The sequence below is a fragment of the Helicoverpa zea genome, chromosome 15 (genome assembly GCF_022581195.2).
Source record: "Helicoverpa zea isolate HzStark_Cry1AcR chromosome 15, ilHelZeax1.1, whole genome shotgun sequence".
Taxonomy (NCBI): Eukaryota; Metazoa; Arthropoda; class Insecta; order Lepidoptera; family Noctuidae; genus Helicoverpa; species Helicoverpa zea.
The window spans coordinates 1381751-1644866 of record NC_061466.1 but is presented as its reverse complement, the minus strand read 5'-3'; the positions used below and the strand labels follow the sequence as shown (position 1 = coordinate 1644866).

General features: G+C 37.4%; 7 protein-coding genes and 2 non-coding genes across 15 annotated transcripts; 5 read left to right on the top strand and 4 right to left on the bottom strand.

Annotated features, from left to right (window-relative positions):
* Positions 1-41062: 41062 nt before the first annotated feature.
* On the bottom strand, positions 41063-61102 carry LOC124636803 (clavesin-2-like). Its single transcript, XM_047172955.1, has 6 exons — positions 60890-61102; positions 47225-47395; positions 45888-45982; positions 42992-43136; positions 41874-42067; positions 41063-41595 (listed from the first exon to the last, which is right to left on the bottom strand). The coding sequence occupies exons 2-6, from the start codon at positions 47370-47372 to the stop codon at positions 41296-41298; spliced, it is 882 nt and encodes a 293-aa protein (XP_047028911.1). The 5' UTR covers positions 47373-47395; positions 60890-61102; the 3' UTR covers positions 41063-41295.
* On the top strand, positions 51609-98093 carry LOC124636802 (alpha-tocopherol transfer protein-like). Of its 2 annotated transcripts, none has more exons than XM_047172953.1 (7): positions 51609-51765; positions 87106-87262; positions 88923-89017; positions 90663-90807; positions 93474-93667; positions 94014-94165; positions 97199-98093. In XM_047172953.1, the coding sequence occupies exons 2-7, from the start codon at positions 87154-87156 to the stop codon at positions 97341-97343; spliced, it is 840 nt and encodes a 279-aa protein (XP_047028909.1). In that variant the 5' UTR covers positions 51609-51765; positions 87106-87153; the 3' UTR covers positions 97344-98093. The 2 variants fall into 2 exon arrangements, with proteins under 2 accessions (XP_047028909.1, XP_047028908.1); XM_047172952.1 differs by lacking the exon at positions 51609-51765 and adding an exon at positions 74086-74233.
* Positions 88375-88491, bottom strand: LOC124637243. The gene has a single exon (XR_006985207.1). It is a non-coding gene; the product is annotated as a U5 spliceosomal RNA (small nuclear RNA).
* Positions 98094-100997: 2904 nt separating the features above from the next.
* LOC124636804 (clavesin-1-like) lies at positions 100998-111864 on the top strand. Its single transcript, XM_047172956.1, has 6 exons — positions 100998-101177; positions 105290-105441; positions 105799-105893; positions 110679-110820; positions 111103-111296; positions 111527-111864. The coding sequence occupies exons 2-6, from the start codon at positions 105300-105302 to the stop codon at positions 111824-111826; spliced, it is 873 nt and encodes a 290-aa protein (XP_047028912.1). The 5' UTR covers positions 100998-101177; positions 105290-105299; the 3' UTR covers positions 111827-111864.
* A 719-nt stretch (positions 111865-112583) lies between these two features.
* Positions 112584-133671, bottom strand: LOC124636801 (neuroendocrine convertase 1-like). Its single transcript, XM_047172951.1, has 15 exons — positions 133370-133671; positions 121405-121506; positions 120296-120478; positions 119991-120137; positions 118592-118693; positions 118348-118465; positions 115562-115680; positions 115316-115395; positions 115100-115232; positions 114884-114984; positions 114465-114557; positions 114257-114379; positions 113783-113946; positions 113493-113626; positions 112584-113336 (listed from the first exon to the last, which is right to left on the bottom strand). Exons 1-15 carry the CDS (start codon positions 133592-133594, stop codon positions 113001-113003), a joined length of 2160 nt encoding a protein of 719 aa, XP_047028907.1. The 5' UTR covers positions 133595-133671; the 3' UTR covers positions 112584-113000.
* Positions 133672-143592: 9921 nt separating this feature from the next.
* On the top strand, positions 143593-161474 carry LOC124637082 (collagen and calcium-binding EGF domain-containing protein 1-like). Of its 4 annotated transcripts, none has more exons than XM_047173410.1 (9): positions 143593-143755; positions 152154-152282; positions 153385-153533; positions 158235-158374; positions 158767-158920; positions 159097-159194; positions 159272-159444; positions 160050-160189; positions 161240-161474. In XM_047173410.1, the coding sequence occupies exons 1-9, from the start codon at positions 143625-143627 to the stop codon at positions 161440-161442; spliced, it is 1317 nt and encodes a 438-aa protein (XP_047029366.1). In that variant the 5' UTR covers positions 143593-143624; the 3' UTR covers positions 161443-161474. The 4 variants fall into 4 exon arrangements, with proteins under 4 accessions (XP_047029366.1, XP_047029365.1, XP_047029364.1 ...); XM_047173409.1 differs by having other exon boundaries at positions 158767-158935; XM_047173408.1 differs by having other exon boundaries at positions 158749-158920.
* Positions 160718-160834, top strand: LOC124637242. Its single transcript, XR_006985206.1, has one exon. It is a non-coding gene; the product is annotated as a U5 spliceosomal RNA (small nuclear RNA).
* A 1503-nt stretch (positions 161475-162977) lies between the features above and the next one.
* Positions 162978-168117, bottom strand: LOC124637061 (coatomer subunit epsilon). The gene is made up of 7 exons (XM_047173380.1): positions 167964-168117; positions 167580-167771; positions 166870-166961; positions 166250-166415; positions 164186-164297; positions 163718-163833; positions 162978-163195 (listed from the first exon to the last, which is right to left on the bottom strand). The coding sequence occupies exons 1-7, from the start codon at positions 168063-168065 to the stop codon at positions 163067-163069; spliced, it is 909 nt and encodes a 302-aa protein (XP_047029336.1). The 5' UTR covers positions 168066-168117; the 3' UTR covers positions 162978-163066.
* Positions 168118-181777: 13660 nt separating this feature from the next.
* On the top strand, positions 181778-230356 carry LOC124636936 (RNA-binding protein MEX3B). Of its 3 annotated transcripts, none has more exons than XM_047173223.1 (2): positions 181778-182187; positions 228571-230356. In XM_047173223.1, exons 1-2 carry the CDS (start codon positions 181941-181943, stop codon positions 229452-229454), a joined length of 1131 nt encoding a protein of 376 aa, XP_047029179.1. In that variant the 5' UTR covers positions 181778-181940; the 3' UTR covers positions 229455-230356. The 3 variants fall into 3 exon arrangements, with proteins under 3 accessions (XP_047029179.1, XP_047029181.1, XP_047029180.1); XM_047173225.1 differs by lacking the exon at positions 181778-182187 and adding an exon at positions 206753-207038; XM_047173224.1 differs by lacking the exon at positions 181778-182187 and adding an exon at positions 207837-208057.
* Positions 230357-263116: the final 32760 nt, after the last annotated feature.

Here is a 263116-nt window from a genome sequence, read left to right as displayed (position 1 = left end):
TATCACTGGGAAGGGTTATACAGACCTATATGTAAGAACTAGTGATATTCCCCTGTCTCGGGTAAAAAACTGGTTAAAAAAAACTTTGTATAAAAATCCAAGGATATTGAAAACTCACATTTATTTCTATAAAACTCCTCGAGTATTTAAGAAGTACTAATTAATTCTAAGCTAGAACAGTATTAAGCCCAGCATAAGTAACTACGTCACTATATTGTGTCCCTCATGTGGGACAAAAGGGACAGAATGATGGACAACCGTATTTACCTTCATCTTAGTAATTTGTCTCTAGAGATGATTTACTGGAAAAGGCATGTTTCACGTAGTTTCTTATGAGAAAATACGTAGGAATTATTTCCTGAAACTTTGAATGTTATCAAAACCTCATTTGAACAGACTTTTATTTGAAACATACTCATAAGAAACCTTAAAAATATTTATTCTGTTTTGTTCATATTACCTAATATAGCTGTTTGCCCGCAGTTTCACCCGTGGTAACTACTGCCCATATCCGGATAAAATTTTGCATACGTTAATCGGGAATAATGTAGCTTCTAGCTTCCCAACAGTGAAATAATTAATCACAATAATTAAGAGTACAAAATAACCAAACAAAAAAGTATTTTCCCTTTATTATATTAGTGTTGTGTAGATATTGATAAAGGTTTTCTTAGTAAGCAAGCTTACGTAGGATAGCAACAAATTGTCGTTCCAAGCATCTCGTGTGACACAAGATCTTTTGCGATATTTTCACATAATTAGTGATGTCACCAAACTTCGTATAAAGGGTAGGTAGATATATCTACGTCTAAAAATGAACCCTTAATTGGACGAGTGTTTCAAAAGTTTATATGGGTAACTCCTGTTTTTAAGGATTGTAGGAACTAGGAATGATTTTCGGTTGTTTATTTTGTACCTTTGTTATTTATAGCAGGGTGGAATAGCTTTGTATTTATAACGTGGGATTCGGGATTCGAGTTCGGGCTATTTTGTTAAACCATGGGGAATTTGTATGTAGTATAGAACTGTAGCAATTTGTAACAAAGAGATTTCATTCATAATTTTTCTGTCCAGATGTTGCAGTTTAAACTAGTCGAGTACAAAATAAATGAACTGCCAGTTCAGAGCGAAACTTAGCCATAGCTTTTAATTTATCAGCATATGGTCTCAAGTTAATACTCCCACTACCTACCACTACTTACAAAGTTAACCGAAGTTACTCGGAGGAGTTGACCAACGTATAGAGTATATGTACTAGGGTAGCAGAAGCAACATGAAAGTCCATTGTATAGTGATTGTTTCGTGGATAAAACGTGTGAAAAATATGTTGTAATGTTGATGAGAGTTCCTGTCAAAATCTGGTTTCCTGGTTCAAAAGTTCATATGGTATCTGTAATCGGAATCTGTCGGGGGAATTTATAAAAAATATAATTTTTGAAACCGACCACCGACCCAAACACGCTTAATCTCGACTCCAGAATATTCGATTTAGCGTTACCGAACCGATTTTGTCGGTCGAGTTTCTTCCGCTGTTCAATAATACAAAGTTCGCCTGAAGTTTTCACTTAAATACACTCGAATAAATCAGTACTTATTATAATGCGAACCATAAAGCTACAATGCTTTTTAATTTGACATAACCGCAAGCGGTCTACTGTTGAAATTGTCAGACCCTCATTAATTCAGATATCAATTACTACGGTTTGTGGCTTACATGTCTAATATAACTTTTGGGTAGGTATATAATTTTATAAAGATATTTGATTCCAGTTAAACATTTCTATTCAGATTTTGAGTACCTAAAGCAATACTTAAGTATTATTTAATTTACGATTCACGAACGCGAATAAATGTTTTGATTTGATTTGATTTATTTGATTTATTCACAAATCAAGTGTAAAAACACATGCACCCGTAAAAATACGATACAGATTAACGGTACTTTACTCAATCATAAATGTTAATGGAAGATTATAGGGTTCCTTCTCTTAGTTTTAGCATTTGAATATATAACTTAATTCTTATACAAGCAGTATATCTCAACTTAGTAAGTACACGAGTGACACGAGATCAGTGACGTGCGACTAAACCCGGTCAATGTCAGCCTGTACGAAAAAACAACCAAAAAACATTGCCACATTTAAGCCCTTTGGGTCATATCATACTTTCTATTCTATTCCATGTATATTTCTATAGTTAAGTCTTGTGTGGCATTAAAAAAAATACCGTACAACATTTTGATTAAGGCCTATCACGTATCTATAGTAATATTATACCTACACTCCACAGCTCATGAGTTTACTGGTTTGCGCACTAATCTAAGGATATAATGAACCAATTTGAACAAATTCTAAATATTTATGTACTTAGCCCATTTATCAACATAGTTTATAGATAAGGGGCGGAACTCTCTATCTGCTAAAAGAAGCTAGCTATTTATCAAATAGGTATCAATCTGTGTAAAAAAGTCTTCAAAAAACCGTGCAATAATTCTTCATGAATAACGAGTTAGTACAAAACATAAAACAGTTATGAGCTTGCATTTTATTGCAGGCGGCGTGACTTGCGGTGCTCAAAGTCGTAACACCTCGTCTTTACTGCTATAATAAGTCTGTTTACGTGTATTTTAGATCTAATTCATTGTAGACTTTATGTTATTAGAACATTAGCTAGTTATTTAGGATTTGGTTTGTAAAATAAAAGGACATACATAGGGTCCAAGAATAACTTGGGTTCTGTTAAGTATTAGCTTCCGCCAGAGTATTTATAGGTGTGCTGTGGGACTACCTCTGATACGCGGATAAAAAGTAGCCCATAGCCTTCCTCGATAAATGGGCTATCTAACACTGAAATATGTTTTTCAGCTCTACTATAATATCATCATAGATTGTGACTGATAGATGTTATTGAATAATAGTGTTTCATAGGAAGAAAGAGTTAAAAAAAAAAATGTTTATTCTCTCATCACAAATTACATCTTGACAAAAAGCGCTTAATCTAATAGTCAGAGTAAAAAAAAAAAATGTGTGAGACTGGTGCCCGAAATAGGTATGCAATACCTGTGTTACGGGTAATTTAATTAAGTTGCACAATTAAACTTTTAAAAAACTATGTTAACCTAGTTGTATGTGTAATGGTCGTAGTTTCTTAATACAACTTTTTAAGCCTAACTCATATTTAACTTGCACAAATAATTCTACTACAAAGTGGTACACCTACAGATATATACTAAAAATACCTTCAAAATTTTATGACAGGAGGCATTGCCAGCTATAAAAAAGGTTTACAACCTCATTAACCTGTCGTGTTACAGAAAAATATCTCGGGACGTGTTCAAGAAAACATCGTACATACAAACAGGCTGCATTTATTATTTAAAAGGATGTTTGTCTCAACTAGAGGTTTGTCTCAACTTCTACTAAATCTGTGTGTAAACTTTGTGAAGGTTACCCGTGGATTTTGTGTGTTTTTATGAAATTGAGAAAAAATTGGGTTATACTCAATACTGTAGGAAAAATGTCTTGTGTTACTAACCTGTTTTATTCTCGCTCAATCCTTCTCCATGTGAGAGGAGGCCTGTGCCCAGCAGTGGGACGATAAAAAGGCTGTAACTAACTAAGTAATCTATTCTACTAAACTGTGAAATTTCAAGAATTTATTGAACTGTATTGGGCTATACCTGCTTTGGTTAAATGTGTTGTTTTCATAGATCTTGTACGACTTGTGTTGTTATGTATTTTATAAAATCCTACTCTTCTTTTAAAATAAAATTGCCGTTTCGAAGTTGTCTAAGTAGTGACTTCACGCTAGTCAATATCTACAAACAAAACACGCGCGGTGTCAATTGGCTGATTTCCGAACTTTATAACTAAAAATATCTGTACTGTTTGTCACGATTGTTTTTTGTTTTAACATGTTACAAGTTCTGTGAAAGTTCTGTGTCTATACGGCGGTTCCACAAAAGACAGATCCTAAGGGTTTGTCTACACTGTGCATGTAGCTGCAGCAAGTTAACTTTTTTTTTTTTTTTTTATTAAATTTTAATAATTACATAGGTATGTTTCTTAAGTCTAAACTCGCCAAACTTTTACGTTTGATGGCGAGATACGCTCTTGTTCTTAACAATGAACCACCTTTGTACAGAATTTATACATTTTTTATTTACTTATTTTGTATTAACACTTAGGCTAAGTCTTAACTATATATATCTATTACTCTCCCGTACAGTGATTTTTTAATTTAATTTTGAGTGACCCTTTACTAATTTTTACCTCTTCTCTTAAAAAATCTATTTTATTAAACACTTTAGGTACCAAATACTTTGATGTTCCCTTTCCGTAGTAATTTTTTGTCGGGGGTTGAACCAGTTTGTTCTCTATCACTCTGCGTGTGTTATAATTGTTTGTGACCTTAACTTTAAATTTATCACTATAATAATATTCCAACCCTATTAAATAATCAACTTTTTTGTCTATGTATGTTTTACTTTTTTTACTTGCGCAAGTGACAAGTGACAAGAGCACGTGGGTAGATATTTTGCTTTTGTACATGCGCGAGTCGCTGCACCAGCGCGTTACTAAAATGCGCAAGCTTCTTGCACCGTGTAGATGCACCCTAATTGATCACAATCCTAGCCGCCCGTAACATTTAAGTGATATTGAAATGAAACCTTCTTAAGAATTCCAGTGGTGTCGAATGGAGGGTCTCATAAAAGTTCAAGCGAGGCTTGACCACAGGCGCCGAACTTTTGGGCAAGGGCTTCGACTTCGATCAAGAAGTTTGTAGTTTAGGTCACAAAATTACCTTCAGTTTTCTAACTGAGGCTGACTTTAGTTCGGAAGGCGTAGATGAGTTTTTGCCGTAATGAGTCTGAAGAGATGTTTCGATATTTCTTTCAGCAAACTATACTATTACAGGAACTTCAAAAGTTCGGTAGGTATGTAATAAAATTGATTGAAGATAAAACATAAAATAAAATATTGCCAACTATTAATCAACATGACTGAAAAATTGTTTTTATTTTTTATTAATTGCATTTCCAATCAATCCTCTGTAACTATTCGTGGAAAAACTAATTGATATTAAAAATACAACATTTAATAATTTAGCATGAGTGATTCTGCCTACAAATTATAGGCCTATTATTTCATTCAAAGCGAATAACGAAGAAATAGCCGACAATTTCGACGAATTCTGACGTGAGAATCGAAAGCGTGTTTTGATTTTCCAAAACAATAAACACGAAAATAGGAGAAAGCGTAACCAATCTAGATATATTGATACAAATAAACGAGCTTTTTCGGATATACACAAATATAATAAATATTCAGAATCCAGTTTTATATGTATCCAGACTAAAATGATGAAGGTTTAAAAATACATTTCATAATGGCTTGCTATCGAGCAGACGGCCAAAAAGTTTTCGGCTGCGACCGAAGTGAATGACACTCCAAATAATTATTCTGTTATTTTGCTTTTTATTTTGCACTAAGTATCTGTTTTCCCGCGGTTTCACCCGCGTCCCGTGCGAACTACTTACTGCCTGTACCATCATCATCATCATCCTCCTGCCCTTATCCCAATTTCATTTGGGGTCGGCGCAGCATGTTTTCTTCTTTACTTACTGCCTGTACCGTGATAAAATATAGCTGGCCTTTCTACAAAAACTGAAACACCTGACTTACACTTGTCTAAAAAAATTGTGGCTGCAAAATGAACCATATGTCAACGTCATAATTTGTCATTTTTTTAGACAAGTCTTAAACTGTCGTTTAAAAGTTTTTGTGGTAAGACGGAGCCTATTTTACTCGGGAAGAATGTACCTTTTCAACAGTGAAAGAAAAGTTCAAATCGATTCAGTAGTTTCGGAGTATTTAGGGTACAAACAAAGAACACATGTGGTTCCTCTTGATTATATTATTTGTATAGATCAAGCTAACAAAGTTTAAAACCAAATTCTGTTTCGAAGAAAATATGAATGCTGCCTTTATGATCAAGGGGTCCATAAATCCATTTGACCTCCATCACGAGGTGTCATTACCCTGTAATAACGACCGTGGGCTATATTTACCAACACTTGAATGAGGCGTTATGAATGACCTGATTTTATACGAAAGGGATTACATTTTTTGAATGGATTTCAGGAGTTCAAAATATGTAGAGAGGTTATGTTTTCGGTAATATTTTTCCTCGTTACCCAGCTGGTAGCAATTAGGTAGTAACTGTCTCTAAGGAGTGATAGTGATACTGATGGACACATCAAAGAAATAAATCTATTTCGATTTTTCATGTACATAACTGTTAAAAACAGCCGTGAACAGTTGTTTATAAAAATACAATTAGGACAAATATTATGGCATGTTCCTTCCTATCTATGCTTTAATTCTAAATATCTTACTTCTGAGCAGCAAAATCGAAGCTAACAAAAAGGTCAAGGTCTCCTTTAAATAATACAAACATTCCGTAAATTATGTAAGAGCAAAGTTGAGAAATACTCCTGTGCCATTTTTAGGGTTCCGTACCCAAAGAGCAACACAGGACATTTTTTTTGACGACGTCAAAAATCATCAAATGACCCCTCCCGCTGTGGGTTAGTAGCGGTGAGGGAGTGTCAGACTCTTACTGACTAAAAATATAGGACACAGGACCTTAACGGGACTTAGGCTTCGCTGTCCGTCTGTGACCATGCTGTATTTCATGAACTGAAATAAAAGATTTTTCTACTGTTGCCGCTATAACAACAAATAAAAAAAAAGAATAAAATAAATATTTTTAGGGATTCTCAAACAAAAACGTGATTTTCCTCGTGAATTCGTTTTTCAGAACGTGATCCCTACGTGAGCAAGTCCCACTCGCATTTGGCCGGTTTTTAAAACTAATTGGATTAGTAAAAGCTTTTAAAGAAATGGCAAAACGACTGATTCCGTAGAATCTCCTTTAGATTTCTCGCTCATTGTAGACTAAACAGTGGGCCGACAGTTGGCCCAAGTTGGACATATATTTTTTTAACGTAAATTCAATCAAAGTTTTTAGTCGGACTGATACCGGACAAATACCTGATGGTTGTTATGTGTGTACTACTACTATTCATTTCCACACTGAATTTCCAGCCCGAACAGACTGTCGGATGACTAAAAGTTTTCAGTGTGTGTTAGGCTAGGCGCTGATTGCAACTTTTCGTCACCGTGACTTTTTGTCACTTAGTCAAGTGCAATGAAAACTATACTGAGTGCGCTCATTATGGTGACGTGATAAGACGGTGACAAATAGTTGCAGCAGCAGGCAATGCCGGAGTGACGTGACTGTCACTCGCGTACACGTACGTACATTACAATGGGAGTCCGCTCACTGGTGACTTTTTGTCACTCAGCCGGCATACAAAAATGAACGCGATTTGTCACCCAAGAACAGATTCAGTGAGCGCACCGTGGGTGACAGCAGGTGACAGTGACAAAAAGTCACGTTGACGAAAAGTTGCAATCAGCGCCTAGCCTTATTCTGTACCTAAAATACCTACCGTCTTACCACAAAAACTTTTAAACGACAGTTTATGCCCTGTCTAAAAAAATGACAAATTATGACGTTGACATATGGTTCATTTTGCAGCCAAAATTTTTTTAGACAAGTGTAAAACAGAGGTTTAAGTTTTTGTAGTAAGGCCACTAATGTTTTGCCTACATCCGCAATAAAATTAATTGAATCATGTTTTAATACCATTGAGGGAGCTTGTTACTATCCACTAATTAATTTATATGGTATTAGTACCTTTAGCAACAGACGTAATAAACTCAACCTAGAATTATTTCATCAGGGCCTAATTTGTGTATTGGTAAATTAATTAATTTACAGAAGCTGTAATAAACTGAAATAGCGAATTAATGTTTTTGCCGACATCTCTAAATGTTCTTAATTCTACCCTTTTCCATGGGGAGGATTTTTGTCTACTTATTATTTTTTCCTCTTACACATATTGACCGACATTATTTGGATTAAAGAAGGTTGCGTTTTTTCCTGTTTATTTATGAAATAGTTTCCTTATGAAACCAGTCGGAAAAAATGCTACTTTATTTCAAAAGATGACATGAACAATACGCGTCAGTAATAATAATATCTACTTGGTTACATTGAGACGACATAGATTGGTAGCAAAAATAAATCTGTACTTAATACTACAAAGTTAAAGTTGTTATTTTTGAACGCGCTAAATTCGGTAACGGTTGGACCAATTTGAAAAAGCGCTTCAGTTTAACATAACCCATTACTTGAGAAAGGATATAGGTTATTTTTTAACCAGGTGAATACAGTCGTTTCAACGGGACGCGGGTGAAATCCGTGGCTGAGCTTTTTTTTTTTATTTGTGTAAAGTGCGTTTTTTGCTTGTCCCCCGGATTTGACCTAATTTCATTGTTAAACCCATTAACTATTTGAGTTTTTAAAGATACTGGACCAAAGAATATACATTTAATTTTAATTTATTATACTAGCTGTTGCCCGCAACTTCGTCTGCGTGGGCAATATAGAATCGTCAAAATACTACTTATCCCGTAGGTGCATTCTTTCACGTGACAGTATAATTAGGATTAGCACTTCGCAGTCGCATAGATTCATTGATCAAGGTTGTGTTGTGGATGTGACCATTTATCTAAACAAAAGAAGTAAAGTTTGTGACGTTGTTCAGCCAATTTGGAAAATTATTACGTATGGTGCGTAAGTAATTTTCACAGGAAACAGCTATAATCTATGTCTACATGCTTTGAGTCTGATAAAGCTGTCATTTGTACATTTTCTGCAGCTGCTGCGACTAATCAGAAGCCAGAAACTCTGTCAGTCTTACCATAATATGGATATCGTCTTGTGTAGTTGACTGGATTGTAGATAGGTAGTCGCTCCAAGCAAAATATTGGTACTAAAACAGATTCGGTGACTGGAAGCCAACACCAACATAGTTGGGGAATAGCTGGATGGATGATAAAATGAGTCATCATCATCAGCAGGCGCATAGGGTAGGATAGTTTCACTTACTCATGGTAAGGCTGACCACACATTAGGCGTGCGCGATCCTCGGGCGTGTGAGTAGTGCGGGCGTCGCGAGCACGCTGCGTGAACGTCGCGTTTTGCTGCCCTGCGGCATGTGTGAAGAGTGCAAGCGACGCGCTCGCGGCGAGCACGCGGCGCTCGAGTTGCGTTCTTACCCCTTCGCCTGCTATCCCCGCCGCCCGCTAAACGCCTTAGCAGTTAAACGTCAAGGAGAGCGGCGCGTGCGCGCCGCGAGCGCGCTGCAAATGCCGCAGGGCAACAAAACGCGACGCTCACGCAACGCGCTCGCGACGCACGCGCGGCGCCCGCGCTACTCACACGCCCGAGGATCGCGCACGCCTAATGTGGGGGAGGCCTAAGCCAGGACTCTACCGAAATGTTTGCATTAGTTCACGAATAGGCAAAATGTACGTATCTGTGAGAGTCCACTTCATGTGTTCGTACTTGAAACCTGTAGTTTTGCCAAGATTTTCAGAATGCACGCTCGCAATTTGTCATTTCTTGGTGGAGCCAGCAAATCAAAAGAAACATAAGTGTTGTATACTGTGCGTCATTACCGCACACCGGGAAAATTTCGCTCTTGCGGAGGACGTTTATATACCATATTTTGTGTCACACGTAAACAGGACGACAGTAAGTATCCACCGAAACACTTTCAAAGATCTGATGAACGAACAAATCAGACCTGACTTGGTCACCTGGGACCAATCAGAGCTCTATGAAGCGATAATACGCTTTGGCTCCTACTGTTATTGTGGTTTCTGAAAATGTATTCACCTCATTCAACGATGAATGTAATTCTGATCAATTCTGATGGTACTATTAAGAACACTTGCTTAGCGCAGAAGCTGACGTTGGCAGGTCAACTCTTTTGACTTCTCGAATAGGATACCATTGGTTTTTGTGCAATGCACACCTGCAATGCATTCTGGATTAGGATAGGATATAGGTGGATAGGATTTGCAACAGAGAACAATTCTGTCTTTGTGATTAAATGATATCAAACGTAGTTTTATATAAAAGGTGTTTTTTTAGACTTGGCTCGGGTCTTACTGAGACTGTTCGTAATCGTGAACAGTGTATTTGCGATCAGAAGTTGAAAGTAAGCATGTCTCTGGTATGCGGCGCGTAATTTGTACGTTTTCAGACGCATAAAGCATTTTACGTGTGTATGGTATTAAATAAATAGAGTATGAGGGCGCGGGTTCGATCCCAGGTCAGGCAAGTACCAATGCAACTTTTCTAAGTTTGTAAGTACTATCTAAGTATATCTTAGACACCAATGACTGTGTTTCGGATGGCACGTTAAACTGTAGGTCCCGGCTGTCATTGAACATCCTTGACAGTCGTTACGGGTAGTCAGAAGCCAGTAAATCTGACACCAGTCTAACTAAGGGGTATCGGGTTGCCCGGGTAACTGGGTTGAGGAGGTCAGATAGGCAGTCGCTTCTTGTAAAGCACTGGTACTCAGCTGAATCCGGTTAGACTGGAAGCCGACCCCAACATAGTTGGGAAAAGGCTCGGAGGATGATGATGGTGTTAAATAGAGAGAGCTCCCATTTCTTATCTGCACTTTGTATCTGGGCTTGTTTTTAAAGCTACAGAATCCTACATTACCTTCCTCACGCTTAGCAGCGCTTGCGAGAGATAGATCCTCATTTCTTCTAGGATTAAGTTTACATATTTTGCATCAGAAAAAATAATTAAGGTCTACTTAATACTACTCACTCAAAGTACTTTGTTTTAAGGCCACCACATTAGTGGAAGATAAGCTAAACTATGTTTATGAAAAAATCCTGATATGAACTCCATCTGTAACTTTAAATGATAATTAATTGTTCCACTAAAGCAGTGGTTCTTAACCGGTGGTCCGCGGACCACTGGTGGTCCCTGGAGGCATTCCAAGTGGTCCGCGAAGCTTAGCTTCGCGACGTTGCTATAAGTTATCTAACTTAATTTTTATCGACTTATAATTGCGAGCGGGGGTTTTCGCATGGACGTATATCGGGTGTGTCGTACCTAGTCCCCCCATTCATGAAAATGTATGTTTGGGCTACATTTCACGTAATTTTGGTTTTGAGTTTTAAAAAACAATTAAAATTTCGCGCTCGCTTCGCTCGCGTATTCAGACACTGTATGCCCTTTTTTTGGCATTTGTCAAAAAACAAAAAGTTAAGTACGTTTGGGCTAAATTTTACGTAATATTTGGTTGAAGTCCGATAAAAATTTCGCACTCGCTTCGCTTGCGTATTCAGAAACTATATTATGGCCCTTATTTTTGCATTTGTCAACAAACAAAAAGTTAAGTACGTTTGGGCTAAATTTTACGTAATATTTGGTTTAAGTCTGATAAAATTTCGCGCTCGCTTCGCTCGCGTATTCAGAAACTACATATTATGCCCTTATTTTTGCATTTGTCAACAGACCAAAAATATTCGGTTTAGGTCCGATAAAAATTTCGCGCTCGCTTCGCTCGCGCATTTGGAAACTACATAGGCAAGTTTTTCTTTATTTGCATTTGCTTACCTACACAACTGCCGACATGCGTTTAGCTTTGAGTATAACTGACCCAAAAATTCAGTTTTTTTTGATAAATAATAAAGAAGTGAGTGCTAATTTAGGTAAACCGATGAGGTGGTCCCCGGCAAGCCAACTTTAGCTAAAGTGGTCCCTCATGTCAAAAAGGTTAAGAACCACTGCACTAAAGTCATCATTTTTGACATAATGTTCAAAAAATTATTTAGATGGCACCGTTTTAAATTTGGCCGAGAACTATTAATTTTCCTTTCATAAAGGTATTAATTATAGTTGGATTTTGATGTGGCACGGCAAACTGACAAACACTATTGAAATGTCTATCGAAAAATTACACTTCGTGTTAAAATATGGTGAATTACGGAAAATACACAACTCCATCTGTTGAAATAATAATCCTCTATAAAGAATGTATGGTAATATTGTCATTTACCACCTCGCTCCTTTGACAAATTGGTGATGTATTTTATTTACCACAGATGGAGCTACTTTAACCTTGGCTAAACAAAATTTTCATTTTTTTTTTTCTTCCGATGTTACTTATAAAGGTGTGATTTTCGGTGTAAAGATTAATAATAGGCCGATCAACTAATATAAGTACAACATTCAAATGTACAGTTATGACAAATAGATTGCGTGTCGTAATATTTTACATCTTGAATTCACAAAATTAATCATATCTTTTGATAGAGTGAATCGATTTCGATGAAACAAAAACTAAGTAATATCCCAAGTTACGTAGAATTTTTGTATATAAGCATTGTCTGCATTTAATTCGTAGATTTTACGTGAATCCCGAACAAACAAACAGATAAACAGACAAACAGACAAACAGACAAACAGACAAACAGACAAACAGACAAACAGACAAACAGACAAACAGACAAAAATGACAAAAATGATGGAAATGGGTTCTGTTAGTTATCCTTTAACATGCTGGCTATTTTTTTTGTCAATTTCTTCAATGTACAAAAATTACTTTTCTACAGATTTATTATATGTATAGATTAGTTTATGTTCCAATTATTCATTATTTTGTTTTAACAGCATTTAAATAAACAGGAGTAGGCTTTTTTTGCTTGTCCCCAGCTGAATTCGTATGATTGGATCAAGAATATTTCGCGATTTTTCTACGGACGATATACTTTCTTTAAGGGGTTTAGTTTCTAAATGTCATTTAATAATATTCATCAATTCATTTGTAATATTCTGGCTTATTTACATAAAAAATAAAAAAACGTATAAAACTACGATCATGAAATTTTGATCCATCCTGAACATTCAGTATTGTGACCGCATTTTATAGTACTTTAAGCCACAATTTTTGGGTCCTAATACTTTGAAACAGGCACTACTTAGACATACTACTGGTTTTTACTTTACTTTACTATTAAAGTCAAAAGGATTTTGAGGAACGTAGACGTTTTGTTGCTGGCTCCGTACAAGAACGGAATTTATGTTCAGATTTGTGTTTGAATTTTACTACAGCGTAACCAAATATTAGGATTGCTGTTTATTTCTAGAAACCGCCATTTCTTTAAGTTACTGTTTAAAATGACATCAAATGGAAAAGAACTACAAATAATTATTTATAATTTTTTTTTAATCGGCAAGTATGAAAATGTGACTTCCGTTTTGTGACCAAATCTATGGTCACATACGGGCTGAGCTCAAAGTCACAACATGACTGATCCTATAAAATTAAGTTTACATGGAAACAGTGATGTTGTTTCAGAAATTCAGAATAATAGTTTTCTGTGGGGATCAATTTTATTTTATTCATGTTTACAATCTTTATGTAAACGAGGTACAATATTTTTTTGTTATTATTTGTTCCATTATTGAAAAGATATAGTATTTCTTGATTATTATTAAATGTTGATCTGGAATATTACATAATTATAATAATAGCGTCCATGTAGATGAAGCTTTATACTTTTCAGACGTTCAGTTGCGTGACTGTCCCTGTTTTCTATTTGAAACAAAAAAATATTTAAAATTCTTTATAAAATACTGTTTTGTTCTGTTTTCGCTCGATGGACAGGAATTTAATTTTGATTCATAACTAGGGATCACTGCAGAAATATATTTTTATTATAGCTTAATATTTTAAAAAATAATATCCGATGTGCATCAAAAGTCACATAATTGAAATTGAAGTTTGATTTTTGTTATAAAACGTTCAAAGAATTGTCGTGTATTGTGTTTTTTCCTGTTGACAAGATTGTTTTCTTTAATTAGTAATAAAAATATTAATAATATTTTGTGTAGTTTTTTGTTAATATCATACTCAATAGAGTCACATTCTGGAAGTGATCACGTAGCTTTTTCCATTATGTATTCGGATATTTATTATTCTAATAGCTATATTTTTGGCGTTCCAACTTAATTTTCGTTAATTTCAATCTATACACTATTTAAAAATAAAAAAAAGTTGCCATAAATTAGACTTTTTAAAAAAAAAACTAAGTTTTGTACATGTTGACACAAATAAAAAAAAAGCTCGGCTGAAGTTAGAATAAGATTTAAAGCATTTGTAAACGATACGACGCCCATAAACTTTCGCTCTAATAAAAATATGACCGGTTAACCCAACCCAACGGCTAAGCCATCATATTTCACGACCATAACTGCTGCATTTAATCCTAGTTTAGTAGTTATTTAATGAGTTTGTTAGTTTAACTGTACTCTGTAAACTCTGGTGTGTAGCGCTTGGCTTACTTTGGAAAGTAAATCAAAACTGGTAAGCTTTCGTTATATTTATCTACATATTATATGTATAGGCATGGCGAGCCTGTTGCAGCTACGTATAGTGCTACCAGGCATACATAATTAATAAAGAATGTCGTTATAAGTAACTTAAGCAACTGTACATGGCTGGATTATTGTTGAGCCACTAACAACTAATCGTAGTTTATAATATATTTATGACTCTTGAGTGCGATATGTTCAGTTTAACATACATACCTAGAAATGAAATTATAAAATGAAAGCTATTCTTTGTCAGTCAGTTAAAATGATTAAACTGAAAAGCGAGTAGTTTTAGTTATCACGCTTTTGGGTATAATTTTTCCACCAAAGAAATACTGATGGTATGAATATAGGTTGGGCCCAAGAGATAGATCTAGAAAGGTTACATTTTTCCGGGTTAGTGAAGAGGCTCCGTCGCAAGTCCCAACGTGGGTGAAACCGCAGAAATAATTATGATTTATGTAAATATTGTTCTTATAATAAACATTTATTTCATTATACTGGATCACGCTTCAGTGTGGTTCAGCCTGTTGTCCTCTTTACAGTTTCAGGATAAGTATTGATAAATATAGTAATAAATGACAAAAATTTCGATACCAAATGGTAGACATTATTTTCGCTTTTTAATTACTTGTTCTAAACTTAAATTATTTTTATATAAAAAATCTAGTTTGAAAACTCCATCATATAATTTTTGAGCTAACAACGAACAAGAGCCCTCGAGAACTAAAAATATTTGCACAAAACTACAATAAAACTGAAAACTAAATTGAATTTCACAGTTTACTAACTACTGGTTAAATCTGAAGTAGTTAGTTATGATTTATTTACGTTACAACAGTTAGGGATTTGGAAAACTCCGATTTATTTTCATTGGTCGGTAATGGTTTTGTCGTAAAGTCATAAATAAACTTTCTCTCTGACGTTTATTGCTGGACATTTTATGGCTTGTTTTCAGAAGATTGGAGGTAATATTTCAGGGTATAGTGCATTTGAAAAATTGTTCTTTGCAAATGTGTAAATGTGAACAAGCAAATTGTACCTAACATTGCAAAAGATATTTACAGATAAATGTAGTTTTTATTGCTTTTCCAGCAATAGGTTCAGAATACATACATCATTAAGTACTGTAACTAATAAACATGGCTGTCATTGAACATCCTTGGCAGTCGTTACGGGTAGTCAGAAGCCAGTAAGTCTGACACCAGTCTAACCAAGGGGTATTGGGTTGCCCGGGTAACTGGGTTGAGGGGGTCAGATAGGGCAGTCGCTCCTTGTAAAGCACTGGTACTCAGCTACATCCGGTTAGACTGGAAGCCGACCCCAACATAGTTTGGGAAAAAAGGCTCGGAGAAAGAAGAACTAATGAACATGGAGTAGTATACATAAGTATTGTACATGGCTATAATTATGAGTCTACATATACGTACAACAAAATATACGTCTACAAGCATTTGAATTTGATTGCTCTTATTGATCTCTTCTAAAATTCACACAGAAAAAAAAAACAGAAAAAACATAACTTGCAGTCGCGTTTCTCACATATATTATAAAGTGTTGTTAATCTGTATTTATGCTGAACTGTGTCCCGATTAAGTCCCGCGGGATAAACCTCGGGAAATGGGTTAATTTGTAATAAGATGGACGGACAGACTCTCCTGCTTCTGATACATTGTGTTTTACTGTTAAGCAATGAACGCTTATCTTTAAGTGTATCGAAGTTGCACTTTCAAACGATTTATTTTTATGCAATTTGTTAGATGGAAAGTTGTGTAAGTTATGTGGTACTTTATTGTTATTTCCAGTTTTAAGTATTTCATTTTAGAATAGAAAATACTGACTCCAAGATTATTGGGTTGACTTGATTTGGTTAATTATGAAACAATTAATGTAACAGTAGCGTGTAAATTATTTTACGACAGTTGAATCCGAAAATTGCGCTTCTCATGTATGAAACTGCTTACAATCTTAATACAAATAACGTTTAAAAAGTAAAAAAAAAAATCTATAAGAAATCTTATAACCATTTACTTTGAAGTGACATTATAAACACACACAAAAAAAAATAACGAAAACAACTTCACACAAGTCATTCCGTCGTCACACACGCGTGTACTCCACAAGCCCTTTGATATTTAAACTTGAAAAATGAAACTTTGCGCTGAAAAGTCGCCCGCATACCGCGTCATATATAGGTAAATGAGAATATAGCACATACATAGTATAGTATAGTTTAAGCTCTTTACTGCCGTATGTTTGTTATGCTCGACAAACGATGCTTCTGTGTTTCGAATAAGCCTCTCTCTCGTTAAAGGAATTAAACAAGATATCATATCATATCTGAATGTACTTAGAAATACTTGTGTGTAATACCCTAAAATTAATATATGAAATCATTTGAGATCCGAATAGTTTAATAGAGTTGTTATGGGTAATCATTTTGTCAGTTGTAAAGTCCTGTGGCGGGGTATATTGCTAAACTTAACTCCGTATTAAGCCTAATAATGACAATTAAGACTTGAACCCTTACAATCCAATCATTTTGATGGATATCGATCGACTCAGGATGTCAATTCACTAGTTTCCATCCGAGTATTCACTCATGTGGAGAAAAAATCACAAACAGGAATGAAAAGTAGCCCAGAACTGTCCTCAGTAAATGGTTTTATCTCACACAGAAAAATATAGTCAAACATTACCAGTAACTCCGAAGCAAACCAATTCTTTAGTTTCACAATACGTGTATAACAAGATATAGAGATTCAATATATCAATTATGCATTGTTATGACAATAAAACTGCATCCCCATCTCGTGACGTTTGAGTACAAATCAATAACCACCCTTATATATACATATCTATAAGTACCTTCTACATATATCACAATGTATTGTTCTACATATTTCATTACGTACAGCAGTCTGCATCATTAATTGAATTTCCCGGCAAATAGTGTGCTGATAATATTACCTACTAGCTGTTTTCCCGCGGTTTCACCCGCGTCCCGTGGGAACTATTGCCCGTACCCGTACAAATATATAGTATAATAAACATATAGTAGTAAGTATAGCCTATGTAACTCGGGGTAGCTTTTAAACAGTGTAAGATTTTTTTTAAATCGTTTCAACATTTCTTTATAATATTAATATAAAGATACGGATTATAGTATCTATACTAATATTATAAAGAGGAAAACTTTGTTTGTTTATTGTTTGTTTGTTTGGTTGTAATGAATAGGCTCAAAAACTACTGGACCGTTTTTAAAAATTCTTTCACCATTCGAAAGCTACATTATCCACGAGTAACATAGGCTATATTTTATCCCAGTACGGACAGTAGTTACCACGGGACGCGGGTGAAACCGCGGGAAAACGGCTAGTAGACTATATAACCGTTGTGTGGGTGAATGGGGCACCCAATAGGGCAGTTGTTTAGGGCTTCGCACGTGGAATGGGCGATTATTGTTTACTTTGTTCCGTGGATAGGGAACGTATTCAAAAGGTATTCATGTTTCCTTTTCTTAATTGTATTGCATTAAACTTAAGTTTAATGACTCGCTTCTTAAAGAAAACCGTTAAGCTATAGGACTATAGCTACAATATTGGATTGGACGACAGTTAAAATCGTTCTATAATTTCTACAATAATATGTTACATGTAAATTAATATATTATGCTTTATCGGAAACGGCTAAAACTATTACGTTGTTTTATTATTAGATAGGCAGGTAGAGACAATTATGGGGTATCTACTTTTTATCTGGATGCACAAAGTAATTCTCTCGGAATGTACCTAAGTCGATAAATGTATTGTAATTTATATAAATGTCAATTCATACATTTTTGAATTACTGTTTACATAATTCCATAGAATTTCAATTTGAACTAAAACATAATTTGACCTTTAATTATAATGGTCTGTTTTTAACATTAATATTACCGTAACTGAGGGGCACAGAAATAGCCTCTGTAGCCTGAGGCTCGGGGCACGTGCGGCGCGGCTGTATCGGAAATGATGTAGACTATTGTCCCTCTATTGCATCTGTTGCCAATATCCGGGGATATGTTGCTGATAGCATAGACACGAGAGGAGGTTATGCAGTAGGTACAAGTATACATATTATGAGCCTGTCCTTTTTTGTTTAGTTACTGCTTATTTAATAACAACAGAAGTTCCCATACTGCGATTTCAAGCATACAAGATTTAATCTATTCCCGAATAATGTGTCTTGCATAAGGTTAAATTATTCGGAATGAATAATGAATAAGCAAACTTCTTGCGCCAATATATAAGTTACTTTGAGCTATAAATAACTTCCCCAGTATTATATCTATATTGCCAATTTAAACACACTCATTTTATCTTCAATAATTTCAAACAATTTCCAGTGTAATATTTCAACAGAAAATGTAAAAAAATATTTACAAAAGGTATTATTTGTTGAGCCTCAATCAATATATCGTTAATCACCAATTACGGGTAGAGCACATTTAATCAATCAAATACAAATTGTTTTGTTGGTACATTCAAATTATTCGTAATTGGGCTTACGGGGCATTTGTTAAAGCTGAACATTACTCATAAATTGTTTATCGATATACATAACAAATCGTGAACATTAGACGCCTTATGAAGAAACTAGCGGTTTGCCGCGGGAACGGGATTCGTACATGCCAAGGGAACTTCTTCCCGCGACCGATCAAGAAGTACACTTTAATCGGTTCAGTACATTTGGTGTGAAAGCCTGACAAACACACAGAGTTACTTCCACATTTATAATAATGCTGGCCGTTTTCTCGCGGATTCACCCACGTCCCGTGGGAACTAGTGATCGTGCCGGGATAAAATGTAGCCTATATTACTTCGGCAGAGTGTAACTTTCCAACAGTGTAATAATTTTTCATACACAAAAAAATGTTTCCTCTTTATTATATTTTTTTTTTTTTTTTTTTTTTTTTTTTATTATTCAAAATATCAGATTTACAATTTGGTTACATAACAGTAAACATACCGACACAAACCATCGCGGGTTTAACAGTGGTATGTCAGCCACGGCAACTCGGTGACACATTTATACATAGGTATGCATTATATATACATAAGGAGTTACTTTCTAGATCGCACTGCAGTCCAGAAAGTACTTCTTTAGTATCTTTTGACAGTTTTTAGGATTTATTTTACTGCAGAGTTCAATGGGCAGGTCATTTAAATATGATGGTAGCATACATTCCCACGTCCTTGTTCCATAGATATTATTAGATTTAGGTATGATAAATGTAGGTAAATATGTTAAACAACGCAACGACTTTAGCCTTTCGTATTTACGGATATTGAGAATATTGTGACAATTTTCACTTATAACGCGTAAACGTACCTTATCAAATACATTAACAATTTGACAGTGCTTAAATAAACCCGAGTCATCATCTTGAAATTATGTAGAATCGATAGTATATCTACCTAGATTAAATAAGGATTTAGAAACCTATAACGGCCAATATGTGAACAAATCAAAACAGATTTTTTCATACAAAATATTTAGGTAACCTGTCGGTGTCAATCACAATCTGACACTTTAATCTTGAATTAGATTTTAATCTAAATTGAGTGGTTTAACAGCAACGTTTGAATTCAGTCATTTATCCTCCGGCGATAAGTTAGACCCATTTCATTGATTAAACTGTCAATCGTTTTTGGATTTCATATAAAAAATGGGAGAGATTTATTTCGCGTTATTTTGTTTGTGTTGTTTTAATGCTGTTTAAACATTTTTTAAATACAACTCTGAGGTACTTATAAACTAGCTAGTTCCTTTTGGTTTTACCCACGTTCTGTACGAACTAGTGCCCATACGCGGATAAAACATACTTAGCCTATGTTATTAGAAAAAAGGGTAGCTTTCCAACGGTGAAAGAATTTTTAAAATCGGTTCGGTTCCGGAGTCTATTTGATTCAAACACGCAAACAATCAAATCTTTCCTCTTTATATATAAGTAAAGACAACTTTTTGAACTCTAAAAAGATTATTATTTTCTAAATACTGCGTATTTTAAGGAACGTTTGAAGTTTGGAGGACATTCAGACCTCCAACAGTCCGGGCACACAAAAGCAAGTATTGTTGACATACAAAGTTATTTTGGTACATATTGCTCTCTTCAACAAGACGTCTTCAATAAAGTCAGAAGTTTTGAGTTCAGTGGACTTGGAAGTGTCCTTATACTTGATGTGTGACTTGTAATGGACATCAAAGTACTTCTTGCATTGACAGAGGTACAAAAGTTTGTTAATAATAGTAAATAATTGTGAAACATTCAGAATGATATTTAATGTGTGTGTCTAGAAAATGACGACAATCAGAAAAGGATACCTACTTAATAGGCGAACCATCTATTACCTTAAAACGAAACAGTATTTAAAATCAAAACAACACCGACATGCGATTTAAAAATAAACTTTCATTAGTAAACTTACCTTCAACTTTCAAATCACACCAATCTAAATTAAACCAATAACAAACCACTTAATACTTTTCTAAACAAATCACATTAACTTTAATGTTCATAAACAAAAAAAGTCTAATAACACAAAAAAGCCCGAACGCAAACTTCGGCAATGTTCGGGAGAACGCTACGAAAGTGACGAGCGGTCTACGCCGTAGCGCGGGGCTGACTGAGCGGCGACCTGTAGCATCGTAGCTGCTACGAGGCTTGAAGCTGTGTATATCATTTCAGGTTTCAGATGATTGGATACGATATTTTTTTATTGCTGGGGATTGTATTTTAAGAGTTCGAAACATGGCCAGTCATAATTTTTTAGCAATCGATACTGAATAGTCAATTAAGTTAAACAAAACTTATCATATTTTACCATTAATGCCTGTTACTGAAATCATTCTCAAATATGTGTTAGAAAAAAATGTCGAAATAAAAATTGTGTCTTTTCTGATCATAAAGCAATTAAATTGGGTTGTTCTTTTATAACTTTTAGCACGTTTACGTCATCGCATCGTAATAATGTATTTGGGTAACTTTACGTGCGCCAGATAATCTAACTTTAGAAATTCTATATAAAACTTTTTGTAAAAGATTTCAACATTATAAGTACTTTACGAGATTATTTCTTAATTTCTTTCTAATTATTTCCTCTTGTGGATATTGAAAAAACTTTTTCTTCTTTTGGACAGGTTTTAATTTCCTAACAATCACTAGTATGTGTATTTTCAAATCCGAATGACGGATCTGATTTTGAATGATGAAATAATACTTTATAGTGTCTCAAATTAAGACGTACAATTCTATTATTATAGGTATATATGTGACCTTACTATAATTAAAGGTTGTCTGGTAGATATAGCTCTTAGCGATAACTCCGCCGATGTACCCTTTACTGTAATTTAAATTATATCTTTCTGTTACATTTAGATTAACAATAAACCATTTTCTCTAAAATGTTTCATTATTTTAATATGCGATTGTGGAAACTTTCGGTCCCACTTTCAAAGTTATACAAAACATTGAAACGTAGAAAGCTAAACTGCAACATGCAAAAACAAAAATATATATGATCTTATTTCTGAAATTATCCTATTTACACTCATTCAATATATTAAATTCACATATTTACAAAAATAAATAAAATAAAAAAGGTAAAAATAAAAACTATGTATCAAAAACATTAATCCACATTTCATTTCTGAAATTGGTCAAAACATTGACCAAATCCGACAACTGACCACAAATAAATCGTACATTTTTCGAAATAAATATTCCTTTCACAAAAATCATTAATCAACTGGTATTCCGGTATCGATCCGGCGTTTGTGCCGGTCCGGTTCGATGATGTATGTGCGGAAGCAACTGCGAACTTCGCTAAACAACGTCATTTCCTCTGTGAGGGGCCTTACTGACCCCTGATGGAGTTTCCACTGGACGTGTGAAATGAAGGGTTATAGCTAGGTTAATGAAGAGTATGTAGGTATGTTGTATCGTCGAAATTTTTGATTTTTTTTGAAACTTTCAAGTGTCAAATTCTTTTCGTTTCCATTACACTTTTAGGAGTAGGTACAAAAACACAGCTACACCCTTTTTACTATTGTTCGTTTTTATTAGTTTTTATCCCTTGATGGAGTCCCAAAAAAGGAATAAATGAAATTAGATGCTAGAACATGTTCGTAATTATACTTAGGGACGTTCTCATAAATTGACCACGTGTTATATACGTATATAGTACAGAGTGTAAATGCAATATACCTACATATAATATTATTAATAATCAGCATTCACAATACTCATTGCATCTAAACCTTACATATCAGGATAACATCTCACTCCACCATCAACAAACATCTCATGAACAAACGTACCAATTGTTCAATCCATTGAGCCTCTATAACTGGGTATCCAATAACAGGGTACCGCAATACGTCTATTGCTCCATACATCTGCTGCTGAGACAAAGCCTCTGCGTCTGACAGTTGTTATTATGACGCAGCTACACTCATTAGCCGAGTATAAACGAGTAAAGACGTACTTTATCAGAATTATAACCAGTTTCACCGGTTACTGATAAAGACTCCTATGGGCTGATAGATACATTAGGATCTTAGCTGAGAGATAGTTTTTGATATCACAGATCTCCAACCATATTCAGTATATATAAAATACTGACCTCCTCCAATGTGAAACTGACAGTTTTTGAAACTTATGTATTTATTTTGTCAAATGAAACAAGCAAAAAATGCACTAAAGATTCAGATGTTGCAGTTTTGATTGCTTATAAAATAAACGAACAATCAGGTCAGTTTAGGTTGAGTTTTGCATCCTCTGCGGCCTAAACGGATGATAGAATATACAACTAGACCACAGTACAGGAATTGGTTCCCTCAGGATGTTGTCGAAACCGCGGGAAACAACTAGTATGAAATAATAATAAAGTCTGCCTGTAACGGCGGGTTTATTGTGGTTTTCCAAATGTAAATTCTCTCAGTAACTGCGAGGAGTCTGGATTTGTTTCTAGGAAAAACAGGCAAGAGAACGTTATTCTTGCTATCAAGTACTAGGATAACAAGACATCACTGGAACTAATCTAAGAAGTATCCTTTCTTCGTAGTTTACCTGTGGCAGCTTTGTTAGCACAAAGGCTTTATACAAACAGGCTTCACAATGGTATTATTTATTTACCTATTTAATTAATTCCGCGCTCTATATGAGAGCCTGGTAATACCATCCGACTACGAGCTTACATTTACTTATGAACAAAATTGACACCGTATTTACAGCAGCAATATGAATGTGTGTATGTAATATGTTTTGATTAAAATAGTTTTCATATACCTACATAAAAGGGAATGCTGAATATTGCGTAATAAAACATTAGAAACTTACCACAAATTACGTTTATATGAGAGCATTCTATCGAAAACTATACATACTAAAACATATATTAAAATGAAGTCCTCAACGTATGCAATTGAGCCTTATAAAAATTGACCTCTAAAAGCAGGTTGACCTCTAAAAGCAGGTTGACCTCTAAATAGCTTCTATTTTAGGTTCTCTACAGGTTCGGACAATGATATCCAGGTCAACCACCAAAATATATCTAGACTGGAAATAAAAATGTATACTTTGTTCACGAAACAAGGGGATATCTTACTTGCTCAGGATTACTTATGAGTGAAAATCTAACTTGATTTGACTTTTACTTTAAGTTAACAGATTCAAAAGTAAAAATAAATAAAGTGAAAATCATTTAGAAAAAGCTGAGTTTAGTTTAAATCTCCTAAGATTATCTGAACATTGAAAACACCTACTTTTTCAATTAGATTTATTTACTTTCTAGAAAAAGTCGACCGAGTCGTAATGATTTATGTATTTTTATTTAGATTACGATAAATTATAGAGACCATTAATTTTATATTTAAGAAGGTTTTTCCAAGGAGGCTGTGTACCCATTTTTTCGCGCAAATTAAAAATCGAGAGATTTATCGAGCTCCTTTCTGGCAGGCATTCCAATATGGAATGAAAAAATTGGTATTGCAAATCTTGGTCGTGTTAGACCAATGTTTGCTAAAAGCCACATCTATTCTATACATATAATAAATCTGTAAAAAAACTGTGTCTGTACATTGAATATATTAAAAAAATAATAATTGGGTGGGGTTTAGAAACAGTAATGGAGCACAAATCCAAAAAAAAAAATTTGTCTGTATGTCTGTATGTCTGTTTGTTTGTACACGCTAATCTTCGGAACTACTGGACGGATTTCAATGATTTTTTCTTTGTTGTATCGGTATAAAGTCGGGGCAACATATAGGGTATAATTTATCTTCGAAACTTGAAGACCTGGTGCAGAACTGCAACAGATCAGCAAAACTATAAGAGATACAAAAATGGTGCCATGGCAAAAATTGTTCCACGTGATGAGCATTTTCGGTTGAGAGAATAAATTTGAAGATCTGGAACACCTGATGTGGAACCCCAAGAGCCCAGCTACACTGTAGCATATACGGGTATGACGTTTTAGCAAAAGTTGTTCAATCTGATAAGCACTCTCAGTTGACTTATAAAAAATGAAGATCTAAAACACCTGGTGTGGAACCCCAAGAGCCCAGCTACTCTGTAGCATATACGGGTATGACGTTTTAGCAAAAGTTGTTCTATCTGATAAGCACTCTCTGCTGACTTATAAACAATGAAGATCTAAAACACCTGATGTGGAACCCCAAGAGCCCAGCTACTCTGTTGCATATACGGGTATGACATTTTAGCAAAAGTTGTTCAATCTGATAAGCACTCTCTGTTGACTTATACAAATTGAAGATCTAAAACACCTGATGTAGAACTCCAGAAGCCCAGCTAGACTATAGCATATAAAGGTATGACGTTTTAGCAAAAGTTGTTCAATCTAATAAGCACTCTCTATTGACCTATAAAAATCGAAGATCTGGAACACCTGATGCGGAACTTCAAGAGCCCAGCTACACGATAGCATAGGTACATAGGAATACCGTTTTAGCAAAAGTTGTTCAATCTGATGAGCACTCTCTGTTGACTTACAAAAATCGAAGATCTAAAACATCTGAAGTTGAACTCCAAGTACACTTGAAATGACGTTTTAGCAAAAGTTGTTCGATCTGATGTATATTTTCTGTTGACTTATGAGAATCGAAGATCAGAAACAACTGATGTGGAAATGAAAGCTATCTCTAATTTCACTGTATAATGATATAATAAGCTGCAAGTACCTCCAAGCGGTGAAGGCGGTAATAGTTTAGAACAGGCTTTCAATGGTGATGGTAGGTATATCATCGTCAATTTTACTCTTTTACTACAAAACTTTATAGAATGAATGTTCGAGTTTTAATGCTATTTGAGTGTTGTATTCTTTTCCATTTATCTTCATGACAGGGTAGCCTACTCAGTACCGCGGGGGACGAGGGGGCAGGCAGCTAGATTTTAATTAATCAGGTCTATCTAGGAAATCATCATCCTCCGAGCCTTTTTCCCAACTATGTTGGGGTCGGCTTCCAGTCTAACCGGATTCAGCTGAGTACCAGTGCTTTACAAGAAGCGACTGCCTATCTGACCTCCTCAACCCAGTTATCCGGGCAACCCGATACCCCTTGGTTAGACTGGTGTCAGACTTACTGGCTTCTGACTACCCGTAACGACTGCCAACGAACGAAACACAGTTATTGGTTTCAAAACCGGTCATTGGTGGCCAAAATATTCTTAGAAAGTACATACGAACTAAGAAAAGTTGCATTGGCAAGTACTTGCCAGACCTGGAATCGCAGTCACACACTCATACTTGAGAGATTGGTTCTCTAAACACTAGGTCACCACTACTTTGTTATTTAATTAAGGGTCCGTTCAGAAAAACCACTTAAGGCGAGGAAGTGGTCAACAATAATTCCATAACCGGCACGCGCATCTAAGGCGCCAAAAGGGGTCGGAGCGTCTGAGCGGGGCGAGGATAACAATACGCGCGCTAGCTTATAACTAAAAGTCGTAAGCGACAAAATGGTTTTGTAATTTTAATATTTAGAAATGATAATTTAATAAAAATTCCTACTACCATTTTAAAGAGTATGTATATACTCAACTACTAAAAAAGTTAAGAGGCTTAAATCGGTCCCGTTTGCCCATAATATGTGAATCTCTTTTTAAAAAGAGGTATGTTTGATATATTTTTCTCTGTTATAAAAGTTACCTAATCATGTTTCTACAACTAACAAAATAAGGCTTATATCATGAACTTTCAGGTAACCAAGTTGTATTTTGATCCGTTTTGTATTTACTGAGAAAAATTGACATCCTTGGCGCCAAAAATTCCAATTCGTCCTCTTAAATGCGGACTAATTAGAATCACTACTTTTATCCCTATGGTCACGCCTATTGCGCTTTAGTTCTTAGCGTTTTGTTTAGTCTGCTGTGCTTTTGCCGTTGACGTACAAAAGTGAAATTTATGGAACGTTTCGAATGATTTTGCGTATACTGTTGTTTGCCCGTCAACGGGCCCTTTAAATTCAACATCAGACGATCCAGATCTTTAATTTTGCTGACCCCGCAGTCGCTGGCATAAGGGACAGGATCCGCGTACGAAGTCGCGGGCAGAAGCTAGTCTATAATAAGCATGGTGAATTAGTTTGCCTTTAGATAGATAACCCTAAAAAACGGATACGTATTTTTACTTTTCTCTCACAAACAAATAACAACGAAGGTACAACACGATTGAATTTGTGTTACTTTTGAGTACAAATATTAATACAAATGTGACATCACAAGCCAACTTTCAATCTTTGTTGCGTTGTATATTAGTAAATACTTATTGAATGTTTTATTAAAATAAAAAATACGTGTCCAATGTATTTTGACAATCTAAAATGTGGACTAATCAGATCCATTATTTTCACCCTGTGGGGTTGTTGAATTAACTTTCTACAATATCAGATACAGACAAAAATAAAATGATTTCCCGCCATCAAAACAAATGAACAATAACTAAGTTACCAGGAATTTTGCAAAATGAAAAGTTGTGTCAGCATCGTATTTCTCATTTTACATTCCCAAAATCTGCAATTCTGTGAAACTTCACCTCGATAATTAATTCGGAGTACGCTCATGATATTATTATCACATTTTGTTGGAACTCGCTAGTTATAAAACTAGTATTATAGTTCGGCCGTTCAGAGAATGCGTTCCTGACACCTGTCAGTTAGTCACGACTAGTGATGGGCACAACATAACACTGAGTTCGTTACCGTTCCTCCAAAATGAACCGCCAAATTATTTTAAGATTATTTTCGTTTTAAATTGGCGGAATCATTTAAATTTTTATTTTAGTTATTTAAGTGGAAACCAAAAAAAGGTAATATTCATATAATAAAATTGTTTTATTTATTCTTTGTTACAAAGTTACAATTTCTATGCAATAAAGTAAGTACATTGAATTGAATGTGCGTACAGAATATTAATCAGACTCCGATTCGCTTGAGGAGGTGGTGTCTTCATCATCATCTTCCCCTACATGTATAATTATATTATTATCAATAACAGAATCAATCCTGATATCTCGGTCAAAATGTTCCAAAATCAGGTTTTTAGTCTTCTCAACAACCCTTGCCCAGTCATCTCTTGTGACTTCCCCGCAGGCTTCTTTTAATAGGGTCATCATCTTTTTCGTGCTGAATGGCGGGGAAGTATTGTGGCGGGCGGCGTAACCTTTTATTTGAGCCCAGATTAGCTCGATCGCGTTATATTGGCAATGATACGGTGGAATTCTTAGAACGCGATGACCGTACTCCAGAGCCAGTTCATCGATTTCGTATCGCACATTTGCCGCTTTATTTTCTTTAACTAATTTAATTAGCTCTGCTTTTAGCATCTGCATATTTGCGTCAATGCCTTTTGCTTGTAACCAAGCCACCATTTCTTCTTTTTTATTAGCTTGGGTAGGGGGTTTCTGTATTTGAACCGAGTGATAGGAGGCATTATCCATGAATATTACAGAAGGCTCTGCTAGGCTGGGCAAAAGCACGTTCTGGAACCACTCTTTAAATGTAGTGGCATTCATTTCCTCGTGGTAGTCATTTGTGGTTTTTGATTGAAATGCCAGTAACGCGTTCTCCACAAAGCCGTATTTTGCAGAACCTGCGTGGCATATTATCAGACGGGCCCCCTTACCCATTGGTACTTTTGACGTTGACGCTTGTGTATCATCCGTCCAGGAACGGGAAACCGTGTGATTGGCGTTTAGCCATGTCTCGTCAATGAACACGACATTATCCCAGTTATCAATTTTTTTTGCTTCCCTCAAAAAACTTATCCTTTTTAAAATTACGTCGTATCGTTCTAATAAAATTTTTCTTTTGTCTGTTTTTTTATACGAAAAACCTATATCTTTTAAGATTTTGGTTAAAGCAGTTTTACCCCCCCTAAACAGTCCAGCTTCTCTTAAGGATGCCAAAAGCTTCTTCCTGTTGAGATATTCATTTCTGGAATAGTAACCATATATATGATTTCTGATTGCATCGGCGTCAAAGGTGTCAATATCTGTCACGGGTTTAGTTCTACGTTTCTTCTTCGGAGTACGTAAAATATTATCTTCCATGCCAGTCGAGCCGAACTTTTCTTTATTAATATTTGTTATCGTTCGTTTGCTAACTCCAAGCGCCTGAGAGACGCGTTCTTGTACTTGTTCGACAGGTATCAGGGGTCCGCAATTTTGCCGCTCCCGCTCAAAGTAATCTTGCAGCTTGATGATTAACTCACGGGCTCCACTTTTCAATGTTTGTCCACGTTTAGGCATTATTATGCACCAAAAGTAAAAAGAACGCAATAAAAAACACAATCGAAGTCCTATTTAGCGCCGATGTCAGTTTGAAAAGCAGAAACAGTCTTAAGGAGATGAGTTACGCACGAAGAATTTATGTCGACTAATTTATTTATACGGGCGGCGCCCTATTTATATGTGTACGCCTGCGACAACGAAAATCTGATTTTGAAAATTTAAAATTTTGAATTTGACATTTGAACTTCATTGTATTTTTCTTCATGACTATTGAAGGTTGCGAGTCGAAAAGGTTGTATGCGTTTCATGTCGCTACAAGTCCATTAAACATAAGCCGGATAATCAAATAAAAACCATAGACATAATATAGTAAACAGGACTGCGCACATATTATACTACTTACTTATTGGTGTCTATGAGATTAAGCTATGTGAGACAAATCCGAATTTGCTAAGATTATTAAACACAGATTGGTATTGAAGTTTTAACTTACGCAGTTTGTTACCTTAAGATACTAATATAAGCTTTTAATAATTAGCTGAAATTAGCTGTATTAAATTCATAAAAGTTATCTTATAGTCCATTATTTTCAAATTTTAAAAAAGAAAAACAAATCTTTTATTTTATAATATAAGTATAACTGTAAAAGAACTGATTACGATACTTGCCTGTTATTTTTAGCACAGCACTACAAATATAAAGCGCTGACATAACCTTGTAATTGCGCAGTATAGATTTAGAAAAATATTGTTTACCAAGTTATTTGACACTCAGTTTGGACCAAAATTATAACATTCATTGATTATTGATATAATAATGTTGTTTTAAATTTATTTCATCAATTGTTAAAACGGTAAACAATCAGCAAAAAATTTTTATCGTAACTGCAACGCCATTACAAAGTTACGTCGTCAGTTCAATCGCGATGTGTCAGGAACGCATTCTCTGAACGGCCGAACTATAATAATGTAGAGTTTCAGTACCCACCCGCACACTGAAAACTTTTAGTCGGCCGATAATTTGTTTGGGATCACAAATCAGTATGATGCATGGTAGTACGAACATTACGAAGATAAGGTACTTAGCTGTATCAGGCAACTTTGATTTTAATCAAGATTTTCTTTAAAAAAATGTTTGGCAACCATGGGGTCAACTGTCGGCCGACTTTTTAGTCTGTAGTATGCGCACACTCTTAGTGAGAATAAATTACATCGTTCCTAGTTTATTTCTCTCCGACAAATTGCTCTTAGGAAACTGGTTTTATTCAACTGTAAATACTGAAACAAAAGCTTCATGCTTGATTTTATTACTATTGTAATAATATTATTTCTCTGAATAATTATTTTGCTAAATGTACGGTGTTGTAGCCAGAAGTTCGTGTTTTTACGTTTATTTTGTCCCAATGTTTTGGGTATGTCCTTAGAGAGTTGCTCTTTGTATCATGGCTGTTTTTTCCTGGAACATTTGGGATTTTAAACATATTTATGCTCACTGAATTCCCGTCTACATTTCATATAATACACAACAAATAGACATAAAGTCAAATCAAACACCACGCGTAAATCCAGTTCGTTAGTCAACATGGTCTGACTGAAACCTATAATAGCAACTTTATTCACTTGGAAATCAACCTTTGCAACAACTTGCCTACCAAAGCCGTAGTAAAGTTATCTTCCAAAGTATGAAAGTATTTTTTGGTAGGGTTAAATCCCAAAAATATGACGAATATAAAATTCAAAAAAATATGTAAACAGCGCAGGTACTCTTAATTCCAAATTCCCAAGCCACACCAGGACAGCATAAGCATATCACAGTAATATAGCCGGACGCTTGACACCGGTCACGGGACAACCCTCTTGTTTTTACGACAAACCCGGATAACTTGTCAGGTCCATAATCTGTAATAATTGTGACCCAAATGTTCTTTGTATACTTACGTCACAAATGTTTGCGCTACAATAAAACCGTTTTGCGTTAGTTCTGATTGCTAAGCCGGATGATACGGTCTTATTTTAATGGAGTAATTTTGAATCGTTTTTTTAAGAGTATAAAAGCATTGTGAAGTAATAGATCTTTCTGTATGGGCTAACAGTTTTGTAAAATGCCGTCAATTTTATACTGATTTTAATATGAGATTGAAACTGACACGGGAAATGAATTTAAAATTGTCGTAAAGTTACTTAAAAGCTTTTGAAGAAGTTATAATTAATCTGACATTATATAATATTTTACTCTGTGTAACGATGTAAAATAGAGATTGGCTTACAATATTTCCCGTCACCATACTGCTTTAACAAAGTTGGCTATCATCAAGCTACTTACCAACATTTCAACAGAGATTTATGAAATGTGAAATGAACAGCTATGCAGATTAAACCTAGCTTCAAAGTGAAATTGTGAAAACATCAGAAGTGGCAGGTCTTTGATGTTGAATGTTCACGGTCATCCATCAAAACTGATAAATATTTTACGAGAGCTAACATAATTTGATGAAAACATAAATAATTATTACGGAATTTTACTTTTTGTTAGGTAATTTTCCTGGCAAACATTTTACGCATTTAGCTAGAAGAATGGCCGGAAAAAATTGTGATATTAACATGAAAATATTAAGTTACATAGAAAATTGGATGAAAATTAAACGACCTTATTACAGTACTTATTTATCGTCGAATTTTCGAAAATAAAATAAGTACAGCGAGAAAATATTTATTGAAATAAAAAATACTAGCTAGATACATGAATTAAATGTGTACTCAAATAGAGCCTAAAACATAATTTGTATGATTCACTCACAGATTTGAATAAAGCATGCAATAAGTCGGCCAGCCTGAACTTTGCGTAACACAGACCGACCGACTTGTACAACTTGTAAACAAGTTAGTCTCAAGAAAGGGATTACATGACATCCAATGACTCCTAGTCTCCTAGTACATGATACATTATGTACAAGGGTCCTCTTAACTTTTCGGACCAAACTTTTTTATTCTATTTTCGATTTTCTGACTCGGGACAAGCAGTGGCGGATTTACAAATTTGCCGCTAGTAGGCCATTCAATTTTTGCCGCCCCTAATGATTGTGAACTTAATGATATTTCTGTCAGTTACTAGATTATTTTTGCAACCCGCTATGTACCGAAGAGTTTAATGTTGACCTAACAAGTTTATCTGACAGCGACTTTAAAGCGTAAAACCTCTGTAACTTTTAAACGGCTCAATTGATTTTCATGAAACTCGCCCGTAAAACACCTGTAATACAAAAAAAATACTAAATTAAAATCGGTTCATTCGTTCGGGTAGGTACTATATCAGAGGCGCACCCATCGGGTGGCACCCCCCCAAAAAAACGACACAATATAATCACGGACTAAAATTGTAATTGAAGTACTTAAAAATTGTGTAGAAATCATTCATGGTGCTTTTTGCTAGGTTTAACATAAAGAAACCGGAGTCATACCACTGCAAAGTTATAAAGCGCTAACTAGTTTTATAGAAACCAGTGTCAAGTAAAAAAGCCGCGAGCGCAGCGAGCGCAAAATTTTTAAGATTTAGAACAGTAAAGTACCAAAACGAGTTTATAAAACCGGCCTAAAGTGAAAAAGTCGCGAGCGTAGCGAGCGCCAAATTTTTTGAGTTTTGAGGACACAAAAGCGAAATTATTTGGGACACAAAAGTCCTCCACCTCCTGAACAGCTTAGAAATCGTCAGCGTAGAGCGTCAGTTGTTTTTGCTACTTCGGTGCTTTAACTTTTTGTTAGATTGGACTCAAAGGGCGCAGAATAAACCAGAAAAGATGAAGAAACCGCGAGCGAAACGAGCGGATTTTTCAATTTATTTTTATTGAAACGCTATTGGAATATTTTAAAATTCATGATCACATAAACCTAAGCATATATTAAATAAAATAAAAAATAAAATAAAAATAGCCTTTATTCAGACCTTGTTTACAGTATACAATCTTAATCTAACAACTCTGACGAGTTGATGACACCAACGACCTGGTCTGTTTGCCCAACTTTGGCAAAGGCCTCCTCCATTTCCTTCCACTCTGCTCTGTATTGGGCTCTTCTAGTCCATATATTCCCTGCTATGCTTTTAATTTCGTCATCCCATCTTCGGTACTGTCTTCCTCGATTTCTTTTCTTGTCCCTAGGGTACCAAGATATTATGTTTTTGTTCCACTTGTCATTGCCTCTGACTATGTGGCCGGACCATTTCCACTTTAGTTTCCTTATTCTAGTTGTGACATTCTCAATTTTCATGCGCCTTCGGATAGTGGTGTTTCTTATTCTATCAGATTTTCTTATATTTAGCATGCTTCTTTGCATTGCCGTCTGACACGTTTCAAGTTTCTTATATTGCGCTTTGGTGAGAGCCCATGTCTCGCAGCCATATGTCAAGACTGGGAGTATACAAGTGTTATACAGTTTTGTTTTCACGTACGTTTTGATTTCTGTATTCTTCATTATTTCCTTAAACCCCCAGTAGCGTTTCCATGCATTTCCAATCCTTGTGTCGATTTCTTTTGTCATTATATCAGTGACCGAGATTTGTTGGCCCAAGTAAGTGTATTCTTTTACAAACTCTACTGGTTCGCCGTTTAAAAGAATATTGTCTTCCAATGCGTTTGTCATAGCTTTGGTTTTTGAAGTGTTCATCGTCAGGCCTACCTTGCGGCTTTCTCTATCCAGATCAGTGATCATGTATTGTAGTTGGTCTTTGCTCCTTGCCAGTATTATTATGTCATCAGCGAACCTCAAGTGTGTAAGATTTTCGCCATTTATGTTAAGTCCGTAGTGGTCCCATTCCAGTCTCCGAAAGATATCTTCCAGTACAGCTGTGAATAATTTAGGTGACAGTGGATCTCCCTGGCGTACGCCTCTGTTTATGTTTATTTGTTTCCCTTGTTTCTCTAGTTTTATTCTTGCTGTACTGTTAGTGTATATGCTTTTTTTTTAAATCCTAATGTATTTCTGGTCGACTCCTTGTTTCTTCAGACATTGCCAGATACTGTTGTGTTCTATTGAGTCAAATGCCTTGTTGAAATCGATGAAGCAACAGTAGAAGGGCACTTTAAACTCTTTGGCTTTTTCAAAAAGTTGTCTTACCGTTAGTATATGGTCCAATGTTGAATAGCCTGACCGGAAGCCAGCCTGTTCCTTGGGCTGGTTTTCATCAAGAGTTTTGGTTATTCGCCTTAGGACAATTTTTGCAAAAATTTTGTAATGTTCGACATTAGGCTTATTGGTCTGTAGTTGTTAATTTCTCCTTTGTCCCCCTTTTTATGGAGTAGGATTATTGTTGATGTAGTCCACTGTGCAGGAATTTCCTCGGTGTGCAATATGTCGTTGAAAATGTGTTTAAGTAGTGGTACTAGCTCGTTTTTACAATCTGTAAGTAATTCGTTGCTGATATTATTAGGGCCGGGAGCTTTATCCTTCTTCTGTGTTTCTATTGCCTTGTATATTTCTTCTATTAGTATAGGTGGAACCGCGTCGGTGTTATTTAAGTCGGTGTTTACTATTTGGTTCTTGCTGGAGTAAAGGTTTTCGTAGAATGTAGTTGCTATTGACAGTATATCATATCTTTTTGTTTTCGTTTTCGAAAGTCGGTCTTTCATATTGGGTATCCAGTTTTTCTTTTCTTTTAAAGTTTTTAGAGCTTTTTAATACCTCCGGTTTTGCTTATGTATTTTTCAAAAGTTTCACGCCTAGTGCGTTCTCTGTCTTTTCTTATTTGGTTTTTGATTTCTTTACTTATTTCGCTTATTTTGTTTCTGATAATTTTTGTTTTCTTTGTAGTATTTAACAGTTTTGATCTTGCTTCTAGGAGTGTAATTACTTTCTCTGACAAGTTTTTCTTATCCTTCGTATTATATTTAGTATCAGGTTCTGGTCTCAATGTCAATATTTCATGTAGTATGTTGTACTTCTGCTGAGTATTTATACCCTCAAAGGATGATTCTGTCACTAATTTCAGTTTGTCTTTGAAGGTGTTTAACATTTGTTTGTTATTTGGTGTTGGTCTTCTGACTTTGAAGGGTCGACTTTTAATAGTGCCCATTGACCTGCTCAGACGTGCTCTGAGGACTCGGTGGTCGCTATTAAAATTTAGATAAATGGTGCCGCAGTCGTCAATTAATCTTGGTCTATTTGTTAAGATGTAATCAATTTCGTTTTTGAAACTGCCGCCTGGCGATTCCCAAGTCCATCTTTTTGAAGTTCTTTTCTTGAATAGGCTGTTCATTATCCTCATGTTATTTTCCATCGCCATTTCTATTAGTTTTTGTCCGTTCCTTGTTCTTTTCCCTCTGATGTAAGGGCCAAGTACAATATCTTCTCCATTTCGTGGACTTCCAATCCGAGCATTGAAATCTCCCATTACTATGCAGTGTTTGTATGTGTACTTTTTTAGGGCGATGTTGAGAGTTGAGTAAAATGCATCGATTTCTAAAGTAGATGACTGCTCTGTTGGTGAGTAAGCTTGCACTATAGACCATATTTCCTGTTTTGGAGGAATTTTAATATTTAATTTGTTGAGTTTTGAGGACACAAAAGCGAAATTATTTGGGACACAAAAGTCCCCCACCTCCTGAACAGCTTAGAAATCGTCAGCGTAGAGCGTCAGTTGTTTTTGCTACTTCGGTGCTTTAACTTTTTGTTAGATTGGACTCAAAGGGCGCAGAATAAACCAGAAAAGATGAAGAAACCGCGAGCGAAGCGAGCGGATTTTTCAATTTATTTTTATTGAAACGCTATTGGAATATTTTAAAATTCATGATCACAAACCTAAGCATATATTACAGTGAGTTTATTAATCGTTTATTTATATATGGATTGTGTACTCGTATAATTATAAAAAAAAAACTGTAAAAAAATTCGCAAAATTTGCCGCCCCTCTAAATCTGCCGCTCTAGGCACTGGCCTACTTGGCCTATTGGTAAATCCGCCACTGGGGACAAGATGAATTTCAATCATGTTTTTCAGTACTAGGATTTTTATTACTTGTCAGAAATTATTACTTCTGTTTCTGCAAATTACTCCGAATTCGATCTCTGACTTTCATGACCTAATTACTGGGAAACACAAATAATTATGTTTGTTTACACAAATTCTGACAAACAGATTCGGGGCTCGGTATTCATATGACAACCGACACCCACACCAACGTTTGTTCGCTCCACGGAAGGCTCTTGTGGTATCATATTGCAAGGATATTAAAATTCATTATTTCTTCGAATGAAAATTTAATCATATACATAGGTACGGCATTATAAATTACGCAGAAAATATACCTATGTATCTTTACAAATCCATTTAATTTTGGAGATTGAATAAGTGACTGCGAAAATATGTCTTGATAATAAAATCCCAGCAAATCTTACTTACAAAACTGATTTAGCTAAAAATAGAAGCACCTGTGTCTGATACCAAAAATACTCAGCCTCCCAGTTTGATTGATCCTTATTGTTTTCCAATATTTTATCCTCATACGTCATACATCAAATCAGGAGTTATGAGACATGGGCTCCGACCTTCCATCTCATTTACCATTAATTCTGAATGATGGAACTCCATTGATTAATCACCAGCAGTATGTCAGGTACCAGGAAAGCTGAAATGTGGCGAAGGTTGATTGATATGGCAGAAACACCTATGTTGCGTTGACAAAGAGGTAAATATTCTCTGAAATTTTTTGATAAATTGAACCAAAATTTTGACTCTTGATGAAATAATTTAGCTTACTTGTCTAATTAGTTATGTGCAGAAACACTGTCGTTTCGTATGCGGCTAGTAGAAAGGATTAATTATTTTATGGGCATGGAACACCAGGATTGCATAAGTGCGACTAATCTAGCATTCAGGTTAGGTAAACTGCATTTGCCACCATCGTGATCCGAGAGCACGTGCCCACTTGGACAAACGCCAAAAACTTTATTTTCTTGTTGTTCGTCGATGTTCACACAATGTGAGTTTTATGTTCCTTCATGCATTATGGAGAAGTCATCTTAAACTATGGAATTTAAGCCCAGACTTATTTCAAAAGGATGTCGCATTTAGCATCAAGAACGTACTAAGTATGTCTTTACAATAAGCATTTTTATTGTTTTTCAAAATCATTTCTATTAGAGAATTTTAACTTCATCTTCAACGAGTATTTGTAAAAGAATTTTTATTTTCGCCTTTGATTTTTTTTCTATTATTTTAGAGAGAGCGGAGTTAATTGCAATTCTGAGCTTTCATCCATTACACAGAAATGGCTCCAAGTTTAATATAACTGTAGTATGGCCATGTGTTGCATTAAAAAGTAATCAAGTAGCTTTGAGCATGAGATATGCTTGTGAAATTAATCTCTCGCAGCCAGTTGGGTTTCGTATATTTTGTTTGCAATTTGGAATTACTTTTTACCAGACACATTCTAGTAAAATATTTTTAAATCACAATAGTTGTTTATTTTTAATTCCAAAAAGAAGACATAATACCTAATATAACATTTTAGAAATTTCAATTTTATAATGCTTCGGGGTGATATTTTTAATTAAATATTTATTAAAATGATGTAGGTATCAAATAAAGAGCTACAAGTTAGTGCTCTTGCAAACGAAATCTTCAAAATAACAGATGAATCACAGAGTCACAGACTAGACACAATGGCAGGTAAGTAACAACCTCTTACACATTTATTACCTCGGAGACGAAGGAAACATGGAAGCAACACATTTTATGATGCCCTAAAATATCAGGAGCGGCCATCATTTGTGAACATAAAACCTTACAGAAATGGCTTAGAGCACCTACAGACAGGTGTTGTATGACGCTGCGTACAAAAAATATTACTAAAGGAATAAGTTATATTATTTTTTTACTCGTTGGTGAACATATATTTTTATTTCTTACTCTAAAAATTTATCCTAAATTGATACAACTTACATTTATTTACATTGGTCAACATAACACAGAAGAAGTTCTAGTATAAAATGAAAAAAAAAAAATCTATCCGCAGCTTAGCAATACAGCTAAGTATCTAAAACCCGTATTTAGTCATCTACATACCTATAATATACTGACATTAAGAAGCTGAAGTGTTCGTTTATTTGACTGAACAGGAACTTCTACGTGTCAAGTCAACAAAGCTGGATGATATTACTCGTATAATTTACTGTACTTATTTGCAGTCTTTCAGCATCTCGACATATGAAAGACATTTCAGTAGATCTTCAAATAAAAACGCACGATGATGTTTATGTGAAAGGGCTTAAGAGTCACGAGCCTGGTATATTCATTGTCCTGTTTTATCCTTTGTGGCTTCCCAAAATTCTTGTTTTTAGGTCAAGGGGTCGAAAGGTCTGCGGTGTCATGTGTCAGATTTAACAGCCGCTTTTGTGATGAAAGTGTTTCAAGTACTGTATGTAAGGTGATCTGTGGGGCTAGACAACCAGGGCGACAGGATTGAGAGAGAGTTAAGTGCCGGGGCTTTGGGCTAGAAGGAAGATTTTTGGTCTCTATTATTAAAAGTCTGACAGCTGCTGCTCCAAAACGGTGGGAGGAGGTTAATGATTACTTCTACCCAAAAAGTGACTAACCTTGGTATATTTTTTATACGGTTATCTTGTCACTGAGTTGCTGGGAAGTAAAACCAAGTCAAAACCAAACACTTTTTGCTTGTTAGCTTTGAAGCTTGTGTATCAATTCTCACAATAACTGTTCAGTTCTTGGGTATGGTATGGAATATTTGAGGGAAAATAAAATATCACTTAAATTACAAAAGTATTTTAATTAAAAGACTTTCAAAAATAGTATCACAAATACATTTTACTTACACCTATTTGACTAATTACATTGCTAAATTCAACCTTATTTCTATGTTATAAAGGCACATGTTACATTTTCAAGACAATTTGTTCAGTCGTGTTACATTCTCGCCAAACTTCAAGTCGATTTCAATTATCATTGTTTTTGTGTCTTAAATATAACTTGCTCATACATTTGTCATCACGTAACTTTGCTCGTTTGAAATACGCCATTTTAACACCGTGCATGGGTGCGTTTAGTTCGTAGAGACGACAGCACATCAACCTTTCTCAATCTGTCTTTCTTCAATAGATTTTCAACCTTATCACAATAATGGAAGGTGAATGTTCGATTGTCAGTTCGGGTTGTTTGACCTGCTGGCGTATGAACATGTCATTCTTTAGTGAATGTGGCCAACTTCAGAACGGTGAAGTAATGTGACGAGAACTGGAATTAAGAAACAAATGTACCGTAACATGAACACAGATGCAGGAGTACGACAGAGATGGAGCTATAAAGGATGGTATAGCATAGCACTATCCCTTTTTAACCAACTTCTTTGACATCAAGAGTTAGTTGATTACTTTGTGCATAAAACGACAGTTTTAGTTATAGAATAGAAAGAAGCGTACCTGAAAAAAATAAAATAATAAGACTTGCTTTTTGTATTTAAAAAAAAAGCAAGTTTCTCATTTTTGAAATTTTTTGATACTGCCTAGAAGAATCAATCTAGTTTTTTTAACGATCGCTTTCATTATAAGAGAAAGCAAGATGCACCAAAAATAATTCGGGTCGAATAGACAATTATGTTCCATGCTCTGCAATTTGTTTCTCAACTTTTATTATCATCATTTTTAAATTAGTTTTGGCCATATATGAATTACTTGCTTAATGGCTTAACTCTCTTAAATATCTAGGCATATTGACTGACTCAAACATAATTAAATCACGTTTGAGATAAAAAATACACATCTAAAAAATATCACCTAAAAATATCAATTGTTTTCTGACACCAAAATAACTTAGTATTAATTTTCGTACATAAATTACTTTCAAAAAATATCCTAAATGCAATAAAGGACCTACTGGAATACTCTAACTTCTAACATGACCGTTCATGATCCCATCTGCCTAGGCTTTTCCTAACTAACTTGGGGTCGGCTTCCATGCTAACCGGAGGCAGCTAAATTGTTTTACTAGGAGGAACTGCCTCTCTGACCTCTTCAACCCAGTTACACGGGCAACCCCTTGGAAAGGCTGGTTGTTAGGCTTTACCGTTCGAAAACCTGAAAATGTCTTCAGCAAACATTATTCCAAGTGCATTCGATACCTACTGCATTGAAGATAATGGGGCTTTCAAAGTACGTGTGCTATCCTATCGGATTTTAAAGTACACTATAATCTCACGTTTCGATATCGGAAAATGGTCACTAGATGCGAGAAACTAGAAGCCATTAGCGTTAACGAGATCCTTGCTATACTTAAACTTAATCGGTCTTACTACAAAAACTTTAACCACTGTTTTACACTTGTCTAAAAAAAATGTGGCTCCAAAATGAACCATATGTCAACGTCATAATTTGACATTTTTTTAGACAAGTCTTAAACTGACGTTAAAAAGTTTTTGTGGTAAGACGGAATGTCTTTTACGAAGCTCAATTATCACATTGAATAAGAGCGGGGCACACGATGCGTTGCGGCGGCGGTGCGGCGCCGGAGCGGTGTCGCTGCGTCGTCTTACATAGAAATATCTACGGCATGTCACACGATGCGCTCCGGCGCCGCACCGGACTTGCAACCACCAAGACGAGGCGGGGCGGGGTGAATGCGTTGCGACGTCGGAGCGGCACCGCTCAGTTGTTTTGCGTCACGAGGAAGGACAACAGACTGTCCAACGCTACGGCGCCGCTGCGACATAACAACGTTACGGCGCCGCACCGCTCGTGTGCCCACTGACACGGTGAAATCTTTGCGGTGCGGCGCCGCAACGCATCGTGTGCCCCCGCTCTAAGGCTTTTACGTTTCCTATTGTGCACCATATCTGCTTAATCTACGCTTGCTGCAACTTTAAATAATTGACTGGGAATGTTTTAATTCCATTTAGTCAATATGTATATGTATTTTGTAATTGATAACCAATATATAAAATTCAGTCGGATATAAAAATACATAGATTTTTATTTCACGAAAGCGGGCATGCCGTGCAAGTGTGCGTAAACGTGCGTGCACATGACTCGGCCACTACTGAACGCTTTCGAGTTTAGAATTACAAAGATAGTAAGTTGCAAAGATAAAAATTTACGCACACAGGCATGGTTCACCTGCTTTTGTGAAATAAAACATCTGTTTACAACGTCTTTCACAGGCTACAAAGTCCGTTTTGAAATCACAAATCACTCTTTTATGACATAACCTAGCTGCTTCATTTCCCGATCAAACTGTTCATCTCTGTACTTCTTTATCTTGTTCAGCCAGATGCCAAATGAGGATACTCCTCTGTAGGTACCCCCATACCTCTCCGGCAAGACCTCAAGGTCCAAATGCTTATGCAAAGACTTGAGGTCGCTGCCATGGAAATGAATGTACTGCCAGGCTTCTTGAGGAATGAACTTCTTGAAGAGATAGAAGAAGGTGTTCAGAATCCAGGAGTAGTTGATGATGTGGACACCTTTGATGCGACCTGGTATTGCAACCTGGAAGATAAGAATAAGTGGTTGAAGTATGCTACAAGAATATAATAGGGTATATAGGTCACGAATAGTTGGAGTCTGAAGTTTTTGTGTTGATAAGATAATAACCGAGTTGCGTGGGACTGAAAATTCCGCATATTTATTGAATTTGTTACGATCCTTATATCAGCATAACATATAGGCTACTTTTTATCCATGTTCAGGAAATAGTTCCCTCGGGACGCGGATAAAACCGCAGATGTAACCTAGTACCTACATAAAAAAGATGATTATAATCTTACCCCCATTAAACACACGATTTGGTAAGCAACCGTAGGAGTCAAGGTGGCCACGTGTCGATATGAGATGCCCTCCAGGTCTACTATGACTGTTCCAGCGAGGATCTGAAGCTTCGGCTGCCGGAGTCCTATCTCCGTCATCGCCATCCCGGCGCGAACTAGGTCTTCTACTGGAAACTCGTTTGGATCCCAACGTCCTGGAAAAAGAAATAACTTGTACAACAGACATGCACATCCACCTACCTCTATGCGTCAAATTCCTTCAATAGATTATCAATCTATATCTTCTACAAAGTTTTCGTAACTGATAACAAATAGCATACGAACATTTCTAGTGTCCGCGAAATTGCAATCTTTCATGCTAGCAGTTCGTTCACATGTCTGGATCGATGTGATGGAACTGGCCAGTAATGGCAAAATAGATTCTAAAATCTGTATAAGATTTTATCCCAAAACGATAAAAAGGGGATACTGAGTGATACCCATCAAGAAATCCATCATTCTCGTACAAGGGAGCTTGAAAATTCGTTGTTTTCAATTTTATTATTTCCAAACTATGAACCCTGCAATTTCAAAGTTTGTAATACAGCCACATGTTACTTATAGTCTGTTTTTTAATCTCGTAGACTAAACTGACATTACGAGTATTGTCGGTTTATTGCAAATTCCTAAATAGTGATGTGGCACAACCGAAACTTAGAGTCAATAAAATCAAGTATCGTTTTTTTACAATAAGACATCCTGAAATAATGGGCTTATCCTTGATGATTACGCATGGCTTTGCGTAGTCAGATATCCCTGGCAGTTTGTAGCACGTCGTACAGCCGTGTGTACGTACGTGAATTCTAAATATAAAACTTTGAATGAATATTAAATCCGTCTATTATAGATAAAAAGTTACGATTCAACGTACCGGTATCGTAAGTACATCACTGCACCAAAGAGCTAGCAACATTATTTGGAAGTTTGACATTTTGCAAGTGTCAATTTAGTCTACGAGATTAAAAAACAGACTATAGTCCAGATTTAAATTTTGTTATTGTATAGTCCTTGTAAAGTTTTCTGGTTACGAATTAACCTGACAAATGCATAGTAGTCTCCCAAGAATATGGATTTCTTACCGAATCTAAATACGGACAGTCTCCCAGTATCTGGCCTGTCCAGCATGGTGCCTTCATACGCGTCCTTGACTTTGACCAGCCCCCAGAGGTCAACGCCCTCGTACAGGTGCTTGTTCTGCTCTCTGAACGTGCAGTATCGAACCATCTGAAAGGAAGAACAAAATAAGTTTCTTCAATGTATACTCATACAAAAAAAGAGGAGCAATCTGTTTGTTGGTACAAGGCCCCCAAACTAACGTGTCGCAAGAGGCACGATTTGTTTGACGTAGTAGGAAGAGTTAATAAAATCGAGATTAATACATTAATATCACAAGCTTGTTTTCATCGAACCTGTTGCTATTAACCAGGGAAATTCCATCTTCATTAGGAACAAGGTAGGTACCTATAAGATTCTGAAACCGGCTAGGACCGCACTTAGACCTTGAAGAACAGCCTAATAATACGCGATGTGTACATTGTATAGGCATTAAAAAAATCTCAAGTATGCCTAAAGTGAGCCTCTTTGAACGTTCTTCAATTTTTTATTTAAATGTGTTACTACATTTTATTGTTTTTTTGTAACTAAATGGAGGTAAGATCATCAGGCGTGACGAATGTATCCACATGCTTGCTCAACTAGACATAGACCTTATATTATTACGTAGAAAAAACATTTAAATGACTAAGCTGTTTTGTTAACATGAGATACAATAGGGAATTATGTGTTTATTACCTTCCTGATTTTTCAGAAATATGTATGTACCTATTGTTCGATTACTAACAAATATTGTTCTTGGGACTTTTATATTTTTTGCCTGATTCACTAACTGCCACACTCAGAGTCGTTTAATGATTACTTAAGTCACTCCTTAGTGACGGAATGTCATACAAATCCTTCACTAAGGAATGGCTTAAGTAACCATTAAATGACTCTGAGTGGGGAGGTAAGAGCCTGAACTTAGAATTATAGAACGCAATGACTTTCATGTCATAAAGACATGTAATAAGTGCGGAAACATCTGCATATATATAGTATACAAGGTGTTGATTTGCATTTGTGCCATACTTCAGGAGGAGGACATAAAATACGTAAATAATCGATTGGAATTAAAGTAGACGGAAAATAGCTAATATGCACTGCTTTTTTTGTCATTATTATGTCGTAGTATTTCAGAACTAATCCAATTTTATGAATGAAATTAATGAATAACCGTTGCGTATGCTTTGTGTTTGCGTTTGTGTGAGGGAGGAGCACGGTTTTGAGGCCAGTAACATACGCGCCGAGTTTGAAAACGGGTAGGTGACGTTGACGAATTTCGGGAAAAAAATTAAAATCAAAAATTTTCGTACCAATTTTTTTGTTGATTTGGGTTGAGAATCATTAGTATAATTACGTCCTTGACTATGGCACGCATGCAAATCAACAGCTTGTATATTTTATATGAGTGATGACCGATGCTTCTGCTGTCGTTGTCTGACAGACATGGCTATCCAAAACCCCTAACACTATGGAAACATTTTAAGTTGCTATAACATCGCCATATTATTGCGAGCTCTATATTGTTAAAGATAAATATAATAAATGTAATCCTAACTCGTGAAAACAGGAGACAAGATTAAGCACAAATAATTTTGCATTAAGTAAATTACCGATAACCTATCAATTAAATGTCAGAAGACAAGGTTGTCATTGACGCAAATAACTTTAGTTATTAACAAAAAGTTTTCCCGCGGTTTCACCCGCGTCCCGTGGTAACTACTGCCCGTATCGGGATAAAATATAGCCTATGTTACTCGTGGATAATGTAGCTTTCGAATGGTGAAAGAATTTTTAAAAACGGTCCAGTAGTTTTTGAGCCTATTCATTACAAGTTTTCCTCTTTATAATATTAGTATAGATAGATAAATAAAAACCGCCTACAAAATAACAAGTCCTTGTATGGACAAAAAAATAAACTTGCTCAACGTGTTTCCTTACAGTATCGAAGCAGGTTTGACATTAAATGTATATCCTGGTTTAAAATTGTTTTAAGGCCAGTTAAAAAAATATATAACAGGTACCAGTACAATAAAATGAAGTGATTATGTACTTTTTGAAATAAACTTCCTCTATACTAATTTAAAAAAAAAATTGTTTACAGCCTAAAGGCTCTATAATCTACTTATTAAATAAAGAGGATTTTTTGGTCTTTAGTTTTTACGCTAAACGCTCTGAAACTACTGCACCGATACACAGGAAGAAACAGTCAGAATAACAGGTCTGTTACTTTTAGAAAGATACACTATTAGCGAATAACATAGGCTATTATTTTGTGCGGGTACGAGAAGAAACAGCTACTTAGTCATCATATTAATAAGAGAACAAAATAAAGAAACACTTAACATACATATCTATACTTCCTTGTATGGTAAGTGTACACATAATCATATTGTATTACTGTGATCAAGTTAACGTATAACTAAGTAGTTGAACTAACTTAGGTTCACTTGAGTAGCACTTAGCGGTGAAGTGAGTAATCATAGCTGTACCTACTTATGTATCTCTGTGTAGTTAATAGGCTTATTATTGAGAATAGTGTCTTAAGTCAAGTGTAAGTCATGTAGGAATATTGTAAAAAAAAAACTTATTGATGAAAATTATTTGTTATCTGGTTAATTGTTGCTTTGTATGATATCTTAAACTTTCCATAAAACACTTAAATGCGAAACCTTGATTAATAGCCGAGATAAGTCCAATACAAAATCACTTACCTGCCTTATTAATCAAAAAGAATACATTTTGTAAATCTTTTTAATATCTACATTACGTATCAAGTTTATCGTATCTACAAATCCCGTCATCATTTTTCGTCGTAGGATGTCTTGTGTTCAGCAAACACGTTACCAGAAGGAAAACTACCTATGACATATATCTTACCAGTTTATGCGCTCTTGGTACAATAAACTCCCTGGCTCGCAGAAATCTCAGCAGGTACTCATCGTCCGTCCGCAAGGGGTGACATTCACCGCGTGCTGTAAACATAATAAAAACCATTAGTACTAATATCTTTATTTTATTATACCTAATTGTCTATAGTATAGGTAAGGCAAAGAATAGTTTATTGTAGGTTCACTTTATCATCTCTTGGCTTTAGAACGTTTCTTATGTGGTGTAATTCGATAGGTGGAATCTTATTTTAGCGCTACTTGAATGTAGCCTTAGGTACCTACCTACTTCTTAAGTCGAGCAACAAAATATAACTGCTGGTAGTTCAATTTTGTTGTGTACATAATAGATTTGCCATCCACTTCATAAAAACATACAATATTTTTAAACCACAAAACAATAATAACACTATCTCCAAATGTCGGGATTTCCGTCATTCTTGAATAATGCGCTTGAGTTGATCTTCCACCGCATAGGTCAATGAACCCAAAGTACAGTGTACAACAAACGGTATGCGACACTTCAAAGACATTAGGAAAAAATATGAATTTTAAGTAATTAATGTTTATTTAACTAGGGTCATACATTATCCTGTCTAAAGTAACGGTTAAATCGTTTTGTGGTAGTTAATTAACATAACCAAACATTATTCATAGTAAAGATATTAATTATGTACATGATTATTTAGAAATATTTATTAGGTACTTTATTTAGTTAACTGTTTTCTATATTTAATTATCTTTTTCATATGAAGACGCACTACATTTTATTTTTCCAAATCTATTTTAAAGATACTCTAGGCCGCCACCAAGCCAGTGGCAGTGTACCTACTGAATTATTTTCTGGTAATAAAATGTCGTCTTAACAAAAGGTGCTCCACAAAATTTCATTTTACTCTTAAATCATCCAAAAATGTAATAAAAATAAATTATACATTCATGACCTTAAAAAATGTGCCTATATTTCTGAGAAACACGACATTTTTCTTTTTTGAGTCTAAAAAAATGTTCCCGCACTAAATTATCATTACTGAGTAATTTACGAAGAATAATAAGTTAAGACATGAACATTTTTTCCAAGAGACTGTTAGGTTATTTTTTATAACAGACAATGATAATGGGTTTTGCGCCTATTGTCTAAAATTAACTTTATTCTTTGTCTCGTAATTAGCAAGGATGACAGCTGGTGTCATTTGTCAAAATTATGAGAAACAAGAAATGTACAGATACTCTCTGCTTTGAAACTAAGTAAGTAATTAAGAAAATCTACAGCTCAAAAGTATTGTAGGTATGTATATGTATATCTCAAGTTGAGCTCCCGTTACTCACCAAATATCATTTTCCTAAGTTCGGTAATGGCTGTTGCCCTAGTAGCTACATTCTCTTTGCATTGTTCGTAAGCGATCTCCATTAACTCCGGGTCCTCCTTCGTGTTGAGCTCGGCCTCGAAGCCGATTTCTAAGAAGCACTCGAACATGATGATGTCCTGGTACTTGCCACCTGAGACAAACAAAAAACGTGTAAAAAAATAAGGTGACGTGCGTGAGTGACGTCTTTTCAAATCTTGTACGTAATTGGAAAATATTTAATTCAATAAATATGAGCATGATCCGAGGCATACGTTGGTATAACTGTTTCTTACTACTTGGTAAATATTGTCCTAGCACTTGTGCACAATGCCTAGACTAAAATATTTATGCGTTTAAAAAAAAAACTGGTAATATCACATTTAAATTCGATGCTTAATAGGTTCTACAGACTACGTAGTGTATTTATTTATCAGTGATTAATAAAGTTTGCAGTTACGTCTGATTAATTATACTCTAAAAACAACTATGATAAATAAGTATAAAAACTATCCAATAAATGTTTGAGTAAGTATGGTAATTTTTATTTTAGCAAAAGATTAAAATCACTTCAATGCGAACCTAATAAAAAGGTTTTTCCCGATAAAAGACGTCAATACAAAAACATGTGTGTCAGGCCTTTATTAACATAACTTGATCATTTATTAATTTGCGTTGACATCAAAATATCATTTCCATTTGTCTCGACGCCGTTAGAAAGAAAAAAAATACAAGGAACAATATTTTTGAATGTTAAAAAACTGGTTTAAGGTCAATCCATATTATTCGAGTATTATATTACGTAAATGTGGATTTGTTATCTAAATAAATATGATTCCACCAACTTATATAATATGCGGATGTAATAAGGAAGATAGCATAAAAATCAACTTCCTTGTATTTTTTATCTTTGTAAAAAAACGCGGATTTTCTATATGAGGAAAATACCAAACGCTTTGATTTACATAATTAATTAATTACTCAGATAAAATGTACTCTTCTTTTGAGCGCCTAGTCGAATGAAATTATATAATTTAGTCTAATATTTGCGCCTACTAAGTCGCAATGATATTCAAAAAGTAATTTTGTGGACTACTTATCTTCTACCAATTTCAAAACTGAATACCAGTTTTAAAGTTATTTTAACAATGCGTTTTTTTGCTGCAACATAAACGTAAGGAACTGCATCGACATATTGAATTGATATTATAGAAGTCTTAATTTTGACTTAAATTTGCATCTCTTTAAGTAAAATGTCGAAGATTACAATAAAAAAACCATTTGGTTTTATTAGTACGCCCACTTACGACTCTATATTACGATGTACTAGGTATAAAACATTTGATTTTGAAGTATATATGTTAGTCATAGTAATAATGGTTACATGTAACTAACTGGGACAATATAACAATTTACTTGTTAGTAAGTTCGTCTATACTATTACCAACAGTTTTACAAAATGATCTTATTATAGGGAAATATTAAAACTAAGTATCAAAATATTCATCCGCATCGCTGTCAGCTGGGATCGTGCCCAAAAGGCTGGCTGCATTGCCACGCTGGATGGCAATGCATATCCTTTGACCGAATACTTAATATTACCAACAGAATACTTAATACTACTACTACTATGGCATCACTATGCAACGTCATTAGTACATTTGTATTGTAGTCACTAATCGTACTGCAATTTGCAAATTGTGTAGCTTCATATGTGTGGGTAATACAAGTATATGTCCATTACCATAGTAAATACCACTTCCTTTATTCAGTGGCTGAATTAATTTATGAAGAAAATCTTAACATTAAGATTTTTTTGAATCGGCCCATTGGTTTTTGAGATTGGTGTGTTCAAGTAAACTTTTCGGCTTTATATTATTATAGACTAGCTTCTGCCCGCGACTTCGTACGCGGATCCTGTCCCTTATGCCAGCGACTACGGGGTCAGCAAAATCAAAGATCTGAATCGTCTGATATTGAATTTTATGGGCCCGTTGACTTGAAAACAACGGAATACGCATAGCCATTAGAAATGTTCCATATTTATATAATTTTTTGCTTTAACGGCAAAAGCACAGCAGACTAAGCAAAACGCTGAGAACTGAACCGCAATAGACGTGACCAAAGGGATAAAAGTAGTGATTCTAATTAGTCCGCATTTAAGTTGTGTGTGGCAAAAATATTACACGTATTATTACGTAAAAAAACATTAAATGTTACTGAGATGACAAAGTCGTGATGACTTAGTGGAAGTCGTGGTGGTTTAGTGGGTAGAGAACTAATCTCTCAAGTATGAGAGTGCGTCTTTGATTCCAGGTCTGGCAAGTACCTGCCAATGCAACTTTTCTAAGTTCGTATGTACTTTCTACGTATATTTTGGATACCAATGACCGTTATTTGGAGGGGATGTTAAACTGTAGGTTCCGGCTGTCATTGAACATTCTTGGCAGTCGTTATGGGTAGTCAGAAGCCAGTAGGTCTGACCAGTTTTACCGAGGGGTGTTGGTACTCAGTACTGGTACTCAGTTGCATCGTGACTGGAAGTCGACCCTAACATAATTGGGACAAAGGCTCTTGAGATAGTAACGACAATAATAATGAGATATAAGCATCGCAGGACATCTGAGGCTGATGACGGGGTGTAGTTATAGATAATTCGGCATCGATAAAAAGAGGTTAATGATTTTATCGTTACAGACACATAACTTTCCGTTTCTTATTTCCTCTTGGCCATTGACTATGCCAGTGGCCAGTGAATGGAACATGGAACCAAATTCGTATGATGCGAATTATCTAAAAAATAAATATCGATTTCAATGTAGTACATAAATAAGCTACTGGTCAATCAAAAACTTGTTCTAGACAATTTTATTGTCCGCGTCGAATTGGTTGTAAAAAATGGTTTTAAATCTAAAATGCATTTTTATTTATTTTATTTTGCGAACAAACTTGTTATATCATTGCAATAGTTCGATAGAAGGTCACTTCGGAAATAACTATGGGTAATCTATACTAATATTATAAAGTGGAAAACTTTGTTTGTTTGTTTGGTTGTAATGAATAGGCTCAAAAACAACTGGACAGTTTTTAAAAATTCTTTCACCATTAAGAAAGTTAAATTAGTTACATTATCATAACGAAAGTTACATTATCCACGAGTATAATGGCTACATTTTATCCCGGTACGGGCAGTAGTTACCGCGGGACGCGGGTGAAACCGCGGGAAAACGGCTAGTTTTAAAATAAAAATACTAACATCTATCTACCTACCTGTACAGACCTATGTACTTAACAGTCATGCACCTGGTGGCTGATTGCATTTTGTACCTAGGTACTTGAAAACCTAACTTCTTTTTTTAACCTTTGATCAAAGTTTAAACACTAACGTACAACCTATATCCAAAAATAAAAATAAAAAACTCATCACAGGTTACTGGCTTCAAAAACCAATGAATACCAATTTGTCGATGCCTTTGAGATTCAAAATCAACGCCATCAAACCACATAATCAACGAAATATACTAATCAAAATAATAATTGAGTTAGCAAGGTTACAATCCCACATTAACATAAGATTAATATTTAATTCAAAATTTGCGCCTATTTGTACGAGTTGATCTCAGAAACTGCTGATCCGAAACGATTCGATCTTGAACGCGCTCGTAGAGGTCAGCCACCATTCATATCTTGACTCTGTAAATGTCAAGGGCATACTATCTTATAGGGCTACTTTGTTTTATCGATATCTTGAGTTTTCTTTGATTAAAGATGGTAAAGATACTGACCTATCGTAACTACATAATATTTTATAGTGTTTTGGTTGATGCCGCTTTTCACGGTAAAATACGAAGTGAATCAAACATTTACTTGAAATCATGAATTCGTTTTGTCCGAGTATAGATACCAGACAGGATAATTCCGAGTATAGATACCAGATAGGATAATTTTATCAGACAGTCTTCAGCCATTTTGGCAGATTGTAAAAAAAAAACATTTAACATTTTAAGCCTGTATAGTCGTAAAAAAAATTTAAGTGTGTCCGTATGCATATTCAAATTATTTGTTACAAAACTCCATGTTTTTTGCCTACTCGTTTAATCAAATAAAAATAATATATTCACTTTTAAATTAAAATCGTAGATTTTAGATCTAGGTTTTTTACGATCTAGATTTTCATAAATGCTAGCATTATATCATATGACCTGGTTTACAATGAATGCGGTGACAACTAGCTTTTTCTCACGGTTTTACTCGCATTATGGTGCAAGAAATTATCCAGGTACCCGAGGAATAAAAAAAATCTTAGAAATAGACAGACAGTGTGAAACCTTTACCTAACCTACTTACTTTTTTTTTCTTTTAGGTAGACAGCATTGAAACCCGAGAAAAAAACAAGTTGACGTAGGTGCAAAGCTGGAAATGCAGTTCAAATTCTTCCATTGTCATGGTCATAGTAGGTACCAGGAATGCAGAAGACAGAAGCATATGTGGATGTTGATGCCATAGCCATAGAAGGATACTGAGGTACGTCTATACTGACCTTCTGAATGTAGACCAAGTAAGGACATAAGACATACCGAGTGAATTACTAGAGGAGTATGATCAATAGAAGCTTGTTTATGCTTTTTATTATGCCAGGATAAGTACTTGATATCTCAAAACAATAACGCAATAATTACGAGTATCTCACAGTCCTATTTATATTGTTATCATCATTTACTGGACAAAGTTTACCGATAAGCATTAAAATGAGCGTCAAAATGCTAGATAATACTATCGGCTGGACGTTTGTACTGCAAGTGTGTCAATAGTTTGTTAAGGCATGCACAGACATGCGCGGGATGTTCTGCATAAATGAATGGCATTATCCTTGCAGTCTTGGCCAACAGGCATGTACCTAGTTAGCTCTTTATTTACTAGTCAATTGTCGAATAAATTGATAGGACTTTTATTTATTATGACACATTACTGTTCAACTGCTGGAAAATTAACATGAAGAAGATAGATTTTAAAATCGACCATTAATACGCAATGTTTTAATAACTATACCACAACTACTTCTTTCAGTTCTGGAATGGTAGTAACTTCTCTTAGTTATCCTAATTAAGTATAGTTTAATAATTACTGCCTAAAAGCTCAAAAGTTAACAGTGTTATTGTGAACCGTTAAATAAAGTCAACACGTGATGAAAAATTTTCTATTTAATTGTGTTTCTCATCAAACACGTGACAGACGTCTGTTTTTTTGTAAAACCCTGATCGAAACAGGCTAAAAAACGATGTGGAAATTCGTCGTTTTGGAAATACCTTTATATGATTATGATAAAGTCATTAAAATTAATTGCTTAATTATATTTTCAACCTCTGATATAAATTCCGTAAATCATCTTAGCGTCAAATAAATTATTTAAAGTGTAGTCGACAAAAAACTGTTTTGAAAGAGATACATAACTTTTTATTACTATATAGGCATAATTATTGTTATTAATTAATATTTCTGTATTCAAGGCTATTCTAAAACCTATTAGTGATTTGGTATAATTTATGCGTAAAAGCCACGCGTAAAGATTTAAATATAATCGATTTTTTTTTTACTCCGAATGTTGTACCGTGCCTTATCTATACTTATCTATCGGGTGTGTCGTTCATAATCACATTAAATGAAATGCGTTAGTATACTGGTTAATATATGTCGATTAACACAAAGGAAAAATAAAAATAAACAAAAATAAAAAAATGAATTTTTCGAACAAAGTAAATAGAATAAAAATGTGCGAAAATAAGAACACCATATACATGTCAGTCTTTACAAACAACTGAAATTCTCCCTTGAAAACTGACAGATGTCAACTGATCAAAACATTCCATACTCCTAACTTTATCTCTGCTTGGTGTTGTAAATTATGAAAACGAAAAATGACTCCTGTGGCTAAACCACTGAATGGATTAGGTTATTTTTTTTACAATTCGCCATAGAATTTCATAAAGTATATGTGATAGGATTTAATGTGATTAGGTACGACACACCCGATATATCCTCTTCTTCTTTTATATAAATAGGAATGATTTGATTCTTTGCTTGAATCAAGAACTACTGAACCGATTTTAATCATTATTGGTGCGATCAGTAGGTAGTTCTCATGGGACGCGACGAATATCGTAATACCTATAAGGCCTCGGCCTCGAATTTTGCGGGCAGCGGGGCGGCAGCGGCGGCGGCGCGGGAGCGGCAGGATCTTAGGCCTCTGCCTCGAATTTTGCGGGCAGCGGGGCGGCGGCGGCGGCGGCGTGGAAGCGGCAGGATCTTACGCGTATAATCAAATAGAACGGCCCTCGAATACAGCGGCGCGGGAGCGGCGCGGCGGCGGGCAACGAGCGGTGCGCTCCAGTCAAGCGGTGACCGCCCGCGTTGGGCGTCTGCATTGTAGGCATAATGTTATACATTTTTTTTGTGACGTATCAAAATGTCTTCGGACGTGCAAGAGCTAATTATTTCGGCCATCTTTGAGAGGACACCCATATGGAACAGCAAACACAACAGAACACAACACTACACTGCTATAGCGCCGCGCGATCTGCCCGCTAGTTTCGAGAACAGGTATGCGTTGCCCGCCGCGCTCCCGCGCCGCCGCCGCTGCCGCCCCGCTGCCCGCAAAATTCGAGGCAGAGGCCTTACGCGTATAGTCAAATGGACCGGCCCTCGAATACAGCGGCGCGGGAGCGGGCAACGAGCGGTGAGCTCCAGTCAAAACGGTGACCGCCCGCGCCGCCGCGCCGCCGCTGCCGCCCCGCTGCCCGCAAAATTCGAGGCAGAGGCCTAAGAAGTACCAAAACAAAGGTGTTGTGTTAATGAGTGATTAAAGCATCAATATTTACATTATTTCATTTTGAATTACGTTACCAACCTTTTTCAGCGGCAATTCATATTACAAAGGTTTTGTCACAAATGACTAGTTTTGCGAAGGACGTAGGAAGCAGTGACTCAATCATTTATCAGCAGCCTACACTCACAATTCCATTACATAATATTACTTCAATATGTTCAATCATACGCACATTGTTTTCACTGATTTATCGATTTTTTATCGACGTACTTAGTACAGGATTAATCTAAGATTTATCAAAACTAACAGACAGGAAACTTTACATAATTTTCTGACGATAATCTGCTGAATATGCAAATTACTTCCACTTAATACTTCATTAGATCGTTCTAATAACTCAATTTGTCCACTTTGGCAATTTATTTACTCACAAAAAATCTGCCGCCAGGCGAATACCTATCTTACTTCTGATTGTAGGTACATGTAAATCGTATTTTAATAGAGAACATCATCTAGTACATTGCCCCGGGTTAGCGATAAACAGTGTCTTCAAAATCGTAACAAGTCTTTAAAGTAGGATTTTTTCAGTTTTACTCGCAAAGAAGCTATTTGCCTTATTGCCTATATCAATGAACTGTGGGTTCAAATACCTACAATTATGTAAGTATGTTACAAACCGAGACTAATCCACAAACAAAACGTTTGAAATTAATCGTTTAAAACTGCGTGTTATTTTTACAAAACAATTGAATTTGAACTACATAACAGAACTTTCAGCATGCAATATTATTTAGATACAATGCATTTAATTGTTCTTCCGTGCATCTCCTTATATTTTCTGGAACCCTGGTAACGATCACGTTATAAACAAAGGACTAAGTAACATTTTTTTTTATTTGAACAAAAAAACATCATTGGATTATCCAAATAATATCAGGCAGGTTTTTTCCCCAGATTTCAGTACTTAAATATTTAGCCAATTTCAATTCTCTGAAATTTGCTAAACCCTGAAAACGTACCGACTTGCTTTCGCATCTTCAACTATTAGAAAGATGAATCTCCGAAATCTGGGTATGTAGGTGGGCGCATAATTTGTGAACCACTGCACCAGATAGCAATATTTTTATTGTTTTCCTTATTGTTCGAACTAAATATTAGAGGATTCTCGCCACAGAGTGTCTTTGGTTAGCACGTGTGCCTAGAATTTTCAGCTGTTTTAAGTGTTTTGGTGAACTTTTGTGACTTAGTTTTGTGTTTGTGTGTTGTCTTTTTGTTTGTTACCAGTGGTGTGTTGTTATTTCGGTAACTAACCAGTTTTTTACAAGCATAATGGATCAAAATAAACCCCCCGATCCCGATCCTCCCGACATCTCTGCATATGCTCCACTTTCCCCCAACTATCCGCTTTCCCAACTCGCTGATGTTGCTTGCAGCATCGCGGACTCCCAGACCCTATCAACCTCGAATACCAGGAAACGCTCCGGAGATGATGCCAACATTGGCGTGTCAACCCCGCCATCAAAACAACAAAGAAACCTAGTTGGCCGCAGCAGGTACTCTGCTACTGATAAGGCACCTTTTATCGTTCATGTCTCTCGATTGGAGCCCCAGCCTAACGCCGGTACCTCTCTACACCCTGTTACTTTCGGAATATTCCTACAAAAACATAACATTACCAATGTTGTCCGTGATGGTGTTAAAAAAGTTGGTAGGAACCGTGTGTCTGTAGAGTTTAAATCCCCTCAGGATGCAAACTCATTTATTATCAACAGCATTTTACATAAGAACTGCTATGTTGCCTCTATCCCCACTTTTAATATAACTAGGATGGGTGTTGTGACTGGTGTTCCCACAGATTTAAATGAAGAGGAAGCCCAAAAATACTTGCAGGTCCCTTCAGGTTGTGGTGAAATCCTGAAAGTTCGTCGCATAAGCAGGAAAGTAGTTATTGATGGAGTGACTGTATTCAAGGCAACAGAGACATGTGTGCTTACCTTTGATGGCCAAGTATTACCTCAAAGAGTATTTTGTTGTTACACCTCCCTTCCGGTTCAGCAATATGTTTATCCCACCATCCAGTGCCGTAAGTGCTGCAGGTTTGGTCATGTGGAACTAGTGTGTCGGTCCAAGCCTCGCTGCAGTAAGTGCGGCCATGATCACCCTGGTGATGGTTGCAGCACTTCTGAGGCGGAGGCATTCTGTGTGCTCTGCTCGGGGAATCATTTTGCAAATAGCAAATCATGCCCCGAGTTGGGTAGACAGAAGGCCATTAAGACGGTTATGGCTGAGAAGTCCCTTTCATATGCTGAAGCTAGCAAATCTGTCCCACTTACTTCTCGCAATTATGCTAATGCTGCAAAAGCTATTCCCGTCCCCACTCAGTCATACCGCAAAACTGTTTTCCTTAAGCCAAAGACCCATGCCCCTCTATCTCCCTCTTATGATAAAGCTGCCCATCAGCAGATTATTAACTCCCCTGCACCTTCACAGCCTGATGGCTGCGCTCTGAATAACCCATTCATTGATAGTAATGTTTCCTCAATAATAGATATACTTATTAAACTTCTTTCTACAATTCTATCCACCAATAATACCCAATTACCGTCCAACGTTGCCTACCAACTAACTAACCTTTTATCAAATATTAGAAATGGCGCCTCGCCAAGTATTCCTTCAATGGAATGTGAGGAGCGTGTGGCATAAAAAGCACGACCTCATATTCCTCCTCAATAAATTCAAGCCTCTGGCTTGCTCTGTAGCTGAGACTTGGCTCACCCCGAGTCTCAGTTTTAATATACCACTATTTAATATTCTCAGATGTGACAGATCTGATGGCTATGGAGGGTCGGCTCTCCTTGTTAATAATCGTGTCCCCCTCTCCACCTTGACTCTTCCGGTTCTGGATGGTGATATGAATATAGTTGCGTGTAGAATTGAGGGTATCACTGTTTTATCCGTGTATATTTCCCATCCTCAGCGTAGGTTTTTAACCACCATTAGGGACATTTTGAATAACATAGTGGGACCTGTGCTCGTCATGGGTGACTTCAACTGTCACCACTTTAGATGGGGTTCCAATCGTTGTGATTCGTTTGGGGAAGGTTTAGTAGAAATCTTGGATGATTTTGACCTTTGCATCTTAAATGATGGTAGCCCTACTCGTAGATCCCTTCCAGGACAGCAAAAGAGTTGTGTAGACCTCACATTCTGTTCAGTAGAGTTGGCGGCATCAATTCATTGGGAATGTACTACTCTGACGCATGGTAGCGACCATTACCCCATTGTTGTAACTTTAATTAATAAAACCTTTTTAGAGAAAACGTCTCCTCCACTATTGAAGTACAACTTGTCCAAACCTGATTGGTCGAGGTTTGCATCTTTACTGGAGGAGAAAATTAGTATGCTTCCAAATTTAACTTCAAGTTTTCAAGATTCTTCTGGTCACTGCCATGCTAAGAGCTGCTACGATGGCTTTATCTCGGCCATTACCTCAAGCGCAGACTCTACCTTTCCGTTGCGCAACTGTGCCAGAAATAAAATCCCGTCACCCCCGTGGTGGGATCAAGAATGCACATCGGTTATTAAAGAAAGAAAAGAGGCCGAAAAACAGTACAATGATGCGATGAATAGCGACAATCTTATACGGTACAGACGAGTGTTAGCTCAATCTCGGCGGCTTCTTCGCAAGAAGAAACGCCGCGGTTGGGTTAAGTTTTGCACTTCTCTATCCCCTTCCACTCCCATTTCAGCAGTTTGGAAGAGCATTAATCGTTTCAGGCGAGGCTGCTCCCCATCTATCTCTTCCCCTATCTCGAGAGAAACTGCTGAATCCTTTTTTGACAAAATAGCTCCAGCCTATGTTCCTTCTTCCTCAGAACTTCTGCTCCCGCCTGTAAATATTGTGGATGATCCTATGAATGAACCATTTTCGTTAGAGGAACTTGATACGGTATTACGTCATGTTAGGGATTCCGCCCCAGGCATAGACGGCATACCGTACTCATTTGCAGTTCATTTTGGTTTTGAAGCAAAAAAATATTTTTTAGGAATAATAAATTATTGCTATCAATTTGGTTGGGTTCCTGAACAGTGGAAAGCTCAGATAGTAATTCCCCTTTTGAAGCCCGGCAAGACTGCTGATGATCCGAATGGCCTTAGACCAATTGCTTTGTCCTCAGTGTTGGCCAAGATATTGGAACATTTAATTAAAAATAGACTTGAGTGGTTGGTGGAGTCTAGGGATCTACTGCCGAGTAGTCAGTTTGGCTTTAGAAAGGGGCTTAGCACCATGGACAGTGTGGCAATTTTGGTTACTGATATCCGTACAGCCTTTTCCAAAAATGAATCCGCTGTAGCCACTTTCCTTGACATTTCTTCCGCATACGTCAGCGTCCTTCTTCCAGTTCTCAGGCAAAAATTGCAACAGCTGAGGATTCCGGGTAAGATGGTACAATGTATATGCGCACTCCTCATGTCTCGCTCTTTGATGCTCAGAGTGCAGGGGGAGGTATTTGAGGTGAGACAGACGTGGAAGGGCCTTCCCCAAGGCTCAGTTCTAAGCCCCCTACTATACAACCTGTATACAGCAGACATTGGCTCCTGCCTTAATGCTGACTGCCACCTTTTACAATACGCTGACGATCTAGTGTTGTATGTAGTTAATCCATCTATTACGGACGCTGCCTCATCTCTCTGTCTCTCCCTGGACTCTCTGCACACATGGCTTTTGGACCATGGTCTCTCGTTATCCGCCCCAAAAAGCTCGGTAGTGATTTTTTCCCGAAAACGACTGATCCCTCAGGTCTCAGTTAACATTCAAGGACAAGATATTCCCATAGGTAACAAATCAAAATTTTTAGGCGTTTTCTTAGACTCAAAATTATCCGGGATTCACCACTTTAATTATTTGATCAAAAGATGCGAAAGAGCAATCTCCATCCTAAAAGCTCTCGCTGGTGTCTGGTGGGGGGCCCATCCCTTCACTATGAAACTGGTCTACAATGCCTTAGTCCGCAGTATCCTGGACTATGGGTCACACTTGGTGATTCCAAGCAACAAAGGTGCCTTGGCCGGTTTAGATAGGATTCAGTCTCAATGCCTTCGAATCATCTCAGGTTGCATGAAGTCGTCGCCTATTAACGCCTTGCAGGTCGAATGCGCTGAACCTCCTTTAGCCCTGAGACGTCAGTACCTCGCTTCCCGTTTCCTATCCAGGGTTATTCCCAAGTCATCTCACCCCCTCATCCCAAAACTCAGAGAGCTTGACACTCTTTGTCACAGCTCCAAATATTGGGAACACAAAGAAATCCCCCTATTCCTAAAAGCATATCGGTTTTTTCAAAATTTAGAATCCCCCATTGCTCCACATCCCAGACTTCCTTTATTTAATTACCCTTATGAAGTACTTTGCTTCACCCCTAAAATATTCTATAACATTGGCATATCCAAAAACTCCCCATCTGCAAATTCGGCCTTTAATGCGGTTTTGGGTGAACGATGGATTGGGTTTCAAAAGTTCTTCACGGATGCTTCCAAATCAAATGGTGGCTGTACTGGAGCCGCGGTTTACTATCAGAACTCTAAAATAATTTTGAAATTCAGATGTCCGAAGGAGTCTTCAGTATTTACAGGCGAGTGTGTGGCACTATTGGAAGCTTGTCGTTTTATAGAGTCCCATGAGATTAGCTGTGGAGTTATCTTTACTGACTCCCTTAGCTGTCTCCAAGCCATATCCCAGAATCCCTTTAGAACTAAACTCCATTGTCCTATTGTCCTGGATATTAAAAAGTCCCTTTTCTCCTGCACTAGGCAAGAGAAAGAAGTACACTTAGTCTGGATCCCTAGCCACTGCGGTATAGCGGGCAATGAATGTGCCGATGCATTGGCCAAAGATGCGTGTTCATCTGAGTCCGCTGATCTTGCACACTTCTCCCTTCAAGGGCATGACCTGCTAAACCTCCCTAAATTGAGTCTTGAGACCTCGTGGCAGGAATGGTGGAACATCTCAGGCAAAAGGAAGGGTAGCTCTTATTTCGCCATTCAACCGGTTGTAAAACCAAAACCGTGGTTTTCAAATTTCAAAAGATACCCTAAACGGGTAATTTCAGTCATGTGCAGAATTCGGTTAGGTCACTGCTGTACACCGGTCTTTCTGCGCAAAATTCGGGTGCAGGATTCATCCCTCTGCGAGTGTGGACTGGATGAAGGTACCCTGGACCATATATTTTTTGACTGTCCTATCAACTCATCCTTTGATTTATATGGTCGTCTCCAAAAACTTAAAATTCCTCTCCCGACTAACTTCCGTTCCCTCCTATCCCACTCCTGTCCAGAACTGCTCCAGATGCTGTTGATGTTCATTAATCAAAACAATATTAAATTATAAATTGTGGCCTATATTTAGGCCACAGTTTGTATGGTTGTGGTATATATTATATGTTATGTGTTACTAACATTTTGTTGTTGTTTTTATATATGTAAATATATTTCTGTTTGTTTCAGTGCCGTCCTACTAACACATTAAGTTACACAAGATCGGCCACAGCACCATCTTAAATCAATATATATATATTTTTAAATTTATTTTAATTAAAAGCACTTCTTGCTTCTCATCCCACTTGTCATTGGCAGAATCGTCGAAATTGACATCGACACGGATTGCCATATACAAAAATAGAATAGAATAGAACTAAATATTATTTTAGAAAATTAAAACAATAGCTATGAAAGCCCAGAACACACTAGTAAATCAAAACAAAAAACGTAAACACTCTTTTCTTTCGGCTTAGCTAGAAGACATTGATAAATACCGTCCTAAATACGTACCTATAAATTAATTTAATATCCAAAAACAAATAAATCACAGTTCACACAAATCCACATCACAGTATGTTCATCATAATATTTATTATTTATCACATACGGCACGTTTCTTTGCTACACAAGTTACAAAAACAACGTGTTATCAACGCGCGCTTCGCAACGATTACTAATTCACTTGGTCTTGATACTCGCTCAAGGATCACAACGTAACTGCCACTATGCGCCCGCGCTGATATCAAACTCGTTTCTGTTAAACTGACGCCATGTAAACATGTTGTGGTTGTGATGTCATGCCTGCACTCAAAGGGCTCCGTTTGAGCTATTCTTGTATGCATTCTATTGTTCTGTTAGTTAATGACTCGTTAAGGTTATTAAAGGTTTTGAAATATGTTTATCTTTTCAATCGATTTTTTTTTTTTGTGAACCATTGTTGCATCCGTCTTTTTCAATACAAGTTCAGTGGAATTATTTCAGATTAGTAGTTGCCTGAAGCGGTGATTTTATGCTACAACAGTTATGTAACATTGAATGTATATGTATATGTATATGCTATAAAAATCGGTTTAATAATTTAACTGTGAAAGCAGACGGTTACTGACAGAGTTACTTTCTTATATGAATTGATATTAGAAAGGATCAATGTTTTTTTGTTTTATTTATGTCTGCAAACAACCAAGTTAACTTTAATCTTTTTTACTACTTGATGTATAGTTTAAGAAATAACAATCACTAATAAGTAATTGATAGTTCTGACAGATCGTCTATCAATAATGTCTATGAAATTACAGTCTAATTATATGCGTAAAAAACAGATGGATGATTTGTTTTATAAATGAAGTAGGAGAATACATTCGGAATTATGTGAGGTTCCATATTTCTCGTTTGTGATTCCAAATGACTAGAAAAAAATTGAGATGCTACATAAAGATAGATGGGACTTTGAAATAAATAAATAAAGGAAAGGACACAAAGAAACAACTGATAATTTAAAAAAATGACATTTTTAATGCAATTTTAGGAATGCATGCAAATATTTAGTCATTTAATATGCGTTGCATCATTCGATGGCAAGGTTTTTGTCTATGTTAATAGTCATGCTCAATAAATATTGAACTGATTTTTGCCATTCACTCATTAAATTCCAACAGTATATTTAATTGGCATTTTGGGGTAATTATGTTAAGGTTTTTCTGAAGGTACATATGATTGTTAATTGAGCAATTGCTGGGAAATAATAAGTATTAGAGGTCAACGATACGTGTACTTTGTATACTTTTACGTTTTTCATTTGTTTGTTGATCTTGAAAACTGACTCGATGTCAGTTTTTTACGTCTAAAGTAAGACAGTTGAATTCGAACTCCTTTCTAATCATGATACTCTGGTACAAAGTCCATATTCAAAAACGTCGCACTATGAATGATTCATCTTGCTTCATTTAATTTCGGAGAACGATGATTGGCTGATGATGAAATTTATATTTTAAACCGACTTCCCAAAAAGAGGCGGTTTTTCAATTCGTCGAAATCTTTTATATTTGTATGTTTCTGTTTCTCGAATGCCATCGAGTTCATGGTATGAAAACCGGTTAATTTTCAAAATTAGCGGTATAATTTGAATTCGTTTGAAAAGTAATCCACCTTGGTCGTAATACTTACTAATTGCTGAGTGGGTCGATGTTTATCTTGCTAGTAATTAGACGGTAATGCCACATCTTTAATAACTAAGCTTATGTTTCTGTAAAAAAAATATCTGGCTCGTTTGTTCTATCTCTCTTCCCTTGCTTTGACAATACTAAAAACTTTTTTAAAACACATTTTTGAAACAAAACATAGTTAACAATATCCTTTTTAGAGTAATACACACTTTTCTTATATAAGTTATTTCTTAAGATTCTTACTGCAGTCCCTACACATAATTTAATACTTTGTCCCATAAAGTACAAAAATCTAGTCATATCTATATGAGTAAGTTACAAGTTAAATAAGTGACTAGTTATCCTAGAACATGTAATAGTAAGTAAATACGGTTACCGCGGTAAATGCGGGTATGGCCCGAGATCAGGTTCATGATGCGATTGCCGGCCACCAGAGTTTTACCAGAGTATAATGATAAGAAAAGAGTCCAAATTCAACTGTCTCACTTTAGACATAAAAACTGTATTGGTAAGACACTGGTATTCAGCTGCATCCTATCAAACTGGAAGCTGACCCCAACAGAAGGCTACAAGGAAGATGATGACATGACATACTTTGTGTCATAATAAAATACACAAAACCTACTATGTCCATACAATAACTTACAAATTAAAGCGACTAGTTATCCTAGAACATGTAACAGTAAGTAAATACGTTAGTGCGGTAACTGCGGGTATGACCCGAGATCAGGTTCATGTTGCGAGTCAAGGCGAGCGCCGGCCTCGAGACGAGCGCCATTAATGTGTTGCACAAGTGTATCTCTATCGCTGCGAATGATAAACTTATAGGCACATAAAAAATAATTGATCACAATATACCGACTTCAAAATAAATGAGGTTGTTTGTTTGAACTGTAAGTCTGTATGATTTTGATACAGTTATCGGCACAGTATTTGTCCCAGAATACTTTTAGGATTATCATCACAGGCGGTTTTTTTTTATTTCCGACGTATCTTAGACGTTGGTGATTGGGTAAATTACAAACATGCAACAGGTAGTAGCAGCATAAAGTATTGCAGTCGTATATATTTTTTTCTTCTTCCTCACTTCTCTCTCTGACGTCATCTAAATATTCAATGTATCTTGCGTAATGCTGCAAGATCTAAATATTGCTCTACTGTTCGAAAGAGTCCTTGAGCCTCTGTAACAGAAAGGGCTTTAAATTAAACCACTGCCAAAATTGATAGGTACTTATCGGGAATAAAATACGTACCTAATCATTAGGTAATGTTAAATGCAGCAAGTTTTTCGTGTAATTACTACAAATTAACGCATTATTGAACTAGAATTTATAAGACTAACGGCCAGTTTCTTCATCAAAAGTTAAAGTTAAAGTAATGTCTAAAGTAAAAGTAACGGTCAAATACGTTTTTTCAAGGTTAAAGTGACAGCAAAACTAATAGAAAAATTGAATTTGACCGTTACTTTTACTTTAGACATTACTTTGACTTTTACTTTGGCTTTAACTTTTGATGAAGAAACTGGCTGTTAGTAAACTATGTAGTTAGACTAATAACCTTCTACCTAACCTGGTCTCATTCAAATCGTTATGTACACCTTTAAATGGTTCAATAATTACACTCGATCATAACCAGTCTAATCGCCATTAAAGCCACTTTAATAAAAGTTAAAATAATTGATAACTTGTAACATTATCGTATTTGTACAAAAACCTAGTGTTTTTTTGGTTACCTGAAGCTTATTATGCTAAGTCATAAAAACATTGGTAGGTAGCTAGGAGACACGTGAAATATAAACGTGATCTTGAAGGACCAAGATGCAAAAAGTTTGTAATTACCATAAACTCCCTTTTTTGTTGTTTTTGGGTTTATTAACCTGTTGCCCCAACCAATACATTTTTTTTTCATTATCAAAAATGGCAAAACATTTAAAACGATTGTACAATACCATTTCGTCAACATTCGTTGATTTTCTGAATCATTATCATTTGTCATTTATCGTCCTACTGCTGTGCACAGGCTTCCTCTCACACAGAGAGGGATCTATGCTGAATTTCATAGCAACAATAACCTTTCTGGTAGATATGATTTAGCACTTAATAATTTTGCACTGTCATTGTTTCCAAAGTTATACTTTTGCTGTGTGAACAATACGGATTAAATAGAATTATTAATTATACAAGATTATCTTTTATATTTTTTCACACAAATATCTCGCCATCTTTTCCCAGACATGAAAACAATACCACAATGAAAAAAACTTGCACTGAATTGCAATATTTTTTTTGTCTAAACGTCATAATGTAGTACTTCACAGAAAAAATGCTAAAATATACACTCGTGAACGAAAGATTGAGCTGTAAAAATCTTAAGAATATTTTGAAAGTATGAAAGTTACCTCAACTTGCATTTTTGTTTTTTTTTTGTTATTGTTATATATTTATGGAATCTGAATTCTTTATTAACTTTGTATGTCACAAATGGCTGTGATGATAAATCATTTTCTTCAATCTTTGTTAGTGAAATTGGACAGTTAAACTGCAGTTACAAATCAAGCAGTTATAGGACGTTCGTTTACATTTGAAGTTCTTTAAGGATATGTTTTAGAAATATAGATAGATAGACTTACTACTTACTTACTTAATTGCTGTACGCAATTGTACGTTTTTGATCTTGGAACTGATATAAAATGTTTGTAAACATTTTATAACACCAAAACATTTACTAACAAAATATGTTAACAATTGTTGCACTTTGTTAGAAACTGTTACATGTTATAAGTGCTCCTACATTGATGGAAAATGTTTAAACATTTTATAACATCTAGTATTGGCTCGCAGTTTGGTTTCGCCTTCTGAGGGCCGAGGACGTCTACACGGAAATGGAAGAAGATTTGCTCATTGGAATAGCTTTTATTTTTTGTTTAAAAAAGAAGAAAAAGCGCTCTTATTGGATGCGTTAAACGCTAAAAGCTAGAGGAAAATATAGTGCCACAGACTATCTCAAGGATTTGGGTATTGACGGTTGCTTAAAAGATTTTATAAGAATGAACAGTTCCGAATTTGAATATCTACAAAATTTGATTGGGGCAAAAATAGGCAAACGAGACACTACATTTAGAAAATCTTTAAGTGTGACGGAAAGACTTGCGGTAACGTTAAGATTTTTGGCAACTCTAACCCCCACCGCACCGCACCGCCTATCTCGCCATCACCCTTATAAAATGTTTACTAACATTACTAAACATTTTCTAACATGAAAATTGATTTGTGATTAAATGTTTGCTAACAAATGTTTACTAACGTTATTAAACATTTTCTAACGGCAATGTGGGAGCACCATAAAGTTACAAATAGCTGAAAAAGGAAAAACAAATGATAACTCATTTCCGAAATCACCAGGTGATTGCACCTTCCTGTAGCTACCAGGCGATCAGTAGTTCCGAGGAGTACAATTGATGGCTCCAAGAAAGTAGGTGTATGTACCTACTCGAGCCATGATGCTTGAAATTGAAAGTTGTTTGAAGTCGTTGACCAAATAAATGCAGTTTGTGTTTTATTTTTAGAATTTCTAGTGCTAAAATTAGTTTTTTTATTAATTATAAGTTATATGTTATCTAGTTTCAACTAGTTTTACAAGTCTGGGTATGCATTTCTTCGCGCATCTCGCATTTTATAAATATAATTCATATTTAATGGTTATTTATGCTAACCTCAACATAGTTGGGAAAAGGCTCTGCAGACGATGATGATGCTATTCTATGCATATCAAATTCTTATCCTACTATATAATCAGATGGTTAAAATACTTTGAAATAAACGTTTAAAAATGAATGATTTACAAGTAGGTATACAAAGGTACTTACTTTAAATAATTAAGTATTCATACAATAACCAAAAGGTCGCCGTCAGTTTTGCCAGTTCCAGTACCAAGAATTTCCAAAGTTTCCAAGATACACACAGTGTTGAATTAATTAATTTCCGAACGAGTTTCAACCGCAAGTTCTGAATAACATGTTAGAATCCTAAAATTAAGTAAATATTTGGAATTTCAATCACAACAAAGTTACGCATAGTGGGAATTTACTCACTGAACAGTTGGGGAAAACATTCGATTAATTTACATTCATAACTGCTTGTTTTCATTACAAACTTTTATGACTTTATATAATGGCATTAACTCAAATCTGAAAATAGGCAGAACTAGCCGTATCCATTCGGTTCCATCCACGTTCCCGAAAAAACACTCCCCACAACTAGGTATAAAGTCTTGGTCTATATTATTACTCAAAAAAAAACTCAAAAAAATTTATTCAAATTAAGCTGATAAATCTGCACTTTTCGAACGTCAAAAACAAAAGACAGCCCTCATAAAGCCCACTTCCTGTGTGTTTTTGCCTATATTTCACCACTTCAGACCGTAATTCTGTCTACCTAACATTTTAAAACTTTCAGTACTTTTGGCGTGAAAGTGCGACAGACAGACATAGGTACTTTCATATACTTCCGTTCATATAAAAAATGTATTAACGTCTAATTTCCTATCACTCTTAACTCATCACACTCCGAGCCTTTTTCCCAACTAGGTTGGGGTCGGCTTCAGTCTAACCGGATGTAGCTGAGTACCAGTGCTTTACAAGAAGCGACTGCCCTATCTGACCCCCTCCACCCAGTTATCCAGGCAACCCAGTACCCCTTGGTTAGACTGCACCACTACTAGGACTAGGTTATCAGTCTAAAGTAGAAGTCAAAATTATGAGATACCGTTTTGTATTATCATCACGTTTATGTTAATATTTTCTTTACAACGTCATAGGTACTTTGTAAAATTATCCTTATTTGAGTCACGTGCATCAAATTGTGCTCACGCTTCGAGAGCTCATGTGAGGCAAGCTCACCTGCAAGACCTTTGGTTAATTGTAAATAACACCTTCAATTTTAACTCATTTACCTTATAGGATAACAAAAAAATCTTATCATAAACATGTCTTTCCCGTGGTTTTGTTCTTTACGGTTTATTTATATGCAGGGGAGTTCCTATTTTCATACCAAATTTCGTTTATCGTTCCATACTGTATACTGTAAAATTGTATGTGTGGGGAAAGTAACATTGTCCTGCCCCAATTGCCAAGCTCACCTGCCCGTGGTAAACCCTGTTGAAACGGACGAGGCTCTAGCGAGTGATTGGTAGCGGTACATATATCACCATACAGTACCATTTACCAAACGATTATTTCTTAACAGGAGGTAATTATCATGGACGACTATCCTCCACATAGGGTCTGTGGAGGGGTTCGCTCACCTGCTAAAAACCAGCCGGTGTTACCTTCATTTACCTGACGTGGACACGGGTATCGCCAGAGCATTATTCTGGACCACCATGGCCATTTATTAAATAGATACATATGTATATTCTTTATTATGTACCTACACCAATTAAAAATCAACAAGAACAAAACAAAAAAATTACAAGCGTGTTTAAATGTGTGGCAGGTCTGTTTAATTTACTATATAACTATTAAACCTAATCTCATTAAGTATCTTCTATAACAAAATCTATTAAATAATTAAGCTTAATTAACTAATCAGACGCAAGCATTGTAATTGAATTTAACTAAATATAATTTTGCCTCCAGTAATATTATAATGAATCAGCAAAAAAATTGCTTGCTCATGCTAAACAGTTGCAATCGAGCTGATTAAGGTAAACTGGCTTATAATAGGTAAGGTTATACCTACATAGGTTTCACGTATATTTATTATGTTAAAACTGTATTTTTTACTTTGCTTAGATTTGCCAGAGTTTACATCTTTTTTTACTTTACATTCATATCATATCTCGTTATACTTACTTATACGTGAACGTGTAACGTTTGTTAGGAAACTAGTACAGTGAACAATGCATGATTTTACCTTTTGGTAAAGCCTCTGCAATGTACTTAGTATAATAACCACTAAGTATTGCTATAAGGACTTGATTAGGCGGCTACAAATAGAAACACTTTCAATTCTTCAACTCAACTAATATGTCGCTGTTTTCAAAAAATACGTTTCAGTTAGGCATAGTTGGTTTTCATAGAAAAACTAAATCGTTAACGTTATTAGTTTTTTGGCGAGATAACAACATGTAGTACGTAGCTCTTCATGAAAAAATTAAGTGCTAAAATATTTTGTTATTATAAAAATACCCCAATGGATGTTTTCAACAATACAATACCTCATTGCGGTGTAGGTACGCCAAACCTGAAAACTCTAAATTAGATTTTAATTAGTTCTACGAAATAATATTAAACAAGATTTTCCTTTTAATATTATTATTAAAACTGACGTAAAGTCGCCTACTATTCTGTTTTGCATAATAATGTTGGAATGAACTTTGATTGTAACAAGATCAAAGTTATTTAATGGGTATCAACAAGGATACCTAAGTGCCTATGGATATTCCATTAGCAGTAAGTGCTTTAGACATTTAGCATATTTTAAATCGGTTTCAAGGCACCTGTTTTGCATATATTAAATTCAGCTCAAGAAAATTTAATTAGATGGAACTAAGATCTAAAAACAAAAAAATATATGATGACCATGATATTTTTTTTCGTCGAGTTATAATAATTAAAAGATGTTTTGCTGTAGTTGCCCAACTCCTATGCAAAAATGTGTTGGTATGATCTCCTTAATGCGTTATGGAATTAGACGTAACATTCTATGGGATATTATTTTTGTAACAGATCTGCCTTTTTAAAGCGACTGAAGAATAAATTATGTTCAGAGTAGCATAAAAATCTATGCAGAGATTTTAATTTCAGGCGCAGCCTGTAAACAAGTTACCCATGGTTTAACCGGTTTAACGCGTTTTTTTCTATTCTTAACCCCCTTGATCTCTGTAGTGTTAATAGGGGTTTTTTACTTCTTGTGTTATTTATAAGCGCTTCGGCGAGCAAAAAGTTGTATTGAGTATAATCCGGATAATGAGGATAGCCCGATAATAATACGTAAAGGTTCTGTAACAAGTACCTATTTCAATGTAACTCGTTAATTTTAATCTATTAATTGCTAAAAACAAGCACACTTTCAATGCTTTGTTTAAAATATATAAAGAAATGGTCGTTTTATTAGCAACAAATGCAAAGACGTAAAGGTTAAACCATTTGAATGGAACCTGTTATACGTCAGTTGTTGCTAGATGGACAAAGTAGATAGGTAAACAAACCACGGTCAGGGCCATGCACCACACACACGGGTACTTTACTTACTCTCGACATGTGAAAGCATTGTAAGCTTCTAGAAAGTGTTAACCTATAGTTCGGCCATTCAGAGAATGCGTTCCTGACACGTCGCGATTGAACTGACGACGTAACTTTGCAATGGCGTTGCAGTTACGATAAAAATATTTTTGCTGGTTGTTTACCGTTTTAACAATTGAGGAGCATTAAAACAACATTATTATATCAATAATCAATGAATGTTATAATTTTGTGCCAAACTGAGTGTCAAATAACTTGGTAAACAATATTTTTCTAAATCTATACTGCGCTATTACAAGGTTATGTCAGCGGTTTATATTTTGTAGTGCTGTGCTAAAAATAACAGGCAAGTATCGTAATCTGTTCTTATACAGTTATAATATAAAATAATACGTTTTGATTTTCTTTTTAAGAATTGGAAAATAATGGACTATAAGACTTAATTATAACGTTTATGAAATATAAAAATAAAACTATGACCAAACCGCATTTTTATACTTAGATTAAAAATGGTAACCCCAAATGGCGTTATGGGCCGCCATTTTGTGACGCTAAAACAGTCGTCCGTTGTCGTTTCGTGCGCATAGACCACGTTTTTCAAGTGTTTTCGATCTGTTTTTATTTGATTACCCGGCTTTTGTTAGACCGAGATATCAGGATTGATTCTGTTATTGATAATAATATAATTATACATGTAGGCGAAGATGATGATGAAGACACCACCTCCTCAAGCAAATCGGAGTCTGATTAATATTCTGTTCGCACATTCAATTCAATGTACTTGTAACAAAGAATAAATAAAACAATTTTATTATATGAATATTACCTTTTTTTGGTTTCCACTTAAATAACTAAAATATAAAACAAATGATTCCGCCAATTTAAAACGAAAATAATCTTAAAATAATGCGGCGGTTCATTTTGAAGGAACGGTAACGAACTCAGTGTTATGTTGTGCCCATCACTAGTCGTGACTAACTGATAGGTGTCAGGAACGCATTCTCTGAACGGCCGAAGTATAACATGGAGTATGGTGTGTCAAGTAGCATTTGTTTATGGTTTGTTGACGGCGAAAACTCCTTCGCTGTGGATAATTTTGCCTGCCGTAGGAATTTTAAAATTCTACGGCCCTATTCAAAGAATACCCTATATAGATTTAACCTTCTAGAAAAGCATAATATCGTTTATTGAAGGTCTTGTCATTGAACATCCTTGGCAGTCGTTACGGGTAGTCAGAAGCCAGTAAGTCTGACACCAGTCTAACCAAGGGGTATCGGGTTGCCCGGGTAACTGGGTTGAGGAGGTCAGATAGGCAGTCGCTTCTTGTAAAGCACTGGTACTCAGCTGAATCCGGTTAGATTGGAAGCCGACCCCAACATGGTTGGGAAAAAGGCTCGGAGGATGATGAAGGTCTTGAGGGCAAAGCAAGAAAGAGTTTTTTTTCTAATGAATAAGCAAAACGGAAAGGAAGCTTGTGATGGAGATGAGCATAATTAATGTTTATTTTGCCATTATAATCCGCTTAACTTTTACAAGAATAGAAATGTCTTCAACTTAATGTTGTAATCTGTAGAATTACATTTAATAAGCTCTTGAGGTGTCTCATAGATTCCGTCGTGGGTTTTAATATCTAAAACCAACTTTTTAACAATTTGATTTCATAAAACATCCAAAAAAAACCCTGAAAGTTGTATATATTCTGGACCAGACTTCATGTAACAATAGAAAATATCGGTCGTCAGAATCCATTACATACTTTTCTTTTTTACAGCGATACTCAGTTTTTCCCACCTTCTTAACACAACTGGGATACCATAAGTAGGTAAGGGGTTATATTTTCTTCCCGACTGCAGTCTAGGGATGGTTAAAAAGCTAAAAAGGATTTCTCTGTATAGTTTACAATGTTAGGGTACTATCATTTTTATCGCCTGTAACTTTTTCTGTAAGTAAACCGTTATGCAGTTAACGACTGTAGTAACGCAGTAACTACTCTACGGTCTATTACTAGATTGGATTTACTCACGTTATTGCCTACAGTAAGGAATTGAGCAATAAATGTTTCTGGTCTCCTAGTAACCGACATGAATTAAACATTGAGGAAGTCGAAATAGCAATTGAGGTGGCTTTAACCAATGAGAAAAAAAACAGCACTAGAATCAAAAGTTAGATATTAATTAATGCGAAAGTTTATGTAATGTACAAGTAAATAATTACTTTATTTTTACACACGTGGTACCTACCAAATGTAGATAGATTAATAGAATTAAGTAGTATTTTCGTTCAAGAAGCACACATTCAATGTCTCGGGAAAGATCTAGTTTTTGCAAAGGAAAGGTAAAATGCATAAAAGCAAATCTGTAACCTAACGCAAGTATTTAAATTCCAAAAACAAGCTATCAAACTACAATGAGTCATCATTTTAAGCTAGCTGTTCCGACCTTGTTAACATAATTCATATTGTCTACAGTTCTATTCATTCCCATTCACTTCTGTGTTCCTAGTATCTAAAACTGGCGGTGCATTGCCATTTGCGACGTAACTGCAATTACAATAGGAAACCGACGAATCGTTGCGTTTTGTAACCGCACGGGTGACCGAGCACGGTGCCTGAACTAAACCTTTTACAACTTTATCTAACGTTTCGATTTCAATACTGCTTTTATTTGATCATTTTAAGATGACATAGAAAATAAGAGAGGCATTGGTAGGTATCAAAATTATGCAATATTGTCGCTTATTTCTGCTTCAATGACATCTATTTCGATCGCGTAATCTACAAAAAAAGATCTAAGTACTCACGCAATGGTGAACATGACAAAGTGAGAGGTGTTTCTGAAATCCAAAATGAGATCTAGAGTTAACAGAGTTTTCTATAAGTAAGAACCAAAATTCCCTTTACATCATCTTGGAATGTAGGTTGATTTCGTACAAATTATCCTCATCAGGATTCCATCTCACTGTCAAATTGACAATTTGCACCAAAATGTATCATTTCCACTTACAACGTTATCCCATTTCTATTATGAAATATCAAGTCCAATCAAAATAATGATAATCTACTAGTATTTTAAAAAAGATTGTGTTCCTAAAAAAACTTTTTGCTTAACACACAAACACTTCGCGCTATTGATGACAAACGTCATTAAGATCACGGCTCTGATGTAAAAAATCATCAGCTCTCACCTCTTGATTGCTATTAGGCGCAAACTGATGCAAGCAAAACCTATGTACCTATGTACTTACTTGCCTTCTTAGAAAAATAACTGGCTGAATACTTGGCTCGACTTCATAGTAACCATTGTAAGCCATGACACTATAATGACACGAAAAGTTCCTACACAAGGTAATTGCGAAATAAAGGGATAACTCATTTTGTATTATTACACTAAATATCTATTTTAATTATAATGAAAGAAATAATTATCAAAAATCATACGCCACAGTTCACACAAGAGAACTCCGTTTTTCAATTAATTTATTAATTAACCTGATATAGAGGTACATAAACACACATGTTATAGATACATGTTTCATAATATAATTAATGTAACTTACTAAGTACCTATGCACGCAGATCTTTGGGCCTACGATTTCAAAAATAAACACCGCCATCGCTGTTTATTTTTGCAGTTGCAGTAGCAGTTGTTTTTAATTCATTAAAAAATTTATATAAATTTTCGCAGTACATCATCATCCTCCGAGCCTTTTTCCCAATCATGTTGGGGTCGGCTTCCAGTCTAACCGGATTCAGCTGAGTACCAGTGCCTTACAAGAAGCGACTGCCTATCTGACCTCCTCAACCCAGTTGCCCGGGCAACCCGATACCCCTTGGTTAGACTGGTGTCAGACTTACTGGCTTCTGACTACCCGTAACGACTGCCAAGGATGTTCAATGACAGCCGGGACCTACAGTTTAACGTGCCATCCGAAACACAGTCATTGATGTCTAAGATATACATAGAAAGTATATACAAACTTAGAAAAGTTGCATTGGTACTTGCCTGACCTGGGATCGAACCCGCGCCCTCATACTTGAGAGGTTGGTCCTTTACCCACTAGGCCACCACGACGAATCGTTTACGTTTACGTTTCGCAGTACATGGAACCCTGAAATAAGTAAAAAGAACGAAAATTTCAGGATTCCGTTTATAGCTAATACACGTTTTTTCAAGACCTTAAAAAATCGTGGGACAGCTAATACATTAAACACAATGATTTATTGTTATACAATAGAGTTGGCTATGTTTACTCCGAGCGACGCGTGAGCATCCACCTTTATCCGCTGCCTACACAACATTTCGCATCAATAGCCGGCGCGGGCGCACGCACCAACCTAAAAATCCTTTGATCGATGAAATAAATCAACAATTAAAAATTAAACCTTGTGTAGTGCAGTGAAATAATGTGGATTTAATTGTGAAGTGAATTTTAATTTTGGATGCCAAAATGGTATGCGATAGAATAATTTTAATTTATTTTTATAGTTCGGTTGTTATGAATTTGTTCAAAAGATAATTTTTGATAATGACAGTTTAATGAGATTGATTTTCGGCTGCTCTGTGGATGCGTACATACAATTTTGATATTTCTGTTGTTCGTTGGTGGTATCAAAGGTCCTTAAAATAAATTCAGATTCATTTTATCTCAACGACATTGATACTATGTATAACCCTTGACTCAACTGACAATCTTAGCATTTTTTGTAGAAATCAATTAAGCTATTTAATAGTAGTTATTTGATGGCGAATAGAGTAATAGTGGAATTAATATCTTCGATATCAGGTCACTTGACATTTTATAATTAGGGAAACAAACAATAAAAATAGGCTAAAACGAAATTACCCCAATTTAACAACAATTTTTATATACCATTTTTTTAATGTGCCACTAATTCATTACCAGGAGCTTAGATTTGAAAGGAGATAATTTGTACCTTAACGAAAGGGCTAGAGACTAGAGCTTATTATCTAGCTAACCTGTAGACCTACTTTTGCTAGAACAAAGTAAAATAGAAACTACTTATATCCCATATATACGCGTTAACTTTCTTGCTAAGCGATATTGGTTTCTAAATAGCTTAGCATTTCAAAGACATTTTGCACTTGCAACATTTTCTAATGCATTTCTAAACATTTTAGAAAACCAATGGTGTTGAAATGTTTTGCACGCAATTTTGAAAAACTCAAAGCACTTTGTAAATGTGAGGAAACCACGAATTCTATTGTCTAGCTCGTTTTGTTTTCTAATGGCTTGTCCAGGCAGAACTACGTGACAAAAGATTTTTGAATAAGCAGTTCTGCGTACGTTATAAGCACACTCCTTGGTTATCTTGATTAGTCAAGCTGTAAGTTCTACTATATAAACGATAATAATCATATTTTACGAAAAATACCATAACGGTTTTGGGTAAACGTTAAACGGTAAACGTTAACGTTATGGGCCTTACTACAAAAACTTTAAACCCTGTTTTACCCTTGTCTAATAAAATTTTGGCTGCAAAATGAACCATATGTCAACGTCATAATTTGACATTTTTTTAGACAAGGCATAAACTGACGTTTAAAAGTTTTTGTGGAAAGACGGTATAGGTTTTGCAAAACTTAGCCCTAGTCTATATGTATGTTTATAACAAACCATTTGATAAGACATAAATAAGATTATTACGCCTAAGTATCGTAAATTAGTTAGTTCCCGGAATGTAATTGCATTTTTTACTACATAGCGGTGTTTGAAATCAATTCTGCTTTTATTGGTACATATCTGTTAACTTAAGTTATAAAAAAATATTGAGTAGGACTTTTTAACAAAACTTGCCATTTTCGATGAAATTATTAGCAAAATAAAAAATCTGTCAGTAATATTATTTTTCACTTGGCTATTAATCATTAAGTGTGTGAAAAGGACAGTTTATGTAGCCATAACAACTTATTGGCTTACATCTATGTATTACTTCACACCTTTCTATGAAGTTTTATCTAGACAACTTCTCATTGCTTTATTGTAGGTAAGTGTCTCTTAAGGCTAGTGAGGCTAGTAATTTATTTGTTAGGTAGGTAGGTGTATTGTACGCTCATTTTATTATGTTAATCGACTCGCCAACGCACCACCACACAGGTCGACAGTCTGACAACGACTGACTCCCCACCGCTCGATCCGGTATTTATAACCGAGTGACGTATGCGCACGAGGCGTCATAATAATGACATAACCTATACAATGATGCACATGTACCTGCATACACTACATCTCTCCCTTGTTGTTTTGATTTTAACCTTGTTTCAAAAAGTCCAACAATCAAACTCATAAATATTTTGGTAATTTCTTAAAGATCTATCAAACACCTGCAGCACAACAAAACCACGCTATCAGATCAGTCCACCGATCACACTGCCATCAAACTGATTTACTTTGTTCCGTTTCCATTTCATTTCCCTTTCCATTTAAGGAGACGACAGATATCGGTGATACTGCAGGACACTACATCCCTTCCCTTGTGAAATAAACATAAATAAAAATCCGTCCCTTTGCAGACGGTAACATACCAGCATCTGCTTCAGGCTCAACAAGACAAATTCGTAGCAGTGATATCAGGCCGGCAAGTTTAACTTCAGGTTTTGTAGCCGCTGTTCCGGCCCTGTATTATATCTACACTAGAGATGATCCGTCCATTTGGCAGACATCCCGCCAATCAGTCCATGTGAAATCAAGCAAGTCTGAAATATTGCTGTGCCTTCAGATAATGAGCACTCATCTTGCTTGGTTCGACTTCACTTAAAACTGATACAGAATGCATTGTTCCAAGGTAAAAGATCGGCATTAGGGTACCTCATCAATGCTTTTCACTCATTCAAAACCGTACGAGCCGTACGAGGAAAGTAATCACATAAGATCGTCCCAATTGAATGGTGACCTAGATGGACTGTTTCCAATTTGATGATGACCATATACTTTGTCACCCATTTAATGGCGACCACATACTTTGTCTCCAATTTAATGGTGACTCTATACTTTGTCACCCATTTAATGGTGACCACATACTTTGTCTCCAATTTAATGGTGACTCCATACTTTGTCACCCATTTAATGGTGACCACATACTTTGTCTCCAATTTAATGGCGACCACATATTTTGTCACCAATTTAATGGTTTAAATTGTAGTTCTATGTACGAGTTAAGTACTTTGTGTGCCTTGTAAGCAAGAGAATTCTAACTCAACTAATTTTGGTAATATGTAGTTTTTAATTTGAGAGTGGAATATCAAAGCCTATCATTATCTCAGCAATGTAACAAACAATCTGGTCTTCAACCCTATTGATCAGCGCTAGTACTTTGCACGTTTCTGCTAGTACACTCGCTGAAATTCTGATATAGGCTTTAAATACCCTACATCAATGTATGTCCAATATCTAGTCAAGAAACTGTAAGCTTCTTAGCATTCAACACCCAACATATGAATACCTTACTGCATATAATAGTTGGAAGCGACCTGCATCCAGCGTCTTCCGGTGACCTTTATAAGGTCGTCTTTATAAGGTATCTGTGGAGATCAAAGGGGGAGGCCTATGTTCAGCAGTGGACGTCCTATGGCTGAGATGATGATGATGATGATGATGATATAATAGTGCGATAGGAATACTTATATTTCGGTTAGGCATCCAAGAACACTATTATCACCGGACATTGCGTTCTGTAATGTTTGTTTGCTTTTATTAATGTGGTTTTCAAAAATTAAAGTAGTCAAAGAATTATTATGCTTTGATGGTAAGCTTTTTAGTGTCATGGTTACATATTGATTATAACGAAGGTGTAAAGTAACATTACGAATCAGATTTTAACTAATTAGAACCATATTATGTAACGAACGCACTTTAACAGGTGTCACTAACTTTGCACTATATATTTTGAAGCTGTGACATTCTGCATCACCATAAAATAGAAGAGTCCCTGACCCTCAACTCATGCTCTTCTTCCTTTCAACAAGGTGACAGCAGCTCACAAACAGTTTTCTAGTCGATGCAATTTTCCTTTTGCAAAACAACCGCTAAACTTTCTAAAACATTTGTCTACACATAGATAAATGTGGGATTCTAATTCTATATCTCAATTTCATGAGCAGCTATGCTGCTCTCATGTCATACTTGACCTCATCAATTTGATGATCAGCTTTGTGCTGCTTCCATTTTTAATATTTTACGCTTTTCCAATTTCATGACCGCGTATAGGTAACGTAATATATTTTTTTTTTTTATGTAAGTATAGTTGGCTGCATAAGTATGTTTATAGTTTCGTTCAAAAGCGCTTACCCTTTATTGCAGCTGACTTTATCTACGTTGTTTTAGTTAGACAACCAGAATATAAAAATATTATTATCTTTTATAGGGACAGCACCCCAGTAAATTTTTAAACGATTTGGTGACTAAGGGCAATTTTACTTCCTATACTTTAAGGAACACTTACTCAGATTATATTTTGCAGTAGGACTTAGGAACTTAATAATATTTTAGTTATTATTAACCAAATGTCGACGCAACTGTGTAGTTTAATTAGCACAAAAGAGTAATAAATGTCGATAAATGTAAATAGTGATAAAGTTTTGTCCTTTATCATGCGAGCCCAATTGCCTTACGGTAACCTAAGATTGGTGTTCTAAGATCAATTATTATTAACCCTAACGCTATGGACACAAGACATTATTTTGTTAATAGATATCCATCCCACCACCCATATGGATCTTATCTTATGGGATGGGTTGAGGAAATTACACAACTTTATATTACAAGTAGGTGTGCACTTCAAGAATATATTAATGTGATGATTTATTAACTTGAGATCAATAAATGGATTCTATTTCATATATGTTCATATATGGTTACGTTATTCGCTCCTATGGAAGCATATTCTTCCACAACTCTCAATGTACTTATACTGCTTATTGGTACTGCAATACTGTAAAACATAATTTGCAAATAACAATATTATAATGAGGGCCACTTTGTTAAACTATTTGTAAACACCAATGTAAATCAATAAAAAAGAGGCTAAGATACCAATTAAAATTCATTCAAGCCTGAGTCTTGAAGGTTTTAAAAGCACACGCAATCATCAACTTTTGAGAACTTGATTGCAACAATCATCCATGAGCTAATCATCATTAGACAGTTCCCAGAGTAAGTATCTACATTGGAACTCCTTCCAGGTATCATCCTTAAAAGATTTTTTGGCACAGATGAGAAGGCCCAGTTGGGTAAATGATGATGATGTCCTCCTAGCCGATTATCGGCTACGGCGGCTGTACTCACGTAAGGGGATTAGCCAACTGCGCAGGACATATTATAGTGCACAAGCATTTGCGCAGACACAGGTGCACTCACTGTTCCTTCACTCTCATAACCCGATGGGACGGCAATCCGACACGACCGGAAAGAGATCAGGCGCAGGACCGACATTTACGTGCTTTCCGATGCACGGGTGTATCAATCACCAACTTCCAGGCCCGACCCGGGAATCGAACCCGAGACCTCGTGCTCAGCAGCCGCGCTTGCGACAGCTAGACCAACGAGGCAGTTGGGTAGATAAAGTAGCATTGTCAAATAAATCACAGATTGCTCCAATGCTTAGTTCCATATTCTTTTGATCTAAGAGTTTTATATCAACCTAAAGTACTGAAATTACAATTGTGAGCTAGCATGTTTACCAAAGATTCTATCTATTGAATACCAAAATTTTGATCCACATTTTCCAGCTAGTATTGCTGCTTGTATGCTGTTCTACTGTTCTGTATCTTCTGGAATATCTCTGTTGTATAACAACCTCTTTAATACAGCAAAATAAAGTAAAAGTATTGAAATTATACCTAGGGTGACTGAGCAACTGTTATAATTAACACTATTATGGGTAGGCAACCCACTAGAGGTGTTGATGGACTTGGATGTTGTGCATAGGTGAATACATACCAGTATAGCTGGGCGAGTTCTTCAACATACATGGCCAACCTACTACGGTCCCTCAATGTGCTGTTTGTTTAACTAGATACCTAGCACATGTTTGTCATTTGTAGAACCGTTGAGTATATAACCCACCAGTTTGTTCTTGTAATATCCTCTATATTGCAAGCACTTGAATTAAGTTAGTTAAGTACCAGAACAATATAGCAGGTATAAGTTGTTGACTAGACTCTGAGAAGTTAAGTTTGGAAGCTTTTTATGATCCAAATCACCGGGCACAGAAAATATAAAAATTATCAAGATTTACTATTTAGTTGTTGCAGTAGTTGACAACTATCGCCAGATAATTTATGCGTGTACAGTCAATTGAATGACCAGTAGACGTTCACTACCGTTAACTGTCAAGCTGTCAATTTAATGACCAGTAGATATAGACTACTGCCAACTGTCAAGCTGTCAATTTAATGACCAGTAGATATAGACTACTGCCAACTGCCAAGCTGTCAATTTAATGACCAGTAGATATACACTACTGCCAACCATCAAGCTGTCAATTCAATGCCCAGTAGATATAGACTACTGCCAACAATCAGGCTGTCAATTTAATGACCAGTAGATACACACTACTGCCAACTGCCAAGCTGTCAATCTAATGACCAGTAGATATACACTACTGCTAACCGTCAAGCTGTCAATTTAATGACCAGTAGATATAGACTACTGCCAACAATCAGGCTGTCAATTTAATGACCAGTAGATACACACTACTGCCAACTGCCAAGCTGTCAATCTAATGACCAGTAGATATACACTACTGCTAACCGTCAAGCTGTCAATTTAATGACCAGCAGATTTTTGGAATAGAATAGGTTTTTATTTGCTTAGAATGCAGGCACTTACAAAATAGGATTGTAAACAACATAATAAGATCCGTGTACATTCCGCCTTGTTGGCATGCAAGCACAACAATTATTAAACACAATTGATTATAAGGCAAATAGGTTATTGTATTATATCCTCTAGGAAATCCCACCACTGCTAAAGTCGTCTTGACGACAATTCAACAACCAGCAACTTTATATTGCTTCCCATAAATGCCTATTATTGAATAAACTTTGATGCAGGTTTAAGAATGAGTAAACTGATCACCAAGTAATGATTTTGTATTATAAATTACTCATTTGATAAATATTAACACCTGCAATAAATATTGCTACTTCCATTAGAATTGTAACAAGGTAAACTTAAACAAAGAATTACGTAAAAAGGTTAAAATTTGTTTGCAATTCGGGTGATACATACATGAACATAAAAGTTATGTATACTTTGTCATTCTACTCTCTTCCCTTCCTTCTTTCCTTTTGCTCTTTTTAATATGATTGAATATTAACATCGGTCAGAGGTTACTTGTTGTCAAAGCTTATTTAGCATACATTAATTTGGTATAGGCATGAATAGGACAAATTATTTAGTATAACCTTGTATATCAAATATTTTTCTGGATCACAGAACTAATAGGTAGTTCAAAATTATAAAAATTAGATAATAGGTAACTGTTGGTCCAAACACTCACGGTTTTATCCTCGTCGCCAATGTATTGTACGCTCATTTTATTATGTTAATCGACTCGCCAACGCACCACCACACAGGTCGACAGTCTGACAACGACTGACTCCCCACCGCTCGATCCGGTATTTATAACCGAGTGACGTATGCGCACGAGGCGTCATAATAATGACATAACCTATACAATGATGCACATGTACCTGCATACACTACAGTAGGTACTGATTTTTACGTTATACATATAAATTTTGTTTCCTACCTCGATAAATGGACTCATAAAGGTAAAAAAATAAAACTAGCGAATTTAACTTGACAGAAGAAATGAGACTTCCGATTTCATTCTTCTAGAAAAACTTACTACAATACCTACCTACTACATACTAGAGTATCATGAATCCCAAAAGTAGTTCAGTATCCAGCTGTTACACGTGGTCAAGAATTAATTATGTCATGTTTGATGCATAGCCGAGTCTCTCCGTAGTAACTCTTGAACCGCAATGAATCATGCATGTAACGTGATGTTTAGCGCCCTGCTTGTGCATATCTACCGGTTTTATGTTTGCCTAGTACCTACTTCTTCTAATTACTGTGTTAAAGAAGATACAGACTATTTAATTAGGCCTGTTACTTTTATTAATTAAATCAGAGTAAAGCTGACCGATTTTTTGTAGGAAAATAATGAAACACACTGATTGCAATAGTGCAGGGCACACATCCTACAAAAGGTTGGTCTGAAAATCCTAGAAGAAAAATCTGTCCTACAACAAATCGTGGGCTGGGTGGGAGACCAAAGCAAATCTCTTATGAAATAATAAATTAATGACATTCAGGGTCTTGAAATGGAAGAAGATATAAAAAAATATGAATAAAATAACATAATTGTTACAACAAGGATAACTGTCATTACGATATAATTGAGTGAACCCTTGACCTTCCCTCGTTGGTCTAGCTGTCGCAAGTGCGGCTGCTGAGCACGAGGTCTCGGGTTCGATTCCCGAGTCGTGCCGAAATCGCTTTGTGGGTTTTAGAAGACTTTCACAAAGCAGCCCGGAGCCTGGAAGCTGGTGATTGATACACCCGTGCATCGGAGAGCACGTAAATGTCGGTCCTGCGCCTGATCTCTTACCGGTCGTGTCGGATTGCCGACCCATCGGGTTATGAGAGTGAAGGAATAGTGAGTGCACCTGTGTCTGCGCAAATGCTCGTGCACTTTAATATGTCCTGCGTAGTTGACTAATCTCTTTACTTGAGAACAGCCGCCGTAGCCGATAATCGGCTAGGAGGAGGGTGAACCCTTGATTAATTCAAGATGACCTGAAACTACGTGATAAAATTGTTCTCTTCATGTTGTGAGCATACAATTTTTTATTTGTAATAAATAAATAGGAAAAACGTCCTCATAATGTTCGTTTTAGGATGCATTTAATATGAGATATGTGCAATTTCACTACGATTCAGCAGAAAATTCATACCTACTAGGTTGGTTTAGTTCTAAAAAGAAAAACTGGCAGTAAGTAGTTATCATGACAAACAGTTTTGATGGTACAACAAAAACTTTGACAATCTGTTGATTATAGGCACAAATCTTTTGGGGCAGAAACACAAAGGCTGCGAAAAATATGTTAAGATATTTCAACAAAAGAATAAACCAAAAATATATGTACATAGGTTAGCGTTTATTATTCCGTATTCATCGTATGTGTACCCACACATGTACGTGTAACAATCAGTTCGGTAATTTCCCGTAAAAGCTTATAGTTCGGCCATTCAGAGAATGCGTTCCTGACACGTCGCGATTGAACTGACGACGTAACTTTGCAATGGCGTTGCAGTTACGATAAAAATATTTTTGCTGGTTGTTTACCGTTTTAACAATTGAGGAGCATTAAAACAACATTATTATATCAATAATCAATGAATGTAGTTACGTCGTCAGTTCAATCGCGACGTGTCAGGAACGCATTCTCTGAATGGCCGAACTATAACATTTAGCATTAACCTATCTACTGAATGCTGCACATAGAAAACGCTTACCTATAAGTACCCAAAATGGTTCCCTTTATTACCTAATCGCACTAATGGTTTGTATTGGGCTTGTATCAATGGATTGGCCTACATAATATATTGTGCCGAATTACTTACTATTTCACAGTAATCACAGTAGTTTATTGTTGGTTTGGATGGTCAGATTTTTCTAATGATCGCAAAGTTACGAAGTATAGAAGATCGTGAGATTAATTTACTTTTAAAGACTTCGTCCTTGTCAGGCAGTGATCAGTACTTAAGTGGCGACTATTGTTATTTTGTAAAAGTCATATTCGTGGATCTTACTGGGTTTGTGAGCCACAATTATAACCAATGGTAAAAAGGTAAAACATATGAATAAATCTTAAGATTTTTTTGAAGAATTATCATGATGAACGCACAAAAGTAAAAAAAACTTTCTTCAGTGTCATTATCCCTTGATTTTTGTATTTCCTGAATCTTTTGATTACTTACTGTTACTTCAAAAACTGTTATCCCGTTATTCAAAAGTCGTTAACAACAATTGGTAGTCAACTACAATATCGTGAGGTTAATTATTGTACTTACACGTTAAATTGTAAAATTACTTTCTAAGTACTGTCTCGAAATGCGGGTACGCAGAAATGTCATTATAAAATGAAGCTTCCATAGGAATTTAATAATGTTTAAGGAGTTTTGCGAAGTGAAAAAGTTTCCTCTCCGCTTTTTAACCGACAATATTTATAGATACCTATAGTGTAGCAGTATATGACTGTAGGTGGTCATTATTTGAATCCGAGTGTCAATTAGATACTGCACTACAGATATTGTATGAGAATATTAATGTAAACAAAAAGCATAATGCTTTCTTTATCTCCATTCAAGTGTGAAGATTAGCGCTACTTTCTCTGAGGTATTGTAAAATTCAGTAAGAGATTCTTATATTTGAAGTTCATCAAACGTCAAACGTTGAAAAATTTTATCGCATGTGTATATTGGCTTTACGTACCTGTAGGCTTTATTAGATCTACGGATAAGTTGAACATTCTAGTACTGCGGGTCGTAAGTAATTGGAGCCTAGTTCGGCGTAACCCTGCCAAATCCGAACAGATCGCCTTGACACGCTGCTCCGCCTGCCTACCGAGTCCCTTTACAAGGCTGTTCGTGAATTAACATCGCCTACATGTGCCTGCAAATAGATTGGAAGCAAATACTCGTTTATCCACCGTTCAATTTGAAAAATGGTTTAAAAGGGCTTGTAAAATAAAATATACCTACTAAATGATGAATTAATGGGATTTTGTGGTTATGGGGACTTTGATGCCGAGTTACTAGTACTACTAGTAATTACTTAACCACAACAACTCGGCTAATGCGCAGGTTCCACGTGAAATTGAAGACAATTAACTACATGAAATGACCATAAACTTGAACTTAACCTCACGTGCGGCAGTCGGGCTTATGATGATTAGACCAGCGTGACATTAAGACTACATGTTTAAAATATTAAAACCATGAAAATAACTAAACATTGGCCGCTAAATAATACACGTAAAGGGTAAATTATCACATTAAACAAACAACTAGAATTAACTGAAAATCTCTATAATTAAGCATCCGTGTTGCTGCTGTGATTTCGCGCATCGCTTGGCAGTCGGCACGAATGCACTTGTCCGTTGCAGTTACTAGCATACGTTGCATTGGCCTATGTTAGTAAAGTATGTTCTCATTTTTTAGCAATTTGATAATAAACAATATATACATAAAATATTGCAGATTTTTATGGATTAGTCCATTGGACATTGTTAAAGCAACGAAAAACAAATGTTTTGGAAGTAAAATGATATTATCTTTAGTTTTATTTGTTAGAGCTATAATTTTGGGTTGTCCTATTCATAATTTCTAGCCTATTAAAGGTGGCATGATGAGATGGTCCATAACATTACGACTACCCAAAGCATGATTGAATTAAATAAAATTCTAAGTCATTTTCACTATAGTTAATTTATAATTTTGCACATTCAAAAAATATTTAACTAACGGCTGACGAACAGGTAATGAATGTAAACGTTAGTGAAATTAACCGTTAAACAAACAATCTTTTATTACTACGTTAATTGCGTGTATATGTGAAAAATAAGCGTAACTGTCATGGTGTTAAGTTCTTTTATGTTGTCTCTAAGTGAATTTATGACAACTAAATGTTTAAATCAAAAAATGTTTCAAGGGCTGTAATTATCTTATTTATCTTATACGAAAAAATCTCTTAATTTTTTTTGTTTGTCAATTAAAATCCCGAAAATAACTAGTTCAGTCACCCGATTTGGATATGGATCTGTCAGACATTTATTGTCCATAATCGGCACTAAAACCAAATAGGCTTCTTGTAAGCTTTCTTTCTATAGAGTTAGTTTCTCCATGTGTGCCATGTGCATCAAGCTAAGCAAGTGATAGTGACATTTCTTCGCAAGTGTACGACACAGGTGTCTTTCTATTGTTTTCTAAGTAGCTACAAAGTAGTAGTCTCCACAAGTTTCTCCGTATATCTAGTCTAGCTAATAATGATCGCTATCAAGTTGCTGATCGACATCTTTTTGCCATATTTTTCTCAGTTAGTATTTTAAAAAAACTATTTAAACCGAATGCCCACATTATATTTAAAGATCTCTCTAGGCGTCTGGTTGACGCTTCTCGTGACCAGAAGGCTGGCTATTACCTCGGACAAAGAATCAGCATGGCGATCCAACGAGGTAATGCTGCCAGCCTCTTGGGCACGCTCCCAGTTGACAGCGATGGAGACGAATTTTTTGAGGCTTTTTAGTTGTTTGTTATACTAAGATAGTTTTTGATATTTATTGTAAATATGTATTGTAAATATCTAGTAAATAAAATTACTTTAAACCTATTAGTTTTCCAGCTTCTTATTTTAGGTGGGTCAGGTATGAATATTCGCCAAATATGGTATTCAAAGATCTTTTGTGTGGCGTATTCGTCGGATTATGCATTTGACAGTTAAAAGCACTTAATGAAAACTGCCCCCTTCTAACTGTTTGACATCCTTATCAACAGGGGTTATCAACAGCACCGCGTCTGTGTCTGTATACTTACGATATTTAAAACTGCGGTTAAGCGGTTAATCCATTATGTTCAATTTAACCCAAAGATAGGTTATTGATAGCGTCAGTGAATAGGAGATCATAAGTTACATAGCAATTATATCATACAATAGGTCCCACTTACGCAGTTCAAATACCAAATGGTTATAGATTATTTTAATATTTATTGTTAGAATCCGCCTCGGGGAATAGAAAATTAAGTGGCTTTCTATTTATATTGAACTCTGGGGCATAGAATTATAAATGATATTCAAATTAATTGGTATTGTTAGCTAATTAATTAACCTAAATATTGTTTACTAGCTGGTGCCCGCGACTTCGTCTGCGCAGGTTTAGTATTTCGAACAATATGTTTACAAATTGTAGCCTATGTGTTATTCTGATGTATAAGCTATATTATTGTAAAGTTTCATTAAAATCCATTCAGTAGTTTTTGCGTGAAAGAGTAACAAACATCCATACATACAAACTTTCGCGTTTATAATATTAGTAGGATTCATATTTTTAATATCCATCAGAATCTTCTAGTTTTCTTAAAATAACAATTTGCTATGATTTTTCACGTCCAATTTTGCAAAAAATGATTAGTTTTTAAGAAAACTATGCTGATTATGTTGTCGGTGAAAATGGCGGTCGTAAAAGCTGTAAAAATATGTTTTTTACCTACAATACATCTTTTTTTGTTACCAGGGCGACATAGACCTATGGACATTTCAGGAGATAGCGTTCAAAGCGGAGATGGATCGTCATGACGACCCGGAATCAGAAAAAGAGGCGTGGATCCTTTGCGGCGAAGACCCAGCTACCAGAATGAGGAATATTGTTGAACTAAGGAATATGATATACGGTAAGATTAATCATGATTGTCCAAAACCATCTTGATTGAGCAAAGAAAAAATGCGAACCTTGCATTTGCATAGGTAGTTAGCAATAGCCTACATTTAGCTTTGTGCAATATTTTTAAAGATTACCGTTGAGCATGTCTAACCATCTTTAGATAGTAAGTATATGATTAATGACTATGATTATCTTTCTCGCAACGTAATACGTTTTTCACATTTCCTAGTTCGCGTAATAGTTTATGTAAGCAATACTGTTAAACGTGGTGTTTACGGAAACCATGCTCATAAAAGGCGACAAGTACTAGGGCGACAAATCTGGTAAAGAGGCGCAAACACATTAAACTTTGTTGTTTTCAATCATTTTATACTTAAGGCAAGCATTAGTTCGTAAAGTTACATTGGCAAGCTTTACCGGGGAATAACCGCGCTTAACTACGAAATTGCTAGAACAATAAACATAAACATTTCAACGTAACAAAACCTTCGAAAGTGTGATTTTTAACGTTTACTTGCCTAATTTGCTTCGAGAGATTAAAGGTAAATTAAAATTAACCCATTCAGAATAATATCAAACGAAGTAATTTAGGTACATCTAGGGAATACATTTAGGGAAATAATAAGGTAATAAATCTTATGAACCTTATTACCCATACTAAGTAGTCAGTAAGCCCGCCAAAATCATCACTTCAAAATATTAAACAAATTAAATTAATTAACAAAATCACAGTAATTATTGTCATGTTAACAAAATACACATTTAATTAACATGATTGCAACAAGTAAACAAACTTCTCTCAGCACCTCTCATTTTAAACCTAACTTAATTAGCTTCCACTATGATAGACATGAGTAATTCTATTGTAACATCAGTAATTAACCTAACTTCGGCTGTGTAATGTTATTTTAATCCAATATTTTAATTGGCTCCAATTTGCTATGCTTCGTAAAATATTTATTACCTACCTACTCGATTTTAATTTAGATATTGGATTTAGTTCTTTTGCTAACTAAGTAACAAAACAATATTAATAGGCAATGACGCATTCACGCACACGCACGCTTTGTTGCATCATACATCGTGCTTAAATACCTACAAGTTATTTTTTTATGGAATTCTTACTCCGCCGGAGCGGAGTATTCAAAAAATATTATAGACTCATTTGAGTGTTCCCCTCCACGGAAATCTTTAGTAAAAGGCGAAAGATTTATGCGTTTTGAAGGGAAACCAGAGTTAGCAATGTTTGGGTCGCCCAAGCTTATATCTGTCGCGCGGTAACGAAACCATAGCGCGATTCAGAAATGAGCCCAGATTGTACAGCGCCATCTATCGAGCTTGTGGAAAGTTAAAATACCTACATCTGAAATAGGTATTAATTAAGCAGATCAGAATTAAAAATATTTAGATAATAATCAGTTATACTATGACGTAAAAAATATTTTTGTAAAGTTTGACTTTAAGTGCTTGAAATGGAAACACAACTTTGAATGACTCCTATCCAAATCTTTGTAGCAATTTGGCACACCCTTACATTTTGATATTAGTTACGTTAGAACTTTTATCGCGTGTAGTTTCAATATACACGAATTAACAAGTGATTTCTGTAGGTATATATTAATTAGTTGTATATAATATTGTATTTCAAGAATATTGTATTGTAATTTCAGAGCGAGGCGAGTGTCACCCACATCGTATGGACGACGCGTTTCTACTGCGGTTCCTGAGGGCGCGCCGGTCAGTGCCTGCGCGGGCGCATAGACTTGTAAGTATGGATTTATTTCAATGTTTATTATATGTTATACATAATAGGTATAATATATACTTAATCAATATTTGATTGATCAGAATTAGAAAATTATATGTACAAAATAGGGAAAAGAGAGGTTTATTCTACGCAAAAAAAAAAAGTTAAGTAATAAGGTTGGCATGGCGAAAAGTAAATCGTAGAAATTGGTAATCTTACACCCCCGTGCCTGGGAAGCGGAACATGAAGCCGGCGTCTCCGAATGCTACTGAGTAGTAGTCGTCGCTACAATTGTACGTCAGTGCCCGTCAGGCGAATTTAAGAAAATAAACACTAAAGCTTTTTAAGAGATTAAACCTTCAGCCGACTCGATAAAAAGAAAGAAAATATGTTTGTATTAACACATTCACTGCGGCAGCGTTAAATCTAAACTTTCTACTAGTGCGATACGAGACAAATGCTGCCCGTATCTATATTTCCTGATATGCGTTACGGCTTCTATTTTGCCGTACCAGAACCTGACTTTCAAAGCCTATACAGACGTGGAAACCACCTATATCAATGGTTTTTATCAACAAATCGATAGACTATATCCTTGTATACACCTAGCTGCAGTCGCCCCGGGTTCTCTGTTATACTTTGAAAGATACAGAGATTTTTCAAAATCTTTCATTCGCGGCAATATATATGCCGTACAGCGTAGAAGTGAAAAAATGCTAGGGATGGGGTTTACTTCCGGAATGATAGTCGATGGTTTAAAAATATTTTTTATTGTAGATAAAATATTCATATTTATCAGTGTTATATTATTATATAAATCAACATAATTAGGTATCCTAATTATATAATATGTATAAATATGTATTTATGTTCTACCACAATCACACTATAGCGCCACCTAGTCCCAAATACATATAATGCATAGTATAGTTAGAAAATACACCCAGACCAAGACAACTAGACAAAGAATGTTTGATTTGTGTGGGAATCTAACCCACAACCACTACGCCAACAGACAAATTTAAAAAAAACTAAAAACTATTAAAGGACGTGTATGAAACTTAGTAAGTAGGTAGTTATTCCACTGAATTATTTTCACACTTGACATCTTTGGCATCAAGATGATGATTTCCCCTCTCTCTCTCTACTCAAATCCAGTTTTTTATGTGAACGTCTCATTGTAGCAGAACCGCGTAATATTTTTCACAAAAAATATTGTTACGTCTTGCTTACGGCCAGCACTAGCGCACACTGAACCGCCGCGCGGACGCATGCAGTGTGGTGCGGGGTTGGGGGGGTACGGCAAGATATTCGCCGTACCGCACTGAATGAAAATAATTATTTTACTGTGCGTTACGGCAACTATTTTGCCGTATATTGTTAGTGTACAATATTATTATATTAAAAGCAACAATATTGAAAATATCACTATCTCATTCCTACGCGCAAGGGAACTTAGATAAATCGCCCCCGCACAGTACGCAAAACAAGGACAACGAGCTACCGCACTGGCTGAGAGTCAAATACGGCCAAATACTTGCCGTAACGCAGTGAATGTGTTAACTTATCCAACATCTAGTCCACCCATAAATTACTTCCTTACAGCCATTATCTAACTTAGAAAGACCCAATAGTAACAAATATCTACCTAATTTATTTCCAGCTAGTCCGCTACAGCAACTTCCGGGATCAGAACCCGCACCTCTGGCGTGATATAGACTGGTTCGGCCTCACTAAACTAGGACATGTGTTCGAAGGCGTGCTCTTCGATAGACCTGATGTTGGCAGACTTATTATTTGTAGGCTAGGTAAGTTATCCACGTAATATTACTAATTATGAACAATTACATAATATATGTCTTCTGTTTAAGAAATATTTAACTTTATTTTAACTGGTAGCCGACCCCAAAATACTGAGGAAAACGCTCGAGAGATGAAAATGATGTGTATAATGCTACGGCCGCACTCATCGCGATAACCCGAATATTCACGTTATCGCGATATGTGTAGCCAAGTATTCGCGAACCCTTCGGCACTTCGGGCGAAGCTTCGGGCTTATCGCTTCGCTGTCGGTAAACTCTCGCAGATCAAAGGGTTTTATTGCGATGAACTTCGCGGTGCGCGGCCACACTTCAGTCGGCCCGTACGCATCGGCCAAGCGGACGTGTTTTCAACGCTAGTATTTTCTCTATAGTTTTCACTACAGTGCTGAACGAACATGGATTGAACGAACGAAAAAATTTTAGAATTCATTGCGAATTATGAGACTGAGCCGATATTGTGGAACCCATTAGAAACTGGCCATAAAAGAAAAGATCTCTGCTATGACGCTTGGTTGAGGATTGTTGTTTTTGCGTTTGTACATCGCGATAACATTTGAGCGATAAACTTCGTCTATTATATGTGGCCACCAAGATTCGCCGTAGCCCGAAGACGAAGTTTATCGCCCGAATGTTATCGCGATGAGTGCGGCCCTAGCATAACAGATACTTACATGTATGCATACCCTTAACCCTATAATTTGGGAGGAACTTTATTTTTTTCAGTTATGTAAAAATAGGTCACCTACTTATTATATGTTATATTCCCTATTATAATAGGAAATTAACATGTATTTTTTATATATCCACTCTCTGGCTCCCAGTATCGAGTTTTCACCATCACTCTATATACTATCTATATTATTGGCTATCCATCAGATGAGCAATAAAAAAAAAAGTCGTGGTGGCCTAGTGGGTAAAGGACCAACCTCTCAAGTATGAGGGCGCGGGTTCGATCCCAGGTCAGACAAGTACCAATGCAACTTTTCTAAGTTTGTATGTACTTTCTAAGTATATCTCATCACCATGGACTGTGTTTCTAATGGCACGTTAAACTGTAGGTCCCGGCTGTCATTGAACATCCTTGGCAGTCGTTACGGGTAGTCAGAAGTCAGTCAGTCTGACACCAGTCTAACCAAGGGGTATCGGGTTGCCCGGGTAACTGGGTTGAGGAGGTCAGATAGGCAGTCGCTTTTTGTAAAGCACTGGTACTCAGCTGAATCCGGTTAGACTGGAAGCCGACCCCAACATGATTGGGAAAAGGCTCGGAGGATGCCATCAGATGAGCAATTAACATAATGTTAGACATACAAATGCATGGATCTATAGTACACATTATTTCATATAAAACAAGTCCAATTTACTTTTAACGCTTTTAACTATTATTTGTTTTTAACGACTTAAAAGTTATAACCTCTTCACTCTGCATAAGATAATTGTAGCATTAAATTAATGATCCTATAAAAAACAAGATTACAATCATAATTATAATTGTGTTACGTCTCATAATAGGCATGATGACAAATTTTTAAATTCCTTTGTATGATGTAGGTATACGTCTATTTTATATGAAAAATTATTAATTTTAAGAAAATGCGAAGATTTTTGATCAAATAATTGCATTTTTCTCTGTCCACTTTGAATCCGGCGCGAAAACGCTTGTCAGTGTCATGTCGTCACTTGTGACGTCACGACTGAAATTACAAGACGCAAGTAAACAACACTCGTGCAATAATTAAGTTTTTTGTGTTATTAAATATGAATTCGAAAGGGCATAGGTGTTGTGGGGTCCCCCAGTGTAAGAACACATCCAAAACAACTCCTGATAAGTTATTTGTGTACGTTCCTCACAATAAAAAAATACGAAACAAGTGGCTTAAACTTGCAAGGCGAGATTCAAAAGCAATATTGCCCAGTACAACTTTATTTTTGTGAAGATCACTTTGATGTAAGTTATTACGTAGTTCTCTAGATTCTAGCATAGTTTATAATGTAAATAACTATTTCGAGCTTAGGTTTCATCTCTCATTGTTTTTTAATTAAACTAGTATACTTACATGGAAGTTTTAACATTTCTAAATTCAGCTGAACAAAAATATTTATTTGATGCCAAAAACTTTCCCAGCATTATGATATCAATTCTAGGCAAATTAGCGCTGTTTGCCTTGATAATCCGGGCTCCATAACTCGTGTTATAAACAATTAATTAATTAAAAACAAAGATCGCAGTGGAAGTTCACAATAACGAAATGTGACGTTCGCGCGCTTTCGCGCGAGTTGTTTTGAGAAATGACGTCACGAGCTCTGATTGGTGTTCAAGATATCATGGCGGATTGCCTTATTTCGTAATTTTATTTTATAAAAATACATATCAAAAACATTATTAATAAAGAAAACAATGCGCGTTTTATATTCCAAGCTTTAAGTTTAATTTAATAAATATATTATTTTAATGATTTTTGATTACTGTCATCATGCCTATTGAGTGTACTTAATAATTACTTGAAGAATGCTCTGTCTCTGTACATGAATAGAATTTGATAAAAAAAAGTATAGCAAAACTTCTAAAGCTCCCAGTATTTTTTTCTTTTTGGTCCTAAACCTACTCTTAAAGAAAAAATATACCTAATACAATGTGTTTTATCTAATTCCAGGTTTGTGGGACCCAGATGATTACCCAGTAGAAGACCTGGTACGCGGCTGTCTACTACTTCTGGAGATCGGTATCATGCAGCCAAAACTCCAGGTGTTGGGAGGAACTGCATTACTGGACTGCGAAGGTCTCACCATGAGGCACATGCGACATTTCTCACCAGCAATAGCTATACAAGCTATGAATGTTATGGGGGTGAGTTCCATGCTTTCTTAATACCTAGATGTAAGATACCAGGGTCGCATAGATTGTAAAGGTCTCTGCACACAGCGGGCGCGGTGCGGCGGGACGGGACGGGACGGGACACGGACGACACCACACAGAGCCGTCCCGCCCGACGTGACGCGATGCGTAATATCTAGTACATTACAACTGCTCAGCGTCTCGTCGCCGTCCCGTCCCGCCGCGCCGCGCCCGCTGTGTGCAGAGACCATTACTTAAATTCCCTAGGTCCGTGTGAAACCCAATAAAACTCCTGAAAAGCTATTTTTATTTTTCACCGTAAACAGCATGAAATAACTATAATCTCCTGACATTTCAGTTCGCATTTCCCCTGCATCAGCGAGGCGTGCACGTGATCAACTGCTCCCGGGTGTTCGAAACGCTCTTCCACTTCTTCAAGCGTTTGGCGCCCGTGGACGACCTGTGGAAACGAGTACGCTTCCACGGATATGATCTCAGTTCTTTACATAAGTGAGTATCGAAAATTCATTTAAAAAAACTATGAAAAGCATAACTTTATAAGCTCTTCTCTAACTTATACGTTGACATCTTATAATTCTCACGCAGCCAACATTTCTCCCGGTTTCGTTCGCGTCACGGGGAAACTTCTTTCCGTACTAGGTTAATAGCCTATGTCACTTGGGAATAGTGTATTTCGTAACAGTGAAATAATTCAACAAATCAGTTCATTAGCTTCGGAGCCTTTAAAACGAACAACAATTAAAAATCCTGTAATAGTTATTAGTCTATTATAATTATGAGGATTCCAACAACACTCAATGTTCGTACCATAACGTAGGTAGATGTAGGTATACTTGTGACGTGTACACTTACTCTAAGTGCAGTCTAAGTCTGCAGTAACCCAAAGGCATGCTTAACAGAATATGTACTCCATATCAGATTGGCCTTTGCCTCGTTACGTGTCACTCAGCAAGTAGGTAAGACTGACACGTTCTAACTTACGCCTTTGAGTATTATATAGGCACACAGGTTAAACTAGCACAAACTAGCAAAAAGGATAGCTTTTTTATTACAGATTCAGCTAAGTAGAATAGATACTGTCGATAAAACTGATTATGATCCAAAAATATGAATTTCTATCTGTGAACCTGAAACTTTTTTTTTCCATGCCAAAAATGTGAATTAAACATGACAAAGAAATGGGCGATTACTTAAGCTACTTTATTTTAAACTAGCTTCTGCCCGCGACTTCGTACGCGGATCCTGTCCCTTATGCCAGCGACTATGGGGTCAGCAAAATCAAAGATCTGAATAGTCGCAATAGACGTGACCATAGGGATAAAAGTAGTGATTCTAATTAGACCACATTTAAGTTGTGTGTGGCAAAAATATTACACGTAGGTATTATTTCGTAAAAAAACATTAAATAGATGACAAAGTCGTGGTGACTTAGTGGAATTCGTGGTGGTTTAGTGGGTAGAGAACCAATCTCTCAAGTATGAGCGTGCGTCTTTGATTCCAGGTCTGGCAAGTGCCTGCCAATGCAACTTTTCTAAGTTCGTATGTACTTTCTACGTATATTTTGGATACCAATGACCGTTATTTGGAGGGGATGTTAAACTGTAGGTTCCGACTGTCATTGAACATTCTTGGCAGTCGTTATGGGTAGTCAGAAGCCAGTAAGTCTTACCAAGGGGTAACCGGGTTGTGGAGGTCAGATAGGCAGTCGCTCCTTGTAAAACACTGGTACTCAGTTGCATCGTGACTGGAAGTCGACCCTAACATAATTGGGACAAAGGCTCTTGAGATAATAACGACAATAATAATGAGATATATGCACCGCAAGACATCTGAGGCTGATGACGGGGAGTAGCGACCCCGCGGGGCTATATATACTGAGTTCTCCAGGGAGAGTATACTGTCCCCCATCTCCGGCCGGTCGGAGTGAACCATGACGGGGGTAGGTCTCACGCCTCTGGCTTGGCTTGGCCGTCCAGAGTGGAGTCGCTAGAGCAGGATTAGTGGCCCTGCTCGGAGGGTAGGTGCCTCATGGTAAGCACAGGGAGCGCGTAATCCGCGTTTAAAGTCCGCCGAGGTATCCTCACCCTTCAGCCGCTCATGTCCCTATTGCCCTCTTGTTGCTATTCAGTGACTGGTTACAGTAAGTGAGGTGGCGAGTCTCCACCTGCCGTTTTTACATGTACCTAATACATTGTCATCCACTAACATCCCATCAAAATAGCCCAAGTAGTTTTCCTCCATAGTTAGCAATAGTTTAGCACAGAACCGGGGATTGTCTTTTTTTTAACGACGTCCACCGGGGATTGTCCTTGGGTTCATTTCTATAGTGTATAAAGGGATAATCGTCGGTTTTGTGTCACCATTTCATTAAAGTTGTCTCAAAAGGGCTTCAGCGTGTTGGCTTCGACCCCACGTTTGCCTCCCAAAAATTTGGAACTCTGTAGTCCCGAGGTCTGGAAGAGATATACAAAATAATAATGAAGATAAAACGCAACAAAGTTAGAGAGTGGAGGCTCGTGACGCCACGTCTAGGTATGTAAAATTTGTACTAAGCAGTGACTTAACACGAAATTCAAGCGTTGTTGTATCTTCGTTATTATTTGTTTGTGAGAGAGAGAAAAGAAAAATGCGTGTCCATTATTTTAGGGTTATCTAAAAGACGGACTAATTACTTATTTTGATTCACTATACCTATTTCATAACATTCATTTCTATACATTTCAAGTGTAGTATTGCTCTTGAAGTTCCACATCAGGTGTTCCAGATCTTCGATGTTTACACGTCAATAGAGAGTGCTTATCAGATTGAACAACTTTTGCTAAAACGTCATACCTCTATATGCTATAGTCTAGCTGGGCCCCTGGAGTTCCACATCAGGTGTTTTAGATCTTCAATTTGTATAAGTCAATAGAAAGTGCTTATCAAATTGAACAACTTTTGCTAAAACGGCATACCTGTATATGGTACAGAGAAGCTGGGCTCTTGGGGTTCCACATCAGGTGTTCCAGATCTTAAAATTTATAATCTCAGCTGAAAATGCTCATCAAATGAAACAATTTTTGCCACGGCACCATATTTGTATCTCTTATAGTTTTATTGGTCTGTTGGAGTTCTGCATCAGGTCTTCAAGTTTCGAAGATAAATTATAGCCTATATGTTGACCAGGCCTAATACTGATACAACAAAGAAAAAATCATTGAAATCCGTTCAGTAGTTCGGAAGATTAGCGTGTACAAACAAACAGACATACAGACATACAGACATACAGACATACAGACAAACAGACAGAATTTTTTTTTTGGATTTGTGCTCCATTACTGTTTCTAAACCCCACCCAATTATTATTTTTTTAATATATTCAATGTACAGACACAGTTTTTTTACAGATTTATTATATGTATAGATTGCATTGAGTTCATTATCTTAATATTGTAAGTGGGTTTTTGAATCAAACTACAATGACGTGTGAGTGATAGGTACCAGTAGGTGTTGTTTGCAATACAAACTCTTCATATCTTCCAGGTGCATTGACCCAGAATGTCTGCCAAAGAGATACGGAGGACATCGCCAGGAGGTGTCGTTGGAGAAATGGCTGACGAAGATCAAGCAGTACAAGAATAAAGACTTCGATAATGATATGAGAAACTTAGGTTATGCTGTAGATTAAATTAAACGTTATTAAATTATAGACGGTGCTAAATAAAAGACAGATCTCAAAGTGCCTGCTGAAATAACGCGAGTTGTTCCCTATGTGCGTACTAGGAAATCATAATAAGCAGGCGTTCATTTGGGTGAATGACTGAAAGTGTGAAATGTGAAATGACAATAGAATACAACAAAATGTAGGTTATCATTGAAAGACAATATCCATGCATATTAACAAGTTTGGCTCATAAGCGTTTCGTAAAATAAATTATCTACAGTTATCTTATATTTGTATGAAGTTTTTAAATTAAAACTATCTAAACTATATTACAAACTGAAAATTATTATCTACAACTACAGATCTACAAACTAGAATAAATATAATACAACGAATAAAAAAAATATCATCTATAATATTACCTACCTAAAGACGTAAGCTATTATTTAAATCGAAGCCAAGTGTGATATTGATATGGATAATGTATAGGTAATCTCTAAGTAAATATTTTTTTATTAATTTTGTAAAAACTGAGACTGGAGTATTGTTCTCTTAGTTAAAGTAAATCATGTTAGTTAACAGTACATAAGCTATAATAAACTGCTCAAAGTGTTGTGATCTTTCTCGTTCATATCTATACCTATTTATATTCCTAATAGACTTAAAATGTAATTAATATAATCATACTTTATACACATTTTAGCGCTTATATTTAAAAATACATTTATATTCATTGTTTTTTTACGTTTTAAATAAACTTTTTTACAAATCTCAGAAAGTATTTTTCCTTGTAGAGTATATTTACAATTCTATAATTACTACCTGAAACTTCAATAAATTCATGAATAGAAAGATCTGACATACGATTTTTAAACCTTACCGTTACCTTTCCATAAGTACTTAGTAGTAATCTCAACTCTTTTTTTTGACGTGCAGTTGCGTTATCACCATAGTTTAAGTACAAGCCTATAACATTAGCAACCCAGAAACACAATTTTCCCCAAGATCAAGGTAAATGGGAAACGGAACTAGTTTGCCATCTATTTATAGCGCAACCGACTAGTTTAGATACTTTCACTTTTTACAAATTATTTCTCAATTCGGACTACTGGCTCTCAAACATGGCGTTGCAATAAATAAAAAAATAAATAAAAATAAAAATAAAAATCTTTTATTTTCAGGCATCGACGGCCCATAGCGTGTTAGTAAACAGTACAAACTTACAAACTATGTTAGTAGTAACACACAAGTACAAAATAATATAAAATAATACACACACTACATCCAGGATTATTAGAAGATTTATCAAGTCCCATGTCTAACATGCAGCTTGATAAATCTATCCATAACAGGCCCTTCTAGCCTTTCTGAAAATACCTTCAGAATGCTGTTGCTGCTTCCCCTCGATCTGCGTACCACTGATGCCACTTTTTTGCGCATGATCGCGAAATAATCATCAGTGTGCGCATCCGCGAACATCCCTGACGCACTACAGTAAGGTGGAAGCCTCAACAGCGCCCTGAAGGCGTTATTATATTGAATGCGCAGTGCGCTGTCCGCTTTTTGTGTATGATTAGCCCACAGACTGCTGGTGTAGAATATTTGACAAAACGCTTTAAAAAGTGTTATTTTAACCGGTGCTGAACAACCAGCAAACCTGCGCGCCAACATGTTTCCCCTCACAGCCAGCGCCCTGCGCTCCCTTTCCATATCTAGATCGTCTTTTAAATCCTCTGTCACAATATGGCCTAGATATTTAAATTGTGTTACCCTGTTTAGCGGTAACCCGTTCAGTTTTACGTGTGGGATATATGAGGGGCTTTTATTTTTTCCCTTAAAAACCAATAACTCACTTTTCGTGGGATTATACTTCAGCCCATGCTGTTCAGCGTACCTTTCACATATAGTGAGTAACTTTCTTATTCCCCCGATTGTGGGGCTCAGCAGCACCATATCGTCTGCGTAACTTAAATTATTTAAACTTACTCCGTCTACATGGCAACCGACATGAGTGCTGCTGAGCTCAACAAGCAAGTTGTTGACATAAATATTAAATATTCTCGGGGAAGTCAGACCCCCCTGCCTCACACCACATTTCAATTTATATGGCTCTGATAATGCGTTAGACCATTTAACAAAGTTCCTTTGCTTTTCATACCAGATAGATAATATTGACACCAATGCAGCCGGAACTCCCGCCCTCCGAAGCTTCTCCCATAAAACGTTATATGAAACTAGGTCAAACGCTTTGGAAAGATCTAGGAAACAAGCATACACCGGTGTCTTCCTGTCCGTATAATATTTGACAGTGTGCTTTAACGCAAGTATTGCACTCTCTGTAGACAGCCCCGCACGAAAACCGAACTGTGTGTCGTGAAGTTTTGTACAGTTACTCAGGTGCACGTCAAGCACACTGTCAAACACTTTGGCTATTACAGTTGCTAACGAAATTGGCCTATAGTTCCCTTTGTCAGCTATGTCTCCCGTCCGATTTTTTACAATAGGAACAACTAACCAGTGAAAAGCAATGCAACCGACCAGTTTTTAACGCTCCGTCTTAATTATATTATTTACGAAATAAAAACAAACCATTTGCATACAAATTACGTAATCTGCATTTCCATGTGAGCTACATTACACCTCGACGTAACACATTCACCAGTCGATTGTTTTTGGTACCTACTTTAGGAGGTACTTTATCATGTTTTGAAGAATACATATTTATAAATAATCGGGACAAAGGGATATTACGAGTATAAAGGCACGATACCATTTTTTTTACCGTTTACCCTTATGTTACCAAGCTACCGCATTGGGAAATATCCTGTAATGATAGCTGTGTTTTGTGAAATAAATAAATGTTTCGGGCGAATTGCACCGACCGTGGTCACGTGTAGGCGGGTGAAGTTAAAACCTTTTTTTTTTTAATACCTACAGATGTTTTAAATAAACAATATGTCTATTTTAAACTCCCGTCTACTATTTGCATTATAATCAACCCGCAAGATAAGTTTACTTAGATCATGAATCATGAAGTAAATTTTCCTCATTTGCCTTTAGCTAACTCTTCAGATTTTTCTGTAAACTATAGTTTTGTCATAAACACGCTTAATCCTAGGCGGATACTGTTTTTTTCCATCGTATGTCCACATATCAATTTCCCGTAGGTAATCTCTTACTTAGTATACTTACTTAAGTGTGTTAGAAATCTTCGCTGTATAAACAAATGGATATAGATAAATATCATTTTTTTAATGGATACGTATCTATCCTAAACCTTTAAACATGAAAGTTCGTGACCAGTTAGAAATTAGAACACCCAGGTATTGCAATTAGGAAGCCAAGAAGGTTGATACATTGTATTCCATTACATACTGCTCAAGTCACAAAGGCAATCCGGATGATTACCTGAATTGATTGTAAGAAGCAGATTCTTCTTCTATATCTCAAGCCAATACCTAACAAGTAGCCAATCTTACTGATTGGCTTCTTAACCAACCTTTAAGTACAAAGGAAACCCTTCTCACAACACCAGCACCCAAACATTCCAAGTTACATAAAAGGTCAGTACACTGCATTGAGACCATGTTCCGGCAATCACGATTACTATAGATTCTATTCTCCGCCGAGCACGCGTCGCAGGCGCAGCTAAGGATTGTCTATGAGATCAGTGGGTGGCATAACACGAGTAACCGCGGCATGCAGCGGACGTGTTGATCGCTCTACCTACCTACTTATATAAACAAATACGAGTTCCTATAAAAAGTTTTACTGTAGAAAATATCCTATTGAATTAAGTGTTGTTAATATGAAGTCGTTGTGAAGTGGTTTTTATTGGGATTGACTTCTAATCTCTTGGTGAGTTATTTTTTGTTTGGGATTTGTGTCAGTCATCGCAGTTTTTGTTTATTTTGATAAGTTACGTGGGCATTGAAATTCATTTTTTTGTTAATATTCGTTTTCAATAAAAGTGCTTGATTAAAGACAACCACAAAACAAAAGTTTGAAGGAACTTCTATATTTATCATCAAGCTTATAAGCTTATTATCTTAGCTTCTATGAAGCTTTTATTAGCATCCACAATTTATATAGGAAGCTATAGTAAGACGATATCTCAGAATCTAATTATTGATTAAGGAAGAAAAAAATATATTAACTTACTGACGTGCGTAAATAAAAAATAATACCGTTTAGCTTACAAAAAATAGAAGGTAAAAGTCGTTAGGCTTAAAAACTTCGTCAAAGTCGTGCACAAAAACATACATACTTTCACATACAAGATTATAGAAATGTGATACAGTTATAATCACGTAACTTGCTTTAGCTTCTAAATCATGTGCAGAAAGTATCGTTGTTAACTATTTAAGTCATCTATCGTAAATTGTGAATTAACTTTATTCATTATTGAAAATTAATAGATTTCCGCAAATAAACGCCTGATTCCATAAATACTTGTTGTACATTATATGTTTCATTAATTAAATAAATGTTCGTCCGTATCTATTTTAAACTAATCTAACTAATCTTGAATGGATTACTATTGTGTAGAGATATCTGAAAGTATCTTTCAAGGATTTCTGAAAGCTAAGCTGGTCTAGAATCGAATTATCAAGATTGTTTTCGCGCTATACAAAGTTTTTCGATACAATTACCTACGTTACCGGGCAGCGCTGGTTGAAAAGTATTTAACAAATCCCATTTTCAAATAGTTGGCTTTAGAACTGAGTTAAATCGCTAAATCCCTATTCTAAACCAGTGCCTAACTATTGAACTACTTTGATAGGTCTGATCTTTAACTGCTTACTTCGATCTTTCAATGACATCTTCTATTTGAATCTGGCGCCCTAGTATTTTGTTACTGATGAAAATTTACCTGGTGGTACACCTTAGTAAATACTTACCTTAAGTTTTTCTTTTTCTTAAAATACATCAAAATAATAAAATAACTAATGTTAATAAAACAATAAACATAATAATATCCTGTGCAATTGAGACTGGCAGTTCACTAGTTAACCTTGGCCCGAGATAGGGCTTTGAACTTTCATGCAAGAGTAAAATACTTATCGTACTTAATTTTAATTACATCAAACCAAAGTATCTTTATAACCTTAATAAACAACAACATTGCTTTGTTTTTAGCAATAATTAAATTCAGAACAATGCTCTTAATGAAGGTTAAAATAGCTACCAATTTGTGCTAACAAGATCAATAAGATCATTGAATCATTTGTCTGTTATATTCTCACTATAACCGATAAGTGTAAGTGTAAATAATTTTACGGCAAGAAGCTACTTAAGTAGAGATTGCAACATTGCAACTTATCGGAACTCAATTCACTTTATCTTGCAACATACAGAATCCAGACCAATTTTTATGGCCACATCGAGTTCAGACTCACTAATTATGATGGCTATCTCACAAATTACTCGGTTTCCTCATATCTGACAAGATCTTCCTTTAAATCCGTTCTTTTGTATCCATACCATTTTTCGTCATTTGCAAGTGGGATTTGATAACGGTCATTAGAACTAAGCATGATTATATTACTTCGTATAGCCTTCGACAAAATAGCACTTTATTGGTCAGATTGCGCAAAGTATGGACCAAGGCGACGAAATAATTCGATATAATGCAATGTAACGCCACAAGACATAAAAGGGTTATTATCTTATAGCCAATACAAATGATGATGATTTACAAGAGAGACAAAAAGTAGGTAACGTCGTTAATGATGCTGCATTGCCGCTTATAAAGAAACACACGAATGCACGAACGCTACGCATTTTATAAATAAATGTATAAACAATAGCGATAGAATCAGCTGTTAGAAGATCAGATGAAAAATTCGCTGCTTTTGTGTAATCGACTCCAGGAGCAAATATTGGTTATTGGTAGATAATTAGTAAAACGATACCAGTATTTTTTTCAAGAAGTTACTTATACAAATAGGTATATTTATTAGAACAAAAAGTTCGTTTACAAAAATTTTACTTTCGTTAACATGCATATTAGGAAAGAAATACTGTGCAGTTCATTAATAGTATGAGGTCTCAACTTACTTCATCTCATGATGGGGTCAACGGAATACGTATTATTTTAAGTTCATATATGAAAATTAGTAATAGCACCTCCAATAGTAAACCGTAATTGACGTACCTAATATTTCTCCTAACTATGCCAGGCAAACAAACCAAACTATCGGAAAGTTTTTTTTCAGATTATCAAGCCCATTTTTCCTCAAGATGGTTTCCTTTACCTTTACTCAGTCATCGGTGTTCAAGATACACTTAGATAATTCATCCTTTCGTAGAAAAGTTAGGTACATTAGGTTAATTGCCTGACTTGAAACAGCACCCACCTGTATTTGAGAGGCAGCTGCTTTAACCACAACTCTACCCCAGTTTAGTTCCACATTTTCGCAAAACCAATGAGGGATAAGAAATCCACAAACTAATTGAGCAGAAATTTTAATTTCCACAACTGATTTATGCTAATTCGTTTTTGAGCAACATACTTCCTTCCCACCATATAGGTAACTGTGTTACAATTGTATTACATAGTATCTTTCAAAATCCAACAATGTTTTAGGAATCATTTTGCGCTTCTTAAATGTTGCAATTTAGATAAAATATTATGCAGAATGCACTTGGGTAATTAGTTGATTGGGTCATTAAAGTTTCGTAACTATGTTAAGTCAGTATTTTTCCATTAAAGTGAGAGGCTGTGGACTCACACTAGCGATTTCCGGCACTTCCAATGCAATGATGTTATTTATTGAAAGTAAAAGTAAATACATATAAAAGAAAATAAAAAACTGGGTTGAACTTAAAGCTTCTTGATTGTTTGTTTTTATTACAACGATTAATTTGGTTACGTCTAAAGTGAACAAGGTTTTGAGTACAGAGGTGATTGCAGGAAGAAAAAAGTTCTTCATTGTTTGCTAGAATTTTGAATTTAATAACAATGTACTTTCATCATTTGCTAACGGTGACAGATGCTAGAAAACAACCTAGAAAGTTAGCTTGATGCTATCTTGTCAAGCACGACCATAATAAAAAACATGACTAGATTTTCTTCGGACCACGCATTTGGTTTTCGTACGTAACGCGAACGAACATACTCAATTACTCATTTTTCATTATTTAGCTGATAGAAAGAAACATTTCGTCAATGTCCCACCAAAATGCTACCAGGATTTCATAACACCACTGTAGGTAATTAGTAATTAGCCGCACGCTGTCACGGAGGCTAGTCAGTCAACAACTTGTGTCAATTTCATTGAAATTATAGTCAACGGTAGCGGCATTTTTACGAGTACTTTAAGGTCGACGGCGGAAAAATGTACTTACTTTAAAAGGTTATTGTTCTGTAATTGCATGGCTTTATGACATGGTTCTTTGTCGTGTTTTCCTTTTTTTCAACAGTTACTTATCCACATAATAGTATAGTTTCTCTTGGCACGTAAACCAAATGTTGCGTACGTTTACGTTTGTCACCATTTGCCGTCATCAAACCGCTGAATTTATAGTTTTCTATTGTCTGTTACAACTTTACCTACATCTACTAGATCTTCTTCAGTATAAAAGTTCAGACAACCGTTAAGTGTAGGTAAACACCGGAATAAGCTGTACTCTGCTGCTTCTGAGTCACAGTCTCACAGTCAGACTCACGTCACAATATTAGAGAAAAGCTAGGCAGACAATGATTTCGTAACTATAAGAACTATATTAGACGTTGCTTAAAAGTTTATTAAGTTCAAGTTAAATTTTTCTTCACACTCTTAACAAACCGGTTTATGGGTGCTGTTGAACCTGCGTTAGGCAATTTAAAATCTTCCATTAGGTAATTAAAATAAATAGCCATATTGATTGATCAGCTGCTGAAGTATCTAAAGCACCTACATCAACAATCCAGACCAACATAACTATTAAAGTAACAATTTACCTAATTCTGAATTACTTTGTTTCAGTACAATAAATATGCCGTTTATCGAGATAGCATTTCAAGCTGAAATAAGTAGATACGAGGATCCGGAATTCGCAGAATATGCAAAACGACACTGTAACGAAGATCCGGACACCAGGGGCAAAGCAATCGAGGAGTTACGTAGACTTATCCGGGGTAAGATTCACTCCTCTTTACCAGCCATCCAAATCTTGATACTCGTACCGCCACGTTCCGTTACCGACCATTTCACAAAATAAAAAAATCGATTTGCAAGTTGCATCTTTCAGAAAATACAAAAAAGAAACACCTCCGGCTTGTCAGTTTCCTGGCAACCGCACCTGGCGACATCTTCTACGGAAAATTCAGATTTGCTTTAGACAAAATACGTTTAACGTGCCATCCGAAACACAGCCAATGGTGTCTAAGATATACTTAGAAAGTACATACAAATGATTATGGAACTCTAAAAACTAAATTAAAGAAAAACGCGGCGGTGAAAACAAGTCTTATTTGTTTAACGATTTATTTCAGAGCGAGGAGAATGCAATCCACGGCGAATAGATGATGCCTATTTACTACGGTTTCTTAGATGTCGGCGGTTCATTCCTGCGCTAGCACATAAATTGGTAAGCAATATTACTCTTCTTCCGAGAATATTTGAATGCCACTTATTCATCAATCATTAAAATCATCAAAAAACAATAACGTATAAAACATACACTTAACATGTAACTATACTGGGTTTACTACAATTTCACGAGTAAAATCCGCAGATGGATTTTTGAGTTATGTCACTTTTGCAGTAAAATTGAAACAATAACTTCTATGTTACTAAGGCAACAGAAATCTAAAGGAGCGCAAAACAACCTGCGCGCGTATACAAAATCACCACCGACTGACTGTCAAGCGCGTTTTTTTTGTCCCTCGATTCTGAGTTGTCTCTTTAGCACCAAAAGTGAAACATTCAATTCAATAATACTAGGGCAAGAGGAATTTAGAAGAGCTCAACAAAGTAAACACCGCGCCAAAAAACATCGAGTGCCTAGTGCGAGTTTTTCAAGTTAACTTTTTCGATGCGAAGATTACCATACCATATTGAATCAATCATGTAGCATTTACGTTTTATAATTCCCCTTTAGTTAATAAAGACTGTCATCGGTACTTGGTCGTAGGTATTTACGCTCGAACTCACTTTTGCGAGTGTAAAAATTATTAACCGGCAAAATGAATGAAGATGTAATATCTAAATCATGTGACGTAGCATACGACTCTTTATTTCAATAGACTTGTTAATTACGTATCGAGTTGCGAACGCTCTCAAAACTCGGAATCAGCACGAGTGCTTTGAGTTATGTCACTTTTGCAGCAAAATTGAAACAATAACTTTTATGTTACTAGGGCAATAGAAATCTAAAGGAGCGCAAATCTGCTCAAACTGCGCGCGTAAACAAAATCCGACTGCGAGCGACGACGCCAGCGCGTGTTTTTTTTTTGGTCCCTCGATTATGAGTTGTGTCTCTTTAGCACTAAAATTGAAACATTCAATTCAATAATACTAGGGTAAGAGGAATTTAGAAGAGCTCGACAAAGTAAACACCGCGCCAAAAACCATCGTCTGTGTTCGATACCGATTCGGAGTCGAGTCACTAGTACTTTACAACAAAAATTGGAACGTTTTGCCTTTTATATTACTAGGGTGTAAGGAATTCAGTAGAGCTCAACCGTAAATTATATCGCCCGTAAAGTAAATCGCCGAATATGGTCAGACCCGTGGCTTCGACCACAGAATCATCAAACTAATAACTAGAACAAGTAGGTAGTACCTACTTAATATATTATTCGTAGCTCTAATAAGATACATAGCTATTTTAAAATATAATCGATTATATCGTCTATGTCCGCACACCCAATTGCGTGAACTCAGTTGTCATGATAAACGATTGACGTCCATCATAGACCCTCGTCACTTGGGAACATCTGAAGTAATCACGTGATAGCCTGGCTAGCACCCAATCGATCCTTGGAATTTATCGATATTATCAATCGTTCTAAAGACAGATTGCCTTGACTTACGAAGTTAAAAATAAAGATTTCATCTGAATGGCTCGGTGAGGTGGCAGTAACAAGGTGATGTGACAAGGATGATAGGGTCAAAGACAATGGTTATAAGGTGATGTTACGTTGGCACAAAAACATACATTATGCTGAATCTAAAGAATGCACAAATATTGCATAACTCGAGGTCGTGACAAAGTGTGCGAAAGACATTGAACTAGTCAAAAATATTTGTAAACTAAAATTACGGAATAAGAAGGTCAAGTGATGCATACTATAGGTACAGTAAAATGTAATGATCAAGGGGCAATATCAAGGGCGGATCCAGCTTCGGCGCCAGGGGGGGGTCACCCAGTCATGGTCAAGTCACAAAAAATATTATATTGTAGCGTATACTTCTTTTAATATTAAAAGTAGTAGTATAAATACAATAAGTACGTACGGAGCGAGCTCGAAATTTTTACGAATGTTAAGAAAAGTGTTTTCATGTAGAAAATGGCCAGAGCAGAGTGAGCGCAATTTCTCGTACATATTTATATACTACACACAGGTGCCAAACAAAAAAGCGCGAGCGAAGCGAGCGCGAAAATTTTGTGTTCAGGTCGAGGACTAAGGTTAAAAAAGTTTTTTTTATCTAGAAAATGGTCCGAGCTGAGCGAACGCGATTTCTTGGACATAATCACAGATGCGAAATTGAAAAAAGCGTGCGCGAAAATTTTTATTCAGTTCGAGGACTAAAAGTAGATGAAAATGCTTTCTTGCTGTATAACAAATAAACAGCACAAATACAAGAAAGCGCGATCATAGCAAGCGCGAGATTTTTTTCAGGTTGAAGACTTAACGTTTGAAAAGTATTGTGTACGCAGAAAAGGGCGCGTACGTTTTTTTATTGCAGCAACAGTAAAACATTTTCTGTGAAAACTTCAATTGTCTTACTATTGGTAAGGGTTCATGAGATTAGGGCCGTCTCTAGCTCATGTAGCGCCTGGGTGCAATCATCACCCAAGCGCCATCTATGTATCTATTGAAAGATTATGAGTAGTACATATTGATCGAAGTACTTTACAAGGAATATAAATAAGAACGTTCGAACGAAAGTCACTTTTTTGGTAGGTTAAAATATTTCCAAATCATTGTAGGCTCAAACTGTTGGCCAGATTTAAGTTATGAAATTTGAGACAGGACAACGTAATTGTAAAAATTAGCGCGAGCGAAGCGAGCGCGCAAATTTTTTAATTTTGGGACACAAAAAGTTTATGTTTTAAAAACCGCTGTAAAGTAACAAGCAGTCGGAAGCGTAAACTGTTTTGTTTTTGAGGACTCCATTAATATATTTTTTTTGCTATATTTGACTTATGAAGTATTCAAGGCAAAGTAATTATATGTATCCTGCCTTGATAACTTCATATTGCGCGAGCGAAGCGAGCGCGAAATTTTTTGAGCCTACGACACAAAAGCACCTGATTAAGTACATTGTAAAGCAACAAGTAGCCGCGAGCGCAGCGAGCGCGAACTTTTTTAGATTATTTGTTTGAAGACTCACAAATCAGACTGGGAATTACGTACAAATAAAAAGGAACCGTGATTAGAGCGAGTGCCATTTGTGTTCGTTGATTCGGTGCGTCAATAAAAATAATAAACAATCAGAAATACAGCACAGACATAGTCATTTACTCGCGAGCGTAGCGAGCTAGAATTTTTTTCACTTAGTTGGAGGATGTTAATGCAGTTAAAAATAATCAAAATGATCAATCCAACAAAGCGAAGGCGGCTTTTTTGTCAGTATCATTGATACAATGTGGAACTTCCTTATCGAACGGGTGTAATTTCTTCGAAATTTCCTGGTGGTGGGGCGTCCCGCGGCGCCCCTGAGACCGAGGCGCCCGGGTTATTCGCACACCCTGCACCATAGGTTAAGACGGCCCTGCATGAGATACAGCATGTAATGTAGACAACCCGGACAGCGGATTCTTAGTAACAGGGTCCCGTTTCCTCCTTTTGGGTACGGATAAAGAGTAAATAAAGAATAGAGAGCGAGCGTTGCGAGCACGAATTCTTCAGCAAAAATACTCTACCTATTCACTCGGAATAAAAATTATCTTATACTTATAACAAAAACATCGTGTTTAACCATTTCAATTATTAGTCCTCTTAGGTCCTGAACCTGGCCCAGGGGGGGGTCATGACCTTATGACCTACCCCCTGGATCCGCCGTTGGGCAATATCGTTATTTTACTTCAGACTTAAGTAACCTCTTCTAAATCCGTTAATTTGGTTACTCGAGATAGATCTCATACAAGTAATGTCAAACTCCAATCTCTAAGCAAAACTACAGATAGTTAGAATATTGGGAGTAGCCACCATACAATATCATCAATCATCAAATCACGTTGACAACTATAATTTCCGATTCCGTTGTAACCATCGCGAGATTCCAAGGACCATCATTATGTCCAGGTTAGGAAACTCAAAATCATGGAGTAAGGAATAGAGCGGAGATGCCATAATACAGGTAGGTCATGAGCCTTCTTTTAGGTCAAATTCATACGGTGGGCATCACCAAAACGATCAGTTACGATTAATTTAACGAGGGTTTTGGCTTCTTTGAGACATCTGTCAACGATTTTTAGTATTACAAAGATTGTTCTGGTCAAGAGAAGGCGTATAAGAGCGAAGAAAGTAACGTCCCCCGCAAACCCTCATTTTGGCGCGCTACTTTATTAGGAGATTTTCCGTTATGGCACCTCCGCTAGTCATCTTATTCCATGATTAAAATGCTAAGAACGTGAATCTGACCGGCCACTGTTTATTACATGGATTCCTTGACATGAAAACGTGCGTCGCCTTTCAAAGTTACAAGTCGAAAATGTAGTAATGTCGTACGTGTATTTCCAAAAAAGTTTATCAATTTTGCTAATTTTGAGGTGTTGAAGGAATTTTATTTAATTACACATCGTTTTTTAAGTTGGGTAATTTAATAGTTTGTCAGTATTTATTATACGTTTTCTTACACTTTCTTTTTTAACAACGATCTTTTATTTGGTCCTAATGATCATTTTCATCACTAGCCTACCATAAATAATGGACCAAATGGCTTGGAAATTACCTCTACTTATTAGTGGTAAGTAAGAGAAAGTAGGCATAGGTACAAAACTACATATGTACATACATTATTTTTTCACTTTCTAACCGAAATACTAGCTGTTTTCATAGAAAAACGACTACGCAATGGCTTTTTGCGTTTTGAAGGTTTTAGGGCGAATGCTATTATATTTTAATTTGTATAATTTTGTATAAATATCAATTTTATATTACATAGCTTTTAACTTTTCTAAAATTATTGTGTTTGCCGACAGATGGTTCGCTACGAAGAGTTTCGTCGCCAGAACGCATACCTGTATGACTGCGACCCCTTCAAGCTAACCACAGCGGAAGAAGTCTACGCTGGGGTACTGCCAGAGAGCCCAGATAACGGACGCATCATACTAATGAGGTTTGGTAAGATGTTGAGGAAATTGCATGACATCTTCTTAGTTTTGTGCTGTCCTGGTAGCTGTTGGTACCTCGTATTGGTTGAGTTTGTTTCGATTAAACCAATTTTATATCGATATCGATTAAACATTATTCGTAAGACAAATAAATAATCACCTAGGCTAAACAAATATGATAGTAGCCTTTTCAAGAGATATTTTCGAATTCTGTAATAGATTTCTAGAATCTCTTTTAAAGTGATGAGATTTAAAAAAACCAAAAATCTAAAATATTCCTCTATTCTTCCAGGTCAATGGGATGTAGACACAGTCCCAATAGAAGACTTGGTTCGCTATGCTCTAATTATGGATGAAATTGCAATGATGCAGCCGAAGCTGCAGATCCTGGGAGTCACCATCGTAGTGGACTTGGATGGACTCAACTTGAGGCAGGTCACGCAACTGACTCCGACCGTGGCAGGACAGATCGTTAGCTTAATGGGGGTAATTTTCATAACAAAAATTTACTACATAGGATGAAAATAAGAATAGGAAATCAAACTAAATTATATTAAAAAACTTTTCACTTGTATAATTATTACACCATCATACAGTAAATGCCATCTACTAGCAAACAAATGTACTGTTTCCATCTAAACATTCAACGGCGTCCATAAGGTTTCTAACATTACCACTAGATGTCTCTGCAGCTTTCATAATTTCTTTCTTTTCAGGTGAACTTCCCACTGGCAAACCACTGCCTTCACATAGTCCGTTACAACTGGCTTCTTCATTCCATCTTCTACCTCTTCAAGCAATTTATGCCTCAAGCTGTCTGGAGCCGCATACATTTCCATGGCAACGACGTGACTTCTCTTCATAAGCATATTGACCCAGAATATCTACCTCCAGAGTTGGGAGGCCGGTGTCGCCATGTGATATCCACCGTTCATTGGATCTCAAAAATAAATGAGTACAAAGACGATTTTCTAGTGAAAGAACTTAAAGAATTGGGATTTAAGGTTAAAAGTTGATGAAGTATCTACCTATTAATAAAATTTATTTTTGTTTGTGTGTGTGTATCTATTATTGTCTTTTCCTGTTTCCTTAATAGCAAAACTCCAAACTTTGCCTAAATCCAGGATTTAAATGATTGCAAATTAGGCGTTTTTTTCCATACAAACGTCGTCGTCTCAAGATTTAGCGGTCTTTCCCTCGCGTACTATTCTGATCCTGCGTGTCTGTGAAATGGTATTTATATTTATAAACAGTCCTAATACCATTTCTTGATGATTTTTTTCAATATGGTGCTCACCTTTTCAGCCACATTTGTTTAAAATATTAATAAATCCACGTATCTCGCATTAGATTATTTAATCTGGAAACCCCTCCATTCCGCGAACTTTTAGACCTCCCCGTGCCAACTACTAAGGCTGCATAAGTAACGACTAGTAAATTGCAAGGTTTCGCGAGCAGCTGAGAAGACATGAATGAAACATTATTTTTGTTCAGTAAAAATAAAACTGAAGTTCACAGAACTATTAATCAGTTATTCAAATATTATTCCTTCTAGGATTAATAATAGGATAAGTAGATTCGTATATTCGACAAAATGGAACTTAAGATAAAGTACCTATTGCTAAAATCAGACAGTTAAAAAAAACAGATATAAGTAGGTACGAATTCCGAATTCCTTTTTGGGAAGTCACTAAAAAAAAAAATATTGGCTTAGAATAACTACAATGACTATAAATGAGGCTGTGACCAAGAAAAGAAGTAAATACTCATGTATTTCGGTTTTTAAAGGTAGTTTATTTGGTAACTGTAAATATTGTTGCTATTTTTATAATCTTTAAATATTTTTTATATGTGTATACTATTGATAAATTGATTACAAGGTCTTTAATATGATTAAGTAAATAGTTCCGCGCTTTAGAAGTGCGTTGCATTGGATATGTAACAAGATTTGTCATTCCAATATGTAAATACATAATTTAATACACCTTTGAAGATTATATACAGCACTTTCTATGAACAAAAACTATTTCGAGTTTAACTCCTTGTGAGATCAATCAATTTCATTGTAGGTACTTTAAAAACATTTGTCAACATAAAACTTGTAATATGGTTGTAATTTCGTAACAAAGCACAAACAGAACATTTATTAGGCTTGAGAAAGAAAATGGTGAAAACTCTTGTGTTTCTGATTTATAACGCTACACCCCTGAATACTTTTCTATGATGAATTCTTTGCAATTCTTTTTCAACTTCAGCTAATACTGTTGCATCAATGTTATGAATATCGTCAACCGCTTCGTGTTTATGTTCCCCTGGTACTGCGGCTACAACTTCGTCTTGTGTAACGGTATTCGACGCGACGTCGACACTGTTATTGTCTACATTGTCGAAATATTCAAACGCCTCTTGGTAGTTGTAATTGCTATTGTAAATCCTCGGTCCATTTTTCATGTGTGACGGCATTGTTTTTGTACCGTGTATGACTAAACTTACTGGTCCAATATCGCCCATGTTCTTCTCATACGTCTGCAAAAAAGTCAAAGTGAATTAAAAATCGTAGGTCCGAGTGCTACTACGTCGCATTGCTTACGTAATGGCTAGTAGCCATTGAAGGAACAACAATTGTACACAACATCTGTAATATGATAACACTGATAAACTAGTGATAACATGTATACTCACATTGTCAGTGACCATGACTTTCCAAATGCCTTTAGGATTTTCACCCCATGTTGCTACAGACATTAGAGGCCAATTCACGAAACCATTCGTAGATGTGTCTTTCGGACGGGCACTAAGTAATTGAACTGCTGTGCCTGTATGGAAAACATAAACCTATTATATAAAATTAATTAGTTCCCTGTTTGTTTGATAATTAACAATTGACGATCCCAGGCAAACAAATCGCAATCGTTTTTAACTGTATAATGCCAACTGTAGTACTAGGACACCATAAACGTCCATTCCATTACCTTGCGGTGACACTACGTAGATTTCCAGCGCCCCTCGGCGGCTGTAGCGTAAGTTCATTATAACTTCTATGTGTTCGATGTAATTAACCACGCAATCGTCTTCTACAGTTAGAAATATATCAACATTTTGTCTTGAAAACAGTCGTGCTTCCTCTTCTCCTAACCTGTGAAGTACAACATATGACAATTTATTTATAGGTAGCAAAACAAAGCCACATATCATTCATAATAATTGCCTATTGAAATGGTTCATTAATAAAAGCAACGTTCGCATAAAAAAAATATCAGCTGTTGTATGACGAAACTTTAACGTTTATTACTAGGGATGTATAAGTTCAAAGAGTACTTTATGAAAAATTCGTCATGCTGACGAGAATTGTGTCATGTTCGTCAGACAAATCCACATCCCTCCGCATCACATGAAAATCATCATCATTTCTCTCTGTAATTGTAACTTCATTTTGGGCTACTCACGGTGCAGCACCCACGTGACAATCATATTCTCTAGGTACGGTTGTCCAATTTAGTGCCGCTGTAACGAGTGCTTCGGCGTTCAAAAGCCCGAAACCAAACCGTACATCAAAATAAAGTCCAGCACTGAAAAGGAAATAAAGTTAGTTATACAATGCAAGTTATAATAATTCTGTTAGGTAATTAAAAGGCGATTGAAATAAGTATTTACCCATTTATTTGCCATCCAGGATTAGCTGAGAGAGGAGCGTATTCTGAAGTCCAGACTATTAAATGCTGTACGTCACGCCATGTTAGATTTGGACTAAAAAATAAGTTAATTTCTTTTAATAAAACTTTTAAAATACCTACTAATCTACTTACATAAATTGAATCAAATCAATCTAATGACATAAAGTTCCAATATAAGACCATAAACCTCTACTCTGAACTCGATAGTTTATGAGTAACTATCCACATTCAACCAAAAAAAATGAAGTCGATAAACTACCTATCGTCCGTTAGCAGAACGAACCGTCGTTCGTTCCTGTTATAGGAACCGGGGCATAACAGTCCTTACTAACACTACTACCAGAGCTGCATGAATTATAAGCTACTGTATTGTACATGCACAGAGTGGGGTCAACTAACTTGGCGTGTAGAGCGAGAGCGATGATTCCGGCAGCCAATGGAGCAGCGGCTGACGTGCCGGTATGCCCGAGAGTACACGAATCACCCGTGTCTGTAGTAGCCTGAAAGAGAAGCAAACATACTTCCATCACCCTCTAACAATGAATTAGCAACACCTTTATGAATGAAATCACTACGTCAATCAAAATGATGCAGTCTGTGATGTATTCAACTTACGATTTTCTGATCTTTGTAAGCACCAGAGGAGTATGCAGCAGCCAGCGTAGATGAACAAATCTCTCCGTACCAAGGAAACAGACCATGCTGGGAAGCGCTTCCTATTGATATCGTGTAAATACTAGAAGAATATCTGTAGACAAGATTGTAACTTTAGTAGTCACTCGTTTCAGTTTTTGGAATTAAATCAGGTAACGAATAATAATAGGTACATACCCATCGCAGTTACAGTTGTCGCTATGACCGCCTCCGTTACCATTTGCCCATACATAAATAGCTCCTTTTCCGCCACGACCCTAGACAAAAATATATACTCTCATCAGGAATTAAAACATCTGCTTCATCAAGGAGGTCAAGGGATACCTTAACTTGCCAGGCTACTTATAATCTAACAATACATAATGTAACGAATTACTTAGTTGACTGGTATAAATAAACTATTTATCTATTGTCTTTATTTACCTCAGTGACGCCACGTTTAAACGCTTCGAAAGCAAGGCGCCCCGGTCCTTCAACGGTCCGTCCGTCATCATTAGGGCCCCATGAAGCACTGTAGATATCCACTTTGTCTAACGCATAGGCTACAAAAAAAAGGGATTCATGCATAATTTCATCTCTAAATTCTATAATTTGAACATACTTTTTAAGGGCAAGTTATGTAGAATTGTAGATGCTAATAAAAAAGGGACTCAAAAATATATAACTTGAATTATCTGAGTTGGAGGACCACTTCCATAATTACTAACAGTCCCCAACTGAGTTCAACTTGTTTTCACAATTTTTTTTTTTTTGCAAAATTGTATCATTTTCTGCAAAAGCAATGCCGTTTTCAAAATAATTGCTGTCTAGAAATCTCTGGTACCTAAAGAAAAAAAATATCGAGCCTAAAATAAGCCTAAAACTTTTGTCCTACACGACACCGGTCCTCTATCGGCGAATAGAAAAAACCATGCTGCCAGCAGCTGTCATCTGTCAACAGTGATTTACGCTCGAGTTCGGTGCATTTTATTAAGTTCACAATCTCTTCGAATTCATACCGCTCTGGTAATCGTGCTCACCGCCAACATGTGGCCGTCTATGGCACAACAAGTGAACAACAATCAACAAGTAAAACAAACTGAGTGCTTAGTGCGAGTTTTCGTGAATTTTTTTACGGACTCACATGAGAGCGCGTATACTAAGATTTGTATGCAGTGTTGCCAACTTAGTGGATTTTCCACTAATACTGGTGGTTTAAGTCCCCTATTTAGTGGCGAAATGTTGAAAGTACTGCGGGTCAAGTAGCGAAATGTAAGTTTTGTGGTACAACTTTAAGGAGTTACTATGGAAATTTGAAGTCTCACGGAATGTCAAAAAAGCATCTACAAAACAAAAAGGTGAACGACTACTATATAATTATATTAAGTACTCATTCATTGGTCAAATGCGTAACTAAACAATTTGTGAAACTACTACGCCGATTATAATTTGTGAAGGATTCGGATCGGGTCGGATGAATTGCTAAACAGATGTAATGCTTTGTCTGTTTTAATTTTCTATCGTTGCCGAGTTACATCTTTGGATGATTAAATTGTTTTAGGTTACAATAAAATATAAACAATATTTTTTTAGTGGTGAATTTGGTGATTTTAAGTGTGGGATAAATTTTTGTTAGTGGTTTTCTGGTGGTTTTAAAAGTTGACTCTGGTGGTAAGCTTCTACAACTGTTGGCAACACTGTTTGTATGGAACAAAAACAGGTTCCAATTTTTGACACTAGGTGGAGCTGTTTTTGTTCCATACAAATCTTAGTATACGCGCTCTCATGTGAGTCCGTAAAAAAATTCACGAAAACTCGCACTAAGCACTCAGAGTGCTTAGTGCGAGTTTTTGTAGTTTACTTGTTTTTAAAAAATAATGATAAAAAGATTGATCACCACTGTATATTGATACCACAATAAGCTGCATTTTAATTTATTCACAATTCGAACATAATATTTTTGTCTTTGTTGGTTTTTCTTATAAGTCTAATTTGGTAGAAATTGCTGTTATTGTAATAAGCGGTGTTGCAAGTGCGCTTCAAATAATAACAACCTCAGTCAGGTGAGCCGTTAGCAGCAGAGTGGACGGACGATCTATAATAAAAAAATGACATCCGAAAGGGTTCACTGTTACGTCACATTTCACCCATATTACTAAGATATCATAACTACTGAAGAGATGCATGAAGTTCGAGTTGACAAACAACAAGAAGTCGGTTAAAAAGTTCAACAGATGGCGCTGTCTCTATACGCCACAAACAACAGGCAAACAACAAAGTCATTCATTGTAAACAATAAAAAATTACGTTATCATTCATTAGTTTTGAGGAAATTGAGTTCGTATAACTTTGTTTCTGTGATAGGAAACCCTACACGGCCCTAAACCGAAGCATACCGAAGAAACGTTATCTTTCAATGTATAAACTGATTGAGGTTTTCATCGAGGGGTGTTTTGGTGTTTTTTTAACCGACTTCCCAAAAAGGAGGAGGTTCTCAATTCGGCCGGTATGTTTTTTTTTTTTTTTTTTTTTTCTATGTATGTACATCGATTACTCCGAGGTTTATGGACCGATTTACGTGATTCTTTTTTTGTTCGACGCGGAATAGCTGCCAGTTGGTCCCATAGTCATCAAGTCAGGATCTGATGATGGAAACCCTGAGAAATCGAGGGCAACCTTCGAAAGTTGTAGGCATACATAAGGTAAAAACTTGACACTCAGGCGTATGCCTGAAAGCACTATTCAACAGTGAAGGTTTGGAGCTGACCTGATGATGGAGACCAGAGAGGGTCGAGGGAACTCGACAACTGAATATGTAAACTACCTCGTGTTTGGGCTTATATTATTTGAATTGACTAGACCTTTGCAACAGTGAAGGTTCGGAGCTGACCTGATGATGGAGACCAGAGAGGGTCGAGGGAACTCCATAACAGAATATGTAAACTACCTCGTGTTTGGGCTTATATTATTTGTATTGATTAGACCTTTGCAACAGTGAAGGTTTGGAGCTGACATGATGATGGAGACCAGAGAAGGTCGAGGGAACTCGACAACTGAATATGTAAAATACCTCGTATTTGGGCTTATATTCTTTGTATTGATGAGAACTTTTACTACTGACCGTCTCTTTTATTTACCAACAACAAAAAAAAGCTTACGCCAGACAACGTTTTACCTCAACATGGCGACCGAATGTACCAGGCGCTCATAAACTGTAGCTGTTAACTTACCTATTGCTTCTCCCTCAATCCTATCCGTTATTCGTCCATCGAGCATTCTAACTCCGCCCACCTTAGCCCCCCATGCCACGCCCACACCACATTTTAAATTGTTTGCAGTCATAGCGATCTAGAAATCATAAAACGATAAGAGTCAATACGCAATCAGTAGGTATTGATAAATTAAAAAGTAATGAAATAAACAGTGATTTACTACTGTATACTTAAACTGTAAAATACATTTTGGAGAACTTACTTCTCCAGCACAACGAGTGCCATGAGAATTCAACTTGATATCTTCATATCTCGGTGAAGGATCGGGATCGCCATCATTACTATCCCAACTGATTTCTGGATCCTAGGAATAAACAATTATGTACTTTTACAAGGGATATGTAAAATAATTTTGCAAACCCGTCCAGTACTTTCGGAGGAGAGAACAAACAAATACTTAAAGAAAAAAAATGATTCTACTAGTTCTATAAACAAAAAAAACGAAAATAATCCCCAAAATCGTTACGTTTATACGTTTTTTTTTTCGATATTTTTTTTATAAGTTTACAAAACAAGCGCCAACGCCTTCTTTAAAAAGGAGGGTTAACAAAGAGGGTTCCGACACTTTCCGAGAGCATCATTACCGGCGTCATATCGGCCGCGAATATACCAGGACTGTAGAAGGCATAAAGAAGTCTTATTCGCCACGTTACCTAAACTAAAAACAATGATGCAATTTACTGTAGGTATATTATTCAGTTTACTGTAGGTATTATTCAGTTGGACATTTATGTATAAATCAGACATAGGGTAATATGTAATTTAGGCCAGTATTTAATTAATGGTCGTTTTTAAAAGCATACAGCAGTTTATGTAACTCATTTATTTACTTCTTATTAGTTTGAATTGAAAACCGAGATGTGGTACCGCAATAGGTATTTCTGTGGCCTAAACCAACATAGCAATGAGAAAGGTACAATAAAGAAAATGTTTTTATTTTTAATTCATTCTATTATTTTGAGGCTAAATTGTTATCTCGGTTTAATTAATACAATGACCAAGCAAAGACAGCACGATGCTGACGGCATCGTGACCAATCTGGATTTTGAGTTGTGTCACTTTAGCACGAAAATTTCAAAGTAAACTTCAATATCACTAGGACTACAGAAGTTTTGAAGAGCACATGCACAACAAATTAATCTTGCCGGTCTGTCTAGATGGCAGCAGGGTAACTTGCTTTGCTACATACAACGGCGACGACAGCAGCGCAGTTGTGTCTTTTTAGCACGGAAAATTTAAACTTGGCTTTTACTAGCTACCAAGGTATCAGTAATGAAAGGAGCTATATGTTACCCGTTAATGTTAAGAATTAGCGAGGAGTTATTTCCACCTACCTACTGCTTGCTATTTTATTATAACACGACGAAAAAGTAGGATATATTGTATTGTTTGTCCTAGATTTATGCACTACTTTTGTAAAAAGATATACCTACACATTTAAAAATGACGAGAAAATAAAGTAAATGAAACCACACAATAAACCAGTGCTGCCATCTGTTATTCAGGGGAACACGCTTTGTGAATTGGGCGCATATGTGCCATTTTAGTTCAGAAAATTTCAAACACGCTCCCCACAAATACTAGGAAAGCATAACACTCACGTAGTTGGCCCGCAAATCTGTGTGGTTATGTTCGATGCCGTCGTCGAGGACTGAAACTCGCACACCGCTGCCATTGTATCCCATTTTGTAAACTGGTAACACGTTTAGGTCCAGGCGGGGTAAATTGTGCAATGTGCGCGTGTCTTGCTGAAAAAAATATTTCATTAACTTTCACAATGTTGTGTTGCGACTGTACTGAAATGCGGCTGAACAAAATTGTAGTAAATGCACAGTTTTTCCTTAACTCCTGAGGTAGGTCAGGTTCGTCACCACCTACTAGGTTTCCATAAAGTTATTCAGCTTACCAAATACCACTCGTGACTCCATAGTTCATCGTTAAACCAAGGTTCTTTGATACGATAGACATTTACATTGTTGTACGTATCATTTACTTCGACCCTCTTCACTCTTTGCAATGGCTGATCAGAATCCTGCATTGGGTATCGCTTCACCCGCGATTTTGAGAAAAGTTGCTCTGCCCATCTTACCTGGTGAAACAACAATATAAATAATTTTTTTATTGGCTTAGAAAGATTACCTATACAGGAATGAATTTTATCCAGTGCGCAAACTTTGTCAACTTATAGTTAAATAAGTTTTATAGATACGTATATTTTTATTTTGTAGTGTTTTAGTACAAAAAAGAAAAGTTATTGATAACGAAAGATGTTTATTTTGTAACCGATAGTACGGTCACAGTCGTCATAGTATGCACGGCGGCAACGCGAAACCGGTTTACTGACGGAGCTCCGCTCGGCGCGCGTAAGAATAGTTGGTATCCATATTTTGCTGATTTTAGGGCGGACAAAAGAATGAAATTTTTTTTTTACTGATGATGCAGATATGTTCTGTTAACGATTCTGGACATCCAGTTTTTTTTTGCGCACTGCTTAAAATTCATTCCTGTATGTGTAGGGTGGTACAAAAGGCGTTTCAAAGGTAAAACTGCTTCATTAGAAAAATTGGGTCTCATAATCTTGGAAAATAATAAGTGTCCTGGTTAAAGATTAAATGTGTCCTACATTTAAGGAGTACTACGAGGAGGAAGTGCGAAACAGGAAGATCAGTCGCAAACAGACTAAGGATGATGCAATGAATGTTATATATTCTGAAAATCTGCTGTCACTTCCTCTGTTGATGAACTTATCATCTGCATCCCAACTATGTTGGTGTTTGTTTCCAGTCTAACTAGATGCAGCTGAGTATCAGTACTCTACGTATCGCATATACATTGTTTTTTATTCAGCAATCTCGTGTGTGGCAATTTTGTCTCACATTGGACCAAAGTTGCACTCAAAAACCTTGTACCACTTAACTAACGTTTAAATATAGCGGCCATCTGAAACAGCCACGTGTAAACAGAGTTCAAAGTTACCAGGCGCACATTGTTAACTGGAGATGTCATTCAACTCACCCTCCTGTCCTTGATGAGTGTCGACGTATGGCGACTGGGGGTGCGTCGCTGCTTCCCATGTTCATACTTCAAAAACGTGTACGTGTCTGGGAATCCGTTCACCTAATGAAACAACGAATTTATTAACATTAAAGTTATCGTTTTACTTGGAGTTATGGTCACCCTAACTTTTGTTTCACCTATTTTTGAGTTTAGACGGGGATAGACCTTACTAGATCAGAAAATTTTAAATTGGGCCGATTCCTTCTGGAAACAGTGCAAATAGAACAAAAAGACATTGAAGTTGTTTGAGAATAGGAACAAGAACTTTAATTTGGTCAATGTGAAACCTTATTGTTTTTGTGTCGTCAAAGATTCGTTATTATTGTCGTGATGTGATAGTGTGCTAAATAAAACATTTAAAAAAGTAGGACGGTCAATGGCCACGAGATAAGAACCGGCAAACAAATAGAAAACATATATATTTACAAGTAGCAGGTAATCTATATCTTTCTTTTAGTCGATGTATTTTGAAATCTTTGGCAAAATCATTATTGATAAGCAGCAACATTAAAAAAATATATTGAATGAATCTTTAATCCTTATCATAATTCGGTTGACTAATTTAAACCCAGATAAAGAGAACAGGATAAAATAAAACTGTTTAAGTTTACAAAACACAATAACAAGATATCCTCAAATAAAATGAGGAAAACCACATGCAAAGATTAGTGTTGACGCATGTTTTTATAGTAAGCACCTATTTGTATGAATAGCAAAGAAACAGCCACGTGTAAGCAGAGTTCACTGCTACTAGGCGCTCAGGGAACAGAAGAGATTATAAAATAGTTTTGGTATTCCCCAATGTCCCCCATGTTCAAATCAATCATCTGTTTGGAGTGGAGTGACGTCATAAAGTCACTTGAGAATATTGTGGGTTACGCGTACATTGGTTGGAAGAAACCAAATAGATATGAGAAGATAGTTTATTGTATATCGATGGTTTTCAGCACACTGTACAAACAGAATACATATCATCCTCCTCCGAGCCTTTTCCCAACTATGTTGGGGTCGGCTTCCAGTCTAACCGGATTCAGCTGAGTACCAGTGCTTTACAAGAAGCGACTGCCTATCTGACCTCCTCAACCCAGTTACCCGGGCAACCCGATACCCTTTGGTTAGACTGGTGTCAGACTTACTGGCTTCTGACTACCCGTAACGACTGTCAAGGATGTTCAATGACAGCCGGGACCTACAGTTTAACGTGCCATCCGAAACACAGTCATTGGTGTCTAAGATATACTTAGAAAGTACTTACAAACTTAGAAAAGTTGCATTGGTACCTACTTGCCTGACCTGGAATCGAACCCGTGCCCTCAGTCGAGAGGTTGGTTCTTTGCCCACTAGGCCACCACGACGACCAAACGGAATACATATGTATTATTGTATACATATAGCAAAGAGTGTCCTGAGGTTGTCTGGAAGAGATCGCTCTTAGCTATAAGACCGCCCATTATGTCACCTACTTTAATGAGTTATAAAAAAATGTGTATCTTATAAAGCATAAATAAATGCGTGATGTCACTAAACTCATAGGACACGTATGACAATGCTTGAAGGGTGGATTTCGACTGCCAAATGTACAAACTGGCTGCAACAAGCCTGTCAGATATACAGAGCTTTGGAACCAATGAAATTACACCAGCTCCGTAGAACCTGCCACTAGTATTCTTTTTCAGCAATTTCCTTCTGTGTTAAGTAATAGTTTCCTCAATAAATATGACGTTTACAATGCTGAAAATTAGAATACATTTTTCAGGTATCCTAGTTTCCTCCCTCAAGACGCGGTTGAATTGCTTTTGTTTGTTATAATGCTGTACTTAACAAAAAACGAAGTGTTTCTATGGTAAATGAATGCGTCCGATTTACTTGGAAGTCTGGAGAACAATCAGTAAAGATGTTCCTTCAGAATTTCAGAAAAGCTTTTTTCTTAGATTCGCCCAATGTGAGGAAAAACCTTTCAGAGTCAGTAAAAAATACTATTGAAGTAAAGAGGTCGATTTGTAGCTATTGAGCTTATTTGTTTACTACAGTTGGTACAATATGCAACAAGTGGTACGTATACCGAACAATGTTTCCACCCTCGACCAATCTTCACACCCCTCCATTATAATGAGCTCAGGATAACTCCTCTGTACTCCTCAGTTCCTAGTAGTTGACGTCTGAAACAATGGGATGTAGGCGGCGCCCTAGCACGGATTTAAAAACCAGTTGGGCGGTTTCAACCCTCCTGGGAGGGCTCTATTATTAACCCTCTCATAGATAATAGACAGCCTTCTGTGTTTCTTGGAAATAGAATAAATATCTTGACTGGTATGTCTCAGGACGTGGGTTTTGTTCGTTAAATTGTATTTAGGTATTATAGAAAATGGTCAGTACGTGAAACAGAAGAAAAATAACTTATTGCACAATATTGCAAGTTATTTACGTCCTTTTACAGGCAATTTACTAAATATGAACTTATTTTTGCTGTACAGACCTATTGATTATAACTATTAACTGATAAACACAAAATTCGTAGCAGTTAAATGTTACTTACAATAGTCAAACACTAAAGTTTTCTCGAAAATTCGTCATCTATTGCATACTACACGTTTGCTTTGTCCTATGCGGGAAAAGTCGCTATCATGACGTAATTATTTAGGTTCCGTATACAAAAGGTAAGACCTAAGAACCTATAACTTAGAGTTCACTGTCCCAACCCAACTGTGACAAGACTTATGAACCGTCACGGATACCTAGTTTATTTTCCCCAGTCCACATGATGTATTTCTGTTGCCGCTGTAATAACAAGCACTGAAAACTAAAAATCATTCATTATTTTAGAGGGCTTCCACAGCAAAAGTAAAACTGAGCCTTGTGCAAATCCTAAGTTTGCTAATCCGACTTGCTCTTGCCCGATTTTGATTTCTTCCCCCCATTAACTGATTCTGCTAAAATAGGTAATATCTTTTAAAATACCTGCTGGAATTCAGATTGTTTTTTTATTGGGTAGATGAAACTACCAACTTGGTCACTACTTATTATAACTTTAGCGTGCACTTCACCAAAGTCTATGCATGCTTGTGAAATTCAAACTCTTATAAATGCGTTTTAAATTCCTCTACGGTTCTACAAATACGAGATTATCTTACTAATATGTAACGTTTTTCAAAATAGGTACCTACTACTATCCAAAATTATAAGTTATCTTCGACGAAAGTACTTACAGTAATGTTTATAACAACCAACGTCAACGTTCATTGGAGGATGCATTGAAGCAACAACAAAACGAGTGTGCGTGACAATGTCATCGGTGTGACATACATGTCACATGAAAATGGATGCCGTCATGTGATGCCTCAAACACACGTATGTACTAGGGCACCATAAACGCAAGGTGATAACGCATTTCCACACACATGTGGCTTATCAAGGCGCGAGTTTATGCCCCGCCCACACATGTTCGTGATAACGCGATGTTTAGCGATACGATAGCGCACAGCCGCGACATAATGTGTGTATGATATATGCCGCGACATAAAATTCATTTCATTAATCATGGTCAGTTATTTTCAAACAACAACTTTTATTTTCAATCATGTTCACGAATGGGAGAAAAGTTTACAACATACAGACATATGAACGATCTCGCACACAACATAGGTCACATACCACATGCATAGCATGCCTACGTTCACATACAATCTCTAATTGCTTGCGTCTATATCACACAAACAAACATACATACATTCATACACATGGGAGGGTTGTATGGAAACGTCACACGTGTGTAGCACGTGTCTTTCGTGGAGTCATGTGAGTTTCTGGAGTCACATGTGTACTAGGCAACCAGGATCGACGAAGAGATTTGACGCACATATGCACGATATGCGTGTGAGGGTGTTCGTGTTGGGGTAGGTCTGGGTTCGAGAAGGGTGCGCGCTTTGTAGAGTTGTGGCGCGTAGAGCAAGAGTAAACTTATGGTTCTCGAATACGTACTATGGGTTTTTTTTTTTTTTTTTTTTAACGACGTCAAAAATCATCAAATGACCCCTTCCGCTGTGGGTTAGCAGCGGAGAGGGAGTGTCAGACTCTTACTGACTAAAAACCGTCGTGTTCCGTCATGGGCCTTTTATGTACCAGGGCCGCGGTATCTCTTTCGAACAACCCGCAGCCCCGGCAGGCCTTGGCCCTGCTGGGCCCCGCTGGGGTTGCTGACATCTCTTTGAGGAGCGCGTGGAACAACGCGCGCCGTCGACACGGGTCTGTCGTCTAGAAAGACAGAGGGTCGATGAGCCACCCGAACTCACCGCCCACAGACCCACGCCTACGGTGGCCGGGAGTCATCTCGCGACACCCGGCGCCCATGGTGTCTACCTGGTCCAGCGCGGCGGCCGGGATGAGAAGTGCGAACTCTCTGGCGTTCCGCCTCCTCCTTCTCGAGCATGACCGCTTCGCAGAAGGAGGCGACGGCATCCCATTCCCTCTCGCCCCGGACCCTGCCCTGAACCAGGGCCGGATACTATGGGTGTACTAGATTCAGATAATTTGTATAATATTTGTATATTCATATATGTATAATAACATTCATAGTATGATATATTTAACAACTACAAAAAAATACACTTTCATAAATCACTAACTAGCATCATTGATTACAAAAAACAGCAAATTCTTAAATGACTTAAAGTAATGAAACAGGTTACCCATCAAATACATCTCGTATACAAATCATTTTGTATTATTTTAGAGACAAAATTATTGTGTAGAAAAAAGGCCTTAAAAATATTCAGGTTGGAATTAATTAAGAAAAACAAAAAGCGAAGTAAAATTCCATACGATAAAGATGAATGACGTTCGCGTCTGTTATGAAAGAGGTTATTGAACCGTCGCGTAAAATTGAACGGCACAATTCGGTTTTGTAAGAAACTGCGTAAACTCGACAACGGATCAACCAGTCGTTTTATGATACCCTGATACCTTACACATTTTTGTTACGTTTTAAGTAAAAATGAATATTCTTTTTTATCTGTGGGAGATTAAAAAGTTTTTATAAACACTTGGATGTTGATATGAAACGCGATCATGAAATAGTATTGAATGCAGTAACCTACTTATATAGTATAAGTATTGTTTCTGAAAAATAAAGTGAATTATTTTATAAAAAACTGCGTCTTTCGTGCAGAGTAATTAGCATAATTAAATTCATTATTCAGCAACGGTTATTTATTTTTTAATTACTTTTTCATTACATTCTTTATCACCGGCGAAATGAAATATGTATATATAAATAGAACGCGGTAAAAATAGCACGTTTCCACGTAGAACTTGAAAGAATGTAGACTCATCATTATTTTTTTCGTATATTCTTCAGTTCGCAGGCGTAAAATTCTGTAAAATTATATTCCAGGTGTGTTTTCCCGCTGAAACACGCACACAGCAACAGAAGTATGACGAAAGTAACCTTGGCGCGCACAGCAATATAAATATTTTGTTAGAAGTACACACATGTTAGCAAACGCTCCCACTTCACAGAAGTCCCGCCCCCTGTAAACTACGGAAATAGATTGCCGCTGAAACTCGCTGAAAAACATTTCCTCCTCGGTTCTGGGAGCCTGGTAGTTGCGACGCTAATACCACAGTTAGCGCCGCCTGAAAAACTGAATGCTTTCAGCATGTTTGCGCTATTAGCCACAAGAGGGTAGGTCGAGAATGTCTATCCAATTTGAATAATGTGAAGAAGCGTTTTGATTTCAGAGCCACCTATCGAAAAAATGTGGAAGGTGATCGGAACAAACAACCGTCCAGAAATGCTGGATCCCGTTTACTCGTGTTAGATGGTAACACTTTCTCTAGAATATTCAAAGAGGTCTCTTGCATCGTGAACGAAAAACTAAAAATTAACAGGGTGGGATATTGTTGTTCACCGAGATATTTGTTCACCGTTTATATTTTATTTTAACGTCACGAATTTATTTCTAGGTAACTAGAAGTTTCGTGTAACTTCTCGCCACAAAATAAATGTAGCCTGCCTGTTGCTTTATTACTATAAAGCCACAAAAACTTTTTAAAATCTGTCCAGTGAAACACCAATCATACAAAATAGTGAGGTCCATGGGTATTTCTTTAGCCCAATGTTGTCTCTATGCTGGATTAAGACCTCCCATAACCTTCCATTCTTGTGTGCTAAGCTTGTTGTGACCTATCCGCGTTGAAGCTACCCAAATCTCTTCAGAGTTAAAATATTATATTTATAAGAATCAAGGAATAATATTTCATTATTGAAAATTCAAGACAACCTATTTATACCTATGTACCTATTTATCAATCCCTAAAAAAGCACCAAGAAAAACCCCAACTAAAAATAGACAAAGAAATGCGGAGGCGATTTTCTAACGTCAATTGAACAGTAACGCTGTCTGAAACATCTAGGTTGTTCCTTCTGAATGAATTTGTTCTTCATTGATACTCACTCGAAACGACGTAAATCCAGTTAAGTGCTAGAAAAATAACCCACAGTTTAGCCGCGGTATAGGCGTCACCTTCGTAGCTGGTTTTAATGAACAAAGTGTAATTTAAGTGCCACGAATTAATTGAACAATTGAATTAAATAATGCTCTGTTTGTACGTGTGTTGGTGTGAGTTTAGAATAGCATTTGGACAAAATGGTAGAAAGTCGGAAAAAACTATTCTCAGACATTAGTTTTTACATATTTTTTTATTGGATTATAAACTCCAAAATAAATCGGTGTTACTATGTGTCGAGGTAGACGGGCAAGAGATACAACATGTCGACGAATACATCTACTTGGGCCAGTTAGTGTCCTTCGAAAACAGGCAAGACAAAGAAATCGATCGACGGATCGAAAACGCCTGGAAGAGCTACTGGTCCATGAAGTCGCTCATGAAGGGTGAGCTCCCTTTATCGCTGAAGCGGAAACTAGTCGACATGCGTATTCTGCCCATCCTAACCTACGGCGCTCAGACTTGGTCTTTGACCGAATCTCACAGTCCAGGTTAAAAGTATGCCAAAGGAGCATGGAGCGTAGCCTGCTCAACATACGGCTTAATGACCGGATACGCAACACCATTATCCGGTCCAAGACGAGCATAGTCGATGTGGGCAATAAGTCTGCAAAGTTGAAGTGGGATTGGGCGGGTCACATCTGTCGAATGCACCCGGACAAGTGGGCCAACATCACCACAAACTGGATCCCTGAGGATGGAAGGCGACCGAGAGGTAGACCAAGAAAACGCTGGAGAGAAGACTTGGACAGCTTCCTCTCGGACTAGCCACAAACAGCGATGGACATAGAAAAATGGAAGGCTATGGGGGAGGCCTTTGCCCAGCAGTGGGACAGCATAGGCTAATAAAAAAAAAAAAAAAACTATGTGTCTAATATAAATATGTATGTATTACCACACAATCAAGTATTTTTATAATTGTAGCTCAGGTGTGCAAAAATAGGAAATAGCTACAAAGCTTTCCATCAAACTCTAATTTTACCCTACATTTGGTTTTAATCAGCACTCTCATATTGCGCATTCTGACACAGGGATAAATCAAAAGCAGTACCTACCAATGAAGCCAGTCAGCGTGCTTTTCTAGGACCTTATAGAAATCGTAAAAACACGTCTGATTTCACAACAGCTCTCGAATAATGTTTGGATGTTCTTGTGTGTGAGTTGTACCAATCTTGCTAAGAAAATCAGGGGTAAACTAATTGTAACATTTCCAATTCATAGTGTGTTTAAAATCTTGCAACTTGCTTCTATTGCAATATAAGTAACAACTTAACGCAGTTTTACATAAAAAAGACGCACGTCAAAATTACAATTACTGCGTTCGTGGTAAGGCCAAACCACTGTTTCTCAAACGTTTGATTCGTCACGAGTCACCCGGGGAGCATAACATAAAAGAGCACAAACAAATGATTAGCGACACAAACTGAGACAAATTGTCTGAACTAATTCCTGAACATTTGTCACGATTAGTCCGAAGACAGCTGACGACTATATGAGACAGCTGATTTGTGAAACGACTGTTGCTAGACACTGTTTCATTGTTCTAAGAATTGGTGAAATAATGGGATTCGTTATCATTGTTATGTCAGCCACTTTAAATCGCATATTAAATGGCCTTGCATCCTGTTGTAATATAGACAAAACGTCATACACTATTTAAATTGTTCTGTCCACTTCTTGGTTAGCCTTATCTACTCATAAATGCGCTTTAGACTTTAGAGGACTATCCTTCCTAATATGTATTATAAACGTGAAAATTACTCTGTCAGTATGTATATCTGTCTGGCTCTTACTGTTGCTCCTATATTAACATAAACTGGTAGCCTAAGAAAATAGGTCTATTTATCCAGATAATTAATTTCCTAGGGACGCTATATGGAACTGTGGAGAACAGCTAGTTAAGCTGCATAACGAAACTTAAGCCGCTGAACTAAGTGCATCATTTTAATGATACTTACTGATGTCCTAGATCTGGACTGTCCACTGATATTATCTATCAAAGATTCCTCAAAGGATTCAAGATTACAGCTAACATTACAAGCCTTTCTCCTTGAGGAAATATCAAACACATTACATTAACATTTACGTCACAGTTAGTGGTTTATGGACAACAGTATTGTCACAAGCGTGGGTAGATATTTGGACTCAAATGGCAATGCAATTAAACGCCTTTATCTATTTTGGTGGGTTTCAATAACTTATCTATCGGAGGATTTGATTACTAGAGATAAGAGTTGCTTGTATGAATAAGCATTGCTTATTTGGTGCTAATGTAAAAACCTGTGTCTAAAGTGCAAATTAACAGATAGATATGTTATTGAAAATCAGTCAATTCATTAAAAGATAAGACCTTCAATGTTTACCAAGCAATGAAAATAAATGAAGAAAATTGCAAATAAAATCCAAGTTATTGACGTTAAAAAGCTTAGCCAGTCAATTTCGCTTGATAGATTAACTAATAAACAAGTTATTTTTTTTTCCATAGCCTCTGGCAATTATTTGTTTACCTATTCTTTTTACTGGATCAACAATTAATGATATTTTTTACTGTTTATTTACTCACTGGACTGGACTCAAAATAAAACATGATCTTGTGTTCAAAAGGGCCGATTTTGTGATATTGCTAGACAGTCCTCTAACTCTAAAATAACACCAACTATATCTTTCGTATCTATGTGCAAACATATGACCTTACTATGCCTATCCCAGTGATTGATTGTTATCAATATATCGAGTACCGTTTATATTACATGACATGCAATAAAGGAATCAAAACTCTAGTCGATATTTATGGACTACTAATAGATAAGTGCCGAAAGACAGGTGCCAAAAGCGAATTTGAAGACCAGTAACTGAACTTTGAAAAATTGGATTTTAAATTAGATTAAAGCCTGTGAAATCAAAATATTTGACTTTGACTGCAGTAGAAACTCTTTTTGAGTAAGTATTTTTCACAACTCTATTCATTTTTGTATCATTTCCTACGAAAGAACTAACGCACCCTTCGCAAGTAAGATTGTCAACCACAGAAAGTGGCTTTAAAATCTGAAAGCTCCGCAATTATATGATCAGCATTTACTTATCCAAAGTATAGATCATCACAAGTCTGTCTTCATGGCCCTGACTCCTGACACGTTACTCCAGCATTCATCTGATCCCCTAATAACATTGTTGTGCAATCTCAAAACTGTCAGGCGATGACAGCAGTACCCCAGGGAATCGCTCGTCTTCAGAGTGGCTGGTGCCCTAATACTTTCAGACTTTTACGAGTGTTATGAGACAAGGTCAAGGAACATGTTTTGTTTGTTTACGACTTTAGAGACTGGTTTTATGGCGAAAGTTATTATGGCATGGTAAAACTATAGGTCCTTAGTTACGGATAAACTTAAGGGTTAATTTTGATTAAAACAATGCAAGATACAAAAAGATGCTTCTGCAATCGAAAACATTTGAATCTATACATTGTAACATTTTATATAAGCAATAATCGACTCGCCTGATAAATGGAACCGATTACCGAACCATAACCAGCCGTCAAATCACCGATTTGTCCAATGGGCGTCAATTTGACAACTGGTTATCGTTATGGCTAGATTGGGCTAGATATCCTTTAACAAGGATCCAAGGACCAAAAGACCTTTTTATTGTAATCAACTCCTACGATTTTTGCAGCCCTGGTAAAGCTGATTAATTAACGTCAGTGACGCCATGATATATGGAGTGTAATCTATGCAATATACTGGTGTTGATAGCGACGAGTGCCACTCGAGATACGAACGGCGTCATAGCTTTGATTTCAACGTTATCTCAAGCACAATACAGTACGAACTTTATTATTGTGGATTTTTGGAAGTGAAATACTGGATGAAACATTTTTAACACCTTCAGTATGGTTATTTAGGACTTTAGCTTAGTAGTATGTAAAAGCTCCATAAAACATCTCTGTTACGTGTCTACAGGACGACTACTTACTTATAGTCAAAGTTTGACGCAAAGCTTGCTTATATGATCGTCTGCGGACAAGGAGATTATAATACATATTCTATCCATCCGATATTTAAGCTTAATTAATAGAAGGTAGTTATCGATATTGAATAAAATTAAAGCTGTTTAGCCGAACACATTCCTCAAGTAAGTATTAATGGAAAGTTCATAAATATCTCACGTAGGTGAAACATCTATGGTTTGTTCCATCTAGTAGGTAATCCTGTTTTAATTTCATTTCAAGTAAATAAACCTGTTACATGGAATTGGACTGCGTAACCCTTTTTGGTTAAACACAAAATCAGAAATACAAAAGCTCTTTAATTAAAAATTAACAAACAGGCTTCGAACGGGATTATTTCAAAATTCAATTACGCAGGCAGGACATAGGAAATGTTTTTCGTTGAAATAATAATACTGAAAAAGAATTTATCAGTAGGTAATCTAGCTACGTTCAAGTTAGTACAATCAAGTTGTATTATTTAGGAGTTTTCTTAAAATCTGACACTTCTTCCCACCATAGCCGGCCCTAAATAACCATGTTTCTTGGGTGAAAATACCCACCAGCAGCAGAATACGAAAGTCCTTTAAGAGTACTGAAAATATCCTTAACTCAATCTACATAAGAAAAACCTCTGCTAAAATATTACTTTCTATTTATAGGACTTATACCATCTTTGACTTCTGAAAGCCTAATGACGACCGCCTACCTGCTGCCTTTCAGCTACCAATCATAATTTTAATTAGGCATATCATAATTATTATTGTTTCCTTCAGGGTTAATTACATCATAAACAATCCATTAAGAATTATTTATTTTCTTCTATGTAGATATTAGATATTTAAGTAACCTTAAGTAGGACTCGTAGGACTAAACAAAATACCTATGTATTAGTTTTAATAGGTATACTTGGTTCTAAGATGCCTAGGTACTTATTTAAGTTTGTATATGTAATTTGTGTATAATTTAGCGTTTATGAAGAAAGAAAACTTCTGAGAAAATTCTGCCTACACATTCTTTCTTGGAAAATGTGTTATGAACAAGTTGTAGTCATTATTGTATTGTATTAAATTATAGTACATACTTAGAGCGTGTTGAAGTTAGAAGTAGAGAAGTTACGAATGTTTTATGATACCTATTTATATAGTAAAATAAAATGCTGTCTTTAAAAACTAGGTGGTACTGGTGGTTAATTAAGAAGTCTTGATCCTACTCTAGCAATTCAACTAAGTATCGGTTCATTTTTAAACTTAATAGAATGAAGAAGCAATGGTAGTTATCAATTACATGGTGAATTCTTTGGAATAAATTAATTGTAAAAACATTTCAAGTAAAGCCTTCGGTAAAATTAAATAATTATAACTTGAAACATGAGCTTTCACAATTTTTTTGTTATTGTTTCTTTCTAAAAACACCAGGACAACTTAAACTTACCTTCCCTCCATAAAGGTAGCCAAGTTCCAGAGCAACCAACTGGGCTACCTCCTCACCACCTTCCACTTCCACGGTCCACTCGTTCACAAAGTCCTTCGCGTGTTCCAACCCGTTATGCACTCCTTGGTACCCATACTGCCCTGGTACCCAAAGGCTGGGTTCATTACTGTACCATGACAAAACTGAGGTGAACAAACTGGCAATTAGAAGTGTAAAGAGCGTCATTTAATCGTTGGTATGGTGTATTGATGGTATTTATTTGTATTATGGGGAGTTGGAGCGAGGTCGGTGTCCAAACAAACACTAACGGCCGGCAGACAACAAGAGAGGGAAAAGTGTGATTTTTCCCAAGCGGGCGGCGGTATACTCGACTGTTGTAGCTTGATGACGTCGCGTCGTTGTTACAAAAAACCTACTTTTTTACCCGACTGCTATGAAAAGTTATAGTCCACTAAAACCAAGTTAAGTTTCATGTTATATACATATAACCATCAGATATAAAATAGAACCGCAATTAACAAAAAAATGGATTATTGAGCTAAAATTAATTGAGTTACAATAAAATACTTATTTATTTTATTAAAAGGACCTTACATATCGACTGCAAGCAAGCTGTAGGCCAGCGATTCCCAAATGGGGTTCCGCGGAACCCTGAGGTTCCGTGACAGGCCCTCAGGGGTTCCGTGGAAAATTCAAGATTTCCATATGGTAGGTAAATCGTTTCACTTTTGACAATATTAAATTATTATTCATTTTCAATTAAATTGTTTTAAATATTGCATTCCAAAATTCCAACCATGTAGGTGGGTACCACTCGGGAGTGTAAGTACGAGTTCGCGTCAAGTGGCGGGGGCAGACCACGGTAGCAGAGAATTTAATTCCGTTTTTTACAAATTGTAGATTAACTTAATACCTCCAGGTCTTCGGCAATCGGCAAAAGTAGGTAGCGAGTCGGCAAAAAATCACCGTATTTTTTGGGCTTATTTCATCGCTAGGATTATACGTTTTCATACATTTGACAGGACGTGAAATGACAAGGCATACGAGTATTTCCAGTGGCTATTTTTACCATGAATCAAAGTGTGACATTATTTCCAATTTTTGCACCTCCGCGAATCCAAAAATTTCGCGCTCGCTACTCTCGCGACTCCATGTTACGCGTGGTGCTTTTAAGTTCGTTTAATTGCTCAAATATCCAACACCGAAAAAATTTCGCGCTCTTCCGTCGAGGTTTCCTTTGATATTTATTTTTTATTCCTCTGTTTCAGGAAAAGCAATAGCGCTTTCTTCGCTAGCTGCTTATTCATTTGCATTTGCTTTTTTGTGTGGATATTGTACTTTTTGAGACCTTATTAATTTACAGTGGTTTTGTTTATTTTGTGTAGGTACTTAAAATAAAAAAAAAAATCGCACTCGCTTCGCTCGCGATACCGGCTAACAACTGAATGTCTTTCAATGCGGATGCTTGGAACTTCTTCTTTTAGTTAAAAACAATCGCGCTCGCTCGCCTCGCACCTGTACAAACCCAATCTATATCTTTTTGCGTTTACTTTGTCAGTCTTCAAACTGAAAACTATTCACATAATACACAAAGTCAAGGGAGGCTAAATTGTTTTCTGGCCCGTGTGGCGGATAGCCATGCTACGCCTGAGTATACTGAGTATGTCTCTAACCATATAACCATTTGGTGCGCTACCACGCACCACGAGCCGTACCTAAGTGTATTTACGTTTTTAGTTTACTTCTTACTTAAGCTAAGGTTCCGCCGAAAAATGGTGTAACGAAAAGGGTTCCGAAGCCAAAAGAATTCGGGAACCGCTGCTGTAGGCAATACCTCCTATCTGACTCCGGGTGGATTTTAAAGGGGAACAATAAAACTTAATAATATCCTTATTCCAAGGTATAATGAGATACTGAAAATCTAAGTTTTCTTTTTTTACGGATAGTATCGATTAATAAAGTTTTTTTCTTTTTATTTTGAGTCTAAGGGTAGTTAATAGTAGATACGAGTTTTTTGTAACAAAAATGTCAGATAGGAGGTATTGCTTGCTTGCAGTCGATATACTAGAAATAAATATAAAACATTCGCAAATTAAGACCACAAGAATAAATATTACTCACGCTAACAGATTGTATAACAGTCGGGTATACCCATTTCAGTCATTACTACAGTGGCCACTAAACACACAGTGAAGATAACTGGCATTGTGAATTTGTTATATTTGAACTATCCATTTAAATACATTCGACTCGGTTATTTATTTAAATAAGTTAGAGTATCGCTAACATCGACCAATAGTTTAGTACCATTTATAGTCATATTTTAATATCGTAATTCACTTTTATAGAGAAGATATATGAAACTACACTTCTGGACACATCTATTGGCCCACCTTAGAGTTTAGGTTTTGATGGCCTCTACCGAAATATGATAGCTAGATTGAACAAAAACTGATGATGCAGTTTTAAACCTGATACATTTTACCTCCTTTTTGGATCGCATTGTTTTAAATTTGAATTCAGAATACCATACGACATGGAGCTACGCCTAACAAGTCGGATATGTGCCTCGTTAATGGCAATTGATTTTTGAATAAAAAACATGTTTTATCAAATAAAGGTTTAATTTAATAACGTGTGTTGCCTCCATGGGCGTCTACCACAGCTCTCATACGATTAAGCATAGAGTTTATCAACCGCTGTATGAAGTTTTGAGGGATCATCTCCCATTCCTCTTCTATGGCAGTTTTCAACTCCTGCATCGTCTGGGCAACTGGCTGACGAGCCATAACACGTCTTTTTAGCTCGTCCCACATGTGCTCAATGGGGTTCATATCTGGGCTTCTGGCTGGTCAGTCCATAACTGTGATATTCACATCCCGAAGATATTCCCTGACGATGCCGGCCGCATGGGCTCTTGCATTATCATGCATAAAAAGGAAATTTGGGCCCAAATAGTCCGTGTATGGTATCACGTGAGGTCCTAAGCACTTACGAATGTACCTTTCAGCATTTAATGTTGGCAGCCGTGGTCCTGTAACAACCTCAAGTTGAGTTTTACCGCTCGCCGATATACCGCCCCAGACAATCCTTGAGCCACCGCCATAAGCAACCCTCTCTTCAAAGCAGCATTGTGCGAAACGCTCTCCGTTACATCGGTAGACCTTCTTCCTTCCATCATTGCCATGTAACACAATTTTAGACTCATCAGAAAAGAGTACACGGCTCCAATCTTGCTGTGTCCAATTTAAATGACTGCATGCGAAATGAAGGCGCGCTGTTCGGTGGGCTCGCGTTAGTTTGGGCCCATTAGCTGGCTTGTGTGGTACCATATCGCGTTCTTTTAACCTTCTCCGAACAGTTCGAGCGCTCACAGATACTCCGTGGAAGTCGCGAAGTTGTTTTTGTATCTCAATAGAGGTAAGGTGACGATTTCTCAAGCTGGTCGTCACGATGAATCGATCCTGCCTTTCAGTTGTGACCCGAGATCGTGGCCTTCCTTGGCGACGAACAAAGCCGCCGGTCTCTAGGTACCTCCGATAAACATTTCGGACCGCAGATCGCCTTAAATTAAGTTGAGCACTCACGTTTCTTTGGCTGTGTCCGCCCTGAATAAGTGCCACAGCTTGGGCGGCGACTTCAGGTGAAGTATCCATAAATTATTGAGAGAACCTCACCTTAATGTTAAGAATAAGTAATGTTTGTTGCAAAACCAAAGATATCAATCACTTTTTCAAGAATTAAATCCAAGTAAACCAATAAAACCAAGTTTTCTTAGTAATCGATTGTTTGATATCAACAAGCAGGCTCCAAATTGTCTCTTGTTTCTTTAAATTCCGTATTCAAAATTCAAAAAAAGACTATTGAATGAAATTGTGAATGTGCAAGGTTCAAAACTGCATAAAAACCTTTTGCTCGACCTAATATAAAAATTTAGCTAGGACCAAACGAAAGTCGTGGTGGCTTAGTGGGTTAAGGACCAACCTCAAGTACGAGGGCACGGGTTCGATCCCAGGTCAGGCAAGTACCAATGCAACTTTTCTAAGTTTGTATGTACTTTCTAAGTATATCTTAGACACCATTGACTGTGTTTCGGATGGCACGTTAAACTGTAGGTCCAGGCTGTCAGTGAACATCCTTGGCAGTCGTTACGGGTAGTCAGAAGCCAGAAAGTCTGACACCAGTCTAACCAAGGGGTATCGGGTTGCCCGGGTTACTGGGTTGAGGAGGTCAGATAGGCAGTCGCTTCTTGTAAAGCACTGGTACTCAGCTGAATCCGGTTAGACTGGAAGCCGACCCCAACATGATTGGGAAAAGGCTCGGAGGATGAGCTAGGACCAAACGAAATTGAAAATACAAGGTGGGCCAATAGATGTGTCCAGAAGTGTATAAGCAATACTAATTAATGGCTTTTGAAGAAAACTATCTCGTAGGAAGAGGAAATATTTCATGCCAATTAATTACGACAAACCAGTACACTGTTTTTGTTTTTGTTTATCCGTTCTGAGGAGTAGGTAACAAATGAAGATCATGAAAATGACGAGATGACTAGACATTTTTACTCTTAATATAAAAATGTTTCAAATAGGTTCCGTAGGTTCGGAGCTTTTACAGTAGTTTTGTACAGAGTAGAGACAACCAAAAAAATATGTTTCCTCTTTATTATATTTGTACCTATAGATTCAAATACCTGTAAATAAGTATGCATAGATAACGTATTATTTTCGGGCCTAGTGAGTGAACACTGAAAATTAAAAGCTTACGCAAAAGTTTCATCAGCTCTCGAGAAAAGCTGAAAAACTATCAGAAGCTTGATATGGGAAAATGGCAGCAATATTTTGAAATGTTTTCAGGTTAAATAAATAAATAATGTCCGGACACTTTTCACACACGGTCGGTTAGCCCCATGGTAAGTTATTAATTAACTTGTGTTATGGGTGCTAACACAACTGATAAACTACATGTAGCTACATATATACATATTTATAAATACATATTGTAACACCCAGACCACGGCCAACAAGCATGCTCATCACACAATTGTCGACCCAACCGGGAATCGGCAAGATCGGCAGTCCGGCATGGCGACCATTGCGCCATCGAGGTCGTCAAAGGTTTATATTAAAGAAGCAAAATTAGCTAAACTGAGAGTGGTCCGACACGCTCTTGGTTTTTTAAAACAATGTGGGTTATATATGTTGTAAATTTTTTTCTTCCACCATTTCTTCTTCCCAGAAAAAACACAGAGGAAGAAGTGTAGGGCGGATGTTTTAGAGTCAGTCTTTTGTAAACTTAAAAAGTGCCTTACCTTTAAAAAGTGCTGATTTTCAGCCTATCTATACATATAATAAATCTGTAAAAAAACTGTGTCTGTACATTGAATATATTAAAAAAATAATAATTGGGTGGGGTTTAGAAACAGTAATGGAGCACAAATCAAAAAAAAAAATTCTGTCTGTTTGTCTGTATGTCTGTATGTCTGTATGTCTGTATGTCTGTTTGTTTGTACACGCTAATCTTCCGAACTACTGAACGGATTTCAATGATTTTTTCTTTGTTGTATCAGTATTAGGCCTGGTCAACATATAGGCTATAATTTATCTTCGAAACTTGAAGACCTGATGCAGAACTCCAACAGACCAATAAAACTATAAGAGATACAAATATGGTGCCGTGGCAAAAATTGTTTCATTTGATGAGCATTTTCAGCTGAGATTATAAATTTTAAGATCTGGAACACCTGATGTGGAACCCCAAGAGCCCAGCTTCTCTGTACCATATACAGGTATGCCGTTTTAGCAAAAGTTGTTCAATTTGATAAGCACTTTCTATTGACTTATACAAATTGAAGATCTAAAACACCTGATGTGGAACTCCAGGGGCCCAGCTAGACTATAGCATATAGAGGTATGACGTTTTAGCAAAAGTTGTTCAATCTGATAAGCACTCTCTATTGACGTGTAAACATCGAAGATCTGGAACACCTGATGTGGAACTTCAAGAGCAATACTACACTTGAAATGTATAGAAATGAATGTTATGAAATAGGTATAGTGAATCAAAATAAGTAATTAGTCCGTCTTTTAGATAACCCTAAAATAATGGACACGCATTTTTCTTTTCTCTCTCTCACAAACAAATAATAACGAAGATACAACAACGCTTGAATTTCGTGTTAAGTCACTGCTTAGTACAAATTTTACATACCTAGACGTGGCGTCACGAGCCTCCACTCTCTAACTTTGTTGCGTTTTATCTTCATTATTATTTTGTATATCTCTTCCAGACCTCGGGACTACAGAGTTCCAAATTTTTGGGAGGCAAACGTGGGGTCGAAGCCAACACGCTGAAGCCCTTTTGAGACAACTTTAATGAAATGGTGACACAAAACCGACGATTATCCCTTTATACACTATAGAAATGAACCCAAGGACAATCCCCGGTGGACGTCGTTAAAAAAAAGACAATCCCCGGTTCTGTGCTAAACTATTGCTAACTATGGAGGAAAACTACTTGGGCTATTTTGATGGGATGTTAGTGGATGACAATGTATTAGGTACATGTAAAAACGGCAGGTGGAGACTCGCCACCTCACTTACTGTAACCAGTCACTGAATAGCAACAAGAGGGCAATAGGGACATGAGCGGCTGAAGGGTGAGGATACCTCGGCGGACTTTAAACGCGGATTACGCGCTCCCTGTGCTTACCATGAGGCACCTACCCTCCGAGCAGGGCCACTAATCCTGCTCTAGCGACTCCACTCTGGACGGCCAAGCCAAGCCAGAGGCGTGAGACCTACCCCCGTCATGGTTCACTCCGACCGGCCGGAGATGGGGGACAGTATACTCTCCCTGGAGAACTCAGTATATATAGCCCCGCGGGGTCGCTACTCCCCGTCATCAGCCTCAGATGTCTTGCGGTGCATATATCTCATTATTATTGTCGTTATTATCTCAAGAGCCTTTGTCCCAATTATGTTAGGGTCGACTTCCAGTCACGATGCAACTGAGTACCAGTGTTTTACAAGGAGCGACTGCCTATCTGACCTCCACAACCCGGTTACCCCTTGGTAAGACTTACTGGCTTCTGACTACCCATAACGACTGCCAAGAATGTTCAATGACAGTCGGAACCTACAGTTTAACATCCCCTCCAAATAACGGTCATTGGTATCCAAAATATACGTAGAAAGTACATACGAACTTAGAAAAGTTGCATTGGCAGGCACTTGCCAGACCTGGAATCAAAGACGCACGCTCATACTTGAGAGATTGGTTCTCTACCCACTAAACCACCACGAATTCCACTAAGTCACCACGACTTTGTCATCTATTTAATGTTTTTTTACGAAATAATACCTACGTGTAATATTTTTGCCACACACAACTTAAATGCGGTCTAATTAGAATCACTACTTTTATCCCTATGGTCACGTCTATTGCGACTATTCAGATCTTTGATTTTGCTGACCCCATAGTCGCTGGCATAAGGGACAGGATCCGCGTACGAAGTCGCGGGCAGAAGCTAGTTTTGAATAAACGAGTTTTTACCTTTTTATCTTTATTTAGATATATTTCTAGGATATTAACCAACCAACACATCAATAATGGAGTTATAACGACATTTGCAGATGAGCAGTTTCATGACTAGGGTAGATAATAAAACACTAATTCCTAGTCATTAATCTGGGCAGGGTAAGAACATTTGTCCCACGCAGAAGTTTAAATTTTGACGTCATAACGTCTAACTACCTCGATTCTTAATAACCTTGTTCTTTCAAATAAGAGTAGGGAAATTAAAGTTTGATGCGATAAAGTAAAATTTTTAGTAATTGATATTTTTAACATTGTCCAGGTAACTGGTTTAAGGAGGTCAGATAGACAGTCGTTCCTTTCCATATAAAACACTGGTACTCAGCTTCATCCGTTTTGACTGAAAGCCCAAGGTGTTGGAAGGAAGCTAGGCAGATGATGACGAAATTTTTAACATTAGTCGAAAAAGATAAATACGACTCACACAGAAAAACCGTCGAGTTAAAATAAACACATTTGTTTATCCTGTATCTCTTTGGGATCATCAATCAAAATTAATCTGTCTGTCAATCAAAGCAAATTAAAGCTGAAATATCAAACGGATTCCAGATTTAGTACCAGGATATTATAAATACGGTGAATATGTTTATTGCACAATCGGCAGTGTGTCAGTAGATCGATGGCTCGTGGCCGTGAGGCGTAAGTCGGCGCCAGCGCAGGCTACCGTAAACAAACACTTACAAATATAGTCGTATGACCACAAATAGTTTATACAATAGGAATTGGATTTTTATTTTATTTTACGTGCGTTTGATTTACAGAAAATGTACTCGAGATGCAAAAAATTCGCGATCTCATGGTGGCCTGGAGGGAGCGACTGTCGCAACCCAGTGCAGGGCACGCCACCATCGTGGCGGTAAGTCCCCTCTTTGAGGAGTGGCTCGGGAGGAGTCACGGCGCCCTCACGTACCGCATGACGCAGGTCCTCACCGGACACGGTTGTTTCGGGAGGTACCTGCACCGCATCGGTCGTGAGGAGGCGCCCGGGTGTCACCATTGTGCGGACAGCCCCGAGGACACGGTGGACCACACAGTCCAGGTGTGCCCCGCATGGGAGGGGCACCGCCGGGTCCTCGTCGAGGCTTTGGGCGGCGGCGACCTCTCGCGTCCGGCCCTGGTTCAGGCCATGGTCCGGGGCGAGAGGGAATGGGATGCCGTCGCCTCCTTCTGCGAAGCGGTCATGCTCGAGAAGGAGGAGGCGGAACGCCAGAGAGTTCGCACCTCTCATCCCGGCCGCCGCGCTGGACCAGGTAGACACCATGGGCGCCGGGTGTCGCGAGATGACTCCCGGCCACCGTAGGCGTGGGTCTGTGGGCGGTGAGTTCGGGTGGCTCATCGTCCCTCTGTCTTTCTAGACGACAGACCCGTGTCGACGGCGCGCGTTGTTCCACGCGCTCCTCAAAGAGATGTCAGCAACCCCAGCGGGGCCCAGCAGGGCCAAGGCCTGCCGGGGCTGCGGGTTGTTCGAAAGAGATACCGCGGCCCTGGTACATAAAAGGTCTATGACGGAACACGACGATTTTAGTCAGTAAGAGTCTGACACTCCCTCACCGCTGCTAACCCACAGCGGGAGGGGTCATTTGATGATTTTACGTCGCTAAAAAAAAAAAAAAAAGATGCAAAAAATTCAGTTAATTCTTAGTGTTACAGTTAAATATGCTTTATTGATTTGACACATTGTGTTAGTATAAAATACTTCAGTCTCAAATATCAAAGAGACATTATAAAGCAATCAATAAAAATGGTTCTTCAAATTCAAATTGGTATCACTATAATTTCCATAATGATGGCCACACTAGTTATAGCTCACGGAACTGTCCGTGGCGGCTAAAATACCCGTAGTTACGTGTTCTATCCGTCTTATATCTACCCTACACGCACTGGAAGTTATTTCGGGACTATTACTAACTACTGGTACCACGATGCTCAAACTTTGTACCTGGTTTAACACAGAAAATCAATATTTATATGGGCATGCACTCAGTAAAATCAACTTTTGTTAGTTACCGGGCGTCAAATTTTTCGTGATTGAAAAGAATCGCATCGTTTTTATACGTCCGAGAATTTCGAATTAATTTTTTGTTTATGACATCACAAAAACGTCAAATTACTTCTTTCAAAAATCCAACTTAATCTGCTTATACAATACAAATTCAGTCAAGAAAATAATAATAAATGATGAAAATAACAACAGTCAACCAATTACTTTTTTCTATTTTCACTTGGTATTTGAATAAGTAGATTACAGAGTAAAATAAACAACAACAAAGTTCAGACTATCTACTTACAAAAATACGTCCCCAGAGACTGGAGGACTTTAGAACTTCTATTTTAAAAATACTATTCTTTTAACATAACTTGTTTCAACTTCAACGTCACGAAAACGTTATCGCTTCGGAACTATTTTTGGTATTCATATTTTTCATAAAAATAATCTTCATTTTTTTGTTCAAAATAAAATATTCCACAGACTGAAAATGAAAAAATAACCTCTCATAATGTTGCTCTTCAGTAACTTCGTAACATTGAATGAGGAAAGTTATATCACATTATTAAGTGATATCCCAACTTATAGGAAGTTGTGAACGGGAACACACAGACAACTACAACTTTGGCTATCGCTGCTCAAACGCATATCCGCGCGCGCGCACCCGCAGTCGCGATGCGCGCGCCGCTCGCACCCGCGGCCTGTGCCGCAATACTTCTGCTCTGGCCTGCTTCCCTGGTACTCTGCTATCAGGACGATAGAGGATACCAAGTAGAGGACGCATATCAAGATGATGTGTTAGACGTGTGAGTGATTCATGTGCTGTTTGTTAGTCATTTCGTGAAGCTGTTCATCTCCAGTGATCTTCAGTGATTTTTAATTTTAATTATTTCTGTCATACGTATCGTCTGGTTAGCGGAAGTGATGCTCGTAAAATGGTTGCTCCGAATAATGTTATTTCTGCAGATGATGATATTAATTCAGCCCTGTATCATATTTCGACAGAAAGTTAATTTAGAAAACTTCGTAATGAAACAAGGAATAAATTAATTAGGGATCCGTGGCGAGAGTTGTAATTACATTACCTGGCTGTGAGAGCAAAACATGGTTTTGAAAATAGGATAGTCTGGATTCATTGCATAAATAATATTGAACTTTCAGTTCACAACACAGAGAGGTCTCAATGAACTAATGAAGTTATAGTGACATCACAGCCCACAGAACATCATTTTATTAGTTCAATTAATTTATGAATCAGTTGCAGGCCCATTTTAAAATCAAAGTGCGGAGTTCAACGACTGCATCTGTTGGAAGTACGTTGCACCATCATAATATATGAAGTATTACACTACGTTATTGCAAGTGGTATAAATAGTGCACTGTAAGAAACCATTGAACTGTTCTTGGAAATCTTAGGGGGAGAGAGATTGCTTATGGTAATGTACTACGATAAACTTCGCTAAGCGTCTTAGAAAAGAGATTGATATGACATTATTTGCTGTCTAGTTAATAGGATGTATTCAGCAAACAAACAAAAAAATCTTCTTTCCTGCAGATTTCAATTTATCTCCATTTTCACGTTATCGGCTCAGCCATTCTATCGTGAAAGCGTGACAGACAATATGCAATTCATTCATGAACATTACTTTATGATGATATGCTAGCCTAGTTACACATCTCCACTATAATTAAGGTCACATTCTCAACTAGTGGCTCGGTTTGATCTAGGAAAACTATTTATCTGTACTCGTTGCTGTATCTACCTGTTAGCTAAACATATGGTCGTAGTAAATAATATGAATAAAACCGGCCAAGTGCGAGTCGGACTCGCGCAGCGAGGGTTCCGTACAAATCCTGTATAGATAAAAAGTGAGTTTCGCGCCAACCGTTAAGTTTAGAACAATCTTAGTTATGGTAATTTCGTGAGACTCAAAATAGTTAATATTTTTTATTTTATAATATAACTAAAATAGTAGGCCAGTACCTTGTAAAAGTTATTTTATTAAAGTTATTTATATACAACATTTTATAGTCATCATTCAGAAATTTGATTGAAAATAACTAATTATGTCTTAAAGGTCATTGGGCATATCTGACCCGCTTTGTAAAAAGTGGCGGACATGAATCAAAGTAGTTTTACATCGTGAAGAATGGTATGACGTTTCTTTGAATATAATATTTTATTAAAATTCCATGGAGACGAATGTCCAGGATCGTTTGAAAAATATAAAAGACAAGCAGTTTCAGAGGATTGTACAGGTTGCAATGCTAGTTTTTATTGTTAAAGAATTTTCATAAAGAAGGAAGATGCCAATTCGGGTGACTAGGATCTGATGAGGATCTGGAAACCCTGAGAAATCGAGGGCAACTCTTGAATATTGTAGGCACGCATCGAGTCATAACCAGACATGTGAGTGTATTTTTGAGGGTACTGGTAAACAGTGAAGGTTTGGAGCTGATTTGATTATGGAGACTACAGAGAGTCGAGGGAACTCCTGAACGGTATGTTGCAACTACCACGTGTTTTTATTTTATTCGTATTGGCGAAGACTTTCCACATAGATAGGTTTGACTGCCATTGTGGGATCGATAGCAAAGATCAGATATAGTTATGGGAACTCCTTTACAATTTATAACGTAACCTTGTGTTGGAGCTTATTTTATTTTAGGTGACGAGAATTCACTACTAACTTGGGTTAAAGCAGCCATTGCAGGAATGGGATCTCTTATTTTTGAGGAATTAATCACCTAACGAGCCCCAGTTTCAGGTTTTTTTCGAAACCGCCTGACGACTTGTAGCTGTCGAATTGTAACAACGACCTCTAGAGAGTAGGATTCGGGGCTGCTGGCTTTACGTTTCTGGAGCCTTGACAAAAGTATTCTGTCCCTTTCTTTGTTTTATAAAGTCGGCTTTATTTTGTAGCATTTTACAAACAAATCCAACTTCAAACATATAAAAAACAACAAGAAAACAAAAGCAAGAAAGAAATTAAAAAGATGTTAGGTGCATCGGCCTAGATGTCGGTGTCTAGAGGATGCATCTATATTTATTTAACCACCGAGATGTAGATCGATGCATATAAACAGTTTTCTTGTTGTTTTTAGAAGTTGTTTTTTTTTTTTTGTAAAAAGTTTTAATAATATAAATACGACGTAACTTAAAACATACCGTTAAGGAGTTCTCTCGACTTTCTCACGTCTCCATCATCAGGTAAGCTCTAAACCTTCACTGTTTGATAGTATCACCAGACATACATCTGAGAATCAAGTTTAAATCCTATGCATGCCTACAATTTCTGATAGTTGCCCTCGATTTCTCAGGATTTCCATCATCAGATCCTGACCTGATGACAATGGAAATAAACGGCGAGTATACTCTTTCACTACAAAGAAATGATTTCTCAAATCCGTCAAACGTGGTCGTTTAAATTCCCCATTGAAATGAGGAAAATATTTGATGTTTACACCTGATTTTCTCTAGATTCCCATGGTTCACATTGATGCGACTAATGCCATAGTAAATCAGAGCCTTTATCATTATACTGTGCTATATTTCGTTCGTATCCGCCGTGGGTATGGTTTCCATACTAAGGTGCCCAATGACCTTTGAATGATTTAAAATTTTTCACAGTTTAGAGGCCATTATATTTAAGAAGTGTTTGATATGAATTTCACTTTTTATCAAAACTTTAATATCTCTACGCGTTCATGTGAAAAAGGGTAAGTAGTAAGTTTATAATTATTAAAAAAATATTTTATGTCATGTAAGCAAAAATAATATTATTTTAATATTTTATGTAACTTCAAATTTATCATTTTCGTAATTTTTCCTTTATCTGTACTATATAACGTTGCTTCGTGCCGAATTTCAAGATTCTGAGTTCACGAGAAGTACCTTGTAGGTTTTGATTCCTTCCCTAGCGTGTGACGGAAATTCGTCTAAGGTGTCGGTAAAACTGCTGTATCTTTTGATCGCGTTAACTTAGAAGTTTGATTTTTTCATTGCTTAAAGGGACAATAGACCTAGACTTGGTATAAATTTCAATTTGGTACCTTTATTCGTTCGTGAGAAATAAGGTAGTAAGTTTCATTTTATTAAAATATTTTTATTATATTATATAACAAAAAAAATGTGATTTTCGCAATTTTTCCTATATTTGCATTATGTGACAATGCTTCATGCCAAATTTCAAGATTCTGAGTTTACGGGAAGTACCCTGTAGGTTTTGATTCCTTTGCGAGTGTCGAAAATTTGTTGAAAATATCGACATAATCGGTTGTATCTTTTGATTGGCTTGGCTTAGAAGTTTGATATTTTCACCGCTTAAAGGGACAATAGACCCGAGTATTTCATGTGAATTTCAGCTTGATACGTTCACGCGTTCTTAAGATAAAGGGTCTTGACAGACAGACAGACAGACAGACGGACAACAAAGTGATCCTATAAGGGTTCCGTTTTTTCCTTTCGAGGTACGGAACCCTAAAAACAAAAACAATGTGCAATCTTTTCCCGTAAAATAAACCAAAAGGGTTTATTACATTGATTTATCCCTAAATTCAAGAAATATTTGTGAATCAACTGAGGAATTCCAGTATTTAACGCAAAGAAAAACCTGAATCGAACTCAGGACGACACTCCTTATAGTCACGGTAATGTGCACCATATATTCACGCCAAAGAATAATGTATTAAATAACAGTCATCTTTAAAAAAATAAGACCATAAAATAAACACATTCTGCCAATTAAAATGGCCAAAAGAACCAACATACCAAGCTACATATCACAAAAAATAATATCTGTGACCGTGACCAATTTGCATAGCCTTAATCGGGATCAATATGTCAAGAGTTTTAATTAACAATGACATCTAAATTGTATAGCTACAGTCCTCATTTAGGCTAGGGGTACATAATCATTTGTTTGACATTGAGACGAAACCGCAAAGTATCGCAAAGCTCTAAAAATGTTATTGTTTAAGTAATTTTATTTTGTACTACGCACACAGTACCTAATTGCCTATGCCTATTACACATGGTCAAAAAGGCAGGCAGGTAGGTTCTACTAATTCAAATACCTTACCTACTTACCTTATAAGTTTTGGAAAACCCGAAGCAATGTTTATTTTTTAAATCCGTGGACTGAATAAGGTGCTTTTGTCCCTGAATCGCATCAAAGGACCAGAATCGCACTAAATTAGAGTGTAAACTTTTACGAAGAATACCTAAGCTTACAATGCTTTAAAAACTATATCTTGTTTAACGTTATAACGGCAACATACCTATATCTTGTTTCCTAGTTCCTATTTTAGGTTTACCAGCTAAATAAGCAGTATTCACAATAATTAGGTAATTACAGTATCAATGAGGTAATCATCCCAAACGACTTTGTACAACATTACACGATAAGATAAAGTTTCTTTGTTGGGCCTCCGAACTATACCTAATACTTCAAACAAGGATGATTTAGTTAGACTGACGTGTCATAGATATATTCTAATATTTTCTAGAAATTACCATGATGGGTTCATGACACAGTAAATCACCTAACAGAAACAAAGGAACGCTGAAAACAAAGAAATATGGGAATTACTTCTTACTTACCTCATCATGACTGAAAACATTAGTAATATTTGTACTTAGTATTCAAGCTATACATCATTTTCTTTGAATCATCCAAAGCTATCAAAATATTGCAATTTTTTTGCTGTCCATAAAATATTTAGAACACTTACATAAACTATGGACGGAGACATGTTCTTATCAACAGAAGTATTTCTGAGAATATTCCTTGCCAATTTTTAGGGTTCCGTACCTCGAAAGGAAAAAACGGAACCCTTATAGGATCACTTTGTTGTCCGTCTGTCTGTCTGTCTGTCTGTCTGTCTGTCTGTCTGTCTGTCTGTCTGTCTGTCAAGACCCTTTATCTTAAGAACGCGTGGATGTATCAAGCTGAAATTCACATGAAATACTCGGGTCTATTGTCCCTTTAGGCTGTGAAAATATCAAGCTTCTAAGCCAAGCCAATCAAAAGATACAACCGATTATGTCGATATTTTCAACAAATTCTCGACACTCGCAAAGGAATCAAAACCTACAGGGTACTTCCCGTAAACTCAGAATCTTGAAATTTGGCGTGAAGCATTTTTATATTATGCAAATATAGGAAAAATTGCGAAAATCTCATTTTTTTTGTTATATAATATAATAAAAATATTTTAATAAAATGAAACTTACTACCTTATTTCTCACGAACGAATAAAGGTACCAAATTGAAATTTATACCAAATACCTAGGTCTATTGTCCCTTTAAGCAATGAAAAAATCAAACTTCTAAGTTAACGCGATCAAAAGATACAGCAGTTTTACCAACACCTTAGACGAATTTCCGTCACACGCTAGGGAATCAAAACCTACAAGGTACTTCCCGTGAACTCAGAATCTTAAAATTCGGCACGAAGCAACGTTATATAGTACAGATAAAGGAAAAATTGCGAAAATGATAAATTTGAAGTTACATAAAATATTAAAATATTATTTTTGCTTACATGACATAAAATATTTTTTTAATAATTATAAACTTACTACCTACCCTTTTTCACATGAACGCGTAGAGATATTAAAGTTTTGAATAAAAAGTGAAATACATATCAAACACTAAATATAATCTTTCTTAAATATAATGGCCTCTAAACTGTGAAAAATTTTAAATCATTCAAAGGTCATTGGGCACCTTAGTATGAAAACCATACCCACGGCGGATACGAACGAAATATAGCACAGTATAATGATAAAGGCTCTGATTTACTATGGCATTAGTCGCATCAATGTGAACCATGGGAATCTAGAGAAAATCAGGTGTAAACATCAACCGTCTTACCACAAAAACTTTTAAACGTCAGTTTAAGCCTTGTCTAAAAAAATGTCAAATTATGACGTTGACATATGGTTCATTTTGCAGCCACAATTTTTTTAGACAACTGTAAAACAAGCGTTTAAGTTTTTGTAGTAAGGCCACAAATATTTTCCTCATTTCAATGAGGAATTTAAACGACCAAGTTTGACGGATTTGAGAAATCATTTTTTTTGTAGTGAAAGAGTATACTCGCCGTTTATTTCCATTGTCATCAGGTCAGGATCTGATGATGGAAATCCTGAGAAATCGAGGGCAACTATCAGGAATTGTAGGCATGCATAGGATTAAAACTTGATTCTCAGATGTATGTCTGGTGATACTATCAAACAGTGAAGGTTTAGAGCTTATGTGATGATGGAGACGTGAGAAAGTCGAGAGAACTCGGTATGTTTTAGTTACGTCGTGTTTGGGCTTACATTATTCGTATTGACAAGAACTTTTCACAAAAGTTAAAAATAAAAACTTTTTACAAAAAAAAAAAACAACTTTTAAAAACAACAAGAAAACTGTTTATATGCATCGGTTTAGATCTCGGTGGTTAAATAAATATAGATGCATCCTCTAGACACCGACTTCTAGACCGATGCACCTAACATCTTTTTAATTTCTTTCTTGCTTTTGTTTTTGCTTTTTTATATGTTTGAAGTTGGATTTGTTTGTAAAATGCTACAAAATAAAATAAAGCCGACTTTATAAAACAAAGAAAGGGACAGAATTACACTTTTGTCAAGGCTCTAGAAACGTAAAGCCAGCAGCCCCGAATCCTACTCTCTAGAAGTCGTTGTTACAATTCGACAGCTACAAGTCGTCAGGCGGTTTCGAAAAAAACCTGAAACTGGGGCTCTTTAGGTGATTAATCCCTCAAAAATAAAAGATCCCATTCCTGCAATGGCTGCTTTAACCCAAGTTGTAGTGAATTCTCATCACCTAAAATAAAATAAGCTCCAACACAAGGTTACGTTATAATTTGTAAAGGAGTTCCCATAACTATATCTGATCTTAGCTGTCGATCCCACAATGGCAGTCAAACCTATCTTTGTGGAAAGTCTTCGCCAATACGAATAAAATAAGCCCAAACACGTGGTAGTTGCAACATACCGTTCGGGAGTTCCCTTGACTCTCTGTAGTCTCCATAATCAAATCAGCTCCAAACCTTCACTGTTTACCAGTACCCTCAAAAATACACTCACATGTCTGGTTATGACTCGATGCGTGCCTACAATATTCAAGAGTTGCCCTCGATTTCTCAGGGTTTCCAGATCCTCATCAGATCCTGGTCATCCGGATTGGCACCTTCCTTCTTTATGAAATGTCTTTAACAATAAAAACTAGCATTGCAACCTGTACAATCCTCTGAAACTGCTTGTCTTTTATATTTTTCAAACGATCCTGGACATTCGTCTCCATGGAATTTTAATAAAATATTTATATTCAAAGAAACGTCATACCATTCTCCACGATTTAAAACTACTTTGATTCATGTCCGCCACTTTTTACAAAGCGGGTCAGATATGCCCCATGACCTTTAAGACATAATTAGTTATTTTCAATCAGATTTCTGAATGATGACTATAAAATGTTGTATATAAATAACTTCAATAAAATAACTTTTACAAGGTACTGGCCTACTATTTTAGTTTTATATTATAAAATAAAAAATATTAACTATTTTGACTCTCACGAAATTACCATAACTATGATTGTTCTAAACTGAACGGTTGGCGCGAAACTCACTTTTTATCTATACAGCATTTGTACGGAACCCTCGGTGCGCGAGTCCGACTCGCACTTGGCCGGTTTATTTTTATTTTATAAGTAATGGTATGATGTCATCAGGCCATGTAAGATGACCATGGATTACTTGAAGACAGCCAACGACTGATATGATAACAAAGTATTTAAACTGACTACAAGTCGGCAATCGACGATATCTAAAAAAGCACCACTGGCTTTCCTACATGAACCGTTTCTGCAAGTTTCAAAAATATTTCTTTCTAATCATTGATATACGCAAAATTCTTCACATTTAGGTATATCATATAAATAAGTGTCATTTAAGTTTTATTATATAAAAAAATAAAACGTAAAAAATATATCAAATACATATGAATCCCAAATTGCGGCAGAAAAACGCAAACGCAAAAAACCTATCATATTGCGGAAGGAAAACAAAACAATAGGTAACATAATACCACAAATTAACTAAATAATTCGATAATAAGACTAAGAAATACGTGATAACAGTAACTGACCAATATTTTTGTTGTTAATTACATTGTTTTAATTTCAGATTAGACGGCAGTTCACCATGTCCCACCGACAGCCTACTGAGGACGAGGGACATGTGCCAAGTGGATGGCGTGGACATACAGTGCATCAAGATGAGATGCTGTGACACGCATGTCTTCATAGCTGGGAGGTAAACTTTCTCCTGATAGACTAGAATAATAGTACAGACAGACCTTTACTACATAGACTTTCTCGTCTCTTCTTATTCTCCGGGATATTACGTTTTCAACTGTACGCTGAAAGAAATAATGTTCATCCCTCTTGTGTGTGTTAAATCAAGCAGGCCCACTTGATTTAACACTCAGGGAACACAAACTGTCTTCAAGGAAGCTTCAGTAAACATGATAGTTTTGATGCTTTACTTCCCCAAACAAAACAGTCCCTATTCAATATATGAACATCAACATCTTTGATATTTGAGTGATGTTCGAGTCTGCCAGTCAAAGGACCAAGAGATTTCGTAACAAAGAAAGCTGTGACCCTATCCGTCTTCGTCTATCTGGCCTGACGAGATTAGTTTTATATTCTCGACGCGTATGTGCGAAGGGCGACGTGCTTAGTTGTCATGTGAAGCATAGGAATGAGGAACTAAGTAGCCTGCATAGGTTACTAAGTATTTGCAATGGTAATTGATGGACTCATTGTGACTGGACGCTAATTTTACCGGTTAAAAGGACCAAAAATATAAAGAAATAATAGCTGCCGTCAATAGGTGGTCCTTCAGTCCAAGCAATTGTAATGCTTTTGAAATACTTTGGCATCGCGCTTAGGTTTGCAAATGCCGCTACATTAGAAGTGTCCATGCCAAATAATAAGTTGTGCTATGCGGGATGCGTTGCTAACGGACTGTTACAATGTTTTACGAGCGAACCTATTGCGCCAGAAACCTTCCTTCAGCCAAATGATAAAGTTCCAAGAGTTCAGAGGGTCCTTTTAGTTTTGAGAATTATATATTACAAAGTACCTCATTACATACATCATTTACATAGTTTGTTTTTGTATTTTGATTTAGGTATCTTTTGCATGACATTATAACAGTCACCAAGGCTTTGATCTACTTCTCAGAACGCACTCCTACAGCAGTTAATTAAAAACAGTGTAACTAGCAGTAAAGGATCTAAAATATTAACAAAAGTACAATATTGTACTTTAGGTTATTTTGATCCTTCCTGAGGACTTTCAACTCTTTATCCAAGCAATCAACTAACACCATTCTATTCATTCTTCACCAGATGTATACCGAAGACAGTAGACCCGTGCACCCTGCAGCTATGCGAGCAGGCGTGCGAGGTGCGCGGCGAGAGCGTGTGGTGCACCTGTCACAGCGGCTTCCAGTACAGCGCTGACAACTACCAGAGGAAGACACAGCCCTACTGCGTTGGTAAACACAAAGACCATTTATTAGTGAGAAGTCAGTAGATCCCTGCAGCCTGCAACTATGCGAGCAGGCGTGCGAGGAGCGCGGCGAGAGCGTGTGGTGCACCTGTCACAGCGGCTTCCAGTACAGCCCTGACAACTACCAGAGGAAGACACAGCCCTACTGCGTTGGTAAACACAATGACCATTTAACAAACTTGCACATAAAGAATGATTGTGTCTTTTTACGAAGTCGAACTCATCTAAAAGTTTTCGCATTTTATTTGCGACGTCAACTACTATAATAATCTATACATATAATAAATCTGTAGAAAAGTAATTTTTGTACATTGAAGAAATTGACAAAAAAAATAGCCAGCATGTTAAAGGATAACTAACAGAACCCATTTCCATCATTTTTGTCATTTTTGTCTGTTTGTCTGTTTGTCTGTTTGTCTGTTTGTCTGTTTATCTGTTTGTTTGTTCGGGATTCACGTAAAATCTACGAATTAAATGCAGACAATGCTTATATACAAAAATTCTACGTAACTTGGGGTATTACTTAGTTTTTGTTTCATCGAAATCGATTCACTCTATCAAAAGATATGATTAATGTTGTGAATTCAAGATGTAAAATATTACGACACGCAATCTATTTGTCAAAACTGTACATTTGAATGTTGTACTTATATTAGTTGATCGGCCTATTATTAATCTTTACACAGAAAATCACACCTTTATAAGTAACTTCGTAAGAAAAAAAAATATGAAAATTTTGTTTAGCCAAGGTTAAAGTAGCTCCATCTGTCTGTGGTAAATAAAATACATCAAATTTGTCAAAGGAAGGAGCGAGGTGGTAAATGACAATATTACCATACATTCTTTATAGAGGATTATTATTTCAACAGATGGAGTTGTGTATTTTCCGTAATTCACCATATTTTAACACGTAGTGTAATTTTTCGATAGACATTCCAATAGTGTTTGTCAGTTTGCCGTGCCACTTCAAAATCCAACTATAATTATTACCTTGATGAAAAGAAAATTAATAGTTCTCAGCCAAATTTAAAACGGTGCCATCTAAATTATTTTTTGAACATTATGTCAAAAATGACGACTTTAGTGGAACAATTAATTATCATTTAAAGTTACAGATGGAGTTTATATCAGGATTTTTTCATAAACATAGTTTAGCTTATCTTCCACTAATGTGGTGGCCTTAAAACAAATTACTTTGAGTGAGTAGTATTAAGTAGACCTTAATTATTTTTTCTGATGCAAAATATGTAAACTTAATCCTAGAAGAAATGAGGATCTATCTCTCGCAAGCGCTGCTAAGCGTGAGGTTGGTAATGTAGGATTCTGTAGCTTTAAAAACAAGCCCAGATACAAAGTGCAGATAAGAAATTATCTGTATGCTCTCTCTATTTAATACCATACACACGTAAAATGCTTTATGCGTCTGAAAACGTACAAATTACTCGCCGCATACCAGAGACATGCTTACGATGCATGCACGATTACGAACAGTCTCAGTAAGACCCGAGCCAAGTCTAGAAACCCTAAAAAACACCTTTTATATAAAACTACGTTTGATGTCATTTAATCACAAAGACAGAATTGTTCTCTGTTGCAAATCCTATCCACCTATATCCTATCCTAATCCAGAATGCATTGCAGGTGTGCATTGCACAAAAACTAATGGTATCCTATTCGAGAAGTCAAAAGAGTTGACCTGCCAACGTCAGCTTCTGCGCTAAGCAAGTGTTCTTAATAGTACCATCAGAATTACATTCATCGTTGAATGAGGTGAATAAATTTTCAGAAACTACAATAACAGTAGGAGCCAAAGCGTATTATCGCTTCATAGAGCTCTGATTGGCCCCAGGTGACCAAGTCAGGTCTGATTTGACGTTCATCAGATCTTTGAAAGTGTTTCGGTGGATACCTACTGTCGTCCTGTCTACGTGTGACACAAAATATGGTATATAAACGTCCTCCGCAAGAGCGAAATTTTCCCGGTGTGCGGTAGTGACGCACAGTATACAACACTTATGTTTCTTTTGATTTACTGGCTCCACCAAGAAATGACAAATTGCGAGCGTACATTCTGAAAATCTTGGCAACACTACAGGTTTCAAGTACGAACACATGAAGTGGACTCTCACAAATACGTACAGCGCACTTAGTGTTATTAGCTCATATTTAAGCGGTAGAATGCAATGTGTTGATGTTAATGGTGTCAAATCTTCCAATCTACCCGTTCATTTGGGCGTACCGCAAGGGTCGATTTTAGGTCCTTTTTTGTTTCTTGTATACATTAATGACTTGCCATATTATTTAAAATCATTGTGTGATGTAGTATTGTTTGCTGATGACACATCTCTAATTTTTAAAGTTGATAGGAATAGAGTAGATTTTGATGACGTGAATTCTTGTCTTTCACTAGTAACGCAATGGTTTACAGCCAATAATTTAGTTTTGAATACGAAGAAAACAAAATGTATTAAATTTGCTTTGCCCAATGTAAAAAACTTCGGTCCCGGTGTAATTTTGAACAATGAGGAACTTGAAACGGTACATGCTACGACTTTTCTAGGGATAACAGTAGACTCCAAAATTCAATGGGGTGAGCATATAACTGGCATCACGGGTAAATTAAGCTCTGCTGCGTACGCTGTCAGGAAAGTAAGAGCTCTCACCGATGTAGCCACGGCGCGTTTAGTGTACTTTAGCTATTTTCACTGCATCATGTCCTACGGAATTCTTATGTGGGGCAATGCTGCCGATATCGAGAATGTTTTCGTACTACAGAAGCGCGCTGTCCGTGCTATATACAAACTTGGTGCTAGAGTCTCCCTTAGGGAAAGATTTAAGGATATTGGTATTCTGACTGTGGCGTCTCAATACATTTATGCCAATATAATATACGTAAGGCAAAACCTAGATTCATATAGTAAAAACAGCGACGTACATCATTTTAATACTAGAAATAAACATAAGTTAACCGCACCTAATTATCGTCTACATAAGGTGCACGGTTCATTTGTGGGGCTTTGTGTACGCATTTATAACAGAATTCCGGTTCATCTGTTGGAATTAACGGACAGTTCTTTTAAAAACAAAATCAAAGAAATTCTTGTTAAAAAGGCATATTATAATGTTAATGATTATTTCACAGATAAACGCAGATGGCAGCTCTGAAGTGGAACAAAAGTGCTTTATTTTATTTTGTATTTTTCTGTGTTTTAAATTAATAATTGATAAAATTGGATTGTATAATTGTAAAATAAATTAATAAAAATTAAATTGTATAGACAGCTGTGTTGCTGGGAAGTTTGTTCTTCACCGCTTCTTCTTTCCAGCCATAACACTAGGAAGTGGTGAAAGGGGGGCGTTTTGGGGGTGCTGTCATTCTTGTAAAATCTTGACGTTAAAAAGTGCTAATCGTATTAGCCTATTTTAATAAATGATTTTGACTTAGACTTTGACTTTGACTTTGACGTACATTTTGCCTATTCGTGAACTAATGCAAACATTTCGGTGGAGTCCCGGCTTAGGCCTCCCCCACATTAGGCGTGCGCGATCCTCGGGCGTGTGAGTGGCGCGGGCGCCGCGCGTGCGTCGCGAGCGCGTTGCGTGAGCGTCGCGTTTTGCTGCCCTGCGGCATTTATTATATTGCCCACGCAGACGAAGTTGCGGGCAACAGCTAGTACTGTATATAATAACGCGAGTTACTCATAACTATGATAGAGAGAATGAAAATAACTAAGTAGCCATATACAGAGTGTGTCGTAGGTACTCCCTTATGTACTCCCTCATGTTCTCCCTTACGTACTCCCTTATGTACTCCCCTATGTACTCCCCTATGTACTCCCTTATATACTCCCTTATGTACTCCCCTATGTACTCTCTTATGTACTCCCCTATGTACTCCCTTATATACTCCCTTATGTACTCCGCTATGTACTCCCTTATGTACTCCCTCATGTTCTCCCTTACGTGCTCCCTTATATACTCCCTTATGCACTCCCCTATGTACTCCCTCATGTACTCAATCATGTTAGCTTACGTACTCCCTTATGTACTCCTTTATGCACTCCCCTATGTACTCCCCTATGTACTCCCTTATGTACTCCCTTATATACTCCTCTATGTACTCCCTTATGTCTCCCTTATGTACTCCCCTATGTACTCCTTTATGTACTCCCTTATGTACTCCCCTATTTACTCCCTTATGTACTCCCTTATGTACTCCCTAATGTACTCCCTTATGTACTCCCCTATGTACTCCCTTATGTACTCCCTTATGTACAACCCTATGTACTCCCCTATGTACTCCCTAATGTACTCCCTTATGTACTCCCCTATGTACTCCCTTATGTACTCCCTTATATCCAACCCTATGTACTCCCCTATGTACTCCCTTATGTACGCCCCTATGTACTCCCTTATGTACGCCCCTATGTACTCCCTTATGTATTCCCTTATGAACTCTTTATTAAAGAGAGGGATGACTTCTTTAATAATAACGCGACTACGACGTGGTATTCGAAGCTTAGTGACACTTTTTCTGACCACTATGATCAATAGCCTTCCCGTTTAATGGCAATCTTATTCATTCAAAGCACAGCATTATTGTTCATTAATAAGCTGTTGAAATCACCCAGGCATGGATAAAAGTTCCGATCAAATGTCCATAATGACATCGGTTTCTGGTCCTCAGATGTGGATGAATGCTCTACCAACAATGGCGGCTGTGAGCAGCGGTGTATCAACGATCCTGGTGGATACCACTGCGAGTGTTCTCCTCCCCTGGTACTCGCCAGCGACGGTAAGAAGTGTGAGCGGAGAGTAACTGTCCCAGTAAGTTGCATTATTATTTTAACTAACTAGAGCAGTTTATTAGATTTGAAGCATCTTGATCATGATGTCTTGTACAAAGACTTGATTGTACAAAACACATGCAGGAGATATTTGGTACTTTGATACATGCTAAGGTGCAGATTGTTCTGCGGTTTAAGACTAGACACATACTTGCCATTCTTCAATCGGACCTTTCTTTATAAGCTACGTAACTGTGCCTTCATCACTGTGTCCAAAAACTTACCAGAGTAGCAGCATTACAAGGTGGTATCGCCTTCATCACTGTGTCCCAAAACTTACCAGGGTAGCATGACATAAAGGTGGTATCGTATCGCTACCACCACACGTGAAAGAAGTCACGTAAATCAGCGCAGATTACCGCTTTCCTACAGGAGCCACTGCCTCTAGTGAGAGCCTCCTCGCGTTGCTACGCTCCGTGTGACACGGTGACCTGGTTGTCTCGGAAGGTGAAGCAACTAAACGACCAGCTCCACACCACACAGGCTGCGCTGAAGAAATTGATGGAAAGCCCGATGTTGCGAGATGGTGAGTCAAGACAAGGTAGAGCATAAACTTCATAAATAAGGCTATAGGTACATGTATAAGAATTGTCCAAACCAATTCAGGCTTTTGTTTGTAAGAAAATGCCACTTTACTAAATTCTCTGTTATTGTTTCTGTCTATAAGTAATTGATTAAAATGCTAATAATCATTATTTTAAGGTGGTGACAGATTCGCAGAAGGTACATACGCTTATAGAGTCCTTGATTCAACAGCACCCTTAGAAGGAGGGTATTGTCGTTGTGAAAGAGGTCCAAGGGTAAGTGATACAAACCATGAATAATCCATCTACTTATGAAAAACTCATCAATTATATTATAAACTTCCACATTACAGGGTCCTGCAGGCCCAGCAGGTATGGAAGGTCCAAAGGGTGATACAGGGCCAAGAGGACCCCGTGGACCCCGAGGTCCAAAAGGTTCTTTAGACCTTATGCTGCTCATGATAGCAGACTTGAGACATGACATCCAGAATTTAGAAGCTCGCGTGTATAAAGATAATGAGGATCGGTATGTACATCTTGTTCCAGTACATATTTAATGTGATTTCATTAAATCCATGAAAATATTCTACCACAATGTCTTGGGTACGCGCTCTTATTTCATCTTGTACACCTATAAATTGCTTCCCATTTATTGGCGTTCTAATATTATCCATCTTTACTGCTTTTGATTGATCCATGCCAGCTTCCATCCATCCAAAATCCAAATAAATGTATACTGTAAACTTACAAAATCCAAATACCTAGTAGTAATTTTAGAGAAACTCGCACTACATGTGTCAAAACTACCTTTCTATTTCATAAGGTCTCCATACAAAGTTCACTAACTTAGTAACTGATAGGCAATATTGTGTTTATGTCAACAAAGATAAGATACGGTGATATCACTGTTTGTTTGTTTATTCCGTCTGAGATTAACGAACTTTTGAGCTACCTACGAACCTGGATTTTTTGAAGATGAGATGTCTTTAATCTGCGGTCTGCCCTTGTAAATATTTGCCAGATAATTAATTATTTTCGTATTCATATATGAGCTAAAGCAATATTTCTACCTAGTACTAAGACTACAGAATTTAGATGAAGTTGTTTTATTCCTCTCACTTTTCATTTCAGGCCCGAACGTTTCAACCTCCAAAAAGCATGGCGCCGTCAGCGCAAACAAGATAAACTGGACAGAGAAAGTAAAACGGAACAGGAATTAGAAGCCTACACCGCACCACCTATCGAGGGACCCGTCGATATATCTCCTAATGGTAATTTATACATATAAGTTCCTCTAAATATTATAATTTGCTCAGTCCAGCCCCAATATGATTAGAATTATTACTTATATAACAGCAATAATTCACATGACAAACAATTAGTTGTCTGATATTTAATTTATTTCAATTAACGCGTCAAATATTCATTTTTATTTGCTTCTTTAAAAAGATATACCTTCATAGTAAAGTTCACAGCACTTGGGTATCAAAAAATCGATGTTTACTGCGGCTACTAATATGTACATATTTCCATAGCAATCTTTGTATGTATTGGCTGAAAATGACTTTTGCATTTAATTCAAGAAAAGTTAGTTGTTTAGATAAAAATAATTATATAATAAATGGTCATTTATATAGTGCAAATCAATGAATACCCACGTTATATAGTACATCAGAAGTAGGTACTACAGTTTCCCACAGGCTCGATAGATGGCGCTGTACAATCTGGGCTCGTTTCTGAATCGCGCTATGGTTTCGTTACCGCGCGACAGATATAAGCTCGGGCGACCCGAACATTGTTAACTCTGGTTTCCCTTCAAAACGCATAAATCTTTCGCCTTTTACTAAAGATTTCCGTGGAGGGGAACACTCAAATGAGTCTATAATATTTTTTGAATACTTCGCTTCGGCGAAGTAAGAATTCCAAAAAAACGGCACTCAGACGCAAAGACGCATTCCATATTTATCACGCATGAGAAGTGCTCAAATTGGTTGGTGTGTGTGGGTTCTGAGACATGAACACATACTGAATTCACGGATTTAATTGAACACTCAAACAAAAAAGATTAGATTGTATTTGAAACCAAATCAAAAAAATATATAAATAATTATATTTTTTAAACTTATATAAAATCCAAAAATTGAAATTATGTACTTTGATTTTATAAAATACCTAATTTCTGATGATTACCAAGATTATATTTTCTAATAATTACCGATATTTGAATTTTTTCAAATTCATATAGTCCCCAAATCATTGTTTTTTTTTAATAAAGCGATCAATTTGGCGTTTGGTATATAAAACTCCTGATTATCCCACAGGTTTGAACGGCGAGATCCAACACGAGTCTACCACAGACTGGACTCTGGTGAAGGGTGACTCCGACCCATCAGACTTACCACTAGGTCTCATGGACGATATGGCAGCCCTGGAGAAACTCCGCCAGTACCACCTACTAGCTAACATGACGAATATCGACGATGATGAGGATTCTGATGCCGACTATGATTACAGTTTTTACTAGGATTACATGAGGATGAAAATGTTTTTTTTAAAGGCTTGTTTCATTTGTTTGACCCTTGGAAATATTCTAACCTGCGGCGGTAACCTTGTGTCACTGCGCCATGTTATTCTGTAAATTGTAAAACACGGCTGCACTGAATTAAACGTAGTATGATAGGTATTGTATCAATAAGGTAGTTTTGAAAGGATGTAGTATCACTTTGAACCAATTTAGGATAATCATTGAATATGCGAGTTATACTCACATGGACGATATCAACAAGCTTACTTTAGTCTACCAACTTAATAATAAAGGCGTATATATATATATATATATATATATATTATATATCTCCACAACCGTGAGGTGTGCAGTCTCAGAGAATATTTTCTCAAAAGCGACGTGGGTATGCACCGTGATATGGTGGCAGTGGACAGAGGACTCACCCCGCTGTCGTTGGCAAATGAGAACTGGCGCAAACCTGTGGTACTAACTACCCACGATCGCAAGGAGGTATGGCAGAGCAAACAGCTACACGGACGCTTCTTCGGGGCTCTTCATGGTCCCGATGTAGACTTCAATGCGTCCGTATCTTGGCTACGCTTCGGTGACTTGTTTGGAGAAACCAAAGGGTTTGTATGTGCAATTATGGACGAAGTTATCCTTACGAATAACTACCGGAGATATATCGTGAAAGACGGGACGGTTGACATATGTCGGGCATGTCACCATCCGGGTGAGTCTATCAGACATATTATATCTGGTTGTTCTCGTTTGGCTAATGGTGAATATTTGCACAGACATAACCAAGTGGCCAAGATCATCCACCAGCAGCTTGCTCTGCAATACAACCTTGTAGACCTTGAGGCACCGTACTACAAGTATGCGCCCGACCCAGTTCTCGAAAAGGACCATATCACGTTATACTGGGATCGATCTATCATCACTGACAGGACTATTGTAGCTAATAAGCCTGATATAGTGGTGATAGATCGATTAGCGCGCCGCGCGATGATAGTCGATGTCGCCGTTCCGCATGACGAGAACCTCGTGAAAGCAGAGAAAGAGAAACAAATAAAGCATCTCGACTTAGCGCACGAGGTTGTCGCCATGTGGAGTGTCGACACGGCTGTTGTTGTGCCGATTGTCGTTACGGCCAATGGTTTAATAGCCAAGAGCCTCGACCAACACCTCAGGAGGCTCTCGTTGGGCGGCTGGATCAAGGGACTGATTCAGAAGGCAGTACTCCTTGATACGGCACGTATTGTGAGGAGGTTTTTGTCTCTGGGACCCTAACCACCGGTACCTTGGACCCTGTGCCCGATATCGGTGGCAACCTATTTTTTATATTTTAAATGTTTTATATTTAATATTTAAAAATGTAATAAATATGTGCAAGAATAAATAAATGAAAAAAAAGGCGTATCACTCAAAACGATTGACAACGAAATTTAAAAATACTGAAATACTAAAGCTAAAACAATGCTATATCTTAAATACGCTACCTTAGACACTAACTTCTATACTATCTACGTGTTAAAATAAAACACCAAAAATATTATAATAAAATTATATACTTTCTCTTCAATTCACATACATCAATACAAGCAAGTGATATTCGACTCTATGTCTAAGGGCGTAAGGTCTAGCTGGGCACGGAGGGCTGGTACTGCGCCGCGAGACGCTTGAACTCGTTGGTCTTGGCGAGGTGCTCCTTCGCGTAAGGATGCTCGGGGTGGCTGTCTAGCAGCTGGGCTATGTAGCGGTTGAATACCTGGAAGTAGAAATTGAAGATATTAGGATGTAACTAGAATAATACAAAATAAGATTCTGGATATATAATCTATGTATCTTTTAAATAAAGCATGGAAATAAAAGCTTGTAACAAGGAAAAATAGAACACGGCTGCAATATAAATAGCACTCTTTGAATTACTATTACGCTGTTCTAATGAAAAGTACTGAGAGTATGGCGTAAGTATTAAAGTAATTTGTGGTATGGCTTCTAAAGCTCATAAAATTCTAAGGCCCAGGTTCACCGACAACGACAACATAGACATCCGTTTTCCTTACAACAACTGTTTATTTGGAAAATCGAACGTGAGAATTTTTAATAAACTGTTATTTTAGGAAAACTGACGTTTATATTGTTGGTGATCATGACATAGAGGTGGGTCCTCTTAATTAATTAATAATAAAGTTGTATTAAGTTTACTCAATAAAGATATGATTCTGGGATAGAAAAGCCAGGTTTTTGCCATTTTAGCTAGCAGCAAAAGACATGTAAGTATAGTGACCTCTGGCGCCTTCCCGCTGTGCGCGGCGGTGACGGCGAGGCCGAGCAGCAGGTCGGGCTGCTGCGGCGTCCGCGCCTGCGCCTCCGTCAGCATCTGCTCAGACTCCTCCCACATGCCTGGAAATACCGTCATTATGTGTTGAACGTTTATTGTCACTGGTGAGAAGCTGTACTGGGTGAAATTGCAACTTTGTTTTGTGCTTTGTCAAATAATTTTGATCAATTTGGCGAAAAAACCATGTCTAAATTCATACAAGAAGATAAAGCAACATTTAATATATATATATTTTAATTATTTGAAATTTAAATAATTACATAGGTGTGTACCTTAGTCTAAGCTCGCCAAACTTTTACGTTTGATGGCGAGATGCGCTCTTGTTCTCAACAATAAACCACCTTTGTAGATTTATACCTTTCTACTTATCTTACGTTATATATACAGTTAGATCAAAAATACTTTTGACTTTACCTCTCGACGCAGCGGCTGCGGCACCAACGGCAGCAGGGCCGGCGCCCAGCGCGCCGAGCCGCTCCGACAGCTCCATGATACTGTAGTGCGCGTCCTGCACTCCTGGTCCACCCTGAGGATTGGCAGAACATAATTAGTCACATGCTCCTGCTCCACCTGCGTTAGCGTTAACGTTAATGTCAATGGCCAACTACACGTTACTTATTGCATTAAAAATGCGTGTTGGCTACACTTAGGTACAATTCTGCAAAGAGTTAATCCCCCATGAAGTAACGCGTTAACACACATTAAAGAGGTTAAACTCAGACACACAAAATAATTCTAAAAACTAAAGCTTTCTCATTTGACCATTCCATTACCGTGCTCGTAAAATGCAGTTACCGCTTAAACAAAGTATCTACACTCGTCCTTGCATGCGTGCAATGAGATGGCATTAATGTAGCCAATATCACTTAGCGCTCTAAGCTACGCACTAAAACCCTTTGATGTGTCCAAAAAACCGACACCCGAGTTATCGCTTAACGTTTAATGCTATTCATAATGCCATTTGTATAAATTGCCATTAAAACGTTGGCCACATCTGCGTAATGCCAAAATTTAACGCGTTAAGACGCAGGTGGAGCAGTAGCAACAAAAGATTGCATTGATAATGTTGCTAAGAGAATAAAGAAGTTATAGATTTTCAATATCTCTGTGTGAGAGACAAGATGTACAAACATGTTACAGCAACTGATTACATTTACATAAGAATTTTCATATGTTAAATTAACATATAAAGGCATAGCCATATAGTATAGACTCAGAATCTTACAACACCACTCATTGCAGTTCTTTGACTAGTTGCATGTCAAAAGAAAATCTGATGAACAGTACCAAGAGATATTAAATTATAGATCTAGGCAGGCAAACAGTTGCCAATGTTCTGCATTGAGCGAGTTGCTGTGCAGAAATCATTTATATTAAACGGTTTTATTTAGCTCACCCTGTTTGTTATTTTTTTTTTATTTATTTATTATTCTTGGGTCAAATTTAGTAATTCAAATTTAAGTACCTTCCTGTTGTCAGATTGATCTGAAATATAGTAATATCAATAACATTGTAAATCCAAGATGGCCGCCGGTACAAAATGGCGGATTACATATTTTTTCCACAACCCCCTCAATATGGGTATCAAATGAAAGGGCTACACAAGTAGAATACTGTCAGCAACCCCAGCGGGGCCCAGGCCTGCGGGATTGTTCGAAAGAGTTACCGTGGTCCTGGTACATAAAAGGCCTACGACGAAACACAACGGTTTTTAGTCAGTAAGAAACTGGCACTCCCTCACCGCTGCTGACCCATATATAGAATGAGGAATATTCGGTAGGCATTTTCATTAAATACTAAAAACTAGAAAATAAAAAATCGGTTAAAAAAACTTTTAAGTTAAACGGTTTTACTTTATGTGCACTGAAAACTAGAAAATAAAAAAAACTGTTAAGTCCTTACCTATAAACCTACGTAGGTGGTCCCGGTCATATTAGACTAAAATAAAAACATGGGGCCCTCTGAAATCCTACCTATGGCAAAGCATATCTTTATACTTTGGTAGATCATGAGCTCGGCGTGCGCTGGTGAAGCCGCTACGGCTGATTATTGATTGTCAAAATCCCCAGTTACGATTATAGTAAGTCGATGCAATCCACACCTATTATACCTCTAGAAGAAAGTACTACAGCAATAGTTAGGTAATGGGCCCCACGTTTTTATTTTAGTCTAATATGACCGGGACCACCTACGTAGGTTTATAGGTAAGGACTTAACAGTTTTTTTTATTTTCTAGTTTTCAGTGCACATAAAGTAAAACCGTTTAACTTAAAAGTTTTTTTTACCGAATTTTTGGTATCAGAAGGTGGCAGCTATATACTTATCCTTGGAATTAATTTGCGGACCGCCATTGTTTTTAACAAAAACTAATGTATATCAAAATCAATGTGGTATGACAAGTAAATTAACATTTTACATACTATGAATTTTACAACCTATTTTTTTATCATACTTATAAATATCTTAACAGCTATGTACCTGTGACAAGTTCAACCACGCTTGAGCCAGCTGGGTGAGCGTGCTATCATCTTCGATATCTTGTAACAACTTCAGCTGCTTCCGAGCCAGGTCTGGTCTGTTCATAGCCAGCAGACACTGCAGGGTGTATGCTCGCAACTCCAGAGACTCAGCATTGTGAAGGATTCTGAAAGATAGATAAAAAAATTCATATGATATACCTTAATATGTACTTATATCATTTTTTTACTTTTTGCCTGTAACTCAGTCCTGTAACATTATCACCCAGTCACTCAGTTATAAAGACTGATCATAGAATATTTTGAAAACTTTAGCTATTATGGCATTCTGAAGATGATTGCTTCAAGGTTCGATTGCCCCATTCAGAACAGATGGATGAAGACAATGTTAGGAATAATGTCCTAATATTGTTAAGAATTTTAGATTTAAATTGACTTTTGTACACTTATATATATCTATTTAATTTTTTCCTTAATTTGTATATGAATTTTATTGATTTATTTTGTATGTTGACTCTGTATTATTAATTTTTGTGTGTGTGCAAACATTGGAAAACAGATATACTAGCAGTGGACTCGCTAACCAATGGGTGCTATTTTTTGTGAGATTTTAGAACTTACTTGAGTGCTGCTTCGTAGTTGTCCTCATGGTAGTAGATGGTGGCCGCTACAATCAGGAAGATTTCATTTGACAGCTCTGTGCCTTTAGCTACCTGCAACACAATAGATTAAAGTTTTTAATAATCCATAATTTCTTTGAACTGCATATTTTATTTGGTTTTAGAGCTAAATACAGCCTTGGGTACAACTGATGATCACTTCAGTCTGTTATTGAGTGTGGTGACAGCTTCAACAATACATTAAATATTGTTTGTGGATAAACACTTGCCTATGCTTACAACAATATCAGATCAGATACAATATTCTATAGAGTAGATTTTCAAAACTTAAAACACTGTATCAAGTTGGAAGACAAGCCATTGTATGCCAGAGTGTAAACATACACAGGACAATTTAATTTTATATTGTTCTATGACTAGCAACAAACATACAGTCAAACTATTCTTTTATGTTACTGCTACATTCGTTCGTGGCAGCAATGATTATCCAGAAAGGAAGTAACAACCTTATTCTTTTGTTTGTGATAAAATCTTATCTATTAACAGTCAAAAACAATAAATAACTACAACTTCAAATATAAACCTTAACGTAGGGCTTTGGGAACTTTTGCATATTTTCATAATAAAAAACTTCTCTCTTAATACTTCCAGATATTCTCCAGAACTCGTACTGTTACTCATACTGTTCATATTCGAACATAGATTACTCACTCGGGCATCAATATCAGCCACAATCGCTGGCTTGTTGGCACCAGGTGATAGGTAATCCACTAGCGACTTGAGCGGCTGCAGCATAGGATCGGCAGTCTTCAACTCTTGCACCACAATCCTATAGTTCCCTTGTGCGATGTACGATCGATACAGGAATGCATCGCGTTGCAGTGCGATCAGAGGCGTTGATGGCTGAAATAATCATTAAGGATGATGAAATAAGGTTGTAATCAGTTGAGGACACATAAATATAAAGTTTAGAACACTTTAAAATAGGAATAATGAGAGAAACATGAACGGCACGTCACCTCCCCAAAACAACATCAAAATACATCACAAAATGCAGGAGTAAGGTAAAGTTTTTGATCTAGATAGTATACTTACAGATACACTTTGTGCCTCGTTGATTGCTTGTTGGTAATTTCCAACGTAAAATGCATTTTTAACATCGAAAAGCTCATCAACATCTTGCTGCTGACGTGCCATTTTGACAACTGTTTGACGTTAATGCCAGTGTTGTCAGTTAACACAACTTGTCTACGTCAAAATATTAACGTCTAGTAACACCAATTTATGCAAGAAGCAAAAAGTCTCTAGTAAAAGTAGTTTCTTTAAATGCCGCTAGAGGGCACTAACGACTTCAATTATCCTATTCTCCTACAGGCTAATGTGCAGTGGAGCGTAGTTACCATGAAAGTGGATAGGTGCCACCGTGCCTAGGAATATCTACCCGTAAATATAACTGAAGTTGAAAATAATGGTATAAATCACCACTAGAGGGCGATACTATGACCGAATTTGTTAACAATTGGTTAAATTCGCGTTTCTTTTGGGGAAAACCATTAGGATTTTCAAATATTGAGTTCTGGTGATGATGATACTCTGTTAGGTAGGTACCCTACGGAATATACTAATTTTCCATCTTCAAAGACTACCGAATAAACACACCTACCATGAGCCTACCCTCATTCAACATTCGCGTAACAATAACAATATTACAAATCCTTAAAAAGGTAAGATAGGTACATCTGTGACAATTGATTACTTACATGCAAGAAGAAACTTTATTATTCACAATGAAAATGTATTGAACGCATATTCTTACCTTTACACACACAATAGACAAGTAAACTGCCAAATTGTTATCTTCTAACAATTTCGTTGAAAGGAAATAATCTTGGGTTATTTATTTGCCGCGCTTTTACTGGTAATGCTGACTATTCAGGTAGCCAGGAAACCTTTCTATTACCACCTGGCTTGTAGACACGTGATCTTTATTTCGTGTTCTTATTCTTTTATCGTGATGCTTGATAAATAAAATAAATTAAAGGATAATAAAAAGTTAAGTTAAAATCCTTTGGATAAAAATATTTAAGTATCTATAGTTTTTTGTACAGAATCTGTTTATTGATTTAAAAATTAATTAGGGGATTTTAGACATGTTTACTTTATCTGGGAATACCTACTTAATTTTCTGTTTAATTAGTAACTATGATATTTTTAAAAGATGGTCATAGGTACATATAAAAAGTCGTGGTGGCCTAGTGGGTAAAGGACCAACCTCTCAAGTATGAGGGCGAGGGTTCGATCCCAGGTCAGGCAAGTACCAATGCAACTTTTCTAAGTTTGTATGTACTTTCTAAGTACACCATTGGCTGTGTTTCGGATGGCACGTTAAACTGTAGGTCCCGGCTGTCATTGAACATCCTTGGCAGTCGTTACGGGTAGTCAGAAGCCAGTAAGTCTGACACCAGTCTAACCAAGGGGTATCGGGTTGCCCGGGTAACTGGGTTGAGGAGGTCAGATAGGCAGTCGCTTCTTGTAAAGCACTGGTACTCAGCTGAATCCGGTTAGACTGGAAGCCGACCCCAACATGATTGGGAAAAGGCTCGGAGGATGGATAGTCATAGGTACATATGCGAGATGTAGAATATACTGCGACTTACTTTAAAAAAAAACCTAGACTAAGTACAGCATTGTCACAAGATAAAAAATATGCAGTTGGACGATAAAAATACTACTTATAAGGAAAACATTAACATGCCATTATTTACAGATTTTTAAAACTTCGAATACCTACTTATCCTCCTTATATTTTACATTGTTACGCAGAAAGATCACTGTCAAACATTCAATGGAACCAGGGTAACATGAATGGACAAAAATAATAACAATGTCTGCAATAAACTATAGTTTGTAACAAAACACATTATTTTCGCACCTTCCCATTGTAGAAGAGATAAGGAAATATTATTATTTCATTGTGTAATTTATTATGTGATTTCTACAATAGATTTTGAGCTTACTTTTAGTCGGAAATAGATACCATTATACATACACCTACTTGGAGATAAGAAGTGATAGATGAGCCGATTCTCATTTGTTTTCATTGCGGAGCAACCGGAGCAGCAAGGTGCAATTAGGTGCAATACTTAAGATGACGTTACTGTTGGTTGATGATAGAAATGCTTACTTCACTTTGTCCTGTCCTGCGTGGATAGGTTATAACCAATAACGGACTCCATAGATTTATAAGTGCAATTTTTTAATGTTATGTGTAGGTATATGATTCCGGGCCCACGTAGAGAAAATATTGAGATACCTATTCATGAGGGCCTAGTACGACTATTGTGATGATTATTACTTATTTATTTGCCAAAACCATGATTACTTAAAACACTCTTTAGGTAGAGCTAACAGTTAACAGTGGCCAGGGTTATGTAGGAAAGTAAAATTGCGTGGTTCTAAACCATCGACTTGTGTGACCAAATGTAATCTGTTAACAGTACCGAAGAAAAATTGAAGCAGTGATATTTGTTACAGAATGCGCTTTAAATTAATCAAGGACCACATAAAAAATATTTTTGTAAGTAGGTTTTTACCTTTACCACCATCCTGCGTTTTTCTCCAAAGGAGGATTCATGCTTTTACGTAAATTATCAATGGTTCAGATTTCGCTCTAAATACTGCATACTAAGTTCTGAGCTGTAATTACCGTCTCAAAGCTTAGTTTACTAAGCAAAGGTTTGAGTTTTGACTGAATTTGAATTAAAGTTATCTTATTTCCTCTTCAGATCGAAGTAGTCCTTGGCTTGTAGGTAAACAACCTCTTCAGATGTTGGTATTTTACCTAAGGTATTACGGTAAGTCGATAGTTTTTTTTTACAAACTTGAGCCTTCCTTGTAACAGAAAATTTTATAATCCTTTTTAGGAGCCAAAACGTTCGAATCTTGAAAATCGTTAAAAATCACTTTGCTTGTTGTAATCATGAAGTTCTTATTTATGGATGATTTTTGCCCTGAAACTTTCCAAAATACAATTTATTGACAAGTAAGTAGTGGTAGATATGCAAATCTGTTTTTTTCCTCGGAACGTTTAGGTTATTCTCAAGCAAAAACAAAGATCGCTACCAGGTTACCATAAATCAGCGAGTCAACGATCTCATTCACTCTGAATCCGACCGTTGAAATAACCGAATAAAAGCGTCTTGCATTGAATGCAACTGCACGCAGGCCGGTGCAACGACAGATGCGAGCTAAGGCCTGAGAAAGGACCCTTACAATACTTACCTTGGGGTTGAGGGCCGCAGAAGGTAATGTGAAAGAAATTTCGCATCTTATCGAAGCCAGCGAATTGGGGCGATTGGCGAGTCGCTGGGAAAAGTATTCCATAGAACTTTTGTGGGGCGATCTTTTCAATATTTCTGCTTTATTCGATTAATGTGCATGGACGGCCTATATTATTAGCAGCTTTAAAAAAGAAGAAATAAACTTAATATCCTGCGCGCTGGTAATAAATTAATGTGTAAGTACACATAATATTTAAATTGGCACATGATTACATTTGACATAGCGACTAGAAGTCCAAGAATATTCGTTGTTCGATTGTTGTCTTCGTTTCAATGATAAGAACATTGGATCCTGCTAGAGAATTATTAATTTAGGAAAACATTAAACATCCCCCAGTTATGCGCATGTCTGATGTTGATCGTTGAGGACGGCATTCAGATTAAGTTTGTGAGACGTCCAAACTAGCCCAAAATTGGTTGGGCTGCGGGTTGTTCGAAAGAGGTACCGCGGCACTAGCACGTAAGAAGGCCTACGACGGAACACGACGGCTTTTAGTCAGTAAGAGTCTGACACTCCCTCACCGCTGCTAACCCACAGCGGGAGGGGTCATTTGATGATTTTTTACGTCGTTAAAAAAAAAAGCCCAAAATTGGTCTCATGTGCGAGAACTTTAGAAGGGGTAAAGTTACATTTGTAATGGATAAAGAACTGGTTAGGAATGATCCCTTACCAACCCTAAATCGCGACTCGCTTGGGAATCGCAGCACCCTTCGAAAATTGTAGCCAGTTTTCTTAAACCGCGTCATTAGCCTCGCAAGTAAAACGAAGTCCGTAAATAAAAATAATGAGCATTGATATGGGTCTTAATCACAAGACCGAAATGTTCTGAGAATTGATATCGTGTGACGAATTTTATGATTAATACCACATTTAGTTTAATTAAATTATATGGCAATACCTACGTCTGCTTCTGGTGTCCTGTACCTAAATCAAAGTTGGTGAGCAAGTAATTTGGCCATTTTTCCGTTCGGCCGGTATTAGCAGAGGTCGTTGACCGAGGCCAGCTGCTTCAAGCCTTGATCGAGGGTCGCGACCCTTTGCCAAGAAACCAGCCCTTAACTGTAGTATGAGCAAGATGTGATGTTTTAACATAAACGGCTTGATTTGAATTTGATATGCAGCATAGTGATTCAAAATGTTACTGGTATCAATTACCCATCCATTGGCGGACCTGCTTGGACAGATATGCAAATGACTTATAATAACACATTTGAAACATTATTTTTTTCTAATAAAAGTTATATTCAAGTTCATCTACCTACTGACTATTAAGTCGTAGCATAAGTGTCCATCTTTTTAGTAAAAAATAAAAATACCGAAACAATGAATTTTAGCTATGAACAAAAACATAAAACGATCTTCATAGATCATTGCGAGACAACTAGACGACCCGCGAGGAAAAAATCTTTTACAATGTGACCGATGAATCACATTTTTGGGGATCTTCTGATAAACATTTATTCTTAGAATCGAAAAATACCTCTACTTAATACATTGCATCATTATATGTATACCAAAAGAACACCAAAAAACTTAATAAGGAAAATCAAAACAAGACTTTCGAAAATAGCGTGCAATAATTCAGAATTCAAATTGATCCCCAAAAGGAATATCTCAACACAGGTAAATTCTGTGCACCATTCGAGCCAGTAAGTACAAGTAAATAAATACCCAACAATAATAAAAAAAACCTGCAGGTAAGTAAAGTTGCCGATTGCATCTTGCATTGAAAACCATTGTCTATGCATTGTATCTACGAACAACTAAAGGATTAAACTGCACACCCGGCTGATATTCTAAAGATTTCAAGACAACCTTTTTGCTGAAAAAAAGGAACGAATTGATTTTTTTTTGTAGAAATGAGTATTTTTGTAATGAGGTACTTATCGATTTGTTTATGGACACTTGGACAGTAGGTACTTGCTCGAATAATTAAAATGAAGCACGTTTGTTTTTCTTCAATTTGGTCAGTAGCGTAGTAGTAGCAGAAAAAAAATGGGATTAGGACAGGAGAATGATGATGATGATGGACAGTACCGTGCATTGAGCAAAGAAAAATTCTGGAATGGTATTAGACTGACACTACCCCTGCACTGTTTAAACTACATAGATTTTAAACCTATGCAAATTCTTAGATAACTCTTTACAATAATAACGAACAATTTCATGCTATGGTTATTTCGCATAGTAAAATAAAATATATAAAAGCTCAGGTTTCCGCTCTTCTATACTTAAAATTGACGAGCCTACCTGACATTTGATCTATTGAAACTTTGAAAGTGCATATACATAAATAATATCTATAATAGGAAAGATCCGCAATTTCAGTTTATACCAAACAATAGTCACGGAAGATCCAAAAAGGTAACAGGAAACCAGAACCGGATACTATTTGCAATATTCAAAAATCGATTCTTCATACGTCTTGGAGCATCCGTTTTTATCTTGAACATCGAGCGACATCCAAAGGACTGCGTAACAGGGGAAAAAAAACAGTACTCTTGGGTACAAAAGGCCTGTCTCACATCTGCTATCCGGAGTATTATGAGCAGATGGTCTGAAAGGGCCTTAGTAAAAAAATCACTACCTGCTTATATTCATTGTTGTCTCGCAGTGTACTTATTCTTGAACTTGAGACGGTACCAGACGTAGGGTGCCTATGCTGGTCGGGCTAATGGGGATAATTCTCACGGTTGAATTAATATGAAATATTGTACAGAGCATTAGAATAACATAGTAACAGCCAGTTTCTTCATCAAAAGTTAAAGCCAAAGTAAAAGTCAAATTAATGTCTAAAGTAAAAGTTACGGTCAAATTCAATTTTTCTATTAGTTTTGCTGTCACTTTAGCCTTGAAAAAACGTATTTGACCGTTACTTTTACTTTAGACATTACTTTAACTTTAACTTTTGATGAAGAAACTGGCCGTAAGTGAGGTATTTTTACTGAAACCTTTTCACGTGAATTATACTAATGTACACATTAACGCTAGCTAGAACGTAACAGATACCTACGAAACGAAAATTTTATTCAAAAATAATGAAATGGTACAAAACTATAATATCATTGCGTAATAAAAAATAAGGTACAGTTTAATCAATAATAAACTTACTTATGTACTCCTTCGGCATACTCAAATGGACTCAAACTGAATTGGATGCCTTGGATAGGAGAGTCCGCACACTGCTGACCGCAGAACGAATGCATCACCCACGATCGTCGGTGATGAGACTGTACATCCCACGGAAATGTGGAGGCCGAGGCTTTTTAAATGCAAAGACGCTCCACAACCGTGAGGTGTGCAGTCTCAGAGAATATCTTCTCAAAAGCGACGTGGGTATGCATCGTGATATGGTAGCAGTGGACAAAGGACTCACCCCGCTATCGTTGGCAAATGAGAACTGGCGCAGACCTGTGGTACTAACTACCCATGATCGCAAGGAGGTATGGCAGAGCAAACAGCTACACGGACGCTTCTTCGGGGCTCTTCATGGCCCCGATGTAGACTTCAAAGCGTCCGTATCTTGGCTACGCTTCGGTGACTTGTTTGGAGAAACCGAAGGGTTTGTATGTGCAATTATGGACGAAGTTATCCTTACGAATAACTACCGGAGATATATCGTGAAAGACGGGACGGTTGACATATGTCGGGCATGTCACCATCCGGGTGAGTCTATCAGACATATTATATCTGGTTGTTCTCGTTTGGCTAATGGTGAATATTTGCACAGACATAACCAAGTGGCCAAGATTATCCACCAGCAGCTTGCTCTGCAATACAACCTTGTAGACCTTGAGGTACCGTACTACAGGTATGCGCCCGACCCAGTTCTCGAAAAGGACCATATCACGTTGTACTGGGATCGATCTATCATCACTGACAGGACTATTGTAGCCAATAAGCCTGATATTGTGGTGATAGATCGATCAGCGCGCCGCGCGATGATAGTCGATGTCGCCGTTCCGCATGACGAGAACCTTGTGAAAGCTGAGAAAGAGAAACAAATAAAGTATCTCGACTTAGCGCACGAGGTTGTCGCCATGTGGAGTGTCGACACGGCTGTTGTTGTGCCGATTGTCGTTACGGCCAATGGTTTAATAGCCAAGAGCCTCGACGAACACCTCAGGAGGCTCTCGTTGGGCGGCTGGACCAAGGGACTGATTCAGAAGGCAGTACTCCTTGATACGGCACGTATTGTGAGGAGGTTTCTGTCTCTGGGACCCTAACCACCGGTACCTTGGACCCTGTGCCCGATATCGGTGGCAACCTATTTTTTATATTTTTAAATGTTTTTTATTTTTATATTTAATATTTAAAAATGTAAATTATATGCTTGAAAATAAATAAATACTAACTTACTTATCTTTAAGTAAGCAATCCTGGTTATAAAACTGCGCCTGCAATTATTTAAATAAATACGAGATGCATGGTCACCCGAACCCCGCCACCGTTTTAAAAGTGAATGCAAGTATTGAAGAGAAATCCGCGGCTCAATACAGCTTGCGCTCTCATAATATAAATATACATAAAAACAACAACAATATACGTACACACACGTACATAGACAGACTTGACCTTCCTTAGAGAATATTGTCGTGAGAATTGCATCTGCATCAAATACATTCATGTATTTGAGTAAATAATTATATTCTATGTCAGCAGTGGAGGTTTTCATTTAAGCTATGACGAAAATGCTATGGCTAAAAAAAAGCTAATATGATTGTGTAGTATGCTGATAGAATACTGCACCACTTCTATCCTTGTTTACAACGAGTTTTATTTTCAGAATAACGCTAGACGGCCAAATATTTCAATAATATACATATATAGATTTTGGAGACTACAATTTTGTGTTTTCGATTGCCAGACATGCGCGCGCTTTCTTCGCGCGCTTTTTCATCAAACCCCAACATTTTTCTTGCGTGACACCGCAACTTGTCTTAATTTCCTTTTAAACATCTTTTAACCGTTACAGACCTCACAAAAGAACAACCGGTACCCCATATAATAAAGGGAAATACAGAAAAATAACACGGAAGGCTTATTATAGAATGAACTTTCGAATATCGACAACTACCCTTTATTCCCCGGGCAATAACCCCTAGCGACCCAGTTTCGGTGCGATGTATCTTCAACTCTGCATCGCACTTATTACTATAACAATAAGAGCTAATTTCGCACGCCACATGACGAAGGTATTAGGAGGTCATAGCATTTAGAGGGTAGGTAGTCAGCTATTTTCTGGGTACAAAATGAACGAATATATTTGAAATTGGAATTCACGAGGTGCTTTAGTTGTAAAATGCGTTTCTCTGTGATGAAGTAATTCTGTGTTTCTGGTTTCTATTTGGCTTTTAATCGGGATAATTATTTTCTACAAAATAATAGTCTTACATGCTATTCACGAGCAGAAAATATGATTGCATCTCTGCAGTACAAAACTATTGCACAGTTATTGGTACCCAAGATACTGCCTAGTTTGGAGTCAATGGTTAGTCAAGAAACGCAACGTTTTTGTTGGTAATAATTTATTCTTTTTAAATTACATACTGTCATTTACATATATTATGTTTAAAGATTTTTTTCATTCTTCTATCTTTCAATACTCTTGAAGTTATAGTTAAACTTCTTAAATCCTTGAATTTAAGAAGTTTATTAGTCGTAGCTGTTGATTAGTCCTCCAGAGTCCCTTCTGATATTGAGGAGAACGCCAAAAATACCCGTCGACCTAGACAGTACGTCTGGTGAGCTAGCTCTGAGGTCTAACGTCTGTCTTGTTGCTAACCTGATTGGAAGGTTGCAAGCTGACGAACTTATCGATTCGTCTGCCATTTTAGTATTATAACGCTTTCTTTTTTCGAAAGAGGTTGGCAGATGTAATGAAATGTTACTAGTAGTGGTGGTTAGAACGAGAAAAGCTAGGCTCTTACATTAAAGAAGAAAGTGGACATGTTAAAAATAGGGGATTAAATTCGCTATGTAAAGAAAGGTAAAGTGGGCAATGAGCCCTAACTTCTTTAGTAGGTTTAATCATAATGTTATTTCTGTCATAGATTTGAAACATTTGCGTGGTTGTAACCTAATTTAAGTGTTTTAGTCTTGACTGATGTAGTACCTACAATCGCCCACTCCACGTCTGTAGTAAGAACAGAAGTGTGACCTTTTAGTATTCACAAAAAAACTATCTAAATGGTAACACCGCAGACATTTCTAACTGACATTTAGTACTATCTATACTAATATTATAAAGCTGAGGAGTTTGTTTGCTTGAACACGCTAATCTGGTCCGATTTGAAAAATGCTTTCAGTGTTAGCTAGCCCATTTATCGAGGAAGGCTATAGGCTACTTTATCCTTATTTGTGGAGTAGACCACCTAGGGGACACGGGTGCAACCGCTCACAAAAGCAAGTCACTATATAACCTAGCTCTAGTACTAGTCTACAGTTAAGTCTAACTACGAAACTCGTAGCACCGTAGCGGCGTAGCATCTAATAGTGATAGTGACGTGATCCCATCAGGGTGACGGTTGACAATCCTGACTGAATAATGGGTACGACATAAGCCGGTCAGTGACGGACGATGGATTTTGGTAATATACTTAGAGGTAAACTGTTTTAATTAGTTGGGTTCAAGCTTTCGTTAAAGGTATTGGCGGTTTGCTACTAAATTCGGAGCATATAAGTATGTGCAATTGCTTATATCGCTCATGCACATACGTTGTAGGTGAAGAATATTTGAGGCTCATAAGGACATTGTATTGGACAGAATAATTTTAATTTGATTGCTTAGGTACATACTATTTGATTGCTTACTATTTTGTACCGATACAAATCATTTTTTTAACCTTATTTACATAATACTATTCGATTACCTATTGCTTTAATTTTATTTTAGTACAAAACCCAAATATTCAAAATAGAAAAAACCATTAGGTACAAAAACCGTGCAAAACTATCAGAATTCCCAACGTAAATAACTCGGAATGCTAAAATAAATTGTAAAAGCGTAGAAAAACAAGTTTGTCCCTCCTTGACCCGTCTTCCGTGAGTCGCGGCTCGAGCCGGTCATAGAACCGGAAGTGTAACACGGATATAGTTTTTGTTGCAAATTCTAACCACAACTAAGCCTAAATAACGTTTTTTATTATCTATTATTATGTATGCGTTCTAGATTAGGTGTTATCATCATTAGGGTGGGTAAAATAATACATAGTTAAAATTGTCGTCTTACAATGACATTAAAAGAATTGTGTTTTCATTTATGTAGTATCATTAGATTTTAAAAGAAGATTCCGACGAATTGATAACCTCCTCCTTTTTCGATGTCGGTTAAAAAGTAGCCTATCTGTCTTTAGGGTACTACTTATCTTCATGCCCAATTCATCTAATTCAGCCGTTTTCGTTTTCAAAAGTGTGACAAACAAACTCACTTACTCATTTGTTACATAAGTAAGGATTTCACCGAAAAACGGACATGAGGTGAAGTCAGATGGCTTATGACCACTGACCACAAGACCATAGTTGGCTCACATTCCTCGAATTTCAATATCTCGCCACTGATAAACATTATTTCTTACTTGGCGTTGATAAGAAATTACTTTGTGGTTATAAATGCCGATTACAGATTGTAGGTATTTTGTGGTAATCGGTAATTAAGGATGTTGCTTATTAATTAGCAGTAGCTTGCGGTATTATTTTTTATAAGTGCGTTGTGTTTTGTTTTTAAGTTTAAGTATAAGATTAGTGATGTAAATCTCGACGTAAATAAAATTATACGAGTTGAATTTAGAAGTAGTACAATCTTTGAATTATATACCACCATGACCAATTAGTCTGTTTTGTTAATTAATTTTTTTATTAAACTTATCGATAAGTTTCAAATATTCCAATAAGAAAATAAAACAAAGCAGCTTAAGTTTGGCATATTGGATTAATTAAGGAATACACTTTTCATAATATAATGATTTCATTTACTAAAGAATGTCTAAACGCTTTCTTTCTACCTAGTCTGAATTCAAATGAAACTTTCATAAACCTCACTATTTATTCCGTGTTTGTTTCGCAAAAGGTACGTTGAGGTAGATCATAGTGGCTCGTGGCTGGTGTGGCTGAGTGGGTATTGATTCCACTAGTCTCACTAGAGGTGTCCACGCCAGCCGAGCCGAGGTGCGATAAAAACAATAGACGTCGCCAAACGCCGACCTTATCGCGCTTTGAACATCGCGCCCGCTCGCCTCTTGGCAAGTACAGTCAGCACCAAAAGTCGATGAACAGAATCAACATGACAAAACACCTGTTCACAATAAAATGCCATAAGTTATAGTCGCAACTAGGAAACAAAATAGACTGTACACCAGAAACTTACAAAAGTCGTTAAACACGAGTATTTCAAAAGTATCTGTGCACTAGTATTCCTAAAGTCGCTGTACACCATCAATCCAAATGTCGCTGAACATCATTGTATCAAAAGTCACTAAACAGCAGTAAATACAAAATTAGGTTAACAAAGTATATTTTTAATGTTGCCGTGTGTTAATGTACTTTTGACGCTTATGTTGTTCAGCTACTTTTGGGACAGTACTTGCATGACCTTAATAATGTATGTTAACACGTTAGTATCTATTTCAATAATTTTAATAATTATTTTGGAAATACACTCTTTTGCAAAAAAAGCGGGCACCTAGTTGCGAAATCTTAGTTTTAAGGACTTTACGTGTATTTTAAAGGGTTTTAATGATTGTAGTATGTTTCTAGCATCAAAAGGGTTAGCCAAGCATGCGTGAGAGTGTATTCTAAATTTGAATTTTGTACAATGGCTAAGAAATTGGTTAAACCTTGTTTTAGACTAATTGCTGGCAGAAAGTTCGTCGGTGTTTTGAAAAGTTTTTGAAGTGATTTTCAGAAAACTGATAATGCAGTTTTAATTAATGATTAATGTACCTTTTTGTTAGATAAAACATTTTTGAAAAACTATGCGTATTTGATAAAATTTTCACCTGCTCTAAATGGGCTATACTGATGATTGATGGCAATGTTAAGAGTTTCGGTAGTTTAGTGCAAAGCGTTCTACTGTTTAAATATTGTACCCACGTGTTTTAAAATATCACTTTTTCATAATTAAATACTATTTAGAGGAGTATCAGTACATTGGGCTGCGACTAAACCAATTTAAAGTAAGCAGTGCCGATCGCAACTCGTCTCCTATCGGACTTTAACATTTTTAAAAATCTCGGCACTCGGCACCGCTTACTTTAAATTGGTTTTGTCGCAGCCCAATGTACTGATACTCCTCTAAATAGTGTTTAATTACGAAAAAGCGATATTTTAAAACACGTGGGTATAATATCTAAACAGAAGAACGCTTTACACTAAAATACCGAAACTCTTAACATTGCCATCAATCATCAGTATAGCCCATTTAGAGCAGGTGAAAATTTTATCAAATACGCATAGTTTTTCAAAAATGTTTTATCTAACAAAAAGGTACATTATTCATTAATTAAAACTGCATTATCAGTTTTCTGAAAATCACTTCAAAAACTTTTCAAAACACCGACGAACTTTCTGCCAGCAATTAGTCCAAAACAAGGTTTAATCAATTTCTTAGCAATTGTACAAAATTCAAATTTAGAATACACTCTCACGCATGCTTGGCTAACCCTTTTGATGCTAGAAACATACTACAATCATTAAAACCCTTTAAAATACACGTAAAGTCCTTAAAACTAAGATTTCGCAACTAGGTGCCCGCTTTTTTTGCAAAAGAGTGTATTTCCAAAATAATTATTAAAATTATTGAAATAGATACTAACGTGTTAACATACATTATTAAGGTCATGCAAGTACTGTCCCAAAAGTAGCTGAACAACATAAGCGTCAAAAGTACATTAACACACGGCAACATTAAAAATATACTTTGTTACCTAACCTAATTTTGTATTTACTGCTGTTTAGTGACTTTTGATACAATGATGTTCAGCGACATTTGGATTGATGGTGTACAACGACTTTAGGAATACTAGTGCACAGATACTTTTGAAATACTCGTGTTTAACGACTTTTGTAAGTTTCTGGTGTACAGTCTATTTTGTTTCCTAGTTGCGACTATAACTTATGGCATTTTATTGTGAACAGGTGTTTTGTCATGTTGATTCTGTTCATCGACTTTTGGTGCTGACTGTACCTAGTTATTCCGGTATCGATACCGTGCTTCAACTTAATTGATAACAGCCTACTGTTGGTATAGTGCATTTTTTTTAAAGTGAATTATATGGTGTGAAAATGTTTACTAACATTTTGACCGTGGTGTGTGTTAGTAACATTTACAACGCCACACTTGGCCATTAATCGCGGTAATTTTTATGCGTGTTATCACCGGCGTCCACCTACAACATAAAACGTGATCTCGAAATAATTAGCGTCGCGCGGCAAGGTGTTAACGCGGCGGCTGTGGGGACGGCAGGGCGGGCGGAAGCTGCGACGCATCCCGCCCAGGCTGCAGTCGCTCCCCCCTACCCCCCCCGCGCGCCGGCACCCCGCGCCGGCGCGCCGGGCGCGTGCGCTCGCCGGCCGGCAACTCAGTTGATCACCGCGCCGCGCGCCAGATACACGTGCGTCTCTCATGACAAAACGCGGCGTTTGAAACGATCGAACGCACCCCAATTTTTATCTTACCAGTGACAGAGAGGGCAACCTCTCAGTAAATCTATAAAAATTGCTTCTCAAGTGGAAATGCCGTCAAGCCTGTTCGGGGACCTGGGAGGCGGCGGAGGCCTGGTGGAAGACCAGCGCGCGTTCCAACTGGCGCTGGAGCTGAGCATGCTGAGCCTGGGCGAGTCGCTGCCGTCGAACACGGCGCTGGCCAGCCCTCTGGGCTTCGCGCCGCCGCCCGAGGACCGCGCCAAGAAGTCGCAGAACATGACGGAGTGCGTGCCGGTGCCCTCCTCGGAGCACGTCGCAGAGATCGTCGGCCGCCAAGGTACCGCTCTCGAGTAGTCCGTGCTGTCCCTGCTGTCCGCTGGTGTCCTAGTGTCGCGCCACGCGAACAGCTGTAGAGGTTATTCGGTGTCAGACGGCGGGGTTGGACCGCGCCACCCTTATGTAAGGGCGCACGTGCCGCCGGCCGCTTTTAGGTTATGTTCGATCACAACCAACACCCAGTGACAGGATTCCGTGCGAATACTTGATGACCGGCGAAAAATGTACATTGTTTTTGTTTGTTTACCCTCGTAATATTTGTTATGCTTGCTCCGATGGCCGTTGTATGTCGTAGTGTCGTATAACTAGCTGCGTAAATACTCTCGATCGGTACTCGCAGTAGGTACGTATTCGCAGCTCACCAGCGAAGCTCCGCAGACGCTAAGTTCTGCTTGTAAGCTGCCCGGGGCTTCGGTCCAGTGGCGACCAACTCTGTTTCGTCACGATAGATAACAAAGTTCTCATTTGCTTGCACATTACATTGAATATTATACGTAGGTATTCATAAGATATTACGTAGTGTAGAAATTTTAATTGTCTACCCGAAGCTCAAAAATAAGAAATAGTTTTCATTCTTGCATCATCATACTAATGCTACCCACAAATTGACATAATGTGCATGCATCTAATTTCTCGGTATCACTCAAACCAAATTGGTTTTCGAAGTCAGAAAAACTTTTCGTTGGTTCTAATTAAAAGGTACAATTCGGCAAAAAAATATACCCAAGGGTTGGTTTTCTTTTTTGTTAGGGATGAGCAAAAAATGCCGCCAAAGGGACTCAGCAGTCCTTATCTGGTTCAAATGTTTCAAATCCACGGTCTCAGGGTAAGAAATCAATTATCTACGTATTTTGGTCCATATCTTAACAAATCGCGATGTAATGATACAGGTAGGTCATTTGTTAGAATTCGCTTCACCCTCGAAATATTTTTTTCTTTGCAACCAAACTACCCACTTCACGAAGCTTCAATATAAAGGTAGGTTTACATTACACGTAGACGTAGTTTGTTTACACGTGAAATAAGAATTTTGTTATTATGTTTATGCTAGTAATTTATGTCGGCATGACCTTACTGTACCTATTTAGAGCTTAATGAACTCCTATTTCGTGATACATATTTTTTATTATTATCTACGAATGTAAATTATGTGGCAATATAATTAGTCTATCATACGGAATATACTGCCATAAATTAAAGTCATTACCGGTCTCAAGTAGTCGCCAATTTTTCCTTTTGTATTAGCATAAATACAATACACGACTCGATCTTTAATACGTAACTAATAAATACCTTCGTTCTCTAAAATATGATTATTACGACGATCTTTATGAATATTTATGATGAAATAAGAATCCCGGGTGTAGACTTCCGTAAATTATGTAGTACATAACCTACGACAATGTGGTAATAATAGTCCCAGTAGATATCAACGTCATCCGCGCAATCTGTACAACTTTCACACACTATTCTACTATTAAAATGCTATAAATTAAACCGTACACATTCATTGACAAAGTTAACCATCACATAACTTCCATATTTTTTTTTCACAAGTAGGTAAAAGATGATTATCATCATTATTTACCTGCACTTTTTAAAACAAACATGATCCTTCACAATTATGTGGCCCTGGTACCTCTGGGCTTTTAATTATTTATTTATTTTCACTGTATCGGACACTTAATTTGGCATTCTTGAAAAGCTTCTCGTTTGATAGTTTATTTAACTTTCGCATTTTCCAACTGATCGAGGTATTAAGGAGACGAGGGTCGTCTTTTCCCGCGGTTTTGCACACCTTGGTACAGCCACGTACAGTTGTGTTGTACCAAATACATCATTACAGTCTGGAAAACAGAACCGCCCCTTGTTCGTGGCATACATACCTACGCTGATAAAACCTACTCCATTAGCTAAATCATTGACGTCTGAATGAAAATTAAAAGCTTCGTTCAGCGTCTATTGTTCATACAAACACTGGATCAATATAGGTATAGCTCAGGTAAAAGAACAAATTGAGATATTTTAATTAAATTCAAACATTCATTTATTTGAAAACGAACCTTAAATCATGCCCTGCAGCGTACATCAAAAGATAAACATAAAAGTTAAAAAACTAAACAATAATAATATCGCATTATACAAAAACTGGTACCTATTTCGATCCGACCCGTTTAATAGTGGTCGTTTCGCTCGGAAACCTTTCCCATAGCTGTAGAACGAAACAATAATACTTGTACTATAGGTAGGCAACGCGTATAGAGGTCCCTTGCATTTCCAGACTAAGGAACTTGTAAAACGAGAGCAAAAAAGGCAGCTGCTTCACTTACTACTCTGCCTAACTACGCGTCCTTTATATATATAGTACACGGAGCGAAGAATTTCGCACGGTTCATATTCACCTTGCTGCCTACCTCCCTTTTGTTATAGCTTTGGATTTGGGTTAACATTATTAGATGAGAAACTTTGGCCCTTTGACAAGGGTGCTTAATAGGTTTGGTATTTTGAAAACTTATCAACAAGATGTGAAGTAAATCTTTTAAATGTAATTTTGATGGGTCATGAGAGTTTAGACAAATAAAGTTGTCTTCAAAAGTAGTTAAACGCTCACAGGATCGAATGATTGTCTCTTATTTAAATGGAAAGATACAATTAGGAGAGCCGTAAACTTAATGCGATAAGGTGGGCCGTGGGTTTCAAAACAGTTGTTATATTTAGGGCGTTACGTTCTGTTTCCTCCGGTTTATTCTGATCGGTTCGCGATAAAAACTAAATAAACGAGTCTTTAGTCTTTGCAGTAGCTTCTCAAACACGTTTAGGGTTCAATTTTAAGTTTATTATAATGTCACAAGTATTAACGCTTATTAAAAAATAAGTTTCTTAAAGGTATTTTGATCTTGATTAGGTTGTTTACCTCATTTTACTGATATTGCCTGTATGGGCAGATGTTTTTAGGAAGACTTATGATGCGTATGAAATAACCTCGACCAATCTGATAAGAAACAATCACCTTGTTTCGAAAACTTTGCACTGATTCCCGAATAAACTTTTCATCTTTACAACTTTACTATTTTCATTAAAGAATTTAGTTTTCGCTTAGTTTATCTTTTCGCTTCAAAAGCATATTATTATGCCTTGTCCCAGATAAGTTTGAGCAAATACCTGAAAAAAAGCTCGCTCAAAATGCCCATAAATATCAAGTTAATCGTAAATACTCCTTAGAAGATGCTCAAATTTTTAATACCCATGACAATAGCCTGTAATTCAATACTGACGCATTGGACTCGCAAAATCATTCCGCGTGGCAGACTTTAGTGAACAGCGCCTTTATAAAGCACATCTTTAAGAAACTTTTTTTTTAATCTACCTGTACATTAATTTTGCTCATTTCTTTTAAACTTATTTTGTCTGTTGGTCTTTAGATTGCTCCCCTTAGCTATCTTTTAAATTTTGCGAGCCCAAATAAAACGATATGGTAATATTCAAATAAGCGAAGACTTTGACCAACATTTTAAGTTCGTGTTTAGCCTTCACATGAGGCATCAGCAAATAAATATACGTACCTACCTAGTAGAACAAAGAAGGTAAAAATAGAATTCTATGGATCCTCAGCTATATTCTATTGTCAATTCGTGTCAAAACCTAATACGACCTTTTAACAACGCACTTTTCATACGGTGTGAATATTAAATAAGTCTATCCTTTGATCGAGCATTTTTTTATGTAATCTTGAACCTTAAATACATGGTAATAAAATGTTAAAGAATGAGACATCTTTGTTTGTACCAATGACATCTGTTCAAGACAACGCAATATACCAAAAGGAGGTTGTTTAAAATTCTCGCGTTTACGCACGGACGGCGTGACGTCACGTCCGGTTGTCGACTCGTGTCGGACCCGCGTCGACTATCGATACGATTGTCGATGATTGTCTCGATGTCGATGTCGATCGGACCTCCTGTCGGCGCGTTTGTTGTTTTGATTTGTAGTGGCGCGCCGAACAATGTTTTTGCATCTGTGAATCCGATGTATTGTAAGGTGAACTGTCGGACTGTCACAGCGGTATTTACAAGACAGATACTTTATGATAATGCATTGTATCTTTAAGCTGTTCATGTTCATCACTTTCCGGTGGGATTGGATACGCCATCTTTACAATCATAAAAGCTATGCTCGGTTCAGAATTGATCTCGCAGTATCATCGGGTCGGCATGCGAGCTATGCTCGTAACGTTTAGTTCCAGTGTTCCCAAACCACAGCGTTTCGGTGAGTAATTCATCCCTGTCCGTCACAAGCCGGTTCTAGATGACGAGTCGCTATAACCGGTTCTACATCAATGACTGCTTACCCCTCTCCCGGTCTGTTTACTCCGTAAGATACTTATGACTTTTTTCTCAACAATAACTCTCGATTTTGACGTTACTAGGCCGTTTCGACGTGCTTAGTAGCCGTGTTTTCACTCCGTCAATGTCTTCTCAAAGTTAGAGGATTGTATAATTAACCAGTTTTATGTTCAACTTCTTAGTGAAGAACTCGCAAAAATAAGCCACTATTGAAAATAGATGCACGGTGTATTTAACTTAATCGATGTAATTTTCGAACATAAACGAAAGAGAAAACAATCTCGTAAAGCACACGTGTGAGCGGAATGTACTGAGATCGCAACACCGGCTAGGCAGTGAACGCCAATCGGCAAGATTCGCAATGTGGCTCGGCGTGCGTTCCGGTCGACGCCACCGCAGTCAGGGTCAAGGCTTCGGCTCCTGCACACTGCTGCCCGCCTGGTGGACGCGAGCCGCGCCGCTGTCTTGTACTATCGCTACTCCAAGCGGAAATGGGACGCTAAAAGCGAAACTGATAGGTACCACTTACTATTCGTTTCCCACGACTGTCGTATTGAAGAAATTACACTTATAATGCTAGAAATTATGTCGTCCACTGCAACAGCAATTGGTTTCAAGAAAAATACTTTCGATGAACGACCTTACACAATAATAGATTTATAAACATTATTTAACATGATTTCGTTTGTATTCGAAAACGATAAATGTCAACTTCAGGTCTAAATAAATTCTGTTGAACGGTCGCTAAATTGGTCGTTAACGGGCTGACTGATATATCTTTAACAAGATTACACAAATCCTCTATCCGTTGACAATTTTTGAATGAAACTACTCCGGTTGTAAAAAAACGTGTAATAAACAAGCATGTGTCCCGACGTTGCCAAGACGTCCCGAAATTCCAGGGCCCATTTTTTGTGTGTCTTGACAGATGCATTCTGGGCCGCCGCTAACCGCATCTTGCATCCTTATCGTGCATTCGGAAATGAAATCTACGGTTGTATGAGTTCTGTATCTACTACGTCGAATTTGAGGGTTATTTTAAGGTGCATTTCTCCGTCCTTGTCGCTCGGAGTGGCGCCATGGCCGCGGGAAGAAACCGCCGAGCCCGAACTAACTCGCTCCTGTTTGTATTGCGCACGTCGCACCAGCATTCTTAAACATGGTTACTTTTTGTTTTCAAGCGGAGCACTAAGTAGCGGCGAGGCGCAGTGAACTAGAAATCATTCGGAATCATAGCGCGTTGCGAAAGAACAGCGTGACGTCACGGTGCGACGGCACCCCCACGTCTGCGAAACTTAGGGACCCTAATGAATGACTTCCTAATTGCCGCGGCAGCACGAATAAGCCCGTAATCCGGCGCGAAAACCGCTCCTGCGTTTAATTGTAGACCTTGAGCCGTTTTGTTTCTGAGCTTGAAATCGAATGTCAGACGTCTCGCAACATGTACTCCTGGACGAGAGTGGCTGTGATCGGATCGTAAAGCCACAACGACGTGACGTTGCGTAGTGAAATGGACTCTTATTTTATGAGCTATTGGTTCTAATTTAGATTGATCGCGCATTAAATTATGTCATCACGGGTTATATAGTGATCGGCGGGGGCAATGTTATAGAGCGACAAGTCGATATGCTCCCGCACTAATGTTGACAACAATCCATCTCGGGCTGTCAGCCGGCGCCGCGAATTAGACTCACTCCCATTTCGATTTACTCTTCATCCAGAGCTAGTAATAAGCGGCCATCCCGCGGGCGACTTTCATTATTCCGCCTTACACGTTCGCGGTTATTTGCCGAGAGAACTATGCGATGGCAATTTCTGTCCGAGATTAATTTATTTGTCGCGGACTACATTATTGTGGGGAAAAAATGGAGCGTATGTTTTTCTCGCGAAGGTTTAATGACAGGATATGATGTTAATGTCTTCGAGTCAAAGTCCGAAGAGCGCAGATGTGCAAAATATTGTCGCCATGACAGATTGTTCCGTTCTACCTAGCAGCGCCACATGTGTGCTGTGCGAGCATGTACTCACTACATGATTACTATACTAGCTGATTAATATTAAAAGCTTTTGAACATGAACTGACGAATTTATAATTAAATTGTTTCATTAGTTACCAAGTGTAGCCTTGGCCTTACTATTAGTTATTCTGTTATAATGACAAGTTGGTATTAGGCAATTCCGTTAGCTACGTATATTGCCTAGTAATAAGTTTTTTAATCAGCTCAGTAAACAATGAAAATTATGGTTTCTGGCATACGCACGGAAATTAATATGGTATAAATAATCGTGAACAATCTGTACATGGCTGAACAAGGTCCTTGACTGAGGACATGATATCATAAGGCGTAATTTTGTAACATGTGTTAAGAAACACTTCGAAGGCCGTTCAAAAGCCTTTAAATATAAACAAGCATTAACCTGAAGGTATTGGTGGACGCCGTCAAAAGCCATTAAACCCAGTATCAGTTAGGGACGTTATAATAAATTGTCCGTTTACGAATTCTTCCAAGTTATCGCCGCTGCTGACATCTGCCAACCGCCTTGCGCGCGCGCCACCTGCCCTAACCGTCTTCACAATCACATGATTATTGATAGCTCAACAATAGTTAACTTATCAACCATCTCTTAACAAGAGAACACTATTACGAGGCGTTAAGTACTTAAAAGAACTTTCGATATAATGTATAAACAGTTGAAATACAAAATTCAAAAGCGCTGTTACTTGCTTGTTACAAATTGACAATATTACAGTTATCTACTGCGTATTAGCAAAACTACTTAAGAGATACAATGGTAGCAATTTCTTGTCCGTATTTTGATTTATTGTTGAGCATTTCATTTATTCGAATAATCGCTGATTGGCATTCGCTGCAGGTTTACCGAAACTATTCGATTCCCGCTCTATAGCTTGCTGTATCGGGCGACTGTTGTTCAACCGCTTTAAAACAACAAAAATAAAAATGCAGGCAGGTGCAGCATGTGGCAAATACCTATGTACCCGGCTGACTTACAGAATGTCGCCTATTTATACTAAAGACTGTTTCGATATGAATGTCATCATACTACTTTACAATAGCGGTTTCTACTGCTAATGAGCTTTTTGCTATTTTCTTCATTTTTTTCATCAAGCCTTTTTAATCTTAGACCAATTCTATCTTCAGCTGTAGATTAGGCATCTAGATTTGTGTCCATGTTCACCCCTTCAATGCCACACAAGCGTGATATTCAAATATTTCATAACTTCGAATCGAACTTCGTAAGCATTCGTTACGGCTGTTGTTTATGAGCGTTAGAACACATGTTACAATTAACCGTTCGAAATCTGTTTTAAATTATAAACCAATTGCTGTCATAAGTCAGGCACACAAATAAATAAAGCTAGTTAAAAAGTGTTATAGGTCTGTTAGTAATAAATGACAAAACATTTTTTTTAAGAAGGTTACAACTACTAGCAAGTAGCTCAATTAAATTTATTAAAAAGGGCAGTAACAAAGCTCCATTCTGCGTCAACCGACAAACTGGCAGCTGCGCTTTCCGTTTCGAAACCGTGCGTGCGACCAGCAACCGACCCAACGGTCGCGGACCCGCCGTTGACACCTAACAGTTGCCCCACTTGCCGCCACTAATCACTCGTTTGCCTATTGAACGCGTAATCAAACTGTTTGCCTAGTTAATCTTGTAATTAAGTACTATTAACTGATGAACATAGATGAAGTGTGGCTTAAAATGTGCCGCAATGATTTTTAATTATGACGATTAGCAGTTTTTGTACATTTTGGAAGACACCGGCGTTTAGATGTAATTTGATAACTGTATCCTTTTCTAAATGAGTTTAATTCACGTCTGAAGCTTCTAAGCTTTATAGTTAAAGTTATTCTGAAAGATTTCACAAGAAACCATTAAGTAAATGTACGTTTTATTTGACTGCACGTGTTTTTGTTGCGGCGATGCAAGTACAACATTATTAGCCAAGAATAGCCAGAACGTGGTGTTTTAAATAACTCAACCAGGTTGATCAGGGGCAAACTTGACTTACTAGGGCGTTATAAGCATAGACAGGCTTAACCGATTTTGAACTTAGCTTCGAGCGCGAACCCTTGGTGATGCGCCCCACGTGAACTAGGACAAACAAATGTATAACAATTGAACGCGACTGCTCGTACGTATTTTAATAATGTTGTAGAACTTCCTATGATTCATTTTATTAGTGAGTTATTGCGTATTTGTTACCGGCTGCGGACGCAGGGGTTATCGCTCGTCTATCACAATAAGCGGAAATTTATGAGTTAATGTGAACACACACGGACAAGACGGATGAAAGGAGTCAGGAGCGACACAAAACGAACACGCCGCGCTCAAGGACCGATCGCTGACCGCGCATTCTCAATGAGCTGACAATTTTAACGCTCAGTAAACTCGGTGTCGCATTTACTTTTGTCTCGAAACAATAACACGCAACACCAAAAGGAATTCTTATCTAAAAGCTTTGTCGAAATTTCTGAAATTGTAAAATTGTTAACACTTGCAACAAAAGGGCCCATGTTTTGTCAGAAACATAACTGTATCTTAAAGTGACCACCGAAAAAAAGGTCCTTGTGAGAGCTTGGGGCCGCTATTAACTCACGGGTTCTTTAAATTCCCGTGAAAGAGCCTACCTGCACCTTTCGGTCTACCTGCACACTAATCAGGCTTATACCATAAATTAAATGCACGTTTAAACGTTTGAAGAGGGATTTATTACGACGCAGGAGTTCATTATTGTCGCATTTGCGTACGTTTCTTATCTGTCATATGTGGGGGTAGCGCACGTTCCGTGTTAATGTGACCTCGAGGGTGCGGCAATGACCCATTGATTTTGAAAATTGCCCATTTTTTAGATTCGTTTTTATGGAGCTTTTAACGAATTGATGATATTGATCTATTTTGCAAGTTTCGGGATTTATCACATTAACAGAACCATAAATTTAATCCTCCCTGTTGACTGCGAGAACCTATTTACCAGGGGAGCAGGCGTCGAGTGGAGGTCTAGTTGTGGGACTATAGTGTGCGTAGTGGGTGGCGAACTCTCAGCGTGTAAGCCGATATTTCCCTCGTGAAAATGTGTTCAATGGGCGGTGTCGTATTGCCCCCGACGGCCGATGCGTGTCGAGCCTTTAGATTTTCGTCTCGCATGCCGGTACATTATTTCGCGTCGTTAATTATTGTGTACAGCATTTTTTTTGTGTTCCAAAGGCTCACATAAGCCACCTGTCGGTATCGGAGGCTGTTGTAATTAAAGATTGCGCGCAGGCTCGCTCGATAAAAGAAGTCCCTCCGGTCGCTCCGGTCCTTACATGTTTACCTTCACCAGTCGCGTGTTTAAATGAAATGACAATATTTATTACATTGTATTAATAAGCTAATGATGTACAAAGAAATGCTATTGTCAGGTTACTTAGGTTGTCGGTCCGCGGTGGTCTCGTCGGTTGCGTTCGAGAGGCGGCCTTAGCTCGGAGTCGGAGAGTTCCCGGGAGGCGGCGCAGCTGGCGGAAAGGCGCCATCTGCCGACCAGCGCCCGGAAACGCAATTTTGTTTTGTTTTGAATTGGGAATCGGTTCGATTGTTGGTACCACACGGCACTGACATTGTAGTGCAGGAGTCCACGGCACTTCAGCGGTCACAGTCGCGTGCCCGTCTCGCTCGTAATTTCAAATTAATGAAATAACTTTAAATAATAAACCTTAAACTCATAAAAAGGAACTATTAATTTATTCATGCTAATAAAATTATGGGGTCAAAACACCGCCAGTTGTTCGGCCGCTCAGGAAAACAACTCAAGCGTCGAAAATGAATTACTGATGGAGGTAGGAAATAACGAATGATATTGACACGTGGTTCAGTCGTTATAAAAAAATAAACACATTTCCTTTCCGCATCTTTTCATCTCAAACTTGATACGTGGTGGTGGAACGGATAATGATAACACGAAATTAACTTTAATGGTCCCGAAATACATTAACAAAAACGTATAGTTATTTTAAAATTTGGTATTTCCGTACGTAAAGCCGTCAATCTGAGGTTGTAACATCTGCCGGTTGCACCTGCCCAAGTTTTTGCGGCACAACTCACCAAGTGTTCGAGATGAGGCGCGCAGATAAGCTCACTAGCTCCTAAAACTTTCCGATCCTTTCTCAGAACTGCGACGTTCCCATTTCTTTTTCTGGAGAAAAGAGAGAATTTTAAATAAGTAAACGATATACTGCAATTGCGTATTGTGTCATTGCTCACGGCAGCCATAGGCGTCTTCGAGTTCCAAGACATGCAACGAACCACTTCATATTATTCTTAAAAACCACAAAGAATGCAGATGATTCCTCCGCAGCAGCTTGACTCGAGGCATATGAAACAACACATTACAGTCTGGTTTCAATAACATAATTTAAAACTGACCAATTGCGTCAATCAGGGGCTGCTTTACAGACATTTACATAGCAATTGACACCTGGGGCACGATCCATGGAACTCGCCTTTTTACATCAATTGAAAGAAAAAATCGCACGCATCGTCTGCGCACGCACCGGCCTGTAATTTCAACTTCTGCGGGTAATTGAAAAATGTCTCGTAAAACGCATTGCGCGCTGTAATGCGTGCCCCGCGCAGCGCGCTCACAACAATAGCGAGATTTTAAAATGACAGCCTCAATTCACTGCAAGCCTTGTATTCGATATATGAACATCGAGCATCGTTTTCGAATATCGATAAGCACAAGTATCGAAAATGACCGCATTAAATAAACTATAAAACGATTATATCACGCGCTCGCTGCGCTCGGAAAGCGAGAGCCGCGGGGTGGCATTCCTCAGTAATAGTCCTTAGAATCGAGACGATGTACCGACAGACCGACATCCTTTCGCGACAATCGATTTCGGAGCCAGACCCTATTTGCTCACTTTTTACAAGATGGCACACGATAGCTGCTCACGCGACTGTTGCTTGCATCCTGACAACAAAATTGCAGCGATTTTAAAATAATCTGCGAAAAGTAGCATTGTTGAACATCATTAATGTGGAATTTCTGGGCAGATGAGTTTACTCGTTTGCGGTTATAGATGTTCGTCTGGTTGACATCCTTAATTAAAGTGGCTACTGAACGTTTTAATAAGCGGTAAGCGCAGACCGCGCAAGACTATAGACGCTAGTAGGAGCTTTATCATACAACGGCGTCGCGTGTCATAGAGCATTCCTGCATCTTTCTCCATAACTTAATATATGCTAACTGGCTAACCTTTCCGCGGGTGGTATTGAACAACAATTTTATTATAATTGGCATCGCGGTCAACGATTCTTGGAAATTGGCTTTTTTCGTCCCTTTACTTCCAACTTTAACCGATCTTGTTTTTGCGCCGGAATCGCTCGAATGGACCTTTGTTCTCCGCCATATTGTTTTTAATGTCGAACAGTTGGCAAGGAAACAACGAAAGTGAGTGAAAGTGTGCGGTGTGATCTATTGTGTGACGATTAGCTAACACTATGTAAGGGCTAGCTTTCTGCGCAACTGTCCGTTACAATCTAACAACCAGCAGACAGCGAAGCCGATTCTAATTCGAAATATAAAATTCCAGTTCGACCGTTTCAAATATGGAAGTTCTAATTTGAATGTAAAGCCATATGGAGTTTTTTTAAATAGTGTTGACACAGAAACCCAGTACCCGTAATTAGGGGTAACTGGGCGAGGTGGCAGTGTGGGAGCCCGAGGGACCGAGCAGCTGACGTGCGCGACCAGCCGTGAACCGGGACCATTCACACAGAAAATGTATGCAATGTAATTGCTGAGCTACACCATTAAACTATTTTTCAAACAAAACCGTATCACTTTGGTATTTAAAATCGTTTACTTATTCCTTCCAAAAAATCAATTAAATGGACTTGATCATCCATAAATCAAGTTTTAATTATTTTTTAAGAACGTTTAGCAATCTTGGATATTTTGTCCTAAATACAACACAAAGGCAATAAATAACAAATTCGATATTTCAGGTATGTCCGAACAGTCATTAAAATGCCGACGACATTTTTAACCAAAACCAGCATATGTCTGTTTCGGCTAATTCCATATTCTGTGGAGTATCTCACGGTTTTGGACAAATCTGAGTGTTGGTGGCCAGTTTAGTGTGACCTTCCTCTTGTCCTCTGTATGTTAATAATTCAGACTAGAATTAAGTTTGTGGGGGCATTTCGGAAGGTCAATATTAAGTGGTGGTCTGGTTGCGGAGTAGCCGCACTCGTTTGATGTGGCCGGCGTTTCATCGGACGATTTATTTCACATAAAGATCGGCCTCGAACATAATGATTCACAATTCATTTAGATGTTTATCACTTTAAGACGAAAAACTAATAGCGTCACGGTTCTTATGTGTAATAATGGACGAAGCTTCGCGAGACAAACGAAGCCTTGTGTGAATGGGTTTCAACTGAGGTTATGGCAATATCTCGACGTATTGGTCAATAAAGCTTTAAACACGAAAGTCATAAATCGAAAAAGTTCTGTTTGATCTCGAGGATGAAAACAATTGATGCCATTTTTTATCTAATCAGTTAAGTGTTGCCTCGGCACCCCCCTCTCACATCCAGGTCAATAAGGGTACCACTCGCCTCCTTGTGGCCACATTTCCATCTCATTTGGCGCTGTCTCTCAAGTGCCTCGCGCCACTCTCAAACCAACATCCCATTTATCGGCCATCTCTGAAAATTCATCTCGAGCTACAAGGAATACAGATCCAAAAAGCTCTACCCCAAATTAAGTCATCATCTCATAGACTCAAATAGAGAATCAACTTTTTGCGCTGATACAGCTTCATTATTTAAAATCTTATTGATATTCTAACAATAAACTTCAAATTAGGATCTCATTAGAGCCACCCATCACTAATTTGGCACATTAATAATCTAACTTAATTCGAGTGGCGAAAAATCGTGACTCGGTTTTTTAGCAATTTTCGTCATCGACTTGAGTCGGATCAGACCCCAGCTCATAGATCAAAGTGTTTAGCCGGCGGTTGACAGATGTTTTGATATTTCGCAGATTATTTTAATGTATGCACGGATGACTTACTGTGCGCTGGTGGCCTGTGTTTTTTTGTCAACAAAGTTACTTGTAAGTGACTTTGTATCGGTCGCGTCGATGGCACGGTGGTCTCCGAGCACCTGGCGAACGAACCCGGAAAGTAAAATGTCAATTTTATATTCTCCGCACCAATAATTCTGCGGGTGATGACGTTTTGTTTTTATTTTAAATATTAAAGTACTCCTCATCGTTATGTGACGGTCAGTTGAAGACCTAATAAACGAAAGACCCTAATTTAATTAACGAACTGATCGTTCAAGACGCGTTCCAAATTTTAATTCAAACGCCGCAAAATGACGGTCACGTGGCACATTCGAAATTCGAATAATCGTTTACGGTTGGATTGGACGCATATTAGTTGCGCCCTCCCCTGGGTTGCCAACCTAACGCGGTCAGTTCCCAGTACGTTGCACTCTGTTACAAAATAACTTAATGTCTTCGTCATCGAGACATCTTTTTGTGATGTTTTTCCACAATTAAATATGCATTCTGTCCGAGCCCCAAACTTATTATCATAAGTAGTTAATTAATTTTTAAATCGGATCCTTTTAGCGACATCGTTTTGTTTTTGCTGTTATGTTCCAAATGTGTAACAGTCGTCTGATAATCAATTGTGTTTGCGAAACCAATTTGTGAATAAATAACAAATAGCTAGGTACGTCTATGACATGCTGTGAGTATGGGCAGACTACACAAGATCCTTTGTGTTGCTTTACGACATGGTCCGTTCCGGCAGCCGGTGACTCCAGTGACCTAACCACGGCTAACAAAAAATAAAGCCGCCCATTCACGAGCACGACATCCGAAGCAACCTTGAACTAGTTAAAATAGGCGGGAATGAATCTGCGAGACAGACATGGCAACACCGGGGCGGCGGGAAAAAAGCGCGCCGTTTCGCCGTACCGCTTAGAGCAGACGTGTTATTATCTTATTATTATAATATCCTATTATGCTGAGTCGCGGCGTTGCTCGGGTTGTGCTATCTGCCTAATATCGGTGAGATGAAGGAGCCGCAGCGCCGCCGGAGAGGACGCGCCGGGACGTTCTTGCACAACTTAATGGAGGACGAATCTGTTACGCATTATGAGAACTCTTTATGAACTAATCCCACCTGCTCGAATTTACGACCACTTAATTATTTCTGCATCATATAAATTTTATGGCATAAAATTATTAAGCGCCCAGATATTAATATCTCACAAAAAGTCCGCGATACCAATAAAGCCCAAGGTAAATAACACACTTTTTGTAGATATCGGCTAATCTAACTGTTGTGATTTTTTCTGTGTTGCATGGCGTCAGCGCTGCACTATGCAGGGGTCACACGCGAGCGTTTGATGTAGGTCTAATGGCCACAAATCATAATCATCCAGCTTAGCGGAATAACACCCAAAAAAATAAGCATATTAATCTTAATTCTACGTTACCATAAATAACATTAGTTTTTTGTTAACAGTAAACTATGAGAATCGGGCCGATGAAATATAGCGATATAATAAAGAAACCCTTTTTTTATGAAGCCAACAATTGGCCAATCGATAAATAAATACCTAAATGAGGTTACGAATAGGATAACATGGCCGTTACAGGTATCAAATTAACTCGCCACACTCAGATTGTATAAATAAGTAGTTATTTGTACAGTATAATGACAGGTTGTGTGATTGCCTCTCCATCGTATTGTAATTATGAATCATAAACAAAGAGCAGCGGGTTTCGGTGCTCCAAAAAAACTGCTAAAAACTAATCTGTTCACAGCAATTAACCTATCAGACTTATTTAGTGCTGAAGGTCGCGGGTAATAAATGGCTGCTACAGTTCCTATATACCTACTGTCAATCTAGTTTTAAATATCAGTAATTATGAACAATACGAATTCATACGTGATCGAATACTTCAGTATGCGCACGCGGCTCTCGCCAGGAAACCGCTCTTAAAATTACTGCCAAACAAAAGAGTTAGGTCATGTTTTGTAAATCTTTTGAAAAATATACGGTTATTTATAATTCGTTCTTACAGTAAATAATTCAGTTACAAAAGAAATGTTGTTTTCGCAATTCGTGATGTAATTTTAAGAGTTTCAATAGCCGTACCAACTTTTGTAAAATTCGAAACTTCAATTGTTGGGAGTTCAAAGAAAACAGAAAATTAATGTAATCTCTTTGAAAGTTAATTGCGTATTAGTTACATTTTGTTTTATTTCTCCATCAGTGACTTTCTTGGACTAGGACAACAAAAACGAGAAGAGGTATCTGACGTCTCGGTACCCATAGACAAACCAGTTCTGCACTATGCGGCTCCCACACATGCAAGGATTCCCTATAAACAAGGCCTGCGGTAACAACCCGTCTGATAGATCGCTTCATTTGATACTCTCTGATGACCACTTTCGTTATTATGTAGCCCTTATCATTTACCACATAGTACTAGCTCATGTACACGTGTAAGCCAACTGATTATTTTCACCATCATATTATTCTTTTTACAATCATACAAAAATAAACCTCACGGGATATTAATAATTACGAGGCCTTGGAGTTGAACCCACTTCCTTGCGGTTTCCTTTCCATCTGAACGTTACAAAAGTCTACGAAGTTTTATTGAACTCACTTCAGTGGCTTTATTTCTTCAGTGCCCTTTGCTGTCCTGTTGTTAACCGGAATGTTCTTAATTACATACATAATTTATATCAACGAGTTTATACGCCTTATCGAATTTTATTGATGTGTATGGTTAGTTTCTGAGCTTCAGTACCGAAGATGTAGTTAAATTGCATATTTCTCAGCGATCAACGTCAATCTTTCCTTTCATGTTCTTAAACTGCTTGTATCCTTACAACTAAAGCATTATTCAATAAATGTGTACATGCACACCAATATCTGAACATTACATACATCCGGCGCGCTGGGCTTTCGTCTGCCGCGTCGGGCGCATGCGCCATTGTCCGCCGGATGTCTTGCGGTCACACGCAATTTCACAACCTCTGCACTCCCTTGCACTCATGATGCCCTGGTAAGTGCCACTCATTGGCGTGACCTAACCACGGATAATGCACACGTTTCAAATAAACGAAATAAGCTCTATCATTGACCTATTCATTTATCAACAAAAAAATATGACTTCAGAGGTCTTTCAAGTGTTGATCTAAAAGGACGAGTCAAAACACACCTACCTATTACACAGGCAGTTATTTAAACGCAAAAACTATGTAACTATTAATATGATTAGCTGTAAACCTGTAATTACAGTCGGGATTTTATTTTACCGAGCGTATTTTTGAGACAATATTAATTTGTTTAGATTAATGTTTATTATTAGATGGTTATGAGCTGCCATTTAAACATCACGATTTGTATTAATTGGTTCAGAGGCAACCGGCGATTATGGTCTACATGGCCGAATAACCGAAAACTGTTCAATTCAGCGAGGTTCCAAAGTTGATTTGATTACTTAACATCAATCATCCATTGGAGTTTTAATACGTAAATGGGTGAACGTTGTCACAACGTAAACACATTTCGTACATTTTTCAGTATTTGTTTGTATCCCGACCTACCTCGATGTCGTTTGCGTGGGACGCTTCGGCCTTCTATCTGATTTATGCACTTATAAATAGCTTTTATCATATGCATAGGCGTATAGCATCAATTAGCTATTAATAGATTGTCTTACAATTTATTTACCGTAATATTCTAGTTAGATACATAGAATAATAAATAAAACAGTGGGTATTAAATCACTTATGTAACGTTTAATAAATAACTTTATTATAATAACGTCTATTTACATTGACGTATTGACATCAATCAACAGAGGATTTCTTTCATTTGACTAGAGTCGTTGACTTATTGCTTTCTCTGATAGGTCAATGTGTGACTATAACAATATTATTATAGTTTTATGTCGCAAGATTCCTGTTCAGCTCGGTTGATTAATCATTATACAATCGTTATTTATACGTTTATCTCGACGATCGTGGTTCGCTTTTTTCATTGCCGAAAGCCATTGTTACTGAGCTCAGTCGAATTTAAATCGATAAAAATAAAAGGCAGAGCGAACTGACGGCGCGCGACCCTATCGCCCTTAGTTTTTTAGTGGTCTAGGTTTTGTAACGGTAAAGCGGGCGTCACATTCGGCACTGGTCGGGTCCGGCGCTGTCATTTCGACAACTAATAACTCCCGGTGGGGTTCATAATTTATAAGGCGGTACATGTGACCGCTTTTTACCTCTCGGCCGCCGTCCACCGCCGCCGTCTGGGAATCCGCAACAAAGACCGAGCGAGATTCCGTTTTGCATTCCGCAAGTATTCGTGTGCGACGAACGACTGCGAATTTTATGTTTTCAAATGTGAATTTGCACTGAATCGATCGCTAAGAAAGTTGCAAGTTGAAATCGAATTAAATATTTATTTGACGATTCTCACGCTGATTTAAAAGTTGTAAAGTTAATGGCTTAGCCCTGGCCGTGGCTGGCTGAGGTACTTATTGTGGCAATGTTTCATCTCACCTTCGGCGTCATTTTTATTGCGCGCGTCAATTGAAGTGGAAATTCGTGGCCATGCCTTTGTACGCGAGTGACCCACTTTTGCGCCGTAAATCGCCCCATCAAATTTCGTCCCGGCAGTTTCGGGTTAAAAGTTGTCGAGATTCTGTTAACTTTTGGTTTTTTAGCAACACGGGCACGTTGCATTCCCGTTTTTACGATCATCTCCCCTGACCGACGCCTCACAGAGAGATCGTAAAAGATCAGATTTTATTTCTTATTGTTCGCCTTTCGCGAAATCTAATTGAAGTTGGTAGGTACCGCGAGCCCACCGCGCCATTTACGCGTTTTTAATTTTACTGCCGGAGAACGTTGAATTATGTCCCTGTGAACGATAATGACGACCGGTGTGAGTTCCTTCATTACTTTTTATAACACATTAAAGGTTTAAATGGTTCTGGTGAAAATTAGCGTCAGTGTTGTTGATAATGTTTGTCGCGAGTGTGTCTGGGCTGTCTGGCTGGACCACAGCGCGGCTCGCGATTCACTCGTTCCTACAATTATTCTCATCTCCTTGTGCTGCTGTAATGTGCAGTAAAGACGACCTTTACACGGCGCAATAAGAGCTGTGCGAATCCGCAATAATCATCGCATGTCCTCAACTCTATTTGTTTCGATTAACCCGCTCCCTGCAGGACTTGTTTTGGAGGCTGCCCACTCTTCCTATTTCACCTAGGAGTGGTCCGTCGACATTGTTGCCGCTGTCGATTTATCGGCTTATTAAATGTCGATAATTGACTTAAGTGGATATTTTGTTTCTGGTATTTTTAATGGGCATCCCAAGTAGCATTCGGGGTTCTATATAAGATGTCTAGTTGTTCACATGTACTCTACAAGCTGTGTATGTCAGCTGTATATGAGCTGTATAGCTTGCTATAATGCTTTTATTGAACCAGTTTGGGCACAAATTAGACAGCCTTAAGTTCACTATGGCTGTACATTAGAAGTATAATAGCATTATAATAGCAGTTTAAGTAGTAACATCGGACTTAAGGCTGACTTACGGCACTATATGGAACGCAGTGTGAACCATACAACGTACATGAGTGTAATAAAGAGTAATAAGTGGCTAAATACACAGCCTGCACAGTTAAAATCGGACAAAAGTACTCCAGTAAGCTACCTTAAATTCACTTGTGTCCTAAATTATTTCCACATTTTAATATATTAGTTTGACAATTGTATGGAGTGCATGGATTCGGGGCAAACTAACTCCGGCGGATTATTATTATAATATAACACGCGGTAGTACCTGTTTTATATACTATATCATGTTAATGCCATGGGAATGCAACTTTATCGTGAAATGTATACATATTGACAACTAAAATTTTCACGCGCCTCTGTAAAAACGCTTTATTCGTTTTGAAATATTTAAAACTGGTTGAGAAGAAAATTTAAATTTTCAGTTTTTGATATTTTATTGGCATTATAATTATACTACGGTAATTAATTTTAACATGAAACCAAAACTCATTCGCTCTATCTGCGTATTTTGTGATAAATCTGCATTAATCTTGTAGATTTATTTGGTAAATATTTTAGGTTACGTAGAACAAAATGGTGGAAATGAAATACGGCTATGTGAACTGTTATAGTCCTTCTAAGCAGCCTACAGTTCACATGTGAATCATTTAAACACTTCTGTACAGGTAGTAAAAAAAAAGTTATTTTAAGTATCACAAACAAGTCCTAATACAGCTACTGGCTGTATAACAGTCTGAAACAGATAAACATAACAGCCTTTGGCTTTATAAATGACCAGAAGTGTTCTATTAAAATGCTAGCTCTATAACATCGAACAAGTAGGCCGTTAAACAGCGGTTGCCGTATCTCTACCCTCCTATAATGCTCTTAGTCAGAAAGCTGACTAAAGGATAGTTGTTAGAGTATTGTAACACCCATAACCGTATAAAAGTATTACTCTACACTCATATAAGTCCCTTAGACAGGTATAGGTGTAATTAATTGCAATAATGCAGCTAATACATCACGAGTGAACTGTAGTAATGCTTAAACTTCACATGTGAACTAAATGTGTACTCTTAAATGGAACAAAATGCTACTTGGGATTGTTCGTTTCCTTTGTGACAGTCACCTGTGCGACATGGCATGGTTGTTTTAGGTCGATAGAAATTAGGACAGAAGTCAAACAATAGTGAAAGTTTACCGTTATAGTTATTGTAAGTTTATGGTAGTGATGCGAATAAACTGTTAAACTATTTGAGTGTACTTGAGTTGATTAATTGACGTTTAGAAGTGAGAATGTGGTACGTCAGCGGAACAATTAGAAGGACACGATTAGTTGATTGAGTGTTGGGGTCCAGTAATGCGCGTGTGTGCGGGGCTCGGTACTCCCGTGCTACTCCACTGAGTCACTTTAAATTCTCTGTTCGTCCGTCTGCGTCACGCGCCTATCGGAAACGCTAACGGCCGGGACGCGTATTTAAATACACAAGCCCAGTCTTATCTGACCTCTTAGTCCACATTGATTCTTTCGATTAGAAGCAAGTTTGAACACTGGAAGGTGAGACGGGGGGTCTAGGTAAACCGGCGGCACAATAATGCCTGCTTGTGACCAGCGTCTCACTCGCGATATGCTATGTTAAGCAAAATATTTTTATAAGGAAAGTAGGTGCGTAGGTACTATGTAAATTATTTTTGGGCATGTGCCTCACGGACGTTTGAGGGTTACCTAAACGGTTTGAGTAGGTCATGAAATTGTAATAAGGTACAAATCTTTCTATGTATGGAAATGTACAAGTTTTTTGTTGAAGTACCTTTATGATTTTACTGTGGTTTTAGTAAGGTGTGTAGTAACTGTAAAGTACAATATTGATGTGGTTTCTAGTAATGTTTGTAAACACGGTTGTTGGTTGTCGTGTGCCGAACGTCATTCTGTCATTTACGCAAAAACGTGGTGTTGTGAGTTAGCTTTACAACGCATTGCGCTGTTTACGAAATATTTAGCATTTCTGCAGAACACAGAGATCGGTTGCAGATGAATTCCAATTATGACAATATTTATTTTAGGACAGTTTTCTCTTCAGCAAATTGTAACTGGTAGGGAGAAAAAAGTTGAATTCAAAAACTTTAAATAAAATGGCTTCAGTTGCAAATAAAGTTTTATGAATATAGTTAAATAAGTTATTTTTTCTTATTATTCAGCCCAGTTAACCTATTTTTTCATAAATATGATTCCCTTTTCTTTTAATGAGTTTGTCGTGTATTATTTGCGTAATAAATAAATTAATAATTGTTATTTTTTTCCCAGGTAAGCATCGAACATTCCTCACGACACAGAAATCAGTATGTATTGAAACTTTATATTGCACAATTAAATTTGATGATACACATACTCACATATCTCATTATGACGCAGTAAGGAAATCACCTGTAATAAAACCTCCGACACACGTAAACTTTTTAAATGGTCAAATAAAAATGTGTAAGGGCGTTGTACAAGCAGTTTTTATTGTGATTACTTGTGCCATGCTAAATAAAACGGCGTCCATTGTCGTCGCGGGGGACAATTAATTTGTTTATCAGCCGGCTATCAGCAGAGGTCGACCGCTTTCTTGAAAATCTGCCTTTTGCGGAACAAAACCTACCAGGCTTTTGTTGTCGCTTTGGCTTTACTACCTACCTACTTACAACGAATTTAAATATTTTTTTATTGAAAATGTTGTCATTAGTACCGTCTGCGGTCGGGGCGAGGCGCGAGCATGATGTAACGAGTGATTGAAGTGCATCGCACTGACCTAGCCCACGCGGCGTCACTTTCTTCTAAACTCAAAATGTAACCGTAACTATGAGGCGGACAATCGTTTCCGGCGCCCGTGACGTCAGCGCCGTCTCGCCGCTGCCGGTCGCCGCCCCTACTACGTAACCTTGGCGCAGCGCGCGGTGAGATGCCGCGGAGCCCGCAACACATTCACAACGCTTTCGTTTTCATTGTTCTTTTTGAAATTATTTATAATGTTAGCCACTAACGACAAGCGTCCCGATAAAGAGTTCATCGATCTTCAAATCCGATCGAAAACCGCAACACCGTGCGTGCAAGCTGCTTTATATTCGGCCGGATGCAGAAATTATACATATCGAATGCCACTTATAATGCGAAATAAGAGCAAAATCTCGGGGTAATTTTTCACACGATCCACGAGAGCATAGTTGCCCTAAGCGCGGCGTGCCGGGGTGAGCGAACTCGCAACCTGTAATTTCGGACCGCAAAAGGAACAAAACGTATCGAGATCGGTGATTAAAACCTTTGTCGGTTCTACTAATATTTATATTATTTTCGCAATGCGGCCGACATCTAATTGGGCGCTCGTATATTTTGATGTAGGTACGAGGCTCGGCGCCGACCACCGACGCTTCATTAGTTTTCCTGGTAGAGAAATCATAAACTACTCAATTTTTTATGTTCAGTCGTTTATGTCAAAACGTGACCCCGACCGAACCGTCCAAACATTGCCGACAAAGCGATGGAAAAATCCATTTCCTCACGACACCTTGGACAATAGCTGTGACATTAATATTATAAGCAACTCTGATGCTCAGACAGCACACTACATTGCTAGCAGGTGGTAGGTGTGAGCAACTAGTTTGCACTGGGCATCGGCACTCTCGAGCGCCAAGGTCTGGGATATTGAACCTGGCCGGAGCAACAGCACGACAAGGTTCGCCGCGAAAGAGACGGATGCACTATCACTCATTGTTATGGGGGAACTGTCGCGGCCACACGCGCTGCTATTCGATTGATTTTCTTCAATGACTAAACCTTCGGCTCCTAATCCGCTCGGTATGCGATGCAAAGCAGCTGCCGGCCGGAGCGATCCCGTAAGCATGAGGCGCACTTCCTCAAACAAAGTGCTGAGGCGCGAGCGAGACGCGCGCCGCGCCGTGCCGCGCCCGCCTGCGCGCGACAGGGACCAGCATACAGTGACAAGTGCACGCGTCGCCGACAGGGACGGCAGGAGTGCAATGCGCTGACGCATCACGATCGTCTACACGCTTTCTTGTCTTTTTTATGAACGCTACCCCCGCAGCTTTCGGTTTCGTTGTGTTGACGAGGAGAGAAACAGTTTCGCCAAATATCGTTTATGGCAATATTAATCAACTATGTCGTAATTAAATCTGCCGGTCGGACCGGTCATTTGCTTGGCATTTATATTATGTTCCCACGCGGTTGATGTCATTTTTATTATGAATGGCGGTGTTCGGCCGGGATTCCTGTGAGGCACCCGCTCCCGGGGTCCAGTGACCCAGTGCCGGTGGCCGGGTTCCGACCGGCCAGAATGCTTTTCGCTTCGTCAGCGTCCGAGCCCGTTCCGCGCCGGCGACGCTCTCCACTTGAATGAGACACACATCGATCACAAATAATCTCAACACAAATAAGGCTCGAGCAGGAAGCGCTTCGATAAAGGAGTAGATGCAAATCGAAGGTAAACGTGCTAAGCGTTCATTGGCATTATTAAAAATAAATAATATCGGTTTTGGAATGTTAGCGGCGCGTCATCTCGCCCTCCCGCGGAGATCGCGTGAACTCCTTATCGGTCGGATACCTCGGTGAACTCTTCACTGAAACAAATTAAAAAACGTAATTAATCTGACTAAGCAGGAGCACGCAGTCGAATATCTCACGCATTTGGTTCCGATAAACATATTTTGGGATAGTTACGCAATGTTACACTGACACATTGTAGTCGCTCGCTAAGCTTCGATTACCACGTGTCGCGTTATCGCACACAATATCATCGCTCCTAATATTACGTGGTAGTGAGTTCTCACGACGCCATGGCGGAGTGCGTTCACACCCATAAACATGGTGCGCCGTATCGACGAGTATTTCGATCGTACTGTGTTGAGGCGCTGCTTATTTATGCTTGGCAAACATTCGACGAGATAAGCCGTGAACGACGAGCCTGTGCTTCCCACATCTGCCGCGACCTTGGGTCCTTCAGCTCGTTGTAACCTCCTTATCAGTCACGCTTCCCTGGTACCTCCAGCACACGGCATAGCAAATCTCACCGCGTTTTCCGGTCCCGATATATTTTTAAATTTTATCAGACTAATCGGCAGATGTTGGAAGCCTATCTTGAAGACACGTGCGTTACCAATCTATAAAATGAGTTCAAAGTTATGAAAGCATCTTTCACTATCGTTGAGTTTACGAGCGCACTAATAAACTTAGCGGCGACCACGTGGGTCTGCGGCGCACCTCGTTAACATAATTACAGAGTTTTCGGCTGCCCCGGCTGAGGCTTCAACCGGTTTCAATGTCCCGACTCTTTTACTTTTTATAGTTCTGCTCTAAATCAATGCTAACGTTTGTGCGAAACCGAAAGTAATGTCGGCGCGTTTAGCTAATAAGGCTGAATGCGTCGAATTAGCATCTCTATATCAAGTCTGGGTTGAAGCCGGCGGGCTTTGTGAAAAAGTCGTTTGTAGAAGAATACCGATAGCTGGAGCAGAACGTTTTGTTGACAGTTGAGTTATGAGGCAGGAGCGATATGGGTTAGTCCGCCCGAGCGGTGCAGTGTGCGGCGGTCCTTCCGTGAGCTTTTATTATTCCGGTTATAAATTAAACTGTGCTCGTTAATCGGCCCTTTAATCCGTCTGGGCGTTGACTCCGCGCTGGCTCGCGGCTCGCGCGATGAATGGTTCACGTTATCTTCGGAACAAGACGGCGTCCAAGTAGTAAAATCTAAGTAATGAACGTCTTCCACATGTTGTTTACGTGTGAAAAGCTCGCGACGGTGGTCCGGCGGGGGCGACTCATCGCGGAGGAATGTGGCTGCATCTCACAGCCTCCACCAGCCAGCCAGCACTGCGTTATTTACTCACCAATAGATATCGACGTGAGATAATTCGATACGAAGGCTTTTTTATACGTTATTGTTAGCCTCGAATGATACACTGTTTGAATATTTAGCTATATCCGCTGACTTCACCGCTTATAAAAAATGGCGAATAATTAGTCAATAAAAATTCCACCGATTATATACGTAGTCGTAGTTGTTACACGGGTGTTACGTAATTGGAGTAAATGACCTAAGAGTTGGTGGTCCGGACGAAGGTCTCGCGCCACGTGGCGGGCTCATGCTGGCCAGCTCGCGCAGTGCACCTCGCACTCGCACTCGCACGTGCAGCTCGCAGCACCCGCACCAGCAACACAGCTACACGCTATTACACATAATCTTCCAGAAATGATAATATATCAAGATATTCAAATTTCATCATTATTACAGTCCATGAATTCACACGAAACTTCGGCATGTGTAAACAATAACAAAGCTAGATACTGTAACGCATAATCCGTGGCTAAAGAGCGTTGTAGCGATCATCGCGGCTCCAGTAGGTGTTGTAATAATTGGGGCGTGTGCGTGGCGGGCGATGGACGACGCCCTTGACCGCGGCGTCGCGGCGGCATGCGATGACTCCGAGTAAACAAATTGAATGAATCGCGTACGCTCACGTACATGCCGTATGTACCATTCATGTGTGCGCGCCGTTAACGCACGATAATTCAAGTGCTCGAATGTTTGCCTAACAAGATTACGTCCCGGCGTGTCTGCTACCCCGGTACCTCCACTACTGCCTAGCTTTGCGAAACGTTCCGGTAGTTCGTGATAAACTTAGATAAAGATTTGTATCAATATTACTGCGGAAATCAATTTATTTATCGTGAACTTAATGGTTATAACAATCGATTTTCGTACCTTCTTGTTAGGAGTTACAAAAAAAATTACCATCGAGCCATCGGTGTCCTTGGCGGAATATAATTGTTTGAATATGAAGCACTTTATTATAATAGTGGCCTCTAGAGCACCGTGTTGCTCACCGGGCGTGTCCGTGAGTCCCGTGCGGCGGAAGCGAGGTAGGTGGTGTCATGGCTCGCGAGGCGCCCCTCAAGACATGCACTCCAGCCCTACGTGTTACTGACACTAATACACACTGTTCCATCTCATTTGAAACCATTTCCTCTTATTTGCAAATTGCATAGCTTCCATTTATTTGCAAATAGACTGAATGGAAAATTACTAAAGCAACAAACACATTTGTTAACAAAAAAACATGATGAAGAATAAAAGATTCGTCCGATTTATTAAGAATATGTGTCGCATGATCATTCATACATGATTGGGTGAGCAACTCGTACATACATAATTTGCGGAAGACAAACGCATAGTGCAGAGGTGCATCGTTCGCGTCCAGCCAGGCCGCTCCTTGCGATCCGTAGGGATGAGAACATTATTATTTTTATCGATTAATTAAGTAATATCGATACAGTTTTCAATTATAACTAATTGGAAATTCATTATATCTGTTGACACATTAATTTGCTTGCGTGAGAAGAAAAAAAAACGTATGAGATGCCATTTACATAATAAAGCCTACTGTCCTTATTTTGTATCATCGACATGCTTTGCTATAACTGTTTTTTAATTCATAAAATTATACTTTGATTGTGGTTTATGTCATGACAAATTAGATAAAGCAAATGACTAGGTCATATGTTCTGTTCTACGGTACTGCAAGGAACGGGCAATTCTGGTGATTGCCAAGGATGTATTGGATACATCGATAGTAATTGCTGTGTAATACAATAAGTAGTAGTGCATCTCTACCGGCTGGAGGCGCGGCGGGCGCGGGGCGCGGCGCGCGGGTCGACGCTCGGCCGCGCGACCGATCGCCGCCGAAGGTCAAGGCTGGCCGCGACCGATCGAGATCCTACTCGGCCGCACTACCGGCGCAACGAAACAAAAAGTGACAGCCCAAACCTGAATAGAATGCGAGGACGAATAAAAATGAAAGCACTGTTTATCTTGCGCGTCTACGCCACTTTCAATTAAACCAATCAAAAACTTTACGACCTAATTTCGACAATAATTTTGATAAGCGGGTCGTTAGTCATTGTAATGACTCGCTCGTTTATTTCGTGGAGTGCGTGCGAAAAGATCTGATCGAGCTGATACAGTGGCGGTCACCGAACTCTAATTGCAAAATCGAAATATCCATTAACCTATTTGGTTGCGAATCTGATACTCGATGAAGTATCAAATCGTTCAGAAAAGTCGAGTTAATTGAGCGACGCGACGGAGTGTTGAGACGTTTGTGAAAAAACTTGGTGTTTCTGCGAAGCTCGCGGCGGAGCCGGTGGCCGGTCGCCGGTCGCGGGCCGGTCGACGATTATTTTATACTTGTTACTCTCGCTTTGTCTCGAAGTGTATCGACGGCGGCGCACCTTAATTAAAATGTTCGGAATTGGATCTGTCGCGGGCGCACACATGTGTGTTTACGATCGGTATCATTTTTGTTTAATGGGTTATTTCGCGAAGCTAACACCAATAATGATGTTATCTGAATGCAATCATTTACGACGGTAGCTTATAAATCGTGACAACGGATTCACTTGTATCGTTAAACTAATCTATGTAAATGTGAAAAAAAAGTCATAACAAACACTTTGGTCTCAGAATAACTCGCGTCTTTTTCCGGGCTGGGTTCATTTAAAAAGTGTCTGTTTCTCACAATAAATTAGTTGCATCAAATGGTCCGCGTCTTCCTTGAATCAGATCATCAATCTCGCGCAGTGCGTGAATCACTCCTGCGCTACCAAACCTCTTTTATTGCGAGCTTGCCAAATTAGCGCTCCCTATTGTATTGCTAATTAACTGATGACTTAGAACTAACTGTTTATTTACTTTTGACATACTGCACCATTGATCAGTAGGTAGCTATACATCGTGAGAATTTTCGCCAATACAAAGAAAACATACTTAAGTTCTTACCTAGTATGCGGTCATGCTTATTAAAACGTATGTATTTTACTTAAATAAATGTCTAACTAAGTAGTCCATTAAATCAGTGAGCCATATTAGGCTTAAAAAAACGTTACGTTTTTCCGTGTTCTAAATATAAAACAGAATTTAAAGGTCGCAGATTATTTAGATGTTTTTGGCAGACATTCGCACACGCTAATTTTCTATTTTTCAGTAAACAGATTCTGAACAGAAATTTCCACGCTGCAGTTGCGTTCCCATTAATATTTTTGTAAACCGTGTTACTAAAAAGCTGTAGAATAGTGCGTGCATTTAATGTGTACGTTGTGAGGCACATGATCAACTAATATTCTCACAGTTTAATCAGATTGGGCACGCGTTAGTTCGCGTCGAATCGCGAGCTTCGTTACCCGAGCCATGTCCGCCCGATCGTTAGTTAATACTAAAAGGCCTTAGAAACTGGTTACGAGCCATAAACAGACAATATAGGAAATATAAACAGGCGTGGACCACGGCCATTCATAAAAATAAAACTTGATCTCTGATTAATATCTGTACCTACGGTGCGGTGGCCAAAAAACCCTGAGTTTAATGCGTAAAGTATGTGGAATATGATCTGCTATCTGTTCAGGTTTAACTTTGTAACTATGTATTCGTTTTCCACGTGCCAACTTAATGATCTATCTCATGACTAGATTTTATCTATACTAGGAATTTCAATTACTAGTCAGTCAGACTAGACGTCGCCGTTTCAATCGCGAATCTTTAAAATGTCCAAAGCTACAGTAATAGTAAAACTATTCATAGTATCGGTACAGTTATCTATAGTATCTGATAGTACAGAGTCGGATGCACCTAGCCCGACTAAATGTCACTCGGTGAGCCGCCGCCGCTTTTAGTCGCTCCGAAATAGAACGTGTTCGCGTTCATCAACCCCTTACATTCGTCATCAGCACTCGCCGACCATCGCTGACCTTTTACATCGACGCACGCACTAGACAAACTACACTACTTAACGAACTAACCGCGCAATGTACACTTCACTAGCGAGTCTCGCACCAACTCAAAACTTTTTCAGTTTTCGTCAGTTGACACGTCGAGGCTACAAATATTCTTATTGCAAAATAAAATATCCACTCCGATTATTTGTGTGTAATTTGATGCTGTCAAATCGCATTCAAAATTAATTGAGCGTTAGCATGGTACTGGACCGCAACGATAGTACTGCAATTTTCGACCCGTCATAATGACGGTGCAACAAAAACTTGACACCTCCGAGACGAAAAAAATAACAATCGATTATTCAATATCGATTCAAACCGTATCGGTCTCGGTAAATAAAATTCACAAGCTCGAGTTGAAAGCTCTACAACAGCTATATTATCCCGGTACAAGGATCGCATAATCGTCTAGGAGCAAAGTCAAAGGTCCCATAATTGTGGTAAAGACGCTGAACTCGAACCGCCACGTTCGTGAAACTTACTACTGAATGTTAGTAAACAACTCGGTACATTTACACTTTTTTCCGTGGCGCCACTCCAAGCAGCTGAGTTTTATTACACAATCACAGCTTTATTACCGGCGCGCCATCTATTTAGAATTTAGGAAGCGATTCGCGAACGTCACAATCATGACGCGGTGTAAACCAACCTCCGCTACAGACTACTGATGTACTGGAAGTTATGGCGCATAAAGCACGCGGATTAACCTCGCACACTTTGAACGTCGAGCATCGCTTGCATTCACTGATAATGGATTCTCGTTCCATTACTCAAGGCTGGTTGTCTTGGTCTTGATCTCGATAGAGCTGCATCAGCTATGTGGTGTACTAGATATCCACGTGGTGGGATTACCCGCCAGTGCGTCACTCATAGTATTTGGACATCGACATTTCTACGGAGCTCTGTTATTTCTAGCGTCGGCAGGCGCCAACTTTAGATTAGCTACAGGGCTCATCTGCATTCAGGACCGTTATTTGTGGAGCTTAATAATGTTATCCTCCATTCATATCCTCGGGGACGGCATAGTGATGAGGCGATTCGAAACGGACTTGTGCAATCGACTGTATTCTGTGTTCTTGTTAAATTATTGTAAGTATTTGCTTGGGAGCTGTGACAGGAGAGTTAATGAGGTTTTTATTAAATTTGAGATTGTTTATGTGGTTGTGGGGCATAACGTATGGTTGATGGTTGCGATAATGAAGATTTTTAAGGTCGGGTTTCGCCGGCACGTCGTAAACGCTCAGCGTGAGGCGCGGGACACACGGCCGCCTCGCACCGCCACCTTATATTTTATACAATGGGAGCTTTATTTGTCTTTTTGGCTGTAACATTATCCTGCTAGTGTTGACCTTTGGCGTTATGTTTTACGAGGTCCGCAAAAATACAATGGAATGATTACTTTATTCGATAAATCAAAGCTGCATCGTCATCGATATAGATGTCAAGAGTTCTCTGCACTTGACTACCTTATAATAACATCATCGACACTGCATTCGGATTTTAATATAATTAACAATGCAATATTAATACGACATATTAAAAAACCTCTCGTGATTCAATTTATTTTGAAGAAGACAGAGTTAAAAACATCTCAATCATGCCTTTGTCAGCTACCTAATATTTTTTGGTTATAAACAAGGAAAACCGAAAAACCCTGCCTTACGAAAACCCCAAACGTTTACCAATTACCAAGACCAACAAAGAAAGTGGAACAGGCAGAATTTTGTGTGAACAAGCCTTTATAACACATAAGTGTCATTCGTAAATAATTACTGAACATCCGGCGAGCACTGGATGCGCGTGAGTCGATGCATAATTTCGTTTTTAAGCCTTCATGTATGTATTACTTATTGCTTACATAATACTGCTAAGTAGAATAGGAGATGAGCATCGCTGCTCTCGGTTCTCATACGAACAAGATTAATAATATTATACAATTTGTATCAGATTCTATTCGCCGACTTTATAAAATAAACATAGTATATGCTTGTGTTGTACTGCAAGATAACAGCGAGAGCTAAGCTTGCAAAAAGCTTGAAGAATCAAGATTGTCTTTGAGCGTAAGAAGTACTAAGTAGGTTAGCTTTTGATCGCAAAAAATGGGACTTTTCCGAGATAAGCATGGTTTTAATAACAAACCGCTTCTTATAATGGACTGTGAACCGATTTAGCGTTGTTATGCAACTTTATTGTTATCTTTCGCATAGTCATGAAGTGTGTGCCGGGTCTAACACGTAATCGCAACTACGACGACGGTTAGCGTCGCTTGCGCAGGGTCATTACCGAATAGCTAAACTCAAGGCCGAGATACTATCGGCTTTTATGTTTTGTAATATTTGAACACTCCACTTACCACCTGGGGCCTTAGTACTATAGCCAATTGTATTGAAACATGATTCTGCTATAGATTCTTTACATCTTTATAAAGCTTGTATTGGGGTCACTTGATCATGATCAGTGTTCCCTATTCTTGTTCGGTCCTTTTGGATATCGTTGTTGCGAAAATAATTCCCTATGGTGTTCCATGTATTCCGTTCTTTTTCAGTCTTTGAGGGAGGTCTGTCGAACAGACTGATCTAAATGTTGTTAGAAACTTCTGGGTACAAGAGGCAGTGTTTTGCAACGTTTCATTCATTCACATGTTTGGCACTTAATCAGCGCTCGTCTGTCACCTCGTGCGAACATCCAAGACCATCAACATTCACGAGCTATTTGATCATCCGCTAATGTATGCGGTGACATATAAACAAAAGCCGTATCAAATGTTACGTTTCTCGGCAGCCTTAGAGCGACCTCCCAGCGGACTTGCGAATATGTAGCTGCTAGCCGGAAACGGGCTCGGTTCGGCAATGAAGGAGGTCATAGCCACGAAGTTATCAACATCTAAACATGACTCGCCGGTCATGGTGACCTGGTACATACAGCTCTATACCTAAAACAACTTTTGATATTTCGCCGGCAGACCAATAAAACATACGTGATGTTAGCCAATCTTTTTTTGGGTTCCAGTCGCGTGTGAGACAAATCTGCGGATTGATCGTATTGTGTTTTCGGTTATAACCGACAATTATCAACATATGCGTAATCCTTGTTTCGTTACGCTAAGAAAATTGATATACAACAATTAAATTGATCAGCAAGAATTATGCTTGGAATGTTCAGTCTAAAGGTCATGATGATAGCTCACTCCCAAGTGACCACCCAAGTTTTGAAAAAAATAACTGAATGACTGTTTATTCTAATGCCTCGTTTACCATTTAATAACATTTACAAAACAGTAATCAAATTATGTACATACATTAAAATTAAAGGTCAAAACAAATCCTTTGTGGTTGCATTTATTTTATTTTCATACTTGACCGAATTTTAACGGTTTGAGGTGCGGTAAGGTCTATGTCAGTGCACCGAGATACCCCGGGTTGATTAACCGATAACGCTTATCACTCGAACGTAAATCTTCCTGCAATGCCCAATGTTGGTGGTATTGCACAATTTAACGACCCACTGAACAAGCATACTGACTAACATTTTATCTTTCATAGAACTGTTATTGAATCTCAAACACAGCGACGGATAGCTAGCACCGCAACTGTTAATTAGTAGGCGACACATGACAATTACGTTGCGTAATACAGTTTAATGAACTTTATAAACTGTCGTCCTGGAGCTGGCAAGTGACATAGCTCGACCCATGACTGCTAGGTGCATCGGCTTAGCAAGTACCAGGCGTTTATAAGCTATCAGGAGCATACTAACTCGCTAAGAGTTCAGTGATTAGAAGCGTTTACCGTGAGAGCTGGCGGCGGGCCAACCAGGCCACGCCGGTGCGTTCACCCACAGGCACACAGGCCGTAAAGATAATTACTTACCATTGTTTTTATTTTTACTACCCACTACGTTTCCAAATATTTTGCATTCCTGTTGCAATCGATTTTATCGATGTTTTGATCGATATTCGCAGACAGTTCCTGTCGGGACATCGCTGTATGTGATTTGAGGCGCGTGGGGCTCGTCACTCACTCGACGTTTTGTAACAGCTAAACGATGTGTCTTATCACGTGTACAGACAAATAAAATCTGCTTTATAGCCCATGCAAGATAGAGATCAGCTGGTGAATTTTTTACAAAAATACTCTCAGGAATGTTGCCGTTACATGTCCCAGTACCCGCGGATTGTCCAAATAACCATGCGCGCTAGTTATTACCGATCGGGTGATAGATGTCTATTCTCAGATATAGGTTACGTTATGCTCCACAATGCGTTATTTTTCACATGTATGACGTCACGGCGCGGCTGCAACGTTGCACGCTCCGACTGGGAACATTCGGGAGCCCATTTATTTCCACTGATGCCACTTTTATCTCGCATCGTATTAAACAATCTTTAACATAAATAACGCCTCTGTCCATACGGTGACGTAGGTACAACTTAAACCTGTTCTCGTTTATTTTATGACAAATGCTAAAGTTTATCTTGATGGTCTGCGTCGGAGGTACCTAGTGCGTCGACTTGTCAAAATTAGGTTCGATGCACTTTGTATTAGTCATATCTAGTTCGTAAGTGCGCAGTTGTAAGGTTGAATAACTTTGTAGACGCGAAGGGATATTTAAACAGTCTAGAAAAAGTATAGGTACCTAAATACCAAGTTTATTTGCGTCGCAAATAACGTTTCGATTTAAAATTCTACAACATGATAGTGAAACGTGTTTTGAACTGTCTTCACGTCAATAAATAAGCAATTTCTAAGTAGCCGGCGTATCTATCGAAATGTATTAATATTAAACAGATTAAAATGATTAATCTCTTAATAGTAATTTGTACTCAGTGAAGATTTGTACTTAATCATTAGCTTCCACGCCTTGCCTCATAGTTAATCTATAGCTTACATAACTTGACGTGTGAATCGAACTAGTAATATTACACGGTAGTTTATAACTTATTTAAAAGGTTTCACACTCTAAACGATCGGAATTAACTCTTGACCTACCGATAAGTCTTCTGCGGATACTAGGAAAACATAGGTAACTAGGCGTCTTCTCTAGGTTACATTCAAAAAGATGTTCACATTGAACATTGGACTTCATTACGTAACGATAAATTCAAAGTCAATGTTATTCAGTAATAAGTTCATAACGCAGTGTTTACACAGACAGCTTGAGCATTAATAATTCATTCACTCTTAAATCTAATATAACGCACATTTTAGAACCTCCGCTCGTGAAACCTCGCCCTAATGTCTCGAAAATATTCCTGATTTGTTTTAAAAGTATAAATGCAAATATGAGCGCTTAATTTTTAATCTCTGATAGGCGGTGTAGTATAAATATTCTTGGTATTAATTACATGTTTGAAAACTTAATATATTTTACATATTATGTCTCAATTAAACAAATAATCGTCGCCTCTTGTTTATTGTTTTAATTATTTTTGGGTTCTTGGGGTCGGTAAATTGTTATGTTTATGTTGTACATTATCTCACCTCTTGCATTTGATGCGTCCCTGGTACTTTATCAGATAATTATGATTATTTGTGACGTGTTTGATAAATCTGTAGATAATAATGAGTATTTTCTTAAGTGAGACCTAAAAAACGGCCGAGCATTCTTGTAAAGTTTTAGCACCTTAACTGGAAGATAATTTTCTCGTAAATGTCAGTTAATATTACGATTCTTGAGTTAAGTAAATGTATAGTTAAGTACCATCCCAACCTTGATCTATAGTAAAGTTAGCGATCACCTAACCATTGTTCGGTATACAATACGTTATTAAATAACGTTTATTCAATTTTAATCCGCGTTCTGTATTTGAAAGCTTGCGTACGCGCATTGCTTCTGTTACCTAGATAATAAACTTGCTTTATAGAGTCACGAGCCCTCTTATTTTATGAACTACAGTGATTAAATTATATTAATAATGCAGGAAAAACAATAACCTTAATAATTGTTCCATCATAAACAGAACACGATTTTTTCATTAATATCAATCATTCTAACAAAACGAATAATAGAAATCAATTTGCCTACTAGCTATCCATTGTTATAAGACAGCCGCAAAAAATAATCACATTATTAGGCTCAGATACATAATACTTTGTTCTCGATAAGAGAAAAAATAATACTTTCAATATCCTAAATGATTAGTCCCAATAAGTTCCTAATATAATTAGGACAAAGGAAATTACCAATACCCTCGATATTTCTACGTGAAAAGTTTACAGATTTCGATAGTCTCAAAGGAATTTGTCTCGAGTTTTACTTTTATTATGAAACTAAATATTCTTAACATTTATAAATAAGTTGTAATCGGTGAACAGTAATGCAATATGACAGGCCTGCCAACTGTGTCAGACATAATCCGATCTGTTGCACAGCACCAAAAACGCAGTAACACTACTCTGTGCAAATGGCCCGAATCGGCATCCGCTAAGCGATACACCACAAAAAAAATACTGGTGAAACGTTAACAATCATTTTGGTATAATCTCAGCCTGCTGGGTGTGCATATCCGCGCGTAGATCGCAAATATTAAGTGTCAGGACGAGTTGTACTTCTGGTTGCACATTGACTGTGGCCGAGGGGTTTGGGTGGCAAGTTTTTGCCAAGCACTGACCTTGCCACGACTTTTACCTACCTACATGGAAGTTCGGATAAAAATACCCGCGTTATTTGCTTGAGTAGACGATTAATTTCAATTAATTTTGTCATAACAAGAAGTATCGAGTTCGATTTGATTAACTAATCGACTGACTAAACATGTTATTCAGATAATGATGTATTCTGGCCTTCGATAGCCTTTATTAATGTTCTTTAACCTGATATTCCAATTGAGTAATTTTCTCGGCTCAATTAACTTCAGTTTTTTTCGTTGATAATTCTAATATTAGTTACTATGTTGACTAAAATCTTTGATCCCTACGATTAAATAGCTTCTTGTGATATCATATTAACCTTTGCTCTTTTTTCCAGGTAATTCATCACCACAGCTGAATGCAGACATAAGTATCCTAGTGTTAAGATAGACTCTACATTATGAAACTATTTCATGGCGGTCATAAGTGGCGACTGATTAGCGCACTATACTTCCACTGAGTTACGACAATGTGTCACAGATTGGTATATGTACCTACATGATAAACGCGAATGGTTTCTGTACAAGTCCCATAAGGGTGCGATTTAGAGGCTGTTCATTAGATATGGTGTCCTGGTACTGTTACGTTTTCCCATTTTCCTACAATTTTTGGCATAAATGAGTTTTCGCTGGAGTAAATAATATCTACTTCTTATATCAAAACCTTTATACTGTAACTTATTATTGTGTTGTTAGTTGTTACAAGTCCACAACAAACCTCAAAATACCAACAACCTCAAAACAAATGATCTATTCTTACCAGAATCTTGTACAATAGTTAGATTGAAAAAACTTACCATCACGAAAATAACATGGTCTCGTCCCGCTGTTTCCCTTTCGTCGGAAGATGTCTATCTCGGGCAATCAGAGCGAAATGGCGAACACCTCTCTCCTTCGCGCGCACGCGACATTCCCTAGACGCCACGTGTCAACCCACTCCTGCAATGTATCAACTCGATGCCAAAACATTAAACCAAATTAACATTTATGGCTCTAGGAACAAGGTCCCTAATTGCTTCAGCACACACTCACAGATGCTCCTCACTGTCAAGCGAAGAAAGCCGCAAGACTAGCCTCACATTCAACTTGTAACCTAATCCCATGCCAGTAAGATCTATATTGCATTGCAATAAGTTGTATCTTCAAAACATCCAGTGTTCCAATTTAAAATATTCCTAAATATGAAGCTACGAGATCTAAATTGTATTAGTGTAAACTGTTTTGATACTTATGATTTATCTTTTTCGATCCGAACATAATTTAACTTCCAGTAACATTTGCGAAGTGCTCGTTAATTCATAAGTTGATTTAATTTTATGAATACAGAAACTGGCAATAAATTATTCGGTAACCATCGTACCGCGACGACAAATTACTGAATAAAACAAATGTCGGCCGGACGTTGAACGCTGCCGATTTCAGTTCGATCAACCCCAAACTCTCCTCTCCGCACCGCACCCCCTGCGTCACCCACACGCGCTAAGACGCGTCATTAATCATTCCTGTATACACAACTGCTGACCGTGAGCCAGTTCAATTTAGATTATATTCCGTACACTTTAAAGGCGATTGTTATTTGCCACGAAGCAGCCAAATACGTCTACTCGTGCGTAAGCAGCTAAAGTGTCTGCTTACCTCTTGTTACCTCTGTACCCCTGGTGTTATATAAGCCGAGTGCAATGGCCGCTCCAAAACACAAGGAAAACTGCCATTTTCCTCCCCTGAGTTAAATTTTCTTAAGTTACCTCAATTTTAGTGAAAAATGGTGATGATCCGCATTTATGTGGTGGGAATATTTTTTTAATAAAGATTGTGTTAAGTAGGCCGGAGGAGGTTTTGTTCCACTGAAAATTAGTGGAATCATTTGTATTTACGTACGAACTTTGTACTCAAGTGTTTGATTTGACGAAAGGTTAAGATTTCCAAAAGTTAAAAAGAAACAATTACACGCTCCCTAATTAGTCAAATATTTGAAATGAAATCCATTAAATTAACCCTTCAAATGAATGTTACTACGTCAAACAAAAATTAGTTCAAGAATTTTAGGGAATGATTTATTAATGGCTCCAAAAGGCACTCACTCGTAGAATCAAACCATACGTCCCCTTGACGTGACCTAAATACAAACAATGCATATTTGAGCGTAATCTGCGTGTAGTAATTAGCAGGGCGGCCGGTGGTGCTGCGCCGCCGTGAATGTGGGTTAGATTCGCGAGCGAGGCCGGCAATGCACCGGTCGCAGACCGCTGCCGGGGTCGTTGACCGGTATCGATCGCGGGGGTGGCGAGGGTGCGACACGGCACGCGCCCCTGCGGCGCCGCGCCCCCCGCCCCGCCCCGCGCCCCTCACACACGCGCCGCACAAACTCGTTCCGCTACCGCATGCGTCACTCCGGTCAACTTGACGACACTTTTGAAGAAAGTTCGCGTCTTATCACGAGTTCAAGTGTGATGGCTTGACGCTCACTAAAACTTGCTACCCAGCTGACAAGTTTGGATATTGAAAATCAAGCTGTGCCTTGAATAAATCGATATATATTTTCTTGTTCAAAATTCCCCTGTGCGGATTAGTGGCACGCAGTATGCCTGCAGTGCTCACCTTTGCAAAATTAATACATAGTCCAAATCTTCGCCTGAACTTTTCCACATAAATGGAATGGCATTCTTCTAATGTCTATCGCTTGTTTGTCCATTATGAAGTGTTGACAGTGTTCCCTGAGTGGTGGTTCACGGGAGTTCAGCGCTGGATGTTGATCTGATGGGCCGCGGTCTGGCGCGCCGCCAACCGTTATGACGAAACCGTGTCTCTGTTAAACAGCATTGGCCAACGTTTCCCTATTGCGCCCGCTTTATTTACAAAACCGACTCATTTATTAGGCGTTGTTTGATTTAGAAAAATTGCGTTGCGCTATGTCATTCCTAGTCGTGTTGTTATTTGCTGAAATTGGCATACTTCTAATCTTTGATAATTCCAAACAATTTAGTCCCCATATTTGGTTTGAGTAGAAGAGATATTTATGGGAAAAATAATAATGCTTATTTATTCATGCGATCAAAAGGAAACCACAATTATCTTTCAAGATATATGGCGAACATGTATAGATAAGAAAGTATTCGGAATCAGAACACAGAGAAGGCAGTATAAATGAAAACTCATCCGACTTCCCGGGCATCCATTATAGACAGGAAGAGTGTCTATAGCATTGTATAGGGAAACAGCTGTAGTGAGCGGCGCGGGAAAACAGCTTGCCTCGGGGGGTCGCCGCGAGGTTGCCCACCCCTCGGCCTACCGCCGTTGTTATGGCGACGTCTTATGATTTATGTCAGCCTGATGACTAGTCGATGCTCCACCGCCTTGTTATTGGAAAGATTTCTTTATCCATCCTTGTACTATGTACGGCACGTAACCAAACCCCTATAAAATTTTATGCCGTAGTTAGATCATAACTAACATTGTCAAGTTGGTTATCTGAACGCCGTAGCGATCGTAAAGTGAAAAAGTATAATAATTATAAATAACTTTTACCTACAATGTCGGGTATAGTTCCCGGCACGTAACTTGGCAAGAATCGTGAGATGAAAACAGGTCCTATTTTTTTCAAGCAGACATAATCGCCAATAAATGATGTCAATAACCATAGAATAATGCACAAGCAATAACAGGGACCACTTTTTTGTATAATTTAGTGCACTATGAGCGAGCTCACACTTATTAAAGGTCCCAAATCCTTGCCAAGTTATATGCCGGCTACTATAAAAAATTAGAAATAGAAATTGTTGTCCATTTGCATATTGGAATTAGACGGTTGTTTGTACAAAGGAGGGTTTGTGAAGTCTCGGGTTAGCGTCGCGAGTTACAGACGCCGACAGGTATCGATCTTATTTTCCCTCCATGGGTTTCTGGTGTTTGGGTCCGGGTAAATTATATTTCTAAGTAATAAGAACCGATACATAGGCGAGATCCAAATAACGGGATTGATGAGAATATTTTGTCAAATAAACTTCGTGACATGGGGCATCTACAAATAAACAATTTACCATTACGCAAATTAATTTTAATTAATAAAAACAATTGTACGATACTAAAAATTATCAATAACGGTGTATTCAAAAGTACACCCCAAAAACGAGAACTGCAGATAAAGTTAGAAGAGGGAGAAGTGCTGTACGAAAGAGACAAAAGTCAGGCTTTGTCTTGTTCATTATTCATTGTGACTACGGTTTTGGAAGCTTCCTTAACTTATTTACAAGTACAGCTACATACTGACCTATATGTTTAACGCGGGTTCAAATGCAACTTGTGAACGTATGTCAGGTGAAGTCGCTCCCAGTTTACTAGGGCAACATAATCAAAGGGAGTTGTAGTCGAATGGTTTTTATAACACGTGCCCAAACAAAAATAGACGTGGTTTAATTAATATGGAAAACAAGGAAAATCTTTTTGAGAACACTGATTTCAATTAGATTTCGAAATCGGAATAGATTACTAACCTTAAATTAGATTAAAATGTCAGGAGCAGTCTTGACATTTTAAAACATATCACTTTGACCTTTCATTTAATTAGGTATTCAAAGAGTTGTAAAAATACGTTTTCTAGAAAGGAAAGGTTTAACATTTTTTCTGTTTTACTACTTTTAACTACATGGTATAAGAAATCCTCCATCCCTCCATAGCTAAATATCGTCTCATCTACCAGGGCCACATAAATTCGCAGATCTATAAGTTCCCAAATGTATGTATCATCAGTAGTTGCTCATGTGGGCGTAAATAATCTACTAATGTGTTTCCTCAATACACAAACATATTTACCGATACATAAGCTATAATTATAATCAGTGTTTCCAAATCTGTCAGTGTCTTAACAACGCCAAACTGAAACATAACAATATGGACCTTGGTATTAAGAGAATAAAGATCATTTTAGCTTGCAGTGTATTGAATTCGTTGACACGTTAATAAATCACTGCATGGCGAAAAGCTTCGGGAAGTTGAGTATTCTCTGATTAATTAACGAACAACTTTTGGCTTATTTTAACTTGGAGGCTTTGGGAAATATTTTCAGTACCTTATGTAAACAACAAAGATCGCTTTATAAACAGAAATGTAGGAATATCTATGAACGCCAATGTTACTACAGAAAAATAACTATAGGTTCTATTAAAAAAGCCTGAATATAATACAGATCGTCTCAGTAACGAAGAACCGACTTGGTACATATTATCGTAGCAACAACCGTAGCGCTCTCGTAGCGTCGCGTAGCAGCGTAGCGATATTTTTATACGGGAGGAAAATTATTTTCTTCGACACAGTTAATATACGATATTATGTTTTGAGTGTTATTTCCTTTATTGCTTTTAATTTTCTATTAAAGCAATTTTCACGTGAAATATTAATGAAAAAACAATTGCTCTTCTAGTGAATGCGAGGACAAAACCCAACGAAAATACTTAATTAATTGACTAAAATGTGTACTAGCTATATGACAGACCATATTTTTATCTCGCATATATTCTAAAAAAATCGTAACCAATAAGATTATTATTTTGTCCCTCAATGTCAAAAGTTAATAAGATAATGTGTCGAGGTAACTGTCGTCGGCAAATAGCACAAACATTTATCTCGTTTACTTCGAATACCGAGCTTTGGAAGCTCACAAATCTCAGGTCAATAACCTCTCTAGAACCTACAGGCTTTTGTGGTTATTCCTGGCTACGAGCCTTTCACGAATTTCGACAATTCATCGTTCGTTTTGTAAAAATATTTTTAACGGTATTTTATTTTTGTAGCATTAAATTATCCTCAAAATTTGAGGTGAAGAACAAAAAAGAGACCGAAAAGGCTCAAATTATTTATCGATAAAAAATATTACTTTACGATTACGACACCAAAAAAATATAAAAAAGGGGCAAATAAAAAACGGCAGTAATAATAATTTGGTTGTTAATGTTCGATATTTACGGTCTAAGTATAAAATAAGGTAAGAATTCACCTCAAATACGCATTATATTAGTCATGAAAAGGCTCCGGGGGGGAGCGGGGTGGGGGCGGTGACCCGGTTCGCTACGCCGTAGCCGTAGCCGCGTAGAGTGCAGTGGCCGCGTAGCACTCGCGTAGACTGGGCTATGAATGGTAGGTATGACGCGTGCGGAAAGAGGCTTGGAACTCTGTTCTGCGTTTGCTACAAATGAGTTTGATTGGAGGCTGAGTTTTTTTTTTAAGTTGTCTAGTTGACTATTAGGTACTTTATAGGTAAAATGATGATACAAATTAAAGAGTATGGAATACTTGAGAAATAGTGTATTGTAACATGGAGGAATGTTTTGTAACTGAATATAGGTCAATGTAGTATGAACGAGGTTTTTCATTCAAATAATTATTGATATTCAAGTACTTTCGACATTGATTCGTGATTTTTCGTAAGAGTTACTCTTTTACTACTGGAGTTACAACTTTTGAATTACTACGGATACTAGTTAAGTTGACTTTTAGTAACCATATAGAAACGTTCCTTGCATATCTGAAGGTAAAAGGTTTTTGAACAGCAAAGATGTAACACCAAACATAATTTACGTATAATCCAGTCTTGCCTACATTTTTTCTATTTGTTTGTTACTGCACGTTATGTTTATTCGTATGTTGTGAGAGTGACCCACATTTATTACGGATGTATATCATCTCTTTGTGAGAGGGGGGGATAGGCCTCGTAGGCTTGACGGAATGTAGGCTAAGAATATGTACCGAGAGATATATAGAAATATCTAGTGTGGAACTATTGTATAACTGTATTTTTGTTTGAGTATGAAAATAACGCTAAGTTTTTAATAATATCTTTTGTATCTGATCTGATAACTTACCAAAAATATCTACGTATCACGTGTCCACTATTGACGTCAATTTGAAAGTTATTAGTAGCCCAAAAATAAACTAACGAATCAAACATAAGTTGTAGAGAAAACCCACGCATTTAAAAGACCAATTGCCTTGTGCACAAAATAAATGCTTTTACCTATAAATAGATTTCTATAAACCGTCAAAACTGAAACACAGTCCTCACCGCATCAACTCCGCCTAAATAGACTAGGAACTCAATAAACATCTGTCTATGGTCTGCGGTCAGTGACCCGGTGCTGCGGCGGGAGCTGTCATCATGACTGCAACTGACCACAGACAATCACAAACGTTTGTACACTGCCTCACCGCAGCTTTGCAAGGATTTAATATGTATTTGTTTTCATGATATGATTAATGTGAAGAATTTTACATTAATATTCAAATGAATTTAAACTTTACTTTGTGGATTATTTAATTCGGTTTATCATCACATGCGCTTGCTATCAAAATAACTGACGCTTTACCTTTTTCTGCATGCTTTTAAGCGTAACTTCTCTGCAGACAATATCAATCTGTTCAACTTCATTGAAGCTAGTTAGGACATAATTTATTATGTGCGCAATAACATTGACACTACACCAAACCACTCAGCTTATTTTCTTACTTCTTCTAAGTTTTCTGTTAAAACACATATAAAGTGGCGACGGGTGGTCATTTCTGGGTGCTTTCTTTTGCCAACGTAACCTTCAAGAAGTGCTGATTTTTATCTTTATCTTTTATCGTTAAGTACACTGAAAAAAAAAAACCTCAAACGTTTATGTAAATCCCCCAGTACGGACAGTCCCGTTAGTCGACAATGCTCATGTTAATTTGTCCAGATAGGCTTCTGGCAGGACGCCAGCCGCGCGCTAAGGCACATTGCTTACTAACAGTGTTTTGTTAAGACTAGCTACTTTATTGTGTCGTAATGGTTTCTAGTTAAAATCGTATTTTGAAGTAACTTCAGCTCTTTGTGTAAAAAAGAATCTATCAAAATCTATGTCGGTGTAGTAAATTTGGCAGGAAAATAAAAAAAAAAAAAATTGTGCGATCAATCTTAAGGGTCTTGCAAAGTTGTTAACCTCAAAAAGTGGGTGAAACCGCGGGAAACAGGTAGTATTTACTCAGTTGGGGGAAAGTCAAAACTCGAAATAAATCTCAAATATTTCAACATGATGTAATTGCTTAATAAAAGGGCAAACCCCTTTCAGTCGACAGAAATAGATGTATTCTTGCTGGCCTGAATTTTTTGCAACTTTGTGTAAAGAGTTTTATTATAGGAAGTGTTTATGTAACATGATTTTGGTTGAGAATTTATTTTAGTGGTTTTTACCTCCTTATAAAGAAACACCTTTTAAACAGTTAGTATTATGAAATAAAAGGTGGGCAAATTTGTGTAACCAGAGGCCAATTTATGTACATTTCGAAGGGGTTGTACGACCATTTTTTTTTCTACAATTTTCTATCACTAAAGATTTAGACCTAGAACTAAGAAATTATTGACCTACATAATGACACAAAAACAAAATTTATATTCAGCGCACATTAGGCCTACAGTTGCAGTCTATTTCCATTCTAGGTTGCAGTTAACTCGGCTACGAAGCTACGAAGTTCGTAGCGCTACGCCGCGCCTACGTCAGCACACTACTTATGATCTTACTCACATAACACTTTTTTGTACATTAATTAACTAGTATATAAAACAGTGGGAAACAAAAACCATAATTACTAACGTTTACTTCATTTAAAATAATATTCGATCAGTTATTAAAACATAATTGCCACCAATTAGAGGTATATTTGTTAGAGCAATATTAAATACGCAAAAACCAACGTGTCAAATCAATTATGGTAATAAATTAAGAGTAAGAAATAATTGTTGGCAAATTATCGACACGCCGCCGATCGCTGGCGAGCTAATCAATCGAACACAAACTGACTAATCTGAATTATAATCGAGAAGCCGATACTCTTCCACCTCACCGACGTAACCACAAATAACAACAGATTTACAACCTTACATTCATCCATATAAAGCTCAAAATACCATATCCACAAATGTACCGGCATTCAACTACATAAATAGACCAATGACTCTTATTTCTTCAGCTGTAAAGTTCAAATTCGTGTGACTGAAACTGTCGAGGTTACCGGCCGGGTCGACAACCTGTGATTCATAAAACTACCCTCTATTACATATAGGCCTTTCCCATTTGTAACCGCCGGGGATTATACCTGGTTTTCACGCGAACTGAATTTCAAGCCAGCTATTATGTTAATGAATTCGTTACTTAACTAAGTATTTGTATTATGATTGATCTTGGACCACTTAACTACTTAAGTAGATGGTGTAGTGTGCTCTGGATTATCAAGATGATCATTTTTAACCGACTTCAAAGAATGGGGATGGTTTTCAATTTTCATAATTTTAGTACGTAGGTAGAAGAGATATTGTTTATTAACCGACTTCCCAAAAAGGAGGAGGTTATCAATTCGGCCGGTATGTTTTTTTTTTTTTTTTTTTCTATGTATGTACATCGATTACTCCGAGGTTTATAGACCGATTTACGTGATTCTTTTTTTGTTCGACTCGGAATAGCTGCCAGTTGGTCCCATAGTCATCAGGTCAGGATCTGATGATGGAAACCCTGAGAAATCGAGGGCAACCTTCGAAAGTTGTAGGCATACATAGGGTAAAAACTTGACACTCAGGTGTACGCCCAAAAGCACTATTCAACAGTGAAGATTTGGAGCTGATCTGATGATGGAAACCAGAGAGGGTCGAGGGAACTCGACAACTGAATATGTAAACTACCTCGTGTTTGGGCTTAAATTATTTGTATTGACAAAACCTTTGCAACAGTGAAGGTTTGGAGCTGACCTGATGATGGAGACCAGAGAAAGTCGAGGGAACTCGACAACTGAATATGTAAACTACCTCGTGTTTGGGCTTAAATAATTTGTATTGACAAGACCTTTGCAACAGTGAAGGTTTGGAGCTGACCTGATGATGGAGACCAGAGAAAGTCGAGGGAACTCAACAACTGAATATGTAAAATACCTCGTATTTGGACTTATATTCTTTGTATTGATGAGAACTTCCCACTTGTATGGATAGTGACAACTATTCGTATCACTGAAAAGCTTTAAATAAAAAACTTTTTACAAAAAAATTAAACCGACTTCCCAAAACACTAAAAAGTAAAAAAAAACTATTTTTAGGTGCATCGGCCTAGAAGTCGGTGGCAAAATTAACTTAGTAACATCCATTAGACACCGACTTCTAGGCCGATGCACCTAAAAATAGTTTTTTTTTACTTTTTAGTGTTTTGGGAAGTCGGTTTAATTTTTTTGTAAAAAGTTTTTTATATCTATAAAGTTTTATTAATCTAAATGCAAAGACATTCCACATTATTCATTTTCTTAAATGTACGTGTATCTCCACTCGGCCTACAGCCTTGTGTTAAGCAGTCGGGTCATGTCTTAGTCGCGGATGCTGCTCGCAACATTGCCATGTTTTGCCGCATTAGGGTAAGACGTGCGAGCGGGACAGAGCGATGCGACCACCACGTGTTGATGCGGGACGAAATTACTTGTGCTGCTTACTTATTCAGAAGTTTGGAGTTCAATTAAGTTTAGCACTCTCGATGTTAGGCAACTATTTTCGTAGTTTTTGAATTCGGTGTTCATGTCAGTAATGAAGCTGCAAAGGCTCTCATCCTTACTGTCAGTAATCAAGTAGTATGACAACGAGAGGTCGCAGGTGCACCGCCGCACCGCACGGCGGCGTGACGCCGACTGACGAGCTCGTTGCCTACTCCGCTAACTACTCGCCTGCTGGTGAGGCACGACGCCTGTCTCGAGAGCCTTATCGACGTACACCATGCCCGAGCCTACTCCTCATATCCGAAATGTACATTCTCTAAACGGCCTTCACTACGATACAATGCCACGACCGCTATGAATGTCGTTTATGTAAATAGTAAATAACCTTGAATTTCAACAGGCTCCTTTGGGCGCGTTACGCGTTTTGCCACGGAGAAGTACAAGATAAGCCACTAAGATTATTTACCGAGCCGTTTAGTAAAATTGTTTTACTTTGTTTCAGGATGCAAGATCAAAGCCTTGCGCGCGAAGACCAACACATACATCAAGACCCCGGTCCGCGGCGAGGAGCCGGTGTTCGTGGTCACCGGCCGCAAGGAGGACGTCGCGCGCGCCAAGCGCGAGATCCTCTCCGCGGCCGAGCACTTCTCGCAGATCCGCGCGTCGCGTAAGTGTGGCGCCGCGCCGCCGCCGCCCGCCGGCGCGCCCGGACACGTCACCGCGCAGGTGCGCGTGCCCTACCGCGTCGTCGGGCTCGTCGTCGGCCCCAAGGGCGCCACCATCAAGCGCATCCAGCACACCACACACACGTACATCGTGACGCCCTCGCGCGAGCGTGAGCCCGTGTTCGAGGTGACGGGGCTGCCCGAGAGCGTGGAGGCCGCGCGCAAGGAGATCGAGGCGCACATCGCGCTGCGCACAGGAGCAGCGGGCGCGGCCGGCGCCGGAGTGCCCGCGCAGGGCGACAGCGAGCCGCTGGCCACGCTGTACCGCGCGGGGCTGGCGTCGCTGCTGCGGCCTGAGCAGGAGGCTGCGTTCTCTTCAGCTGGCTCATGCTCGTCGGGCGGCTCATCGGCGCGGCTGGGCGATCTGCTGGGCATCTGGTCGTCGACGGAGCGCGACGAGGGCCTGGGCGAGTCGCCGTCGTTCGAGTCTCCCGGCGGCGGCACGGCCGGGGTGTGGGCGTGGGGGCCCACTAGGCCGTCGCCCGCGGCGTCGCCGGCGCGCGCGTGCGCGGTGTGCGGCGAGCGCGGCGTGGCGGCGGCGCTGGTGCCGTGCGGACACAACCTGTTCTGCCTGGAGTGCGCACAGCGGCTGGCGGCGGGCGGCGCGCCGTGCCCCGCCTGCTCTGCGCCGGCGCACCAGGCCATCCGCATCATCTCGTAAGGCGCCACATGCCGCCCGCGGCCGCCGCAACCACGAGTCGCACGTTCTCGTAGTAGGGATCTTTTTTACTCGAATCGTTATAAAAAATATTAAAAGAAGTAAAAATCGCGTAATCGAAATCCTGGTGCCAAAAGTCGGCGCCTCGCCGGCACGGCCCGTCCGCCGCGCCGTACCTATCTTAAGTCGGCAGAGTTGTTCACGATATATTTTCTTATTATGAACGTTTTTTATTAGGTCGTCGAGCGCGCGCCGCGCTCTTCGCCGCAGAGAGAGTCGAAAGTACGTTATGATAGAAATTTCGAAAAAAAACATAAAATTTAAAAAAAGTTGTATAATTATTATTGATAGCGTAATGAGAAATCGAAAAATTTATAAAGCTTAACTAACGTAATAGCGTAAAGTATTAAGATATTATAATAATAATATAAAGTGGTCGGGACGGGCGGCGCGGGGAGCGGGTCCGCGGCCTGTGGGAGTGTAGTGTAATGTAGTGAATGCGCGCGCGCTAGGTAATGTGTCACGCAGGCCGGCGCGGCCCCGACTGACGCCGCGCCCGCCCCGGGTCTGCGGCCTCCGCCCCGCTCCCCCGCAAGCCATGCTCACATTATTTTTGACTATACGAATATTCGCTTAAATGATATTATACATACGTACACACTATGATTATGATAATATTAATATAATGTTTGTTTTAAGTGTGTTTTAATGTTTAGATTTTTATTGTAATGTTTTTATGAATGATTTTTATCTGTATGATTATTATTATTGATTATTATTTTATGTGTTGACGATGTTTTTTTGTGATTACGTGCGCCCGCGCTGCGGGCCGAGGCTGCTGTATGTTCGTTTAGTGGTTATGATATCGAATAATAAATTTAAAGTAATAAATGATAAAGAAATAATACGACTCATTCATTATTATATAAACTATAGTAGTCTGTAGCACGACATTGACTAACCATTACCTATTGATACTTATTAAGTATTATTATATTATTGAATAAATTTAAAGAATGCATAATTATATTTCATAGGAATCATTATTCTGTATAACTCTAGTTAAATATAACAATAACAAATATAATTGTATATGTATGAGAGCGACCTTGTGTTGTATGTGTGGAAGACGTTGTGTTGTTGATTCACCGGGGGATCATTTTATGGATTGATATTTTTTTATTTTTTTACCGTTATTAGTTTTTGACTTACTCATGTAAAAATACGCGAGAATAAAATATCAGCCTATTAGATTATATTTTAAAAAATAATGGTTACGTAAAATGAACCCCCGCAGTACGTAGATCCAGTGATTTCGATAATTTTATTTGTTAGCGTCAGGACCGCCGTCACAATTCTCCGATCCTCTCGAAATACATATAGAGAGTTGCTACCTAATTGCTACCAGCTACCATTAGTTGCTACCAATTGCTACCCTCGTGGTTTTGAAGATATTCAGCATCCAAAGGTGACAGCCATTCTGATATCAGGATGGCTGTCACTTTTCCCAGTGTGAAGAAACGGCGCATAAGTATTGAGTTTTTTTTTCACCCAGAGTTGCTACCTAATTGCTACCCTCCAGAATTAAATTTTGGGCCACAACGATTCCCTGGATAAAAAGATATTTAAAAAATGAGTTTTTACGTCCTGCCAAATTAAATTAGCAAGCAGTCAGTTAATACAAATGAGTACTTTTGACGTAGGCGCTATCTATTACAATCCGACAGCTGATATAAATGCGGCCGAAAAGTGAACTAAAGCAAGCCGCCATCTTTGAACATCATTTTTGATTAGGTGTATTTATAAATGTTACCTGTTGACTGAAATTTCCCGAAATGCATGAAAAAAGTATTTATTATAATTACCTCAGCCTTCGATTGTTAACACGAAATAATTCAAAATTTATTAAATCATGTCAGGGTATGATATACACTCTTTTGCAAAAAAAGCGGGCACCTATGCGAAATCTTAGTTTTAAGGACTTTATGTGTGTTTCAAAGGGTTGTAATGATTGTAGTATGTTTCTAGCATCAAAAAGGTTAGCCAAGCATGCGTGAGAGTGTATTCTAAATTTGAATATTTTAAAATTGCTAAAAAATTTGTAAACCTTGTTTTGGACTAATCGCTTGCAGAATGTTCGTCGGTGTTTTGAATTTTTTTTAGTCCTTAAAACTAAGATTTCGTATGGGCGCTTTTTTTGCAAAAGAGTCTATTTTAAGTCAGTGACTGAAATAAAAATATTTTTTAATAAAATCAATATTGTTTTACTGTGACCAAATCAGTTCATGTTTTACGTAGACTTGGGTATGATTTTTACACGACTGGCCTTACTGGATGTTTTCGTGTTAACAATCGAAGGCTGAGGTAATTATAATAAATACTTTTTTCATGCATTTCGGGAAATTTCATTTAACAGGTAACATTTATAAATACACCTAATCAAAAATGATGTTCAAAGATGGCGGCTTGCTTTAGTTCACTTTTCGGCCGCATTTATATCAGCTGTCGGATTATAATAGATAGCGCCTACGTCAAAAGTACTCATTTGTATTAACTGACAGCTTGCTAATTTAATTTGGCAGGGCGTAAAAACTCATTTTTTAAATATCTTTTTATCCAGGAAATCTTTGTGGCCCAAAATTTAATTCTGGAGGGTAGCAATTAGGTAGCAACTCTGGGTGAAAAAAAACTCAATACTTTTGCGCCGTTTCTTCACACTGGGAAAAGTGACAGCCATCCTGATATCAGAATGGCTGTCACCTTTGGATGCTGAATATCTTCAAAACCACGAGGGTAGCAATTGGTAGCAACTAATGGTAGCTGGTAGCAATTAGGTAGCAACTCTCTATATGTATTTCGAGAGGATCGGAGAATTGTGACGGCGCTCCTGACGCTAACTTTTATTTTCATAATAAAATGGGTAGACGCTTTAGGTTCAAATAACGTTGTGAAAATTTGTGAAATTTTGTAGACTACATATCTTATTATAAATCTAATATAAACTATAACTTTCGACTTGATATGTTTTATTTTACCCCCACACTGAAACTGTTCAAAGCAAGCCTGTAACTTGATTAGTGGCGTAGCGTTTGATGCACGGAGGCCTACGCCGCTACGGCGTAGCACCTTATTGCATTTAACAAACTATTTTAAGATGGCCGCCCTTTTCACATACCTGTTATGCCGACATGATTGCTTAGTTAGAAAATAAAATATACTCAAAATAAATCCAGACCAAACTAATGGAATTACTTTTGACAGCAAAAATATTGGTTGTCTGTCTGCGACAGTTCACACAACACGGGTTCGATTCCCGGCACTGCCAATATATTTCGGGTTTTGCTATCCGACGCCCAGTTTTTTGGTAGCAGAGCAAAGGCTCAATGCTGTTTATCTGGATATAAGCTAACTTAGCAAATTGCATACCAATGAGGCCTATGTTCAGCAGTGAACGCAATACATTGATGCCTGAATTAAATGGATAAATAAATAAATACGGCTAAGACGATGATGATGACAAGAGAATTATTCTTTGAGCTGATCTCATATCGACAAACAAAGGCCTAGTAAGTAAGTATCGAAACAGTATTCCGAACCTGAACGCCAGACCGAGCTGTTTAAAGTGCTGATCATCATAATTTCTTCAGGGCAACAAGTTCAGCAGACCTCTATGATCATGAGAAAACTTACTTACAAAGTCTGAATTTTACATACGTAGATGTAAAATCAAACTTAACCAACTAAACTGATGAGTAACGCTTATTCCTTCTATAAATGAGAAGAGGCACCTGATTTGCAGTGAGACAATTATATGAAAAGTTATTTTTGAGGATACATGTAGTTTGAGTAAACATTTCGATACAGAATACAAGATCCAAATCCTGGATAAATAACTCTTATTAGGAATAAACACAAGTACGGTTAGCCTCATAGTAGCCCACAAGCATGCTCATCACATATGTCAAACATACTGGTTATCGAACCCGGGACCATCAGTTCGGTGGTCATAGTAGCCACTGCGCCAACGGAGTTTTTAATCGCCATTCAACCACTCCCAAAAGTCATGTAGAAAAAAGCCTCCACTATTAGTAGGAAATGTTCCCGAATTAACAGGCCTCTAGAGAGGTCCAATCATGAAATGAGCTTGTCTAATGAGCCGGCACTTCCTCACTAATAAACGCCTGCATGACTGTTTGTTTCATTACTCCGGGGAAATTAATTATTCGTTTGTAATGTTACGGCAATGAGTGTAAATATGAGAGGTTCGATACCCGGGTCGGGCAGTGTTATTGACTTCGGGAAATTGGAAAATACATGGATAATTGGAATACAGTCTAGATTCATGTAGGTATGGTACTTTATAAAGCTTTTTAGAAATGAATACATTTAAAAGAATGCTGTGTATAAGAATTTCTAGTTAATCATCCTAATGGAAGTACTTTTATCATCTGCCTAGCCTTTATCACACTATAAATACGCTTTTTCCCAACTAAGTTGGTGGTGAAGAACTGATGCAGCTGAGTAGCAGTGTTGTACATGGAGTGACTGCCTATTTGACATCCATTGGAAGTACTGCACACACCGTTGTTCAAATTAAAAAGTAGTAACTTATTCTTCGACAAAATAACGTCTGAAAATCGGTTTAGCTATTATTAGCTTTTTTTATATCTTTAGTGAACTTCTCAAGATATTAAACCTAACTAATTGAATGTAGGAGTACCAAGGCATCATAACTACGTAGGCAGTAACACAATTCTCATCTGTACTACAATTGTACGCCACAGCATTGTAGACTTGCTACGAGATTCGTAGCACGTAGCAGCGTGGACTACGCCGTGCGTAGCGGTAGTTACGTATTGGTCCTGTTTATTGCATATTCCACACGATTTCAATATGAATTGTGCTAATAGATATTGTTTGGAATGTACTTTAATATTGTTTGTATGCATAGTATCTTGCTTGCTCTTACTGAAAGGTAAATAATAACCTAATAATATGTTTTTGTTGAAGATAATCGCAAAATCTACAGCCACATGGTTTTACGGTCTTTAAAGATAGGTAACTTAATCGTACCTAACTTTAATCTTCCTGTCGTATTTTCACACCAAAACTACATAGTTGATTAAAAAGTGGTTCAAGAGCAGCTAGTCTAGAGCTAGAAAAAAAATACTACTTTTTACTCGGTTGCGGGGAGTAGTTATCTCGAGTTGTAGTACATAGAACATCCTCCGAGCCTTTTTCCCAACTATGTTGGGGTCGGCTTCCAGTCTAACCGGATTCAGCTGAGTACCAGTGCTTTACAAGAAGCGACTGCCTATCTGACCTCCTCAACCCAGTTATCCGGGCAACCCGATACCCCTTAGTTAGACTGGTGTCAGACTTACTGGCTTCTGACTCCCCGTAACGACTGTCAAGGATGTTCAATGACAGCCGGGATCTACAGTTTAACGTGCCATCCGAAACACAGTCATTGGTGTCTAAGATATACTTAGAAAGTACATCCAAACTTAGAAAAGTTGCATTGGTACTTGCCTGACCTGGAATCGAACCCACGCCCTCATACTCGAGAGGTTGGTTCTTTGCACACTAGGCCACCATGACTTTTTGACTTTTTGTAGTACATAGAACCTATTTTATTTATAATTCATATCACAATCACCTACAATCTGTCACTTTACAAACCAAAGCTCATTCACCTCTTCAAATCAACAAAACAAAACAATAACTACATACAAATTGTCGGTGGATGTTACTAGAACACTAGGTAAGTGCAATGACCCTCAACGAGGTGAGTGTCACCCCGCGAGCGGAGACAGGTGACAACGTATATATGTACTTCGCTGTAATAATCTATTATTAACTGTTTTATAATTTTAGTAGCTTATTGCTGTGGAGTCGTTCGCATCTTGAAGAAAGGAAATGTGGCGGTGCCGGACCTACCATCGAGGAGGTCGATTAAACATTCCAACAGATTTTACACCACGCTTTTACTGATATTGCAGTATTCAACTACAGTACAGTGCCTCCAATAAATACTTTGCTTTACAAAGTTCTATATATCTCGATCCTACATATTCGGTAAATCAGTTGTGGTGCCTAATGTGTAGTGGTTAAAGCATCAGCCGGAAATCGAACCCGCACATTCTTACTGGTTAGAATGTGCGGGTTCATCTTGTGGATCTTGTAAAATCTGAAATCGCCAATCCGTGGTGTTTAACATTCATTCCTTCTCTGTATGAGAAGATGCCTATACCCTACATTTGGACAGTTAACATGCTGATTACGAGTTCAGATACCATTCACGCTAAACAAATAGGACTGCCGTCGCTCCTACATGCAATTGCACCAGGACCCTTCTATACATCATCCGCTACGCAAGTAACTGCAATACCTGAGAAATATTCTGCAATCAGACAGAGTGCCAGCCCTCAGCACTGCCACGCTTGTACGATCAAAGAAACGTGCAGACAGACAGACAGTCAAACAGACTGGCTGGTATAGTAGATACTCAATATCGAGCTTTTGACTGTTGTGAAGAATTGAAGAAGAAGGACGGCAAAATAAAGGTATACTTATGTATAAGTCTGTTAGCTCCTTGTGTATCGGCTCCTTTTACGAAAACGAACTACTACCTTAGTTTAAGTTTGAATTGGAGCCTAAAAAATCTGAGTATGTATTTGCATATTATATAATGGAGGCGCACTAATACAAACGCATTTTCTATAAAAAAACCCTTTAACTCACTTCTTACGATATTTTTTTCTGAAACTACAAGTGGCGTAACAAACTCTCCAGCTACACATCTGTCACTTATATTTGAAAAAGTGGTCCTTGCCAAAAATCTCTACAGTACAGTTACCCTTTTCAATCTCACTACAATAGTGTAATACGACCTTATCCCAACTTCCTTCGACAAAGACAATCACTTCAAAAATCAATTGTTCACAATCTATGGTTGAACAACAAACATCCCTGATTGGCCACCTGCGCTTTTAAAAATGGAACACATCCTGTCAGAAGTTATGAGAAAAACGTGTGATCGTGCTCAAAACGCATCCAGTGCAACTAGGCGACATCTGGCGGCGCTTCTAAAGTAGCTATTAGACAAAACCACACACTACTTACACATCTCGAACTCCGCCTCTACGTATTCTCGCCTCTATGTCTATGCGCATAAGGTTGTGGATCTTTGGTCGTTGTGTTGGTCAACGGTAAAGTGAAGTTGGTAATGGCAAGGTGTCAAGTTGCAGGGGACATCCTGTTGAGAGATGCAATGTATATTCAATAGTAGCAATAATTGATAAGTTTGATTTGTTGTTAAGTTTATTTATTCTGATGGTGGTATGATTGATTGATGGGTTTTATGAGTGTTTAGACGTTTTGGATTATTGAAAATGATTGTGATAGCTTGGATGTTTAGGAATGCATTTTTCTTTTTTGCGTGCAACATATACTTTCAAATAAGATAAATATGTGTCCATCAAATTATTTCTGCACTCGAAATAATATTAAATGTGTTGTGGGTCACATTTAGTTATTAAGTACCCAGAATTGTAATTAATGCTTCAAAACTCAGCAGCTTAAATGACTATTTAAGCACAATCGGGAATTTGTATGTAACAACTAACAACGAACTATAACAATAGCCGCCTTTAGGTAGAATACATTTATTGTTCGAAGAACTCAATTAATCAATGAAAATTATTTTCAACCAATAAAGTAAAAAGATGCTACATAATCGCACCTTCTCCTACTTCAAAAGTCAGTTAATAAAAAAAGCCCAACATATAATAGTTTATTAGCATTCCAGTGACCCGTGTGACGGCTAACCCTAACGCGCCGGCGGATAATCTCCCTACCGTTTAGCGCAGCGATGCTAGGGTTGAACCTAATTGCCGCCGGTTAACATTGACAACCGGCGATTAGCGCCCGGTTAGTGTTATGATACATGCTCCAATTATTTATGGTTATTATTTCTGCACTCGAAGTAGTGTCTTTGTTTGTTAAATGTTCGTTATAGTAACGGCTGTCACAGCTTTTTCTTTAAAAGTGACGCTGTTCTATAGATAATTTACTTTATGTTCAAAGGATGTTCCGTCCTACAAGGTGTAAAAGTAAAAAAATCGGTTCTCACGGAAGGAATCTCCTAAAAAGTAGGGAAGATTGTTCCACCACTTCTTCTTCCCAGCAAAAACACATAGGAAGTGGCGATGGGAGGGATTTTGGGGGCTGTCTTTTGTAAATTTGACCTCCAAAAGCGCTGATTTTCAGCCTACTTTGAATAAATGACTTTTTATCTTTAGTATTCTACATAAATATAATTAAGTATTTCATGACCACAAACATGACTAACACCTAACAATTTGACCGTAGAAAATCGTTTAAATTTTATGCGTACCTCCAAATAGGTTCTAGTATTCTCAGAATTACAATTAACTTCAAGGCGAAATAGACACCACGTCCGGATTAGTGCGGTTAAGATATTGACTTTGACCTTGAACCTTATAATAAATACATTAGCCAATGACGCAGGAACAAAAAGAATAGTGTTAATATAAAAGATTAGGGGTGAAGGTGTCACTATCTTAATGCCACAATAATAATTTAGGATGTAAATTAATTTTAATTTATTTACAAATTATATCATGAATTCCGTAAATTAAATGTGAGTGACCTATTCATGAAGATTTTTAGTTAATCTAGGATATTTTAGACCAAAAACAAAGTCGCAGTTTCGACTCAGTTATTTTGTGTTACCTGCAGCTATTTTATTTTTGTCGTCAACAATGTTAATTCTTATATCATCTATTTGAAATAACTCCTGCTCAAAACTTCTGAAATAGAGAATAAGACATAAACACAAATCCTTTAATACGAAAGACTGTAATCTAAGTATGCATGAGAATCGTGCTCAACACAAACCACTTATTGTCACGTTAGGTTCGTAGTTTCTTAAAAGACAGACTTTATAAACGTTGCCGTCGATTATTCCTTATATATCAAATCAGTGAAGCCCACGATGACTTATAAAAGCAAAAAGGTTATATGCTATTTTCGACTCACACCTTAACAGCCTTTTCAAGCTGAGCATTTTCACAACATGTAGGCACCACAGCATCTTGAAATACACTTTCAGCATCCCACTATCTTCTCATCAAAATAACTATAAATAGTGGGATAAAACTACCAAGCCTTGACCTCAGAAACCGTTAAACCTAATCTAGTTCTGAAACTATTGAATAGACAGACGACATGACATGTTTGCAGTAGTAGAAACATCCAGAGGTCGCGGCCTTGGTCTACACGTGTCTCGCGTTGCCTAGCAACGGATCGTACTAGACCTAACAGCCCGTTCACATCTTTAGACTACACGATTATGCGTGACGCTGAATGAAGATGAGAGGTTTTCATTTTTGTACCATTAAAAATGTATTTGTTTTTTTTTTTTTCAGGTGGGTATTTATCTCGTTTAATTCAAACTTTAACGGTGTATCTAGTACTTAGACTATACAGTTAGCCAACAGTTAGCTGTTGGTCCTGGCTGTTATTTGAAGATATTTAAGAATCTTGAAAGACTGAGTCAGACTTAATTTTGAGGCATAGTGTACACTGAAAATGTGTTGTGTAGGTTAAATAGGCAATCACTCCATGTAAAACACTGATACCCAGATGGATACAGCCAGACAACATCAACGGCTTTTAGATATAGAAGCTGGCCTCGACATTGGGAAAAAGCTAGACAGATGGTGAAGTAGGCCTTAATACGTAACTTGTGAATGGACTCTTAAATCTTTATGGCTAGAGGCACTGAATGTTTTGTTAGCCTGAACTCAAGTTCTCATGGTCACCGCCAGATGGCAGTACTAGAGATTTTCATTCTATTTATTAATAATTACATGGGTAGATCCCGAATAAGCCTACTTGAGTTCATCTTAGACTGTCTTGTGTAAGTACCAACTATAATTTATTTTAAGGTTCTCCAAGAATTATGTTGATCTGTGCTATTAATTATGTAAATACGTTAACATCACAGCCATCATGTAAATAACATGATATAAAATCATGTTTTCTCTGAAGTATTTTGGAAAATATTTTCCTTATTTTCTAACTCCTATAAGTATAAATAAGGTGATGAGCACTTGGCAACATTAGACTATTCTAGTTGCCTTACCTACTTACTTTGTCTGAAAAATCCCACATGAAATACATTCATGCTTAACTGCAGCATCAGTAGGTTTGTTACCAGTGTAACGTCATACTATAAATTTAATGCAAAATATTGCCAATTTTTAACTTTTCGAAGGTACTTTTTGGCTTTAAAAAATCTGGCACATAATTTTTATATCCTCTAAAAATTTTAAAGCTTTGAAGTGCTTTTGTTGAAGTAATCATATTATCAATAAAAAATAATAAATAAAACAAAGTTTTTAAACGGTTTTATTTAGCTCACCCCGGCTAAATAAAAACGTTTAAAAACTCATACACCTATTTCAAAAAACCACTCCCATGACAACAGCTTCCGATCACATAAAAATCTACAGGTACTAAGTAAGTATAAGAACCTGTATTACCAATACTTGCGATAGTTTTTGCCTACCCACCAGATGTTCGAGAGGTAGCCGGGAGGCTGCGGTACGGCATCCGGCCCTTCCGCTCGGTTGTATTACACCACATACCCACGCTTCCTGTTCCCATGACCCAATGGTTTTTTTAACATTCGATTTTTAAACTCGATATTGTAGGATATTGTTTTAAAATTGTTTCGTTTTTTTTGGTAGAGTCGTGGGAGTTGGGTTAAACATGTCCTGATGGGTGAAGTAAATAAGTATTAAATTATTTTTATTGGTTATTTACAGCCAGTTTCTTCTTCAAAAGTAAAAGCAAAAGAAAATTCGTTTTATCTATTAGTTTTGCTGTTACTTTAGCCTTGAAAAAACAAATTTGACCGTTATTTTTACTTTATGACATTACTTTGACAGCTTTCCACGGGAGCGGGGTGAATCCGCTGGTGAAAAGTAGTTGATAAATATAGGTAACCTACTTAACATATTCCATAACAAGCTCTTATTAATTTGAAAGTTTCGTGTAACTGGATTGAATTAAGTTTAGTGAATTGATAAAACTTTGTAATCCGCGTGAGATGTGATACGAGGTCGTTGTTTACAGGTATCGGTTTTGTTTGCGCAATATTTACAACGAATTGCTTGTCTATAAGAACTTAGTTCTGGAATAAACATAGTAGTCTGTTAATTGTGACATGGTTATGATAAATCCAAATGATCCCGTTAGACTTTTACGAGTATTGATTAAGTTAAGATATAAACTAACGTATTGTTGTTACTGTTTTTCAAGAGTAAGTTACTATATCTCTTTGAGCTAGTTGTTGTAATTTGTTAGAAGGTGTGAAATTTCTCTGACAACAGCGAATTGATGGAGAACCGTTCTCGCTGGAGAAGTTGCTACAATATTGTGACCCTGTAAATAAGTGAAAACTACCCTGGGAAGTGGACGTCGAAGGATTCACCAACGACACGGGCGCTCGATGCCAGCCGGCCAGCGGGAAACTTCCTCCGCACTTTCTCTCGCGTGTTGTTACACTCTTTGATTCTTCAGGTCTCGATACGGGCACCAGCGGGCAGATATCATATAGCGATTTGAGGATATTTTTTCCACCGCGCGATTGAACCGCGGGCGACAAGAAATTTGACAGACGAAGACAGAAGCGAAACTTGCAGAAAATTTTCATTTTGACATTAAAAAGAAAAAAGAAATAGTAAATGCCCAAGAAGTTTGTACAGACGTTAAACCAGTATGTAAGAAAAAAATAAACTACCCACATATTTTAAACTAGCCGTTTTCCGCGGTTTTACCCGCGTACCGTACCGGGATAAAATATAGCCTATGTTACACGTGGATAATGTAGCTTTCGAATGGTGAAAGAATTTTAAAAAACGGTCCAGTAGTTTTTGAGCCTATTCATTACAAAGAGACAAACAAACAAAGTTTTCCTCTTTATAATATCAGTATAGAAGTATAGATGATGAACATTTATCCTATTCACATATATGGTCCAATATAATGCACACTATATACCCCTATAAACTAAAACATATACCCCGACCAACTCTGTAGCTCCGATCTACTCTCCCCAATTAACAGCACTCGCGCGGAATTATAATCAGCTGATAGTTTTGTTGTTCTTTGTGCACAAACATCATAACTATTGGTATACGAGATGCCGGGAATAGGTAGGTATTGGAATCGAAATTAGCTTGATTATGATTGTGCATCGTCATAAATACTTAGGAGAGAACTTGGAATTTCGTGAAATGGTGTTGTAAAACTGAAAGCGCTTTCTATAAAAAATAGTTTATCTTGAAATAGATATGATGTATCTAATTTTTACTTATTCTTAGTGTTCTATTGCCAACAAGGACAACTTGCTGTTGGTTGCAGTGTCCGCAAGCCCGACCGCTGTGTTTAGGGTCCCGGATTAATTCCTAGGTCGAACCGAAATCGCTTTTGTGTGTATGGTCAGTCATTCAGGTTCATTCTATAACTCTTGCGATTTCAATTATTCTCAAAGCAATTTTTATGAATAAAGGTTTTTTTTCTCATTATAGTTAAAATCTATTTTGCTCATTTAAATAATGCCTTGTTATATTTTATAAATTAATGTGTAGCTGCTTATTTATTATTCAAATAAAATACTATTGCTAGACTCTCCAATAAGGTTAAAATACATTTTAATCTACTTGAATCAACAAACATTCAGAATTTTGAAACTTGTAATTTTATCATCTTGAATTACTAAAATATACATACATTGTTTAATTACGCATTAACTTGGTTTTTGAAACTGTATTTATTTTAGAAGTACAGTTTACATATCTTTGAGGAATAAAAATAATTGAACAGATGTTAAGTAATATACTTTGGTTCGTCTTTATATATTTTTAGAATTAGAGTATAGAGTATTTTATGAAAACATCGGAGATAATTTATAAAATAGATTATACTGTTCATCCAATATTGACGTATGTACTTTATCTAGACGGCTGAAAGATCATGGAGCTTATACATAGCTTTCTACATATTCCATGATTATATTTATTTCCATTGTAACAAGATGTCCCAATAAACTAGTATTTCCCTACAAAATACCACTTATACGCAAAATAACTACCATAACAAATGTAAAAAGGGCTGAACTAATTAGACATAACAACTAAAACGTCGAGAACATTCTGTTAATTAATTAACGAAGCCATTAACAAAAGCAACAATGGTACAAAATAACATATCATCGTGTTGCAGATAGAAAACCCTGTGAATCATGGGGTTATCCGCTCGTTAAGCCTACGCGTTTGTTTACTATTTTATATTAAGGAAATTATCGGTAGGTAAGAATAATTTTCGGGATATTTTTAAAGCAAATAATGTGAAGGATTTTTTATATTTTGATGTAAGTAAAATGTGACATATGATTTCTGTCGATGTTACTTATGTTGTCTTGGTATCTAACATTATATTTATCAACAGTCCTATGTACTAGGAAAGAACGATAAAACAAAAAGAAATGATAAATGCGAAAACTATAGTCTTTCTTGGCAGCTGGACAGAAATAATAGTTGAATGTGTTAGTTTAACGTATAATTCTATTATTTAAGCCATTTATGTATCGTAAAATTTACCTTCATTTTTCAAATGGGGGTAAGTAATAAGAGTTAGTAAGCAAATTCATCAGTTTTTTTCCCAAGAGCTCACTTTTTGGTTTCTACCCAGTCTTCAGTCTAGCCCGCCGAGAGTACCTACAACGGAGTATTTCACACCAATGCTTTACAGGACTGATTGTGCGGACATTGACCCCAAGTCTAGCGAGGTGATTATGTGTACGGAGGATGTGTCTATTTTTTTCAAGATGGTGTGTAAGAGACTGTCTAGACTGTCCTCTTGTAGGCAATACATTAAAAAGTTCCACAGAAATGAATGGAGAAAAATTTATGAAACTTGTATGCTACGCAACATTGGTTTTGCTTAAAAAGGAAATCTTGATATGTGGGTGATATTTTTGTTACCAAGAGTTATATTAGTATATTTAGTATTTCCTAATTGATACATAAAAAATATGTAAGTATCTATTTAAATATGTGTGTTTCTAGCGCATTTACCCGTAAACTGTTGAAGAATCAATGTGAAAAATTCGTGTCAATTTTCTGCAAGTAAAGGTTTTAAAAAATTAAACCATGTGGAAGCTGCATTATTAAAAACATCTTGAAAGTTTCATAGATTTCACAAACTTTTACCCAACATTTTCCCCACTACAAAACACCAGTTTTTCAGTATCCCACGTGGCTGGGTGCATGCTCGTCAAAACTAGGTGAAGCACGAAGTGGAGCGCGCCGCAACGTCGACGTGCACGGTAATTTACAAATCGCGTGCCAAGATTCCCTGATACTGCTACGTCTACCACCTTTGGTTTTTGGGTGAAGATGTCTGGTTTACTGGATGTGGCTTGTGGAATGGGTGGTAAATACACGGCTGTGATCTTCAAGATAAAGATTTAATTTTACTTTGACCTCCACAACAGAAAAAATATTTGGAATTGGTTTCATGGCCTATACAAATGGTAATGTAACAGCGACGCGGATGGTTAATGTGTACTACGAATACTTAGGTGTTACAAAACTGGAAACTGGAAAGACTGAAATCATCATCAATCAGTATTGATTGGTGATGACTGACGCTCTTTCCTCTTCTGTATGAGAAAATATTTGCTGTTGGTTATGCAACAAAGTACGTGCAGTTTCCAGGTTAGTGTTGTAATAAGTGTTTATGAATTGGACTTTATTGAAGAACTGAAATTAGTCTCGACAATTCAGCAAACAAAGTCCTCAAAAGTCGAAATATTTAAGGCATACAATGTTTTCAAAGTTTACAGTAGAACATTTACATACATTTTACGATGATTACACCCAATTTGGATAGCCACATCTAGTGCACTTTATATCTTTGAATTTATAAATTTCTCGCTCATTGACAACAACGTAAATCAAACTCTAACGGCCTGGTTATAAGGCTTACAATTACTTTGACTACTGCCTACCTGGTTAGAGACATGACGAACAGTCAAAATAATAGTTAATACTTGGTGCCTGAACAAATTCCAAGCAACGTGGAATTGTATCAACTAAACAATTAATGTTCTGAGCCAAATGTTATGGAGATATAGTATCACCATTAACGTCAATTCAGACACATACATACTCGTGATATTTCCCGCAAATTATCAAGCTATATTCTGCTTAGTGTCATTGTGAACTTTAATACGTACAAGTGTTTTTGTGGCAAACCATGCTGTTACAATAGCTAGTATGAGGTGAAAAATTAAATTCGTAGTAAAATAAAAAGTTCATGGGAGTGTCCAATGGGATAAAACTGATAGCCAGAAGCGCCAATTGATCATTTCCAAAATATTTAACGAAATTTCAAGTATATACACAGAAATGGCCTATGCGCTGAATTTCGTAAACACTCTTTCCTCTTATTAATAAAAATGGATTAAAGTTACACCTGGAACGAAAAATGAGTTACCATACATTTTCATAGGTTTACAGTTGGAATAACTTTACTCGACTTTACTCGTAGACTCTGAAGGTTTTTTGATAGCGAAATATAGTCAAAATGAAGTTTATTCAAATAGTTATCAAAACTTTAATACGACATCGTTCCGATAACACGGACGAAACGAACTCACGTCTTAGCTGTTCGTCACTCTGATATTAATAATGTGCCCAGAAAGGGATGGGATGTCTTAATAATAGCTTTTATTTGATTTTAATGGAAATGTTTGAATCTACAGACTTTCGGTCTTTGTTAGGGGTTTTCAAGGTCTGTATGTTTATATTTAGTTTGAATTTGTATCAACTACACGATAGTCATGGTAGGTTAATGAGAAAAATAGAACGACGCTTTTTGCTTATTTAATAAGCTGAGATTTAGATAATTTTGTGTATGCTAAAAATTCAGCATAGGTGACTTATAAAAACTCCTCAATATGTCTAGCGTTCTTGTACTAAGTAATTGTACTAAGTAATATTGCCCTTACTTTTCCCTCTTTATTGACTAAACAGGCGAAATATGGCGCGCGCCTAAATCACTCCTCAATGTCTTCTGTAATAAAAGTCTTAGCATTATCTTAGGAATCATAACGCCCTAGTACTTTGACCTTGAATGTCGGCGAGGTTACTTCCCAAAAGTTTTATTTTTCGAGGTCAAGTTAACCTCAAGACATTGTTGGTATTTCTTCGTTACATAATCATGAATTCTGTTAATTGTTTTATTGAACTTAAGTTCAAATACAATTGGAGCATATTGTTAAGTTTGCTGCGTAATAAGTTTGAACCAAATCAAGTTGGCGAAGTATGCTAAATACGCATTTTCATTTACAAACAAAACACAATCCGTCAGTTGCACAAAGTTCCATTAAAATTAAAGCTTCATGAAATCTATTGCTAACACTTTTTATCTTGTTGACAAAGAAAGAGTCAGCAATAGATATAAAGAAGCTTTACGGAATATCAGACAGGTCTTCATTACGATCATAAACTTCTAAAACAAAAAACATCTACAAAAACAAAAAAGTAGTAGACACATAAATTGCTAATTCTTAATCGCAGCAATTTAACCGACTCGGTACAAAAGTTGCAAATGCAGATACATACATCTAGAGTTGCAAAGCGTTTGATTCCAAAACAAATCTGCTTATATCCGTCGCGACAGGTACCAACATGTTGCGATATAAAGCCTGCTGTCATCTGCTCTAGGGATGTTACCATCGATATGAGGAAACGGATAATCCTGTATCGATAGATCGTATCGGAACCAGCTTTATTTATTCTCATCGGAATTGGTATCCATTCATGTTGAGGTTCTAAAGAGATACTAATAAGAAAATTATTATAGTCAAAGTTATTCTAGTATGTAAGTGATCATACTTGCAAATTCAATGAGAGTAAATAGATGGATATAAATAAAAAGAGTCTTTGATCATTTCCTTAGCTTTAATAAAATTATTGTAAATCTAATTCACCTGTTTGTATTTCGAAGAAATTACTTCTCAGAAGCGTAGTCAGTAGTCAGAGTGGTTAATTTCGGCATCATCTCAGATTTTTCACCATGATTTCTATTTCTTTTTTTTTTCTTTCATAGGCTGAACATCCCTAGCATCGGGAACCACGTGACAATCAGTTTGTTTGTCTCTCCGTCGCGCCGCGGTCACCAACCCAAGGCATTTCGTTTTAACGAACTAGACTATACATCAGTTAGGCAAGGGGGCTCGCTCATAAAGCAAATTTATCGAACAGGGATGGAGGATAATGCATTTGTAAGTGTAAGTCTGGATATGCGAGGGTGAAGCCTGAATGTGTACTAATGTCTGGCTGATGGTAGATGTATCTTGTTTGCTATGAGTTTCTGTCAAATATCAATTTTATGAGATAGGGGGATTTTTTAGCCCACAGATTAATACTACGTAGTTTTCTGAAACAAAAGTTTCTGGCTGTCTGTATTTGCTAACGTTTTTACTAACTTCTCGCCTGCCAAAGCTTTGAAAGAATCATATATGTATGTATATGTTAACAGTTAAACTATAGATTGCAACTGACTAAAAGTTATATAAAACTGTATTTGTTCCGAAAACTAAATTGGTAAAAATTATTTTAACATCAATTAACAGTTTCCCAATACGTCAGTAATTGGGATGAAAATTTCAGCTTCAAAATTGCAGCGGAATGTTTTTCGAGTACGTTTTTAGTGAACAAGTAATAAAATAAATTACAATTTGGCTAGAGTGCCTATAGTTTACAATAAATAGGCTAGGATAGTGGTCATCTATCTTCGAAGTCAAAATGTAATTTGGACGTTAAAATAATGGCATAGTACCTAAGAGTACCCGTAAACTGAAGACTAAACAATCGGCCGGCTTGATGTGAGTGTGAACCTTTGTCGACACAAAATATTTTGTAAGAAAAATTCCAATCAAAGTTTTTAATCGTTTTGATAAGCGTGGTGATTAATGCTCAAACCTTCTCCATGTGTGAAGAGGCCTGTGCCCAGCAGTGGGACGATAAAAAAGGCTGTAACAGTAACTGGCTAAATACCAGATCTTTGTAATGTGCATAATAACATTCATCTTCATACTAAAGCCAAACAAACTATCGGCCGACTAAAAGATTGAAGTATGTGGGGACTCTAATGTAGTAGGTAGGGGGTTCTAGTCATATGTCTAGGAGACGTAGGGTGAATCATAATGCGTTAATTCCGATGACACACGACGAGAGCTAAGGGTGAATCGGTGGGTATTTGAATGTCAATCCTAGGGTAAAGTGTTAGAAGAGACGCAAAATAATTGTGCGTAATACCATAGATTTTTCCACAAAATAGTGAAATTAACGATAGCTTTAATAGAGAGAGGAACTTTTAGTACGAGTTTCTTGTGAAGCAGAGTTTCCGAGAAGTCAGGTATTTCTGAAAAATATTTTTTCCATGGAATGACGAGAACAGGTGCGTAGTAGCTGTGTTCAGTTATCAAGGGATACTAATTTGTAAGGTCATATTCAGTTTTTCAATGCGATGCCTCTACAGTGGGTAGGGCGGACGTACTTTAAATATTCTGTAACATACATATATAAGACACCATTATTTAATCTCGTAAGTTTGTTATTACAACATTAACTTTAAAGTACTAGAGTAGCAAGAAGCTAAGTAGCTTATTGAAGTTGCAGAGCTAAGCAGAGTTAGCTTTCAGTAATGCGATATCAGGTATTTTAGTTATGCAGATAATAAACTTTAGACTAGTTTTATGGTTTTGATAACAACAACTACCGTGGAATAACCACATATTTTTTATTATTTTGTTTCTGCAAATGGTCGGGATATTTGATATTCTGCCTGTTCAATGGTACCTATTATACAGTTGGATGAATTTTTCAGTGAAATAAATGGATTTCTGCTACCGACAAAAAATATTTTACTTTCAAAATATTTTTTTCGATGAAAACCAACGTACATCTACCACGTTCTAATCTTTAATTTATGATGCAATAATGATCTCTAACAGACTAGTTTGCACATTGAAAGCCTTTTCATACTGGCGGATTTTCCGAGCATTTTTTCCGCGTGACGCCGCATACACCGCCCATATGATGTAGCTCGGAAAATTCGCCAGTGTGAAAAGGCTGTAAGATTTTTTTAGCAAACAAAATTATAGGCGATATGTAAATTAAAGGCTCTTATTGAGTACACCTATGGACAATTGCACACGATCATGATCTCCGAACTCCATGGTCTGAGCATGTGGTGTACATGTCGAGCACGTGGTGAGCACGAGGGCGCAAGTCGTGGGTGCAGTGATGTGGTGACGCATAGTCGCGCCCCGCGGCACGCCCTCACGCCCTGCAACACATGAACATAGGCAGATATGGAACCGACATGGTATATGTACCTGTGTAGATGAATTAATTTAAGTAGGTACAATTGTTTTTATTGAGTACAGGTAATAATTATTCAATTTATACACATATGTTCAATATATTAAATCTACATATCAACAAAAATAAAAAAAGGTAAAATAAAAACTATGTATCCAAAAAATCATCCGCATCGCTGTCAGCGTGGACCGTGCCCAAAAGGCTGGCTGCTTTAATTTAAGCGGAATTATAAAATATAATTTTTTTTTAAAGGTTTACTACCCCAATTAAAGTCAATCAGTATGCTGTGTGTTTTATTACGTGTTTTGTTCTGGGAAAGTTGGAAAATTAACGTGAGTGTGGTGTTTTCATATTGAGACTAAATTATGTTGGGAAAGTAAACCGAAATATAACAAAGAGAGTTCAAAGTTTTTGTTTTTGTCAAAGAATTTAATGATAGACCTGTATATTTTAAAATACCTACTAAGTTCTGATTTTGGTTACTAAAATATTTACTTATTTTAAAAATCCTTTCTCGTTGACGTATCCAGTGTGACCCTACCAGTTGTAACTCCACAGAGTTTAGAGTTAACCTACACGTTAGTGCTAATTAGCCACAACTTGCCGTAACACTAACCGCTCGCCGTTAACATAGAATTTACTACGCAGTATGTAGTAGCAACTCTTTACAACCTTTAACCTGTGTCAAATATTCATTTCAGATGGGCATTTGTTTTTTGTAAGAATTCTTTTGAAGTATGTGGTCCTGGTAGATGACGTAAGCAAAATTGTTTTTCTATTTTTCTAATTTTAGTTAGTGCCTACATTTTCTTCGTATAAATAATATACAAGGTGTTGATTTGCATTTGTGCCATACTTCAGGAGGAGGACATACAATACGTAAATAATCGATTGAAATTACAATAGACGGGAAATAGCTAATATGCACTGCTATTTTTGTCATTGTAATGTCGTAGTATTTCAGAAGTAATCCAATTTTATGAATGAAATTTATGAATAATCGTTGCGTATGCTTTGTATTTGGGTTTGTGTGAGGGCACGGTTTTAAGGCCAGTAACACATGCGCCAAGTTTAAATACGGCTAAATGACATTGACGGAATTCCGAAAAAAAAATACGTACCAATTTTTTTGTTGATTTGGGTCGAGAATCATTAGCATAATTACGTCCTTGAATATGGCACGGATGCAAATCAACAGCTTGTATAACGCGCTACTTTAACTTTGGCTTGCATTTGACCACAAGGTTTTCGTTTCTCGTGTTATGTGATGATCACCACAGAAAACAGATGCACACCATGAATTAAAAGTTTATTGTTTTTATTTATTTTATGATAAGACCTTGTTACTTGCCAGAAATTATAGTAAACAACAACAAACCTGCGAAATAAATCAACGCAAAAAGTTTCCAAATACGCTCAACATGCTTTATTTCTAAGCTTTTGCCCTGAACTGCTAAATGTCAATGTCAACCATGTACTTGCACGATTCACACACATGTGTCGCCACTACTCTCAATACAATGGGACAGGTAACTACCCATTGTAATAGCCAGCCCATTCATACAGTAACAATATTATACACAATATACATTTACACATCTCACCTTCGCTTATTCATTGATATCATAACAATGAAAACTTAATTTCGAAGACACTTTTGTGCTTTTTGTACACATATTGTTGTAAGAGACATCTCTGTGATGCTTCTGAGAACCTAGTCACTTGTTACAAGTGTTGTAACTTGTTCTCAATGAACTCCTAGCGTGTGATGGGATCCTGGTATTTTTTTAACTAATGAAAAAGGAGGATATTGTCAGTATGACTGATGTGTATTATTTTAGAATGAATTTTCTTTGTAAACCAGTGACTGGTAATATTTTTGTAAACATTTTTGCGTAGTGTACGCTACTGTACTGAAAAAATGCATCATATTGAAAACATTTTCCTTAACTTTTAGTTAGTTACGTTTCTAACAGCAAACAAAAGTTATAAAAGCCTAGCCCCCTTACTTATAAAATCTCTAATCACCTACTAAGCAACATTTTAACTAATCACAACTTAATGTCTTAAGTAGTGATTAAATGTTAATTAAGACATGCTTAAGCTACGTTTATAAGTAAGAATTTTCTTAAACAGCCCTTAAGTATTACTTATATTTAATTCACGTTTATAAGTAAGGCTGTTAGATTTCAAAATACAACGATTAATTATGTTTTTAAAATAATACCGTAGATCAGTCACCTTTATTCCGTCAATCGGCGTTATTCGTCAGCCATTATATTGGGCATCCTGCATTTAGGGAATACATTTTGTATTAAATCTGTCATCGGTCCTGACATACTGATTACGAAACCAAAATATTATTTCATGCTTTTAATGTATATACGATTATTGAAAATTAGTTTAATTTTCATAAATCTGCACTCTCAGATGAATTTATATAGCTTGTCACCAGTTTTCCCGAAGGTTTCGTTTATTTATCGTATATTTTTTTTAGATAAAATTAGCGCAAAGCTAGCAGCAAACCTCTAATTTTTTATTCATTTAGCCACCCGATTATAAATTCCACAAAGAAATACCTTTTACAAGTTTACACAGCCTGGGAATCAAACCGAGTGTTGTACTTATATATTTTCCGCGGCTACTAGACGTATGATTATGCTATGCGTAGTAAGCCTTTGTCGTTATTCTTAATACGGCCGAAATATAAAGAAAGTATCAAACAACTCCAGATTTATCGAACCCTTTCGCAAATCCGCCGCCTCATCGCGGATTCACAAGCTTTAACTTATAAAATCTGTTCCCCTACGCTTTAAGACAACGTTATTAATTATTAGTCCCATCTAAATATTTTATCGTTTAGCCAGTCATCAGATATCGTCAATAGCATTCCCCTTCACGTCGATAGCATGCTATGAAAACTAAACCTTAAAGTCTATGCATAGAGTTTATTTTACTGCTGTTCACGCAGTTCAGAAGAATTTCCCGCCCTCTGTTTGCCAATCCCTGAAAACCTTAAAGATAACTATATAGTCATGTAGTTTCGATGCAGTATGCATACGATATCGACTATGAATTTCAGCGTTCAACTACGCCGATATTGATTCAGTAAATTAGTGAAATAGGCAACATTAGGAACGGTTCTATTTAAAAGGTTTCTTGCATAATGGTGTGTATGCAGTTACTGAACAGTTTCAGTACGATAATAACAACAAAACAAACAATGGTCCCGGGCCGGCGCGGCACGGTGCTTCTGAACGCACCCACAACAACAAACAACTCCACACAGATAACCGATTCACAAGTTTCCCGACGTGAACATTCGAAAATGGAACGCCATCCTACGTAACACTGACACAACTCACGCACACTTACAAACCGGCCGGGGAAAAGCGGCGCTTCGCACACTGTGATAACCGACCAGTGTGAGTTGAGCTCGCGCCCGCCAGGATTCCGATAAAGGCACAGAATGCCGCAACCTAGCTACGGAGCTCCTCACAAATTGGACACCGGCAGAGAGGGACGGCAATATAACGCAGAGGGCGCACCCACACCACCGCGACAAGGTAGGTTTCCCGGGAGCCGGGCGTAGTACTAGAGACACATTGATCCACAGGCGGCAGCAGAGCGTCTGGCAACATCGATTGTGCAGTTTCCTGCAACCGGCCGTTGCCATGACGACCGCCCACCTCTGCACCCCGCCTGCGCTACGTATTTCGAAACTTTTCTATTACAGCAGTTTATTAGATTTTTATTTGTCTTATGTAATGAGAGTTTCCAACAAAAACGCGATGCGTGGCGCTAATTGCACGCTCTTTGAGTTGCGCTTTCCCGCCACTTTTTATTACACTGTTTGAAAAACGTAGCCGCGTACGAACTGAAAGTAGGATGGCGTCGTTAACCTTTTATGAGGTTCATTCTCCTACACCTGTAATATTGAGGAATCAAACAATTTCCGCCACATGCTCCAATTTTACTGAGTAGGATGTTATTAGTGCGGATTGTTTGTTATTCTAAGCCATAAATATTAAAATACAGGTCATTTGACATTAATACGATATTAAGTTATATGAAAAATCGTTGAGGCAGTTCTGAATGGAGGACTGATTTTTCTAGTTTTTTCCTAATTGGTACCTACTCTAGCTACATTGAAACAAAAAACCATTCGAATTAAATCTGCTATTAACAAGCCCCCTAGTTAATTAATTAATCCTTTATTTTTTGTGCATATTAAAACATAGTACCACAGACCGCTACCGGGGCGACATGTGTAGAAGATGATCTGTCACTTTATAGAGTACTCGTACTGAAGCTTCACGCACAAAGCAACTCGGCTGTCGCGCGCAACACCCGAAGCGTGTCAAATTGAGACGTTGTATGTCGCGCACGTTCCCAAAGAAATGACAGCTTGCAACTACTCCGTATAAGATTTTCAACCCCATGAGTTTGCACGTAAAATGGATGAAAAACATTGATTCCATGAAGAGCTTATTTCTCTTATAATTTCTGCTATGGTGAGCTTATAAGTGGGTCGACGGTTTCAAAGGTAGGAACTTTGGTTTAGACTGCAAAGACTTCGCGGAGGTTTTAAGTGCAATTTTTGTGACGCATACGCCCCTCTTTTAGTAAAAAAACAAAGGCTTTAGTGCACAAGACCATGAATAAATCTTTTAATTATATTTATTTTTCTTCTTCTTACTGTCCTATTCCCAATTTTATTTGGGGTCGGTGCAACATGCTTTCCCCTTCCATTCCTCTCTTTCACTCTTCATATTGTCATGACCCCCCTTTTTCCTTTTTATGAAAAATTTCAGGCAACCCATCCATCTTTTCTTTGGTACTCCTCTCCCTCTCCATCCATCTTCAAGAAGATGGTTAACCTGAACATACTCGTTACACCTCATTACATGCCGATACCATCAAAACTGAAAATTATTACAACAGAAACCTTAAATCCCTATACAATATATTTGACCACGTGCATAAGGGCGGGGTCAGAGCCCCGCGCCGCGCTAACTGCAGCCGTATGCGTCTAATAGTACACAAATGCATCCTGCATTCGTCCTGCCTCACTTGCACTAGCGTTATGCTGCAGTGCGTCAGTCTAAGGCTGTTAGACGGGTTGGCTCCTTTATTTTTTGAAAAATTAATTTCGTACATATATATATTTTTAAGAGACGTCGTGCTGTTTAAGGTAAATGAATAAATAACAATAACAGCCAAAAAACATAATCATGCTCTTGGATTCTTCCTCCCTCACTTTTATCACACATAATCGTAAATGTTCTACCTATTTACAAAAAAAAATAATATTTAAAAATAAATATTAATGTGTTTTATAACTTAGATATACACGCGTTTATGACAGTTAGATTATGATTGAAATAGCAATCCAATTTTCGAAGTACCAGGAAATAATGAATATGAAGAAAGCTACTTAGTTCATTAACAGTAACCATACAGTATCATATTCTTTGTTTGTAACTAGAAACTTACTCCCCACAATGAAAAACATTGATATGTTTTTCTTTCATCTGCAAGTCTTAATTCCCAACTTCTAATGTTAATTAAATAAATGAATACTAATCATTGTTGATAAATAACGGTTGGAGTTGTTCAAAGATCCATTGGAGCTCCTTAAATGCCTATTCTGTCTTGCAGGGGTTCGGTCTAATTAAGGTAATTATTTTGACGGTAAGCGACTGGCACAATGGAAGGGGGTCTATATAGAAGGGTTGAATTAATCCTATGAAGTGTTTACAATTGTGTACATCAGTAGCAAATAGTTATATCATCGTTCTCCCGTTTTCACGCATAATTTGTACACCTGATGGTATAATAATTAAGTACCTAGTTGTGTAAATATGACACTTTTTGTCTGTTTATTTCATCATAAACTTTATTTTCGCAACAATTATAAAACGACACCCATAACTTTTTTGACATCCGATATTTACATGTCATAACGAAAACCTGTCCTATTTCGTGACTACTAGAGCAGCTCTTGTGATATTCTGTTGCCCTAGTACTATAAAGTTACAGTGCATGACGAAATTTGATCTCGCATTCATTCGCCACCCCGAAGACGGACGGTGACCAGCCCTTGAGAAGAGAGAGGCTTTGCTACGGAACAAGCGAAAGGCGAATTTGAGAAGCATTTGCATCTGGGTCTAAATGAAAGCGGCTGAATGAATAAAAATTGGGGATAAGAAGAGGATCATCCTTAAAGTTGCATGTTTTTTGTTTGATATTGATGAAGATGTCATTTTGCACTAAGAAATTGCGGAAAATAGCAAGCATGTTAGTTAAACGCTTTGGAAGCCAGTCATATTAGTTCACAGTATTGAGTCTAATTAAGGTATTTTTTTTTAACTTATGTCTACTTATTTTATTTAGTGCAGTTCCATTAAAGTATACAATAATTTATCTACCCACAAAAACCAATTCCTCCGTTCCGCTTCCCCTATAGCCTCGCTTTACTCGCCTGAGAGCGATCTGGTCCCGCCCCTGATTCCTCACAGCGGGCATCGCAGCGGGAACGGTTACCGGCTGCTTCAGATAATTAAAGAGATTTGCACTCTTACAGCGACCGAACCGGATTACTAATAAGATTTTTTCAAGTAGCTGGCTTTTCAGTTGATAGTTTAGGGTGTGATTTTTGGGTGGTTATTTTAATACTGGTTGAAATTGAACCTGAATATATGTAATTAATTATGTTATTATGCAAACATAAGAACCCTGAGAGATTATGTTAAACACATTTGTTAACCAGCTAGATGTTCCAAGAGGTTTCGTCTTGAGAAAATCACATCACATCCGCGTCTTGAAAGAATCACTTCCCGCTATCGAGTAAAAAGTATTCTGTAGACTATCTTTGTACCTTTGATTAAATTTTTTACACTCCTATTTATTAGCAAGGATACAACACAATATTACAAGCAAACATCGTAGGCCGAAGCTCAGACAAAAAATAAATATAAGAGTTTTGTTTTTCTTGCTAATGACCTTAGTCTGTTTATATCTTACACGTGTTTTATAATTATTATTTATCGAAATATTATGATATTTCTCCGCGTCGTTGAAGGAAACCGCCTTCACTTACAAAAATAAGATGGAATATTCTGGAAATTTCTAGGGAAAGTCAAATGTACTCTCGTATTATTACTCTAGATATAACTTACTAATTGGTGTTCTCGTGTATGACTGTTTTAGTGACCTCCTACATGTTCAAAGGAATTGAATAAAGTAAGGGGTTTTGAACGTCATTCCTAACCTTTACCTTAGGTACCTAGAAGAACTATCTTTTGTTAGTTGTATTCAAAGAAATTGTGTTTGTATATAATATGGTTCAAATTGGATTATATAAGTCTTATGATCAGCAGTACACAGCAATTGGCTGATATGATGATGATTAAATATTATTTTCGTCTAACCACAAATACCATTTTCATCTTATTTCTAGGATAAATGATGAACAATTTAGTTCCAGAGATCCAATACATTTTTGGGCAATAACAGTTAACAACAAACTATTGTACAATTTACCTTGTTACATACATATGTACAGATAAGACCCGATAATTTGCATACACTTACTCCCACACCCTGATTACGCAAATCCCTCCTAACAGATGAGCATCGCATAAAACAAACAATGTGCTTCCTTTCATCAGGGATTAGTAATCAAAAGGCTTGGCGAGGTAAAAAGCGGCTGAATCCGGTATCCATTAGCGGACCAGACGGACAGACACAAAAGAACTATGAAAACGCCTGCCGCCTGCATTCCGATTAGTTGTGTGCATTTTGGCTCTGCTTGAATACACCCCTTTTAAAAATAACAAAAATAATCAACATAGATGATAAAAAAAAATGGATCCAATAGGAAAATAGTAAAAGTCCCTTTTGGAGTGTAGCTTAGATACGTATACAATAGTTTCCTGCCGTGAAAATACTTCAGGAAGGAAAAACTGTTCTAAAATGTACGGCAACAAATGCTCTTCTCGTCAGAGTCTAGAATACAACTTGAAGTAAAGTTATTCTAATAGCAAATATCATTGCATGTAGTAGAGTGAATCCAACTTCCACGGTCATTCTGTAAGTAAGCTAATTTTATTAACTGTGTGTAAGTAGTATTTTATTGAGTCAGTTGACACCCAAATGAATGCAGTGCATTTTGGGGGAAGGTCCTTTTAACTGTGGTGGTTTTTAGCAAACTATTAAAACTATCTTAATGTGAAAAGTTAAGAATAATTATCTACTTGTGTGTCCATCCATTTCAGACAATAGACAATATGCGTAGTTGATAATTTATTATGGCTTTTTCGACTTTTAGGGGGATTTATTATGTACTGGGGGCAATTCAATAGATCAAATGCGAACAAACCCCAACATGTCAGGCCGAATGTGACTGTCTGGAGCGCGCAGTAATTGGTTTCTAAAGTTTTCTCCATCGAATTAATATGTTAATCCATTTTTGATGGGTTTTCTATCTAAAAGTATACTTTTAAAAACAAGAATGGATTATTCGATACACGCTACTGCAGTACCTTCATTTATAGTAAGTACTGTAGAACCGGGGAACGAATTTAAATAATTGTCCGGCCACTACCAAAATATAATAAATAAAACCTTACAATGAAAAAGTTTCTAACTAAATACTCTACAGTACACTTAGTTAAACAAAATATTTTTATCTCGATTTGTAGAGGAAAGGTCCTTTGCAGAACATGCATATATTTGTAAGAAACTTTTACGTCTCAAGCAAACGCCTACATAATGCTACAAAAATATCAAGTTCTGACGTCATTCTCGATCAAACTTCCCGTTGTCATCCACGTGGATCTACAAATAAACAATCGGTTTAGTTTCACTCGATAAGTCCACATTTGCTTGCATTTCTGAATTAATCAGAGTCCCTAGAGCACGCGTGGTTGAATGCTCTCAACGGTTTATGTGTTCCTGGTACTACTTCGCAGGTAAGTAAAGGGTTTGTACGTAGAATCATCTGCCTAGCCTTTTCCTAACGGTGGATGGTAGGTACGTATTGGTTACTGGAATTTGGTATTCGCTTTAAACCGGTAACCGGAATTTTGGGATTGGTAATTTCCCTGTAAATACCTACTACGTTTCCAATCAAGGCTTAGCATGTAAATGCTTAAGATGCTTGTCGACACTTACCTAGATACTGACACAAAGACAAGAAAAATCTTAACAAAAATGAAAAAAGTAACCACAAGTCAGAACTGACCCGGACAATGACACACCACCGCACCATTAAAGGGGAGTGTGTAGACATTTTATCTATTAGACGTGTTGTGACGTCACCGAGTCTGGCTATAAACCTGCACTATTGCTGCACCAGACCGAAACAGATCGAAACACGCCAGACTAACAAACATACCTATAATCTTCTATAGCCACGGAGGAAGGAACGATGAGCGGAGATGCCAAAATGCAGGTGAGTGAGACACCTTCTCCTATGTCAAATTAGTATAGATGGTATGACTAAAACGATCAGTGATGAGTGAACTAACGAGGCGTTCGGGTGTGGTCTAGAGAAGGTGTAAAAGGGGGGAGAAAAAGAGTTCCTTGTTCCCAGCACCCTCGAATTTTGACGCGCTAATTTCTTATAGTTCGGCCATTCAGAGAATGCGTTCCTGACACGTCGCGATTGAACTGACGACGTAACTACATTCATTGATTATTGATATAATAATGTTGTTTTAATGCTCCTCAATTGTTAAAACGGTAAACAACCAGCAAAAATATTTTTATCGTAACTGCAACGCCATTGCAAAGTTACGTCGTCAGTTCAATCGCGACGTGTCAGGAACGCATTCTCTGAATGGCCGAACTATAGGAGATTTTTTGCTATGGCACCTTCGATAGTCGTTTCATTCTCTATGGCTTTAACCTAGCCCCGCCTGGAGCACTGGCGGAGACTTTTTAATAACCAGCCCTCCGCTCTCGAAAAGGGGGATTACGCATTGTAAGGTTTCAATAATTATTTAGGACCAATAGGCTTTATGAAATGTTACTGCGTAATTTGATGATTGAGAATTTTGTTTATGCTTTTTGGATCAGGTTTGTTTTTATTTTGCGCGTACAGTGAAATGCGTAGGTTCTTTTTAGTTTATGATGAATGTATTTGTTTGAAAAAACGTTAATGTTTCTATGATAAGGAATGTTAAAATCGGTTGGTAAACGAAGAAAAACACCTGAATGAAGAACCTCCTCTCTTTTGAGATGGTATGTTTGTGTTTATATTTTTAAGTCGGCACGTGTTTAACATTTTAGGGATATTTTTCTTTATCTATAGTCTATTTTTCCACGTGTAGGGATTTCATTTAAATAACAATAAATATCGGATCCTCACCAAATTAATTCAGTGTTAGGGAAAGATTTTCTCTCGTTTTAGTTACTAGCTCCATTTACTTAGTATTTTTGTGTATTGGTCTGTAGATTTTTAAAATAAAATTGAATATTTTACAATACCAAATTAAAGAAAATTTCTGAAATGATTGTATCTATCATTGCACCTACAATCTAATCAATTCGATGTATTTACCTTTTATTATGATAAGTGATACTCAGAAATCCAACAGTTGAATAACAATTGTCATGACTCTTAAAAATAACGATACACAGAAAAATATAAACAAAAATAGAATATGTACTTAACCTAACGGGAGAAATTCGAGGATCATTATAATATAATATTATGTGAATACCCACGTGAATTTTAAAAATAAATGTGTCAAAAGTCATTAATATGCGAGCTCGTTTTAATTAGTTGTCTAATGAGTGTTGTGTAAAACAAGGCACCTTTTGATGAAGGTAACTGTGTCCATCCCGACTCCAGAATGACATGGGAACTTTGGCGAAACCCAGTAAGTACTTCTAATGTTTCTTTTTCCTATTATAATGCTTTAAGACAAATTAACAAAATACTTTTAGGTATATTAGGTATTATTCGGTATTATGCATGCATCTGAGTAGTGGCTGAATGAATCTATAATTATAAATTTCCCGATAACAACAACTTGACAGATTTCAAGTCAAGAGTGAGTAGGTTACTTCTAGGCGAGAAGAATGGAGTGGTGGATCTACATACCTATGTACTCGCTTATGTACTCCCTTATACACATATCCCCTTATGTACTATGCTTCTTCACGTAAGACACTGAACTTCGTGCCCATTTCCACATTAAAAAACAGTGTTAAAACTGCTAATTAAATTAGTACTAATTGTCAAAAGACATCGTCAATTATCCTATTGTCGTAGTCAAAGTGCTAGATCTGCCATTTCGTTTTATACCTAAGTATCTATGTGCGCCCCGCTCCCGTTCTCTCTCCGAAAGTATCGTGAATTTTTCATGAGCCCAAGGAAACTACTTAGCCTAATTTATTATACTTCACTCCCACTTAACGATGTTTTAATAATCATCATCTAAATATTTGGTTTGTTTTTCAACTTGTTTTTTTGTTAAATAGCTCGAATTGCCAACTTAAAAAGAAAATATCATATTATAAGAATACGATAAGCCTTACTTGACATTTTCTTTCCCGATATGATACTTGGAACAATTGTTGTTTCTTATTTAAAATTATGTTAGTATTTTTAAGTACTCTATTATTTTACTTTCAAAGAAAATGTATACCAGGAAATGATAACAGCTACACTATACATGTTAATACTAGGTAAATAAATTATACAACTTTAAATAAGGCAAGAAAGAATTGCAATTCTAAAAATCTTAACTTCTGTAAATTCTTAGGTACATAATGTAAATACATATAAATCTTCGATACCTACGGAACCCCGAAAAAACAGCACGTCTCATAATTAATACCAATACGATTATTGAGTGTATTATAATATCTATAACTTTAAAATCACAGCTAAGCAAATATTCCACGGATCTCATACAATAGCCATAAATATCAAATTTCAATCCAGTAGAAATGAAAATGTGAATAAGTTCCAGAAACATTATATTTGCCAAGTCAGCACTGTTTGCAGAAAATATCACCCTAATATCGCGGACGTAGCTACCACAATGTTAATTTTAAAGATTTAGAAGATTTATTTTTCAAAAGGTTTTTTTAAAAGATATTATATAAAACATATATAATATCTTATAAACATATATATTATATAGATATTATATTATTTAAAACAATACAAAATAATTGAAAATTGTTTAAAATACTTAATAACCTCATATAAATGCTTGCATATAAATTGCATCAATCCAAACTAATATTATAAATGCGAAAGTAACTCTGTCTGTCTGTCTGTCTGTCTTTCTGTCTGTCTGTCTGTCTTTTCTTCACGCCTAAACTACTGAACCTATTTGTGTGAAATTTGGTACAGACATAGTTTGAAACTTGAGAAAGGACATAGGATAGTTTTTATTACAAAAAAATAAAATTATTCCGGACATATAGCGCCATCTATTGGTCAAATCAAAAATCTGCTGGTAGTCACTATTCCACGCGAACGAAGTTGCGGGCAAAAGCTAGTACTTAATATGTCATTACTTTTGTATTATCATACCAGGGCGCCATAAATCCAAGTAGGTAGACACATAACCATGCCCGCAAACAAGTAAATCGAGCGTTGCAACGCGTGAGTAACTAACCTCTTGGGTTTGTTTTCTTCGGGAAGTCCGATAATTTGGCTGCACTCCCCGTACTGGGTAAAAACCGAGCCTCCATTCAGTGAACAAAATTCTTTACTCGTTTTCCATTGCTGGCTATAACTGAAACATAAAATTACCTCTTCAAAGTCAAGCGGCAATGTATACGGATCTCTGAAATAATGTCGTTTTATTAGGGGTAATTGAAGTGCCGTTAGTAGAGGTAGCTGTCTCGACGCCTCCTTATATTGGCGTGCCAGACCTACCCCAAGGCAAAGTGCGTTGCCCTTTCCCCACCACTGCACCGGGGTGCATTGTGACAACAAAGGATATGCCAAAGTTCGCCTTCCGAGGTGACTGTTGATTTTAGCCAAACTTGTTTAATATTGATGAGGATTGAGAGCTTATCAGTAACCATCACAGATTTCATACGTTGTCTATATTATGACGTCAAACGAAATGAGAACACCGAAGCTATATTGCTTGTAAAAGTATGAAATACTTGTTACAGAAAAAGTTTTCATTTGAGTCCCTCTTTAATTATGCCAATGTATACTTAGCTGCATGCCTACACTTTATGAGGTATGTGATGTGAAAATACCGCATCGTCTATGCTTTAATGAAGTTTTCATCTAAATACGTAGGGATGTGGATAGCTTTAAAATGAATATTTCGGTGAAATTCACATAGCGTGCACATTCATTTCCCTGTATCCACTCGGGTGAATCTGGTTACTCAACAAAGCTCAAAGCTTGTCAACACACAATATCCTGCTTTTGATGAAACCCTAGTAAACTGTTGGAATTGTGTATAAAAAAGCGTTTGTGAAATAAGCAAAAGCTTTGAAAATGGTATTTCGCGGAAAATAGCTAAGTTTCATTTACTGGAAATAACAATTCCAGTTAGAAAAATAATTACCAACTCTTGTACATTCATTCCTCGAAAATCGTTATGCACGCAGAATAAGAGTAGCGACACACCCACCGCAAGTTTTAAGTCTGAATCTAAAAATCTACGTTATGGGCGGCCGTATTCAAATAAAAGCAGTTAGCAAATACACATGGTAATCATAGCAATTTATTATTTTCGCGTATTTAAATTTTCGCCAAAATACCAAAATACCAGTCCTACGCCGACAATATCAGAGATCAGAGAACCTAATAATTAATTCATAAGATTTGTAATTAAAAAAATTGCAGATGCACCTAACTTTTTGCATGGTGTGTCACTAAACTAACGACAGGATAATATTCGCTCCAGGAGTCGTCAAAGGCAGGTACTGCGTAACATGGTACCAGGGAGGTAGAGGTGTGTAGGATGCGGCGGGCGGCGGGCGGCGGTAGTCATGGCGACCGCCGGATGCGCCCGCCAGCTTGCAACCCTGGGCATTAGGGTGGCTAACTTTTATGGGAAATATGGACTCGGTAATTACCACACATAACATTTGGTTAGTGAAAATGCATACAATAAAATCGGCCCTGAATGTTAAGATTAAGATGGAAATCAAAAATTGAGGCTTGTCGTTATCCCTGAA

What these genes read in the sequence shown, in the direction of transcription:
- LOC124636803 (XM_047172955.1), bottom strand. Translation starts at nt 47,372, where the DNA reads ATGTTCGAGTGCTTCTTAGAAATCGGCTTCGAGGCCGAGCTCAACACG. An exon ending in ACTTAGGAAAATGATATTTG is followed by an intron (nt 45,983 to 47,224) that starts GTGAGTAACGGG and finishes TTATGTTTACAG; the next exon opens with CACGCGGTGAATGTCACCCC. An exon ending in TACCAAGAGCGCATAAACTG is followed by an intron (nt 43,137 to 45,887) that starts GTAAGATATATG and finishes TCTTCCTTTCAG; the next exon opens with ATGGTTCGATACTGCACGTT.
- LOC124636802 (XM_047172952.1), top strand. An exon ending in CTGCGCGGGCGCATAGACTT is followed by an intron (nt 89,018 to 90,662) that starts GTAAGTATGGAT and finishes ATTTATTTCCAG; the next exon opens with CTAGTCCGCTACAGCAACTT. An exon ending in ACTTATTATTTGTAGGCTAG is followed by an intron (nt 90,808 to 93,473) that starts GTAAGTTATCCA and finishes ATCTAATTCCAG; the next exon opens with GTTTGTGGGACCCAGATGAT.
- LOC124636804 (XM_047172956.1), top strand. Translation starts at nt 105,300, where the DNA reads ATGCCGTTTATCGAGATAGCATTTCAAGCTGAAATAAGTAGATACGAG. An exon ending in CTGCGCTAGCACATAAATTG is followed by an intron (nt 105,894 to 110,678) that starts GTAAGCAATATT and finishes GTTTGCCGACAG; the next exon opens with ATGGTTCGCTACGAAGAGTT. An exon ending in AGATCGTTAGCTTAATGGGG is followed by an intron (nt 111,297 to 111,526) that starts GTAATTTTCATA and finishes CTTTCTTTTCAG; the next exon opens with GTGAACTTCCCACTGGCAAA.
- LOC124636801 (XM_047172951.1), bottom strand. Translation starts at nt 133,594, where the DNA reads ATGACGCTCTTTACACTTCTAATTGCCAGTTTGTTCACCTCAGTTTTG. An exon ending in GCTACCTTTATGGAGGGAAG is followed by an intron (nt 121,507 to 133,369) that starts GTAAGTTTAAGT and finishes TTGTTTCATTAG; the next exon opens with GTGAACGGATTCCCAGACAC. An exon ending in CAGATTTGCGGGCCAACTAC is followed by an intron (nt 118,694 to 119,990) that starts GTGAGTGTTATG and finishes GTTTATTCCTAG; the next exon opens with GATCCAGAAATCAGTTGGGA.
- LOC124637082 (XM_047173407.1), top strand. Translation starts at nt 143,625, where the DNA reads ATGCGCGCGCCGCTCGCACCCGCGGCCTGTGCCGCAATACTTCTGCTC. An exon ending in CATGTCTTCATAGCTGGGAG is followed by an intron (nt 152,283 to 153,384) that starts GTAAACTTTCTC and finishes ATTCTTCACCAG; the next exon opens with ATGTATACCGAAGACAGTAG. An exon ending in GTTGTGAAAGAGGTCCAAGG is followed by an intron (nt 159,195 to 159,271) that starts GTAAGTGATACA and finishes TCCACATTACAG; the next exon opens with GGTCCTGCAGGCCCAGCAGG.
- LOC124637061 (XM_047173380.1), bottom strand. Translation starts at nt 168,065, where the DNA reads ATGGCACGTCAGCAGCAAGATGTTGATGAGCTTTTCGATGTTAAAAAT. An exon ending in ACGAGGCACAAAGTGTATCT is followed by an intron (nt 167,772 to 167,963) that starts GTAAGTATACTA and finishes TGATTATTTCAG; the next exon opens with CCATCAACGCCTCTGATCGC. An exon ending in CGTGGTTGAACTTGTCACAG is followed by an intron (nt 164,298 to 166,249) that starts GTACATAGCTGT and finishes GCCAATCCTCAG; the next exon opens with GGTGGACCAGGAGTGCAGGA.
- LOC124636936 (XM_047173223.1), top strand. Translation starts at nt 181,941, where the DNA reads ATGCCGTCAAGCCTGTTCGGGGACCTGGGAGGCGGCGGAGGCCTGGTG. An exon ending in AGAGATCGTCGGCCGCCAAG is followed by an intron (nt 182,188 to 228,570) that starts GTACCGCTCTCG and finishes ACTTTGTTTCAG; the next exon opens with GATGCAAGATCAAAGCCTTG.